This window comes from Larimichthys crocea, chromosome VIII (genome assembly GCF_000972845.2).
Source record: "Larimichthys crocea isolate SSNF chromosome VIII, L_crocea_2.0, whole genome shotgun sequence".
NCBI lineage: Eukaryota > Metazoa > Chordata > Actinopteri > Sciaenidae > Larimichthys > Larimichthys crocea.
Window position 1 is genome coordinate 14,807,947 of NC_040018.1, and position 288,358 is coordinate 15,096,304.

Here is a 288,358-nt window from a genome sequence, read left to right on the forward strand (position 1 = left end):
ATACAGTTGTCCCTCACTATAATGCGGTTCACCTTTCGCAGCCTCGCTGGTTCGCGGATTTTTTTAGTGTAATTTTGCATGTTTTTTTTACAACGTACTGTACAGTATGAACGCACATTGTGTTCAGCGCCCTGATTGGCTAAGGGAGGACCGCACGTGTTCTGCGTCCTGATTAGCTAAGGGACTACTGTACAAAATGCGTGTAAAAAAAGTGTATAAAAGTGTGTGGTTAGGGGTTTTACGGCCTTAAAACATGTATAATAATTGTAAAAAATAAAGCTGATTACTTCATGGATTTCGTCTATTGTGGGTTATTTTTAGAACGTATCCCCCGTGATAAACGAGGGACCACTGTAATTACAAATAAAAAGAAAAGTAAGCCACAAATTTAGTATTTTAGCTCATTTAGGCTGTCATTGGAAACATACATTGATTTCCTCTGTAAATCAAAAATATCTCTACCATAATCGTCCCTCGCTTTTTAATCTCATAGCTGCTGTAAGATTCTGTTGTGAGAGAGAGCCTGACCCAGACTGCATCATGGAAAGTGACATATTGGGAACGTTACCATCCCTACTCGGTTCTCATTGTGGGAGGCAGAGGCTGTTTTCCGGGACAAAGTGCTCTGTAGTGTCAGAAGGGAGGATGAAGCAGGTCATGGTAACTTTTTCATGTTGATTATTTCCCTCGAAAAGTTTTTAAAGACACTACCTACAACACCATTGTGGGAAGCTATATAGTCATTGAGTGACCAAGTATCCAAATCACGTCACATAACTGTCAGTAAATGACTACCTACTTGGCTCTTACTGCCAAAGACGGAGGCTGCTTTCCCATGAAAAGTGAGCAGTAGAGTCCGCAGGGAGGACTGACCGGGTCACAGCGACTTTTAGCTCTAACATTTGGACACAAACCAATTGAAACTTGTTGCTGTCATTATTTTGCAGCACAGACTTTTTTCAAGTTACAGATTATAACATTTTAAATGTCACGTTTTAACGTGAAAACTGGTTTAAAAAAAAGAAGTCTGGCATGCACTATGCTTCCGTAAGAATCAGACATAGAAGCTCGTTTATGAAAGAAGCCATGTTCCGCATGTTTTGTTCAGTCTCACAACCTACGTGAACATACATATAGTACACACACACACACACCCACAACACACATATATCTTATATCGATCTATTATATTATATATATATATGTGTGTGTGTGTGTGTGTAATACATACGTAGGTTTGGTGCTTACATAAGGAGTAAACATTTATAATCATCACTTTAAAAGTTACATACGTTGTTTTTGGTGCCTGTTTGTTTCCCAGATATATTAGTGTGTGTGTGAATGGGTGTATAAGAGGCATTAACTTAAAGAACTTTGTAGAAAGGTGCTTTATGAAGTTCAGTCCATTTCCTTGTATTAGTTTACGGGCAGATCTGCCTTATCCAATATGGCGGACACATTGACGTATCGCGACCAACGACCAACCCGCTCAATGCGGCGTCTATGTATATATGTCTATGGTAACAGCCACAGGTTGGAGCCAAACTCTGGGTCACTGCAACAAGGACTGAGCCTTTGTACATGGAGGGCACACTCTACCAGGTGAGCTGAAGGGAAGACCTGTGAAGGTATTTTTTTTTTTATTGATTCATTTTTCCCCCTAAAATAAAACATTCTTTTTGTTTCTGTGTCAATTTTAACCTGAAAAACAAACTGTTAAAAATCTACCTTGGATGAAACCAAAGTGCTGAGTCTAACACCTAAAATACACTGCATGCAGAGCGGTTGCAGAACAGCTCTGCTCCGGAACGACAGCATACTCCGCCGTCCGCCAACTCACACATAATCCATTCGTGATGCACAGAGTGCGGCTCCACCGGCCACCGAGCGTAAATTCACGCATAATACTACGCTACTATCACGCTACTATCCAACCTGAGTTTGGTGTTACACTTTTTTTTTTAATGAATGAATTATCAAAGACTATATACGGTCCAATAAAGAAGAGTTTGGAATGAACATCGATGGCTCACCTAGACCAGAGGCTCAGTCTAGCGCAGTGGTTCTTAACCTTGTTGGAGGTACTGAACCCCACCAGTTTCATATGCTCATTCACCGAACCCTTCTTTAGTAAAAAATAAAATATGATTTTTTTTTACTGGTGCACAAAATGAACCGTGCATTAACATCACCTTGTTCAAATAAAACCAACACAGTGCATGAACTCACAACAACTTACCTCAGTGTGACTTCTGCTGTTGCCTTTGAGAGACCAGTTCAGATATGCGTGGCTTCACCTTGGCAAGTGCCAGTCTCATGTCATTTTCACAGCAAAGTCTGTTCCTTTTCTTAGTTTTTTAGTTCACAAAGATATGTTGTAACACATGGTATAAAAAATTCCAGGGCGGAGGCTCCACCAAACCCCTGAGACCGACTCACCAAACCCCTAGGGTTCGATCGAACCCAGGTTAAGAACCACTGGTCTAGCAAGACAAAATGCTGGAAAGTCGTGGCAATTAAAGTTAAAATCTTTTTTGCCAGCAAATTTGCCAAGGAGGCCATTCTTAGCTTCTAGGCAAAGCTGAGATAAAATCTCGACTGCTTCTCTAGGAAACCCACACTAGATGTCCTCATTCCAGCAGCAGGACATGGTCCCAACAGAAAACCACGATGAGTGCGCCTACAAAAAAAATGTCCATCTGCCTTCACAATGACAAAACATATGATTTCTCAGCGTCTGGGGAATCTCATTATTGGAAATATTAAACCTGATGATGAAGCGTTAAGTCTGTTAGGGTCAAGATACATACGGAAGTCCACAAATTCCTGGATCTGATGTGTAGTTGGCTCAACCAGCAGACACAACAGAATGCCAAGAAAAATGACGGTGTCCAAGTCAGTCTGGACACAATTCGGACAGCGCTAGATCTGCCAGAACTCAGGTCACCGAGACACCTGTGGTATCAGCACCACCTTCACTGCTGAGCCACGTGTCAGTGATGAATAGGGATGGGAATTGATAAGATTTTTCCGATTCCGATTCCATTATCGATTCTGCTTAACGATTTTATTCTTTATCGATTCTCATTTGGGAAAAAAAAGGAGAACAAACAGTTTGATCAGCATCATCTAGAGGAGGTAGTGAAGTGGAGCGAGTACTAGTACAGCTGCCAGCCTCTGAGCTAGCCAGACTCTCTCTCTCATCATGGTCATCTTCTAAATATAATGCAGAAGGCATTTGTTTAATGTGAACTGTTATAGCATGTTTTACAAAGAAGCCCATCGCACCAACATGGTAGGCAGTGTGTTATTTACCTTCCGTAGTAACCGCAGAGGTGGTCATAGCCTGGCTGCTGCCGCTGCAGCGAGGTTGTTAGTTGTGGAAAGTAAGTATATTAATTAATCGATCAAACTTTTTTTAGCACTTTTATACACATAACAAAAAATGCACAAAAGATACTGAACATGTTTTCTGTAGTTTAAATACATTTCTTTCTTTTTTTTTTAATCAATGAACTGAAGTCTGACCAGAGACACTAAATGAATACAACTGTATTTATTAAAGGAACAGTCTGTCAGGCAGATGAACAGTACAACAATTTCCCAACTTAAATGCAACACATTGTCCGCAAAAAGCCATGTTATCAATTAAAACACTAAATCTAAACAATTTAAATATTACAGCTTTAAATGGAAATTCACAGGCTGACAACACAAACACTGAACAGAATAAACAATGGGAAACTCTCCACACCAAGACATAAATAAATACAAAAAAAGTCTTCCTTATACAGACAAATGTTAAATTCATTTTTGCAGTGAGCTGGCTGGTACACGCCTCACACTGCATATTAAATATGTGGCATTTTATCACGTATCAGTGCAAAAAACAACATCTGTTAACAAGAAGGAATGTATTTTAATAGTGGTGGGTTATGAAACATCCTGCAGGCAAATATGATTTATCTGTTTTATAAGATACTTAATGTAAACTTGATGTATTGTTTTCGTAAAGCACTGTTGGGATAGCGTGAGGTAAGCGTGTAACATGTATATATCCTTATCTACAGATCCTGTGGGTCTGAGAAGGGAACAACCAATCAAATCAAACCAATACACTGCTTCTGCCTTCAACACGTCCTGTGTCAGGATTAAGAGAGCTGAGGCCCAAAATTATTTCAACATATTCAGCAGTACTGTGATGCAGTGAGTGACTACAACAACCATAAACTGTTAAGCACTTCCTTCTCTTGGTCTGAGCACTTTAGAGAGACACACATTTATACTCTCACACAAGTCAAATCCAGTGGTTCTACTCAATGAAAACATCAGTAAGGATTCAGGATGACGGTGGCTCCACTCTCTGGATCATCTGTAATTAATTTAAATGCATAGATTGCATCAAACAAAATCTTATAAAAACATAAAATTACTTCAATGGCTAAGACATGTAAACAAACCTTTTACACACATTTTAAACTCAAATATTTGCAGGCTTTCTATGTAAAACTTTGACAATTTAACAATAAAAAAAGGTCACTAAACTGTAATTTTTCAAAACAAGCCTCTGTAAGATTTAACTAAAATATATCCTTTGAGCATTAAATGCTCACCCTGTGTAAGCTCGACATGTGTCTGTTGGCAGTTTTCTTCTTCACAGTCAGTTTCAGTGGTTAAATGGGTACCAAAACACCCCTCTAAATCCCTCTTTCTGAGGAAGCATCCACTTTACCTCTGTTCTTTTCTGTCAACATTTACCGAAAATATGACTAAAAACCCTGCGTCTGTATGGTGCCATCACCCTCCCTGAAGCTCCTTCAAGTAGTGTACGTATTTGGAAGTAGTATATTTTGATGAAATGATGACTGAAAATACTGTCTGTGAAGAAGCAAACTACAAACTCCTCGCACTTTTTTAGCCTAGTGAGTGAACAAACAACGACAACAACAAAAAAAAAAGATAAGAAATATCTCTTTTACATTTGGGCTTTTTAAGGGGCACTGCTACAAATTAGACTTTTTCTACATAGCTTATTTTACTCAATCCCTGGTATTTTAGCCATAACATAAAATCCTACAAGGCCCTCCTGCAGTCTCGTCCACTTCTTAAATGTATGTTTATTATTACACATCCAAAAATTAAGAAAATAAAACTAAACAGCGCACAGCTCCATTATTCTTATTCTGAAACAACACAAGTTGGGCTCTGATGGCCAGTCACCACACTGCAAACAGTCAAAGTATTTTGTTTTTGTCAGATCATCCTCGTGGTTTGATAATTACATTCATGTCTGAGGTAAACACGTTTACTTTCAGAATAAGGTGCTATTGGTTATCGGGAATGAATTAACACTAAAATACATGAACATATAAATGTTATGGACAACAGAGTGTTGTGTCTTTGCCGTTGGGATATAATGTTTTTAATCTGAGCCAAATTCCTAAATTAAAGGCCTGGACAATTTGTGAAAGAGCCAAGTGTTATGCCAGTGATAATTTATTAACTAAAAGTACAAAAACTTTATGGTTCTCAACACCAACAAAAGCGGGTTGTTACAAGATAGTAACTGAACAACTCTGATAGCGCTGATTTGTAGTCAGCCATTTATCGGTGTAATCTAATCTCCAGCTCTTGCAAACACTTCTTGTTCTGACAACTCAACTTTAAAAAAAACTGCTAAAAGAGGAAATACTCAGAAATGTTTTGGCATACATCAAAAAGAGCTATGCTTTTGTCCAGTAGCAAGAACAATGCATCTATTGATCTTTCTCTCATTACCTACATGTTTCCTAAAGTACAGAAGTGTATCCAGACAAGCTGTTTAAGGTGAGGAGAAGAAAATGGTTTTGACTCTTTGCTGTGTTCTAATATTTGACAAGGGTGTGGTGCCTTAAAGACAGGTGATGCATGTCAACTGTATTTAGCAGGAAACTTGACTTCAAAAAAGAAGTCAAAGAAGAAGTCTACTTTTTGGCTTGGCACAGGTAAAATAAAAAAACAAACAAAAAAAAACATGTCAACAGGGCACAGGTAGATTTTGACAACCTTAAACTATATAAACTGAAATATTTTCTATTTAGACTCAGTATAATGGAGCTGTGGTTAGTGTACAAACAAATCACAACTGTGAGGGTGCAAACATCCACAACAGAGTTAAGTTTTCTTAACAAAATGTTCTGCTCAAAAAGTGAGGATGCAAAAAGTAGTCATGGGTAACGTAAACTGCCTCAGCAGCTGAATTAAAGGAAAAACATTCAGAGCCCAGTTTTGTCAGACACATGTAGTAGTTGCACTGGGTGTATAAATATATTTAGTTCTTATTTCTCTGCAGAGCCTCACACAGGTTGTGATTCGGATCTGGCTCTTGACTCATGATCTCGACACACTCCCATTCTCCACTACAGCTGGACCGTTTCACTGCCTCCACCACCGTCTGCACGTACAGGCCATCCTCAAATGTTGTTGCTGTAGCAACGGGTCCTCGCGCCCAAGACCTGCGCTCCTCGTGAGCCTGAAAAGACTGTCTCAGTGCCTTTACCATGGAGCTCAAGCCACGCAGGTGAGGCAGAGGCATCTCTTTCACCTCTGGTCCCACCCACCCACTGTCTCCTAGCAACAGCTCCTCACCTTTACTCCCGTTGCGTTGACCATACAGTTCTGTCCCCCTGGCAACAAGCCTCCCAGTGGATCCAACTACCATAACCTCATGCACAAATGACCCTGGCATGTTGAAGTTCAGGGTCACAGTGCAACACACACCGCTGGAACTCGACCCGGTTCCACCCATCAACATTTGGAAGAAACAGAAATCATCGCTAGTGACGCGGCGGATGCCTCGGATCAAACCATTTTGTTGTACAAAGGTTCGCAGTAAACCATGAACACGGTGGGCTCGTGCACCGGTTAGGTAGCTTAAAAGGTCAATGATGGTGGAGCCGACAGTGTGCAGGCCGCCTCCTCCCATCAGCTCCTCACACGTCCAGCCGTACGACTGATCCAGGAGGCTGGGGCCGTAGACTCGGACATCACACACCTGCATTTCGCCAACATATCCCTCTACCAACAGCTGGCGCATCGCAACAAAAGCTGGCAGAAAGCGCAAGGTATTACCCATCATGCTGAGCAGCTGGGGGTAGTATCTGGCGGCAGTCACCATCTTGAATGAATCCACAGCAGTTGCAGCTTTCTCACACACAACATTCTTACCTATACCTGCAAAGAGAGAGAGAGGTTATTTTTATTTGGATAGTCATCAGTTTGAAGTTAAAGTTTAATATCAGTTTATTTTTTGACATACATTTAATTGTTACTTTCACTAAGATGAATAAGGGGTGGCAACATTTTACAAATAGCATCACAAGCCAACTTAAAGCTGCCAAAATGACCATAATGTTGATTCAATGTCTCTAAAACACACAAAAAGGTAGGACTTTTAAAAATGGCATCAGAGTTTACATTAAATATAATTTGAAAGCGTAGGGTGGACTCTGTGCTCAGGCCTGTTGGATTGCCTAAGATGACATTACTGCCCAGATCCTGGAGTTTGGTATGAATAAACAAAAAGTCATCGTTCTAGTGCGACCACAAGTGATAAGAATTTTTTATATATGGAGATCATTGGCCTTCAGTGCCCCTTGGAGGTAGTGCTGTGTATAAGTCATTTGGCGGGGACACACTCAGGAAGTTGCAACTAAAACAGGAAGCTGAGGTCAACACTCAGGAATTCCATCAGATACAGTAAGTTAACTTGATAGATCTGCTCTCCTCTAATATGACGATGTGCCGATTATGTTTGCTCCAGCGTATTTCTGACTGATGTGAGATCAGAGAGTTTCAAGTTTTTGTCTGTGAATTTTGAAGAATGCAGCCTGTTAGTGTATGCATCTTTTGCTCATTACAGTCACAAAGATTTCCAGAGCCGACCTGCCACGCCCAGCTGGGTCAGGTCACATTAGCAATTTGTTTAGCTCAGATGCAAATACAGTGCGAGTGGACACCAGTGTTCAGTAAGAAAGCTGATCTTATTGTCATCGTTCACATAAACTCATAAATTCACAGTTATGTTGTGTATAAAAACAAAAATACAAGCGTGTATGTAGCCTCAGCTTACCCAGTGCTTTGACAGCAATCTGCCTCGTCATCGAGGGTGGAATATAGATGCAAACAAGGTCGACATCTTGGTGCAGCAGGACATCATCAGATCGGCTGGTGTGAAATGGGATCCCGAGCTCTTTTGCCAAGCAGCAAGCTTCCTCTTCACTTCGCCCCCAGAGAGCGTGAACCTCAAAACCTTCAGCTTTCAACAATGGGACCAGCACTCGGGCTGTGCTCCCTGTGCCAAACACACCGACTCCTGGCAACATGGCAGTGCCACTCACACACTGCGACCTTACGTGTTAACCATGGCCAGCCTTACAAACATCCCAACAGCTGATGATTCCCCTGTCTGTCAAGGCTTTTACTGTCTCTGGAAACGAGAGCGCACTGTACCTGTAAAAAAAAAAAAGAACAGGGTAATGAAGCAAGGTGACATATCACAACATTTATGTCATTTCCAGGATCTGAGACATTTAATTTATATCAAAATGTTACAATTAAAACTACAGACAATAACTCACAGCAAAATATCTACATTATCCATTAACTTCCCAGCATTGGTGACCAACAACAGACAGGACAAACACGTCCCACAGAGGTCTAGACTGTTTTTTCTTATCAGCAGCCTCTGACAGCTACTTGTATTGTGTCTTGCTACATAGTTAACATGCCATTCCTCAGATGTTCCACACCCACCGAAAATAAACGTCTACCTCTAAGGTCTCCGTGTGACTTTAATAAGGTTAGGGTAGGATTTGTGTATTACTCGCTTTAAACACAGAACAGCTGAGTTTATAAAACATTAAATAACATATGAGCTGCTTGTTCTGTAAGGTAAATATTAAGTAGTGTGCTGCTCCAAACTCTCTATTTACCTTTTGGTGATTTCCCAATCTAGCTGCTATGGACATGTAACATGGATGGCTCCGTGTAATTGTAATGAGAGCACCTGCCCATAGTGGAGGTTCACCTGCCTCCCTCTGTATCCCTCGATACACACGTAGTGTTTTTCACACTGCATGACCTCAGGGCTCAAACACACATTTATGCTGACAGCAGATGAAGACTCTCTCACACACAGACAGCACTGGAAGGTACTGTTAACCTAACCCTGCTGTCGCCTGGTCACATAACAAAGCCATACCACTCGATACTGTCCCTGTAGAGATCAATACTAGTTGGGCGTTAGCCATACTTTATAAAGAAACCACAAACAAGCGGAGAGTGGTCACTACTTCACCTAAAACAGATGCCTGTGCTCCGGATAGCTAACACAACACACCAGGCTAGCTATTAGTCATAACGTTAGCTAGCACGTTCAGCTAGCCGGCCAAAGCGAGCTCAAAAAGATCCCGACACACGGAGCGACTTTACAGAGTCAATGTCTATAGTTAGTATAAAATAACAAATTTAGTATAAAAATAACAACCCATGAAGAAATGTAATATGAGGTACCTGCTGAATTTACCGGGACAATATCGACAGCGGTTGGAGGTGCTCAGCCGGGCGCTGCCCAGTTGCTAATGGTAACTTCAGGAGCGACGACAGGACTGTGGGGAGGACCAGAGATCCTACCCGGGGTGGAGATGGGTCACCGGCGGACAGGACTGCGGGGAGGACCAGAGATCCTACCCGGGGTGGAGATGGGTCACCGGCGGACAATCAGCCACATACACGCCTATACAGGACTTCCTGACCCACAAATAAAACACTCCACACGCGTAAAGTTGTTCCTGTGAAACGTGGTATTTTACAGACAAGACGTAGGTTAATTTAAAGTGTTTTAGGTCGCTAAAACTATTTAAATAAACGGATATAGGCTAAGTAATATAGGCGTGCCCCTGGAGCGAGGGCGTTATTTGGCTGGGCACAATCATTTTCCCATGATTCAGTGTGTAGCCTTTCTGTCTTTTTGAATTTGTATTGTCCGTGTAAATGTTTTTGTCTTTAGTTTTTCTACAAATTAACTTATATATTACTTACTTACTTATAGCATATATAATTATAATATTTTGGGACAGTACTTTATTGAGTTTTTTCACATATATAAAACAAATAAATAACAATGGTAGCAACAAGTGTACCATACCACAAAATATTCAATTAAGATGAGAGAAATAAAATAATAATCGTAATGATAATTAAAAAAAACAATAAGTAAATAAAATAATTATATATTTTTTTTATCTTAGGCAGCAGTAGTGATGATCCTCAACTTAATTCAACGTCAGTAAGTCTTTCCAATGCAAAGTAGGTGCAGTCTCCTTAAACCCTAACTTTACAGAGGTAATTTGTATATTTTCCCATAACAAGAATAACAAGTTTTCTCCCAGACTTCTTGAAGAAGTCAATACTGATTGATTATGGGACTAAAAATTGCACTTTCTTCTACCGTGTCTTCTATAGGATTTCTGTAGTAATGTGTTATTTCCTGTCATGTTTCATTGAACCTGCTTCCTGTAGAGGAGTTGGTAAACACTGGGTGTTTACAACGGTTGAGAGAGGTGAGTATGTGTGTGTCAGGTGGATGTGGAGATGCCAAAGGGATGAAGCTTGCGGACAAAGAAGTCCAAATCTATGAAGATGACCATGATGAGCTTGTGTCAATATATAAGCTGGACTTCAAACTACAGCTTATTTGTGCATTTGTCACGGACAGGTGGATTAATGGTTTTATTGGGAAACAAACAACTAACAAATCAGAATATTCTCCAAGATGATATTTTGAGCAACCATACAGGAGGAGTCTACAAGGCCATCAGGTGGCTGATAAAGGTTACTACCACAGGCAGACATGCATAACTGTACAATGTGCTGTTTGAGAAGGCAGATTTAATTAAGTGGATTGAATTCAGTAATATTTCGTTTTGAACTTATTAACATTCTGTCACATGGACTTTCACTATCCATGGATGCTTGACATGAAATATTTGCTATCTTTGCCATTCTACCAGTCCATACTTACTGTATGATTGAGGAAAACAACAAATTATAAAGAGGTTTTAATGAGGCTCTTTTAGTTATCGTAAATTTTAATCTAATCTAATCGATTAGATGTATACAGTATCTCAGATTAAAACACTATGAAGAAATGCAGGCTAAAAAAAAGGATATGGATAATTTTTGAGTAACAAAAACAAAAAGATTCTTATTTTAAGGCCATTATACGTGCACAAAATCGTAGTTGTAAGAGCCATAAGATGTGAATTTAAGTCAATTTAAATATGATGCATAATTTATAATTTCATGTTATTTCATGTGCATACCAGGGAAACAATGTTAAAACATTTAAAAACAAACTCATGTTAGTTATTATCATTCATGCTCCCTCCCTGATAAAATTAAATATTGGACCTTTAATTTGGTGAGTCATGTGCGCAGTGACTGATGTTTAGAGCTGCGACAGGCACAGGAGCATAAAGTTTTTTTTACAGTGTGACGGACTGTAATTTTTTTAAATTATTATTTTTTTTATTAAATGTTTGAACTGGATTATGTCACCTGTCATTCCCGTCAGACTGAGGTTACTGTGCCTACAGCTCGTGAAGTGGCTTTTTTGACGTCTAGAAGGAATGCCACTATAGTAGTTATGAATACGATACTATTCCATGTTTGCCTTATTCTGAAAACAAAGTCCCCAAATCTTACACACTGCACCTTTAAAAATCTTTGATTGCATTTGCAACAAAAGTGAGTGGATACACACACTGATGGTGTGGTCAGGGGCGCCGTTAGGGGGCGAAAAGTTAGGACGAAAAAAAAAAGTTTATTTTTTTATTATCATATCATTTATGAATTGTAATAGGATATTTAATTTATAATTAAACACACATTTTATCTGTATACAGAATGTTTCCTGCATGTCTACATAGTGTTATATTATCACAGCTCAGTGTCAATAGATATTGTACAGTTAGTATCGACTAACTAAGACTATAGGAGAGTTGAAGCCTTCACAGATAGAGGTGTGGTTACAGAAACAGCACGTGGTTGGCGTTGCCTGTCTGTGATGGTGGGACCCTGTGTGATATCTTTTCATGGGGCCCAAAATCCCTAGTGGCGCCCCTGGGTGTGGTGATGTTATGGTTTTATGGTTTACCTTCACCTTATTTTACTTTTCCCGGGACTTATTCATTTTATAGTTTCTTTAAATTTACTGGATAACTCTGCCTAACTCTGACATGTTTTCTGTGTATCTGTATTATAACCACATAAAAACATTTGGACATGTAGAAAACGACATTTGTCTCCGCGCTGCGTTTCCACACACTGACCATAGTTCCATATCCTGCCCCCAGAGCCCTCAGGTCATCATCACATCGGCTCCTCTCAGTCACCGTGCCTTTTCTGTAGCTGCCCCCAAGCTCTGGAATAGCCTATCCCATAACATAAAGGCCTCCCCCACTATTGATATTTTCAAATCCAGTTTAAAATCTTACCTCTATGATCTTGCTTTTAGCTCAGTCTGAGGCTGCACTATTAAGAATCTTGTCTACTTTGTTATTCATTTTTCTTTTGTTTTGTTTTGTTGTTTTTCATTTCCGCCCTGATTGTAAAGCACTTTGGGTCAACTTCTGATGTTTTTAAATGTGCTCTATAAATAAAATTGACTCGACTTGACCAGCAGGGGGCGGTAGTTCTCTCAGGGACTCGGGCAGGAAGCGCAATGAATTCTGGGACTTTTAGTTCTCAATGAGGGACGGTTGGCTTGATAACAGCGCGAAGAACAAAACAAGACCTTAATTAGCGACAAATAAAACACCAGCCTGCAGTCCAGCATTAGTGCAGGGTCCGTACGTGTTGAGTCCGGGTGATTTCAGGTGGATTGAGTCGCTGAACGAAGAAAAGCGGCTCACTTTTGGTGAAAAATAAACAGGAAGTTGTTAGCGTTGTGGGACGTGTAGTTCCGCTGGCAGGCCACTGAGCTTTATAACAACGCGCAGAATAAAGAAACAACAATAAAATTAGCTAAACTTCACCTGAACGCCGTGCTTTCATCCTCGACGTTGGAGTAAACATGCCCGGGTTCACTTGCTGTGTCCCTGGCTGTTACAACAACTCGCACCGGGACCGGGACCTGCGCTTCTACACATTTCCCAAAGACACCACGCTGAGGGAGCTGTGGCTGAGGAACATCTCCCGGGCCGGGGTCAGCGGCTGCTTCAGCACCTTCCAGCCCACCACGGGACACCGAGTCTGCAGCGTGCATTTTGCCGGCGGGAGGAAGACCTACAGCATCAGAGTGCCGTCCCTCTTTCCTCTACGAGGGGTGAATGAGCGCAGGAGTCGGCGGGGCAGAGGTAGGAAAGTGTCCGCGGCGGCTCCTTCCCCCGCCGCTGCAGCGACCTCCGGGATTGTCATCACAACCAGCGTACTGGGCAGCACGGCGGAGGGAGCCGAGGGCACCGCTGGCGGCGAGGCGAGCGACGATAGCATCACCGTGGTGCAGATAGGCCAAAACGGGGAGTACCTGGGCACGGCGCGGCTGCCTGCCCAGTCAGAGGGGACTTGTTACACGGCGCCGATCGGCAGCGGAGACGAGCTGACCGCCGACGACTCATCGGCGGAGACCGGGTCCACCGTGCTGCAGCCGCCAGTGCAGTATGTCAGCGTGACCAGCAGCCCGCTGGACCACTCGTACTCGCTGACCACCGGCACCACGTCCGCCGAGCTGCTGCGGAAACTGAACGAGCAGCGGGACATCATCGCACTGATGGAGGTGAAGATGAAGGAGATGAAGGCGACCATCCGCCAGCTCCGGGTGACTGAGGCCAAGTTGCAGGAGGAGGTGCGGGAGAGGGACCGGCTGCTGTACGGAAACTCGGTGGCTTTTAACGTCCGGAAGAAAATCTGATGGGTGAACAGCACCGGGGACAACCCGTCACAGAGACTCAGACTAACAGAGAAGACACATTGGTGTTTGGAGACATCAGATACAGCCCTATTTTGTATAAAACTACGAGCGATGACAATTTATTTTCAACAAGTAGAACTGATTTTTCGTAGGCCTGATGTAAAAAAAAAAAAAGTTGGCTGTCTATGTTATGTAGTTTATCTCAGTAACCTCATTGCTACGTACTCACAAACATGCACACTCCACTATTGGCCCGCAGCCCAGAACAGGGTCAATAATACATATTTTATCCATTCAACCGAGACTGATAGTTTGCACAGACTTAAAAAGTTAGGCAGGCTTTACACATTTATACCTAGACTGATGGAAAGACAGAGGAGGGACATGCTCAAAACTGCCTAGTTGCATAGAAAGTTTTTCTCTTTTAGACTTCTCTTACAGTGTTTTTATTTCCTTGCCTTTTGAATTTAAGTTTTAGGAGGTTGTTGCAAGAAACGTCTCACAGTAGATCTGCAGAGGGAATGTAAAGTCAGTACGCCAAGATGGACTTTCTGCGAACGAAACACTATTCATGGCACACGTACGGTGACAGTCAATGAAATAAAACTCTACTACGACTTTATTGAGTTGCCTTTGAAGGTTCCTTTTGGTTGCTTTCTATTATTTGTGCAACAGAAAACAGACGTTTAGATGAATATGAATTACAGGTTGTTTCTTGAAGACATGCATTAAGTTCTGCTCATTCAAAGATTTATCAGGAAATCTTGAGAGAAGTACAAAGCAAAACAGTTTGTCGAGACTTTATGCAACTTGAACACATCTGTCTGCCCCCCACGGTTGTTCTGTGAATTTTATGTGCCTGTTTCTGGTCAGATGTTTCACCACACAGATGTTTAGTGGCTGAATTTCTCTGTCCTGTTCATGAGTGTTTTCTGCTACAGGATGTTACATTTCTGATTTTTGAACTTGGTCTGACACTTATGCTCTGCTCTTGTTTTGAAGTAAATTTCATTTTTGAAATGGTGCTGATTCATGTTGAATAATTTCTCAACGCATGAAATGTGTCCAGTGTTGCAGTAACAAGACAGAAACAGGCTGTGGGTTATTTTATTTTATTTTTTTTAATTGTTTTTACCTTCAAGTTGAAAGATTGTAGCTTAACCCACGAGTCTCATCTTAGCAGCTCTTAAAGTCACTCAGAGCTCTGCTGCCAAGTACCAGGAGCATTATTATTATTTTTTTTAGTTGAGTTGTGGAAAAAGAAATAAAATTTTTATCATATTGATCATAAATGCTTGTGATGGGAATGAAACATGAAATCTCAATAATCCTGCCCTGTTTTATACACCTGTTGGATGAACTGGTACTAAAAGCTTCACTTAGTGTTTATTATGTCAGTGTTAACAGAGCACCCAGAACAAGATGTTGCGAGACAAATATGCTATGTTACCTGTGTAAACTCTCTTCTGAATCAATGGAAATATCACTTGTACTTGGATTTAGACATTCAATTTAGGAATATTTATTACTGTACCAGGTTAAATAATTAACATCAACATCCTAAAAACACAATGATACTGAGAAACCATATCCCACAAGTGGTTCACTATTTTCACTTCATAGATCACATAAGACAGTTAAAATGAATGAATTGAGTGTACCTGTATAAATAATTGTTTTTTTGTTAATAACATGACTTTTTCACATCAGAAAACAACAAGTGGTGATGTGTTTTTTCAGTACAGTACAGATGTTGCAGCATGATTTTCACCCTCTAGATGGCGGTGGGATAAAAGCTTGAAGAGTGGAGGTTTAGTCTATATGGTCTAATTTGCTTTATCTGGCTGTGTTTTTTTTTGACAGCTTGGATGATGTTCATTTGCTTAACTGTAACTCTTAGTAAAGCAAAGTCTTAATGTGAATGTAAAGCTTGACGCAGTTACTCAACCCATCAGTTTAAAATGTGTGGTTTTGAATGCCTGCCGTGATAATGTTGTTACATGAAAGAGAGAAGGAGGGAGAGACGGATGAATGGAGAGACAGACAGCGCATTGGAGAGCATGAGGATCCAGATCCTAATCTCATCTGGATTTTTTTTTTTTTAAACTCCCAACAGTGTTGCATAATGCCTTAATCCAGAGCTGTCAATCAAATTTACACAACTCTTTCTTTATCTATGGCTGCTTCCATTCACCACATCATCCTTTACATTCAGGCCAAACAATGGCTTTTCCTGTCAGACTGTCTCATTCTTTGAGAATAAAATGAAGGGAGTAGAATAATTACAGCTGTCAGGCAATCTAATTAATTACATGCTTTGTGATTAATGAATATAAATGAATCATCAATGTTGCTTAAGAAACATTTAAAAAATATATATCTAATCTGTCACACGTTGCTCAGTCTGCAGAGTGTGTCCTAATGAGGCTGGTTACAAGATATGAAACATCAAGTTTTAATAAATTGGACTCACCTCATCGTACAGGGAATATCTTTAGCTGTTTGTCAGGTTGCACATCTGGTCTGTTGGGGATAGTAATGATTCAAATCAAACAAATTCTGAATTTATCTGAAAAATGAATAACAGACATAAAACAGCAGCAATTTACTTACAGGATAAAAAATATTATTTAAAAAATCTTTTCCATCTTCTTGAAGTTTTTGATGCTACCACAGAGTGTTTGGAGCACCACCCAGTGTAAATGAAATCTAACGTTAACATTGGAAACAAGTGTATAATTTGAACTGCTGCTCTCTTCTGCTGTCACATGAAATGAAACACTAATTTGTCGTCACACATCCCCAACTGATTGTGACTGAGTTGTTTGCCTCTACTTGTAAAAAAAAGCTTGCTACACAGATGGAACAAAGCTAATCCACGCCCCATGGTATTGACAAAGAGTGTTGATAGGGCCTTATGAGGAACATAGTTAGTAAAACATGATTTACATGTATTTTACCAGCCAACATTAAAAATAATGATGCAATGATTACTGAAATCTCACAACTTAATCACAGAAGTATAGGAGCAAGAGTACACTGTATATTATATGTATATGATCATTTTACTGCTCAGTCAGTGTATTAATGTACAGTATTACTATGATATTAATATTTAGTGAAAACTTGACGGTTTAAGGAGTACACCTGGAGATAAATGATGTGAATGTTGTCTTTGTGAATTTAAATAAGCTCAACTACCCAGTTTTTCTTCACTGGGCAAACTACAAACATTTAACAGCTACTTTTCAGGAACGTCTACACTGTGATGAGGGACTTCTCATTCTCCACAGATTAATCTTTGGTGCAGTATCACTTAAAAGTGCATTGAGATACATTTTAAAGTCTTTGATATGTATGTTGTTCTAAAGTGTATTCAGAATATCGCATCTGTGTCGACATGTAACAGCACTTTTCAGAGCTGAAAAACTAAGTAGATTTATCCAACAACAGCGAGGAAGACAAATATGTAGGTTTAAAGAGAATTTTAAGATTCACAAGAGCACAGTGAAGTGATGATGGGGAGAAAAAAACATGGGTCAGAACTTTGAATGACTTGTGCAATGAAGCAGAAAAACCATGTAAGAAGGCTGTTGGTCAGCAATTGGTTGTGCTGGGAGAACCATAAGTGAAGCACTTGATACACACTCGACAACACGTTTAATGCTTCAGCAGCAGTGCAAATAGTAGCAGGGACAGAAAAACAACACACTTCCTGTTGCATAGCATAATGGTGAAGATAGATCACCTTCTTCAGACATTCACATGATGATTTGCACCACACTGCCAAAAGTATGTGTACACTTGAACATTGCACCCAAAAGAAATTCATGAACATCTTATTCTAAAATGAACACCACCTTTTTTCAACACTTTGAATCCAGGCTGCAGAGGTTTGCTTCCAATCAGTGTCAGTGAGTTTGGCCACTGATGCTCAGTGATAAGGCCTGGAGCACAGTTGGTATTGCAGTTGATCCCAAAGGTGATGGATGGGGTTGAGGTTTCGCACTCTGTGCAGATGACTCAGGTTCTTCCACATTAAATTGGCTGCCTTGTTTTGTGGATTAATTCCCCAAACATATGATTTATCTTAACTGGAATAGTACACTGGAGTATATAGCACACAAAAGATTAACCCCTGGCATCCTTAGCATATGATAGCATCAATATAAAACAACAATAAAAGTCCAGCAGGTTCAAAATATCTCTGTAAATTTGTGCATACGAATGTACATTTGCTGATGTATTGATTTGGAGCTTTGGCTTCAGACACAGACAGATTATTCTGCAGTTAATGGTTGTTTTAAGCTGGAGATTAACAATGGGTTACCATTTCTCCTGTGTCAGTATGCAGATGTGAAACAGGACTTATACTAATGCACAGAGTGTGAGCCATCTGAGGGGGCGTAGCAGGGGATTTAGAGGTTGAGAGGAAGAGGAAGGGGAGAGAGGCGCTGAAGTAAGAAATAAGGTAGATGTTTTACAGTCGCTCTTCCAAAAACAAGGTGTGCATGCATAATTTATCTATGTCCAACCTTAATTAAGACTGTTTTTAACACATCACAGTGCTCATGACCCACATAGCTGTGGATGATTTTCACATGGGTTGCTGCTGTTCTCAGAGGGCGCTCTGCATCTATGTCGGACTCCCAGGTGAGCTGGATTCTCTTATCCTCTCTGGGACATCATCCATCTGTCCACATGAAATCAAATCCTCCTGGCTGTTCTGATCATATTCTCTTCTACAAGGCTATCATTTGTGATAAACTCCTTGTTCAATAGTAAAACCATGTTTTTGCAGCAGGTAAATCTGTACGAACAAAGCAGAGATGATGACTGAGTGTTGATCACTGTTATACTACATATAATTTATCTGTATTTCAAAATAAATGTTCTAAATACTAAAGACCGGAAATGAGAACACGCTAATCCAGTGTGCTGCGTTGTGATGTTGTCATTGGTTTACTGCTTCCAAGCCCTCTACACACACACACACACACACACACACACACACAAACACACACACGTCCTCTTACTCTCTGCGATGCATCGGTCTCTTTCACTGTTAATCCAGCCGGGTCGTGTCTCTGTGCATTGCTATACTTTTGCAATTTGATGAATTCCCAACGGATGGCAAGACACATCACATTTTAAAGCACCATCTTCATGCTCTTTGGACTTACAGTCAGTGAGAACTTTGCCTGAGAGCCTCAGATTCAGAGGTGGGACAAATGATGAAGTCCCAACCAGGCACTGCAACGATGCTGCTGCTCATCACTTTCTGCCTCAGTAAGGATGACTCTTTAATTGTTGTGTGTATTGAGTATGTGCATTAAGGTGTCTGAAAAAAGTTTGTTCTTTACCTGTCCCATCTTGTGCACCCTCACTGGTTCTATAGTTTTTCTAATCTGTCTGTGTGTGCACACACAGCATGTCATAAACTGGACTAAGGTAGTAACTCAGATTGATTCAGCAGGTTTATCAGCAAAAAAGGCTAACATAGTTAAGATACACAATAAAGATTACTCTGTTTAGCTTGTTCTGAAACTGAGGAGAGGAAGGTTTTACAAATGCACTTAACTTAATGAAGTGCTCACTGTGCCTGCATGGTCTGATTGTCTCGCTCTGCTCCTGTGTGTGTGCATTTATTTGGTGTACAACATTTTGGATGTGAATCCCACTAACTATCTTTTTTTACTTCGCTATATTTTCCAGTCAGAATACTCTGCACAAGAAAATATAGTATTGAATGAAACACTTTATAACAGGGACTGACATGGAAATGCTTAAAGACAAATATAAATAAGTTAAGGGCAATAAAACCATGCTAAAAAAATGTCTTTAACAATATGTATTCATACATGATGAACTTTGGCATGATTCTTTGACACACAGACAGGAGCCACATCTTGGTAAACCTTAGAAATAATTGGAAACATCACTTCTAAGTGTTAAATATAACTATAGTAGATAAGATACATTTGTCAGTGATATGTTAAGTTAAAGGTTCTCTATATAACATTCAGAAAACCTTTGTTAATAATGACACTTTGGCCGTTAAGTGAACTGCAGTCAGCATCAGCCAAAACATACTTAATACACAAAAGGAACACTGAATGCTGAAGAATAAATTACAGTCAATGATGATAACTAGCTCACTGTTTGCAAATGGTCCAATCAGCCGACACCACAAAGCAGCCGGCAATGCTCTTGGATAGCAAAAAGTAATCGTTAGTTACACCTTTGCTTTGTACCATTACATAATTTCATGTTGGCTAAAATCAACACAGTTTCAATCACAGTTACAGTTAACCTAATTTAACACCATAGATCACATTATCTGAAGTCATTTGTCAGGCTAAAAATAACATATACACTTTGTTAGCGATAATGTTACCAAGCAAACTAAGGGTAACAAGGAAGCTGCAACAGCAATGGTGCATGTATCTGACAACAAGAAAACAACAAAATAAAACTCACAAAAACTGTCTTGGTTAGTCTTTCCGCTGTTACAACAATCACCAATCACCAAGTGACATTTTACAATTATTACAGTAATGTAGATCTAGTCAAGTGAGTGGATCATTTTAAAGATGGTAATGAGTCTTCAGGTGTTATTTAAGGTTGTAAGGTTTGGCTGCACTTGATTCTTGAGTCACGAGGGAAATATTAATGCTACAGCATAAATTGATATATTTGAAGGTGCTGTTCTTCCAACCTTTTGGCAACTGCACTGATATCTCCAAATAAATGTCTGACTTTTGCCAATAGTTTGGGAAGCCCTGAGATTCATAAAGTCGTTGTGGAAGAACATGACCTGACCCCAACGCCGTTCGACACCTGTAGGATGAATTGCATCAGGCCGGGCTGGTGTTCAAGTGTTTCAGTGATTGGTTTTATAGTCCTACACTGAATTTGGCATAAAAGATGTATAGTCCCTCCAGATGAAAAGAATGCAACATATTCCTGTGTTTGTTTGATCCATCTAAGCACATAGATCAAATGTCTATAAACATATAGACAATGTGTTTCACAAAAATCTTCAAAGATGATATTTAGGGATTCATATTTCTGTCTCTCATCCCCAGAGGCTGCATATACACAAACATTTATTGATACCAGTTTTGATTACATGATCAAATACTTTAATACTTAATACTTTTCTGTTTTCTGTTGTTTCCTGTCTGCTAGGTTTGGTCCCTGTTTGTTTCAGCGCTGCAATTCCTGTTTCATGTGGGTCCATCTACAAAGGTTTTGCTCAGTGTTTACTCACACTTGGAGACAGTTTGGTGGAAACTCAAAAAGACCAGAACACGCAGGACATTGATTCAATCTGCAGGTGTGTGTGTGTGTGTGTGTGTGTGTGTGTGTGTTGTGTGTTTACCCATCACTGTGGTAACCAGTTAACACCTCATGTGTTTGGATACAGATTGTCTGAAATTGTTAAAATTATAATCCGCAAAGCTGCTCTAATGAATAGTTGTATTAGTGCTGCTAGCAGCTCTGGTAATGTCAGTCAGTCCACCACTTTAATCCAGACATCAACTTCTGTCAGAGGCATTTCCATGATATTTGAACTACATTTCTACAGACATTTAGGATGAATCCTACTCAGTTGGTGATCCTCGATTCAACGTTTTCTAGTGTAACGTCTCAGCAACTATTGGATAGACTGCACTACAAATTTTATGACTATAAATACCTGACATAGTTCACCTCAGATGTCCAGTTATTACTCATTATTTTGGGTTTATGGCCCACAAGTTTATTGTTTTGGTTCATACTCTTTGTCTCATCAGCCTCTACATCACTGCAGCTATGTGACAGGTTAAACCAGCAGGAATCAGCAAAATCAAGATTTTCAGGATTGTTAATTACTCATTAACATCTACTCAGGTGTTACCATGTGCAGTCTCATCACTTTATTTCTGTAGTTTTCTATTTACCCTCCAAGTGAATGATATATTACATTTCTATGTACACTTAGCAATGACGTTTTGGTTCCTTGAAGGTCCTGGAATGCATTCCATGTTTGTGCCAACTCAGCTCTGGCCGGCTGTCCCGGAGAAACAGCAGCTGTCTGGGAGTCTCTAAGACAAGAGTCCAGGAAGACACAGTTTTCTGGAAACCTCTACGACATGTGTGCCAGCCGCACCACTTTCCCACCCAGCACAGTGCCTGCACCCCAAAGTCCTCCCACCTCCGACCAGACCAACCAGGAAACGCTGAAAGGGCAAACATACAAGCACAGCCCTACCCTCACCACACTGTTGTTCCCTGTATGCAGCACCTTACTGCTCCTGCTCAGGAGTTAGTTAACCTCTCTAAGTCTTTTAATCAGATTGATGACAGCTGGTCGTCAGAGTCCTGCTCCCCCTATGATCCAAACACACAAGGGTAAACATTCTTTGTAAGTCAGGCTCTTCTTCTATCAGTCCTAAAAGAAGGATTTCAAGAACTGGATCAAAATGAAACATTTGGTTCAGCTTTCGTTACATAAACAAGGTGGTGTATCGATTTAGACATGAAATAAATAACAAGTTAATGATTTGCTACTAGATTGCACATCAGTTGCAAACAAACAGTTACAGCCCCTCCACTTGGCTGCAAGAAAAATCTCAGTTATGAGCCAATATCTGTTGGAAACACTTTATTTCGTATCACCACTGCAGTGCATCAATAATACCAGATGATATTTTAGGTCAAAGGAGATTTCCAGGGATGTTTTAATGGCAGGTGTTCAGATCCAATCAGGGGTGATCCAGAGTGATGAATGAAAACAGTGTTTTTTGTGCAGTAAGTTAAATTCATCACCCTCTGTGACTGTTTCAAACTCAGTACATGCATGCATGCATTTGATTTCTGTGTGGAAGAATTTAAAACTGTGTCATTTCATGTGACCCCTTTAAGCAAGTCTTTTTTTTAAAAAGCAGTTCTATGTTGCATTTTCTTTTCTGAAATGCTACTTACAGGAAAGTTTAACCTCTAACATTTTAACAATATGATACAACAACACAACACATATTACAGACTATTGTACTAAAAAGTATAGAGGGCAAAGTACATGCTAAATGCACACGCTTCTTAAGTTTCATGCTTGTAACATTAACAGTTCCAGCCCTGTGATGCAACCATACACTGCATTTTATTCACTGGTGTTTCACATTACCAGTGTGTTTACTGTAATATTTTCTAATTTTGCTTGTTTGAAACAGCAGTTTTGAGTGGTTTCACTCTTTCACCCAACAAAAGCTCAAATTAAAGGCAGGTGACAAACACAATGCAGAGTTATTCTCCTTAAATCTTTTCTTTAACTTGTAAGCTTTGTATCAGTTGTGTGTGTAGTCTTAATACTCTTAAGCTGTTACAGCACAGCAGAATCCTGAACAGATTAATCTTGTGTGTCTTTGTAGCAGGTTGCACCTCAAAACCCTTGAGAACAGCCTGAGTGCCCTCGCAGCATGGAGGATAAATACTATGTTGTCGTGTCAGCGTTGTCATGAAGTGTGACCTGATCACGATGTGAGCAGGTTTGACATCTAAAGGTCAGAGGTGATAACTTCATTACTGCAACATACTGAATTTAACATCCTGCTTTATATTCTGCTGCTGTTTAAAGATTCATGTGTTGCACTGATTAAACATCAGGTCACCAACAGGCAGCCTCTGTAACCAAAGGTTCACAGGTTTAGTGGTATAGTGCTGTTTGAGACACTTGCCAGCTTTGGGATTTTACAGCTCATTCCAGTTGCACATGAGTGTGGTGACTTAGAGCATTTCTGATCTGAAATCAGTCACACTGCATGTCAAAAGGTCTCTAGCTCTGTCTACTAACAGACTAAGTGTGGTGACTTAGAGCATTTCTGATCTGAAATCAGTCAGACTGCATGTCAAAAGGTCTCTGGCTCTGTCTACTGACAGACTAAATGTTTAAAAGCCAGATTATAACCCTGATTTGGCTATGACAGCCATGATACTGCAGACAGTCTGCACAAAACATGGCAGCTCAGCACAGACAGAGAGGGATTCAAATCTGGCTGAGTATGATAATACTGACCAGGACTGATTTTTACATATGAAATATAAACAGATATGAACGTGTGACTAATTTGAGCCAGAGCAGTGTGCCCGTGTATGAGTGTAAACATCTGCAAACATCAGTTGTGTGCTGCCACTTTTTTGTGTGTTTCTACTTTTCTCTAAAGGTAATGGGATAATCAAAGACTAATAAAGTGATGTGTTAGATAAATATTAGCTGGTTCCAGACCTGTAAATCACTGCATTTCAGTTGGTCGGGCTTAATAATTATTAAAAAGAGAAATTACAATAGAGTTGTTTTGTAACAGACTTGTTCTGCAAAAAAAAAAGTAAATTTTGTTATTAAAAAAATGCTCTGATCTTCTTTTTGATCCATGAATTTAACATCATTTTGTGCTAAACTGTAATGATCATCATTGTCGTCCTATTTTGCATGTGTAACTTCATTTAAAATAGTTTTTTGTAAATGAAGTGATATTTCTAAAACAGCATAACGTTCCTGGAGGATCTCTGAATTGTCCCCAGAACACCTTGATGAGCCTGCTCACTCTAATCTCTCTTTGTTCTTCATTTCACTTGAGAAACAACATCACCATCAAATCTTTTTAAGGTGCCCCAAAGCCTTCACATTCTGTGTCCAGCTGTTGAAATATAGCGATTTCTTTAGTTTCTTTCTGCCATCTGAAAGTCTGTTTGAGCTGTAGAACAACAGCAGTGGGATTTTGCTCTATAACAGATGGTGTGTAGCATAAAACATGACTGGGATTATGTTTTCCATGTGCAGTGGATTGTACTATCTGATCCATATGACCAGGACTTTATTTTTATCAGCGCACAAACACATGCTACAACCCTGTAATCTACTGCACACCAACTTTACAGAAATGATTCTGTACATACGTGAAATAAACATGAATTATGTAATAAACAATGGCCTAATCCAATCTCTCTGATGACAGCAAGCAGCTTGGAGTTTTTCCTTATCCGATTCAAGGTTGTCTTATATTATAGAGACTGTAAACAAAATGTGTTTTCATGTAATTTTAAGATGTATACAGTAAATAATACTGATGTTGTTATGACTGTTATATAACCATCACACATTATTACAGATAAATGGTAGTCCACCTTTGCTTCCTTTGTCTGCATGAGTCATTACATGATCTGTACTATCTGATAAAGTAAACAATAACTGATGATCTGTATAATATCTTTAACATATTCATTGTCATCAACGTCACTGCAGTTCAAACTTTTCACAGCAATTTCAAATGTTCACATTTAGAGACAGAAACATAATAAATAAACGGAGGAGATTCTGTAAAGATCAGATTATATCACTGACAACACACCAGAAATAAACCAAGTGGAAAAAACAAAACCCACTCATCTCACTCAAGGCTGAAATACTTAGCAAATTAAGGAATTGGAGCCAAAGAAGTCCAGGTGTTACTGTGTGTCATAATTAAAGAGTATTAAACCACAAAATCGGATAGCATGACCTTAAGGTGATCCTGTTTCATTTTTTAATCTTTTAATTTTTACCATTTTTCTTTCCTTTTTAAAAGGATGGAGACAGACAGAGAGGGGGCAGAATAAAAGTTAGTGGTTAAGTAGTAAGAACCTTAACCAAGCTATACTGGTATTCTTTTATTTGTTACATATTCTTAACTTAATATGTGTTTAATGAAATGACCACACAGTAAATCTGGGCCTGTGTACCATTCAAGCATAGAAAAAATGTTCAAAGTGGTAATAACACAGACCCCAGTGGTATATTTTTGGTATATTCTCTAAGTTACTAAAATTTTAAATGACAGTTTTTTTATTTGCAGATAATGTTTACAATTTTACAGTTTGTTCATTCAATTAAAAAAAACAAAACAAAAAACAAACAAAGAAACAGAAAGCTACTGTGAAAATGTATTGTTTATGTGATGTTATTTTACAAAAAACAACATTTTTTACAGTGTATCGAGAGACGAACAAATAAACAAAGTTACTCCAGTGTTGTCTTTGTTGTTGATTTACTCAACAGAGTAAGAAATAAAATGAGGTTAATATGACATTAAGTATTTCATTTGAAAGGTCAGAGGTCCTCACACACACACACAAAGTCTGACAAAGAGTGAAACAAAGTAACATAACGTTCCTGCCATGCACATGACGTGACCGGAGAGCTTCATTATGAGTTCAACAAGTTACACTGACATCCTGACAAGAGTCTGACCCTTATCTTTAACTTTGAAAGTTATCACAATGAACTCCCCACAAAAACTCACATGAATTACAAGCATTTACACTAGACATAATTTGCTACCCTAACCCTTGGCTAGCACATAAATTGTCATATTTCTCAAAATAGACACACACAAATCCATTATAGTCTAAGGTTAACAGTGTGGTGGATAAGTGTGCGACCACACGAGAGAGGAGCAGGGGGAGAACACAAGCAAACATACTCACTTTAGTGACAAATGTGTCACCTCAGAGTGAAATGTTTAATAGTCAATGTCCAATTAGACCACATGAGTCGTGTGTCTGGGCTATATAAGAGGGTGGTTTACCTCAGCAGGTTTACTTCATCTAGACTACTTTGAAAAACTTGGTTGTACTGAGAAATCTTTTTTATAAAAAGCTCTAAAAAGCTTCTCCTCTCAGTGCTGTAAGTGTCGAAGCTGGTTCAGGATCATGGAGGAACTGGCCCGGGAGAGCATCAGCCTGCTGGCCCGGTCTGCGTCTCATGCAGACCCTCCACGACTGGGGTCGTTTGGTGCTGTGTTCATCATGCTGAAGTCTGCGCTGGGAGCCGGACTGCTCAACTTCCCCTGGGCTTTCGAGAAGGCGGGGGGAGTGAACACCGCCATCAGTGTGGAGCTGGTGAGCAAATCAAAGACCTGCAAGAGTTAATAACTGCTGCTGTTTAGAAAAAGTATTAATATTAATACTTTCATGGATTATTGGAAACTTTAAACCTTGGAAGATTATTTTTATTTTGATAGAGACAGCTGAAGAGTGGCAGGAAATGTGGGGGGAGAGAGATGGGGAATGACATGCAGGAAAGAGCAACAGGTCGGATTTGAAACCTGGGCTTTCACAGCGAGGACTGAGCCTTCACACCTGGGGTGGCTGCTCTACCAACTGAGCTAAACACCCTCCCGGATTATTGGAAACTTTTAACTCCAAATGCCTTCATTTAGTGACCTGTGATTATCTCCCTATTCAGACAGGTCAGACTGCTGTTAGCCTGTAGACTGAGTATGTATAGACTCACCGACCCTCTGTCTCTCCCTGGTGTGAAAGAGGCACATCTTTTTCACAGGTGAGCTCTAATGAAGCTTCCAGTTTAGGTGAGGACCTGAACTTTGATTGCTCTGCATCTTTTGACTGCCACAAAAAGAAATGTGTGTGTGTGTGTGTCTCATGGATGGACTTCCAGAGAGATACAGACTTTCCAAGAATGGACCCGGGGGTCCACAAGGTCAGAGGGCTCCAGGGAGCCTCTGTTTGAAGTGAGACTTCCCTTCCCTGGAAAGTTTAATCACATGTTTTGATTTGTTTTTTGCTCCAAGTCCTTTTAGACTGGATACTGATCAAAATGTGTTATTTAATTTTGTTTATTTTTACAATTGTGATACACATTTTTTGATTTATTTTATTTTTTATTTTTTGTTTTTAGACAAATTATGGACCAAAGTGTTAATTGATTTATTGAAAATAATCTGTGTTATAGTTAAAATGGTGGTTATTGGTGTAGGCAAAAGTTTCTGCATCTTCAGTGTGAAGTCCTGATATTCAGATGCAGGTTTTAAATTCTCCTTCTGGTTTTTATGGCTTTATTTGATGGGACAGCTGTAGAGAGACAGGAAAGTGGGTAGACGGAGAGTAGATGACGTGCAGCAAATTGAACCCTGGCTGATGCGGTAAGGACTCAGCCTATTGTACAAGGAGTTTTCAAGCAATATCAACAGAGCAGAGTTATGATTCACCTGTAAAATATCAAAGATGCAAACTGACAGCAAGTCATATGTTTATAGTCACGAGGAGTGTTAGGCTTTGACGTGCCTCTGTCCCATTATCTAATAATCTGTCCATGATGTTTGTGTGTGTGTAAATGAAAATAAGTTTGGGGTCCTCTCTTGGTGTTCCTGCAGGTGTCTCTGGTTTTCCTCATCAGTGGTTTGGTCATCCTCGGGTATGCATCATCAGTCAGCAGGCAGAAGACGTATCAGGACGTGGTGAGTGAGGTGTGTGGACGAGCTGTGGGTCAACTCTGTGAAGTCTGTTTCTGCTTCAACCTCTTCATGATCTGTGTCGCCTTCCTGGTGGTGGTGCAGGACCAGCTGGAGAAATGTAAGTACTGATTTATGGAATATTTTTCATGATGTAGGTTCAATACTTATAGTGGACCACTTGTTGAATATTATTTCACTCTTCGTTTCTCTCTTCCCATGTTGGGCATGGTGACTGCTACATTTCTGTGACTGATGCTTATCATTTGATGGAAGATTAGGCAGCTGTGATCAACTAAGATCATCAACAGTGTTAGAAACAGAGTTCATATGTGGCCATTTAGGGTGCCTGTGTATAGAGGTTAAGACACTGACCATAATCCTTAATTCTCCTTACTATTATTAAGGCATGATATGCTAAAAAAAGAAAAAGAAAAAGGTCTGGTGGTGCAGTGGTTAGCAGTTTGCATGTTCTCCCCGTGTCTGCTGTTCACTCTGGGTACTATAGCTTCCTCCCGCAGTCTAAAGACATGCACTTAACTGGTGACTCCACATTGCCCATAGGTGTTAATGTGAGTGTGAATGTGGTTGTTTGTCTCTATGTGTCAGCCCTGTGAGGACGACTTATGCAGGGTGTACCCTGCCTCTTACCCAATGCCAGCTGGGATTGAGTGAGAGTCTCCCCCCTTATGAGGAAGTGGTTATGAACAAAACAAAAACAAACAGACAAACATACAAACAATTACAGTTAAACAGAAAAAATTAAGAAAAATGACCTACACTACAGGTAGATCTTGCCTTCCCTTTGGGGCTCCCTGTGACAACGGGTGGTAATTGGACCAAAGAGGCAGACGCTGGGTTCACAAGTGGTACAGAGTTTATTTACAAAAATAGGGGAAGGGCTCAGGCTGAAGGTTGGGGGGGATCTCTATGGCCCGATGACTGGGTCTGTGGGAAGTGAGGAGGGGGCAAAGCTGGGAGACACGAGAGGGGGAGAGGACGACGGTGAGGATGAGGTAAGGGTCTGAGAGAGGAGTGGATCTAAGCTGGCAGCTGCTGAGCAGAGGCTGGTGATCTAAAGCACAGAAGGCACAGGGTCAAAAAATAAGGCAGGAAACAAGGGGAGGGAAAAAATACAGGAGAACCAAGGAAGCACTAGGAGTCTCAAAAAGCACTGTGAGTAAGACTCACTGGGAAAAGGAGCCTGACTAGTTACCACTGGGGAAGGTGTAAAGATCTGGCGAAGAGTGAGTGGAGAACCGGTGTATTTCAACAGAAGGAGTAATGACCAGATGAGCTTCAGGTGTGTGCTGCAGCAGCTGCCTGTGACTGGGGCCCGCCCCTAGGAGGGAGGGAGAAACACACAAGGAGAGGAAGAGAGCAACAACAGGGGCAGCACAGACGTGAATGTAACACTCCCACTAATTGGAAGGATTGATTCATTGTCAAATCAAAGCTGAATATGAAACTAAAGGTCATTGAGTGGGCATTTTATCTGATTCCAAGTTCCACAGCAACTGTGTCTGCTAGTCTTAGTTTGAAGGTGTGTTATATTTAATCAACTCACAAGTCCACAGGGAATCTACAGGACAGAAAAGTTGGAAAAAATATTAAAATGAGTTCCCTTTAAAAAGGCTGTAAAACATATTAAAAAGTAATTTTCTTTTGCCTGTCATAGACAATAATGTTGAGTTTCCGTCAGAATCATGAGGCCTGTATAAAACACTGCTGCTAGCTACAGCAGTGAGGAATGTCTCATAACAGGCAAGTGGAAATTTTAACAAAAAAAAAAAACTAATTGAACTTAAATTAATTACTTTTAATTGGTTTTAATTTATCCATCCCTTTTATGTCCCTTAAATGGGTCCAGGTCACATTAGTTTGATTAATTATTTCATTAGAAATTATTGTATTGGATGTATAATTATGAATAATTTTGGTTTTCCATCATAGTTTTAATACTTTGGCTGATATGACCGTTAAACGTGTAATAAATCAAATTATGGCCCACTGATAAAGTCTTTAATTTAACTTGATAAACCCTGCAGATACCCTCATCAATGAGGCAAACGTTTATTTGAAGGTTTGTAGATTACAAAGACTTCTTAAGATTTTCATAACATCTCTATGTCGTAATTAGCAACTTTGTTCCCAAACTTTTGTCCACATGCAATAAACAGCCTCTATGGCACCTGTGATAAATAATAAAGATACTTGTGCCTGTATTCTAGCACACCAGGGAAGAATAACGCTAACTATAAATGAAACTCACTAATAATTCAGAAATTAACATACACGTTGGCAGAATATAACATAATAAATATTAGGACAGGCTTTTTGAGTTCTCATTGAAAACAGACATTGTGCCAGGCTCCTGTTTAGTTCTGCACTATTTTTCTATGGGCAGTGTTTGAATATTTTCACATTATCAAAGCATCCAGCTGAGTTTGTGATTTCTCATATCAAAAAAATGTAATCTCTTTCAGACTGCACTTTAATTTTCATTTAAGCTGGCATCAGGGTAAACATGTGACAACAGAAACAGAAATGCAACTGATTTTCTGTTTCCTCTTTGTCATTTTGTTCTTCTGAAATCCTTCAAACGCCTGTTAATGTTTTCATTTCAAACAGAGCATTTGATTTGATTTACGAGCACCGCACTCTCAAGAAAAAAACATTTGATCAGAAATTCTGCACAGAGCGCCATGCAGATGCAGAACTCGTGGAGATGTATTCAAGGACGAAATGCTTTAAAATGAAATTTAAAACGAATTGACAGGAATGTTTTCATTATTCTTTATGTTCATCCACCAACATCAAGCATTTGTCGTGCTATTAAAACATCATAAGCCAGGTTGTTTAGCAGGTTGCAAAATGTAAATTAATCTTTTGTAAATCTGTTGTTCTTCTCCAGTGTGTATTTCTCTATATGAGACGGTGACTGGGTCCAGTGAGGCGGAGATGCCATATCACTGGTACACCGACCAACGATTTGCCCTCTTCATCATGTGCCTCGTCATCATCCTCCCTCTGTCCATCCCAAAAGAAATTGGCATCCAGAAATACACGAGGTATACAGCACATATCTGTGATCAGAGTGACATGCATCTTTTATGTGATTTAACACTTTTCTCCCTGTATTAGTGTGTTGGGGACGCTGGCTGCCACGTATCTGTGTGTGGCAGTGATTGTGAAATATTACCTGATGGACAGCCACACTGTTATAATAACTCCAGAGCACAGCCAAGGGTCAGTAACACTGATTTTAGTGAATACATGCATGCGTGTATTTATCATCAGCTTCTCCTGTTGTTTTGTGTGCATCAGTAAATGTAAATGTGTATTTTTCAGTGTTGGTTCATGGGCTTCAATGTTCAGTGTCGTCCCGACCATCTGCTTTGGCTTCCAGGTAAGATCAACTGGTCACAATCTTAAAGCAGTCAGTATGATATGCAGCTTCAAGCAGTTTAATATGGAGCTGCTCCAATGAATGCAAAGGCCTAGATAGAAACTCAAACACAAAAGCAAGACAAACAAACAAAAACATCCTGCAGTCTGAAGCTGTGATTTAGGACACAAGACTGATTCCTTTGAATTATACATTTGTCATATTTTGCGGTTGGTTGATTTGCATAATATAGTTCATTTTTTTATGATCATTTCTATGCAATTGTGGTAAGTAAACTTACCTAATAATACCACCATCTTAGCTGTCCCTCTCCTAAAGAGCTCGACCCCTTTGCCTCCCTCACTGGCACACGTACACACACCTGGAAACTATCAGCTCATTATGAGATAATATACATGAGTAACACTTATGATGGTTGCATTATTAGCCTACTTATCTGAGTTTAGCTCATATGCTGAATATCTATAAAATAAGTAGGAGACCTTACGCAGGGATGGCTGTCTGGCCTAACTTTACTACATGTTGTAATTTCTGAATTTGTAAAGATGCTAATGAAACAAACCAGCTCCTGTTACACATGCACAACTACAGCCATGACTCTGGACAGTAGGAAATACAGAAGAAACCCCCTCCAAACCCCAAAACTGATCAGTAATGTGTGCGTGTCTGTGTGTGTGTGTGTGTTTGCAGTGCCATGAAGCCTGCATAGCAATCTACAGCAGCATGGAGAACCAGAAGCTCTCCCACTGGGTGATCATCTCTGTGCTCTCCATGTTTTTCTGTTTACTTATCTACACTCTAACCGGTGAGTTCACCTCTGAAGGCCTCTGTGCATCATGTGCTCGCCTGAAAGGTGCTCATCACATCTCCTCTCGCCATGTCCAGGTGTGTACGGCTTCATGACGTTTGGACGTGAAGTCGCCTCAGATATTTTGATGTCATATCCAGGAAATGATGTGGTCATGATCATTTCTAGACTACTTTTTGGAATTTCAATTATCACCATCTATCCTATTATTCTTCTTCTGGGGAGGTAAGCGATGGCAGAATTGATCTTATCTTGTTTGAGTTTATAACCCCTAACATGTTCTGTGTGTGTGTGTGTGTGTGTGTGTGTGTGTGTGTGTGTTGGGAACAGATCTGTCATTCTGAACCTGATGCTGCGCATTCAAAGGCGCCGTAGAGGAATCGTCACTAATTCATTTGAGAGTCGCTGCAGAGTTGTTCTCACTATCATCTGGATCAGCATCACTCTTCTCATCGCCATGTTTGTTCCTGACATGGGCGAGGTCATCAGTGTCATTGGAGGGATCAGTGCCTTCTTCATCTTTATCTTTCCTGGTATGTGAACCTTAAAGCCATTGGAAACACAAAATTCACAAAGGCCTTCTAACTAGTTTAGGGTCTTACGTACATAATAGTAAGCATCTTAAAAGTTTACTGAAGTTGAACTTTTTTGTAAACTTTGTCTGATTTTTGATATTTCAAGCCAGAGGATTTACCTTTAATATGTGCATGTATCTGTGTGTAATTTAATGGCTTTATATTTATACATGGTCTGTGTTTGTTCTGTCTTATGATTAGCTTGCTAGTCGTCTCTAAATCGCTTTGAAAAGTGCTATAAATGAAGCTTGATTGATGATGATGCATGTGACCCAGTAAGATAACCCTCATAATCTGGCGTGTGTGTGCTTCTGTATTGCAGGTCTTTGCTTAGTATTCACAATGCAAACTGAACCTGTATCTCCAAGAGTCAGGTGAGTGTGTACTTTGTATTAAAATTATGATTTTGGTATTATTTTTTTTTTATGGGTCCAACATTTCTGAGCAATTTCCTGAGAATGTTCAGTGGCTACACCTCAATATATTAATATCAAGCAAATTACAGACCTGAGGAGGGTTACATGAAAACCTGCTGCTGGTCAAACGTAGTAGTAATTTATGTTTTGTGCAAATGACTGTAATTCTATAAATATGGGTTTCTGTGGGGAGTTCATTGTGATAACTTTCAAATTTAAAGATAAGGGTCAGACTCCCCGTGTCAGGATGTCAGCATGACTTTAGTTGAACTCATAATGAAGCAGAAGGCTCTCTGGTCGTGTCATGTGCAGGAACTTTATGTTACTTTGTCTCACTCTTTGTCACACTGTGTGTGTGAGGACCTCTGACCTTTCAGCTGAAATACTTATAACTTCTCTGTGATCTTCTTGTAGTGGTGGTCTTACAGTTGTATGCTTATATTGCTATGTGAACCTCATTTTAACTCTCACTCTCTTAAGTAAATCAGCAACAAAGACAACATTTGAGTAACTTTGTTTATTTGTTCATCTCTTACTGGAACTTTCACCACAGTGTGAATAAAGGAAATCATGATAATTAACTAGGGTTAATCAGATGATTCATATTGTTGACTATAAACTTGCTGTACTGGTTTTTCTCTTGATGTCCCTGATTTTCTTCTCTTCAGGTTGCTTTTAACAGTTTGGGGAGTCATAACTATTGTAGTTGGAGCCTTCATCTTCGGACAGAGCACAACCATCGCTGTCATGGAGCTTCTCAACAAATTCTGAACTTCACATGACGATCTGCAGCAGCTGTGACTTCTGAGCGGCTCGCTTCTTTTGCACAACTGAAAGGTGTTTTTTAACTGTATATATCAATGTTATGAAGGTCATATGACCTGAATATAAAATAGATTTACTATGCGAGAATGTTATAATGTTCTTTGTGTGATGCACACATATTAATGTACAATTATATAATGTCAAAGAGAATAAAGTAAAAAAACATTGTTAGGTATTTAATTGTCAAGAATGGTTTGGAAAATGTATCTGTTTTATTTGTTATGCCATTATATAGTATATTAATAAGAATGTTCCCTTGAGTCTTCATTTGTACTTGCACTCACTACCAGGGGGCAGTATAGGACTACTAGAGCGTTATTTACCTATCACTTTATATGTGAATGGAAGTGCACATTGAATATGAATGCATATATCAGCTCTTATCATTGTTGTTATGCTCCCAGATAGGCCACGTTTAAATCAGCTAACCAAGACAATATTGTTTTTAATATAAACAGATGACTCTCATGCCCTTGAAATAACCAACATGTTTACAGATGATAACGTGAGTAAATAATATTAATATTTCTTTCTTTAAATACATGATTCTTATCTTTCCATTCTCTCTCTCCACTGACCTCAACACGGCCTGAATCGTGTGAGTGATATAAATCTGCAGCTTTCATTGAGCACAGATTGATAGCTGAGGCATGCTGAATATCACTGTTTATTGTTTATTGACTTCAAGCTTAAAGGAGTTATGGCTCACATGTGTATGACTGAGTAATGATTTATAGAAAAATCCAGAAAATGGGTGTCGTATATGTGCCTGGAGTCTGTCTGCTTAAAAAGAGCATATCTGCCTAATTTCACATATTATCTGTTTGAACACACACACACACACACACACACGCACACACACACACACACACACACACACACACACACACACACACACACACACACACACACACACACTATGAATAGAGCTTCAATCAAAAATAGCCCATCTAGAAACACAGTGACTCCTTATTGATGCTTCGGTTACGTAATGGGTTCATTTAATATCATGCAGTGTAAATGTCATCCAAGGAAAACCTGAGAAAGATATAGACTACTCTACTTGTGTTTAGCCTCTGGGATTAAATTTTAACCTGCTGGTCAAATACCTAAATCCACTAAATGCAGGAAAAGAAAATCACAGAAACCACTAAATCCTTTTTGAAACCTGCAGTTGAACTCTCACAGTAAACTGGCACACATATTTAACAGCAACTCAGCAATCCTGGAAAATGCAACTCGCATAGACCAACAGCTTCAGCTCTCTGCCCATCCCCCACTTTACTTCAGTTTTCTAAGTTGGCCTAACCTGTCTCAACTACACAAAAACTATGAACACTATGAAGACCACATCTATATGGGGGCATTTAAAGTGAATTATAATGCATTTATAATGCTTCATGACGACACTGATAAACACACAGAATGCTTTCTGGTGCACTATATCAACAGTCAACATAAAACATTTTAATATAATATAATGAGTAAGATTATAAGATTCATTGTGGTGTGTGTATAGGTGAGTATAGGTTGTCATAATGGGCGGCTGTGGCTCACAGGCAGAACGGGTCGTCCACTAATCAGATGATCGGCGGTTCGATCCCCGGCTCCTGCGGTCTGCATGTCTGCAAGACACTGAACCCCAAATTGCTCCCGAAGGCTGTGCCATCGGGTGTGGGAATGTGTATGAATGCTTAGATCCGCAAACTGATGAGCAGTTGGCCAATGCCATCAGTGTATGAATGTGTGTGTATGGGGTGAATGAGATATGTAGTGTAGAGCGCTTTGAGTGGTCGGAAGACTAGAAAGACGCTATATAAGTACAGTCCATTTACCATTTATAAGCCCCATCACTCAACCTCTAGTTTACAACTAATCAAGAGAACCCATGACACCATGTATAATTCCCCAAATCATAAAGCATCATGAATTCATTATCAGTCACCATGAACGCCCCCGTAACACTACAGATGAGGTCTTCAAAGAAAGTGTTACTAGAAAAGAAGACCACAGCCATGCTAGCAGCTCTGTGAGGCTGCAGGCACGGCAATGATCTAAGCTGAGTGCTAAAGTTACCATGACAAGGCTAATATGTTGATGTTTAGCAGGTATGAAATTTACCGTGTTCACCAAGTTAGCCACATAAGGTGCAGCTGAGACTTAAGGGAAGGTTTTGCAGCTATTTCATGACTAAACTAAAGAATAGAAGGAAACAGAAGGCTGTAGGAAAGTCATTATGATGGTGCTGGAGTAAAAGTCAGGATCAATAGTCAGTAGGATTTGTCCTCTGGGCACCATGAATGTGTCTTTACAAAATTTCATGGGAATCCATCCCAACACTTGTTGAGATATTTCAGTCTGGACCAAAATGATGGACCGACCAACACTGCCATCCCTGGAGCCACTAGCAACATGGCTAAAAATCATCCATTATTGTCTGCATTAGATTATCTTTTCATTTTCCTCTGCCTCTGGAAAATTATTTCCAGTCCTTATTACAATGCTGTCGCCTGTAGCTACCTTTGTTATTGAATGATTACTTGTAATGTAGTCTTCTTGCAGTGCTAATTAATGAAATGGCAATTTGTAGCAAAACCCTTTTTAAATGTTAATTGTTCCTGATAAGAGCATCAGCAAAATTCCTGAATGAAAAGACACGGCAGCATGTTATTTCTGTTACAGTGTGTGTGTGTGTGTGTGTGTGTGTGTGTGTGTGTGTGTCGCACAGATTGAGATCTGCGTACCTTTTGTGTTCAGAGTGAAGAAGAAAACCTATTTTGTTCCTGTTTAATTTGCAGATAATTGGCAGTTTTGCTCCATCCAAGAAAGAAGTGGGATGTTTCTGTATCACTGCTGCGACTGTGTGCGTCTCACAATGTACTGTATGGATGACCTTATTGTGTATACATCAAGGTTATGACCAGCAGGCTGAGATCATCATGATGGAGATAACATGCGTCCATCACGTTGCTATTCATGCCTTTACTGAAGTGGTGACAGCAGATTTTTGACCTCCAGGCCGAACTCTTCAGGATTATCGCTGCAGTGGCAATGAGCTGAGGTGAAGGAGAGGCCTCTGTCACCTTGTGTAAGTGCAGCACATCAGGATAACATTAAATCCTATTTGCGATTCTAAAAGAGTGCTAATGTTTTTGCTGGCTTCGGTACAACAGTCGAAACGAATGCATCTGCTCCAATATATAATTGATTTTATTTGTAAATAAACCATAATAAAAAAATAACCCATTAAATTGTATGCTGACAAATATCTTTTTATAGTTTACCTCCTTTAAACAATCAATGTATTTGATATAAGCTTAAATATAAGACTCAAGAGCTCAACTAATCACATTTATTACAGTAGTAAAATGTGTTGTATGTACACATAAACAAAGAAACACCAATTAAGATTAATCCTGTCATTGCATTCCTACATTACATTATGAATAACAATGAAGCAGTAAGATGTGAAATACATTTATTCTCCCCGTCATGTATAAATGGCTTCATTTGCCCACTTTTCTTTATCTCTCAATCCATTAACAGCATCATAGTGATGACTGCAGGATTCACATCCTCAACATTCTCATCTATTGTATCTATGATGGATTAATGTTTTTAGTAGAAGTAGAAGTTTTCACAGCAGCCATTTTGACATGAAATTGTAGGGTCAACACAGGTGTGATGATACTAATTAAGACTTAAAGACTTAAAACTGTGATACAGCTCTCACCTTAAGCTGCAGCATATCACAAAATGTATTGCGCTAATATTAATAACAAACAGAGTTTTTATCAATCATCTTTATTACACATCAATGTGTTTATGTAGACAGCAGTATGAGACCTCATGACTCATGGTGACTCATTGATTTGTTCTCTCTCTCATAATTTTAGTTTGTCTTTCATTAAAATATTTGGTTTTGGTTTTGAAAAGTGATCAGTTATTATTTTATTTTTTTACTGAACCACTAAATGTAGCCGCAAGATCCATTCAGGGTTTAAAGTGTTCACTTTCAGAGCCAGGATTTACATTTGTCTTCACAACACAATAGTTCAGGATCTTCATATCATTCATGTTTTTAGACATAACTCTCACCAACTTTACCAAAACAAGCCACTCCTTCTCCCCTAGTCTCATCAAACAGCTGCTGAACTAACTGTCTTACTCCACCTGTCACAGTTTGACGTACTGCATTTGGACAGTACTGTAGAAACATTAAGACATAACATAACTCTACCGCGCACACATTAATATTACAAGAGGTGTCACTTTTATAGCAGTAAATTGGACGGCAAAATGTTTACCACCATTTTTGGAAACCCTAATTGCACCTGGATGTCCCGAAGGTCCATTATTTATGAATGAGACTCCCTCTCTGTGTGTGTGTACTGTTTTTACTTTGTCACATATTTCTTGTTAAGCCTGAATTATCTCTGCACACTGTGATCTATGTGAAGTGTGCAGAAATGGGAGAAAAGTGACTGTATGATAGAAACAGTATGTAAACCACATTTCTATGTGGCACTAAAACACATTATTTTCAAATGTCAGTTTTCATCAGCTCACACTCAGCTCACAAGCGCTCTAGTAATTATATAACGTTGTGACACAGATCAGTTCACCATGGATAATCCGGCTGGAAAGATGCACAGAAAAGCAAATCTAGAGGATCATACAGTTAATTTAGAGACTGAAATTCTTCTGCATTTACCCAGAAACTCAAAGTCAGAATACATCAACGTGGATCTGCATAATCATTCTCGTCTATACATTGTCACTTGTCAGTAAAATCCCACACAGCCATGGTATTATGTTGAATCATAATTTAGTCTTTAATTAAGACTAAATTATGACTATGAATAATTTAGGTTTAACACGTACCTTTTTGATAGAGCTTATAGTTAGGTCTACCTCAGGCGAGTCCCTTAGTTATGCTGGTATGGGGCTAGACTGCCGGGACTTCCCATGATGCACTGAGCTCGTCTACATCTCGTCTTGTACACATTCATGTCCCATAAATACATGTTACTGTTGTCTATATACTAAATACTATTAGTATTATCATTAATATTATTTATAACCATCATCACTACTATTAGTTTTTCCTCGCCACTGTTGCCAGCTGCTTGCTCCTGGTGGGAATTGCTGAGTTTCTGTAAATAATATCATAAAAAGTACAGTCTGGACCTGCTCTATATGGAACATTTCACAAGATAACTTCTGTTATGACTTGGCGCTATATAAATAAAATGTATATGTTCATAGTGTTGGACTAATGAACTAATGAGCTTGCTAGGGACAAATTAATTAATTTTAGATTTAGACTTTACAACAACAAGTCAATCAATATTTTGTTTATTTGTTTATGAATATATTATTAAAAGTTCTTGTTCAAATCTCCAAACACTCCATTATCCGCTCCATTATCATCTATCTATCTATCTATCTATCTATCTATCTATCTATCTATCTATCTATCTATCTATCTATCTATCTGTCTGTCTGTCTGTCTGTCTGTCTGTCTGTCTGTCTGTCTGTCTGTCTGTCTGTCTGTCTGTCTGTCTATCTATCTGTCTGTCTGTCTGTCTGTCTGTCTGTCTGTCTGTCTGTCTGTCTGTCTGTCTATCTATCTATCTATCTATCTGTCTGTCTATCTGTTTGTCTGTGTTGTCTTTAAAAGAGGCCCCGCCCCTCACGCATACGCATGCGCAGAATAGTTTCTAGTCATGTGACCTCGTGGTTCCTCACTGCAGCTACAGTCCGGTGAGTTTGTTTTGGTGTTTTCAGGTTGTTTGTGCGTCTGTTATCGACAGACAGCTCCTCAAACTTCACACTGGGACAAAGACATGTTTCTGAAAGCCTCTGGTCTCAGCAGTGTGTCAGAAACTTCAGTGTTTGAAGGATTTAGGAGACAAAACTGGGCCGTTAGCACCGCGGCGGAGGAAGCGTCCCATTCAGCTTCATGTGAGGACAAACTTTTCTGTATGCATCATGTCAGTGTGCTCTCAGCCCGAAACATGCAGCTACAGCAAGCCCAGCGTTAATAACTCACATCATGCACGGCACAGGGTTTTATCTAAAAAAAACCGATCTGTCCCGTTTTGCTCATATCATCCAGTTTAGTGGTGAAGAGCAGGTCCAAAATGTTTCATTTTAAACATCTGATTGTTTACAAAACGTTTTCTGAATGTCCTAAGGAATCAACTAAGTACAATGACTGTACTAATGAGGATCATAATTACTATAATATTACTTATTATACCACTTTGCAGATTCAGATCAATAATACAAACTGTAAACAGGCAGATAAATTAAGTATGAAGCTACTCGATATATATGAAGCAGTTCAAATTGGCTCTACCTTCACCAGCTGCAGCATTGCTTACTCATAAACACATCACCTACTGCACTGCCTACTCTTACATTTAGTTTAATATTTTGGTCTTAATACTTAATTAAAAGATTTGTATACTGTCTGTCAAGTTTATGACAAAATTATGATCAACATCCCCAGTTATCATGAGTGATATATCCTCACCTGGAGCCCAAGGTGTCCTCTTCTGATTGTTATCGGTTAAATGTTTCATTTTACAATAATATGAGAGATTTTTGAGAAGCTCAAACCTGCAGCTCAACAGTACGAGTTTCAGCTGCTGTTGTTTGCTCCAAACAACATAATGTATGCATTAAATTACTTAAAACCTTTGAATTCGTGATTACATTTTTTTGATTAGTTTTCTGTCGACTAATTGCTTTGATGCATATTTGAACTCACTGATTTCACAGTGCTCATTCGAGCTTGTATTTACTGCAGCCGCTGCTTCAGTTTCACCTGAGATGACGAATTTAGAGTTAATTTAGATAATTAATTATTCATTTTGAATGTATGACATATCTCTAGTCCCCCTAATCACCTTCTCAGATCTCTTGTATGGATAAAACATTAATATCAGGCTAGTTTACTTTGACGGCAGCGGCGTGGAGTAGACGACTTTCACACAAGCAGTTCTTAACAGTATGATTTATGAGGAATAACTGATGAATGTGCTGCCGTTAGCTATGAACCATATATTGCCATTTATCACTGAGTCACTACAGACTAATCAAGAAATGACCCAGAAATATGTTCTCCTGCTCCGTGTTGTCATCTAAATCATGTGCATGTGAGCGGAGGATTAGCTCTGGGGTTCATTTGATTCAGACTGTAAATTGTTTTTGTGTCATGGATTAGAAATTGTTCAATTAATTATATAATTAATAATTACATAACAAGTTGTTACTTACTTTTAAAAAACCACAAGGGCCTCGTTAAAGGTCTTAGCATCATCGACTGATCTGAATATAGTTTTTCTTTGCCCCCCTTTGTTTTGAAATTCTCGTTTCCTAATTGAACTGGATGTTATGAAGTAATTATTATTTTGCTGTGGGGAAAATACAGACTGGGTTTTTGGATTTTCCAGAAGCGACTCTTTTCTTTTCTTTATTGTTTTGTGTTGACTACAATGAACAAATCTGGGGTGGAGTGTCATTTGTTTGTGTTTGCTGCATGTCTACTTTAGGAATGTGTGAAAGTTTTGAGTGTCTGAACCCAGTGTGCATTTGACAAACTTTAAAATATTTGACTCACAAACCTGAAGAAATCATTGTTGGCACTGACTTACCTGGCACCCCAAGCGCTCGATTGTTTTGAACTTGTGTTGAATTCTTTTATGTATTAAGAATATTTTCCAACTTCTTAAGATAAATGAGGACGTTTTTTTAGCCCATGAAAAGTTGACCATTTGATACAGCACATGGTTTTCATGGTACATCAATAAAATCTTTAATCTAACTTGTCTCATTATAATGTTGATAAGAGGTGTCATTGTTGAGTGAATTTTGCCATTTTGAAGCCTTATAAGAAGAGACTGTGCGTTGTTGCAGTGATGTAAGGGCCCCGTTGCCTGAGGGCACCACGTCATAATGAGTCGACATTAGTAATTCATCACCACTCATGCATGCAGAGAAAAATTAAGGGTTGCAGAGCTCAGCCTCTGTATAATTCACTGTTTGCATTTATTCTTTTCTTTGAGATTAACTCCACCTGTGCCGTGTAAGCAGGTCAACTCTAAACAGTGTAGTGGATTACATGATGCAGATAGTTTTTTAAATCTGAACTTTTCTAACTCCTCTTATTGCTCCACCACAACAGGTGTAGAGGATGAGCTCAGGCAATGGGACCAAGAGGAAAGTCGGCAAGCAGCAGCATTTCATCAACATGGTGGCTTTTGACCCTGAAACACAGAGTGAGATTCAAGGTCTTTTTAGTAAAGTCAGAACCTATGTCAAGCCGTCCAATGGGGAGTGGTGCATCCCCGACCCAAACGTTGCTCTCAGACACTCTGCGGAGGAGCACTGCCGGCTGCAGGCCCTGAAAGTGTCGCTGAACACTGTGAAGAACCAGCTCAGTGACAAGAACGTCCAGATTTGGCATCAGCACACCAACTCCACCAACCGAGCCGGAAAAGTGATCGCAGCCGTACGTTCTGCTGCCAATGCGGAGATCTGCACTCAGGCCTGGTGCAAGTTCTTTGAGATCCTGGGAGTCTTCAATCTTCTCCCAGAGGAGGCTCTTCAAAATGGAGAGCTGAACACGGTCCACCTGTGTGAAGCTCCGGGGGCCTTTATAACCGCTCTGAACCACTACATCAAAACCAGTGAGTCCACACGCTACTGTGACTGGAGCTGGGCCGCCAACACTCTCAACCCGTACCACGAGGGTAACGGTGGCAGCACAACTATCGCAGATGATCGTTTGATTGCTAACACGCTGCCCTGGTGGTTCTTTGGCTCAGATAACACAGGCAACATCATGATCCAGAAGCATTTGCTGGAGCTGCAGGTTTTTGTGGCTAACATGCATAGAGTGGATTTAGTGACGGCAGACGGTAGTTTTGACTGTCAGGAGAACCCAGACGAGCAGGAGGCGCTGGTGGCGTCACTGCATTACTGCGAGGCCACAGCTGCACTGCTCCTCCTGAGCCCCGGGGGCTCCTTTGTATTGAAAATGTTCACCCTGTATGAACACTCATCCATCTGCCTACTCTACCTGCTCAACTGCTGCTTCCGCTCTGTCAACGTTTTCAAACCAGCCACCAGCAAGGCCGGCAACTCTGAGGTTTATGTCGTGTGTCTGAACTATGACGGCAAAGAAGCTGTGAGGCCTCTGCTCTCAAAACTCATTCGTAACTACGGACCACATCTGGCTGACCGAGAGGCACTTTTCCCAAACTCTCTCATTCCAGAGTCGTTTCTGACACAGCATGAAGAGGTGTGCTCGTACTTCCATGCGCAGCAGGTGGAGACGATCACAGAAAACCTGCGACTGTTTGAAGGAATGAGCACAGAGCAGAGGCAGCGGCTCGACTACATCAGAGATTGTACGGCTCAGGAATACCTGCAGCGCTTTCAGGTAGACCATGAACCTAAACCATGTCCATGCTGGTTTACCAGTTTGTGTGAAAGCCTTTAAATGGTACATTATGGATATCAGTTGCTTGATTATATGTTGATAGAAGTGTTTGAGTAACTTGAATTTAAAGGCACAGATACATGGTAAAGCTAAATTTATGTCCGTGAAATGTGGTGCTTTCTTGATGTTGTTATCCTCAGAGGGAACCGAAGAGATCAGACTTTTCTCAGGTCAGTATTCTGGACAGACATGAGACGTGAAACACCTTAAAGAGTAACTTACCACCAGACTGAAAATCTGTGGTCTGCTGCCCTCTCTGGTTGAAAGTTTCACACCTGTTTCACCTCACGGCCAGTGTTACTGTTAGGTGTGGTTGGATGTGTTTCTTTCTGAAACCACACCTAGCGGTGATGTCATGTGGTCCACCTGTTCTTCACTGCAGCAAAGTGAGATGTTAAACCACTGGAGGTCAGCAACAGACAGTGTGGACCTGATACATGCTTGACTTTTCAGGGGATCAGGTCTACTTAGGTTGACTCATCACAGGACACAGCATTAAAGGTTGCTGGTGTCGTATCAGCTTGCTTAGTCTGATAAATGGTCAAAAAACTGAAAATGTATTAAATCATATGAAACCAAAGCAACATCTTAGCAGCTACAATGAACACATGTTTTTGTCCAGTTAAAATCGGTTTAAGAAAAGAACTTGATCAAGTGTCTCTGTCGTAGGTGAGCTTTCTTCCCCGGAGTCGCTGGATCTCTCGTCACATGGTGAGTCCTGCCTGCTGCAGCGTCTCAGCGGGTCGACCCCTGGGACAGAAGAAGCAAACAGCCTCCTTCAATGAGCGGAGGGAATTGCAGACCCTAAGCTGGAGGGAGCGCATCGTGAGAGGTTGCCACGCCACCTGCATACAGAAACACTGCACTGAGGCCAGTGGGACAGGCTGCATGCTGGAGGGACCACTGTCCCAGTGTCACGTGGAATCATGGTATGTGATCGTCGGGGCTGCACTGACTGCAGTCAGAAACTCTCCTTTCTGTGAGGGAGGACTGTTAAACCACTTGAACGAAGCCCTGATGGACACAGCAGTAGACTGGACACGTGCACCTCCCTGTAACTCTTGCCATGTGCTTTGCGTGGCCTCCGTCTTGTCCGACGTGGCAGGTCTTTGCAACCTCACAGTTGACAGTGATGGGAATAAAAAGAAGACACATTGTCTGGTGTTTGGCAGCCGCTCAGTTTGGGGTGAATGTGAAAGTGGACTTGGGGATTTGGTATTAACATTTTCTTCAGAGCCCTTGTTTCCTCAAAGAGGCTGCATCACGCTGCACGACGGGGAGCCGCTGTACCAGCAGCAGCTCTTAGGTTGTGTTGTGTACTCCCTGCAGACCCTGAACTCTGGGGATGTCCTACTGCTCCCTGTGTTGTCTGCCCTCACCCGTGTCACGGCAGCTGTTGTGCTTTGCCTGCATGTCTGTTTTCACTCAGTTACGTTCAGGTGTCCGCCACCATCAGGCATCGCCGGGACAGTTCTTGTGTGCATCGGCTTCTGCCCCAAAGCTGCTGCACGAATGCTCCCTGTTCTTACTAACGTCCAGAGCTGCATGGGTCAGTTAAGAGGAGAGGAGGACTCGGGTGAAAATCAGCCACCTGACAGTCAGGTGCTGCAGTTTGTTCCCATGGAGGAAATGCTCACCGGGGGACTGACTGACTTTCTGTGGACCATGAACTCTGAGATCATCAAGCAGAAGCTGCATTTGCTCATGCAGTCATAGTGCAAAGTAGTGAGCTATGACTCTCGGGTACACACAAAATCTATACAGCAGAACCAGATCTCTCTATTTTTTGCAATGTAAATCAAACGCTGACAGTTCAAGCAGAGATTCAGATGTATCATGCTAGTAGCGGCTCACAGAGGCTCGAGAAGAGTGGGTTACATAGGTCTAGTAAGCTCACTTCTCCCGAACTTCACACTCCCCAGATTTTTTTCTCGTACTCTTCAGACCTAACCAGCGCTGACTCAAGTGATGTCACTCAAGGCAGTCTATCAGATTTCATGTTTCTCCCTCAGGAGGCACAAACTTCATATTTTTTCCACAGATGCAGTCGCAGTCCTCAACACCTGTAAACTGATGTGAGGAGGTCTAATGGTGACACTTCCCAACAGAGGTGATATTAACTTTTGTTTTCTGCACTGGCTTTTGAATGCTTTTATTTATTAAGGATCCTTCAGTTAGTAATAATGTATCTGAGGAGTCCTTCTCTGGGACTTCTGGGAATTAAAATGTCTTTTGATGGATGGCGTAGGCAAAGCTTTAAAGAACATTTGGAAACTCAGCCTTAGATGTGACTAGACAATATAATATTATTTCTAAAGCAACCATAGAAAACAACCAGGAGTGCTAAAACAGAATTAAAGACGGTTAGAGCCTGACTGATACATCATCACACATATATCTGCATATCTGCTGATGAGCAACAAGGAATTGCCCATTCATCAGGACACGTCTGTCTCATGCAATTTGTCAATTTTTTGGAGGCCTTTCATCACACGTACACTTGATCATGGCTGCGGTAGACATTTATTTATTGTTACAAAATAAGATTAAAGCTGACAGATTCTGGGATTGAGGCTCATGCTGATGTTGATTTTTCAGTTAAAAAACTCCAATAACAATATATTGTTAAAGTTATACAGGTGAGCTTGGAATTATTAATCATGAATTAAATAATCACTTGAATAAATTGTGGAAAATATAAATTAAACAATAATTAGTGATTAGTAATTCAAGAAAACTCAGTTAGCCTATGTTCGCTAGAGCAACAACAATGTCAAAGTAATTATATATCAGTTATGTTCTTAGTTCACAGGCACAAAAACATTTAATTTTCATTGCACACGCAACATACCTAGCTGGTTAACTAACTAGGCAGGGTTTATTACCAGCAGCAGCTAATGTTAGCTGGCTAATAACTACCTAAGATCATTATTATTTCATGATATGCATTTTATTTTAATGCATATCATGAAATAATAATGATCTCCAATAGAATGTAGTTGAATAATCAATATATTCATGAGTTTTTATCGCTTCTTCAATTATTTCACAAATTAATTATCTGCTTTTAATCTTTTACACAATTTATTCATATAATTTATTTCATAATGTGTTTTTACCTTTTTTATATTTTAATAGTGAACATTTTGGGTGTGAGAGCTGAGCAGAGCCAACAGTTTTAAGTTGAAGGATAAACTCTCTTGAACTGTTACGTTCTGATGGCGATGTATCAGCTGGGCTTTATTGCAGATGTGCAGCCTGTGATGTTATGAGAAAAGCCTTCACTTCTCCAGTCAGGTCAGAAACACCTCGATTATTACTTCTTACTAGTTCAAACAAAAAGTGAGCTAGACACCGGTGTTAATCTTGTGAGAACCTGCAGGCGAGAACAACACTGTTTGATGATACGAACTTGCAGTGCATGAAAATGCAAATTACTTTCAGTACTTGATCAGCGGAACTCATTTGTGACTAAATTCACTGAGGGTTTCAGGGTAGCCTGAATAAACAACAATACAACCCTGAGCACCAAACCTCCTGTCAGTCACAGATGGTTTGTGTTGAAGCCTGCATCATAAAGACCCCGGAGTTTTACCCTGAAGAACCTGTTGTTTTACGACACGTTCTTTCATCCCAGGATGTCAGAATGTTTTTGTCTCTTTGCCATCATGCAGCTTATAGGCGACGCACTGTTAAGCAATTAATTTCTCTCTTTGGTATCCAGTGAACAAAACTTTCTATCCACATATGAAAGGTGTGTACTAAAATGTTTTATACTGCATGTTCAGCTGTGCAGCTGTTGAGGAACATATATCAGTTTCAGTAAAGTTTTTTTGTTTCTGAAGCCATGGAGTTTATTTTCTTAAATTCTTACAAAAATAAATAAAAATGTTCACTGACAAATGATGTGAAGTCTCAAGTTTTTTGTTTCCTGATGCAGCTGAAAGATCACGACACCTCCTGAAAAAGAGAAAATCTGCACAATAGACAAAATCTTCACATACTGTTTGCTAACAGTCCTGTCAGACTGCTGCAATCTTTGCTGCACACTAGCAAACAACACTGAGAGATGGATGAAAGCTTGAGTGATAGCTTTTTTATCGTCAGGTTCTTGGAAGATGCATTTTCATGCAGAGAAAACTTTTATTGATCCGATACTTTCTGGTGGGGCACAAACGTAACTACTGAGCTGAGAGTGGCACCAGAGGAACGCTTTATCTTCTGTACAACGATCATCTTGGGCATTTCAAACTCAGTTTGTCAGCCTCAGGTCGCTTAAACCACTGATTTCCAAACTCACTAGTGACAGTAAGTGCTTAAGATAAACATTTTTGCCTGAATTAAAGTTGTGGACAAAACAGGACCACGAGTCAGTCTCACATTCTGCCGAACTCGTGCTGGTGGATAGACTTTAAACCCCAAGATTACACCACAAATATGGAGCCCCAGATCTCTGTTTACGCAGATTGGAACGTCAAGCGGCCAGCTATCTATTATGTCTGGCAAGGCAGCAATAGGTCTCTTTGACCCTGGCCGCCACAGTGTTGAGATAGACTGGCACCTACTGTTCCCAATCAAAGCCAAACCACTATACTGCCAAGGACCTCAAGACCCACACATGACCTTGTGTAACCTAAGGATAGAAAATTCCATAACACCGACCACTGGCACAGCTTGATGTTTGCTAATGTCAGTTTAATTCTGAAGTACTCACCGAGGATTAGGGCACAAGAATTATTGTGATTATATTCTGCGCATGTGTTAAAGGTGCAGGATATTACAGAAACGGAATACAATATGCATAACTATGATTTTAGTCTCATATAATCACCTGTAAATAAGAAACATTTTGTTTTTGTTACCTTAAAATGAGACTTTTATATCTACGGACACTAGCTTTTCCACGAGTCATGTTTCTACAGTAGATTTATGTCACAGGGTTATGTAACTACCCCGTTAGGTGCCACTAAATCCTGCACATTGGTCTTTTAATATGAGTTAATTGTTGTAACTGTCTTATTGTGTGGTATCTATCTTTATGCCACCATCTCCAACCACTGACCTCCACTACAGTCATATCACTCACTCTGTGTAATGCAGACATCGGTACATATGTCTGGTGAATTTATTGGTTCTGTTCCTGCAGAAGGATTCCTGAGCATCTGCAGAGAACAAGAAGAAGAAGAAGTTGGTGTTTGTAGAGGGATCATCCACACAGTGGGGTCCACCTGCTAACGAAAAAATTACCAAATGTTGTTAAGATGGAAATAATCCTGCCTGCAGTCAGTTAGATGAATCTCTGATTTGTTTATTCCTAGTTTGTCTTTTTCAGCTCATTGTTTTTCCTCTTTAGGTCCAGTCCTGATAAAAGTATTTTGGGTTGACCCCTAAAAAAGAAAGTTACTTATCATAAGGTTTTCATTTGTCAATGTAATACCTCTGGAGGTATTACCAGAGCTGGACCAGAGCGCAAATCAGCAGGTCGTGTTCCACTAATCTCTTTCTCTGTCTGACTCCAGTGACTGCACCACCCACCCAAAAATCTAATCAAATAGATTCATATAAATTAATCATTTAGGAGATTTTCCTCCAGTTCTTGGGATGCAAAACAGGACTAGAAACAAATAAATAATGAGTACAGTGAAAGGCACAGCACGTCAGCACAAAACACTGTAAGGTTTATATGTGTGGGACAGAGTGAGTGTGTGTGATTCAGCCAAGTGATTGGGTTGTATTGTATAGCAGGAATTTAATCTGTCCTCAGTGCAATATTCTCCTGTTCTGTCATCACTCTGTCTTTTCCAAATACTCTAACACACAGACAGACACACACACACACACACACACACACACACACACACACACACACACACACACACACACACACACACACACACACACACACACACACACCAACAAACCAATATTTGTATCTCTACAGTCGATGCTTACTTCAGTCCAATCTTTGTGGATGAAGTGATCAGCAGGTGAACTTGTGAACTGAGTTCTGAGTTCACTTTTAATTTATTCATGGTGGAAACAAAACAGCTTTCGGAAGTTAATTTAATTATTTCATGGAAATGTTGATGACCTACAATGCTGTTTAATCCTTGCAGCTGTCGTCGATGTGTGCACTACATGCTAAAGTATGCTGTATCTTTATATATACTGCACAACTATGTGTGGTGATGAGCGGTCTGTTCACTGACCTAGACTGAACACAATATTATACACCTCATTAAAGCTGTTCAGATGGTAAATAATAATAACAACAAAAACAATAACAACAACAACAATAATAATAATAATAATAATAATAATAATAATCAAATGACAACAATAAACTGTCAATATGACTGTAACAAAATGCAGTGAAGCTCAACAACAGCAGCAATTTTGGTTCATATAAATGTTCTGTGTGTGTTTTTGTTTCCACGTCTCTGCTGAGTGGAGACTCGCCACTTGCTCGGCTGTCTACAGAGAAAAGATGTTGACAAATCAGGTGAAGTGAAACTCTCATTATGTAACAAACATAAGGCAGCGAGATTAAACATGTGAGGAGAAGAGAGATGTGTTCCCAGCAGAGCGGGATGTGTTCAGCAGAGGAATTCATCTTCAGTCAGTCAATTGTCTCTCTGCGATCTAATTTAAAGAGAAGCTGTCTTGCTTGTTAGTCTCGCTTTCTGGCTGCAATCATTAATGTGTGAGAGGAATAAAGTGGGCTTTTAGGAAAGTATTACCATTCATCAAAACATCTGCAACATAACACGATGACTATTAAACTTCAGTTAATTATTATTGATTCATTATTGATCCTGGGTTGTAAACCTAATAATTACATTTACAAGGTGTTTAGCATAGCTTTGCAAGGTCCGCACTATGGGCCTAATAATCTCATTGATGCTCCAGGATACTACTAGGTTAAACATAATTAAGTTTTTGCTTTCAGGTCTCAAATAACAGCAGCCCAGTCAAGTCTCAAGTCCTTGTTGTAGTCAATTTTTAAGGAGCTGCTCTATTTCTGAAATACACTCATTCACTTTATAGCAGAGAGTTAGAAGACAAGGTTGGCACCAGTTTCATAGTAAATATGAAGCAATAGCCAGGCTCGGTACCAGCACCTCCAAAACTTAATGTTTAACACGTTATATCTTGTTTGTTTAACGTGTACAACAACAAAAATAAATACAGTGCACCTGATAATTTGGTGCTGTTTGGGGGGGGTTATGTGCCAGATTATTTCTCACCGGTTGCCTGGCAACTGGATTTTTTTTTTTTTGTACAGAGCCAGGCTGTTTCCTCCTTCTTTGAAGTCTTCATGCTAAACTGAGCTAACAGGCTGCTAGCTCCAGTTGTCCAGTGTGTCAGATTTAGGAGGAATAAAATATACATAACTATGTTTTAACTAGTGTGTAATCAAAATAAGAATTGCTGTGTTTTCTTTAAGTGAGAATGAACCTTTTAAATCTACAGATTTACAATTTAGCCTTTGAGTTAACAGCCAAGGTTTCTGTGCTTCCAGTGTAGCCAACAGATATTTGGAAAAAGGATAATAAATATTTTTGAGGATGTATACTTGAGCTTCAGATTTTTTAGTTTTGAGTGAAATATTTTGACAACTATTGGATGGAACCTGATGATCAAGTTTTAATAATAATTTATCTACTGAGTTGGTTATTAAGCAAAAACCTACAATGACTTCTCTCTCAGCCCGGCATGGTAGCTGAAACATTAAACCTGCTTAACAACTTGGCATTGTTATTGTGAGCATGTTTGCACTGTCAACACAGTCATTATGATATAATATAAAAAGTAAATACATGTTGAGGTTTTAATGGCCGGATATTTTTGGAATAGTGAACTGTGAGTCTTTATGCAGGATTAATGTTGAGGATGACAGTAATGTTTCAGCTCCAACACAATGAGAAACAGAGTAGAAATAAACACACCACTAAGTAATCACAGTGAACATCTGCTCTCTGTCACAGCGACACTGCAGCGATGCAAACAAGTCGCTCTCTTTCCTCCTGCAGCTGTTGTCTGACAACAAACCCTCTTTGTCTCTCTCGCAGACAAAAGATGGATCAATCTCTGAATTAGAAAAAGAGATATGAGCCATGTGACATCTGGCACAGTAGACACAAACAATACTTTTACAGTATAAACAGGGATATGACCACATTTAAAAAAAAAGCACATTTTAATTTGTATTAACAGCCCTGGAGAGCGGCTGGTGAAGTTGCTGTCATGGCTGAGGGCCTTTAAAATTTACTGCCCAAAGCAAAGCCTCCTGAGCTCTGCCGCACAGCTCCTGATAGTGATGAAGCTCAGCTATTTTCTGCAGTATTAGAGGAAATGTGAAAATGGCAAAGACTAAGAGGAGCACAGATAAGAAGAATATAACTGTAAGGATGTAATCCAATCAGACTGTTGACTTGAAATCACATAAAATAAGATACAGTCAAAGCACTCCTGCTTATCAAGTGCAGATAATGTTTAAAGTGATAAGTGATATATCCTGCACTGTATATTCTTATATTAATCCTCGAGACCTTACTGAAAGAGAATATGCAATTGGAAAATCCGTGGGAGGAAGGACCTTCATTTGAGTTATGGTTTCTAGTGTTACATGAGGCTGTACATACAGCTTATGTCTGTGGGGAAAAATTAAAAACTCATCGAAGGAGAAAAGAGGGATTTGGGCTCACAAATCATTCATCGTGGCAGGTGCTTTCTGCTCATAAACAACCACTACCAATTAACCTCTGACACCCGGCCAGAATTGGAGTGTCAATCCTTGTCGATTCTTGGAAATATTGCAGTTTAGTTCCTGTTCTAATGGCTGGTTTTATGGATTGAATATGTAAATCATGTTGGATGGCCTCAGATTTATTACTAAAGCACAATGGTCTTTGGGTTTGTCTTCTTAAAATGCTAATCAATTTAATTCTCCTCTTCTTCTTTTTTCACAGTCATCTGTGCAGAGAGGACTCAGCAGGAAATGCAGGTCATGAACTGGAACATAGATCCTCTGTCGTGCATGTGCTTTATGTCTGATGGCACAGACGAAGCTGTCTTTACACTTCAGATTTGTACTGTCCAGAGGTCCTGCTCCTACATTTTCTGAACTAATAGAATTTAGATTTTTTTTGTGTTTCTTCGTGGTTTTATATCCTTATGGACCTAAATGGTCAAATTAAAACAGTGCTTCAACATTCACAAGATGAGCCAATGTCACTTCAAGGCAGACCTCATCACACATCACACCACCTGCAGTCACGACACATCAGTTCTTGGTGTCAAGTGATTTACCAATCATACAGTAGATACAGATAAATGATACTAAGTGATCTACACCAGACCCTGAACACAAAATAAAAGCTGGAATTCAGAGCAGAAAGTATAGTATTGTTTGCAATGACTGTTTAATTGACTTTTAACCTGTGCTCTGGACCCCTCATATTATTAAGAGCTGACTTTAATGATAGGAACATGGTGTGGGTGCTAACTGCTGTGGGTCAAACACAACCTCATGCATAAGTAAATGCAAATAGTGTGTAATCAAAGCAACATGATGCAAATACATGAGGCAGTGTTTTTGAAACAGTCTGGGTACAAACAAATGTGTCTCTCGGGTCTTAGAGTTCACTTGAAGTTTATTTATCACTGAGGATATTGGATCAGATATTTGATAAACGACTGTAATGTTTGCTATCGTAGTTTCTCCTTCACACTAGAAAGAAGACGGTCATGTGAGTGGGTTGCAATCAGCAACTACTACACCCACTAGATGCCACTTAATGCTCCTTTAAAAGAACTAACATTTAATTTGAGGTCTGAAACTTCACCTTTTAGATAAACTTTCTGCCAGCATTGCGTGTGAGTTTGCATATTTCTCTGTAAGTCTTTAATGTTAATCTGGCCTCCACTCAGAGACAGCAGCTTGCATTGGGTCATTTTCTGTCCAAACTAAAAAGACGACACAGCCAAAGCTTTAAATGTGCAGCTGGCAAAACAGTAGTGTGTAAAGCTGCTGAGTGTTTGTTGGGTCACATGTGTTTGGCAGCTAGATTATGTCCCATAAGGGCCACTTTGGTTTAAAGTTGAATTTGATTCATTTGTGTCAACACAGGGACTCATTTCTCTCTTCTACTGTATGTTTGAACAATCACAAATTGATGGCTGATAAATTAGCTCTTTGCCAGTGTTGTTTAATATGCATTGGTCTCACACTCTACCTCTCATTCTTTGCTTGAAGGCACATCAATAGACCTCTGTTCACCCACCGAATTGAGTTGACTCAATAAAAGGGATTGCCTAGACAGAGGTGGGGGCAGGGGACACAAATCAGGCCTCAGGGACACTTGTTGTTGGCATTCAATATGAACACACACTCACACAATACAGCCATCTGAAGATATGTTTGCTCAGGTATGTATACTGCACTTTTATATGTGCATGTGGGAGTGTTTGTTGTGCTTCAGTGCATTAGCTTATAGAGGCCTGTCAGCTCACAGTGATTCATCACAGAGCTAAGCTCCTGCGTTTAGACATCCCCCCTCCCCATGTTTGATCCATGTTTGTCTGCACAGATTCATATTTCCCCTCCCAAAAAACACAAGTGATGAAGAGTGTGGGGTGTTGGGCAGGGTTGGACATAAGCCTTTACTCTGTATGTCTGTGTGAGGGGCCAAACACTTGCTTTATGATACCCTGAAAACCACCATACTCAATATTTGATGTATTCTGAGTCTGATCAACACTTCAGTTAAGTTTCAGACCTCTGTACTGTCACACATGACCATGTCACCAGAGATGTAAGTAGGTACAAATATTTCAGTGTGATACCAAGATGTTTTCAGTGTCTGAAAATCTGTTCTTGTTTTTTCATTTTTAACATGTTGTTAACATTAAGACAAAGCTCACCCATGATTTGGGTTAAAGTAGTTAGTTAAGCCAGTTAAATTATGTGAAGTACATTTACTTTTGGTTTAACACTGGACAAGGACAACAGTCTCCTGGATAAAAGTTCTGTGTTTGTTTGGTTCAACCTTCTCCTTATGTAGACATGTCAGTCTTTATACTACAGACTTTCTGGCAGCACAGTCAGTCTCATACAGGCACTTGTGTGGCGTGACAAAATGTCTGAAATTGAAGACCTGGGAATGTCACTGGGCTGTTTAGGGGTTTTCTTGCCAGCGATAAGATGAGAAGTTGAATACCACTCTCATATCTGTACAGTAAATATGAAGCTACCACTAGCAGCCAGTTGGCTTAGCTTAGCATAAAGCCTGGAAACAGGTGGAAACAGCTAACCTGACTCACAGTACAGCTGATGTACGGGACTATTTCCCGTACATGGTGCAGTTAGTGCAAACTACGCAACTCATTCCTATTTCTTTATTAAACAATATTTGCTAGCATTGTATAATTCATTTAATCTTGACGGATTCTACTAGTCTCAGTTATGTTCAAATTAATTGGAGTTATGTTTTGTTCAAAATGTAAAGCCCTGCCTCGTGAGAACAGGATCAGCGGCACCATTTTCTGTCTCATGTCAGAGGAGAGATTTCTACACAATGAAAGTAATTAAAACTTATAAAAGTTTTATAAAAGTTAGAGATGGTCTCTTAGGAAATGGTATTTATACTAAGCTGTTATCCACTTTATCTGCCAGTAAGCAACTTGAGAAAGTTAATGTTGATTCAAATGCTACTTAACATCATTGTTTCATGACATGTATGCAAAAGATGTGCTGTTGGAGTTTGAACAGCCTCACGTTATGTTTTTCTCTCCATGGATTAGCTTTGTTTCTCTCGTTTTGACATGTAGAGGCAAACGTGTGAGATGTGTTTCATTTCAGGTCAGACACTGGTCTCTCATTCACTCATTGTTGCTTCAGTCAGTTTGGTATCAGGCACTCTCTGCTGCCTTAGTATTGTACATACTTTTTTTTGTCTTGTTTTGGCGACTAACATTTGTTACCTGTACTGTCACTCACACACACTCACATCAAACTCTTCCCTCACCTGTGTGCCGCACAACCTTTACTCTCTGCTCAGTCATTCACCGTTCTCCACAAACCTTCCACAATCACCATCCCGAGCCATCCGTTGCACTTTCATTCTCTATTGCTCACCTTGTTGTAATAAAGTCTGATGTTGGTTTTCTCCCACTGAATCTGGATTCTGCTTTTGGATTACCTCATTTCACGTAACACACTCTTAAACACTGCTCTGTACACTTTCCTTTGCTGTTCCGTTGACCACACTGATTCAGGACTAGAGGAGCAGGACTCAACACTCCCTTTAATATGAGTCCATGATTACATTTTCACATCTTGTTAGGCTCTAAAAACATCACATTATCAAAACCCCATAGAACAAACAAGTCGACTATTCAAAAGTCAAATATCAGTAACAAATATCTGTAGTGAGCTAAAAAATAGTAACTTTTGATACTACATATATTTCTAACTCAGACTGTTGAAGTCACATCTTGAAGCTCTCATCCAGGGATGTACTGAGGAGACCACAGTGGGAATAGATGCTATCAAAGGCCGGGATGCCAGTTTATAAACCAGCAGACATTTGGACTCTCCTCAAGGGAAAGATGGTGTGGCAAGATTTGGGTAACTGCATTTATATCAGCCATTTTGTTTGAGTCTAAACTACCCTCCTGAACTCAAGTCCACCTTTAACCCCTCTGGGGACCTATCAATGGCTCTATCAATTGCTTTTGCAATCACAGAAAATTGCTTGGACCCCAGAGGGTTCCAGTAGGTTGTCATAGAGCTCAAACACGCTCTTGAGGATCAGTGTCAAAGACTGTTAGCGTGCTTTTATCTCATGGTGAGCCAGACAAAATGAAGTTTTCAGGGTTTGCCATCTTGAATTGTTAGATTATGCTCCCCTCAAATGTCCTGATTGTTGATGTATTATTTTAGTTCATCTCACATGTACTTGGACTGTTTATTATGATACATCCCTACTGCTTTTGTTTGTTGTTCCTTTTTAGTGTTTTTGAGCTTTTAGCTTTGATTGTTCTTTTTGCTCTCCTGGTATTGTTCCGCTTTACTGACTGCTTTTTGTATATTTGTCTCAAAGTACCTTTAATTATAATAGTTTTTATTCAGGGCTCTTTACCAGTCCAGTGACATGATACAATGATGGGAAGTAAGTTGAATGTGTGTCATTAACTGTTCATTTTGATTAGAAAATAGAGGATATAATATTTGTCACCAGGTAGATCTTTAGTGTTTTCCTTCCATTGATGAAGCTAAAGCTTGTTGACCAGCTTAATTTATTGCCATATTTGCTTTCAGATGTATACAGTAGTAAATGTTTTTGCATTAGACCAGATATAATTATGTACAAAATACTTCACAACTCAAATATGTACAACTGATGTACGTTGGTTATCAAACTGTATCCAGTCTTTGTTAAGCGAACCAGCTGCTGGCTGTAGCTTCTTATCCAGAGGATAAGAGTGATATCAATATGTATGAAAGTGTATTTCCTAAAATGTTTAACTATCCCTTAAAGTGTGTGTGCACATGCAAAAGTTTCTCTCAGACCAACTCAAACAACTCTCTGCTCTCTGGTGCTTCAATGTATCTTTTCTGACTGACTTTAAATTATATCCACCTGACAATTCATTCATTCACATCTTCTTGTGGACCCATAAAGTTTCTGCCTGACAGCCTCACTGCAGCATTCACTGTTGCATCATGAGGACAAATAATGGCTTCTTGTCTCAGGTGACGTTATTACTTGTGTTGGGGTTGTTTTTGCAGTTGAGAAATGTGCTCTCTGGAGGTCCAGTATCTTAATTGTTCCCCGTGGAGGGGCGACAACAGACTGTCCTATCTGGATACAGGGAGATGCCATTCTCTGTCTAACTGTTCAACAAACTAAAAAATACAGTTTTATCATGTGGCTGCCCATCTCCTCTGTGAAAAGCTGTATGGAGATGTTTGGGGTATATTGTGTGAGTTCAGCTCCTATCAGCAGGAGGCAACAGTGTAGTGGTAGTTTTTGCTGAGCTGCTATTACTATGTGTGTGTGTGTTTTTTTTTTACATATCTGTAGCCTGTACAAATGGCATGCAGTAAGTGATGATGCAGTTTTTCTCATTGTGAAGTGTTTATCTGTTACACTGTTGTGCAGAGAAAAAAACACAATACAATCTGCCAAATAGACTGAAAATTGGATTCTGCTTGATTTGTTTTCAGCCTTTGGCAACCAACAGTTTCTATCTCTGATCACACTATGGTCCACATTGTGCAGCTGATACAAATGGCTGATTACTGCGATGAGGCATCCTGTCACTCTAATTTATACAAATCATACACTCCCACTCCAACTTTTGCTCACCCGTATTAACGCCTGAGCAAATGTCTCTGGCAGTAAAACCCAAGAAAGCCTAATTTAATCTACATGCACACTTCCACACAAATAATCCCGCACTGTGATATTGATTCCTACCAACAATATGCACATTTGGTATTTATTGTTCCTCTGAGCGTGTGATTATGCGGTTTGAGATGTGTGTCGGCTTAGTGGCATCACAGCAGCGAGGAGGACTTTGGTGTAATTTATTATATTCAGCAGCTATGGTATAACATGCTTATGTGAGGCTAAAGATGACAGGTGGGTGAGACAAAGAGTTACCTGGGCCACTGAACTGCACAGAAGTCTAATTGGACGGCCTCCTAGTCATTCAGGAGAATGATTGTCTGCTGAATTGTATGTGCTTTTGTCTGTCCTGATGTTGTATGTAGTGAATACATGTTGTAGATGCAATCAGCATGCATAAGCAACACACTTTGTTTGATGGAAAATAACATTGTGGTCATGGCTGATCCCTCTACTGCCCTTCTTCATTGTTTTCATTGTGAGTTATTCTGCTGGATTTTTATCAATTATCTTCTGAGATTTTCATATTCAACCTGCTATCTAGCTTATAGTTTTATGTGCTCTAACATCTTCTCCGTTAAAAGCCTCTCCACAGATGTTTCCAGATGCACATACACTCTGATCTCTCTTTTCTATAAACACTTTGTTTCTATGTGTATTCTCTCCCTATCATGTCAGGTGTAATTAATTTGCCTGTCTTTGCTTTGCGTGTTGTTGGCTGATCAGATATCAGAATGAAGCACCATGATTGCTGGAGGTTATGGAGTGCACACAAACATCAGCAAGGAGCTCATCAGGCAGCCACTGTACTGCCGCATGAACATGAATACACACAGTGTATAGAGGTATGTGTGTCCTATAGTACAGTAGTTAAAGCAACACTGCTTAGAGCTTTACCGTCAACTTGTGATTTAGTGCCTCTGGTTTCAAAATGCAATACTACCGTCGTAAATATGGACAGTTGTACACTTATATTTGTCATGATTATTACAGTTTTACTCTTCCTCTTGCTTACTCACTCTCATTTTCTCTCCTGACTTTCTTCCGTCAACATCTGCTTTGGTCTATTCGCCTCTGACATTATGTCCATAGAGGCTGCTAAGCCAGGTTACATTGCCCACTTGGCTCCAGTACCACAATGACACTGGCTGCGCTCGTTGGCAGCATTCACCTGCAACCTGAAAACCTCCTCTATCCTGTGGTCCAAATTACCTCTGGTACAAACACTAACAATCTCCTAATGCCACAGCCCAGGCATCCCAGCTAACAAACTGAGCTAACATTAGCTAACAGCACCTACAGTTCACAGCAATTTACTTCCACTGTCCATCAGAAAATTCAGTAAATTACAGAAAAATCATACAATCTCCATAAAATTCAGTGAGACAGTTGGTAGGGTGCATCTTAGTGTCGTAAAGCGTTACGAACTTCTTGTGGATTTTCAAGAGATTCATTTAGTACGATATAATTTCTCACTGTTTTAAATGTTTGAGTATATTGAACTTCGCATCATCAGTGTTGACTGGTTTTAGGTTCACATGTTAATCAGTAACTCATTTTTTCTCACTGTGGATAAACAGAGATGAGCATGAGGTCACATTTGGGCAAGGAAGACAGCTGTGCAACTGCATCTGATGCATTTGTGTTATTTAGAAGACACTAATGTTTAATATAATATGTTTCCTCCAAACTTTCCTCCAAAAACCAAAATCACAGCAGATATCTTATCGTATAAACCTCACACAGCACAGCACCCTCAAAAATAAAACAGAACAAAACCTTTGGCAATTTTTGCTTTTCTCTTCCTTCTCAATTCAAATCGGTGTTGAGTTTTTCAAAGTTACTTTCTTTGGATCAGCATCAGTGTCTGTGAGAAGAACATGAAGCCAAACCTCTGAGGCTATATCACAGCAGACAGAACAACCTTAGCTTTTAAAGACACTGAAAACTTTAGTCATTACAAAATGGATGCCTGGATATATTAAACGGCTTCAATATTCACACACACACAAGAAGACCAATTTATGTTTGAATTAAGGCTTGGGCCCTTCCATCTAAAGATGCACTTTATAGTTTCTTCAAATCATTGACTAAGTCTCTTAAACATGGAGTATTTTATTTTATTTTTAGTATGGAAGGTTTGGAGTTTGTTTTAATTTTAGTTTCACAATTATTTGAATTATTATCAACTCGATATCGCTTCATCAGTGGTTTGTTGGTGTTTGTAAAAAGAAATAAAGAAGAGGTTAGATAAAAAGGTAAAAAATGAAACACCAAGTTATGGTTTACATTTTTACTACCATTTGTAAGTGCCTTCAGTATAATTATTTCAATTAATTGTAAAAAAAAAAAAAAAAATTATAAAGAGGCGTTTAAAGTGGTGTTGGAGAAATGTCTTTTTAGTGATTTAAGCAGGACCGATGTGGTGAAACAGCAGAAGACACTGCAGTCATACTCATCCATAACAAAACCCATTAAACCACAGTATCAACCTGCACTCACAAACATATCTGTCTTTAAAACATGAAGATATTCCAGTCAGGATTAATTTGCCACCAGGAAAAGTAAAAAGTCTGCGCTCTGACCACACTTTATTGTTTTATTTTTTAAATAATCTGTTCTTTTTATCTAAATGCTGAGCCCAAACAGGATTTATGCTCTTGATCGTGCGTACCAGAGATGCTACATTGCCGTTGCATTTCAGAAAATTAAATCAAAGTGAAGTGAAAAGCCTCTTAAACACCTGGCTGCCTACAACGTTAAGCCACATTTAACTGATCTAAATTTCATATAGGATATTTAACACAGCACTAACAGGATTGCATAATTATACTATAATCTGCAGAGGCATAATGACTGGCACGCAAAGCTAACACCACAGCCTTCCTATCTGTGTGTGCAGCATGTGTCTGTAAGTACGTTATGTTGAGTAAGTATGTTGACATCCGCATGACAACTCTTCATTTGAGAGGTAATCAGAGGCCCATTAACATCTCTGACCTTAATACATCATTGTCATTCTCATGCCGCACACATATCTTGGTTATTCATCTCCAACACTTTGAACAGAGACGACTCAGAGCTCTGCAAACAGATCCTATAAATTCTGTAATTATTATTCATACAGTTTAGGCTGTACTATGGGAGTTCCTATAAATATACCATCCCACCCCTCCCTTTCTGTCTTTTCTTCACACACATAAAGTCGTTATACATACACACTTATCCTACACAAACTTACACAAACACTTATTATCTATCCTCTCCAACTGTGTTCTTGTTTTTCCTCCTTTGATCAGGAACACAGAGCTTTTACAGGGAGAAGATAAAGTGTCTTCTTCTTCTTCTTCTTCTTCTTCTTCTTCTTCTTCTTGTGTATCCTCTCCATCTGAACCCCCTCCCCCAACCACAGAACCCATCCTTTACACCAGCTTGTGGGGATGTGCGGGGACCATAGAGAGGGAGATGCACCACTAAGAGGGGAGGATGAGAAAAAAAACAGATAGGAGGAGTGTATGGCTCATCCTGCAGAATGAACAAAGGCTCGGTGATTTAGTAGCCATGCAACAGCCGTGCTGCTGCTGCTGCTGCTTGGATTTATGCCAAGTAAGGGTTCGATTGGCCAAGGAGACTGAGTGCCCCTCCGACCTCCACGGGCCAGGAAGAGTGATGGAGGGTGTGCAAGGTTGAGGGAGGGAGGAGGTGAAAGTAAAAGCTAAGAATGGTGGGAGGGTGCGAGTGACATATGATAGGTAAAATGAAAAACTCAGCAGACAGTGAAGGAAGAAGTGATTTGGAGGAAAATGTGGCCCCTACTGAAGCATGAGATGCACATCGCTGCACATTTATATTGTTTTCCTCCTCCTGAGGTGCTTTGACCACTGGGATGGGGATATTTAATTTATTCAGACTTTATTTGATAATTCACAGTGCCCAAAGCTATAGTATTAGAAGAGACAGGGATGACATAGATCCAAGAAGATCCACTGGAGCCAGCGGGCGCCCCACTGAAGGATAAATTGTTTGATGTAATTCTCTCCTCATGGGAGAAGAAGCATTGGAAGATGTATAATGATCCTGCTATCAAAAAAGCAGCCTGGACAACAGTTAATGGCAACTCATATGCAAAGCCCACGAAAGCCTTCCTCCTCCTCCTCCTCCTGTAATTGGTCTCCTGCTGTAGCTCCCTGCAGGGTCTCCTCACGCCGCCGTGTGGCGGACACTGGAAGCGCGCACGCCGCGGGGGGTTTAAAAGCCTCAACTGAGGAGGAGCTGCTCACAGTATAAGGAGCTCCACAGCGGGAAAAGTTTACCTCCAACTATCACACTCGACTAAACGGAGAGGAGAAGCAGCAGAGATGGCAACTCAAGCGCAGCAGCCGCCCCACCTGCACCTGGCTGAGCTCACCGCAGCGCAGTTCATCGACATCTGGAAACATTTCGACGCAGACGGTCAGTGCGCGCAAAGAGACTGGAGAATAAATTAATTAAACAGTCTAATTGAGTGGTCAGTTAGTTGGCTGTTTATTAGGGGAAATGCAATTGTGAGAAAGTAGTGTTATAAGATTTATTGATTGTATTAAGGCTTTTTAGTTTGCAGTGAGTTTAAGATAAGAAAATAAAATAATGCAGTCAAAGGTTTTTTAAAAACATAAAAAACATTACAGCATCATTAAATACTGTTAGTATTTAAGTTAGTAAATAATTTGTTCACTCCTCTAAAGGAGATATTTTATATTTCTGTGTTAATTCTACAAGTTGACTTGATTTTTTCGTTTCTCTGTAGTTAAAAAAAATCCCTCAGCGTTAAATGTTTGATACTCGTACTGTGCGATGGCATATGGCGCTATAACCTATGCTGTAATATGATTTATGTTGTGACTCACTAGATTTGCTGATTGAAATGTGTCAGAGGATCTACAGAGGTTCACAAAACTATGATGAGGAATGAAATAAGACTCCGTCAGAGTGAAGTTGGAGAGAACAGGCTGGAAAAGAGAGAGAAGAGAGGGTGACAGAAAATAAGAGAGAAGGAGGAGAGAAAGAGGAGGCTGAAGGAGAAGAATGAGAGAGAGAGAGAGAGAGAGAGAGAGAGAGAGAGATGGGGAGGGGGATAAAAGGATGCAGAGGGGGAGGATGAGAGTGAGAGATAGTGAGAGCAGGGAGGGGGGATTGAAAAGGTGAGAGAGGGTTTTACTGGAGTTTACTGGGAGGAGCTTTTAAATCTGACAGTTTACTGGGGATGAACTGGAGGAACGGAGAGAGAGAGAGAGAGAGTGAGAGAGAGAGAGTGCGGTGGACGATGTATTCAAATAATTTAAAACTGGCACCACCACACACATTTACACATTTGACTCAACCAAACATAAATAGTATAATATACACAACTAATAATATAAAATTTCAAGAGTTAAAGTTCTCATTATGCAGGTGGAAGGGTGGCTTTTTAAAAAAATATTATTATTAATGATGCATGAATGTATAAGTAGCTCTTTAATGCTGCAGTTGGTCAAGATGGAGCTGAATTTAACTATTTAGGCTGCTGCTGTGTAGTTAAATCTATTACAAGTAGAGCTGAAGTGATTAGTCTTTTAATCAGTTAGTCGATCAACTAATTTGTAAATGGATTATTTTATTCAGTTTAAGTCATTTTTAAGTAAAAACACCCAGAATTCAGTGTTTTTCTCAGATGTTAATATTTGCTACATTTCTTCTATGATATTTAATAAGTACTTATTTTTATCTTATGGACGAGCAACACACTGTTTTTACTGTAGGTTCTATAGAGCAAATGATCAATTCATTGAGGAAATCAATCAAATGAATCAATCATGAAAATGAATCAATGGTGAACATAATCATTATTTACAGTCCTAAACATAATGCATCATATTTTATAAAATGGTCATATGTGAAATCTTACTCAAATTAGTGGAGTGTAGTCAAAGTGGTAGGCAAATGTGGAAATCAAAATGGAAATTCTAAAGTAAAAATAACTCAAAATTGTACTTACATACATTTACTTAATAACATTAAATCACTGTATACTGCCTGATAGCAGTGATAATCTTGTCTGGACTAAGAGCATAAAACTGAAGTTTCAGCATCAGGTCTGAAAGTCGTTGGTTGGAAAATGTCCAAGCAGCTAAACTGCAGAAGAGCGTTGTCTCTGTCGCACTATGGACCAGTCCAGCTTTAGTGATTTTCATGTTGCAAATTAAAGGATTATGTTCTGAAAGCTCTGGCTTTTATTGTTAAACCCTTTGGAAACTGTGGAAAGCCTGATAGTAATAGAGTAGCACCTTCCTTCTTACTAACAGTCATTGTTGGTTTGTTTTAACATGAATGAATCTGATCAATAACTTATTTAAGTAGTTTTTGTACCTTAGCATCTAAATCTTAACCATCACTATTGTGATGATAGTTCAGAAGATGGTCACTGGGTAAAACAACAGACATTGCAGGTATGTGGTTGCACTGTAGTCTGTGAGCTCAAGGACTGATTAAGTCACAGCCTCAACCAGTAAATACATTCGAGTGCGAGCCAGAAAACTGATGTGTGGCACATCGTGCACCTCCCACTTTTCACCTGCAGTCGTGTATGTAACTAACAGCTTGTACTGGGGCCTGATATAAGTACCTTCTGTCACTGCTGGCACTGATAGACAATATTGTCCTGCCAGATCAGAAAACACTCACATGGGTCATTTTGAAACACAAATGATTTATTTTGTCATTTAATTTGAGGACATATCAACTATTCAAGTACCATCTCAGAGGCAACTTAAAAAGCTGTTCACATTTTAAACCATTCACAGGTGTGTCTTACGACGTAACGAGAGAAAAAACAGATAATTAGTGTAAATGGCCAACCGATCGATGGCTAATTGATCCAGAACTGCTCAAACCTGTACGACTGCAGTGACTTTTTTGAAACCATCATCTTCATTGTAGGAGTTCAGTAGTTAAGTGCTGAGCTCAAGGGCACCAGAGTGGTAATGATGGTGCAATGAACATAGCTAATTACTTCCCCATCTAAATGAGTAGACTCATGGACTGAACTGCATGAGTGACAGAGATGTGTTTTCTTTTTTCTAAGTTCCTTACCTTCAACTACTGCCATTAATACTTAAACCATCAAGCTCAGCAAACACGTCTGACTGGAGAAAGTTGTGCTTCACCACAGAAATAGTCACAATAGTCATAACAGTCACAGAATCTTTTGTCCACTCACCGTAAAAAAACAGACTATTTTGGGGGGATGGATTGCTCTTGGCTAAGACAGCATCATGGCAGCAACAGGTTGTCTTCTTGACCACAGCTGCAGCGCAGCAGGGACTGACTGGACTAACTGCAGAAAAAAAACTAGGACAAAAAGAACAAGTGAGAGTTTAAGGAAGGACTTCCAACAGCTGTGTGAAAACTTTTCTTTACATTTAACGAGTCACCCATGTGTTTGACATGAGTGCCACTGAGCAATCAGCAGTGCAAAGCTGTGTTTGAAAACACTGCGGAAGGTGGAGGGCTGCATCTGCTCGCTGTGCAGTGTGCAGTGGTGCGCTCCATGTGGCAGCTGAGATTTGTATTGCAGCTAAACTCTGGCAGTGAGCCCCAATGAAGTGTGAGCACAGTTACTTACTAGTCTCAGGGTTTGAACACACTCATATTTCAAAATAGATAATTTGTTCCACATTCTGTGATACTCATACTGCACTGTAGTTAATCGTCTGTTTCAGCTGTGCGCTGGATTATGTAATAGCAGAATCCAAGACAGTAACTGAACATTAGCTGATAATTTAACCTAAGGTTTCTGTTGAGACAACCTTTAGTTAATCATCAAGGTTAACACGATTCAATCAGAGTATACTTTGGGTCAGTTGGAACAAGATTTTTACTTTTACTTTGGTCCTTGAAGGACAACAAGAACATAATCAGATACACAAATAGACAATATATGCTGTAGTTGAATACAGATCTGGGTCTACACTGTTGCTCAACACTTTGCTGACACTGTTATGCACAATAGGTTGTGTATATTCATCTTCTTGCATGCATTTTGTTACAGCTATCCCAGTTTTTCGTCACAGTTGATCTACCTGAACCCTACTCTACAGACGCAACCAAGTAAAACAGATGCAGCACTCAGTAAAAAAAATTACTGCTTTAAGTAAAAGTGAGTGCTGCTGAGCCTCAATGTGAAAAAACAACCTTTTTCTCTGCTTGGAAGGGGAGGGCGATGCAAGGACTGTTCAGTTGGTTGCAGTCTGCAACCTGCAGCCACTAGATGCCACTAAATCATACACACTGGACCTTTAATGCTTGGTCAGTCCACCACTTTGCTCCAGATATTTTGGTCCTCAACAACTATTAGATGCAAATGAAAGGATGAATCCCTCCTTCCTTGACTTTGGTGATCACCTGACTTTTCCTCAAGTCATTTGTGTAATGTAATAATTAGACAGTCAGAGCTGTTTTTAGTTGTTTATTATGTTTTCCATATATTTACAGGTTGTTTTATTCACTCTATTAAGTTTGAATGTGAAACTGAACTGAAGATAAATTTCAGGATCTATTGAGTCGGCTTGCTTTGTTTCCACACCCAAAGCTTTGTGCTCCTGCAGTGATTTGTTTATAGCTAAAACAGCAGCTCAGCCAAAGCACAGATGGTGACATGGAGCACCTATAAAATGCAGTGCGCAAACGAATCAGGCCAGGGAGACGAGAGGACGAGGGGGGTGGGCGAGGGAGAAAATGATCAGAAAGCAAAAGGAGATGAGAGGATAAGAGATTAAGAGATGAAGAGGGGGGCAGGGTGAATCTCTGCATTTTATTCTGTACATCTGTGTTTTATTCTGACTTAAAATAAAATTTTTATTAACATGTATTTTTGTACGATAAAGGGCATAAACCCCAATCCCCACTCAGATTTTTGACAGATGGGACTCTACTTGTGATTAAAAAGAGAATGTCCTATATGTTACGTGGGGAAAACCAGCAGAGTAAATTATTATATTGAATCATCCCCCAGTCATGAGGCTGTCATAAGAAGCTCAAATCACATAAACGGGACAGACTGCCCCAATAAGCATCGATTGTACTGCCCACTTTCACTCCCATAGACAAGAAAACACTAATTACACTGCTTACATGCTTCAGCACATCATGAGTCACCACAGTCCCTTTTACTGCTGAATGCCAACTTGGCATTAGATGTGGATGTTAATAGATGTTCTCTAGACATGAGTTTGTTTCAACATGGCATGCCTTCAATCAACCAAAATGATTTTCAATTAAAAGTGTTCAGTCGTGCAGAACAGCCCAGACTTGTGTTTTGACTCGTACGCTGAATTAGAGGCTAAACCAACCAAATGCTCCAAGAAATACTCATACTGGTTTAAGTACAGATAAGCATGTATATAATCATGCACATTTGTAAACTGCTTACTTGGATCCAATCACAGAGGACTTGAGACTGGACCAGCACTCGCAATATTCAAAATTTAAAGACCCCTAGTGACATTTAATCTTTTATCCACGTCTTAGTCTTTCATCCAACTTTTGAACCGTCAACAAAGCTTCAGGAGACTTAAAGAGCTTCACAACATAATTTGTGCCAAACTAATTTAGCTCCTCTGGCGCTCTGCAGGAAATGGTTACATCGAAGGGAAGGAGCTGGAGAGCTTCTTCAAAGAGCTGGAGAACGTGAGACGAGGAGCAGGAGCAGGCATGGTGAGCTTACAGTGAAATACTTCTATGGTTCATCATTTCTCATCTCTCCTCTCTTAATAAAATACATTTATATGGAACTAATTTGTTTGGCCGTTATGTTTTTGGGGAAATATAAGTGCTGCTTGAATTGTGTTTATTTTGTAGGAAGCGCTACATTTATGTACCACAGGCTAGTTGTAGGGAGATGGTCGGCGTGGACAGTGAGTGAACAAAGCGACCTTTCCCTAAGGCTAACGAAGTGCTGCGAGTACCATAGGAGGGAAAAACAAATCAAACATACTGTACTATCAGTGGACAGTGTTCCCTCATTATGTTCATAGGAAACATCCGTATGGCCTTCCATTTCATACAACACTTATTTACTGTTGCTTAGTGGAACTATAAACACAATTTCTGGGAGATGAGGTTGGCCTAATTAGCATTTGTTTTCTCTTCCATATATCTTTTAATTAAAGACTGCGTTATTGTGCTTTCCTTTGATCTGTGATTGTGGCTGCAGGACCCTTCACATGCTGCATTCAAGGAAAAGATGAAGGAGTTCATGGCCAACTTTGACAAGAACTCTGATGGGAGAATTGAGATGTCGGAGGTGAGAATAATACATTGAATACAGGTACTTCTAGGGCATCCTATAGTGGTCTAATGATTAAAATAAATATATATGTCTCTGAAATAATAATCATTCTGTGTCTATGTCTCTCTGTAGTTGGCTCAGCTTCTACCCACAGAGGAAAACTTCCTGCTCTGTTTCAGAGAGTTTGTGGGATCCAGTTCTGAGTTTATGGCTGTAAGTTTGTACGTCTGTGTCCCTTAAGCTCAATTTAATGATGCAAAGAATTTCGATTTTACAGTGGACAGCGCCATAATGCCACTATCTTCCTCTTTCTTTCTGTTTCCGTTGAAAAGGGTTGCTCACTTACTAACTGCTTAACTTTACTGAGTGGTGCCATCACAGCTCATCCTGAGGGACTCATGTTCGGCTGCCATGCAAATCCTTTTGTTTCTCTGCCAAGATAAGACGTCTGTTTGTGGTGGAAACAGTTCAGTAAGGGTGTAAACTGTTAAATAAAAGCCTGAATAATGTTTCTGGAACTCAAACACTTACAAAATGTTAGATGTACTGGAAACCACGTTCAAGATTATTTTTGTGGCTGATGTTAGTGTAACAGTTATTGTCAAATCAAAACATGAACTCCAATCTCACAGATAGTTGGAGTAATCTTTGAATTTTTACAGCAGGTAAACAACAGTAAGTTTGACCCACACTTTTGTATCATTGTAAGACCACCAGTAACTATTTGCTAAAACAATTTGAGGGAAAACAGTGAGTCACTGAACATCTGGACCATAACTCGGGTTGAGGGTTGAGGACGGTTTTCAGTGGTGGTGTGATGTTCAGGCTGCTTCGTGTGTTAAAGCTATTCTCAGACAGCCATACATTATAAATGGAGCACAGCTTTCTGCAGGGGAAAGGCAGTGAGTGCTGAAGGGGTTTAGGTATCCATCTTTGATAAGGGCTTTGACAAATTCTATATTTATGCATTGTCAGATGACACCCTGGTACCATTGTTTCTTTAGTGCAGTCCACAGTAAATCAGGTAATATATAGAGAAGGTCAACCAAACGTGAAGTCAGGTGTGTATTTTAATACGTTCATCACTCTTCTCCTGCAGGCCTGGCGGAGGTATGACACTGACCGCAGTGGATACATTGAGGCAAATGAGCTGAAGGTAAAACACAATCTTCACTTATTAATGACAAAACAAGTACATACCTGTTCTGGCAGCACAGTCACCTCTGTCTCAACAATATTTATGAAGAAGTTACTGAGGCACATCTGTTCTCTATTTCGTGAGTTGTGGCTGTGTATACTTATTAATGTGTGTGTGCATATTTGGTAATTACTGTAAACAACCCATACCTTGTTTGAGATGACGATTCACTTCCATGTTGTGTTAGTGGTTTAATTGGTGCTAATGTCCGAGGGAGCTATTCTAAGCCTGTACATGTGCATTGTGCTGTGCTGCGATTGAAAAGTCTCACTGTCATGTGAAGACAAACACATCGGGAGCTCTGCACATTAACACCATTAATTTTCTGTGTCTTCAGGGTTTCCTGACAGACCTGCTGAGGAAGGCAAACAGAGACTACGACGACAAGAAGCTCAAAGAGTACACACAGACAATTGTGAGTGCTAAGGGGAAATGTGTTTTTCCTTGTACTGTAGAAAATCATTTTTATAATGTTTTATAATGTAAATATAATTTTATAATGATATATATTAAATTATTATATTTTAATAATATATATTAAAATTACAGTGGTGTCTACACTGGTACTGACAGCCCAAAAGAACCTTGAACCTATTATACATTGTGTCATTTAATATAAAGCCTATTGTATTTTTGTCCATTTCTAGTTTACACAGGAATGTACACTCAACAACAATGCCTTTTGCTCCTTATGTTCAATATGTACCACTTTGCTGCTACATTTTCTACATAATGTAACTGAACATCCCTAAAGGCTTGAATTTTAATGTACCGAACAGCATCAATGTCTGTGTTCACCCTTCAGCTCACATGTAATGCTGATACATTATGTTTCTGTGGTCTCAACACAATTGAATGGAAATGTTTTAACATGTGTGTGTGTGTGTGTGTGTGTGTGTGTGTGTGTGTGTGTAAGACTGTACATGTTTTTCTCTAAATGCTCTTCTTTCTGTGCAGTTGAAGATGTTTGATCTTAATGGTGACGGTAAACTGGGTCTCTCTGAGATGGCGAGGTGAGTGCAAATCCAGTTTCATTTGTATGTATGTAAAGTTTCAAACCTCTCCTAAGTGATGCTAATAAGATGAAACCTTCTTTGTTGTGTTTTGCCGCAGGCTCTTGCCAGTCCAGGAAAATTTCCTGCTGAAGTTCGAGGTAAATTTACACTCCAATTGATTTTACTATAGCAACTTAAGACGGGAGTCCTGTAGGTCTGATGTAAAGAAGTCAGAAATCAAGATTACTGGATTTACTGCAAGAGGATTATTTGTCATCAAAGTACTGAATGGACATATGGATCATTGACACATACAGTATGTGTGTTTACTAATCTTAAGTCCTTCAGGATTTAAATATACTGCATAACATTTTTTTTAAAGGAATGTATGTTTCCTTTAAACACACTTCATAATTAAAGTCCTGTAACTTGAATATGAAAATAAAAAAGACATAAGTGCTGCACAGTGACAATTTGAATCTGCATATATGTGATCTCCCACATGTTTTTTGTTATACATGTTCCCATACGTACATGCTAGCTTGCCAGAGCAGATCAACAATTCCTTTCTGTCACAGGATTAGTCTGTCTGATCAGGATTAACTCAACTCCCAGTTATCATAATCTGCATGGATTAATATCAGTTCTGGATCTGGTGGGGCTTTTACCGCTCTCTAGAAACATCCTGCAGTTTCTATTAATTTTCACTCCTCTGTCACTCTGTCTTTCTTACACTCATGCAGGGCATCAGACTCACAGTGAAAGAATTTGACTCCCTCTTCACCCTCTATGATAAGGTTTGTCAGTTTGCTTTCATATATGCTCTATCTGTGTCTCTATCTCTATAGTGCCTAAATACAATCCTTCCTTCTATGTTATACACTTTGTACACTGTGTACTTCCTGGTGTAGTGCATCCATTTTCGGCAGGGTAGGGTTGTCTCATTCAAGTATGGCCGTCGTGCATTTTCTGGAAATGACAATGGCAGCATTTTACCGTTTCTTCTTCAGTAAGTTGCAACCATGTGGAGCATTAGCTGCCATCCGGGTACTCTCAGTATACTGTATTTTGCCATAATTGGCAGTGTTAAATGCACGTATGTATTAAAAAATAGCAAGTCTAAGTATGGAAGTCTTGTTTTTACATTACATACTTTTCCTTTGTATAATACGGACCTCTTGTGCTTTCTTTAACCAGGATGGTAATGGCTATATTGATGAGCAGGAGCTGGATGCTTTGCTGAAGGACCTCTGTGACAAGAACAAAATGGTAATGAATAGTTAGCCTATTGATTGATCAGTTCAGGTTACTTTTCTACTTGCCAAATATAGAGCTGATAGCTGTCTCTGCGATGTATTGTATGTTTGCACCATCCATAGACCCCTCTGTGCCCACTGATTGTATGTGCCTGTGTCATTTCTGGCAGGACGTGGACTCAACAGGACTTGGGGGTTACAAGAAGAGCATCATGGCTCTGTCTGATGGAGGGAAACTGTACCGCACTGAGCTGGAGATTGTCCTCTGCCGGGACTCCACGCTGTGACCTCCCCCCTTGGGACCCCTCCATCTTAACTCTATTCGACTGCCTCCTCCTTCCTACCTCCTGATGTAACCTGGTGCATGTCTGACCCTTAACCTTGCTACACCACTTAGAGTTAAAACTAAAGTGCTCCTGAAAGCACAAAGTGTACCGCTGGCCCTGCTGTTTTAACCCCTCTGAGGTCTTTCTTTGAATTTTATCTGCAGGTCCATAGTGAAATATCCATAGCAATGACTACACAGATATATTGTGTATTTATTTGTTTGACTTCCTGTTTTTAACATGCATTTGTATTTTTTACATTCATCTCATATCTATATCCGTTCTCCTCTAAATGAGTTTAAAATACTTGTGTTCCATAGCATCTGCTCATTTGTTTTATTTATTTCTATTTAATTCGATATTATCCTGTTTTATTTGATGAGGCTTGTACTGTTCTATTTAAGATATATTAAAGATATTACTGAGAGAATGAATAAATGTACCGTGAGAGCTCTTGTCCTAATTATTCACTTGCATTAAAAAGTCATATGTTCATGTGAACAATGTTCTGCTACACCTCAGCTATCAGGGGGAATATTTCAGCTGTGCCGCTGCTTCGACTGTGAGAGGTTTGTTTAGTGTGTAGAAGACGCTCACACACTCACACTCAGACCCCCCTCCCACACACACACACACACACACTGAGAGTTGTGTAGATCCAGTGAAGATTACAGCTCCGATACAGATGCCCAAAGCAAGTGTTTTCTCCAGAGTGCTCCACCTTCACTTTCTAATCTCTTGATAATAGAGAGTGTGATGTCGAAAAAGCTTGTGCTGCTCCATTTTTCATAGAGGGGGGTTACTGAAGCCTCTGTGGCACTTTGTGATGAAGTGAGCAGAGTGGGACAAGAAACAACAGAAATCCAGCAGGATGATTGTGTCGTTCTTTTACATGCACATACACACGCAAATCTGCGATGAGAAAATATAACATGGCAACCAAAGCACTTAAATAATTGAAATATGTCTCTTTCTCATCCAAAGGTGTACATCTCACCTCACCAACACGTTCTCCAATATACCACTAATTATGTAATATGACAACATATCTTTATGGATTATTTATCTTTCATTGATGACTGAAATTACAAATGACAGTCCTTTTTAAAATATGCTGTCCTACTATACTGAAAACTGTGGCCATTTTCTATTTCCTTCTATAGGATAGAGAGTCAACACCCCCATATTTCAGCATTATGGAACAGTCTTCTTCCCATCAATTAATAATCAGCTCTTTCATCTTTAATTAAACTCACTATCTTTAAAGCACACCCATTCACACACACCATCACTGCGGCCACACACATTCACTCACACAAAAACAATACAGCGTTCACCTCTTTCAGCGAGTGTTAAATGTTATAGACACATGTGGGCGCACAAACACACACACACACACGTACACGAAGACACACAGTGAAACTCTGCGCCTTGGTTCAAGCTGTTAACTGCTGACAACAAGAAAAAAGAGAGTTATATCCGCTCTGATTCCTTCACACACATCAGTCCCACCCAGTGAGAGAGATGAGACAAGCGAGCGATACAGACAGATGAGATACTCTCTGTTATTTATCCTCTGTACAGCTGCACACACACACACAGGCTACAAAGATAGTAAACAAATTCTCACATTTGCATAAATTTAAAAGGGGACACTGCACGTGATGTACTACCCTGTGTTAACAATTAAGCCACCCATACATCCAAACTCAGTGTAAAACATTGCAGTAGTCCCATCTACAGTGAAGCCATTCAGACATTTCTTTTGGATGTGACAAAAAGATGCCATGTTGCTAATTTCTTCTGTTCTATTCCATAATCACCCTCTTTATCTTCTGCCCAACATCATCATACTGTCTGTTCTATTAGATTTTTTAACAACAACATTAACAACAGTGTTCATGGTGGAGTTTTTAGTTACAGTTTTCCAAGATATGAAAGTTGTCTCAGAGATTTTTGTTGCCCTAGATAAAATGTGCAAATATTAGTGATATTTTTGGATCTTAGTCTAATTGTGTGTGTCTCTTGTGACAGACACTGGAGACAATGATTGTTTTTCTCTGTTACCTTACCAACAGAAATCACATAATTCACATTGCACGATACAAACACTTAAACAGAATGAACTTTGAAAATGTCAAGTTTCTAGTTGCATAAAGTGTTTTGTACTCAGCGCTAAAGTGATAGTCATAGGTGTATGCAAACCCATGATCACATCACATCACAATTTGCATATTTAAACTCAAACAATGTTGTTACAGATGAAAATGAGCCTCTATGGCTAAATCTGGCACATTTACATGCTGCATCCAAGTGTTGTGGTAATTAATGTGCAGCATTGCTCCTTAAATAAATACACACAAACAAAACAAAGGCTCTGTACATGCTCAGAGGTGTTTTCGCTTATTAAGGCTGCTGAAGCTCCTGCTCAGATTCAGGCAGAGTTACAAGTGTAACATGTCCCTCTCTAAATGGTACAACAAAGTAAAAAGAGGAACACATCAATGAGGAGACATTTTGACATGTAACAGTAAGTCTGAGGGTGCTGTGTGTATTGTGCATGCCAGCTCACTGTCACACTGTCATGACTTACTGGGACACTTGAATATATCAGAGCTGTCATTAATGGTACTAGGAACTATGTTCTCAGGAATCACAGATGTTAATGCAGCACAAATAGGGAGCGTTTTTCTGATTACTTTTATTTTGCATATATAATACTTCATCTTGACATTTTAGTTGGCATCATGTATATCCTTTGTATAATCATTTGACATTGCTCTATTGTTTTGTCCTTCACAGAGGGAGCTGAAATCAAGCATATGGCGGCACATATGCTGAAAACACAAAACAATCAAAATGCAATGTACGCGTTGATTTGTGAATATTTCTTTCCGATGTGAGAAAAAAAAAATCCTTTTGATAAAAATGTATGACTAAACATGTGAGACCTACCAAAACAAAGTGAACCATAGCGAGGAACAGCAAACAGGAAATTGTTACAGAATAGAGCCCACACTGTGTCAACTATTATTGCTACATGATACATGAAATAAAATCTAATGTCTAATGGCTCACTAGCACTGCTTCTCATCAACTCATCATCACACAGGCTTGTTGTCACACAACCTATTAACCCATAACCTTGCAGAGAGTGCAGTATGAGTTTATATGTTGTACTGTGAATTTGAAAATGCAAAACTATCATGTAAACAAATGGCTGCAGATTTTAGAATAACAACAAAAAGGAGTGTGCGCACACATTTACTGTACAATGGGCATTAAAGAAGCTTGGTTAACCCTAAACTAAGCTGTGAAATGTCACTCAAACACTTTTCTCTTATCAGTTTTTATGCTGATCTGTCATTTTAATGCTTCTTTCAGCTCTTTACTCATCAGCACTCTTTATTATACTGTCCATGTGATGGACAACGCTGTATTTTTCCTTATCAGTGCACCACATTGTTTTTGAACACTGCATGTGGGGATGTGAATTCTCTCTCGCTGTAAATATATCTCCTCCACACACTGGCAGTCCCTCATGCAAGCCAAGTTGATGTGACTCTGTTGGGGTGCCAGTGAGTTGTCTGTCTGGTTGCAGGGGGAAAAAAATGTTTCATGGACTTCCAGGCTCTGTTGTGTGATGTTCTTCCAGGTCTCTGTTCCTTCTACACAGACTGTCTGACAGCGAGGTTGCTGTTCTTTTAAACTTGTAAGACTCTGAAAGTGAAAACACACTTATAATCTCCACTTAATGCAGAACATCGAGCAAAGACAAACTTGTACTCTGAGTGATTAAAAGGATATTAAAAGAACAATATGTTCAACACTGGAAGAAAATAATGTGTTTTTTGGTTAGAATCATGCTTCATCCAATCCATTAAAAAAATGCTATTATTGTTAAGTTGCTTTATAAGAAACAATGTGTGCTGGTGAGCTCTGTGGAGTGAAATGTAGAGAAAGTCTCCATCTGGTGGTAAATTGGCTTTTGCAAATAGATAAAGTAAACAACTTTATTACCATTTTCTGCAGTGGTTAAGATACAATTAGTAATACTGCATAATCACAGATTTTTGAAGATTACCAGCAGATAATTGAATAAACATGGATAAAGCAACTACAAAATCAGGTTCAGCGCATAAGATGATGCAGTGTCTATTGTGTGACATTGCCCTCAAGTGGACAAATTAAGTATCTGCAGAATGCCACTGTCAGAGAATCAAGTATCCCATAAAAAAGTAACCATCACCATAGAAGTTTTGTTTGTCACTTAAACTGTGAACACTTGGACATCAAACATTCAGGATCATGTCCACTGTCTTTCAAGCAGATAAGCTTTTGTGATATTATCATTAAAAAGACTACTGCAATTTTGTTCAAGTACACATTGTTCAGTTTCATCTGACATTCAGTTCACTTTGAAACTTAAATACCTTTTTTTTAGCTTGTCCAGTTACAGATAACAAATAAAATATGATATAGATTAAGCTACAGAGCAGTATATAAAGTGTGAAGGCATTTTCTGTTGGAGGTTACACAGGGTCAAGTACCTTGAGGTCACTGTAGGGGTAGTGTTAAATCTTTAAGATACAATGCAACTGTATGTTTGTGTTTAAGAAAGGAGGCGCCATTCTGATCATTACTATGGTAACCGAGGTCAGTTGATAGGGCTATCTCACTCCATAGACACAACACATAGAAACTACTACAGTCAGATAACAAAGTGCAAACATATTTCTTTGTTTGCAGACTAATAATCCGTTGGCTAATACTTTATGCTGTTTGCAGTGGGTATGGCCATTAATCAGTCCCTGCAGAGAATAATCAATCTATAAAAACACACAACACAAGATTCATGAACGGTTTTTATCCCAAAGCCATCACCATAATGAACTCTGTGCTGAAAGCAAACCCGAACACATCACAACATAATAAATTGCAATTATGTGCATTAATGGTCTTTTTAACTGCATACAATGGCATTAATGAGTGTGAGATACAAAGGATATGCGATGTGTAATAGGAGTAAATGGAGGAAGAGTATTTTTCATCTATTTTATTCTAACTGAGTCTGGTTCTCGAGTGCACCTGAATTTAATATGTTTTGTACAATGACAATAAAGAAATCTTATCTTATCTTATCTTTTGGACATAGAGTAGTTGTAGCATTATCTTGAGGGCATATAGACAAGCCATAGAGGACAGTTTCTTCAGGATTGAGCAACAACATCATGCAACAACAGGTGAATTGATAAATCCTCAGGTAATACCTTAAGAAAGGACATTAGCTCAATTGTTCCCAGCAGCAAACATACATATCTATATCAATGATTAGAGTCTAATAATAAAATGAACATGTTTCTGAAATAAACCATAAGTATTTGTTTTTGGTACTTTAAATAGGCTATATTTTGATGCTAAAACATTTCACTTGTTACAGAGATTTCATTGTGCTATTACTACTTTTCTTAAGTAAATGCTGTAAGTATTTGTCCCATCACTGACTCTTTCAATGTTCATGTTGATTAGACATTAGACATCCAGTGAAGGCCTCCACTCTGTCAATCACATGGCACATGTGGTCTATCAATACAATAACGTGTTGACGTTTCGTGGATGTATGAGTGTGCGACTCCTCTCCACTCCTCGGGATTAGTGATGTGTCGGTCGCGAACGATCCGGTTCTAAGAGCCGGCTCTATGAAGTGAACGACGGGAGCCGGCTCCTCGTTGGGAGTCGATTTAGGGAGCCGTTTTTTTTTGTTTTTTTTTCCCCCTTCTGTGCCTCCCTGTCTCCTCTCCCTGACACTCTCTCTCATGCCATGCCTGTTCTCACACATCTTGACCAATCACGTTCGGCTTTCAATTAAAAAACTGGAGAAAAAAAAAATTAGCGGGAAAAAAACTTTTTTTTCTCCACTTTTTTTGTGTGAAAACTGCACGTAATTGGTGAAAAGATGTATAGCAGCATCCAAGGCAGGGGTGACAGACACACATACACACACACAGCGGTCGCGGAGGACAAACACGACAGGAGGGAGACGAGAGACATTATTTATTACATTATTGCATTATTTTGGGTGATAAATTAATTAAATAGTTAGTACATTTTATTTATATAGCACATTTTTACAAAGTGCTTTACAATGTCAAAAATAAAAAAATATAAAACATTTAAAAATATAAAATAACAATAACAGCAATAATAACAAATAATAATAATTATATTAATTATAAAACCAATAATAAATGTGAAGGAGCCGTTTGGGAGCCGAAAGAGCCGGCTCCTTATAGATGCAAGACCAAAAGAACCGGCTCTCCAAAAAGAGCCGAGATTCCCATCACTCCTCGGGATTAACAGTCAGATGATAATCTCAGGTCTGCTGCGTGCGTCTGCTCACCCACGCTGCTCTGACGTCAGCGCGTACTCGGTGCGTAGCATCGTGGTCGTGCCTGCCCTTCACGTCCGTCCACATCCTACCAGGCTCTACTCCCAAACGCAGCGCGACGATGGCCCTTCTCAAGTCCAACAAGTTGATCTACTGTCTGGGGAACATTTCCCCGTCCCTGGGAGTCCTGTCCACCCGCAACAGGTAAACGCTAAATAACACGCTCACAGCTCACTTCCAGATACAGGTGTTATAACCAAGCGGCGTGCCTCGCGTTCATTTTTCAGCTGCATTAGCTCGCTGGATGACACCATCGTCATTTTATCGAGGTTAATGTTGATGTCTGTGTCAGCAGTCAGACTGTTTCAGCTGCTCTGTGGTCACTGTAGCTGCACTAGCTGGCTGGCTAACACAGACAGGGGTCAAATGGTTTCAGCAGGCCTCGCTTTGCTGTGCGGGCTCAGAGAGACACTGCTCCTCTGTACGGGCACAGACTCTTAGTTTGGGACTGTTCACCTCACATGTGAACACCTGTCGGGTCAGACATCCTCTCCGATGAGCTCTAAATCGACCTCAGAGGGTACTTTGGTGTGAAGCGCGCCGGCTGATGAAAGTCACGTTGGCTCACGTCAGCTGCACAACTTCCCACGAGACAGTGACTGGTGCAGGAGAAATGAACAGCACGTGAATATCTCCTGTTAATCACGGTCCTCGTGCCGTTTTGCTTCTGTTTAGCAACTTTCTGCAGGATTTACACGATCGCGAGGGCTTTAGCTGTCAGAAAAAACCCACGCGCAGTTTGAGCTAAGCGACTTGTCGTAGTTGGTGAAGTCGAGCGATCTGATTGGCTGCCGTGTCCCGCCTTCGGTCGCTGATTGGCTAGTTTCCAGCGGTGAAGCTGAGCTAGTCTCCGGTGTCCTTTCAGGGTCCTCTTGGAGGACAAACTCATTTAGCTCTGTCTCTGTGCTCGTGTCTGCTTAAAGATGTTTTTAATATGTAGTTTTGTGTGAACGTGGACAGTCTCACCTGTCTTTGATCTCAGCAGGTGCAGCCGCGTTTCCTCTTCCTGGCCGCTGCTATCATATTTCTGTGTGTGTGTGTTTCAGTCTTCCTGCTTTTGTCGTCTCATGTTCAGTCACATTGATCTGGTTTCAGAGAATAAATAAATGACAATATCAGGCGTTTTTATTTAATGTTAGACGCTTGTATCAGTCCTTCCTGCACCTTAGCTTACCTATCTATTGATCACTGATAACTTGTGTGTCAGGGTCATGTTTATATAAATGCTGAAGTTCAGCTGTTCAAAGGTTCAGTGTACATGCACACTGCGGCTGAATGAGCTGCTGTGCCTCCCAGTTGTACAGTACTGCACAGACAAACAGTTGTAACCTTTTCTGTTTGCACAGACATGTTTATTATTTTGTTTCCTAATTCATGTTCTCACATATACATACACACACACACACACACTGCTTTCTGTATTTCACTGCAGCACCGTTTAGGAATTCTTATCTTGAACTTCAGAAGTGTATAGCACATTTCCGATAACACCATGTTTCTGATAACAGCATTCACAATACAGTAATAATGGCAATTACAGCCTGTAAAATTCAGTGAAAGCAATATGTCTCGGACATCGTCTGAACATTATAAGCATTGCAGTGTGAGGTGCTGCTTCAGTTCTGTTCAGAGCTTCAGGACGCACACTGAACAAACTGGTGCAGTCCAGTATATTTATGTAAATAATTGCAAGGTTGGACTAAGCACATAACCATTTAAAAAAAAAAAAGTTCACTGTACTTGTTTTACATGCAATAAACATGTTTGTCAGTAAACTGTAGTCACTGTTTGATAAACTAGTGTGAGGTTTGTTTGTTTTTTAATTTATGGTAGGGAGTTGGAGAGTCTTGCCCTTTACAAAGTGTTCAGTCCTAAATTTAGCTGCAGAGTTTAGGGGGTTTACAAAGTAGAAGAAACCTGAGACAATATGTGAACAGCGTAGCAGTGAAGATGGCAACAAGTAACAACCCTCATTTATCAAGCCGTTGTGTGACAATACATGTGTTCAGCTGAAGTATGAAAGGTTCAGGACAATTGTTATATTAGTAGCAATCTGTTAGGACACAGGGGCCAAATATCTAGTAGCAAAGCAGTCATAAATTCACTGGACCTTCAATGCTAGTTTAGTTTTCAATTTGCAGTTTCAATTACATAACTCTTGTAATCTTTCTTTCTTTACTAAATACTTGTATGCTTCTCTTTTATCTTATCTGTCTGAAGACTGAAACTGTCTGTAGTCATTACTGACTATAGATTTTAAGCAGTTGTTGGATTTAAAAATAATTTATGCTTTAAGTGATGTTTGTAGAGATAACTGCATTTATTGTTGCCGTGGTGAAACCATTGAGATGTCTTCAGTAGATTTCACATGAAGCTATTTGATTTTTCAAGGCAGGATGCACACCATGCACAGATGACTCAGCTAGTGCCACACAGAGAGAGACACTGCCTGGATCAATGTTCTTTGCCTGCTCCACCACCTTACCACTTATGTCAAGTTTCATTTTTTAGTTTAATTATTTTTTGATAGATGTATTATAGAGAAGAGTGATGAAGGCCATGTGATCCTGGACGTGACACCAACTCAGTCATCTAATACATTTACACAGCGTCGCAGAAGTTGTAGACTGTGTCAGGCTGAGGTCAAGAGATCAGAGTGCGTGGCCTTTACATTTGATATGCAGCTTAGATTTGCTGTGTTAAATGCTGGTCAGTGTACTCCTCTGCCTGTACTCACATTTGTATTTGAAGGTTTTACCTCATTTTTCTTCTTACAAGTAATAGTTAAATTTTCACAGATTAGAATTTTCCAATTAGGTGATTTAGTTTGTTCAGGAGAATATTTTAGCGTTTACTTAATAGTGAATCTGTGAGTAATGAATAAAGTCTTTCTCCAGCTTTGGATGCATTTTGCAGTAGAGAGCAACAACATAAGAAGAAGTTTGAAATGTTGCTGTGTTAGAATTATAATTAAAATGAATGGGTTGGAAAAAAGAGTCATAGGCCAGGTGACAAGGAGGTGAATAATATGGAAAATGCTTGTTCATATTTACATTTCCTGAATGATATTCATATTTTTCTCACTATAGAGTACGATATTGTGTTTATTATGGTGGGACTAGTTAGTCATTGAATTGTGAACAGTGTTTTAGACCCAGATTAGCTTGTTTTTGGACTCTGGACCTTCTCAGTGGCTTATAATGTTTGCTTCATGAAACTTTTTCCGTTCATGTGTCTCTGCGTCACTGGGGTATCCTTGGGTCACATGCGGAGTTAATCTCGAGCATTAGATCCAGAGCATGTTACAGGAGCATGGCTAATACGTCCATTACATTAGTGTGACCAGTGTCACACAAGTCCACGACAACTTAACTCACTTAAGCAGCAGCATATTTCACGACCTTTTATAGTGTTTCTGTTTATGAGGGAAACAAATGTTATTCAAGTGCAGCACATACAAATGAACCCTCTTTGGTGTTTGTCATCTCATCCACATCACTATTCACCTGAATTTGTTTTCATAACAGCTCATGGTGGGGTGGAGTGCAGATGGGTCCCCCTGATCCCATCCTGGGGGTCAGCGAGGCTTTCAAGAGGGACTCCAACCCCAAGAAGATGAACCTGGGAGTGGGAGCCTACAGGGATGACCAGGGCAAGCCCTTCGTGCTCAGCTGTGTCCGCAAGGTATAACCCTCTTCCCAAGCCTTCCAGTGAATACACTACATGTTTCTCCTGTCACACACATGCACACAGTGATCAGACCACTCTTAGTCTGTGTGACCTTTTCAGTTTAAAAATGGACTGGTCACTGCATGGTTTATATTTCCAGCCGGTGTTTGAAGGGTTGAAAGGTTGTTCCTGGTCAGGGTCTTTCTCTTTGGTGAATTCTTGCTTTGTCATCCTTAACTAAACTTCTTCTGTAGCCTCGTGAAAATCAGCATTTCAGGCTGAAACACACGTTAATAATTAGGGGAATTTCTTTTCTTTCTTCGTCACCATGAAAGAGTGTCTGTTTGATTTGTGTAGTGGGGGAATAATAGTTGTGTTGTACACCTTTTTGATTATCACACTTTTCTTCTAGGCAGAGGCTATCATTGCAGACAAACAGCTGGATAAGGAGTACCTTGCCATTGGTGGTTTGGCAGAGTTTAACAAGTCCTGCGCCCAGCTGGCTCTTGGTGAAAATAGTGAGGTGCTGAAGAGTGGCAGGGTAAGTTCAGTGATGTTACATACTCCAAACTGAATGAATATCAAACAGTTTCTGACAGTTTAAGTCCAAATCAGTTCAGAAGTTCTCTTTTCCCAACAGAACATCACTGTCCAGACCATCTCAGGAACTGGATCTCTGCGCATTGGAGCCAACTTTTTGGTGAGGTTCTCTAGTATTGGTCACTTAGCACAAACTAAGATGGTGGTCAGACTGGTTAGCTCACCAAACCTTTCTTTTTGTTACAGTCTCGCTTCCACGGAGGCCCACGTGATGTGTATCTGCCCAAACCTTCCTGGGGAAACCACACACCCATCTTCAGAGATGCTGGCATGCAGCTCAAAGCATACAGATACTACGACCCATCCAACTGTGGCTTTGACTTCAAGGGAGCTCTCGACGACATCTCTGTAAGACATTAATGATGAAGATGATAAGGGTCTTTATTGAGTCTGTAAAACAATAAGTTATATGTTTGCACTAGATATGATTTTGTAGGTTAACTAAACAAACCTTTTTAAAAAAATTTTTTTTTACTTAACAGAAAATCCCAGAGCAGAGTGTGATCATGTTGCACGCTTGTGCCCACAACCCCACTGGTGTGGACCCCAGGCCTGAGCAGTGGAAGGAGATTTCTGAACTTGTGAAGGTGAATATGCATCATTTAAGTAAAGCACAGTTTGATTTTGATTAAATGTCAGGACACATTTTCTTTTATCTCAGAAAGTCTTTGAACAGCAAAAATATCAATAAGCTCTGTACTTGATCTGGCTGTTATCACTTGAAACGTTTTAACTGGTCCTTTGTCCTCCACCTTACAGAAAAGGAACCTGCTTGTGTTCTTCGACATGGCCTATCAGGGCTTCGCCAGTGGAGACATTGACCGTGATGCCTGGGCTGTGCGCTACTTCATCGAGCAGGGCCACAACGTCCTGCTGTCCCAGTCCTTCGCCAAAAACATGGGTCTCTATGGTCAGTCAGAATTTCTCTTAAAGAAATGTTAATAAAGGTGACAGGCAGATGACAGTACAGACATGAGATAAAAATGAGAAGTGGTATTGGTAGGTTTAAGTCTATCATTTTTGCTTCTGGTTATTCATGAAATGAGATTAATTAATTAATTAATGAATTTAAAAAGGAACAGACATCATTTATTTGCACTACTGTCATGATACAACAGTATCTTGTGTTTTACCACCACCCAGTGGTAAAAAATAGTCAGTGAAACATGATTTATTTAAATAAACATTCAGACTTTCAAAGCACTAAATAGAATTGTGCTGTAATGTGAGACATGTTAGTTTATTTCCACTTAGCTGAACAGCACAGCTGCTTATGTGGTGTTAACTTAGAATATACCTAGTCATTAAGGACGAGGTGTTTGTGTCCACAGAGGTTGAATAATAAATTATTTACGTGTCACATTTTACACACAAGTAAAACTAATTTGGCCAAATGTCATGTTGCCCTTCATGATTTTAAATTATCATCCTTTTAAGGTGTTAAATCTTAATTTTTAGCAGATTAACAGTTCCTTTTTCACAGACATGAGTTTATCAGACTGACTGTAAATCACCTTGTTTAACCCTCACTGTGCATGTTGACATTCGCAGGTGAGCGTGTCGGAGGCTTCACTGTGGTGTGCAAGGACGCAGAGGAGGCAAAGAGAGTGGAGTCTCAACTGAAGATCCTCATCAGGCCCATTTACTCCAACCCACCAATGAACGGCGCCAGAATTGCATCAACCATTCTCAACTCACCAGATCTGCGCTCACTGTGGTATAGATACATACAGTATTTATACTTGCATATTATCTAATCCAAATATGTAGTATGTTTTATGTAAAAGCACTTCAGGTTCCATCTTTTATGTGCACCAAACTGTTAAAGAGGTATTCTTAAATCTTTTCATGATCTGTTCATGCCAGGCTAGAAGAGGTCCACGGTATGGCTAACCGCATCATTAAGATGAGAGAACAGCTGGTGGCTGGTTTGAAAAAGGAGGGCTCCACCCACAACTGGCAGCACGTCATCGACCAGATCGGGATGTTCTGCTTCACAGGCCTCAAACCCGAACAGGTACAGGTTGATTTTTGACTGACATTTACCAGTTGTTCAATTCTAAAATAAAACAACGATGATGTCATGCAACAAAAGAAAGGAAAGAAATAGTTAGACATTTTGTTCATATATTTATTCACTGTGGTAGAATTAGATGAGAAGGTCGATATCACTCTGATTAAATACAAGGTTACAGTCAGGAGCAGGGAGCAGTAACTTCTGATGGTTGCTCAGAGCCAAGAAAGAGACATAACCCCTGCAAAATGACAAATTGACTTTTTTTACTCTGTTTTTTGTAAAGATTAAATGAGATATAATGTGTTAATTAGTGAACTAGAGTTGATGAGGCTGTTTTTTTTTTTTTTTTACCAGAGACAGAGCCAGGCTCCTTGTTTTCCCATTTCCTGTCTAAAGTCTGTGCTGAGTTAAAAAAATTATTTATTAGAGTGGTATCGATTTTCTAATATAACACTCTCAGCACGCTCAGCAATAATTTCAGTTTCCCAGCATTAGATGGTATAAATAGCACTAAGCGGGGGTGTGATTCTTCCGGAAATCCGCCTTTTCCGACCTGGTCGGGTATTGGTAAACATAATGACCGCTGTGAACGATGGAACTTCAATCAAAGCAGAGTTTCACCAAAGAGTCTGCAATCGTTGCGGAAGGTTATCTGAATCAGGTCCAATCGGCCAATCACACCTATGACTAAGAAACAACTGCATTAGTCGACATTTCACACACAATGTATGCAAAGAAGTCATTCATGACTGAATGGAAATAATTGATGATCAAAGCGTCAGCAAAGCTGTATGATAGAATCAAGAACAAACAAGCACAGGTCCATATTGAACATCCCTGTTTGAGTATTATCACTGAAAAGGCGTTTTTTTGAACTCTGCCCTCAACAACTGTTTTGATGTTTTCCGTTCAGGGCTCAACCAGGTCTTGGATTGACTTTTACTTAAACACAGACCATTTCTAAGTTTCAGTCTTAGTATTAGATTTTAGTGGTATGACATGATTGATGTGAGGACTATGTTTCGATGAGTAATTACACATCTGAGTGTACAAAGATGACAGGAGTTCCCCAAGTCTCCATTCTTGGGCCTCTTCTGCTCAACTCCTACATACTCTCACTAGTTCATATTATGGAAAACGGCTCAATATCTCATCATGATTGTACAGGAGAACTTCTGTCATATTTAGAAAAACCTGTTCATGCTTTCATCTTCACTAGGTTCAACTCCTGTAATGCTGTCTTTACAGATCAGCTGCCAAAATACAATGAGAGAACAGAGCTCTGTGGGAATGTTTGTACAACATACTGACTTTGTGTTCATTTATGTTTCCTGCAGGTTGAACGCCTGACCGGTGAGTTCTCGGTGTACATGACCAAGGATGGCAGAATTTCCATGGCAGGCGTGACCTCTGGGAATGTGGGCTACCTGGCAAACGCGATCCATGCAGTCACCAAGTGAAGTGGATCCTGCCGGGACAGCTACGCAATCAAAGCAGCAATGTTAAAGAGGAGCTTTATGTGTCGCTAATGTCTGTCTCCTCCATTCCACCTTTTTAGAAAAGAGCTCAGTATTTAGTTAGACATTTTCTTTATTGGATTCATCAAGTTCAACTTGGAATGGTTGCTGCTGTTCAACGGTTTAGGTTAAAAACATTTTATGAACTGGCTCCCCTGCCAAATTGTAAAAGACATGTTTGCTTCCAGTACTGACAGATCATCGTTGCTTATTTATTATGTGGAATCAACATTTGGCTGTGCATTAGTGTCCTCCTAAATGTGTGCTGTTTATCTGCTGTGGGCTCACTCACTATAAAACATCAAGGATTTTCTTTTTCTTCTTTTGTGGAGGTCATAGCACTTTATAAGCTGTAACGCCCCCTTTTTATTTGTCAATCAGGTCATCACTTTACTGTCAGGCTAATCTGTGGCACTTCCCCTGACCTAATCAGTCACCCACTAATCACCCCATTATCTATGTTTGGAATTTGTCCGTCTATCCCTCTTCAGGAGAATGTGTGAATCAATTTTGGGTTTCAGTCCAGTTTGGTGGCAGAGCAGCAGTCTCAGTCAGTCCCTTTTAACCCCTGATACAAACAAGCACACAAGTCAAAACGAGTTAAACTCAGTTCAGAGACTGATCAATACTTTGAATGAAATCCCCAAAGAAGAGTTTTTCTTCATATTGCACCAAAGCCCCAATTTAAACGTCCCATTTCTTATTTTCTTTTCATGATTGAGTCATTGTATTTCATACAAATGTCTCACTGTGTGAACTCACTGATTGGGGTTCATGAAGAAATGTGCACATGCTTCTCATTCACTCATTCTTTGCATGGATCTGTTCATCATTGAGACTGTCAGACACAAGTGGCATTTAGAAATGTGGGGTTTGTACCAGTCTGCACATACTTCTGAAACATCTGGCACTTCGCCTCCACGTTTTGCATTCTGTCATAACATAATGGATCAGTGGTCATGTACCTTATTGAACAAACAATAAACGGTTATAGAGTAATTAATTGTTCTAATGTGTGTTTTATGTGATCAGTTAACTTGACCCTTTACCTATATACCTACAACTTGCTTATTTAATTGATGGTTTACTTAACATTACAATAATATTGCACTGCTAGTACACTGTTCATCCAGAGATGTCTTAGAAGTTACTGCATAATGATTTGTATTTGTCATTGATAGACACCTGTTAATTGCCAAGTGTTCTCAGTCCCCATTTATATTTACTTGAATGGTGCATCTGGACTTGCAGCATGAATAGATTCAAGTGGTATGAATATGTTTAACACTTAACTGATAATGTTTTTTTTTTTTAGATGGGGCTAAAAAACAATTTTCTGCTGGCTCCATTTGCCACTGTTGTAGTACTCAGGATTGTTCTCGTCTCAGATCGACTGCAGTTTTACTTGGCTTTGTCTTGGTCTCATACAAAGGGGATTTTATTTCAAGATGAGACCATTGGCTTGTTAACATCATTACTGTGACTAAATATAAAACTTCCTACTTCAAATGCAACCGTTAACTTTACTCATCTCATTGAAAGTGAAACGAGAAGAAGCTGTGACTATACAGGAAGAGATGTCAACCAAATCTTCTGTAATAAATTTTTACTTGATAAACTACAAAGAATTCACCTCTGAACCAGCTTGGACCACACTGCACCCAAGGAGATTTTGGAAATATTGCCAACATATTAGCTATCTAAATAGTCTATACTGTCTGGTCTTGGTCTTGACTTGGGTCTCAACCGACAAAATCTTGGTCTTTTGGGATTTGAGCCAGAGGTTTCGTTCTTGATTACAACACTGCAGTGCTTTGCTCAACATTTGCTGGGACTTCTGTCAGCCTATGCATAACACCGACTATGCATAAGTACCTCATACAATCCCAAACTATCCCTGTGACAGAAGGATCATTGGAGCTGTACTGACAAGTCTTGGAAACACGGCTCCTTTACCAAACATGAAGTTAATGATGCAGGACTGATTAAAGTGATAATCATTTTAGTTAATCAGCTTTAGTAATATTCATTTCCCAATGAATTTGCAATCAATCTAATCTCTACAATCTTTTCTCCCTGTTAACGTTAATGCGTTTTTTGTTTATCAGATATTAAAATAATTACATTCAAAGCTAAAACCTCATGTGAGACTTTATATCTCATTTTTTTACAAACTTCATCCACATATTAAATAAATGTTTTGGTCCATACAAAACTGAGGAGTCGGCACATTAACACAAATGACTACATTACCCACAATTCCCGAGAGGAGTCACGTGACGAGGTGTCACATGGCTCTCTGCTTTGTACGAGCTGCAAAACACAGACAGCCCAGTCATTACCTGCGGCGGAGGCTGTTTGACACTGAAGGTACGTCTCTTTTTGTCAGCGTTTTATCTCGTAACAGCTCACTGAACATCGACGACATGAAGGTGAAGGTAAATCAAACAGAGGCGTGTAGATGTGCGGTCTTTTCTCTGAGCGAGCTGCTCACCTGTGATTTAAGTCTGGCTAGGTGTAACGTTTGTTAGCTAGCCATTGTAGGACACGGAGTGACAAAGAGGTTTGACTGCGTTGACAGAAGTTATTGTTACGTTAATGAAAAGAGCAGATATATTTTTGTTAAAACACGGAGGTAGATAGCTGGAGTTTCGTGTTGTCTGTGTGGAAGGAGCAAATCAAATCAGTTCAAGTCATCCATCAGCACCTCCACAAGGCTTTGTTAAAGCTCATCATGATGTGATGATCGTGGTATTATATGATCTTTTTTAAAGGACATCTCACTGACTGAGGGAGCCTGTGCTTCACACGTCCCTGTTGAGCAGTGATCAGACTGAAAGTGCAGTAAAGAGTTGAACTCACAGGCTGCCATGGTCTTGTTTGGTTGAATGGGGAAACTGGTGATGTGCTGCTTTGGATCAGCCTCATTACTGCTGTCTGTGTACTTCCCTGTGTGTTAGTTAGAACATTAGAAACAATTTAGGAACGGGCTCATCCAAACTTTGCTCTAAGAAGCCAACAGTGAACCTTTTAGTTTTTTATTTAGTTATTTATTTATTTAAAAGGGACAGTGCATATTATGCATATATTGATGTTAAAAAAAAGGGAAAAGGAGGACAGAAAAAACTCAGCAAAAGAAAACACAGACAAGAGAAGAAGGGGAAAAAAAAGGCTTACAACTAAGACGTTACTACAAACAGGGACATTGCACAAAACCCGGAATTGTATAAAAAATTTTAAGTAATAAAAGTTTCCCAAAAGCCCATGATGTGATCGCATACTGATCACGGTGCGTTATGATCACAAATCTGATTAGATCGAAGCCACGCCTTCAAATGTCCCTTGAATGTTAATATACTGGGACTCTCTCTAATTGAGGTGGGTAGGCTGTTCCACAGTATACTACCTCTGTATCATAGGACATTTTGGCCAAATGTGGTTCGTCGAAGAGGAACCTCACAGTCACCTCTGGTGACTCGAGTAGTGGAGTGACTGACTACCCTCAGTTTAATATATCATTTAATGGCGGTGGTGCCAGTCCATGAAGGACTTTAAACATCAGACAAGCTATTTTAAATTTCTTAAAATTTTCAAAACTTAGTAATTTATACTTTGGGAGAATGCTACAGTAGTGATAAGAGAATGGCTTTTTGTCTAAGATTTTAACTGCTTTTTTATATAAGGATTTAATTGGTTTGAGTGCAGTGGCTCCAGAAAAAGACCAACTTGTTATACAGTAATCTATGTGTGAAAATATCATAGAGTGAAGGAACATTAAAGCAGCACTACCATTTAGAGATGGCCTTATCTCTCTAAAGTTACTTAAGTTCAATTTAATGGTGTTTGTCTTTTAGGAGCCACACCAAAAAAAATATCAGCGTCGAATCCAGAATGACACCTAGGTATTTGTATTCTTGCATCAGTGGTAGTTCGTCATCACCCAAAAATATATTTATATACCCACAAAGAGGCCAACGGTGTGCAGGTTTCATGTCAACCAAAAACTGAATAGCCTGCTGTGGCACGATGGAGAGTTAGCCTTCCTCAACTTTTCACATAATTCTCATGAAGGTTGATGTTTGAGATTTGTGGTTTATTCACTAGTGGTGGAGACAACAGTTTGCACTAAAATCAGCTTGTGTGTTAATAATCCAACAACAATAGAAATTACTACTTACTTACATTATGTGTCGATGTGATATAAGCACTGTGCATGCTCAGTTTGTAAATATCTCTAAATGCAAACAGTATTTCATTTCAGATTTCGGAAAGGCTCCACTGGTGATCAGACGCCTCCTGCATCCTGACTGTTATGGAATTTGAGACGCCAGACACAAAGCACTGACTGCTCCTGCGTGATTCCCACTACTATCTTTTCCTCCACTTGGAGAATTTTAGACTTTTTTTTTTTACTTAGGTGTGTGTGAGGCTTGGCAGACCAAGTTATAGCTTGTTGACTCATGGCGATTAACACGGATGTTGAAGACTGGGGCGGAGTCGGGAGTAATGACTCTGGAGAAAGGGCATGGCTCTTGCAGAGTCCCAGCGTGGATTCAGATCGTCATCTTGACACGGAGGGGAGGAGGAGCGGGGGTGTGTCGTCTTTGGGAGCGTGTTTCATCGTAGTGAACGCAGCACTTGGAGCAGGTCTACTTAATTTCCCTGCAGCCTTCAGTATGGCTGGAGGTGTAACTGCAGGAGTGATGCTTCAAATGGTGAGGAGAGATCCCATTGAGGCACATATTACCGCATGGCCCTTTCCCTACTGATGAAGCATGTGTTCAGACAATAAACATTTAGTGCAAAGTGCAACCAACAACTTTATCATTAAAACGAGAGAGAATCAAATATTGTTTTGGTATTAAGTGCAGGTGAAGCTTTTACTGTACTATTTAGATTATTTAAATAATCTGTCTGAAGACTGAACCTTCAACACACAGACAGACAGTTCTTGATAACTGCTGACAGTCTTTTTGTGACTAACACAAAACTGCCTATAGACAATATCAGGAACTATGACATGAACCTTCCTGTTTCTTTCTTTCAGTTCATGCTGATCTTCATAATCTGTGGACTGGTGGTCCTCGGCTACTGCTCTCTGGTTGGTGTCATTTCAGGATTGTCAAGATTCTGACTTCCCAAAAGTCTCCATTCCTTCCATTACTGTTACACTTGTTTCTCTTTCATTTTCTCCACCATGCTCTGCTGCCTTTTAAACATGATTTTCCTTCAATAGTGGTGAAATAATTGCAGCAGTCTTGTGTTCCTGATCTAATGTGGTGTATTGCACAAAAGCTTTCACTTCCCAATTTATTTTAGTTTATTATGTTAAAACATAATAGAGAGTCCAGTTAAAATATTTAATTTGTAAATAGCGTTTTACTTTATATATGATGATCGTTCTGACTCAGAAACATCTGCAGAATATTGCTCTGAAATACAAAAATCAGCTGCAGTAAACTGTAGAATGAACTTTGTCTTTTATGCATGTGGTTTCATGAATACCGCTGACTTCATGTATCATGTCAAGTATGACTGCACTCAGCAGCCTAAAACATTACCAAGGCTATAACCATAACTTAACTGTAGAAGATTACAGTCAGCAGTGAGGCTCATGGTGCAAGTTTACTTGTTAAGCGGAGAGGAACTCACTGATAGTGAGCAGCCTGTCCAGCCCGTGGGCACAAAATTATTTGCTGACTATTAGAGGACCATTCCTGGGTCAGACACATTTTAGTTTCTATTTTTGAGTCATGAAGTCAGAATGTTGAGTGATGCTGATGGTGTTTTTTTTTTTTTTTTAAGATTTCTGCCAGGTTGTTTTCTTGGGACCATTTTGAGCCCTGTTAGTGACTTAGCATTGTACCAAAGCCACGAGTTACTTAAGCATGGCATTTCTTTAAGGCCTTAGTTTACTCTAATTCAGATGGGCAACTAGCAAGCATCTCATAACTCAACAACAGCAACAACTTTAATTTACTCCATCAGTTTAAGATTTCATGTCAATAAATGAATGAATCAGTGTCCACTTCTTAATGATCTGTCTGGGTTCTTCAGGTCAGTAACGAGAGCACCTATCAGGAAGTTGTTCGAGCCACTTGTGGGAAAGTCACAGGAGTCATATGTGAAGTAGCCATCGCTATCTACACCTTTGGGACGTGTATTGCTTTCTTTATTGTCATTGGAGACCAGCTGGATCGCTGTAAGTAAATTCACCCCGATACACTGAATTACCCACCAGTTACTCTATTTCTGTCTCTATTTCATGAGATCGGTTAGAGAACAGTTAGAAATGTTGATTCGCAGAGGTAGATTTGTGTTATTGTCACCTACATTCACATGGACTTTGTTATACAATGTAGCGCCTGTGTGTTTGAACAAAGGAGGATGTCTTAATAGTTGTAGTAATAGTTGTGCTGATAACCTTTTTAATGACGAGGGCAAAGAGCATCAAGGATGACAGCACTCAGCTTTTTCTCTCAGTAAATGTGCCCATCATGTGACCCATTCTTGAGACGCTGACAGTGCAGAAATCCTCCTCCGGAAAGTTCCTTGAAATATACTGTGGCCTTCCACCTCTTTTGGTCTTTTGAAATGAATGAATGGAAGGGTTGTGACTTTGATTATTCACTTTGCTAAATCTCTTCCATGTGTACAGCAGTTTACAGATAATTCCCGCGCAACTCTCTCTACTCTAATACATTCATACATTTATCTGTCTCTTTCAATGAGTCTGTGCTTGTTAAAGAGTTTTTCTAATTCTTTTTTTGTTGTTGTTATTCCAGTGATAGCTGCAGTGGCTCATGATACTGATAGCACAGTCCACGGCTACTGGTACACTGACCGCAAATTTACCATAGTTGTCACTGCAGTCTTGATTATTCTTCCTCTCTCCATCCCCAAAGAGATTGGCTTCCAGAAGTATGCCAGGTACAAACACTCACTTCGCTCGGCTTATTTTCTCACTCAGTAAAACCTTTACCTTGCGTGATGATCATGTCTGAGTTATTGTTGTTCTTCATTGCAGTGCACTGAGTGTGATGGGCACCTGGTACGTTACCATTGTGATCATTATAAAGTATTTTGAGCCGGATAAGGAGGTTTCTCCGGGCTATATTCCCACCAGGTGAGCTCGGCTGCACGCCCTTGATGCTACTGTCCAAACTTTATGCAGCTAACAGCTTTTTCAAAAACTGTCCATCTACTTATTCAAGCAGAAACTTCTGCATCTTCATCGCCATGCTTTGCTTGATTTGCTAAATCGTTGTTTTTGTTACAGTTCTACTTCCTGGACTGCAGTTTTCAATGCAATGCCTACCATATGCTTTGGTTTCCAGGTATCTCTTCATTTGGTTTTATTTAAGATCATAAAACTATGTGAACTCTTTTTGAACTGTTTAATATCTCTTTCTTTCTTTCTTTCTTTCTTTCTTTCTTTCTTTCTTTCTCTCTCTCTCTCTCTCTCTCTCTCTCTCTCTCTCTCTCTCTCTCTCTCTCTCTCTCTCTCACTCTGACAGTGCCATGTCAGCTGTGTGCCAGTGTTCAACAGCATGAGGAGGAAAGAGATCAAACCTTGGGGACTTGTGGTCACTCTCAGCATGATTATCTGTCTTTTTGTTTACACAGGAACAGGTACTATCAACATGTGCACTCATTACTCAGTGTGTAATCAGTAATGTACCTAATAATCAGTCATTGAGTCTCGCATCTATTGACATGTCGACACATTCAGGAAACTGTTTCTAAAGACGTGTCACATAACATACAGTCATAGTGAGCCAATGAAATATCTACGCAGGCTACAAACTGGTTGTCAGCTTTTTGGTTGCCTTGTCAGATGGATCACATATAATTGTTCGAATCTAATCCACATCATCAATTACGCCAAAACTTGCTGCCTGTCGTGTTTTGTGTTTGTTCAGGTGTTTGTGGCTTCCTGACATTCGGCTCCAATGTTAATCAGGATGTGTTGATGTCGTACCCCTCTAACGATATTGCCGTGGCCATCGCAAGAGCTTTTATTGTCATCTGTGTCATCACTTCCTACCCTATTTTACACTTCTGTGGCAGGTAAGATACAGTGATTTCCACAGGTCTGGTCTCTGGTTCAGTGTACTGTTTGTTTGTTTATTTAATGTATGAATATTTCTACCTGTAGTACAGTGATATGTAAGTTTGTGTTACCTTACACATACAAGAAAGTTTGTTAGTTGCGTATCCGATGCAGTTATTTCAGCGTTCCTTGACTGCACTGTAATCGTGTGTCCTTCCAGAGCGGTTATTGAAGGACTTTGGCTACGTTTCCAAGGCGAGCAGGTGGAGGTGTGCGTCCGCCGTGAGCAGAGGAGGAGGATCCTGCAGACTCTGGTGTGGTTTGTTGTCACCCTCGTCCTTGCCCTCTTCATCCCAGACATTGGTCGGGTAATCTCACTGATTGGAGGATTGGCAGCCTGTTTTATCTTTGTATTCCCAGGTAATCCTTCCCTCATCTTTAGCAAGGTGTCACATTTCTGTGCAATTTTAATGTCACACTGTAACGCCTGTCCAATGTCACTTTAACTTATCAGGTTTGTGTTTGATGCAAGCCAAGCTGTCAGAAACAGACAACCGATCTGCAAGGTGAGATGCTGCTTTTTCTTGGATGTCTTTTAGTTTGTTTGGAACTTTTCTGTGCTGTGTTGTAGCTGCTGTTTGTCGCTGAATAGATATGACGGGTCAAACAGAGTGCAACTTAAAGATATATTATCACACTTTAGCAACTTAAGAACGAAAGTACGACAATAAACAGCAGCTCATGGAGTTATGTGTAGTCAAACATTTAACTATTAGACATTTAGCAGGAAGTTTTTGAGGAAATTAATCAACTATTTTGATATTTAATACAGCCTCAAATGACTAACAATCTATCTGTTTTATATCAACGTACAGAATATTGTTGATAAAGGAATCGATTAACACACTGATCTGCAGAGTTGGGTTTTATTTATCAGTGACTCTTTGGCATTAGAAACATTTGATTCAGTGTCAATATAAAAAATGTTTAATGCAGATTTGAGTGAATCTGTATCCTCGATGGGGGTTTTCTGTAATGTGGATCTCTCTGTTACAGCTGGCATGGGATGGTGATCTTCGGTGTTGTCATGGTTACACTTGGAGCTTTCATCTTCGGGCTCACCACGACCAACTCCATCTATCAAGATGTCGTCAGCTAAAAGGGACATTTTTATCGGCAACAGCAGTGTCCTTGTTGTTGAAGATGGGGGTGGGGGGGTGCTTAGTCCATTGCTGCTATTCTGAAATACTGGATAAAGATGAAGAAGCATCTCATTTTAAAAAAATCAACACCCACTATGGCATGCCACCCTGCTGTAGGGCTCTTTACTCAGTCAGGTTGTCATCAGAGACACCCCACCTCACCTTTTCTTTTGTGTAACGTTAAATTGCATGTTTTATGTTTTCATGATGATTTTAACTTGCAGTGGGAGCGCGTTTTGACAGATCAGCCGGGCGCCAGACAGAACGGCTTCCCCTGTCTCTGGGCTCTGTGTGGACAACACATTCCTGTCGTGTTTACAAGAGCTGACGGACTTTTGTACAATGAGCTCTTATAATCAAATTGATTTTAATAATGGAATTGTACCAATTTGTGTATTTTATCTTGTCAAAGTAAATGTTTCTTATTGAAAATGACATGCTGTGGTTTCCAGGTCTAATCCACACACTGCTCATAGTGTGTCCACAAATTACATTAAGGGATAGTTTTGCATCATTAATGAGTGATGTGTTGACTGCAGCACTGGGCAGTTCAAGTCTTGCTAATTTGTTGATTTCCAGTCTGTACCTCTGACTCTTTTTCCAGAGTTGGAAAAAGTCAGATGGCCCTTTAAAAAAAACCCATTAACTGGCAGATGGACTGAAAACCACAGCAGTGTATCTCTTCAAACACTGTGCTCGGGTCTGCAGGGTGTCCAAGACGAGCAGAACCTCCACATTCAGGATATGAAAAGCCAAACTTGATTCCTTACAGTTGTGAAAATGCGACTCTGTGTGAATGTATGGAAAAATGGATGTAACGCACACAGACTTCAGTTTGCACATAATTTACATAAAACACTTTTGTGTTGATGCACAGTCTACAGACAGCTTGTTTGTCAGGAGGGAGAAGCCAACTAATCAAACTCTGAGTGTGAGGTTTGATTTACTTGAATCAGTACACACCACTGCAGGCTTCATTTTTAGTCTTTTTTTTTTTTTTAACCTAGTGTGAGTTTTCTTTTGCTTTTTGGGCCAAATATACACAACCTTAATTATCTTAACACTAATTAAAGATATTCATAACACAATTATTGAGATACTTAAAGGCTTTACTATTAAATGGTAATGAAGGGCAAAGATGAGTGGATTTATTTGATCAGACTGTAACACAGCTAATAATCTTGTGTACATTGTAAAAATGTTATAATCTTTAATTCGAGTGAGGTTCAAGACTTGACAGTTGTTTTTTTTTACTGTTATTCCAGGTTGATAAACACCAGAAATGTACAGTGTTTCATTTGTGGACACGAGGGACAGAGAATGTAAAAGAGATTGTTTTTTTTTTATTATGGAGAAGCCATTATGTCACAGTGTTGGACTAAATACACTTCTGAGTAAGGGACAGAAGCTATAGTCAAAACAATAATGTTGCCTGTGACCTGTATAAAAACAGTGTTGGACTGTTTTTATTTTATTAAAAAATAATAATCTTGCAATCATTGTTGGAATATAAATAGTCTTTATGGTTTGGTGTCGAACCATTTGTGTCAATTTATTTGAACCTTTTGGTGCTACAGACAAGTTTGTCTTGTCATGAGTGATGAATGTCAGATGCATTTATGATTTGTCAGTGTTTTACTGTGTTTTCATGGTAAAGATGTAGTTTTCTTTTCCCTCTCCAATGCATTTGTTCAAGAATCATGTTTGTAAGTTAACTTTGTGTGTGAGACAACAGGAAACATTCATGTTCATTGCAAGTTTTAATAGAAATACAAGTGTGTGAAATACAAATAAATGAATCACAATCAAAGCATGTGAACAAATCTGACAATCCATGTTACTGGCAGTTCTTTTAATAAAGACACAAATGGAAGTGGAATGAAGTTTGAGCATTGTCATTTACACTCTGAACAATCATGTCTTATCTATTTACAGTGGCACAGAAAACAGTTTCATGCACCTTATGGACAACAAACGGTCCAAAATTATCTTCCCTGAGAAAAAAGTACCAAGTAAGAATGCAATGATTATAGATTTTGATTTGACAATTATAATCTGATGAAAAAAAAAATCTGTTTCATGTTAATTGTCATTTATCCCACAACATAGTGCCATCTGCAGCTCTTAATTCACCGCTACATCGTTAATTGGAAGTGACAGAAACACTCGGTGTAGCCGGGTTATTTTTAATAATGAAATCTGTTAATCGCTGCATCCCTACTAACAAGTGAAGAGTGCAGGTATGACATTGTGGCTCAGTAGGATCCGTTTGTTATGAAAGACTGGAACATGTGAAAAGCTGGACCTGGAGCCCACTGAGGAACCATGTGACCCGCACCCTGAAACAGACAGGACAGCAGTATTTCACAATAATGCAAACATATAAATAAAACAGACACTAAACAACACACTGATGGTTACCTTGACTGTCAGAAAAGTAATGTTTCCATACTGCTCATAGAAGCCAGCAATCTGGTCGTCATAAATCCAGGACTGGTAGTCAGTGGTCGGCTGAGAACAACATTTATTAGTGAGAAGCGTATCTGACTGTACTTTTGATTGTTTTTCCAAAAATCAAAGATTGTACCTTCAGGCCGAGGTCTTCCACAAACCACTTGTCTCCCAGGAAGTTGCAGGCCATGTCGGTGTCTCCGTTGTAGACGAGCACCCGCAGTTTTAGAGAGAGGAGCTTCAGATACACATCCTTCACTGTTGGGTACAGTCTGGTGTAATTCCCTCCAACAGCATCACTTCAAAGAGGACAAAAGGTTTTATTATGATTTGGCTTATGTCACATGTCCAAAACTACTTCAAGGTGTTCAAAACAGCAGTAAAAAAAAGAAAAAAAAAGGCAAATTTAGTTAAAAAAAGCTAAATTTTATAGAAGCATAAAACGTATTTTGTTTCATAAAATCTCCTGTCTGGTTTGTTGGTCTGTCTGTCGCTCCATCACTTTGCTCCAAACTAAAATCTTAAACATTCCCATCAACCTCAGCTGTACTTTTATTGGCAAATGCCAACTAACAATCCAAACAAACGAGAACATTATATTTTCTTGAAATTAGCAAGTTAGCATCTGCAATACGCCCCTATTTGATCATTTATTAAAACTGCTCCTGTGAGTAAGCTGCTCATGTGGCAAACTGTGGCTCTAAACTTTTCATGTTGTTCTTGGTTAATATGGTCACTTTATTCTAGGTATAGCTCTATAAATAAAGATCTGGCTGCGGCTCAGAAGGTAGAGTAGGTTGTCCACTATTCAGATTATCTGCGGTTCAAACCCTGTCTCGAACCTCCAGTGTATGTCGAAATGTCCTCGATACTGAACCCCAAATTGCTCCTGAAGGTTGTGCCATCAGTGTGTGAATGCATGATATGTAGTGTAAAAGTGCTTTGAGTGGTCAAAAGACTAGGAAGGCGTTGTATTGCAATACAAGCAGTATCCACGAACACACTGGAGTCACCAGCCAGTGACCAACTAAAAGACACAGCAGTTATCTGATTACATTCTTATTTTGCTGTAACATACTTGCAGATGTCCCATGGTGGCAGTATATCTGGAATGTGTAAAGCTTTCCTCACGTCGCCTCTGTTCAGCCAATTCATTTGAGCTGTGCTGTTGATGCAGGGAGGGACTTTTCTCAGAGACACGGTGGGAGGCAATTGATCTGAAAACTTCATTCAAGATTTTTTTATCGTTAACGCTACAGGACAAGAAGAAGAATATGAAGCACAGGTTTTGAGGACCATGTTCAGCGAGGGAAATGCTCACCTTGTAGGTGTGTGAGAGTTTCCGGTAGTTCCTGAAGAGGTGGCTCATGGTCATCTCATAGCCTTTGTGGAAACTTCTGCCACCCTCACAATCCAAATACAGGGCATACTCATTAACCCCGCTATTATATACAATACCAAAGGCTACGTCAACCTAAAAAGGGAGGCAGGGACAAAGTAAAATCTTAATCAGTCATCCGGTAGCACTACAAAAGCCTGGCTGATTTCTGATGAAATGGTGAAAACATACAAATATCCTGCAGGTTGATGAACTGGAGTTAAAGAAGTTACAGTTCCCCTTGTCACAGCAGTTTATGTTCAGGTCACGCCACAAACTGCACATAACAGATTTAAAATGACAGCCACTGTGTTAACTACATACAAGTTATTTGCATTACAACTTATTCACTTGGCAGTATTTAAGTATCTGTATATTGTTGTCGAACAGCAGCAAAATCAAATTGGAGTTTGTGCATCATTGCTGAATGAACCAGGGGAACACAGCTTCCCCTGCATCAAAGCACCACTTACTCTTCTCCAAAGAGGCCATGGTAGTAACCAAAGTAGATCAAACTCTGGTCATTGAGATCAAAGCTACTGATACCATTCCCCACTGCAAAGCCCTGAAAATAAAAATAAATTCAAAGATAAATGTTGGTAGTTAAGATAACAGCCTGCTTTACTGCAGTTTCACAAGAATGTCTGAAAGGCCAAATAAAATACTTTATCATGAAACAGGTTGTGGTACTGATACTGAGCAGGTGATGGTGCTGATGAGTCAAACATCTGGGGCTTTGTTGCATGAAGCGTCTCACCTTGAAGTTGATTTTGGCTTTTCCAGTAGCCACACGCAGGCTGAGGGTTGGTGCATAAATTCCACCGTAACTTTCCCCAAAGATGAAGAACTCATTTTGAGTGAAGTTTGGGAACTTGGTAAAGAAACTCTGCAAGGCTCTGTAATTATCATCAGCAACCTGAGAGGAGAGCATGTTAGTTGTAAAGACTGTTTGTTTCTAAGATTTCTTTTATTCTTCCAGGGAGTCAGCCTGAACTCACCCGGTCATCATCAGTGGCGTAGTCTTTGTCATCAGAGTAGGAATACCCCACTCCTGCAGGAGATTCTACATACAGCACATTGGCAATCTTGTTCCAGCTGAACGTGTTCTCATACAGTGTGGCCCCGTCATCATTTACCTGAAAAGGAAAGTCAACCATTCAGAGTCACTTTCATTCAGTGCATAGTTAGTTATTCACAAAGTTATCACGCTCACATGAAATGGACCATTCTCTGACAGGAATCCATCCAGCGAGCTGCAACCTGGGCCTCCATTCAGCCAGAGCACCAGAGGGTCTTTGACTGGGTCCCTCTGAGAGGTCACAAACCTGCAGGAGAAGAGGAGAACCAGGCTTACAAACTTCATGACATGCTGAGAGGTCACACAACTTTAGCCTTACTCAAAATTACCCGTGGCGCTCCAAATGCGCACACAATTGACAATACTAACAACACTTGCGTCAAAGGACTAATCTTTTTTTAGAAAGGAGAACTACGCAACGTTTCACTTCAATGCGAGCTGATGACAAGTTTAGGTGGAGATCGGAGGTGTGGCTAATTAAGGAACCGTAAAAACAAAAAAACATTTAGATGCTGCTTCTTACCAATAATGGAAAAACTTTCCCGGCCGTGCCTGGAGGTATCCCGACCACTGACGAAAGTTGGGCTTGAACGTCATACCTGGCAGGTAAGTTACCTCATCAGGAGCGTACTGAGCCCGAGAGCCGAGCTGAAACACAGCCAGCAAACACACCAACAGACCCCCGGCGGACATCACTGAAGCAAACTCACTTATAACAACAGTGAAGAACACTACTCATCAGTTTCAGAGACAAGCGAGACGGCTTTGAGTCCGCAAACTCTCTCCGACACCTCTCATCGGCTGCTCGGCGTTAACAAATCAAACCAGAGCGTCATGTGACTGCTTCTGGGTGTCATGTGACCAGCGCCTAACTCCAGGCGGAAGTCCTGAACTATAATTTAACTATTTAAAATGGACTAACTCTATCCAAACACATAAATAATCGATACCGTATTTTTTATATATATAAAAAAAAATATATAAAATTAATACACGCTTTTTTAAAAATCGTAAAAAAATATAATTTTAAAATAACACAATATCAAATTGATTTCTCATTGAGTAGAATCAAATCTGAATGTGAATAAAATAGACATTAATTAAAGAACGGACTTAATATTTATCCTAATTAGCCCTTTTAAAGTTTTCTTTTAATTTAGCCAGAGGGTATTTTAAATTTGGGCTTTTATTGTGAAGGCGGGTAAATGTTGCTAGCGGAAAAAAATACGCGCCTTACCCAGTTGGAGGGTGAAATAACGTTATCAGTAAAGTTGGGACACAGCCGTGAAGCTTGGTTTCAGACTAGTATTGACGTGAAGATAAATGTACCTCTTCATTTGAACTCGTATCTCAGGTTAAAATAAGTTACCGTCGCTTGTTGTTGTTCGTATTGCTAGTGTTAGCTCAGCAGCCGGTCCGCACAGCGCTCCAGGTAAAAACAGTTCATTCTCAAAGTTTTCATGCTTGGCGCTAAGGCCGTGCAGATAAGTCTGTTTGTGTGCATGTGCAAGCTCTCTTTCGAACAAACCAAAGTTACACGATAAGTTAAATACTTAGTATAAACACTAGCTGTGCACGAGTGAAAAAGATACACGCAATGTTGTTGTTTCCGGTACGAACCTTTTCACAATAAATCGGCGGCAGAGACCGAGTGAAAGAGTTCATAGCATTTTTTTGTTCTTCCCAAAATTGTTCTTTTCACAATATCAGTGAAATAGTCAGGCATACGACGTATTCTTCATACAGACAACATTTTATTCCAAAGTAAAATCTAAGTAAATGTGCTCACAAACAGCACAGCAGGGGGAGGCTCCCGGGTTTATTTGTTTTCCTCTCTCGTCCCGCAGAATGGATCCTGAAAGTACACCAACTAGTCCAGTCGGAGACTGCACCGTGGTAGAGCAGAACCCCAAATATCAGAGGAGTCTGAGGAGTCTTAACGTGCTCGCCACGAGGTTTGTCATGCTGCTGCAAGAAGCTGAAGGCGGTGTGCTGGACATCAAAGATGTAAGTGAGCTGACATACAGCAACAAGCACTGATGCTGCTACTGCAGATGTGTTATGATGATATTTGCACAATGAATAAAGTAACACTTTTTAGATTTATTTTTGCTGGGTCTGTTGTACAATGTATAAACATGTATCTGTATCTGTATTTGTGTATTTTGCCTCCCTCCATTATCAGTGTGGGAAAATGTAGACTAGAAAAGGATTTAAACCACTACTGCATTTTGGCTGCAGCAGTGTGAGCCACTAAAAAAAAGCATTGGCTGTGTTTTTTTTAATTTTTTTTATTTTTTGAATGTGTGTGTGTATTTTAGATTGTATCTGCTCTGAAATGTTCAGAAAATTGCATTTAGTTCCTTTGACTCACTTTTTTTGTGCTCACTAACTCCCTCCCTTCATTCATTTTTTATGTCACTTGACCATAGAAATTAAGTTATAATGAAGAAACAAGTGACACAGAGACAAACAAAGTTATGCCAAGTTGGCACATGTAAGGAAAAGGGCTATAGGTTTCATATCAAAAACACATTGATAAGGAAGCTACAGCAGTTTTTGTTGAGCCGTGGAAAAAGGGCTGTATTTGAGTGTTGTGGTCACAAACCACAGCCAACAAATTTTACTTTTTCTGCCTTTAAGTGCTTGAGTTTACATTCACTGTAAATGATCTCTGAATGTTTCAGTACAGTTGGCCAGCAGATCCTCTGAGACACTAAATCATAAACTGTGTGCAAGTTGCACAGAATATATGATATATTACAAATGTGTGTGTGTGTGTGTGTGTGTGTTCTTTCAGGCTGTCCGCATCCTGGCTGTCGGACAGAAAAGGCGAATCTACGACATCACAAATGTGCTTGAGGGTGTTGGTCTGATTGTGAAAATTTCCAAAAGCGTTGTAAAGTGGAAGTAAGTTTTTAACTCGGCCTGCTTGTGTACATGCATTTAGACAGGCTTCTGTACCAAGAGTGTGTTGCAAAATATATTTTACAATATTATACTTGTTCTTTTTCTCAATAAGGGGGTCATTGCCAGGAGAAAATTCATGCGAGTTAACCAAAAGACTGATAGAGTTAAAGTCTGAGCTGGAGGACTTGGAGCAGAAGGAATATATGTTGGATCAGCAGAAATTTTGGGTTGAACAGAGCATCAGGAACACAACAGAAGACTGCAGAAAATATCCTTTTTACAAGCAAAGAGTGCAGAAATGTATGCATTTGTTGGAATGCTTCACCTTTCCTGTTTTAACAGTGAATTTATATTTTCTCAAATTCAATGTAATTTATTTATTCACTTATGACACAAGTGCACCTTAACTCAAATCAACTCTGAGCTATGTGAATCATCATGATATCTGCAACTGCTTCAGTGGTAATGTATCACTCTTTTTTTGGGAGAAAATCCAAGTAGGATTCTTAAGCTCAGAACAGGCGAGATGAAGAGTTAGGTTGAGGCTCAGAATCAGCGGGTGTTTTGGGGATTCAGTGTATTTTTCTAGTTGGACTAATGTCAACACAGCTGTCATGATGGCACTTAATCACCACAACAGCTGAAATTGTTGGAGTTTGTTCAGAGTAAGGACAATAAGAGACACTTTTTTTACTAAAAATATAAAAAGAGCAGACTAAATTGTTGACATTTGACCAAAGATTTCTCCTCTTTCTTCAGGCCACACTCTCTTGGCAGTACAAGCTCCATCTGGCACACAGTTAGATGTTCCCATTCCCAAAGCTGTAAGTCCTGCATCAGTAGAGCCGACTGTTGTTTCTTCTTTTTGCTTTTCTTTAATTAAGAAGGGATGATTTCAGTATGATGATTTATACTTCCAGGTCCAGAACAGCCCAGCAAAGTACCAGATCCACATGAAAAGCATCAATGGGCCAATAGATGTTGTTCTTCTTAACAAACACTCCGACAGCTCTGTTCCTGTTGTGCTGCCAGTCCCACCACCAGAAGACATTTTACGGAGTGCCAAATCAGCCATGTTCACTTCAGACAAGACAGACTGCAGTATGACACCATGTCAGGCTTCAGATAATACAAAACATAGCACTAAATCTACACAGATGGCCATGGAGGACATGCAAAATCTTCAGTCACCGTCATTTATAAATGGCAAGTCTAACAGAACTGATGTGTCTGGATGTGAGTATTTTAGTTTGCACATTTTCTGATGTGTGTGTTTGTTGATCTGCCACTGGAAGGGAAACCTAATACTCAACAGTACCTATATATTGATCTAAAGTCTAGATTGAAGAATATATGTCTTTACCTTAAACTTCAGGGGCATGCAGAGCAAAGCACACTGGTTTCACTGGAGATTGGAATTATGAATAATTTAATTTATAGTTTTAATACAACATTTATTGATAACCCTGAATAGATTAGTATGTGACCAACATTACTGAAGATAAAATAGCTTTTTAGAGTTGCAAGTTCCTCTTATCTGAACCAAGGAAGAGATAACGCAGGTTCTTCCTTTTATAGAGTGATAAAAACAGTTTATTAGCTCATATCTATCTCAGTGGTTTCTGGTTCTGCGGTGTCTTTCTTTGCATCTTTGATTTTTTTTTTCTTGCTCACGTTACTGCCTCATGCATGTTACTTTCATTGCTGAAGAGTTTTGACATTGTTTTTTTTTTAAAAACTCTTTGTTTCCAGTACGTGATCTTTCAAAAGAACTTGAGGATCTACTACAGCCCACCAAAGGTAGGGCCCTCGTTACCTCATATCTTGTATCTCTGTATTATTTATGTTCATTCAATTTTTATATGAGTTTATTTGACTTTACGAATGTATGATCAAGTATGTCCTCCCTCACTTTGTAGAAAAAATGAATTCACATCTAATCACAGAGCTTATGGCCTCTGAGGGTAAGTGCATTTTATTTTCTGAACTCATATGTTTATATCCATAGATAGATAGATAGATAGATAGATAGATAGATAGATAGATAGATAGATAGATAGATATTTATATCTAATCATGTTTTTATCTCTGCTCCTCAGTTTTTTCTCCGCTCCTCCGTCTATCTCCACCCCCATCTGAACAGGAGTACGCCTACAATATAGATGAGAGTGAAGGCCTCTGCGACCTCTTCGACATCCCTATGCTCAATGTTTGACCATAAACTCTTGTGTTAATACTCAAAAAGTAAATATATTTTTACAACAAAATGGACATCGTTGTTTTTAAATTGTTATGTGATTATAACAAATAATAAATGAATGAATTTCAATAATTGTGTCCACTTTATTCACATACTGAGAAGCAACAATATGAGAAACAACTAAAAATATAAAAAGCCCAATACACAAACAGCCTCACAGCCAAATTAAGACTTTTTTTGACAGTGTCGGCAATAACATGCTGGTGTAATGTTTACCACGTTAATATCTTAGTTTTGGATGTTTGCTTGCAAACATATGCTGATGAGCACAAAACACAAAGTACAGCTGAGGACAATGAAAATGTCAGTAGTTCATAAATAGCAGGACATAACTGCACAATAAGCTGCTGATATGCTATAAAACCTCAAATGTATAAATAGTACAAATGTATTTCTAGATAGGGGCTCTAAATATATAAGTCCACCCTAAAACAATCCTTGAGTAAGTTACTGCACTTTCATCTCTGCATGAACACATTGAAAACAGCACATGAGGCCATTAGGTAGCTGAACAATGGAAAATAATGTAAAAATGATATTAAAATTTAGTATATTTTGCAGTGTTGGGTTTGCTTTAGGTGATGGGGCTCAGAATGACTTGACAGATGACCTTTCTCCCATGGAGAAAGGTAACTGGATACACAACCTTCCAACTCTGAGAACTTTAAATCTGATCTGTTTATACACCAGCTTTGATTGACGGGAGCCCACAGGAGGAGCTATAAGATAAGATAGACTTTAATGATCCCACAGCGGGGAAATTCACTTGTCACAGCAGCTAGTATAAATAAAGAGATGGTGGGAGTGGCAGTCTGTTGCTGAAGGAGCTGTTTAAGGCCTCCCCAGTCTCATGCAGGATGTGAGAGGAGTTGCTCATGATGGATATCAGCTTTGCTAACATCCTCCTCTCCCCCATTTCATTTATAACAGAACTTCTTGACCAGTTTCAGTCTTTTTCTATCCCCATCCCATAGAATAATGCAGATGCCATCACCGTGTCATAGAAAGTCCTGCAGACTCTAAAGGAAGAAGGACATCTGTGTCCAATCAGTCCTGTTTATTGTTGAAGTGAACACATGTTGTTTCCAAACATGACAAACTTATGGTATGCTATATAAACCATGCATTACACAACACATCCTCTCTGTGCTGTCTCTATGGTGACGGTGCAGCTCAGCGCGCCCCCTGCTGGAGGTATCCGATAACCGTATGTATGCTGCTGTTGCTATGGCAACGCATGTTTAAGGCTACGTGCTAGCTTCTTGTAACTATTCGACGAAACAATTGCCTGTCTACCGGTGTGTTATCTGCTCATTATATGCAATGGTGAGTGTCTATGAATGAACACACATTCACGCCTGGTTGCAGACTTAGTCACAGTAACTATGTTAACGCAATAGACCTTTTTCACAGCAGTCATTTTGGCATGAAATAATAGGTAAACACAGGTGTTAGCATTGATACTGTTCCATTTATTACAATACTTTGTAACACCTGCGTTGGCCCTTACTATGTAGGTTTTTCAGTAAAAAGCTGTTTTAACATGTTTCTGTTATGTCTGTTACTTTTGTCAAGCCACCCAAAAACAAAGCCTCAAGTAAAAAATCTGCAAAGGCAAAGACGCCCACCCTGATAGATGGTCTTACCATGGAGGAGATGCCCAAGGAGCAGGTCAGAGCTGAAGTGTGGATGCTTGGATGTTTTATGCCAGGGGGAAAGAAAAGATCATGCTCCTTCCTCAGAACATAAATGTCTTCTATGGCTCTGGGGTAAAGTCTGAGAAAAATAATGGTGTCTTTAGTGGCAAGAGTTGGGTCAAGGTTGGAAAAAACACTTTTATTTGAGCCTCTCTGGCTGCTAAAATGCCCATCAAGCTCAAACCCCACAATATTTAATGCAGACTCTGTCATAAATATGTTGTCTCTAAGCCCATGCTGAGATAGCCTTCAGACATCATCGTCAGGATTATTTCCTCAGACTTTACTCCAGAGCCACAGAAGATATGATGTCTGTTTTCACAGGCTGAGAACTGACCGCTGTGAACGGTAAATTGACTGTGACAAATGAGGCAATAGGTTACATGATTTGGTTGTTATAGTAACCAAAAGTTACTGGACATGTACATTGTCTGGCTCATATATACCCATAATAAATTTTGATTTCAGCTGGAAGAGCATATCATGCGCTATCGAGAGGACGTGGATAGAGAGAGGGAGGAGAGGAACTACTTTCAGCTGGAGAGGGACCAGGTCCACACCTTTTGGGGGATCACAGACAGACAGCTAGAGGAGAAAAAGTCTAGAGAAAAAAACTTAGATAAGGACACAGAGGACGATGAACAACACCACCAAGTAGAGATCAAGGTAAGGTTATTACACACATATACTTTAGCTACACGGTCAAACTGCACCCAGACCCACACGCTAGATTTTCTGTAAATAGTCTGTAAACAAGACTATGTCAGAACAGGTAACAAGACTGACCCATTTAAAGGTTCCTCAAATGAGTATAGATGCAAGCTTTTTACTTTTTACTGAATTTGCATTATTGTCATATACAGACCGTCCTCAAATTTAAAAACCAGGAATGATCGTGTCATACAATAAATGTAATACATCAATACATTATTGTAATATTTTTATGAATTTCAAATAAGAAGATGAGAAGATTGGAGACATGCAGAGTCTCCAATCTCTGCTTAATTACTTGTCAAAGATCTACAGATAATATCACACATATATTGTCATCCACATAAAATTAATTATTTTCATAATATATTGATGCTTTTATCAGCCTTTTTCCAGGTTAAATGTAAAATGCAAAGTAACCATTAGATAAAGATAAAAGACATAGAGCAAAAGGTATTAGTAAAAGTAAAAAGGTAGAAAAATCAATAAAAACAGTTCACAGAGAGGGTGGCCACCTGACGACCCTTTAGACTTGCCTTTAGAGGGCCTGTTAATTAGTAGCCAGTAGTAAGTCTAGTGGAACCAGATATATAGTGATGGTGGTTGGACAGCTGAGCAGGCCACTGCATTCGGATGAAGCTGCCTATTTAAGCCAGTTGGACAAGCCACTGTAGTATAGCTTAAGCAAATACAATGAGGCCAGCGAGTGCCTTCTCTTTGCATAGGTGAGGGTAAGATATGAAGGCAGCTTTACGTTAACACAAGGCTTTAGAATGTGAGGCTAAAAATTAAATATAAGTATAATCACCTCAGAATAGGAATCGTATTTTTGTTACCTTAGAATAAGCCTTTTATATTTACAGACACATATCCATCAAAGGATGAGGCGATGGTGTTGCAATTTGCAACTACACTGTCAGATGCCAACATGAACACTGGACTTCCATAGGAATGCTCACCCAAATGATGGCACTTTTTACTTTGTATTGATAACATGTAATGATTACCCATGAACAGATTGAATAGCTGCATTCATTTTATATTGATTTTTTTTCCCACTAGGTGTATAAGCAGAAGATGAAGCACCTCCTGTGTGAACACCAGAACACGATCTCTGAGTTGAAAGCAGATCGTTTAATCTCCATTGAAGCAGTGCAGAAAGAGCAAGAACAGTTAGAGGCTGAACTTCGTAAAGAAATGAAGGCTGCCATGGTGGGCAAGGAGAAGCTTGACAACGAAAACCTTGTCACACAGCTTGAAATGGTTTGTAGTACACACCAAGTCTTAAAAATCTGTGGATTTAATGTTTCTCTGTATCCTGATATATTTTAACAAGTAAAGCATCAATGCTTCAAACACCAATTTGGTTGTTATCTCAACAGAAACACGATGAAGAAATGACTAAAACAAGAAACAACTGGGAGGAACAACTCAGGGGTAAATAAGTCATCTCGCTTTAAGTTGAATTTAACACCTTGTGTTGTCAAATACTAAGCGTGAGTCATAATTCTGTGTCACTTTTTTGTGTAGAAATTAAAGCCAAGTATGAGAAAAAGACAGAGTTGCAGAAACAAGAACTGAACAACATGAGTAAAAATGAGTTCACTGAGGCAGTGGATGGCTGGAGCAACCACAATACTACTCTTAATGAAGACCACTACAAAGCTTTAAGTGATGTTCGTGACCTCTCTAAAAGCATGGAACTGGAGTTGGATTATTATGATATGTTAAAGGTATAAGTGCACACATTTGCGATGTTTGCCGTTTGCCAAATTTCTTTGATTATGGAATTGTTGCAGCCTTTTTTTGAACCACTTATGTTTTTTTTCATATGGCATGCTTTATTGACTTTTCTCAGGTAAGGACTGAGTACAGAAGTTTGCTAGATTGCACAGAAGAGGACCAGACACGACTTTTGCGGGAAAAAAAACTTTTCACTGAGCTTAACAAGAAAGCCAAGGAGGAAACTGCTCAAGAGGAGAAAAAAATGAACAACTACTTGAAGAACTGCCCAGAAAAGGTTATGTTGGTGTTGATGTTTGTGAATTACTTAAAGCATGTGTGTCAGTGTGTCATTGAGTGGTGGCATGGGCACAACGTCAATTTGTGACACTGTTTTCGACAGGTTAACACGAGTCAACACGACATCCGACAGGGCCTAAATGACCTGGCATCGGATTATAAAGCAATGGAACAGAAGTTCAGCAAGGTATGCAGATGTTAGTCTGATTCATGTGCACCTTGGATGTGAGCCAAATGCTTTGTATTCTTTTGGGTATCTATGTGAATGTTTTTGCATCTGTTCTTCTGCATGCACCTGTGCTTTTGTGTATATGTAACGCAGCTTCAGCTGGAAGGGGACGATATTGAAAAGGTGCAGCATAACGCTTCTGTGAAGAGCGGAGTGCTGGAAAGAAAGCTGCTCGCTCTGACAGACAGTGTAGAGACGACACAGGCTCAGCTTAGCTCAGTGCGTTCTGTCTCCAACATGGATCAAACTGCTCTAAGTGGGATCAAACACAAAAGTCAGGTACTGCTGTATATCCCCCTTTTTGTTTTTAGTCATTCACACCCTCAGTAGTGTCATTTACATTCTTTAAATGTTTTTGTAATTTTAGGTGTATATATTATATGCACAAGAACATAAAGGAAATTTGTTTTTGTTTGTAGGAAAATGTTGACTCCAGTAAAAATTACACCAAAAACTCGCAGTACAAAAGAGCTAAGATTTCCCAGGTTAGTAGTTCATTTATTTCTTGAACCTGCTGTCATGCATTTGTTCATCTAATGATGATGTTTAACCTATTATGTAGTTTACTTGTGCAGTAATATTCATACTTATGTGAAACTGTTTGTCCGGTAGACCTGTAAGGATTTGCTGCTGACCTACGAAGCAAAGCAAAGGGCTCTTGGCGTCCCCACAGAGGAAATTTGTGTGAAGCCCTTTGAGAGCAGTCTTGCTGGGAGAAGTCTGTAACAGGACTTTTAGGATTTTAGGTTTACTACTTATTAAATGAAAAACTTAATCTGATCTCTTTTTTTCCCTATAATACGCATACACTACTCATTGTTATAGACCAAATGTAAAATCTTTTTGACAATCTTCAGAGAGTATTTTATTCTGTTGGTGGTGTTTGATTTCAATGACCGGGCAACAGGTGTCGCTGTCCACTTACTTTATGAGAGTTTCTTTTTGTGACTCCCATGTGTTGAACAAGACATGAACCCAAACCAACAAAAGAATTGTGTGATTGTGAAAAAACTTAAACTACTTACTATATTTCTTTTATATATGTAATGTGCAGTAGTTTTATGTTGTAAGAAATCAACAAACATGTATGTGACCCCTACTCTTCAACAAGAAATGTAAAATAAGCTCATAAAGAGGCACTGGCTTATGAACCCCCCCGACCACAAAGACCCCTGGGCTCCTGCTAGGTAGTGGGTCAGCGGTCATTTTTCTATCTCTGAGAGCAATGAAAAAAAATAGGAGAATAAGACGGAGTTGGACAACATGAGGAAAAATTAGATCACTGGAGCAGCAACATCGCTGCTCTTATATAAGACCACATTGCAATGAAGCCTCTCCCCTCCGTATCAGCAGCAATATTTTAAATTCTTCTCACCCAAAGAAAATAAAAGGTGTTGGTTTTGTACTTTATACTCATACTTGGTAAATGTTTTAATTCATGATGTCACTATGAAGAACGATGTCTGTGTGATTGCTGTTCCTTATTTGTAGAGCATAATGGGATAATCTGTATTTACTTGTAAATGTTCCTAAATAAATGAGAAATTAGTAAAAAGTGTTTGTGCTGTGTTTGTGTTTTGTAAACCAATAACACCAATCTTTGCAGTGTTTTCTGCAGCGAAATGAGCCACATGTTGCTCTTAAAATTAGGTTTTTGGCCCACAGCTGCATCTATTACATTTTCAGCACTTCCTTCTCTCTGATGCTGGTCCAGCTTTGGTTTCTGCTGCTGGGGACAGCCATGTGTGACTTTTTAAAAATCTCTAACAGTTCATGTATTTCACTGATATTACCTAGTAGTTCAAAGGTATTTTCAACACAATAAACCTTTTACTGATGCAGACAATCTTTCCTATTTAGGACAGATTGTCTGCACTTTAAACATGATTGGTTGGGGTGCCCTGGTAACTCACCTGATAGAGCATGCATCCCATGTACAAAGGCTCACGCCTTGAAGCAGTGGCCAGGGCTCAATTCCAACCTGTAACCCTGCATGTCACCCCCCCTCTTTATCTCTCTACCTTACTGTCACTCTTTAGCTTTCACTGTCAACTAAAGGTTAAACGCCAAAAAGAATCTATAGAAATATAAAGTTATTGCTTTAGAACCAGCCATGAGGTACTGTGACACCTTTGTCAACAGTCCTTAACAATCCAGTTATTATGGAACACTATGGAAATGCAAGATTACAGCTGCATACATGGAAAATGCCTTAACATGGCCACCAATAAGGTCAGAGGATGCAAATTCTTTTCAAGCGTTTATGTTGTTTTTGAAAGGATGCTGTAACATGATGAGACGCTTACACTACATGGACGAAATGAACGTAGCATCAAATCTTAAAGTTCTTGTAATGAAACTTCCGTTCAAGTTGAGAGAAAAAGGGCATGGAAATAGAGCTACATTTCCTGACCTTTTAAACTTTGTTGAACAAGAAGTCAAGATTCTGTCTGACCCTGTCTTTGGAAACATGCAAGATACACAGACCCCTATTTCTAAAGGAAAGACTTTCATTAAACCCAAAACCTATGCTGCTGTGGCAGCTGTGAATACTACTGAAAAAGTTAAATCTACTGAAATAAATACTCATCACACCACTCCATCCAACAGCAAAAACATGACATGCTTCATAATCAAAGCTGGACACTCCATACAGGACTGCACTCAACTTAAAGGACTGACTCATCATGACAAACTTGACCATCTAAGGCAAATTGGCACTTGTTTTGGCTGTCTATCACATGGTCATGTCAGCAAGAACTGCAAAGGTCACCGCACATGCCATGAATGCAACCTGAAACATCCAACAATCCTTTTTAATGGAAACGCACCAAGAATCCGTCGCCTCTCACCTACCAAGTGACTGAATTGGTCAGCCATTACACATACATATAATAGCAATCATTTTGGTCTTTATATTTTGGTATTTCGGATCTCATGATGGATGGACTTGCATAAAGGTACCTTTCTGATGACTTTTTGGAAAACAAGAAAACTACAGTAGAGGTCATTCTCAGCATTAGGTGACACAAGCAAACACCACACTGATTTGTTATCTGACAAAGTTTAGGTGAATGATCATAGCAGTCTTCTTATTGCCTACAAAGATTAATTTGTGCAGAAAGTAGGGCTAAAATCGTACTTTGAAATGTAACACAAAGTGCTGGAAATGACAATTTAACATGATTGATAGACACAAGAACATTTTATTCTCATGTTTTGAATCCTAACTATTTGGAGATGAAACCTTAGCTACAAATCGAACAGCATACATCGAACGTATCCATTTTTGTTCTATTTAGGCAATGCTAGGGGATGCTTAAAAACATACAACCCTTATTAATAATAAAACTTCTACAGTAATTTAGTTTTAGAAAATTCAGGGTTAGATTTCATGGAAAAATCTGTCCAGTTATTGGTTTTTATTTGCTTATTGTTGTTACTTAGCTCAGTGAGAATTGCTGTAAAGGGGAGTGATAATAAAAAGATCTTAAAAAATAAAGGATAGAAAAATATCTCTGATCTACACAAATATCCATTAGCCACAAGTTAAAGAAATCCCCTCTGGTTAAATCATCAAGTGAAAATATATTCTTCAGCTTCTAATGTCAGTAAATTACAGCACCAACTCAGTTGAGGGTCATCTGAGATATTTGTGCTTCTATATTTCCGCTGGAGGATAAGGGCTAAAAGTTGGATTCGAACCAAGTATTCCAATCTCAACAGCTAGTTTCACCAGCTGATTTCTGCCATGGCTGAGTTTCCAGCAGCGAGAGGTAGAACGTATGGGGTGGATCTAGTTTCTCATTGAATATTCCTGTGGTGAATCGAGCCCTGCTGCACTGAGTGATCGCTGTTCCCCGCTGTATCAATAATACAGGAGGAAGTTATTGTCCCTGTGCAGGCCACAGTATCATACAGCTAAAGCAAGTGGAGGGAGGGGGTGGTCCTTTCACTCAGCCCTCTTGGGTTTCAAGGCCTGCAGACAGTGGTCTGACTCTGGGGAGCCTGCTGCTGTGCCCTTGCACAGGGCTCAATTGTAAGTCCGCACGACCGAGGGATAAATGTGTCTAAACAGTGACAGCCTGCACAGTCCTGTTGGCCTGGCCCCGTAGGTAAGACTACACCCCCAACAAACCCAGAGTCACGAGATGAGTCCCAGCTGAGAGACAACTCAATGGGGAATCAGTCAGTAGGAGACATCAGACAGTTAGAGAATGGGATAGTTATCCTGGGTGTGATTAACATGATCCAGATTTTCACCTTGTTTGGGCACCTAGCTCAGTGCTGTGACCTTCCTGTAGCCTTGTGATGCTTCAAAATACTGAACACAATGTGGGAACACAATGTATTGTACAGCCAAGTACAAGCAGTGACCTAAAGGGATGAAAGACAAGTCCCGTGTTAAGGGATCATGTACACCAAAGGTTAACCACACCGGCGTCTCTCTTTTTTTTGTCTTAGAAGACAGCTAACTAAAATACTAGATTATCACAAGATAACTTGTGAAATATGAAACCAAGCATCAACTCTTGAAAACCCAGAGACAAGAAAAGCAAGTGGCTAAACAGACAGCTAAAAGCACACAGAGGGATAACAGGACACAGGTGGGAGGGGTGCAGGAGGAGAGAGTGAAAGGTAGAGAAAGTGATGGTGAAACAGAGAGTGGCACTCAGAAAGAGGTCAGCTCCGAGTGTGCTGACATCGCCAAGTTAGAGATGCTGGCTTAAAGAAATGAATGGATTGTAACTGTTGGTGAGTGCTGATTTTTTTTGTTCTCAAATTTTGTGAGCAATTGCTAATATTTACAATTTACAGAAATACTTTAAACAGGATGTATGATTGGCTATATTTGCTATAACAGTGATCTCATAAAGTATCTGTACCATGTATATAACTATCTAAATAGGATATTAATGTCTTTTCTTTGCTCACTCTTTTCAGCATCATGTGGGCCTAATTCATAGTCTTATAGTTTTATAAAAATAAAAAAAAACATTACTGGTACTTACTTACTTTAGTAACCATGCAGCGAAAGTGGTAAGGTGATGTGGTAGTCATTAAGGTTTAATATGCCTTCTCCGCTGAGATACTTTACTCCTTGAGTCCAACCCATCATTGAAGGAAAAAAAGAAAGAAAAGAAAAGCAGCATTTAAAAACAGGTTGTTGTGAAATCAATAGGAATAACGGGCTGAAGAGAAAGATGTGACACCGCTGTGTCACTGTGCATGCTGGCATGAGATGAAGATGGCAAAGAAACGGCCAGGGATGGCCACTCTTAAATTCACGAGCTTCATAGTTTGTGCTGTTTTACTGGGACAAGGATCCCCTGAGAAGACAGGTGAGTGCACCACCAAAAAAAAAAAAAAAACACGCTGTTAAATATAATATTTTTGTGTTTGTTACTACACATGTTAGTTACATGATGCTGGCTCAAGATAGCTCTAATTGGACTTTTTCAGGAGGCAGTAAAGAGAGCCAGAGAGACGCCATTCTTAAGGAGATCTTTTCAAAATGGAGTACAGGAAGTGGATGGAATTCTCAGAAAGCTCCTCCAGAAACAAACAACGACCAGTCTGTACACCCTTGGCTGAGAAATATCATGGGGGGCCTAAAAACTCTCGGTCTACTACCCAACAAGAAGCTGCCTTCGTTAAACAAGCCAATTGACAGACACCGTCTCTCTGGCTTCCTCTACAATATCTCTATGTACCTCCAAGAAATGGGTGCTGAGCTGGAGGATGCACCGACAGAGCCAGATGAAGATCAGCTGTGGGAGAAGGTGCTACATTTCTTTCTCCAGTCTGAAGGGAGTGCAACACTGAATCAGTTGAATGGCCAGGTGCCACCGCGACCCAGTGTCAAAGTGCAGGACTGGTTTTTGTCCCTGAGGGGCAGCCCTCACTGGGACTGGTTCCTGGGACTGCTGCAGAGTCTGATCAGTCTATCAGAGCGTCAGCCCCAAAGGCCCCTGTTGATGTACTTATCTCAGAACTGGAGGACAGTCAGCGCTGTGCTGGAAGCTGCCCTTCAGGCTCTGGTTAGTGGGACTTATGGCCAGGCCAGTGCAGGCCTGCAGGGCTTCATCTGTGCTCTAAAGGGTCGTAGTGACTGCACATTCAGTGTAAACTGGCTACAGCAACTGTTGCGTTTTCTAGAAACACGCAACTGGAAGCCTGTGGTCAGTTTACACCCAGCAGAGGAAGGTGCTGAACACAGTAAAGGCTCAAGTGCAACTGGACGTTTAAAGCCCTTCAGCTTGCCACCTGAGGCCATGAGGCAGGATGGGGTGTCCAGAAATGCATCTCTGGAAGACACGATGGCCATAGACGATGATCCAGACTCCATGCAAAGTTTACTGCAGGCGTTATCACGTTCAGGTGTAGGAGATCGGGGTGGCTACTTGGCACAGAAAAATCTAGCTCTGGTGCAGAGTTTGGATGGGCTGAGGAGGGGCCTCCTGCACAGGGTGGGTAATTCTGTCTACGGTAACCTGAGGACAAAAGTGTCACGAGTTACCATGGCCCTGCTTGATGATGTCAGTAGCCTGGTGGATGTGCCACAGCCCAATGCGCAGGGCCGGTGCTCAGTTGGTGAGTATGTGGAGCAGTTGGCATCACAAGTTGTTTGCACAATCATAACAGATAAGAACTCATTAACTTCGGACAAAAAGATGAGGTAAAAACTTGGCTCATCCAACAGAAGAAAATCATTCACTGCCGTCAGAATTTATTTAAGTTACATGAATTCATACACACAATAATATAACATTAGATAATTAAGAAAGAGCTGGTGCTGTATGTGGATGCTTTGCTTCTGAGGATGATTCTGAGAAAAGCAATGATACTGCAAGTGTGTATTAGTAATTCATTAAGTACATGCATTAACATGGTAATTCATACATATTATAGGTAAAAAAAGAAGAAGAAGTAAATCAGGGATTGTTTTGATTGTATTTAGTGTTATTTATCAAAAACAAACCTATGTTTAGAGCCTTGTGAGTTTGGCCCTGGTTTCACCTGAAAGATACAGGGGAGACAGAGACAGTGACGGCCACTGCTTTAAAATCTTTGTAATCATCCCGGCCGATGAAAGCATCTGTTGTTGGCCCAGCTAATCTCTTTATCCTCTCGTTGATGTTGGTAACATTATATCTTGGGCATTGTTAGCTGAGTTGCACTGTTACATCAGGCATAGTCATGTACTGCAGGAGCTTTCAGTTGCCTTTTCCATCATACATTCTCATGCTCACTTTGATTTTCTGTTAATATTTCTTTCTTTCTTGTCTTTTTAAAGGTGACCTGAGACAACTAATATTATGGTAAGACATTCTAGGAGTGTAACTCACTATATCACTGCTGTCCACATATTTGAAAGTGAATTCAGATTCACATTTCCACCGTTCTGTCTAGGGGGATAAGACATAACGTGACGTGGAACACTCAGGCTTTGGGTGTTAGGTCCCAGGGTCTCCCAAGCTCATTCCCATTCCTGTCCTGCCCCCCAAATGATGGAGATGAGCTAAGGTCACAACACAAAAAAGCCCCCTCTTCACAAACAAACTCCAAACAAAACCGCCTTCATGAACTCTCTACCACACCTCGCCGCTTCCAGTTCAACCAGTCGACCAACGACCAGCAGAAAGAGACAGAGTACTCAACCTCTATAGAAATCCTAGAGGCAGCATGTAATGATTCCATCCCAGGCTTAACAGGTGTCTCCAACTTCACTGTATTCCTCTACTGTAAACTGTTTGAAGGAGAGAATGGGTCAGTTGATCCTGCTGTGGCCCAGACGGGCCTCGACCTGCATACCACGTGCTCAGACGCAGCTTGGTATCTGTCTGCTGCTGAGGAGGACTTCCTCTGGGTTCATGTCTGCAGTGAGTTCTTTGCCCATGAATTCAACAACACGGTGTGTGCCAACTCCTCTTTTTGGCTGCAGAAAGCTCATCAGGTAATGGATGAGTGAGTGCTCGAGTGTTTTCTGGGAACTATTTGCTAATCTGTACCATGGCAAGGTGTACTGAGGATATGTTTACATATGTTTGCTTTTTTTTCCCTCACAGTTCCTTCTACTTCTTTTTAACTTATTCTAACTTTAATATTTGCAGGCCGCATTGACAAAGGACTACCATTTTTTTAACCACACAAGTATAGATGACCTGTGTGTGCAGCTGTCAGGTGAGGCAATAGGAGGTCCAGGACTCGATGAGAACTGTCTGGCTCAGTTGGGCAGCAGATTGCTCAGTGCCCAGGCTTTCAGACACTGTTTCCTACCCAACAACTCTGTCCTGATCTCAGCTTTGTGCGGAAAGGAGTCATCTGACTCACAGCAATCCTTGCCAGAGGGCAGTTGGGCTGCGGCGTACTGCTCCAAAATACAAAACGTCTCCAGTGTTAACACCACTGAAGAGACTTGTCAGTACAGGGAGTGGGCTGTGCATGATTTCACCAATACCACCCTCCTGGAGCTCTGTGGGCAGACACATGGATTGGGAGAGTACATTTGTCTAAATGCCACACTCTACTATCAGCTGTTGAGATCAATACCCCAGCTCGCTGATTCCTGCGCTGATCTGCAGGCAGAACTGGAGGGCAGGAAATGCTTCCTGCAGAGGTTTTTTGACATGCTTCCAGCACGGTATGAGTTTGACACATCACAGCTGTGTGTGGATCCGGCTCCTCTGCTGATGGAAGTTGTACACAAGCTGAGTGTATGTGAGGTAGAGGGAGGGGAACGTGAAGGTTTTTTAGTGGTGCTGGGGTATGTGTTGCGAGTCCTGGACTTCATGGTGGGCCTCTCTTCGGGTCTGGACGAGGGAGAAAGAGAAGCGAGACAAGGTTTGGGTCAGGCCATCCTCCTCTCCAGTCTCCTTGACAGCACCTCCTGGGCTGCACTGCAGCCAGAAGCCTCCATGAGCATCCTTCACACTGTGGGAGTCTTCCTCCGCCGAGAGCAGAACGCCACTCTGAAAGAAGACCTGCTGAGCTGTTTCAGTGTAAGAAAGCTGATTGACACACTCACACACAAACACAAACACACACACACGGAACAAAGAGTGAATAACTTGTTTCTGCTGTTACATTAGCCCGTCTTGTGGGACCTCATTCAGCGGGATGACAACTCATCTGCTCTCAGGGTTCTGCTGCAGGTACTGGCCTGTGCAGCTACATTCACGTCTAACCTTTCACAACAGATCAGCTCATTGAACTTTATATTGAGGTGAATCACTTTATCTCACCAGGAGTATCTCCAGATGCCAAGAGACAGCATTCGCACTCTTGTGATGTCTGCTGAAAAAGATGCTGTCAAGAGATTCCTCTCTCATATGCATCAAAGTTGGGACCAGCTACAAGTGGAAACAGGCCAGGTTTGTTCAACAAAACACTCAGTGGTCTATTAGTGACACTTTTCATTAAGCTGTAAATGTAAATGGACTTCTGGTCCCACCACTTAAAGCGCCTTTAAAACACTTGTCACATTCAGCCATTCACACACTGATGGCAGAGGCTACCATGCAAAGTGCCAACTTCACACAGCACATCCTATCCAAAGCGTTCACAAACACACATATTACCAGACAACCCACTCTACCACCTGAGCAACAGCGGCCCAGGTTTTGTTGACTACAGTTTTGTTCTATTGCACTCTCTTTTGAATCTCTGTCATAGCCCATGCATAGTTAAAGAGGGCCAAATTGGATACACATCAGTTTCTGTCCTGCTCTTTTGTTTTCTCTGTCAGGTCTCTCAAAAAGAGTTACAGGCAATGGAAACAATGACCGCTGCTTTCATCCATAAGTTTCCCCGAGTGACCCCAGAATTGTTTGTGGACCTGTCTCAGTTCATTCCCTTCATGTCTGTCTCTGACATCATGAGTTTCCCGGCCTCCCTGATAGTCAACGACAGCGTGTGAGTCGCTAACTCACGAAACGATTGCATTTTGTTCACTGTATCTTACTGTGTGAGGATAATGGCTTCTGTGTTGCCCTTTAGGTTGACAGCCATTCGTGACCACAGCTCAGGGATGAAGTCACTGCAGAAAAAGGCCTTTGTAAAAAGACTTTTGCAGTCGAGCGTGGTGGGTGATGTCCCTACGTGGCCACCGTATTTTCTCAGTTCCATCCTCCCACTTCTGCCTTACATCCCTGTCAGTCATTTTCAGCAACTGACATCACAGCAGGTTAGATATTATTTCAATGATTTAAAAATCTTTGCATAACTGCTGTTATGCACAGTTATTACACAAAACACTCTCACCATCACAATCAGACACCAAACCACCACTTTCCACTAATTTGTCGCCCATCTTAAATGTAAAGTTTGTAATTTTTGTTTTATGTTTGTTTCAACTTTTTTTTTTTTTTTTTACTTTGTCTCCTTTAGCTCATTCCTCTGGTAGAGTTGCTAGGCAACGGCAGTCTGGATGGGGTAAGGGGGCGCCATGTTCTCCGCACGCTCTTCACCAAGAAGAAGAATCTGACCAGTGATAACATACTGAGGTGGGGCCTAGATATCTTCTGCTGTCTAACTTCACTTGGAAGTATTCACAGAGCTTCATTCCTGCACTCTGTGTTGCTTTGTGTTTGGCTATGGTATTATATTTAAACAGGTCCTAAAAAGTTGGATCATCTTACTTGACATAGGTCTACTGACATGACTCCTTATGGAGATTATTTTTTTTAAAGATTATGACTGATTGGCATCAATGAGTTAGGCATTGATGCATGTACCAGGTATGGAAAAATACACCAGTTTGCTCTCTCTTCTCATTTCCTGTCTCCCCCTGTTGTGTCTACTATACAATAAAGGCAAAAAAAACAAAACAAACCAAAACCCATATCTTATAAAGATAAGTGACCGATAATGTCTTTGTGCAGGTTAGGAGTCCTTGCGTGTTACCTGGATCCAGTGGACCTTGGTTCATATCTTCAGGACCCAGCTGTGTCTTCGACTCTGTGGCAGCTGCTGGCTCAGTGCATGTCCAAAGGGTTCATAAGTGACAGCGGCAGGGTATGCAACACCTCAGCAACAACCCTCAGTTATATTTTATTTGTGTTGTTGCACACAGAGTAACTCTGTTGTACTGTGTTTTTCATGGACAGCTGTCCTCTTGGTTGATACCGGCTGTTCAGAACCTGAATGTCAGCAGCATGGCTCCACCAGAGCTGTCAGCACTCACTGGTTTGTTACCTCAGCTAGGAGCTTCCTTCCTGCTGTCACTCCCCTCACAACAACTCCTGGAAATCCTCTCGCAGCCAGGATTACACAGATATTCCCCAGCACAGGTTGGCAGGGAATTTGTTTCACATGTGACTTCTTGTCATTCTTGTTAAATGTTCTCCACCATTTTGTACGTTTTAGTAAACTTTTCTGGTCTTCTCGCTGCCATTGGTTTCAAGTTTGATCATGAATGTTTTCTCAAAGATGGAACTATGATGAATCCTCACCTTGAGTCTTATAAAGGCTGCAGGCATTTTTGTCAAAGCTCTACATTTAATTCGCTACCAATTTTCTCCAGAAACGAAGAGGATAAACATTTATTAAATATGTGACCTTTACTCAAAATACAGAACTGTCTTAAAATGCAAACACTTGTTCATTTTTTAACATTTTCCTCAGGCTTTTCAAATGTTATCCAAGATATCAAAGGACACCACTGTAAGTAGACATGTTCAAAATATTTTTGCTGAATTTTAGCCAGATGCACTTTCACCACCGTGTTTCTCTCTCCCTGCCAGCTCACCATGGAAAAACTGTGCAGACTGAAGCCGTTACACTCTGGTCTCTCCCCTGCTGTGCTCGGAGACCTCCAGTGGTCTGAGATCAGTAAAGCTGCCCACTGCCAGTGCTGGAGAACGCTGCTAATTGAGCTTAAGCCTGGCCACAGAGCCATATTATACAATGCAGTGCAGGAGGTGACAGTGCTATTATCTGTCTTCAGTACATCACATATATCTTTTCTCTTATCTTTTATTCCCCCTTTACAATTTGCTGTGAGCTGTTGTCACATGTTGAGTAGATTGACGCAGTTAGATGGAGGTGGATAGGTTTTGACAGTTGATACGACTCAGCATCACCTTTCTGTTTAATCTTATCCTAGTGCATGAAGCCTAAAACTTGTTGGAAAATATCCCATTAAAACAAAACCAAAAACCTTGTAGCCCGAGTAACGGTAATCGAGCTAATCTGGCACTAGGGTTTCCAGAAAGTGTTCATTTGATCCACACTTGTGAAGCCTGCCTTGTGTTTTCTAAATAGCCTTTAATGGTTTACATTTACAGTTTTCTTTTTTGTTGTTGTTGCATGTCAACAGGCTCTACACAGAGAAAACATCACTCAGCAGGTAAACTGTCTGTTACCATTTGTTCCTCTGAGGAAGCTGACAGAAACATTAAATGGAACAGCAATCCTGAGAGATGTCAGCCTGTACAGAGACATACTGTGGTCGCCACAGCAGGTGCACATTTTACTTCCATCTCTCTTTGTGTGCTTTCTAAAGCTGCATTGATACGACAACAATAGGTTGAAAGTTCTCTGAGTAAAATGTTACGAGCTACAGTTTTGGGTCCCATTAATCTGCAACTCATTGGCTATGCTTCAGACGAGCCTTTCAGGATATTAATACTCCATACGCATCAGCCGCCATCAAGCTAATTAGTTTGGATGTAGTACAATGGTGTAGAGGAGTGTAGCATAAATTAATAATGGCTACCTTAAAGGGATTTTGTCACAGCCAAGAGTGTATTTCACCCCCTGTTCTCGGCCTAACAAGACCCGAGTCAAATCAATAAAGAATGCCCTTTTCAGTTAGTAGCTGCAGTGAATTATTTTATGACACTGAATATTATATTTAAAATATTATATTGAAATAACCCTAAAGTTAAATATTAAAGTTACCTCTGTTATTTGTGTGATTAATAGTTTATAAAATTCCCTTTATTGCCAGTTTGAGGAATATTTTATGAGATTCTGATATAATTCATCTAAATTTCCATCCATGTGTCTATAAAATTTGATAGGAAATGAAATATCAAAACACCCACTCAAAGACCTCAAAGCAATCATGCAGTGTAAACAACTTTTTTGCATCAGACAAACGGTAAAATAAAAAGTTGATACCAGTGTTCGGGAAGGCTTTAGTTCATGGAGCTTTGTGTACTTTTTGCTTCATGGCCAGCCAAAGGTTTCAGCTGTTTTCAGGACAGTATGAAAATCAACTTACAATAAACTTACATCATTTGTAGTAAAGGGGCTAAACAATGCAAAACAATATTTTATAGTAACTATAAGTTAATTTAGCCCCTTTGATTAAAATGTTATTTGTGTAACACCTTTTTTTTTTGTTGTCTGGACAGGCTCAGTTTTTGTTCAAACAGATCCACCAATTAAAGAATATTACCAGCAAGATGGTGAGGTAAGTTGGAATAAGAACTTTATTTATTAATTCTTTTTTTAGTAAGCTCTCAATTTGGAATTCTTTCACACACATACACACACACCAAGGGCTTATAGATGCAAATATGGAGCGTTGTTGGAGTGATGGGCAACCATGTAGTGTCACTCTGGGGGCAGTTAGGGGTTCAGTGCCTTGCTCAAGCGCATCTCAGCAGAGCCCAGGAGGAGAACTGGCACCTCTCCAGCTACCAGTCCACGTTCTGTGCTGTGGTCCATACTGGATTTGAACAGGCGACCCTCCAGTTCCCGAGCTAAATCCCTCCAGACTAAGCTACTGCCGCCCAAGTTAAAAGTATTGCACCAGAACATTCTGGTCTATAATTTTAATCTTTAACACATTTTACTTGCAAATTGCATTAAAGTCTAAAAACAAGTCATTTTCAGGTCAGACAGGTCGGGTCAATAAACAATTTCAACAATGATCTTTCTTTTTCTTGTAGGTATTTGGGTCACATTGCCAGTGGAATGAGTTGTGACTTATTGAGGCTTTGGAGCAATGATACCGATTTTGCAGCGCTGCTTCAGTTTGTTAGTGAACTGCCTGGAGGCACAAGACCTGCTCTGGTGAGCAACAAATACTTCAGCACTCCTCAAACTCTTATTTACACTGTCTGGTACCAAAGTCATTAGTTTGCTGTTGTTATCGTGGCATAATAAATTAAAAATCATGTTTAATTCTAACAAGTTCAGATGTGTTTTGGCTGTGTTACCAGCGGAAATGTATCGTGGACGAACTGAGGAACCACCCTGATTTTAACCTCAGTGCTTTGAGTTCTGGGTTTGCTGCAACATTACCGTAAGCATCTTCTGATTGAACATGTATTTTACTCTTTACATAAAAATATGCAACAGTTTATCCAAAGACGACTACATTTACACCTCTTCTCCTTTTCCAGCGTGACGATGATAGAGAACCTCTCTAACGTGTCCTTCAGAGCCATTCTGGACCACATTCAAGCACACTTTGCTGATTTCCTCAGACTGCCACATTACAAGCAGACCAATTTAGCAGAGAAAGCTGTAACTGAGCTGGTAAAACACCAACATGAGCTATACAAATACTGCATTTACTGCATATCCTGACATCATGTGCAGGAGCTGACACTTTGCTATAATATTTAGTTAGAAAAGTGGGATCAGAAACCAGTTGCTGCCTGTCATTTATAAACATCATAAAGTTAAAATAGAAATCCTAAATCAATCCCCGGATAATTAAAATGATAAACCAGCACATGAGAGCAAACTGGAACTCAGACATGCTATTTCTGGTTAAATTAAATCAGGGCTTGTGTCAGTGATAGTGAGTCATGTATTTGATTTGTATTAACACATTTATGGGGCACAAGGAGGAAACTACATCTGTAGATTCAGGCTTCTCAAGCAACCACGCATGCACACACACACACACACACAAACACACACACACACACACACACACACACACACATATATATATATATATATATATATATATACAGAGAGAAACAGCTGGAGATAGAAATACAGTACATAGCCTACCTTATCCTCTCAACAGCTTTTCACCCAAGTGAAGTCCTATCAGTGTAAAATCCATGTAATCCAGTCTCACTTACTGTACATGGTGCTCTGCAGGGCTCTCAGGCTGAGGGGGACATTGATGGCACCACTATGGACGTCCTGGGGCCTCTGCTGCCTTTTTTGGACCGGGACAGTTTGGCTCTGGTGGACAGAGGAGCTCTGGCTCTGCGGCTCGAGGAGATGAGAAGTTTCTGTCTTCCTAAAGATGCTCTGAAAGATATTAGTGCCTTGCTTACTCAGAAAGACCTGCTCGGGTAAAGGAACTCATCTGCTAAGGAAAAACACGTCCTACCATGTCCTAGTTATGATATCTAATCAATAATATGTTGAGAGATTCATTCATACATTTGTTTAAATCATTTCTTTTTTGGCAAAACATGGCTGGAAATTTACAGAAGCATTTTACAATTATTTTGACTGATTATTTAACTAAATAAATTTGCATGTCATGGTTATGACAACCATAACTTCAGAGTTAATTGAGATTTACTTGAAGTTACAATTTAATATCAAGAAATCCAATGCACGGGCAAAATCCAATTGCTAACATGCATGTTTACATGCATGTTAGCAATTTGTTTTGTAGGCATTAATATCGACCTAATAATGGTGCTAGTGGAAAACCTAAAGGGATACTAAAGTTATTATAGTTCATCTTGAGGGGGACATGAATGTTTGTGCCAAATCTTGTGGTGATCCACCAAAAAGCTGAGATATTTTTCTGACAGCTGATAGAGACAGTGCATGTAGCATGCACAATGATTTATGGGCAAAATATCATCACTGGTGCATTTTTAACAAATAGGACGATTTGTCTAATAATCTGTTGGATTCATGTTCATGTAGTTAATAATAGTTGTTGAGATATTTCAGTCTCAACTGAAGTGGTGGACTGACTGACAAGCAGACAGACATTGCCATCTCTAGAGCCATCCAACTATAGTATGGTTAGAAATTCATATATAAATGAATATGTAGTACACAGACTTATAATGACTTGTTAGTTCTTGAAAACATAACACCTGTAACACCCATCTGTTAGTGTAAGGTAGTAGGACAAAAGTAATAGAGTATAATCATTTGTATGCAGCCTAAAATACATAATAATGTTTGGCTGGATTGTGATAGCACTGTGCTTGCAGACATGGATTACATAAAACAGGAGTAATGAGAAAACATGTGTCCTTCTTTGCCAGGGAACCATCCAAATGGCAAGTTGGGGATGTCGAACATTTGGGTAGGCTGGTGTTTTCTCTCTCAAAAAAGCAGATTAACTCCATCCCACTGGTAAGCACCCAAAAGCATCAACCCATGCAAATAATTCATTTCACTGCACAGAAATTGGCCAGACATATCCTATCAAGCATAAATATATAAAATGTATTTCTCCTGTGCAGATGGTGTTGAATAAAGACACAGTGGAGCAGGTCCTGGTGGGTCAAAGTCGCTGGGAGGACAGTGCAGTGGGTGGAGTCTGTGTTACAAAGTGTATGGACCAGCATCGTCTGAGACAGCAGACTCAGAGTCTCCTTCGAGGGATTGTTAGAGCACGGAGCAGGAGGGCAAAAGGTTCAATTTCAGGAAATATTTCCTGAAACTTTTAGTGCTAATCTTGTAGTGTGTCTAATACGGAATTTCACCTTCAGGAAGAATAGCTCTGTAATCTGTCAGTGACTGCCAGTAGGAATTTGAAAAGTTTCTATCTCTAAGTTTTTATTTGAATTCACCCGTGTTTCTTTGAGCAGTGCCGGTTCCAACCTGTGCAGACATCAGAGGGACATTTCCTTCAGCGTGGACACCCACTCAGCTCAGTCGTATGTCGCAGGATGAGCTCAAACAGTGTATAGAAGTTTTTGCTCAGGATGCTTCAATGAGCTCTGAGCAGCGCCGAACATTGTGGGTGAAACTCAGGCAGGTCAGTAAAACACCACAGGAAGTTTAGTCTCATATAATCCCTTTTTTTTCCCAAATGTGTTATTCCTACAATCAGCCACATTATTTGTCTCCTTACCAGTAAGAATACAATATGAATCATATACGGACATTATTAGTCAGTATCAATGTATCATCCCTTCAGATGTCTTCAAAGTCTTCTGACTTGTGCTGCAGCAGTGCTGTCTCCTTCTCAGTTGAGATTGTATCAAACATCAAAACACAATTCTTCTTCTAGTGCTGTCTGAAAATTCCTGTTTTTTATAGCTGTGAGATGTAAGTTTGAAGATAAGAAGTAAGAACAATGAGCAGGAAGTCGCATCTCCAACCCGGAGAGACAAAGACGTCTGAATAAAACATGAGAAGTCTTTTAATATCTGTTATAATATGTGGTTGAAGCATGTTCTGGTTCTTCATTGAATTCAGTACTTCAGTCCAGTGAGAGAGCTGAGGGGAGATCAAGTGCTGGCTCTAGGCTCAGTGGTGACTGAGATGGGAGAAAGGGAACTTCAGGACACCAATCTCACTGATGTGGGTGTGTTGGCACATCTGGGGACACTGACGGACTGGAGCCCTAAAAAGGTGAACTTCAAATAAAACTTTAAATAAATGAAAGGATCTCATCCTGGAAGACATGTCCATGTATTTAATATTTCTATTTGTTTTTCAGATGAGAGTTGTGATTTCTAGCGTGATGCGGAAACGCAAACTGAAAGTGGAACAGTTAGCAGCCGTAGATCTGGCAACATTTGGCCATCTGATCTGTGGTCTGTATCCCTCAGAGATTAAAAGACTAAGTCCCTACAACCTCAGGTCAGTCACATACCTCGAGTGTATCTATCCAACTTCCTCAAACACTTACTGACAGTTGTGAAAGTTATAAATCACATTCAGCACTTTAATAAGTGAATTTCCAAAGTAACATGAGAGAACCAACAAAGTTGCAGACACTGCAAAATGATCCAATAGGCCTACATTAGATAAATGGCATCAAAACAAAGAAGAACATATAAACAGTCCAAAGGGGTTAACAAACAAATTAGCATACAAGCTTGTAAGTACATTGTGCACCTACATAGCAGTAATTAGTGACAGTAAACATAGCAATAGAACAATTAGTTTCTTCTGGTTTTAGACTAACAGGAGGCTGGTGCACATTTCTCAGCAGTACAAACCTCTTTTGCATATTTTGCATATCCTCAGAGGAGGGTTAAGTCCTGAATGTGTTCTCTCGAACTGCAGCATGGCTGTCCTGTTTCTGCGGGAGGCGTCCCTGCCTTGTACGGAACAACAGACTGAGGCGTTGACAAACCGTTTGTCCCGACCTGAGGCCTTTGGTCCAGTCAGCACATGGGGACCAGAAGTTTTTACTGAAATTGGGACATTGGCAGGTACAGTAGAACATAATATCCCTGGGGGTATGCCTTTTTTTTGTGATCAAATGTTTTTGATGTTTTTTTTTTTCCAAGAGGGAGGTGGAAATGACAGCTCTTGGATGGATAGGTACAATTAAAAATATCCCCAAGGGTATAAAAGTTTAGGAAAACTTTCCTGTGATTTGATACAAGAAACATTAATTATCTGACTACAGTGTTTGTGTCTTTGTCCAGTGGGCCTGGAGGACATGGTGCTGTCAGCTCTGGTACAAGAACAAATGGAAGGAATCACCCCTGAAGCCATTGCTCTTATGGCACCAAGAAAGCTGGCAGTGAGTGTCACCCATGAGTTCAGGGTCATTTATTCAGGCTAATCTACAGAACAATGTTTAGCTTTAGTCTTGCTGGCACTGAGGTTTATGCTCTCAAACAAATTGTGAACTCATACATAATCAGAAACAGCTGCAGTTTATGTATGTATGGTGTATAATTTGATTTAGCAAAAAAGGATATGGACATAATAATCTTTATATTGTATGTGTTGAACATTTAGATATATTTATAGGCTGTGCCGTGCTTTTTAACTGGAAACTCAGCATATATTTGTTATAATTTTTCGGGAGAAAATAAATGTGTCCCGTAGGAGTGAGTTAGTATTTGTGTTGGGCTCGTGTCTGACAGGTGGTGTTCAGTGCCGTCCAGTTGTCGTGGCTGAGCGCGGAGCAGGCGTGGGCTGTCACTGACGAGCAGTGGGCAGAGCTGGACACCGGGCAGAGACGTGCTGTTGGACTGGCTCGTTATGAGGGAGACGTCTTGCTGGAACTGAGAGGTGTGCGTGTGATTAATATCTAATTTTAAAAACCTCCTACGTAATGAGTATGTTATAGTTATTTATTTAACTGAATATGCTGTGATGATAAATGCTCTGTTTGTCTACTTTCACAGGGAGAAACTCGGCTCCAGAAGCCCTGAACACAGGCAGCTTCACTGTACGCTTGCTGGCTCTGTGCCTCTTGTTATGGCAACTATTTTAAAATGCTGGAACCAATTTAATTGTCCCTTGACCTCCCTTGGTAACATAATATTTGTACTTCAAATAAATATTTTTGTTCTGTTTCCCTCTGTGTATTGGTCCTTTAATTTACAGTGCTCGGCTGCACACGTTTCACTTTTATGCGAGCTATAAGCTCGACAAAATGTGAATAGGTGTGTGTAGTTGTAGTATGTATAATATTATTTTGGTAGAACAATTGGAGGAAGCAATGCAATAATTAATGTTTATTAGACAGAAGAAAGGGCTTTCCAAACTTTACAGGATGTGTAATCAAGCAAAAAACTTGAAATGATATTTTTCTGAACTAAATACAATTTAAATATCTTGAATCCTCTCCCATAAACTGCAGACTCTGCGGTCTATAAAAGACCTTTGAAATCTTTCCCTCATTTATTTATAGCTTCTGTTGACTCAGTAACCTGCCTACCATTGGGCCCTGGGACCTCCATGGGAAACTTCTGCCTTCTACCAGGACCTAGTTTGTTAATTTTATTTTGGAAATGCTGCAGATTTGATGTATGAATGCTTTCAAAGTGCATCACCTGCCCTCTATGTACAACTTTTTATACACTATACATTTTATATGAATATAAACTGACATTATTAAAGAAATACTATAATCTGACAATATTTAAGAGTATAATACTGGAATAACATGTATGATAAATATGTGTTTTCTATTTGTCTGGATAAGTCGTGTAATAGTAAGGGGTAAAATGCGAATGCTACAGTGCTGTATCTGTAAGTCTGTAAGTCATTGATCCGTCCTGATGCTCCTGTATGCAGATCATTTTCATTTCTTGAGTTTGGCACTTTGTTCCACAGTACAGTCAGTTTGAGGCACCACACACACAGAGCTCCAGGTTCATCACCTTGTCAAAACTGCACATTTGTTAAAGATCTTAATTAACTATAGTACAATGTCAATGAAGCTGGTTGCATATGAAGTCATTTTGTGGTTCTGCATGAAAGTGTAAGAAAATTAACTACATGAAAACTAAGTTAGAATAATAGTTTAATCATTTTAGCAGCTATGACTTATGACTTTCAAAACATCTTATGCTCTTATTAGATAGATCCAGTAGAGACATGACAGGAAATGAGGTGAAAGAGAACACAACAAACTGCCTCCCCGACACCGCTGTGAGCTGGGATGTATGAATATATACATGACAATTTTATTTATTGTGTACTGGCTGTGAAAATAAATCTCCTTTGGGATAATCAATCTGAGTACAATGCAGCGCACGTGGTGCATATTTCTAATTAAAGTTGGCTTTGATCGTAAAATCATCACAAGCTGTCGGACATGCAGAAAACCTGGGAGCAGATTGTTTCAGCAGGACTAAGAGTAGACTAACTGGTTGGTCTAGGGGAAATAATGAAGCTTCCATGCGTAGATTCACACTGTGTTCAGTGAAAGCTCGGAGCTTGCGTACATGTTACACAGTGGGCAGGAGGAATGTCTAGAGGTCAATAGGTCGCCAAAACCAAAGGCCCTGTGGCCTCATAAAGGTTAATCTCCCCCTAAGAAAGTAGTAATAACAACATATTTTCATGCTCTGTAGTTACACTGTCCATCTATGAAGTGTTTTTAGTTTATTAAAAAAAAAAAATTATATATATGTAATATTATATATATTATAAATATATATAATTATATAATTATATATATTCTGACTAGGTACACATGTTTTTTTGGGTTTTTGTATTTTAATTGTATTTTCATTTGACTGTATTTATCTATCTTTGTACCTGTTATGTTTTTGCTTCTATGGCTTTGTTGTAAAGCACTTTGGGTACCATCTGGCTATTGTAAAGGGCTATACAAATAAACTTGATTTGATTTGATTTGATTTGATATGTATACCATCTGGGAATAAACATTGTGTTTGTCAGCTATCAAAAAACAGCCGCACTACCTTCTATTATCTCAACAACTAATTTTTTTATTTATTTTATTTTGTTTATTTTTTATGTATGTAATGGTTTAGTTATATAATTATTGGGTGGGAAGGGTCAAGGGTTAATTGTGGTTCTTAGAAGCCGTTCTGGCTCAGTTTAAGCTCACTGTTGTTATCATCACACATTTTCTACCTCTGGGATTTTTTGTATATAGAGTGTATGTGTGAATTATTTGTGTATGTGAACGAAAAAACTAATAAAAACAAACAAACAAAACAAAACAAAAAACAGCCGCAGTATCAGGATGAATGTGCAGTACCGCGTGTGACCAGCAGGTGGGGGTGTCGCCGCGCTGCTGGCTGCTAAGTAGGTGTTGCTGTAACGTCTCCACTTTGTCCACGGCCGTGACGTATTTCCTGGGGCTTGCACGGACCACTCAGCGCTACACCGGAGGGGGATCATGACTATTTATAACCAGCGATTCTCTGTTATCAGTTTTTCTGTCGCTTCGCCGTGCCGTCGTCGGTTCTAACACCGCGGTGAGAGACAACAACAAGCCGGGTCGAGGATGTAAGAGGAAGCTGGTAAGTTGAGCCGAGTGTAAGTTTCCTGTCTGCTCGGGCTTGTGTGTGACTTGTTTGGGGGGCTGCGTGCTCGCTGACTTCTCGCCTCTTGTACAACCACCGGGGACCCCGGACCCAGGACGGGACGGCGTGTTGCCTTATTGACCCCCGGTTGCTGTCAGTGTGTGCTCGAAAATGCGGTTGTAACGAGGAGGAGGAGGAGGGGGGGGGGGGGGGGTCTCGTTCACACATACACATGCCGAGGTGACGTCGACTGCGCCGCGTCCGGTTTCTGTGGTTGTTCCTGCGAAAAATGTGAGGTTCGTGATTCCCACAGCTCGGTCGGATGAGGAGTGAAGTGTTCGTCAGGGGTGGATGAAAGCGACAGAGAGAGAGAGAGAGAGAGAGAGAGGGAGAAAAGGGGGAGGCACCTGTGAGACGGAGCTACCGTGGTGTCAAGTTTACGTTAATCACGGCTCGGTTCAGTTTCAGACATATTTGTCAAGCGCAGGGAGTCATCATCGGATCAGCTCCAGCCGCCGCTGACACACAAATTATGACTACGTGTTGTTGTCACGGACTTAACGCGTGAGGTGAGTACACAGACACACCGCTGCTACCAGCTGATATATATATTTAAACCTCTTAACTTTAGCTCACAAACATTAAAGTGTTTTTCAGGCCTGAGCGAGAGAAGTTTTTCTTTCCTTAACCTTTACTGCAGTTCATCCCTGCTATGTGCTTTTGTTTACACACTTTGTTTTTGTTAGTAGGACTCCGATGGCTGAACTTTGACATTAGACCGATCAATGCAGATCAGCTGATGGTGTTGAACCAGACCTTCCGTGGTCTACATGTGACTTTTACACCTGATCAAACTCTCTGTGGGGAAAATAAAAGCTTAATATCAGTCAAGGTGTAACCGAGCTGCTGTGTCAGTGTTGCATAGAAATACGCTGAAAGTGATTCATTATGGGAACTGACCTCCTTCTGTTGTTTGTGCTCTCAATACGCTGTAATTTTATCTCTCCACTGAGGCAATACTGTGCTTGCTGATCATCATGGATAAACAAGATTGCGGAGCCCCTTGCATGCTGTTACATGTAACTAATGAAAACAACCAAATGCACATTGTTCTGAGATGAAGTGTGGCATTTTGTTTGAGATGTTTCATTAGTCTGACTGTACAAGCCCCTTAATGACACCTGTGTATTCGTTCTTATCTAAGAAAAGTTACCTGTGTGGCAGAAAATATCGTGTGTGACTGCAGGAAGTCTGAAGAAGCAGATAGACGACGCTGCTTGAGATAAACACACGTAACAGGAAAAAGACGAAAGAGAGATAGACCACAGCTCTTGTCATTGTTTGTTAATTGGGCCAGCTGAAAGTCAAACAGTGACGATGAGATATAGAGTTTCAGAGATGACACAAAACACGTTCAGTACTTTGTCAACAGCTACAGTTGTGCCTGTAACACTGCTGCGAGCTCCTGTTTGCTCATGGTTGCCTATTTTTAAAGGTCCAGTATGTTGGATATTGTGGCAACCAAATGAAAAGCTCTCACGTCACTATCCGCTTCCTAGCGTGATGGGCACACTACGGTTGCTACTCTAGAAACATGACGGTTTAAAATGGTGGACTGTAGATATTTAAGGGCTCGTTCTAAGGTAACAAAAATATACCACCTCTCATTGTCAGCTGACACACTAAAGATGGACACACATGGATTATATTCTGCCAATAGATTTCCTCAAATCTTACACACTGCACCTTTTTTTTTTAAAGACTGAAACTGAAAAAAGGAAAATAGTGAAACCCGTTGGAACGAGGTAAAAAGCCACTCCTGATTCAGGCAGGCAAACCATGTGGAAGAGGAGGTGTTAGTTGAAACATGAAGATGTTTTTCTACATCTCAGTATCCCAAAGAAAGGCTTTTATACTCACAGTTGTTTAAGGATCTGGATTTATAGAGCTCTAACTCTCAAGAGGCGTACATTTCCACAATTTTGTTTCACTTTTGTACTTTGAGCAACTGTGAACTTGCAGCAAAGGTCCCCACGCTTTCACAGTGCCCCTTTTTTCTTTGAAATATTTTAATTAATAATACATTGAATCTAATTCAAAAGAAATCTCTATCAACAAGGTGTTTAAATGTCATGACTCCTCCCGTTATTCAGCTTGTAGTGTCATCCAGACGCTTTTTTTGAACAAAGAGAATTCTGCAAATGAAAATTCAGCCCGTGTTTGCGCTCCGTTTGCCTCAAAGCCATATCTTATGACATCTGTCTCGTTTTGAAAACATCAGAATATAAGTCTTAAACAGTTCAATGTCGACGGTACTCATAGCAACGTAGAGGACAGAATCCACATGTGTTGTCACACACTCTTTCTCTGATATGATACAGGCTCCTTTTTGTAATTCCAGTTCTAAACATGTACGTAGATTGTTTGAGAATAACCAGGCGAGGTTTGTACTTTTAGAATAGGAAGTGCTCTTGCTGCGATGCGGATTTGCAGATGTTGTTTATTTAAATGCAAATTCAGATAAACTGCAACCTTATGTGAGTGTTCAACCCAACTGGAGCCAAAAAGAGCAAAGAATCAAAGAGTAGTCTTTGTGAAAGTACTGATCTGAACGTTAGATTAATGCTGCTGATTAAAGACCACATCCTGTGAAACTGAATGTTGCTTACATACACTGACATGATCTGGATAAAAAGTCCTAGATTTAGCAACAATGTGGTTTTTACTGATGAATTGCCCAATTCTGTCAATATTTGTTGCCACCCACAGAGCTGCAACAGCCAGTCAAATTGTTTTTAAATTTCAAAATTTTCTGATTTCAGCTTTGTAAATGTGAACGGTTCCTTTAGTCCTCTATGATCGTAAACTGATTATCTTTTTTTCGTTTCATGAGCCAAACATCTAATTGATGAATTGATCATGAAAATAATCCTTAGTTGCAGCCCTAGCCACACACACGGCTTGTTATGTGGACTGTGGACTCCGATATTGATTTCCATGTGTGTCACAATATGAGCAGTGGCAGTAAAAACAAGATATTTGAGTGAGAGAAAAGGGTCGTACGGCCTAAATATATTTGAGTTCACTTTCACCTCATTAAAATGTAAATAATAAACTGATGAGGTGTAAAGTGTTTCCTTTTTTGAAACGTCCTGATGAGTTTGGTAATGAGGCTGGTATTATCCTTTGGGTTTAATGATACTTGGCTAATTATAATTTGGTGTCGTTTTTTTTTTCTGTTATCACAGTCTGACATATGGTATCATTTACTGTGCTAACCCAAAAGACCGCTCACAGCGCCACGGTCCACTTCTCCTTTGTCTTGAGTCGCAACCAGTAAAGTAGTTGGGCAGTTGTTATGACATGGCGTGTGGGTTTCACACAGACGTTAAAGAAACTGAGTGGTTGAGCGGTCAGATGATGTCACAGGCGTCTGTACATAAGGGCAGAGTATGTCTGGAAATCAAACAGACGTTTGGAGACATTCGCTGTATTTACTTGTTGCATCAGAGGGCAGAAGACAAAGTTGAGTGAGTTGTGCCAACCGATTTATCTGCTGCTTCTACTGTCTTTTATCCTCGTTTATTTTCATTGTCTGCAGTATTTTAGAAATTTGATTAATTTAAATTTGATAATTACTTTGGCGAAGCAGTCAGGGTTCACTCTTGAGCCTTTGTAAATGAATTCAGGAAGCGCTTTGTGTTTGTCTTCAATTTCAGTAGGAACCATGATAGCAAAAGTAAACATGTAATTAATATTGGGTGTGGATCTTTGCTGCTTAATTTAGGCTGTTTTTTATGTGTTTATAAAATAGGCTTAACTGAGCAGGAAGGGCGAATTTAAAAAGGCGGCAGAGGGATTTGGGTGTTACTGGAGGTTGGCACATTTAAAAAAAGTTCTACATTGACAGCCGCTTCTGGCGCCTGATCTGTTCTGCTTGGTTTGATATACGTGGCGCTTGTTTTATATCTGTCTACGCCGTGAAGTCGGCTGTTATCTCAGTATTTATTTATAAAAATGTACCTACTACGCATGGATTAGTCTCTAATGATGCAGCCACCTTTAGCTTTTTAACACAATGAACCAATTCTATCTTAACCCTTTTACTACTCACTTTGCTTGAAAACTTGAAAAACTTGTTGATGCTGAAAGTACACCTATGACTTTCGGCAGGTTTAAATTGCTTTTTCTCACCGTACACCCTGTAACATTTCTCTCGGTTCCAGATGGTGCAAGGCATTGAAATGTGGATTTGAAATGCTACTGAAACAGGGCTTTTTTTGAAAAATCCTAAACATTTAATAGCACTGTTCAATTTTGATGAGAAGAACAGAATTTGAAAACCATTTGAGAATTTATTAGGTGAATAAATTTAGTCCAGTTATTAAACACCTGCAAAATTAACAGTCGATTTAATGCACTCCAGAGCAACACTAAGATGAACTGTGACTTCAATAATAATTATATCATTTAATTTACACCTTTCCGACAATTTCACCCACACCTGAATTTATGAACTCAGTAAAGAGAGATGCTGTGGCCGGGCTGTTGTATTGGACTGCATTGCATTGCCCAGGTATACCTCATAATAAAGTGGTCACTGAGTGTATTTTAAATTTGGTGCACTTGATAAGAAAATAGTCATGACAGCACTTTAACGACAGCGATGACGGTGAAATGCTGAGAGAATTGGGAAATCGCGTATGTACCTAATTTAAATTAAATTAACGCAAAAACTTACCACTTGATTATTGTATTGAAACATTGAAAGGTACAAATAAGGTTCATCTTTATATGTGCTGCTTTATCCAGTGGCTTGAATTTGTATTGAATTGGTGGAGTATTTTTCTAACGTGAAAGGAAAGGTAATGTTTTACTTGCCCCATAACAAAATGTCCTGGGAAAGTTTGAGGAACCTGTTTGTTCGTTTGGAATGTGCTTTAATGGAGCGGTGAGTTAAATCAGAGTATTTTGTTGATTGGATCGTTGTCACAGGAGAGGAGGTGATCCTAGATAACACCTGCAAAAAGATGTCCCACAGTCGACTTGTATCGGGAGAACAAATTTGACTGCACAGAGTGGGAAAGACACAATAGGAGCACTGTATTCAGTGCAGGGCCGTCAACTCTGGGTTACAATAGAGTTAGCACTTTGGATAATGATGTCAAGAGACACTTCTGGCTTTAAAACACCAGTTTAGAGGTAAAACTGTATCGGCAAACAATTACACCACGATCTGTCTCTGCTCGCTGTGGTTACTGTAACTGTGCTATCTTATGATATACTGCCTTGTCTTCTACATAAGATTGTGTTTTAGATGTTTGTTTTCTTAGTTTGGCGATAAAACATCAGTCAGCTTACTCCAAGGAAATAACCACACTCCTCTCGGTATGTTGGAAATGTATGCCGCAGTCAAACATTTTTTCTGACACTTAGGTGTATATGCTTTCTCCTTGGCTGGAGCCATTCAGCGGCTGCCACTGCTGCCTCAGGCATTTAAACTCCACCCTCAAGTGGCTACTTCACCTCGTAGCGAGGCTCTGCTGTGATTTCTGAGCATCCAGGGCGTAGTCTGGCTTGCCAACCACTGTTCCACACATCCATCTCTGCTGCCAACCCAGTATACCTAAGTGTTTTCCTTTCGCAATTTACCGTATCCTCCCATGGGATGCCAAATTTTGCTGCCGTTTGTGTGACCACTCCATCAGGTCTGTCCTTGACGTCCCGCTCGCTGCTTCCGGTGGGATAATCAAACGACATGTATTTAACTGGGCTGTAGTACGCCTGGTCCAGACAGAATAATATATTATTTAATATGTTTGGTCTTGATTTCACTTCAGCTTAAACGAAATCTTCTGACAACTTTTAAGAGTTTAAAGGTTTATTTCTCTATTCCTGTTTCTGTTCCTTATTCCACCAAACCATTGGAGTAACCGCAAAAGGAATAACAACAACAACAACAACAACAAATTTAGACCAAGTCTTCTTTGACCTCCTGTGGATCTTGACATGTCTAGGTCTGTCTGTTGTGTTACGGTCATGGTGGATTCACTAGTAGAATCATCACAAGGCTTCTTAAACTTTGCAGATACTTGCTAAAACTTGCTGTATTTTCTTCTTTTCTTTTCTTTCCCCACCAGGTGAGCTGTGACTGTCCCCTTCTTCGTCTCTCTCTCTGTGCACCTGCATGTACTGTGGGCAGCCCCGGCCTATCGGAGAGACTGTGCTGCACTAGGACAAACCCATGGCTTCTGGCCCTCCATCTTCCTCTGTAGGCCGCAGGCTTAGGCTGCTGGAGTTGCTACTTTGTCCTCTGTTGGTCTTACTGGTGTCTGGGCTGGAACCCGTGCTGGGTCAGAAGGTCTACACTAACACATGGGCTGTCCACATACCTGGAGGTCAGGAGGAAGCCGATCGAATTGCCAGCAAACATGGGTTCATCAACCATGGACATGTAAGTTATATGCTTGTTTTTTCCCCCCTGTATTTGCAGAGCTATAACGCTTAGATACAATGAGAAAGTGAAGCACATTGGACTAAGGGGTGATACAAGGTTGATATTTGTAAATGACAAACACATTTTGACTATGCAAATAGGATTCTTCTGCATCTTGACATGTGAGCTTGCTGCTGTTATACACAGGGTGTTCCTTTGCTGTGTGTCTAATATGTGACTAAAACTATTAAAATAATTACAAATATTATTCATCTGTACCACAAGGTACTAAATGCCTTGTCAGTGCTCGTCATCAAAAAGGATCTTTGAGCTCATGCGCTAGAGTATAGAGTGTTTTCGTGAGAATCCTGTTGCAATAGGCCGTATGCTTTCGTAACGATACACTGATCAAACATACATTCATTCATTTGCATCCTGGTTGTTTGCGTAATGGTAAAAGCTAAAGTCTAAACCTGGGAACAGATCTGGAGATGAACTGAAGCCCACAAAGGCTAGACACAATGGTTAATAACTTTTTCATTCACCAACATAACACAGCACTTTAAAGGTTGACAGTCAATAAGAAGCGCATCTTGAGCAAATAGTGGACAAAACGCTGAATGGGAGGTACAATTCGTTTAGTTTATAATCTGTAAAGAAACGGATGAATGAAACAGATTTCTGTGAAACGGTGAATAGAGAGATGTGGCCAACGTGGACTGTGCAAGGTTTTGAACTCTCTTTTTGCAAAGAGTGAGGTGAACTTTATTTGAGTTGTGGGTGTGCACCAATATGACTGAATCAAAACCGTTAAAATTTCCAAATACCACAAATGATGCATGAACTGATGCACCAATTAGTCACAGAGCTCAAGTCAAATTGTAAAAATTTAAACTGAAAGCAAAAATAATACTGTAAATCTATAGGAGTTGGATTAAACTTAAATAAGTTTAGAGTCATCACAAGAGTGGTTTAAATAATTAAGATCTTCTTAATCGTGTATACTATTCAGAACCCAAATCTTCTAAGTGTTCCAAATCCACTTATCCTGATAGGAGAGGCACAGGTAATTTCAATACTATAAGAAAAGTGCTTTTTTGGCTTTTTACCAGCACAATTTGGGAGATGAATATCTGTTTTGCTGTTGGTGTCAACCGCAAACTCTTTAAATGTGTATGCCAGTATATAAATATGTGTCCAGTTGAGCTAATCTTTCATGACAGCTGGGGAAAAGCTCGCAGATGTTGACGTTGTAGTCACTGATTATCAGTGATCAAGTACTTCAAATGTAATTCGTGACATTGAGCAACATTTTAGGATCATCTGTTCTTCCCAACGTGTTGTTAGGAAAATGCACTGAAATTGTAAAGCTGTAATTTACGGATTGCACAGTATAGCTCTTTAGACCTTTTAATTATAGTAGGTGTGACACAGCTCTGATTGAGGTTTATACACAAACTATAGTTGTAGGAATGTGAGGATAGTTTTCATGCTAAATGTCCATTTGAAAAAGAAAAAGGAAAAACAGACAGACAACCAGAGGCTCAGCATGCAGATGTTTCATTCCATTGTATCACCACTTTTCCAGGGAACCATGTTCTGTTTTGCACCATATGGTCTCACTGGTCATGACCAGGAATGTTATTTGTGCTCTGAATCACAGCATGCAGACTAATGAGTAATCCTACACACTTAAATCCCCAAACTATGTATTGCTCATGTACAGCGAGGAATCCAGACAAGCAATTACACCCATGTACTTACCAAACTGTGTCCCAGAGACGAGGAGCTGTGTGGTTTGGCTGATCTCAGCAACTTGCTTAAAACCATTTTATGATATTCTGAAGGAGGGGAAATGGACTATTGTCTGTCCAGAGCTATCTTGACGAGTTAATCTTGACGCAGTATTTAAGATGGAAAAAAACAGGGGCCTGTCTAATGAAGCTGGCTTAAAGTTAGCCGGATAAATGCTTAGTAATGCCTTGAGCTCTCTCAAATCTGCAACACGGACTCAAGTAAAAACAGATGTGCCTGGTTTTTACACAAGGTATTCTTCTTATTAAACCTGTTTCATAAGTTAGATCCCCGATCGAGCAGACATTTTGTGCTGGGGGGGTGTCCAGTTAAGAGCCACCACATCACCAAGGAAATGAAGCCAAAAAAAGCCTGACCTGACCTGTAATGTGCTCTGTAGAAATAATCACAGAAACCATTTTGTGCTGCTAAGGCATTGAGTCATTACCTGTGGCCTAATGTGCACGTGTTGGCCTGCTGGCACCAAATGAAAAAGTCAGTTTGAAGTATCAAACAGAAATTCATGGGACAGATGCCTATTCATTGCCAAAGAGAAGAGCGGCTTTGTCCATGTGGAGGTTATTTTTCTGCTCGAGGAGGCTCCTGTGGTGTTACAATGAGGCGCAGAATAATAAAGTCCATCAGTTTAGATAAATATCAAGATTAGCCGTGAACCTTCTGCTGCCCGGGCCTTTTTGCCACAGCAGAGGTTAGAGCTGATTAGTTAACCGAGAAGATGACTTTGGAATAATTTTCATAACTGATGTATCATTTTTAAAGTAAGAAATTCCACCTTCTCAAATTTGAATATTTTGTGGTCTCTTTTGGATTGTTGGCTGCACAAAAATAAAAGACATTGTTTTGAGAAACTATTTTCACTATTTTCTTACATTCTGGAGACCAAATGCTTCATTCAGTATTTGAGAAAATAAACAACAGATTAACTGATAATGAAAATAATCATTAGTGGCAGCCACAATTATGCTGACTTGCTTCGGACACTGACTTCAGGAGGTTTTCTGTTGGACACATACAGTCTGAGAACTGACAACATGACATCGCCATGATAAACCTCAGAGTAAATGACACAGAGCAGTCACATCTGTTAAGCCCTCGGCATGTTCTCAACACATTCTTTCGGTTCATTAACTCTGAAAGGTGAGCTATAACCACAAGTGATCACCAGCTTGACTGCAGTCCTGTTACGTCACTTCTTATTGATTATAATAAAGATATTACTTCAAAGCTGGGAACAAACAAATCTGTTAAGTCTGTTTTTTTTTTTTTTTGGTTCAGCCTGCAGCTGATGGGGGAGAAATGAGAGTTGCTTTGTGAGCTCTGTGTGGCCAGGCATGGCGAGTCTGAGCTGTGGGGCTGTGCATGAAGCTCTGTGTCTGACTCTGCTGGTGTGTGCAGATGTTGGAATTAGGCAGGAGAGCTTGAGGGGAGGATCAAAGACTGCAGCTGGGCAGGTTTTACAGCACTGATGATGGTTGTTTTCATTCTCCTCACACTATGCCATCCATACACACAAAAACCTAAACGCAGATTTTGAACTCCTCCATCATTACACATGGAACATATTGCATATTTTTGTGAGCACAGCAATTAAGGACAACACATCATAAAACCTACTTACGCTGTACTATACACTGCACCTCTCCTTCACATTTTCTTGATGATGAGAACTCCTTGTTGTTGCTTCAAACTGCAGAATAAATTTTACTGCTGTTTTAATTATGTGATTGTTAAAGTAAGGGCTGTAATGAATAATTAGTGATATTTTAATCTATTTCTATTGAGAATTGTTTTGTAAAATGTCAGAAAGTAGTGAAAAATGCTCAATTCAACAAGTGATGTATTTAAATACCTGCTGTTGTCCAAACAATAGTTCAAATTCCAAAGATTATAATTTTCAAGCAGAAAATCCTCATCATCATGCAAACAGGCGTCCTTCGGGTGTTGTTGGGCTGTTATCTGTGGCTGTCTGTTGTCTTTTGACAGTGTGGCTCTTTTCGCCATTAGGATGCTTTTGTTTAATTCAGCAGGTTAAATTACTTTCCAAGTGGTTGTTCATCTTGTTGAATTTAACCATTTAGCGTGGTTTCTTATACGTTTTTGTGCAGCAGAAGTAGTTCCTGTTAAACGCTATGTGATATGAAAATGGTTTGCTACCTTATTTTCTTTGATGTTATGTTTTAAAGATTGGAAGCAGGGACTGATGTGATGCATCTGTCCGTCTTTGTTGATGCTATGTCTTTAAGGTTGGTTTGGCATGTCTGCGGCCAAAAGTCACTCGAAGCCTATTCCTTTTTCTGTCACTACTAATCAATCAAAGCGTGCTAGCCGGTGTGACAGTGAGATTGGTCTTGGACGTTTTTCAGTGAGGAAACTTTAAGGCAACAGTGTCTGACGGCTGCAAATCACGTAAAACCCTGATGCACTCTAAGTGCAGCAACTGTCTAAGTTGAGTTACGCCACCTCTTTGCACCATCCTTTTTGTCATATGGCTTTGAAAGTCCTTCTGTTTTTTTTTTTATTGTCTCCTCCTCTTAAAAGAGATGCAGTATTTGATGCCAGTAAGGGATATTAATACTAATATACCTGATCTGAAGTGCTCTGTTCTAAAAGTAAAAGGTGGCTGTGATGTGGTGTGCAAATGGATTACACTTATCACTTTGACTCTACTTCTAGATTATAAGGCCATTTTAGAACAAGGGGAATAATTAAAATTAAGTTCAAGTAATAAAATTAAGAAACGGCTGACTCGCACACTGCTAAATGGGTATTAACTGCCAACTTGCATCTCCGGATGGTTATTTTACATTTTAAAGACCTTGTCTTGCTCACATCATCAGACTTTCACTGCAGGTTTTCAAGGGGAACTTAAATTTTTTTTGTGCTACGTCTGCTTCAATTGCACCTTCATTATGCCGGTATGTAAATAAATAATGAAATGGGATTAGAGCGATTGCCGTTAGCAGTAAGACGTGATTTGAGAAGGACTGACACGTTAAATAAACCTTAAAAATCGTTATAGTTTTATTTGTGAATGTGATCAAACGGCCACAAGATTAAAGTCATTTAAAAATTGATCAGTTGTGGTCAACAACTGACCATCTCTTCCGTCTTATAGAATAGTAAAGCTGCAATATCATAGTTTCAACAATATTTTAACTTTAGTTTCCAGCACGATGAAGGTAAATCGTCCTGCACAGAGCTTGTGTAGTTTGCAAGTATGGCATGAGGAGAGTGTCACTAGTACCATTCCAGTAAAACCTTTTTGTTTCCTGCTTCCTCTTCCTGAATATAAAACAGATTTCTGGTGTTTTCATTATCTCTTTGCAAAGAAGTGTTTGGTTCTGTGGTTGAACTCATGAAACAAAATCTGTAAAATGTAGGGGACATTATGTTTGGAAATAAATCTCTTGTTTTTCTCAGAAGACATCTATGATTTCTCACAACCAAGAGGTGGAAGGAAAAAAAAAGGTGATTAGATAAATAAGTCATCTATTCCTGTCCTTACTTCAAAGTAAAATGTTTCTCAGAAGCGTGTCATTTCCCTTCTTGTGAACAGTGGTTTCTGTTGCCAGTGGAGGATAAAAACCGCTGTGTTCATACGGGTGCTCTATTTGGAGGCCAACTGCCTTCATTGCATGTGAGGGAGGATTGTATTTGGCATACTATGCCCTCACTGTACTCCATGGCACCATCTTGGCCTATTTCTGTTATCTAATGTGCTGATTTCTTTCCTTCTGTCTGAAGTGGTTAGACCCTTTTATGAAGATTATTAAAATTCTGTTCAGCACAAGATTAAAGAAGGAGCAAAATAGATGGATATTATCTCCAAGTCTGATGAAATACACAAGATGACACTCTCCTATCTGTAACTCATGACACAGCAGCGCACTTAAATGCACCCTCTGTAAGAACTTCAATTTCTTAGTAGTTCAAAAGATATGGTGGAGAAAATGAACTCCTAATCTATTCCTTCCACATTTGGTTGGTTTTCCCTTGTATTTTTTTTACAAGCTGCTTTAAATAAAATCTCCCCATAGGGCCTTGCACTATCAGATATTACAATATCTTTATAAATGCCTTGATATTGATATTATGTGGTGTAATAAGTATCCAGCTTTTCCTGCTTTCAGATGAGTATTTTTGGTAACATCATTTCAGAGTTCGCACCCCATTCGCATCGCATTCATTAATTATTAAGTAGTTTCTCTTTGTTTTATTATCTATTAACCAATGTTGTCAGTATCGAACTGTTCAATTTATTGTGTTTGTTCAGTTAAATAATTTTACAGTTTTTTTTGTATAAAGATTATCCTTGGCCTTTTTTTTTTTTTTTTGCCTTTATTAGATAGCAGAACAGGAAATGTTGGGAGAGTGTGCGCAAAGGTCGCCAGCTGGCATTGTTGCAAAGGCCATGCAACTATGTTACATGCGCGGTAACCAGAGATGTAATTATATAAACTGCAACACCTCAATTTAGAGGGTGTCCTAAACTGCTGGTTCTGCACTGTCTAATAAGAGCTAAATTATTTCTGACCCTTCTCTGAGTTGAAGCTTCATTGCAAGTTACAAGCGGTGTGAATTGGAAAAACCTTAGAAATGAGAGGCTGAAGGTATGGAGTCCATAATTGGACTCTGGAGAAGTGAAGCAATTAACTGCGGGGGAAATGGGAGGGTTGAACAAATTTGCTGGAAAATCTTCTGAGAAAATATGATGGGCGAAGAAGCCGAAAGCAGCGTCACTGCATGATTTATACAATCCCACACCGGTGCTTCCACCTTTTTGCTCCATTGCCACCAAACACAACTTTATCTGCCAGAACCAGGACAAGCATCAACACTTTCATAAAGCCCTATCAGGGGTAAATCCACTTCTTTGTTAGTCTTTTGTGAAATGAACTTTTTAAAATGTCACAGAAATTGTCACTTAATAGTGTTTTTTTTTTCCCCCCTTTTTCCCCAGCAGCTACTCTGAGATGACTAATAAGGTTTCTGTGGCGAAAATGCAGCCATGTCAGTTGACACTGCCATGAACACCCACATGAAAAATGGAACTAGCCTTTCATGAATTAATTAATATTGAGAAGGTTATTGCTTATTTATGTCAGCTAATATTTGCAATATTTTATACCCTGATGGTGGAAAAAAAGGTGCTTTATGATATTCTAATGTAAACACAAAGGGAGCCATAAACTAGGGGAGCACAGCCCATTTAATATATCTGGGAGATGTGGTGAACGGATAATTTAAAGTTAGCCTTCGGAGCAAACAGCACTTAATCATTGTGAATATGATGAATGCCTTTTCATCGCTATAAGCTAAACACTTCCTTTATTGACAAAAGAAAACACCCAGAGCTAGCCTAAGAACATTTTTGCAATATTTCTACATTTTGTGCTGATTTTGCCCTCACCATTTGCCATTTTTCATCGTACATGATGTATAGGCTACATCACACACAAACTATTGAATTTGAAACCGGTTATTGAGCCAGCATCACCGTTTCTATTCATCCATGATATGTTACTACCCTGGGGGCCTTTCCAGGGTCCTTGAGTCAAACATGTGGCTCAAACACACCAGATATGTACTGTAAATTGCCACCTCTAAATATTTGATCATGCTTTAGCATGTTTTGTCAGCTGGTTTACTTGTGCAATATCTTCATTAATCTTTAATGCACTAGTCTATGACTCTGGCCTACTTTAGCCAATGAGAGCTGATGGCTCTACTGGAGTGTGTAGCCCTATGGAGGCAGTGTAGCATGTCCCTTTAGAGATGCTGCTTCTTTGAAGTGCAGTAATGATAACGCTGCAAACACAGTCCACAGTCAGAACTGTCGGATGCAGGCCCTTATTCAGTACGGACTCATAAAGAGGCCAGGCTTTTCATCCAGAGAGGAATGTATCGTTTCTCATCTCCGTACGGTTGATCATTAGCAGGGTGGTGCCTCTGCAGAGCCATAGGTCTCTCTGTTGCTGTCAAGAGAGAGCTACCCTTCATTCCACAAACCTCGACCTCTCTCTCATGAAGCAGACCCAGATCTCACTTCACCTCAGCTGCTCTTCTTCAGAAGTTAATGACCTGCAGAGATTGACTTATACCCCTGTGTGCTCAGCTGAAGACTTCTGTGTTGAGACGAAGGAGCCAATGTACCTGAAATTAAATCCAAAACCATGACCGACACAGTGCAGTCTCACAGACACAATGTATTAGGATAATATTTTTGATCATCTATCATATCTGAATTTTCAAACTACACAAAACATTCCTCTTTTATCTTTTAGTTATTTTATAACATGAAAATGGCAACAAAAACAGTGGTTGAAGTAAAGTGATTAATCGGAAATCTGCCTACAAAAATCTTTGTAACGCATTTTACAGAGGAAATCTTTTTTTTTAACTTAACTTACAGTATTAAACCCACTAGATTTGGTCATGACTGTGACATCTCATTCATATTCTGTTCATAGATTGAGCTTTTTTGTGTGTTTTTTGCAGTGCAAGCTAAAGACAGTGCCAGTGGTGTATGCTGCATTTTTTAAAAGCTGAATGTATTAATATTTTACTCAGTATCGGCATACTTTTGTAAAAACTTAAAAAGAAAACAAGCTTAAAAAAAGGAGAAATGAGTACTGAGCAGTGCTTCAGTCTGCATGTCATCATCCATCAGTAGCAGTTTCGTGGAGTCATGGAACAAAATAGATTCACGCCCACACACTTCTTACAGCTGCAAAACAAGTTGGGCAACCAGAGAATTGTCTTAAGCTCATAAGATCCACTTTTTTCAACGTGTTATTTGTATGCGTAAAAGGTGTTATATCGGAATGTGGGGAGAAAATCTGCCATTTTGATCTTAACTATGTCCAAGTATGATGCTTTTTTAAGACTTACTTATTGTCCTTGAATGTTCCAGATGTTATGATATATGGGATTTTCTGGCCACTCCTTTAGTTGCAACATTTTCAGGCAGCATGCGTTTGTAGCTTGCATATCATATGAATACTAATGCAACATCATGTTTGTGCAAAACATTATAATTACATCCTAGATGTGCGCATGTTACGCAAGTTATGATAATGATATCTGATGCTGATAACCACCTTTCATTAAAAACGAATTTGTTCCCTCTGCTCCGTTTGTTAGTATTTTCAATATGGCTGGTAACATTTTGTGACCCTGCGTGTGTTTATCTTTTTAGATTAGGTTTTTAGGTTATTAATCAAAAGGACACCACATCGAGTCAAACCAATAATTGCTATCTTGTAGAGCCAGTGTTGTGACCCGCAGTGATAGTACCAAAGGCCAACATCCTCAGAAGACAAAAGCAGTGCATGAATCAGTGTTTCTGCAGACGTATCCTGAGGATGACATACATGTCTGGCTGAGGCCACCACTGGTTTCACTCGTTCTCTTTTTAAGAAAAAACATTATTCTGAAGACAAAGACGGGGAAAAAAATAACAAACCGGTCAGCAGGAGGCCGTATCCAGCCTAGAGCAAAGGAGTGAACAGCCATATCGCCAGGGGTCCTGGGAACTGCAGCAGCACTCAGTCATTACTCTGCTCTCCCACAGAGGAGCGATGGGGGCTGGGATGGAGCAGAACCACACACAGGTCACAGGGGCTGTAACAAGAGCCAGATGTGCTGAGGGGACGTGAAAATACATGGACAGGCACCTCTCTTTAAAATTGAGCATGCCCACATGTACATGCACGCACACACACTCAGAAGATTGAGTTATTTGAAGAATGTCAGTACTGAAATTTTTGTTTTGTTCATGTGTTTTAAAAATAATAGTTGGCACTAGGCTGCAACTTTTGATTGTCACAGTTTTTCTCAGTTTTTCTAACAAAACAAAAACAGGAGATAAAAAGTCTTCACACGTTCAGATGATGAGAAACGTTCGAGACAAAACAATTTAAATAGCTGCAACAGGTGAAAAATAATAATTATTTTAGTCATTTCAGCAAAACAAAAAACAAAGAAAAGGCTTTGCATGAAAAACACTCCATGCCTCCTAAATTTGATAATTTGCTACAAAACAACATATTTGAAGCTTCAGCTGTGGGTTTAGGGAAGTTGTCTTTTTTTGAAAATTTTGACATGTCATAGACTAGTAGATTAATCAATAAAGAAAGTAATCTTTAGTTACAGCCCCAAAGTATAGTAACATGGACAGACAGCAAGTTAGATGGTTAATTTTAGATGGGCAGTGTAGACTCTTACTTTCTTTGCTATCTAGAGGTAACATATTATGTTACAATCCTGATGCTGCGACGTCCCTGGTTCAGTTCTGGCCTGGGACCTTTGTTTTTTCACCCAAACTCCTCTCCCCTGTTTCCTGTTATTTTGCTATTAATCAATTATCAAACAAAGCTGAAATGCCAAATTGAAAGCTAGGAATAACACGTTTAAAAAAAAGCTATTGAATTCCAATATCAAGTGTTTACAGTTGGACCCAAATAAAAGACTGTTGGTGAATTTTTAATGTCGTCCGTTAGGATGCCGGAGAGTACGCTAAAGAAAGCGTAAGCTTAGAGAAGCAGGTCATGAATTTGATCCCTGCACTAACATTATAAATCTGCGGGGGAAACGCATCACTCTACGGAAGGAAGCCAATTCATGGGGCCGTTAAACAATGCACTCACCCATCTGTTCAGTGGCCATGAGATAAGACTGTGCTCGTAACTAGGCGGCTTCCAGGTGTGGATGTGTTTATTATGGGAAAAGTGAAGAAATGAATTCACACAGGATTCATATCTATTAATGCATTCGTCCTTCATGGTTTCTCATTAAATGATTACTTTCACATGAGGCACTCCGGGTCTAACAGAGTGTTAAGTTGCTGGCAGCTGTGGCGAGCCACATTGTTCAACGCTATGTTAGAGGTAACTGATCTGTCTGTGGCAGTGGCTCTGTTTTGGCTTGTATCTCATGTCATGCAGCACATAACAAGGACGAGATGCTAAGTCTAACCAAGCCTCCCTTCCTCACGTTGTCCACACACACACACACAGGCTGACCTGGGAGGCGGAGCGGCTGCTTGTGGTGCAATTTAAAAAGGGTAAGGGCTTAGATCTGATAAGCCTTTTTACAATGAAAACAATGAGGTGAACGTTTAGAAGCCTCTAACTATCCTAATGGAGGAAGGCCGCGGGGGAGGAATGCAGCGTATGGGTGGAGTTTCTTTCCTTTTTATGATGGCTGCAAGTGGTTTCTCTTTTCTTTTTTTTTTTTCTTTTTTTTTTTCTCTTCCTTCTTTGTAACAAGAGTCCTGCTAAGTTGTAACAGAGCTCAGTTTTGAGCTGTTTGGTTGTGCTGCAGTGTAGCAGAGATGCTGGATTTAGATTTCAGATCAGGTGTCGTTATCACTTATAGAGTTGGTTCAGCAACACAAGACTGCCTGGGGTGGAAAAACAGGTTTCTATTTGAGAGGCTGTGTGCTGCTACTGCTGCTGCACGGCATGAGGATCACATTTGAAATAATTTGTGAGAATTATGCTGTTTCTTTTGTTGTGATGTACATGGTGTACAGTTTAAACACACATACCTTGTACATTTTGTGTCCCTGCCAGTGCATTTCAGTCTTTGGATCTAAGGAACATCTCTTATTTCTCTTGCCAGTTTGTAGCCTTTTCGTCTTCAGCCAGATGATCTCAACATGATACAGTTGCTTTTATTCGCATGATTAGTCCACATTCAAAGAAAAATCGTATCAAAATATTGTCCGGCACAAAGTGGCAGTTGAAAATGTAAAGCAAACAAACACCTCACTCTCTCTTGCACCTTTTTAAATTCATTTTCTCAGTGCTTCTCAGCACTTCCAGTCATGAAGCAGGCTGTTTCCTCCTTTGCAGCACCGCGCTCTGAGTAGGTGCTTATTTGTTTTTGAATGTTTCCAGTAATGTTTTGGTAACCTGCCAACTCTGCAGAAACAGCTCCTAAATGCACTCGTGGAAGAGGTTATTTTCATTTTTTAAACCAATGTCCTTTTTTTTTTTTTTTTTTTTCTTTCTTCCAAGATGTTCTATCATCTGTTTTATCAGGTGTCTCTCTGTTCCTCAGTTTTTCAGTGGAAGTCCTTAAAGTTTAAGGTTAAAAAAGGCGAGTTTGAGCTTGACATTCGAGTGACGCCAGCTCTGAAACACTGGATTTCTTTCTGGGCCATCATCCATGTTGCAGAGGAAGTGGGATTTATTATGTCTGTGTACAGTATCGTTGTTGGTGTGTTTGAGTGAGTGTTCATTAATATTTTATTGCTGATGTAAGCTATGCATCAATGAGTTGCAGTCCCATCCCCCTTACCCCCACCTCATCAGATGTTTGTGAAATTGAATCCCTGGATGCCTGCTGTTGAAGACGGAGCTCATCTCTTTTATTGTGTGTGTGTGTGAGATGATTTTGCTGACTGAAGCCACGCTGACTGAATTGGATGCCTTATACAGTTTGTTTTGTTTTGGTTTTTTTTTTACCTGTGGGGGTTTGTTGGATTGATACTAATACATTATATTGTATTAGTATCAATCCAACATAGCTGTTGGCTGATGGAAGGAACACTGCAGTTACTGTGTGATGTTTGTTTATGCTGAGAAAAAATGGGATTATCTTTGACTTGATTTACATTAAGTCAGTATTGCAGTAATATTAAGTGTTTATTTTATATTTATATTTCAAGTATATCTTATATTTTTTTCTATATATTTCTTATTTATGAGTATTGTATATGTGAGCTGCTGTAACAAGTTAATTTCTCCTGTGTGTGTGTGTGTGTGTGTGTGTGTGTGTGTGTGTGTGTGTGTGTGTGTGTGTGTGTGTGTGTGTGTGGGAATCCTATCCTATCCTACTAATTAAACTTTTTTTTAAATCCATCTATAAAATGATATTTAGTGATATCGTTTGCTTTATTTCACTGACAACCCCAAAACATTAAATTTACAACGAGAATAAAAAAAATGAATAAAAGCAAGAAATTGTCATATTTTGGAAAGAGGAAGCAAATGTTTTCAGCTTTATAAATGACCCGAGGCACTGGCTGTCTTTGTATCGTGGTACTTGGAAGAATCTCTGTTTTTTTTTTTTTTTTTTTTTAATTAAATGAATTTAAAAACACATTATTCTATAAAGAAAATAATCCGTGAGCACTGCTGTGTTTTCATGGCAGAGCTGACTATTCTAAGGAGGTACATGGTGCATAAAGTTTGAGAAACACTGACCTAAGGTATTAATCAACTTCTCTTTGAACAACTTATTGACTAATGACTAAACTAATGAAAGTGAGACTTAATGAACTTGATTCCTCTGCTTTGCACACACTATTTAAAATCATTTATACAGGATAAAAGTTAATTAACAACAAACATTTTACATAATGTGATGATGATATCACCCACATCACTAACACCGATTACTGGAATAAACAGAGATGATTACAGGAAACCATAAATTAAAGATTACAATATTAAAACTTCTGATAGGAGAACGAGATGAATGTTAGAGGTTATCATTATCTAGGAGTTACTTTATTGAAATTTGATAAATCTTGCACTTATTTCACAGTTTAAGTGCCTTTTTAATGCCTGTGCAGCTCCAACTGTGTGTGATTTTAACTGATTTATAGAAGGTGTTCATACGGAACTGATACTCAAGCTGACATGTGTTTTAAAAGTGAGATCATGACCACACATTTCATGTCCATTATGGTAATTTACACACATTTGAAAATAATTAGGAAATGCTGCCTTTATTGCTTTATTCAAACTTCAGCAGAGCAGACATTTTGCTGTAAACATAAATGTTATACACATACGAGAACTCTCACAACCCTGAAATGTCCATATTCCTGCCGTATTCACCACTATGTGCAGGAAACCAACTGCATCGGAAAGACTGAAGAGGTTGTTTTGTGAGAAGTGTCCATCTGCTTGGATCTGTTTCTCTGGAAGCTGCCTCAGCTCAGCTCAGGGAATGTTACCAATGTTTTGGACAGGATACTGTGGTGGCTATAGTTGGTGAGCCTCAGTGACTCGCTCTCATTCCCAGGGCATTGGTCCAGATGACTTCGGCTCTCGTTCCCCTCAGTGGAGATACTCGCAGGTTTCCCTCGGAGTCTAGTGCTGCCATTCCTTGACTTTCCAATACACAAAGTAAACCAGGAGAGCTGCAATTATGGTGCGTTGGAAAGAGCTGAGTCCTGTGCTGAGTTAAGCTCTTCCCAACAAGTGGGTTCAGTGTTTAGTCCACAGAAAACAGTCAGCCTCCCACTGCTTTCCAGACCTATAATACTAGCTGTTTATGAAAGAATCTCTCTCTCCCCCTCTGTCTCTCTCTCCTCGCCCACCCTCACGCACACATAACAGTCTGGAACCTTTTATTATCCTTATTTTGGCACCAGGTCGGCTTGTTCGTCTATTTTGGGACTGTTCTTCATTTTTTTTGTTGTTCCAGCATACTATTACATCAGAAACTGATGTGACTCGTTCCTTTTAGTTTACAGGAAACATGTATTGTTGTATGGATAGACACAATTACACACTAAGATAGAAACTTCTAGGAACTTTAGTCATTCTACCGCAGTAATCATATTTCTCCCAAAATGGATAATTATTATACATTTTTAGTAATCCTATCAAAATCTGCATGTCGTTCCATAAATAACACGTTGAACACGGAGTCTAAGAATCTTCAAAGGACCCAGCATCAGGTCGATGACTCTAGGAAATGTTTGTGGTCGGCTTTCCTGCCATTGTCCAGATGCCATGCAGCAGCGTGGTTTGGGCAGAGCGAGAGAGTGCTGAATCCAGCATTGTGGCAGTCAGATGGATACGGTCTGTGTGTTCAGAGCTTCAGAACGCAGCAGACTCTTTAAGAGAAAGGAATGTTCCCCTCTGTGGAGCACTGTGACCTGAAATGCCACCACAGGACACACACATACACTTACTGAGAAACCGGGAGGACAAAGAACAGGACACTATTTTATGTCAACATCAAACAGGGTCAAGTGTGTGATTTGTCAGTATATTGGGTAATCGTTCGCGTGACTGAACTTGTTTTTTTAAGTATTTATTGATCATCGTATCTTTGTTTTGAGCTAACAAGAAAAGGCTTATTTTTTCCTTTCCCTGTAAGTGTCCCTGTGGGCAGTGCTAGTACATAACTAAAGTACTGTATTCAGGTACCTGTATTTAACTTGAGTATTTCCATTTTACACTACATTCCTATCAGAGGAAAAATGTGTTTTACTCCACTACAATTGTGGCTTTTGTGATATTTACTTTTACATTTTTCCATACAAATCATAAATAACTTTTAGAATATGAAGCATATAAAATGTTACCATATAAATTAATAAGATTAAAGAAACATTATGGAAGATCTGGTGTTCTTATGATCTAAAACTAGTGAGTTAACAACTTTTCCAAGTTCACCTGATAACAAATCAGTGTAGCATCAAAATGATTTTAAATCTGGTGGTAGTTACACAATGTTGCTTTAAATAAATAGTCATTTCATCAATTAGTTGATTAGTCAATCCTCTAATCAAAAATGAATGAAACTGTTTGGATAAATACTGAACATTTTATGCTGTGTCTGTTAAATTATAGTAATCTTGTATTGAATTATGGGTAACATGTGACAGCATTTTACAAACAAAACAATAAAAATAATTTTTACCAGCCCTGCATAAAGTTCTAAGAAATTAAGGCATGCAATACGGTTATCATTAAATATACTATATACACTCAACTCAAAGTTTAATTTCTCTTTATTAAATACTCTTATTTGTAATACTTCACAGAAATCACTGAGATGTTTTGCCTGAGGATGTAGTGACATAGGTCTGTTTATATTAAGTTCAGTTACATTTTATTTTTCAAAGTATGACTAATTACCTTAGTTAGCTTGAAATAACTTGAGGTCCCCAAACTCTGCGAACCGATAACAATGTAAATCATCTCACTCATACAAAAGCAACAAAGCTAACAGGAGAGCGAGGGAGCTGTCAACCGCGTGCCGTACACGCTCACACAGTCTTGAGAAAAGCTCTGAACGTAAGTGAGAAAACAGCTGCGTGGGTGGACAGTGAGTGTGGAGGGACTTTAACAGCAGCCCGACAGGTAGGTTGGGATTTATAGGTCAGTGTTCACATTGAATCACTGTCATAAAAGTGTTAATTGTGGCAAGCAGAAGGTTTGCAGTGGCTGAGAGATGTGTGTTATATCATGCTCCATTGTCTTGAGCACTCACAGTTCTCCCAGTGTGTGTTAACCATGGCATAGCCTACCATTTAGCTCTATGTGTGGGTTGTTTTCAGTTTTAGCTGTGTGTAGTATTAGGATGTTGTGTGATTGCGTACTTTGCACAGCGGGGGCGATTGAGTTTCAGATTTTGATTTGAGTTCTATTTGTGTGTCTCTATGTTGAGGCTGTGACGATCAAAGTTGCCTCTGGGGAAAAATAACACATCCACAGGATGAACTGATGCTGTTGTAAGGTCACTGCCGGTACCAAGCAATGTGTGTTATGTGTGGCTCCACTGTTTTCATGCTCACCTGCTGAGAGTGAGATTGAGAAGGAGGTGGGGATGGAGAAAAGCACTCGGACGATGTGGAGCACATTCTGTTTCCGTGCGGACCAATCCAACAGTGCAGTTGTCTCTGCCATGCCATGCTGTTTAATGGCCATCTTTTCAGAGTATCCCATTTAGACCTGTGCCAAACACACTTGTGACTTTTCTCATGGCGTTATTGCGAATTGATTTGTCCTTCCAAGGTGTCTTTGAAAGAAAACAACATGAGCACATAGAATGGATGAAGTTTACTGTACTTACTACTTACTGTGTCCAACACACACTCTGCACAACACAACATCCAAACAGTGCTGTAATGACGAAACACCTGCAAAAATGAACATCTGTGAATTATAATTGATCAAATCAGGTCAAGCATACAGTTGCCTCTTCCAAACTGTAAGAATTCATTATCTGTATCTCTTTTATGGGAACTTCAATCTCTACAAAACAGCTGGCTCCAAAGATTGTTGGATTGAAACGTACACCAACAAGACATAGCTCAGCTCAGAGATACACACTTGGCACGCGTCTTAAAGTGGTCGTGGACGTTGAAGTTAGTCAATTGAGGGAGATGGATACTGTGCTCATAATTGCTTTTTTTGTAATTCATCTTGCACGCAGAGCTCTCTCACCACTCGTGTTATTTTATATAAAGTGTATTGATGTAGGACTTGATCGGGATGTTTTCTGTGCCAGCATCACATATAATATGCAAGGCAGTACACTGTCTATATACTCTCCACTGTCTGGAACGAGCGTGTGATTGATATCATTTTTGTGCCGGACCCAACAGCACTTAATTTGACATGGGAGCTGAAATAAAGGCAACCGTATCACATGAGTCTAATGTTCCTTGACAAGGCAGTGACTGCTTTTCATTCTCATAATGTAAATGAGCCTTGAGTTGTTTTGCGCCATGCTGCTGTCTACTATGAATAATTCTGTGTTGTAACGGCATTCAGAATCTTCTCCCGATTGCTGAATTATTTGGTTGGAAGAGCTTATTTGTTCATGCTGCCCAGGGAATGGAAATTATGAATAATTTTGTTGATCGACATTCACCCGCATAAATGAGCACATCAATATCAGATCGGGGGATGCAAAGCATTACGGTGTGAGCGGCAGCAGCAGTGTCTGCAGCTGGACCCAGTTTGCCTGTGACGCCTATGTTGATTTTCTTTCATAACATTAGAGAATGGAGGTAAAATAAGCCTTGATGGCCCATTGAAAACCCAATCCAGTTTCTCTCAAATAGACTCACTGCTTAGCTAATTTCAGTTTTACTTAATTGTTGTTGACAGTATTTTCACTCAGCTTCATTGTAAATAAAAGAGCACCATACTGATTAATGTTTGCTCATTATTCTCAGGGCATTACTTGCGTAATACACCAAACAGCCATGATTTAAGAAGCAAGGACAAGCTGCACCTTATGTTTCATTAACTTGTTTCACTGCGACCATTTCGCAGATAGCAGCTTAAAAGTGCCCTGTGGAGTTTTTGTTTGTCTTACATTGATTGTTGTCTCGCAAAAATTCACTGTGTGCATCTTTGAGGTCTTACAAAGGTCCTGACTAAATTTCATTCCTAATAAAACAAAGCTACTATTTCTTTAAGATTCAAGTCATACATTGTTTACATCCATGTTTCCTTTCAGGCAGGCTTATTCTTCCGTGACTTTGCCGGTTGTTGGTGCATTACTGCAGAGTAGTGTGAAACAATTGACTGTGTATCACATAATGCAGCATGCATGCATGTCCTGGTTGTGTGCAAAACGGAAACCCACATGTCGAAACATTACACTTTTGAAAGGCTTTTTCTGTCACTTCTGAACTGACACTTTTGGCATTTTGTCATGCAGTCGATGTGAACAAACAAAATAGTCAACACAGTTCAGTTAACACAACAACTTTATTTTCCATCTGAGAAGTTATTCAACAGCAGTTTACTATCCTTTTAAATGTCCAAAAAAAAAGATTCTGCAAAGTCCTTATCAGATCCAGTCAGCCATTAAGTGTTACATAAGACGGGGGTGTAAAAGCTTGTAACGCCTTCTTCAAAGATTGCAGAGATATTCAGGAAAATTATCTTTTACTTACAGGATGTCCTGAGATAAATATCGTGCTTTGAGAAACGGTCTGTGGCTGTTTCCTGGTACTGTTCACAGTTGTGATGCAGTTAATTTATGGGAAACTTTGATGTTGGCGTAGAGCTTAAAAACTGTAATCTCTACCTGGAAAAATGGGCGTGCTCATACTGTGCATTTACGCACTGCTGGTCATCTCATTGTGCCTACTGCACTGCCCTCAATAAGGGCAAGCCACTTATTAGGAACTGTTGTAGAAAAATATATTCATTTCACAGCCTTTTTTTCCCCTTGTTTGCTTGTTTCAGGACGTTTACGTGTGAGCAGTCACAGGATCAATTTTTGGCAACATCCATTTCTTGCCTATTGCTAGACGTTTATCTGTGAAATTGATGTTGGGACAGATTTAAACAGGAGGAGGAGGAAAAGTGTGTGTGCTTGTGTGCAAGCATGTGTGTACAAAGTGGCTTATAAGGCACCAGTTATTTATTATTAAATCAAATTGACCATTAAGTCTGGAGAGGATGATTTTGTCCAAATTAAGAGTTCGGTGAGAAAACTCCAGCTTGGAAAGTACAGCTAAGTAATGACTGAGGGGGTTGTCATTTCAGCCAGGATGACGTGCATGTCGAGGTGAGCTTGTGCCATATCAAATCTACATCAGTTATGTCTGGTTGGTGTCATGTTTTGAAAAAATAATGCAGGGCGTGGAAAAAAACAAGTTTTGCCTCCCTGAGGATAATCTCTTGTACAAGTCACCCATTTCTTATTGTAAAATGTTTTCTTTCAAAATCTCTCGTCCTCGACCAACAGACTGAACTGAACTTTAACCGATCTCCATGGAAACAACACTAACAAACAGTCACGGAGAGCTTCCCCTTTTCTATCTGTGCGGTGGATCTTGTTTTGTCATCCCTCTTTCTTTCACCCCACTTCACCTACAGCGCAGAGAGGAGGAGTACAAAGAGTCTGAGGATTTTTGTAGAGCGAGGGGGATCACGGGCTGTAATGTACTGTAGCCTCGGGCGTTGGCAGAAGCAGGACAGCGTTGTGGCTCAGTTTCATGGGAGCGGTGTGCAGCAGGACACATTGAAATAACCAAAGCAGCACTAATAAGTAAGAGTTGTTTGAAATACTGTATTTTCAGTCTTGATAGATGAATATTATCCTTGTCGGTCAGTTTCTTTTCTCGTTTTTACTCAACAAATCTGCCAAATGAAATCACAACTACAGCAAAAATGGAAGTACTTTTTTCTTTACTGAGTGCACTTTACATTAAAATGGAAAGTCCTTCATCTACAAATGTGGAAGCATTATGTCCTCTTCTGCTACTGTTCACCTTAGGGAGACCCTCATGACAGTCCATTAAATTGAAGCGCAGCTACCTGTGGTGGGTGCAGAGACAAAAGTGCCCAGTCCTCTATGGAGGGAGAAGACAATGATGGAAATGTTTTAGATGGAGAGTTGTTAGGAAATTAACAGAGTGCGGCTTCCTCAAATGGCCCCTGCAGTCCTTCATTTGGGGTCGGAAGAACCTGTTTGGTATTTCTGTCCAGCAGCAGTGCTCTATCAGTGCTCAGAGAGCAAAGGGAGGAGATAAAATTAGACACCAGAGTTAAATCTTATTAGCCCCTGTCCCACTGGCAATCACCTTTTGATCCGTCTTCATTGTGTGTGTGCGTGTGTGTGTGCGTGCATGTGTGCGTGAGAAGGATGGTGGGGAAAATCGCAACAGGTTATTAATGAGATGTTATATTTGAAATGACTCTCACAGGTACGTGTGTCCTTGCACTCTTTGCATTTATAGCTCAGGCACTCCTTCGCCAATTTTTACGCACTGCTAGCTTTATAGAAAAGGCTTCAGGATTCAGCTGTCAAACTTATCGCCAGGGATATTAAACACTAAACTGACTTTGAAAAATCTTGAAATGCTTGAAACCTATCATGTGATCTGTTTCTAAAAATGTAAAAACAGAAATCAAGTGATGACGCTAAACAATTTCTGCATCATCGTTTAATACAGTGCTGTAATCTCAGGCCCTGCTCGTATCTTGAGGCTCACCGCTGTATTAACATCACCGCTCATGCTTATTCATCAGCGCACATTAATGCGGTCCAGCCCAGGATTTTATGCAGCGTGCTTTCATGTCTACTTATATAATGGCGTTTATTCCAGCACTCCTGGCAGGGGGCCCTTGGGGCTGTGAGGCAAACTACCTCAGTTGAAATGCCAATGAATTCATGGCGAATCTTGCCCGCCTTTCTCATCACTGTCACTCTTTACTTCGTCCTACGTGAAGCAAAAATAACTTCAAGGAAAACTTAGTCATTGCATATACTATCTGCTTTTCAGGATTTTTTTTTTTTTTTTTTTACAGTCCCCCGAAAATATGAACACACACACACACAAGAACAAAAGATCATTTTAAAATTTGGAAATTTGCAAATTGATGTTTATGTACTTTGTGCGTTATTGCTCCTTGCACTTTGGTCTTATAGTATTCTAGCACATAACTTAGCTTAAAACTATATAGTGTCATATGTACACTTTGACATCCTATATCTTGACTGTTAAATCTCTAACAGGGAGCTTTAGAGGTGCTTTAGACCATTAGACAGAGCCGGGATAGTGGTTTGCCCATTCCCAGTCTTTGTGCTGTGCTAAGGTAACTGTCACTGGCTGTAGCGTCATATTTCCCAGATAAGATAAGCTGAGTGAATCAGTTTTTATATAACTATTTGCAAGAAAGTAAGTGTGTTTCCTGAAATGTTGAATGATTCTGAAAGCAGAATAAAGCTGAGAATGCGTAATACTCAAATCAATATACTGTATGAGGAAAAAGATTTAGACAAACAAACAACAAAAAACAAACAAACAAGGTAAGTTAAATTAACCTTAACCCAAAATGCCCCCTCAATATCTCAGCTTTAAAGAGTAGATTGTTTTTCCTTATGTTGGTGATTTTTACTGCACTGTTTAAAACAGATTCAGAGCTCAGATTAGATTTAGTATTCCCTCATGGTGTCAAAAGCAATCATACACATTGCACACCCAGGGACAAAACTGACTCCCTTGTGATAAAAACCTGCTTCCTCCCAGTCCCTCTCCAATTTCCTCCATCTCAGTTCAGCTTTCTGTCTCTTTCTTTCTATCTCACGTACACACACACACACACACACACACACACACACACACACACACACACAAACAAACACACACACACACACACACACACACACACACACACACACACACACTCTAACTGGGTAACTAGCGATGGATACAGTTGAATTCCTCCACTAATGAGGATGAGCTCATCAAGGCATCTGCATGAGCGTTGACGACGTGTTTGGAAAGATTATCTCTGAACTGTTAATGTGACTCTAATAAGGGCGAGCTTGATTTCCGTCATACTGATCACGAAAAGTTAATTTCTGCCTCAACAGATTCTCTAATCAATCTCCGTGATCAGAGATTCATCACGTTGGATGTTCTGACACTGATCACTCAGTGGACTTGTTAATGATGCATTGTTTTTGAAAATCCTTTAGTTAGGAATTCAATTTCTCCTATTGAAAAACTGAAAATCTCAATAGACACGGCGTAAAGGCACGGGAGTAGGGCACAGCAAGTGTGTCATTGCATCAGTAGGGTTAATTCGGGCTCTTTGAAAGGTGAGATGTGTCTAAGTGTTGATACTGCAGAGTAAACAGATTTGTATCTACACTATAAATTGAGATTATTTATCTGCTCAATTAGAAAAAAATAGATTTCATAAAATTTGTAAAGCTGATGTATAAAGATATGAAGAGCATACATCCTTCTGTTTTGTGCAGGCCCTTATTGTTCTGTTTTCTCCCCACATGCATATGGTTAAATCAACCCCTGAATCTTTTTTTATTTTATAAGCAGGCTGTTACACACACACACACACGTTTTTCATTTGTATATTAATAAAAGAGTCATTTGTCGAGCTTGAGCAGCAGTTTTTCTCCATCATTTAAGGTTGAAAGGTTTAATGCATTAGCCCCCTTTTTGAAGACCACATGAATTAGATTTGCTGTCGCTCTCTGAACAGGTTACGCCCGAAGACTTGGCCTCTGAAGGACATTATGTTGGATTAGTGCCGTTTTTTTACATTGTTCAGAGGCACTGCAGCGGCCTGGGTTGTGATTACATAAAAATGAATTGGGCAGAGTTTTAAATATTAATGAAAATAAAATATTATTTGGGGAGTGATGATCGACGTTGCAGCACCTCCACTGCCATCTGAATTAAATTAAGTAATAAGGCGAGCTGTAGCATCAACAGATGTACTGTATTTCTGCCTGGATGAGAGAAAACGAGACTTTTTCTGTTACTAGTGAAGATCGTTAGTGAAAAGCCTGCACCCCAAGTTTCTTCTTTGTCAGATGATGAATTTCAAGATCTGCAGACCAATTCTTTGAAAGCCACATCAGTTACAGTTAAAACCCAACTTCCCTTTTACAAAGTCAGCCGTCCTTTGGACCTCCACCAAATTGCATATGATAGCGGAGGAATTGATTCTTCCTTGCAGATGGTGTCAATTCATAGAATGGAGCAAGTAATTGATGGCTTTCTTTCTTTCTAACAGCACTCTCTGAAGACACGTAGAAGTTATTTTATGATTTAAATCCTCCAAGAAGTGAATAATACCACGATCACGACTATGAGACCAAGACCCTTTTAGGTATGTCTTGTGTTTTGATGAAACAAAGCAGAGTGACGTGACTTGAGCTTTAACGTACCAAATTCTTATCTCTGAAAGGCAGCAAGAGATTGAACCAAGTAAAACGATTTTATATCGACATATTGAAGAGTTCCCCGCTGATCTCAGTTGCCTCTTGTCTAAAGGAGCACGTCTCTGCTCTGAGAGGTTATTCTCAAAAACACTTCTCATACTGAGGTCAGAGCGACTCAGTCAGAAACTCTTTTCACTGAGATGCCGTCTGACCCCACCCTGAGGCTAAAGTTCATCTCACACAGTAAGCCAGCTCTGCACTGGTGGGGTAGTGAACGTGTTCAATCGTAGGCCAGTGGGTCATGGCTATTCTTTCCTTTTTACCACCTCAATACATTTTTTCAAAGACAGATACAGAAAATAAAACATTTGATAGTATCGCTAAAGGGAAGACATCCATAACCCTGACTAAATATCCACAACTTGTCTAATCAAGTCGCTGGCCATGTAGTCGGTGGGAAAACTATATAGCGGATTGCGACTGTACTCCTCAGATGTATTGACTTTTCTGTAATTCATGATGATAGCTGGTACAAAATTTGCAACACTGGGGCTGTGGTGTTTCAAATCCTGCACTGCGTATGTGTGCAGTCTTGTTCTTATATGACTTTACCCTTGCAGTACCATGAAGACTTTGCTGTGTAGAGTTAGTCATCTGAGGACAGCTCTCATCGACCCGTGAGCTAACAGCCCTGCAGCAGTTCTGCCATGACACTGTAAACTTTTTTTTTTTTTTTTTTATACACAATCATCCACTCCATAAAATCGAGGTATGCTGCAGTGGAAGAGTCGTACTAATGCAGACCCAAGGAAGATGAAGCATACGATTGGCTGATATTTGTGTTTTTATTATTATTAGTAATTAGAAATATGCAAACAAATAATGGTTACCTCTCCTCTTTGCAGTTTTTTTACTGTTATATTGTGTTCTCAGATGTTTGCCATAAAGATAAGCAGCAAGTAGTGTTTTATTTGACTACATCAGCGTATTTGTCTTTGTTCTGTACTCTGGACCTACACGTTAATAGATTGTCTTGGGATTTGCCAGTGTTGCACCACACACAGTATCATTTCATTTTACTTTTAACTTTAATCACATTGAACGTGAAATTACTTCTCCGCATTTAACCCATCCAGGCTGGCACCTGTTGGAACACGCACATGCACAGGGTCACACACTCAAATTGACAGATTCACTGGGGCGGTGGGCATGGGGGGTATGGTGCCTTGCTCAAGGGCACTTTGTCAACATTAAAGGTCTGCCAACAACTGTTTAGGAGTGCTGTAATCCTCACCTCACCTTATAACACATACTCCATCATCTGGTCAAATCACCACACAACTCATCCGCCAGGCTGGTGGAGAACAGTGGAAACACAAGCACAACCAGCGACAATAGCTTGACTTAGGGATTGTTAAGTTTGTATAGTGGAAAGTCAACAAAGAGATGACTTTTGAGCTTAAAAAATATTACTGAGTCCTTGGTCATGAAAAGGTAAAGGCTTCATTTTCTTGATTTTTCTTTTTTCTTGATGCAAGACGAGACCAAGGTCAGGTGTAGACTGATAAGTGGAACTGAAGGGTTCTGCCTGAAGAGAGAGGTCTTCAGGCTTTCCTCTCTATAGTGTTGACCTGAGGTGGAAGGTTATTTCACTAGGGAGCCACGCTGATGCAGAAATTTGTACCGGGTGGCTGATAGCAAGGGCGCAGAAGCTGAAAGCTAATCATCTGCAAACAGCAGAGCAAATAGGACAAGGTAATCTTCTGGTAAGCAGAAGAATTTATTTGCTGTGCACATCAACAAGAGTAGGATTTAAGACCGAAGGAGGTAATATTGTCAGCCAAAGGCACAAATTGAAGGATTATTATAAAATAGACGTTCTAAATCTTTTAAATGCATCCTATGTTTTTGCACAACAGCTTATTATATTGTGCGGCGATGGAGGCATGATAATCACATGATGCTTAACGATCCCCGGAAAAGAAAATTCTGGCTTTTGTGAACAATCACCCTCACTCAGCTACAAAACCATTCACGCTTTGTTTTGTGTTGTTTATGTCCGAGGGGCTTGAAGTGAGGCCCTCTGGCTGAACGATGGTCACTCTAATCACAATGTCAACTTTCTGCCTCCCCTCCGTTGTAGATATTGAAGTCATGGGGGTATTTCCAAACTGTCCTCCCAACTCAAATACTCCATATTTCACTGTCTTATTTAATCCACTTGTTTTTGTCAACACCATAAAATTGACTAATCTAACTTCTTCAGAACAATCGAGGTAAACGACTGTGCCAAGAATCATAATCTGTATTTACTGTATAAACACAGTAGAGGAATGTGGCCGGCAGCTTGTTGAGAATGCACAGTGTGTTGATAAATAAGGAAGCTTGAGTTTTCCTTGTAAGGCTCTATAAACTTAATAGTTTATTCCTGGATTATTTAGGTGCACTTAGACGCATTTTCTGCTTTACAAATGACCATTTCATCTACATCTGTGTACAACTGTGCAGTGTAAAGGCTACTAAAACTGCTTATTTAGCTCATGGTTCCTATCAAGTACATACATAACATCACTGCCAAATAAAACTAAAGGTTAATGAGAAAAGAGAGATGGAATGGCTGCTGTAGGATGAATAATGAAAGGGTGGAGAAAACAATGAGGAGAGAACATGTAATGACTAAATGTAGTTTGGCAGAAAAGCAGACCAGCTGTGCAAACCCATTTTCAGGTGTGTGGGGGCAGATCGGTCTGCACTGCCCTGCTTTTAAAGAAATTGTTGGTTATGTCCAGCTGCCACTGTGGTGCTCTGTGCCCCCCGCTCTACCCCATTCACCGCACTGAGTAATTAGACTCCGGCCTCATTATATAAACAAGTTGCTGAACTATTTTAGGAGTTTGCCTAAGTCTCATTTTCCCAATTTATCTGAACTCCCTGGTGCGCCAACAAAATATGGTAATGCTGTACATCCCGATACACCTAAATCAAACACAGTTGAATGTTAAAGGAAAGGAAATGTGCCATGATTGATGCATCTTTGGTTTAACTACAATAATGATCTCCCTCAAGCAGAATCCAAAATCCACAGTCTTTGTTCTTGACATTCATTGCTCCATATGGAAAACGGTTTCGTATCATTTTATTGCAGCTCTCAAACCTCCTTCCCAATTTGTCTCCAGACATTGTTTGGCTCTTTGTAAAACATAATTGTGTCAACAGTCACAGGAGATGAGACACCAGACCTTTTTGATAAGTGCTTTCCCACAAGGTAAATTTGGCAGGCGGGGAGGGAGCAAAAACATGCAAACAAACCAGCAGACAGTAATTTTCCACTGTCTGTCACAGTGCATTTTAATGAGTTTGATGGATTAATGCCTCACTTCAGGAATAGGCCACTCGGAGAGCGCCACTTAAGCCTGTTGTGCTCTATCAGTGCTCAGCTTATCGCATCAGTAATGGTCACTCACAACTTGTGATCCGTGCGTTTTCCACATCATTTTTCCCTCTAAATGTCTTTGTCGTAAATGGGCCCCCTTTTTTCCCCCAGTGGAAAGCAGTTAGCTCCACAGAAACAATGTGGTCCTGAGATTAAATGGTTGAAAACATTTGAAGTGTTGTTGCTGATTGCAAATGATGATTGAGCTGCAGGGTGGACATTTAGCAGGAGTGGAATGGACTGAGTGAAGTGAGAATGTGTGCGTATGCGCATATGTTGGAAACAGTTGAACTGTTTTTATGTGAGGTGACCTGGACCTCTGGATAGACGTTTGTAGGAGGGTCTGTCTTGGAATAAATTTTCCTCTTGACTCGTTCTTGTTGTGGTAGTTGTTGCAAGTATCCATACAAAAGGTTTTATCTATTTCTAAAATGTATTTTCTCAAAGAATTGTGTTCATCATCAATATGTGATGTACAGCACACATTTACCCATCAGACAGAGATTTCCTACATTACCCAGCATTACTTTTGACAACCTCCAGATGTTTGTGAGCTTATCAGCTCTCCTTAAGAGTGTAGATTGCAATTATCTGAGATGGAAAATAGAAAGCATTTTTTTTCTGTTGAAGGGAAACCCTGCAAGGGGCTGCATTACAATCTGTTCAGTCTAATACCGGTGGACACATTGAGGTCTGTGTCATCTTCAATGAATTGGATAATGTACTGTAATTTGAGGAGTTTAGAAAAGTTGTTTCTGCTTTATTCATATTTTTTGACGTCAAAACCTGATGTTCAACTCCTTTTTATTAACTGACATTATGCTGTCAGATATCATGCCTAATAGAATGTCAAAATACCTTGTATCAACAAAATGGGCCCAGAAATGCCAGATGCATCACAGATAGCTTCTTTTTTGCTTTAAACTATGAGAAGTTATCTTCAAAAACATTCACTGCACGGATGAACAAACTGCAAATACATTGTTTTCGAGTATATCTTTTCATCGGTTAGCGTTATTTAGAGTAGCTTAATGGATCCTGCTACTCTCCACCCATGTCTTTAATCAGTGTCCCACCTCCCGGGCTTTTTCCTCGGATAACACAATGGACCCACTCCCTGCTCCTCCTCAGAGAACGGACTCAGCTAATGCCTTTTGGATGTAAGCGTTGTATCCCCTTTTATATCCTGACTTTTTTCTTTGGTGTTATTCTTTAATGGTTACACACACACACTCACACACACACACACACAGAGCTGTGGTGGTGGTTCCACCTCTGTGCTGAATATCACTGTAAAGTGTGTCTTCCCTCTTGGTTATTGCCTCCCTATTGTCCACCGGCTTTGTGTGCAGGGGCTCTTTGTGTCAGCCCGGCTGGAATCGGCCTGTTTACTATGATTAAATGGGAGCAAAGGAGGTTGGTGGACTGAACCGTGACTCCTTTTAGAGTGAAGGAAAGTCGCAGTACACGCTGCAGTAGCTTAGCTCTACATCGACCTTTGCTGGGACGAAAAGCATCCCATTCTGGTGACAAAAATGTTTGTATCGTCCTCTCCTTTTTCTTTACGTACACCACATCTTCATATATGTTTATGCAGTCCATAATTATGTAACTCAACACATCTAAAATCAGTACGCAATGGTAATTTTTTTTTTATAACTCAGTCTAATTGCATTTCCCCATTGTCTCTTTAGTGAAATCATTAATTAAAATTTCAGAGCATATGGAGCTGTTAACGCCACCTGAGTACCTTTATAGACGTCTGATTGGTTTGCTGGTAAACACAGTATTTAACGCTGAATGTAAAATGTTTCTGTGGACATATGTTTTCCTGGCTGACAGCTGCAGGTATTCTGCGCTGTCTTAGTGTAGATTAGGAATGCAACATTTCCAATTAAAGAATGAATCTAAAATTACCCAAAGAATTTAAATTGCATTGATAGAAATTAGTAGAAAAGCAAGCTGATCCCATTAGAGACTATAACCATCAACTGTTACTGACGAAATTGTTCTCTTGTTCTCCGTCAATCAATTAGTTGGGTAGCTATTGATCTGCTTGTTTGTATATCACCACTCACGATTAATGAGCTTGATTACACCGTGTTAATAACTGGACTGAGCACTGAGAATAATGGGTCAGGTTTGGGTTTTCTCACAGGGGAATATGTTGGCATCAGGAATTGGAGGGAGGTTATTGGGAATGAAGATGGAAACATGGGTTTGGGGTCAATGAAATAAATTTACAAATGGTTTATTTATAGATTCTTTTATTTATTACATGTTTCGATCCAGGAAGTGTGAAGGTCAGATGTTCACATTCATGTTTCTTTCAGACCATGTCAGGTAGTCTGGATCTGATGGGTCTCCATTTTAATTGCATTATGAGTACTGAATGCAGCTAACAAGACAAGTGGTGTGTTCGTATCATGTACCACAGTTACATGATACTAGGGTGATTTAATACTTCCTTGAAGCTTTTTTTTACATCCAGATAACATAAATGACCTTGTGATAACTGATCATATCTCTATCTATCTGTCTTTTCAGGTATTCGGTGACTATTATCACTTCAGGCATCGTACAGTGGTGAAAAGATCTCTGTCAGATCACAGGGGGACACAAGTCCGTCTACTAAAAGATCCGAAGGTAAGAAGTTTATTTCAGAGGCTGCAGTTTTCTGATGTTGATGCAGTTTATTGATGTTTTGGAGTGTGTGTGTGATGAGATGTGTCTCTATACTTGTAGTGTTATCTGAGTGGTGGTTGTGGTGTTGTCATTATTGTAGCTATGGATAACATGGTCAGATCTCTTTACTGAAACAGCTATTTGGAGTCCTTCTGTTTATTCTGCGGTTGAGTCAATAAACACTATTGTTTTTTTTTGTTTTTTTAAGTCAATGTCAATAGAGCCTGAATGATACAGGATTTTTATGCAGGGATAACATGGATCATCAGGTTTTACACAGACTTGTAGAGTCCATGTCAGATCCCTTTTGAAAAAACCTTAAATGTACTACTGTGACTCCCTCTTTTACGGATGCAGCATACAGGCAGGAAATTTGCATACACAAACAAATACGGAGGAGAGTGAATGTGACACAGGACAGGATATTTCCAAACAGAGGAGGAAGTTGAGACAAAACAACCAGCTCGTACCTAAAAGAGGAGCTACTTCTGTCACATTAGACATAGTTTTGCTGTGGAAAAAAACCACACACACTCAGGACAGAAAACTGTACTCAGACCCAAAAAACACCACTAACATCTTTATCCACCTACACAAGAATCATGCCAAACCGTACGGACAGAGTCTATGGATGAAACCAACAATGGTGCTACAAGTGCTCATAACAAACCCCACACTTAGATGTTGCAAGAGGCTTTTATCTGCACAACATCATAATGCAAAGAGATGGAAAGAGATAACAGCTGCTGTGGTATCTTACAAGTGCAAATAAATTATAAGTTTAATCAGAAATATGCCTTTCAGTTTGGTCATTTAGTATAAACAATTTAAGATAAGTTATACTTTATTACCCCAGAGGGAAAACTTGGCTTGGGAAATAGTGCTACACACAGCTGCAATCAACTTAAATACATCATGTAGCCCATAAAGCAGAACAACAAAGACACTGATAAATTACATACAAAATAAAAAAGATATTTAAAATGCATAATGCATTTAAAATGTTTTTTGATACGGACCCTCCTCTGTGGATGAAAATAGTTCCTCCTACTTCACTCACAGAAATTAAAACTTCACATCTGTATTTTCCCGCAGTTGGAGAGTTTGAGGTTAGTTTGAAAATGACTCTGTGTCCTAGCCCATTGGGAAGGACAAAGGGAGAGAGTGTGAAATTAACATTTATAGCTGTGGGAATAAAATAAAGTGTATGGCTGAGAAAGATGATGGATGACTACTTTTTGAAGAACCTTCTATGAAAAATACCTTCAACCTTTTAAAAATACACTCATAAAAATTGACTGACTGAAAGGAACAATATAACAAATAGGGTAGTTTGAAAGCTCTGATGTCTTTGTTTTTGAGTCTTCTTAACCACTGAAATTGCTAAATATCTCACAGTAAAGTAAATACACCTGAAGCAAACACATCTACAGTGCTTGGCAAACTTATTTCAAAGTCGAGGGGAGGTGACGTTTGTAAGTAAAACTACACCTGTCAGAATATCCCAGAGTTGAAAGTGATGTAAATGCAGTCGAAACCCTTCAAAAATATTTCTTTATTGTTACATAAGATGACAATATGAAAGCTTAAATCTTTGAAGATAACTTCAAATGACTTAAATGGTTACCATGCAAGGTTGTCGCCATCTGGAACAATTTGGGCTTCAATGCCCAAAGACACTTTGAGGAACTAGAGATCGAACTGCCAACCCTGTATTTAGTGGGCGCCCTTCTCTACCTTATGATTAACAGCTGTTTATTACTCGACAAATCACTGCAGCTCTAAAGAACTATAAAAACATTAATCATGTCAGTCAAAGTGTGTTTTGTGAACACCAAATACATTTTAACTGACATTGTTCTATATCCAGGGTATCCGCGGGGTCTTAAAAGGTAGTAAATCAACTTAGTGAAAATTAAGGCCCTTAAAAAGTATTAAATGTCTGATTGCAGGGTATTATTTCTTTTAAAGAATAGCACGTGATTTGTTGTAAGTCTGTATGTTAAAAGTTTGCCAGAATTAACTACGTAGACTGTCGTAGCGACTTCTCCGTCGCTATTTCTGTCAATTAGAGTTCAGAGGCCAGTTATGAGATCAATGTATATCCGAGGAGCGGGGTGATGTTTTTGTTGTCACACACTGGTATTGTTTACAGTGTGTGCATGACCCACACCGGAGCATCGGCGCTAAAGTTTAGCTGCTTGACTAGCATGGACTCGTCACAGAGATGTGATGTAATTTTGAGACTCGGTTTCAAAATTACATCACAGTAATTTTACTCAACTTTTTTTTTTTTTTTAAAGATAATTTTTTTGGCCTTCATGCCTTTTTAGCAGAAGTAGCGTAACTCAAATTATCTAGATGGATCTACCTACAATGTTCAGTTGACTGACAACTTGATGGGAGAGCAGCCATTAATATCAAATTTTTGTGCTGCTAGTATGCTCAGTACACCGCTCCAATCGAGTCCCACCACCAGTAAAACTTCCACTGCAGCCATCGCATCTCTGAAAGTCGCTTTGGATAGAAGCGGCAGCTAAACGACTAAATGTAAATAACTAATGGATTGACAGTAACAGTGTGCGTGCCCTCCCATTTATTGATCCTGTTTTTGCTAGGTATTTAAAGGTATTAAGTGGTAATAAATTTAACCTCAGGATTCCTGCATAAACCCTGATATTACTATGTAACTTTTATGGTTTCCTATAATATTTTAGGTAATGTCCCTTATTGTTATTGGGAGTATTAGAAGGGTTGTTGTTATGACGGGAAGGTTTGGACTGAATTCAGACAGCCTCTCCTCATCCGCAGTAAAATAAAACATGCACCTTTGACAGCAGTGCTTCAGAGCAGCTGTGTACCTGTTAGATGTCACAGAAACAAAGACAAAACAGTCACTTTAAAAAAACAAAAAAAAAGAGGAAAATGCTGGAGCAACCTTTCTTGCATCATTCGCTGACACTTGCTGTCAATGTGAAGATTATTAATTGGAAATTCTGGCTGCTTTATATTTGTTTGTGCCCCTCTGAGGTTCACTGGCTGACAAGTCAAGTGTTTTAACATAGTGTAGTTGGGTGCTTTTGACAGCTGGCATACCCAGAGCACCATGGGTTCCAATGAACAATGAATCTGAAATGGCTCAGGCTTATTTATAGCTAATGGTGATCAATTGACTCCCAATACTGATCCAGCACATTTCCCAGGCTCCTCTACTCTGAACTCAGATCTGGGTGGAAACAAAGGACTAGAGGATGACTCAGCTGCAGTCATGTTTTATAATTTCTTCTTCTAATGATGCAGACTACCAGCACTTTGCAAGAAAAGGCTTCCTCTGCTTCCTCATAAAACTGATTCCTCTGCTTTCGCTGGAAATTACATGAGCATATTCAGTTCTAAATTGTATGCAGTCATTTCAGTAAATAGAAAATTTCAAGGGAAACATATAGTGATTTAAAATGCAACTGCAGCAGCATTATATACATCAAAACTAATCGGCTGCCTTTATTTAAACCTGCCTTAAGGTATCACTGGCCTTGCCTTCATGTGCAGCTCCACAGTACAGGTGCACATTGGGAATAGAGCAGCTTCTGATGGGTTTGTTTGCGTACATGTTAGAAAAGGAGTACCTCCCTCTTTGGGATTTCCTTTAACACTACGGCTCCATTTCCTGTTGTTGAATTCCTTTTTTCCCACAGCACCTCAGAGAAAGTGGAAACTGTTCAGGAGGGGTCAGGTCAGCTTGTCAGTACCTACAGGAACTTACAAGATTTTTGATTTATTTGATTATTTAATCAAAGGTCAAGCTTTGCAAATGCTGCAATAGTTTTGTAACCTTTAGCAGATTCCCTTGGTTTTTATGCATAGACTCTCGTATCTAAACAGCGATACAGTTCTGCAACTGTGCTGCAATTAATAGTCCGATCAAAGCTTTTATAAAGCAGCAGATCTTTGCAAAATTGATTCACATTTGCGTCAGCTGCACAGTATTATGAAAGGGGGGAAATATTCCTAATAGGGGGAAGTTTGAGACTTTTTAACTGCTCCAGATGAAGCCTGAACAAAAGGCTCAGTAAACTCTCTTTGAAGAGTGTCTAATTACTGACAAAAGCAGTTGGACCTCTGCCAGATCTCATAGACTGGCTAACAGAGCCCTGTTAATAGGGTCTATTCAAGATTTAAAGCATTGGGTCTATCTGCTACTTCCACGCCTTCTACTGTCTTCTGTTTTATTCTGTTGTTACTTTGTTGTTGTTGTTGTGAGCACTTGGTTTTTCTTCACTGTGTGGTTAGTTGAAAAGTAGAGAAGGGATAGGACAGATAGCAACGCAAAGAGAAACGCTGAATAAAAGCTTCGTTTGGACAGTCTTATTACTATGGCAAGCATAGGGGCAACATAAAGCTTTTGCATAAATATAAATGACCTTGCTGCTGATCTACATTATAATTGGTATTTTGTTTCCTCTGTGTGATAATACTTTATTTGAGATTTCCATTTGGCCTCAGAGGGAGGATGCTATAATGAAAAAGGACAAATAAGTGGGTGGGCAAAATGAGGCTGGTGGGGAATCTGTTTGTTGGACAGATGACTCTCAACCTAAACATGAACCAAGCAGCCTACTTGTGAGCATTAGTTCCTCACTGGATTGGTCCAGACACATTAGATAGACATTTTTCTATTAACATTTTCAAAAGACTCTTTGCATGAAAATTGCAAAACAGAAAATGGAAATGTTTGTTGCCTCACTCCTGCCAAAAGTAGACAATCTGTTCATTATGAGTTATCAGTTTGGCACTGAAAAGTGTGACCTCTATTGTTTGTTGTTCCTGTTTACTTTGCATAAGGAGAATGAAGAGACTCAAGCTCAGTTTAAAATTCAAATAAACATTATTAATTGTACAGAATAATCATTGGTATAGTATATTAAAATTGATTAATAAGTAATGTAAAGCTGCTGTCCTTTTAACTCAAACAATAAACAGCTTTTGGTAATCCTTTACCTGGATAGTCTACCTACATGTATAGATAGTTTATAGTTTAGTATTCATAATATTCTAACTGTTGCAGTATATGTGACAATGCGTGAACGTAACCAAACCAAGACTTCAGCACAAAAAACTGTTGTTGAATTGAACTAATAAGTGACTTGGGACATTTCAACAGTTTATCTCTGAGCCATCGTTTCCTTATAAGTGGAACTAAAACAAAATCATGTCTTTGCTTGTTCTAAACGTCTTCAAACTAATGTGCATGTGTGTGAGCTGTTATTGAGCAGTCATGTTATCGTCAAATAAAAATATGTACAGTGACACCTTTGTGACTGCGGACATTTCAGTAAATGGACACAGACTGGAACAACGACTCTTACAAAATATGCAACTGTCGAGTTAGACCTAGTAGCATTTCTGCCACTTTTCCCACACAGCTCAAGTGTGCATAAATGCTGCCACGCTGTCAGGAAGAGAATACACAAGCATACAAAGTTCTTGCATATGATAGTTTGGTGTGTAGCGTGCAAAACAAAACCCAGGGAATTAAAAGTTCCACCATGCTCTCAAAGTGATAATGAGAGAGATTTGATGCAATGCGGTGGAGTAAACAGTCCATTCCCTTTTACATTATACATAACTTCCCGTGTTACCCCAGAGACCAAATGTTGCGCAAACATTTCATCTTTTTTCTTAAGAATCCTGTCGTGTTAGAACAGAGTCAGCAAGTACATTTTCCACAACAGTGTACATTTTCACGCATACATAAATACGTTTGTTTCACACATATGTATGTAAGTGTGAAAACAAGGCAAGTTTCATACAGGATTTTGTTGTGCAGTTGAGGAAATGGAAGTGGAGGGGAAATCACATACACCGCTGTATGACGCAAGAGATATCTCGTTTCTATCTGACTGAAAATCACATGGATTCATATAATGAAGTCGAACTTGGTTCCTGCATACAACTGAGTCTGTCACAAAGACTATAGTGATCCTTTTTATTCGATAGTACTACTGTCATTAAAATGCAACAGAAAACCAATATTAAAGCCTAAGAGAAGAAAATCAACAACAACCTTTCTGTCTCTAAACCGGTCTCAAACTAATTCGATGATATAGTAATAATATCACGTAGGAATATGTTTGGAATCTCTCCTTCCTAAATTGTGATATATAGTTAAGATGCATATGCATTTTGTAAGTAAAGATGGGATATGATGGCATTCACTTTAGTTCTGATATGATTTTAATGTACTTTATTTAATAGGAATGACACATATATACAGTACAGGTACAAAACGTCATAACAGTTCCTTATTAGCTTCATATTTTTCTGCAACATGGTATACTTCCTTGATTTATCTTCTCATTGTCTGAAAGAGAATGTGCCAGATTAAAATTGCAGAGGCATTTATTTTTTGAATGTGGAAGATAAGATTCCTTCCTACAAAAGTCCACAGGCTGACTACGACAGCACAAAGAAAAGTTTACACTGCCAGTTTCCACCTTTTTTTTTTTTTCCAAGACATATTCTTAATTTATATTCTGAAGATATGCGGTAAGGAGACATCAAATTCCCAGTGGCAAGAAAATGGTTGGCTACTTTGCTCCCACCTGAAAGCTCACTTGTTATTTCCTCTCACTCGAGCACAGAATGCATGTGCATATTTGCGGTTAGTTGAATGTTAGATGTCTTTGCAAATTTTAATTGAAAACATTTGCCAACACATTCACCTGCTCTTTGACTTTGTGTCAAGGCCCATAATTCTAAAGTGCACGTGTAGTGTGAAAAACTGTTTTTGTATGTAAACTGCCACATTGGGACCTCACAGTGCTGAGCTCATCTTCCCAGTAAGAATCGAATTCTCACCAGAAAAGGAAGCGACATGAACAGGAACCCCCCACACAAACCTCTCTGCTCCTTGAAGAAAATGATTCCATTGTGGCGTTCTACCATAGTAATATTGAATTGGCATTGCTTCAGTGTAACAGCTAATGTGACCTTCATTCCTTCTTTCCTCTTTTACTCTTGTGTCTCTAGCGATCTGCAGAGGCGGAGAGTGAGAAAGAGAGAAAGGTGCGGTGTGATTTGGTTGTCCTTCACATCAGGTGCTCTGTCCTTGCGGCAGGCAGTTGTCTGTCTTCCTTCTCTGACATGTTTTTTTTTCCCTGCACTCATCTACATGGGCGTTATGCTGTGCAGCGAGCAGAGTTCTGCAGAGAGAGAAAGATGCTGGCTTACTTTCGCTGTGTGCATTCTGCCTCTGTCAACACTTTCTGCGTAAGCTCGCGCATTACGAAAGACTGCTGCAGACCGGGTTACTGGTGCGTTTTTCGACTCACGTAGTGAATTTGTACACGCGTGTGTGTCTGTGTGTTTTTAGTTGTGCACACAAACATAATAGATCCTGGTGCATCCAGTTTCACACCAATCCAGACATTTTAATTAGTCCCGGACACCTCTGGAGTTCATCAGCGAGTCTCATTAGTGAGGAGTCCAACACGATACCCCTGTTCCTCTGATCTCACTCTCACACTGTCTGCTGTCATCCCACTGAGAATTTGGATCTCCCAATTCATTTGATGTGCTGACCCTCTTGTCCAGCACATAATTATTTTGTCTGTTTTTTTTTTTTTAATGACAGCGACACTGAAATATTCATCTTTGCTGAGCATCATCTCGTCCTTTTTGTTTGTGCCCTTCTTGTTTAGGTGACCTGGGCAGAGCAGCAGGTGTCTAAACGGAGGAAAAAGAGAGATGTCTACGTGGAACCTTTTGATCCCAAGTTCAGAGACCAGTGGTACCTGGTGAGTACATGAGCACTGCTGAACAGAAACCTCATTGGACAAAGTGTGTGTGTGTGTGTGTGTGTGTGTGTGTGTGTGTGTGTGAGATATAATTCATCACTTTACACACTGGTTGGGCTTTTTATCTACCCAAAGTCAATACAGGTAATTAAATCTGGGGCTGTGATGTTTCCCCCGAGTTAAAAGACAAGCCTGTATGAATCCAATATGCTTTCTTTGTGTGAAATATTCTTGTCTCTTGTTTGCAGAACAAGAAGCACAGGTCTGAGTGACTTCACCTAAAGAATTAAGCTTGAACACTATCATTCATACATACACAGAGTGCCTTAGATTCTGAAAACACACACATTTTTATTTTTTTTAGTGCTAGTTTGCTTGAGTCCATAAAGTGCAGCAACAAAGAGACCGAGGTGGTTCACCTTGAAGTGCTTCACCTGATTGATTTTCACGTTTGACTTGAAGAATGTTGGCCCTGTTAAAAGCAGCAGTAACAACCACTGAGGCTTTCTGTTCGGCTCCACTTTCCCTTCAATTACTATGAGGATGCTTCAGGCGGGTGAAGATTCATGGTGATGCAAAACAGTACTTGCGTCACCAGCTGTTCAAAATGCCTGTGCTTTAACAGAGGCAAACTGACTTCCCCAATGTGGTGGAATATTTAGTGACAACTTGAAAGGCAAATGAGGCAAATAAAAGCCTGCTGCTTGGATGTGTCAGTTTGACTACATGCAATAGATTGTGTCATACATTCACAACACTTATTAGTATTTTGCTGATGGTAAAACCTGTCTGCGATATTCTTATAATAATATAGTTTTGTGCCAAATTTCATAGCATTTTATTATCTTTTAGGGCGGCAACTAATGATTGTCTTCGCTATCGATTTAACCTGCCAGTTACTTTCTGCAATCATTTGCTCTCTGAAATCATGATAAAATAAATAAATAATAGAAAAATATGTCTAGCACCCTTCTCCAGTCTAACTAATAGGGTCTAAACAAGTTATTTTACTGACACACTATTGATTACACTGTTTAAAATATGACAAAGAAGGCAACACATCATCACATTTGGAACCACAATTGGAGATTATTTTTCTTTCAGTGAGCTAATTAATTAAGCAACTAATCATTGCAGCTCTGGCATCTTTGTTGGCATATTTTCCAACACTATCACTTAAAGAAACGGCTAACTGATATTTTGATATCATAGGAAGCTGTTAAATTTTTTCTGAAGATTCAAGATTCATGATCTCTGTATTGTCATTTCAGAGTACTGTAAAACGAAATTACGAGCTCACAGATTTAAAAACACCACAGAATAAATTAAATAACAAGATAAATAAGTCTAATTTGAGAATTTGTGGGTTTAATTCTAAGTTCAGTCATCACTGTTCGAAGTCACTGTGCTGCTATTTATGAATATGATGCTTTCTGTGGACTTTTTTTTTTTTTCTTTTTTCAAAGAGCAGTGCTGAACCTGTGCCAGTGGGAAAACATAAAAATGAAATCTGTAGGCAGCCCATGAGGTTGTAAAGCTCATGAAATACCAAAAGACACGAAAACTGGACCGACACCTCTGCTGTTCTCAGATCGTTTCTGCAACTGGGATCAGCTGAGCTTTGAGCAGAATATAATTGTCACTGTGTCAGTATTGTCAAAAAAATCTTTTATTATGTTATGACGTTAGGTTAGCATTGACCTGGAACCTGGAATAGCTGCACCAAATATAATTGTAGTGAATTCAATATAACTTGAGATATTCCGCTTTGGGCTTAAATGCTGGACCAACTGCCTGACATCAACATCCCAGGTGTCATACTGTTAGGCTTAGAAAAAGATTTTGATGGTCAGCAGCTCTGTGTAATCTGCAAGGTGGTCACAGTTTGTTGACAACTCTGTGGAGAGGAAAAAACGCATTAAAATGCTAAAAAATGCTAATTTGCCTGGTTTAGCCTGAACTTCTAAACTCTGCATTGGAGCCTCAGGTGGTGTTATTTCATTAGGAGTTCCAGTTATTTGGCATTGATTTTTTTTTTTTTTTACTTGCCTCTAGCTTGACTGTGTTTGTGATTAAGTTTCAAAGTGGAGCTGTTGTTTGTGGACTCATCATATACTGTCCAAATATCTACAGAAAAAAACTATTTCATTTCCCTCGTTATGGAAATATATTCTGTGTATTTTAAATAATAGGTAATTGTGGTAATATATTTTCACAAGTGCATACATGTAGCAAAGGTTCTCAGCTTGTAGGAATCTGACGCCTCTCTCCCGGCAGTAAATAAGTCTGCGCCTCGTTAAAAACTGAACCTGGCTGGCAAGAAAAGAGTGTGGGTGGGTCTGTTGGCAGGGTGTCCTTGGTGGACAGATGCTAATGGTCAGAATCTGCTGTTACAATGAATATTTAATATTTTTGGATATTTATCTATAGACTTTTTTCCCCCACCGATAAATCAATGATAAGTCTGTGCTTTGAGACCTGATGTGAAGCTGACATGCTCGGACTGCTGACATTAGGATTGTGGAGGGGGGGGTTACTCTATGCACAGCATGCAAAATAAAACCTTGCTCAACATGCCTCACTCAGATTTATTACACACTCAATGTGTTAGCCACAAAAGGCCCCGTTCAATCCGAGACAGCATTGTAGATCACAACTTTCAGCTTTAATTGATTTTCTTCTTGATGGGTTTAAGTGTCAATGACGTGTGTGATAGACTGCGCTTACCAGGTGCAGAAGTCTTAGAGGAGAATATGGTGGGCGGTACATTAGATGCACGACGCACGTCGGTGTGCTTTTAAAAGAAGAGCTTTGAATTGGATGAAAGCCCATACATGGCTTTGGAGCAAAGGTCAAGTTGAATGTCGAAAGCAAAAGCACACACAATTGTCACCCTCATCTAGTTCACTGGTGCTTTTCTTGGTATTAATAATGAATGCAATAAATACGAGCATGGCACTGATGCTCTCAGAATCAAGACACTCTTTGTAACTTTTCAATACTTCCTTCCTCTCATTGAGAACCTTTAGCTATTCACTAAGGAAGAATGACTGAAATTCAATAAGCAGCACCATTTTTTTCCCCAGATGCTCCAGTCAAAAGCTCAGTCTTCATCTAAATGTCTTCAAATGATTGCCTTTTTTAAAGCCTTTCCAGATTTAGTTAAAAGCACATTCTTGTCAGCACTCAGGTGTCTCACCGATAATTAGATTCCTTCTAAGTTATTTGCTCTCTCCATCCTCAGTACAACAGCAACCACCGTGACTTGAATGCCAAAGCTGCGTGGCAGCTGGGCTACACAGGTAAAGGGGTGGTGGTGTCTATCCTGGATGATGGAATAGAGAAGAACCATCCTGACCTGATGCAGAACTATGTGAGTATAACTCCCAAAGGAGCTGAGATGCTACATTTTCCACTGAGAAGCTGTTTCTGCAGGAGAAGATAAGAACGGAACAAATAGAGCAGATTTTGAATTAAAGATAGTATCTCCCTCATTCTGATGGATTTTAAGAATCATTTCCATGCACATATATTTTGAGGTTTTATATGTTGCAGGTGGTTTAATATTTGAATAAAGTTAGGAAAAGCTGCTTCTGCATGTGACTCTAAAAGCTTATCTGTTTTTTTTGTTGTTTTTTTCCCCCAGGACCCTGATGCCAGCTACGATGTAAACGATGGTGACCCAGATCCTCAGCCTCGATACACACAGCTTAATGACAACAGGTAGAAATTCACACAGATAACACACAGTTTAATTTCCACTCTCGCCTTTGTCTTTTGGCCTGCCCTGAAACCACCCACTTGTGTTTTCTGAATGCCGGCTGTGTGGGGGGCATGTCAGGATTAAATTGCACTTGTTCATTAATTTGTCTCCCGCACTGTGTGATAACTGACAGCTGACATGTAAATAGGCCCATGGCTGTTTCTCATCCACTGTTTAGTGAAAGGACACCATTTATTGGGACAAAACTAATTAAAGGCCATAGCCTAAGGGGTTTGTTTTGTCCAAGACATTTTAATTTTCCTCCATTTAATGCTTTTTACACTCCACAAATGGGCGATTACTTCCTAATATGAATCCTGGCCTCACCTCAGTGGATTTGTTTTGGCCTCTTAAATCACAAAGGCATCACCAGGGCATTTCTATATCCTGGGTAAGTAGAGTAAATCTACACTAGGATTAGGGTAGTGTGTGAAGAGAACTGCTTTATTGCAGTGGCCTCTGCAGTTGGCATTAGGAGTTGTTTACCACCACAGTAACGTCTTGCTGAGAACTGACTGAACTTAAGTTCATCAGCATTAATGAAACAGTGCAAATCTTCTGGCTCTGGAGGGCCCATACTCGTCTTCCTTCATTCCCGTCGCCTGCCTCCCTTCTGACTTTAATTTCTGATTTGCTGTAATCTGCTGTTTGTGGCCCACTGGCCTGAGAGGCTTTTTTTATCTTGAGGCTCACCGCGATTACGGGTGATAGGCAGTGAAGATTATAGTTGGAAGGATGGATGGAAATCAAACTGAGACGGAGTGCCTGGTGCTGGCACCATAAATATGGAGGCCAGAGTGCTACAGAAAGAGCTGCAGAATGGCCTGAACATATTGTAACTATGCTAATGCTGTATCAACTCCTTAGAGGCTCTGTGGAGCTGAAGGCTCTTTTTGTTGAAGGTGCATAATTGTTTTGAAACCCAAACTAAAGTGTGATGCTTTGGGACAGACTCACACTCACACGCACACACACACGTTATCAGTAAAAGTTTTGGTTAACATGGAAACAGTTCAAACGATATTCCATCACTTTCTAATTCAGCCCGAGTGTTTTGTGCGAGTGCCCGAAACTGTTTTCCCGAAACGCTGGAATTTCTTGTGGAGGAATGTGGGAGAACATCCCTCCAGTACAGCACCACAGATCCACAATCTATGCCAAGGCACGCTTAAGCTCTTCTGGTGCCTCATAGTGGCCCAAAGCCTAGCTGAGACACTTACTATTGATGTTTCCTTCATTTCAGCAGCACCTCTTTCCAACCCTAACTCACCTCAGCCCTTATCTCTTGCCACCCAGCTCTCCGTGTCTTCCTTGTGGCAGGACCAATTGAGAGAGAGCATACTGTGTGTGTGTGTGTGTGTGTGTGTGTGTGTGTGTGTGTGTGTGTGTGTGTGTGTGTGTGTTACGGTGGGTTGGTGTAGATGCATGTGTAAACAACCTGTGGGCGGGCATGAAAATGCGTAAGGTTGTGTAAGAGTGAGTGTCTGTTCGCTGTAGAAAGCCCGACTCTGTTCACTTCCATAAAGCTGTCTTTCTTTCCTAGCATACGGGAAGCAGTAAGGATGGCTCGGTAGCAATGTGACCATTCACCCTCATGTTTATCCAAGATGGCATGTGATCTAGATGTTTCTCTTTCCAGGGTTTCCTCTGACTCCTATCAGGATGGTTTCCAAAAGTGCATTTTCCGTTTTTTTTTTTTTTTTACAAACACTCGACTTATTGGCTCCTGATGTAGAGGAAGGCTAGCTCTCAGTGTATTTTAAACAAAATCACTCTATTCAACATGTGCAGTAAACATGCGTGATTTCCTCTTTACAACAAGGATGCACAGGAAAAAAACAACAACTTACTTCACAAAACAACGTGGCAGTGCAGAATGACTCCGTGTAAATTCAATATTGGCGCATGGCAGTGGATGAAGGGCCATCTTTAAGAGCCAGCTGATTCGGTGTCACCACCCTACATTAATCTCTCCAGACATTTTCTTCATATCCCTCTCTTTACTATGCTCTGTAAACATGACCAGACCTTTTGTCCTCAAGGCCAGCTCATTAGCAGAGTGGCAGAACCATTAACAGACTCAAGAATGAGCAGAGCCAAACAGTTGAGCAGATTTACCTTTAAGGTTCAGTGCAACCCAGAGACTGATGAACAACAAACTGAGCTATCCACAGCCTCCAGAGACTCAATGATTTTTTAAAAAAAGTAATTAAGATAATGCAGGAGAGGAAAAGCGAGTCAATGAAAGAGGTGTCCTGGACTCTAAAGATGGGAGAGAAAGTTAGAACTTTGATGGTAGAACAAGAAAAAGTTGGACGAGTACATATTTCACAATATAGTTTTTATGTGTCACAAACTGCAGGAACTTGTGAAGTGTGACCCATCACATGTGGCACTTTTTGGGAATTGCTGTATGTTTATGCAGCAAAAAAAACCTGCAGCATCAGTGGAAGATCTTTATATAATAAGCCAAGAAGCTGCTGCGTAGTACACAATTGGTCAGTGCGGATGTGGATGAACACTTCCCCCCTTTTTGTGCCACAGATACAATTTTGGATACATATGTATGACAATAGCATGTCTCTTTAGGGAGTCTCCAGAGAAAGGCAGTTTAGGCTTTGCACAGTGATAATGATTCTGCCAGCTGTGTGTATGAATACTGATCATGTTTTTGGCCTCAGGCCTGTAGCCAACTGTAGTTGCTGTAACCTGAGTGAGTCTCTGTGCGTAGAGTCTGCCATGGGGTTTGTTCTGGCTGTAATCGGAACAAGACTTTACTGAAATTGCCCTTTGTTCACCATAATCTCGTATTATCACCATTACTTATGACGCAGAATTCCTGGGTTATTGCACAATGTATCAAATGCAAAAGGTGTTTTGAAGTTTCTACAGGGTTCTCTCATTTCTTTTTCCAAGAAGTGAATGACTTTTTCAATCAGACAGAGAAGCATTAGTGAAGGCATGAAAGTGTTTTAAATAAAAAACAGATGTTCACACTGAAACTGCTGGTTAAAGTTTGCAGAGATGAAAACTAATCCCTAAATAGATAGTTTGCATTTTACTATTAATGTGAGAGACATGCGCATTAATTGACTGTTATTAACTGACGTTAATTGACGCAGAGTTTTGTTTTGGTTCACTGGAAGCTCATCCAAATTTCACCAGTGCAGTATTCATTGTATTAGTGTGGTATGTTACGTTTTATTAAATAGAAGGACAGTTTAATGAATTAAAAACATTATTTTAGTGATATTTATGTTGAAACAAATAAAAAATCTTCTTCATTATTTAACCTTATTTTTAAACATTATTTACATAAAACTAGCCAAACTACATCCTTGATAATACAAAATGTGTACAGGTTTGTTTTATTTTAACATAAATCCTAAAACTTAACCTGCTGTTACTTGACTCTGTCAGAATAGCGTGCTTGAGATGGTTTGGCTCGTTTTTGAATAGTTATTAAAATGTTTAGGTTTATAGCATCACAATGGATAATAGTTGCTTGTTTTTAAAAAGTGGGAGCAGTCGAGTTAAGACTTCTGAGAGCCTGAGCCGGTCTGTCAGGCAGATATTACAGCACTGATAATTAGTCTGTGTGACTTGCTAGCAGCTGATTGAACAAAGCTGTACTTGTAGTGACAGACAGCTCTTTGTTCCTGCACACAATGTCTGGATGTGGTTTCCACTTCATGTGATGATCTCCTGTGCTGTGCTGTCACCTCTTCAGCCTCCTCTTTAAGCTCTGAGCCTGGAGGTTCAATCCAGGTTTGGTTTTCTGTGATGTCAGTCATGTCAGGACGTCTGATCAGTCCTAATGTGTGCATGCACAGACAAATTGAGGACAATCACTCATGCTTAGCCCTCATTGTCAAAAGATTGGTAGCTCCCTCCGGCATCTCATCGTGACTGATCATCCTGTTGACAGATGAACTCACAGTCAAGATTTCTAATTAGCGGGTGGTATAATTCTGCATTTGGGAATTTGGGACGTAAACTATTAAGATCTTTACCGTGGGCGACATTTATAATACTACAGTGAGTTTAATGAACATTTTAATGGCTTAGGGGTGTGTGTGTGTGTGTGTGTGTGTGTGTGTGTGTGTGTGTACATATTGTTCCTGTGATGAATAACGTCTTATTAAAGGTCAGAGCTGATTCAAGTTTTTATTTTAGTTTGTATAGGGCACCAAATTAATTGTCCTACATGTGTTTCGGGCTGTTATTTTGTACTGCTGCTTGACTGCCTTTATGTGGCTTCACATCCCATTTTAATTTTGAATAATTCCAGTATTTTGCACCTTTTGTGTGGAAGCGTTTGTTGTGAAGACATCCTTGAAAACTTATTGGGTTGGTAATAGGCTACCAATTTTGGTATGGTAGAACAAAACTGGGGTGTCATACGTAGTGATGAAAGGATTAGTTGATTAATATAACTGTCAATAGATAGAAAATTAACCTGCAATTGTTTTGATAATAATTTAATTCAGTAAATACACAAAGATGATTACAAATGATGCCCATTTACTTGGTTTTCTGTGATAAACCAAATATCATCTGGTTTTAAAAAGGTAATGCGAAGACACCAACTTGTGATATTGAATCAGCTCCTGATATATAGACTACCATTGTTAATGTCACCATAAAGTACCTTTCGACTTTGGATCATTTGCTGGACTCAACATTGCCAAAAGGATTCACACAGAGCAGTTCTGCTCACTACCTGCAGATCAATAGCGGAATAAAAATGCTTTTATGTTGGAGACACGTGTAAGTCATGTTGAATAAATAGCAGGGAGCAGGCTGCTTTCACAAGAACATCTCACAAGTGTTTGACCTACCGAAACACTCCTCTTTGCATTCCTGTTGACCCTGAACAGTGAGTGGGAGCAGTGAAAGGATATCTTCTTGTGTTCATTTTATCACCCCCCAGGAAAATCACTCTTAGAAACCTGATTATGCAAGTAGTTCTTGCATAATCAGATTCAGAAACTGAGAACTTCACCTCTCTAACGGCATTTGTATGCTGTGAATCAGTCTACCGTGTAAGTGACTGTAATGAATGTGTCAGAGGAAGGTCTAGGAAAAAGGCTCAGTTGAACACTGGAGGTATAGGTCTGTGCATGCCTGGCATCCCATCGCAGACACCTGAGCTGCTTCATATTATCAGCTGCATCACAAACACGGATGCTGTAGGTCATACGACTCCAAAGTCAACACACATTAGGCACTTCCAGGAATGTCGAGATAAAGTCTATGGAAAATAGTTGAGATTACATTTGTGTGTGTGTTTGCGTGTGTGTGTGTGTGTGTTTAGTGACTATAAAGATGGTTTTATCCAACGGTCCGTGTAGCATCTGACTCCATCTGATGTCTTCTGACACATTAGAGATGCATTGTTGTTATCAACTGTGGTATTGACATTAACCTCCACCCTCTAAGCTTGTCACTGTGTTTACAGAGATTAATTACAATAAGCTGACCTTCTGTCCTGTGACTATCATGAAATCATGAGCCTTAAAGATGATTCGAATTAGTGACTCAGATAAAAATGGGTTACTGCCTCTGTGACCTCTGATCTCTCCACAAAAGCTTAAATTGCCCTTCAGGAAATTCAGTTCGGGGACAGTTTTGGCAGCCTACCCTCAGATTAAATGATCATATCCTGACGGCAGATATAGTCCATTTTGTCAGGGGCGAATATCTACTGCTGATGTTTTGATTCCTGTGTTTTTTGGTTTGGCTTCATACCCAGAGATCTTTAATGGAAGCCTGCTGGCGTAGATAGTCCCTTCAGTAGTAAATGTCCTGTTTCTGTTGTTTCCTGGTGTGACACGGTGTTGCCTTGGTTCCAGCATTCCTGTCTGGGAAGGACTTCAATCCATTGGGGGTTGCACCACAGTTAAAAGGGCGTTAAGAGTGCATATCCATCTGGCAGAGCAGGGGAATGCACCTGACTGGAATGTGATGATCAGTCCCTCTGTGGCAGCTTCTTGGATCTCTACACTGCAGTGCCTGAGGCTAGATCCTACTACAGAGGCTTAGGCTTAGTGAAGGACCCATTGTGAAAATGGCAAATCTAATTCACAATTCCTTCCCCTGTGTGACGGTAGTATGTCATCTTATTTCCCCATTTCCCTTCAGACCCTGCAGGCATTTCAAGGTTACTAATGCTGGAAGGCCATAGATAATGTGCGATGGCCTCCACTCATTGACTGAATGTTTTCTTTTGGACAAATGGGAATTCAGATTTGTTTAATAAAATCAAAGCCAAAAACCTGTCTCCATGAGTTTGTTTTATCTTGGTCTGCAGCTCGACCATGGTACACAAGGGAGCACATTCTTTCACAAGCAAGCGTTATTAGATATGTACACTACCTGTGGGTATATATACTGTGAAGTGCTGTGTCATTAGGTGGATGACACTTACAAGGATAAGTAGTTTCCCTTTAAACATACCTCTCACTTTCTCCTCCTTCCTCCTCTCCAGGCATGGAACACGATGTGCAGGAGAAGTCGCAGCAGTAGCCAACAATGGGATCTGTGGCGTCGGTGTGGCCTACAATGCCAAGATTGGAGGTACGATTAAATAAAAAAAACCATGATTGATTTGTTTTCACAGGGGAAAACTTTAGTTTTATCTCTTGTTTTCTTTTTTGACTGCCAGAATAGTTGAAATACTTGCTCTGCAGTAATCCGTGTTCTCCGGGTGCTATTTTCAGTTCATTTCCTGGGCACAGCGTGCCACTGAATCTTTCTGAGCATCTCCACAGTTGTGATGTGGACAGCCAATGCACTGAATGTAATGTTTTGGTTTTGCATGGAGTAACATTATTAAAACAAAGAAAGAATTTCTGAACTGGTTTGATGGTATTACTTTTAGGGAATTTGTGTTAACTTTTTTGTTCTCAGCTTGTATACAAGTTAAACATAAATGATGTAATCCAGACAGACCAATGTTTCAAATGTCTGCTGTAAATGGGTGCAGACAGAACATCATGTGCACCTTTCAATATCCAGTCATATATAAAAGCAGCTTATGTGTAACTACAGCCACAAAAAAATCCCAGAGTTGAATTAACACCTCACTGACAAAAACACAACATTACAAGCTTCACAAGGACGGGATTTATTTCAAAGCTGCTGTGCTGGTTTGCCTTAGATTGTACAGATGTACTCAATAAACTGCTAACTTAATATATTTAGGCACATCTGGTTGTGCTGGTGGTGTCTCTGAAGAAGGGAGAGAAAGAGATTGAGTGGGGCCTCAGAGTTTGAGTGTGGTAATATAAACTTCAAAACGCTGTCTTTATAGTTTTCTGAAGGTAAAATGTCTGCTTTAAGATGTTTTCTGAAGACGTGTCACAGACAGGCTGTAGTCAGAATACACACTTGGCAGGAGTTTGTCCTCACCCTGCTGTGATGTGGGCCCCTGCTATTCTTGAGCGACACATGCTTGATTTTCGATTGTGTTACTCTAGCCAATGAAATTTCATCACCCAGCGCCTGTTACCACCATTATCTGCATGCAGCGTGTTGCCCAGTTTCACCTTCACGTAATTTCGCATAAGAAAGTAATGGCAATGAAATAAAGACCAAACAAATGATTGTGTCAATTTGTTTCTGGCTTGTAAACTCATTTTCTTCTGGCATTTAGTCAGCCCACAGTAAATTAATCAAAAATTATTTTGATAATTGATTAATCAGTTCTTCCAGTCCACCGTGGAGATTATGCAAATGCCTTCTGGATCCTGGTGTGCTGTTGCACAGGGTCGAGATCACTTGTCAAAATGGAGATGAACAGTATGTGTTTTGTACTATTTTCAAGACAGAATTTTGATGAATGATAAATTCATTTATTCAATATTGATGTAGATGAATGATTAATTAAATAATTGAGAAATTCAGTGGCAGTTGAATTAATATTGAAAATAGTAGTCGCAGTGCTACTGTTTGGTGAGGCAGGGGAATGTAGAGAGAAAGAGACGGAGAGAGGATCACAGCTGAACTAAAAACATAAATTTTTCAACAAGCCTGTACAGCGACTGTACAATCCTGGTGTCAACAAGGTGTGAATCCATGAAACAAAACAACTGGATTCAGATAAAAAAATCTTACATGGGGAGTTTGACTGCAGTGCCACAATTAATTGCATCATCAGTGGAAAACATTGTGATTTCATGATTATTATTTTAGAGTGTTTGTCTGTGTCAGAGACACAAACACAGCTGGATCTTCTCTTGTGTGAGAAGATATGAAATATGTGAGAGTGGCAAAATATTGTGAAATATTGATTTGTTTGTTCTGAAAAGGATTTTGCACCCTGATGGGTTGTTTTGCTTCTGACTACAGGGAGGGAACAGCTTCTAATTTCTGATCTCAGTCTTCATAAGAAGATTGCTTTTTTTTAATGGCTTTTATATTATATATAAAAAATCGCAAACTACTTGTTTTATTTTTTCATCATACTTATACTTTTTCTTCTAGTATGATTCTAGGACTACAGTTAGTTGTCGGTCACATTGCTGCTGCATGTGCACATGTGTTTTATATTTGTGATTGCTTATTTCTTGTTCATGTGCTTAGGATGTTCCAGGATGTAATATTATGGCGTGTAGTTCTTTTAACTGTAGGAGGGTCTTTATCCTGGTGCGTGCTCTATCTTATTATCTCTTTGCTTAACTCGATAGCCTCCTGCCTACATCCTGCTGTCATAAAATTTGAACCCTGTCAGAATAGTACCATAACTCTACTCTTTATGATCATTCCAGATGGCAAGTGGGAATATACCACATGGCATTCAGCTTTTCTAACATAACAAGTGGGTTCTGTGTGGTCATGTAGGTGGAGCTGGAGGCGGATAATGTACACATGTGCTTTTATCCACCATTCTTTTCCATCAGTACAATCAGAAACTAGACAAACTAAAATAAAATCCAGAAGCTTCAGAAAATCCTTGAGCGTGTTTGTGTTTGCTCTCCTCCTTAGATCACTGTGAAGGTAGGATAAAGTGAGACAAGAGAAAGAAGTGTGCTTTTGTGTCTTTTGTGATTTACTCCTGGTACTGCTAGCTATACGAAATGTGCAAGTCCAAGTATGAAATTTTGTCAAAGACATACCATTGAACATTACACTGATGCACACAGTGCACAGAGAGCAGAAATGGCAGTATCCAGGCTCTGCAAGTCACAATAATAACTCTAAACAATGTGAAGCCTCACAGACAAATGGCATTCTTCTAAACGTCAGAATCAAAAGGCAAGAAACTCAGACTGTCATTTTATATCCAGAACAGCAGGGCCAGCTTATTCATTTTGATGTTCCAGTGAGAATATATTGGAACGGCAGAGTGCAGAGGGAGCAGTGCAAAAGCTTCAGCGACTCCTCACATGCCCCGCCCCACCTGCTTTACTCCAGATCAGTATTCAGCCAGGAGTCTGTCCTGTGAAATATTTTCATGGTATTTCAAACATACAATATATTGGCTGACATTGGGGCGGCAGTAGCTCAGTCCATTGGGACTTGGCTTGGGAACCGGAGGGTGGCCGGTTCAAGTCCCGCATGAACCAAATATGGAAGGTGGACTGGTAGCTGGAGAGGTGCCAGTTCACCTCCTGGGCACTGCCGAGGTGCCCTTGAGCAAGGCACCGGCCCCCCCAACTGCTCGCTGGGTGCTTCTCAGGGGGGCTGCCCATCACTCCACCATCTCTCTCCAAAATTGCATGTACTGCCATGTGTGTGTATCTGGGTTAAAATGCATGTAAATAAAATGGAGTGTAAAAAGAATTTCCCCGTTCGTGGGATTAATAAAGTATATCTTATAGATCTTCCCATATCTATAAGTTTTTCTGGGTAAAAGCTAGTTCTTCAGTGAACCGGGGGAAAAAAACATCTTTAACTATCGTGAAATTATTCCTTCAATTAAGGCTGCACTATATCTATATAAGACAGTACACTACTATGATTGTACGTCAGCCCTTATGTATTATCAACCTTGCTCTCTGGTTTTTGGGATAGATATTTTGGGATGGAGACGGGAGATTCTCGAGTCTCCTCAGTGATTCACATGGCCTTCTCACAGAGCGACAGGCTGCCATGGAAACACTAGCAGTTCAGTGCCTGTTTGATGCTTTTGGAGGACTTCAAAGAGTCGGGGCTTGGTTGCTTTAACCTATATAGAGCAGCATGGAGCAACCTGACCTGCAATGCATCAAAGGGGGAAATTAGTTTGTTTTTGAGGTATCTTTGATTTCTCACCACTTTTCTGTTGCGGATTGTTGAGACCGAAACAGACATCTGAACCCTCTGACCTTAAAGCAGATATAATTGGTTAGGACAAACACCAGACTGCCTTGTATGCCTTTCCTGCATTGTTCTGTGAGTGCTAAATCCTCAGGTGCAGCTCTTCACTGATTACTTTAAATGCCTTTTTATAAATAAGCCTGAGCTGGAACCTGCCGTTAAACATGTGCTGAGTTCTCTAAAAATAAGAGCGACTTTGATTCAATTTACACTCACACGGTTGCACTGATTCATCCTCACATGTAAGGGAAGGCGATTTAATGCTCTTTCTCTGAATTTTCAGTCTCAGAATTATACTTCACACTTGAGGAGGCAGTTCAGCCATAATGCAATTGATCTCATTACATTTCTTCGTTTTTAGTTTTTTTTTTTCAAGCCAGCTCAAGCGTCAAAGCAAATCAATAGAGATGGTGTTGATTTGTGCAGTCCATAAGAACATCACAGTGGATTTACAAATAACAAAACTCCAGCAGCACGTGCATCACTACTACATATACATAAAGACAAGGTGCTGCATTGAAAACAAGCATGTAAATATGCAAATCAAACAACACCACAGCGTTGCTTTGTTCTTATACGTGTTAAACATGGTTGAACATGAGCACACTGTGAGTCAAGGCAATCTACTTGAGCTACATCACCATTAACTAAAGCGCTGAGCTGAGGAATGAGATTCTGGAAGGTCACCACCTTCAGCACATGTTTCAGCCTTGTCTCTTTTTGTGGGTGCAGGTGTGCGTATGCTGGACGGTGAGGTGACTGACATGGTGGAGGCCCAGTCTCTCAGTCTGAATCCCCAACACATCGACGTCTACAGTGCCAGCTGGGGCCCAGAGGATGATGGTAAAACTGTCGATGGACCTGCCAAACTCGCCAAAGAAGCCTTTTTGCGTGGAGTTACAGAGGTGTGTGTGTGTGTGTGTGTGTACGTGTTTGTTTGTGAGCGTTTATGTGAGATAGAAATGATTTACTGCCTGTGTGTGGCTTCCTTTCAGCAGTCAGTAATTGAACTGTTCAAGCATGAGAGGACACAAGCAAGAAGAACAAAGCAGTTTTTGACCCTGACAATTAGGTATGGGAAGGGAAGGTCGCCAGGGAGAAAATCTTAGGAATAGAAGCGGCATTCACAAGAAGTTGAAAAGTTTAAAAATATTTATATTTACTGTTAATTGACGGATGCGTTTTAAAGTGCGAGCTCATCTTTTATCTCTCAACCCTTTCAGTGATTCAGCATGAAGTCTCTTCAAATTTGAAGTGTTTTGATTAAAAAATCATGGTGCTTGTTTTTTTTTTGTTTGTTTGTTTTTTAAACAATTACTTAAGGTTTTAAATGACTTGACAAGAATTTCTATTCAAAACACATTTCTAACAATCAAATCAAATCAGATTTTATTTGTCACAAAGTACATTTGCCTCGGAGGGCATTCATATAAAAGTAAAAATGCTTGTGTAATGTAAAAACTAGCTTGTCAGTATCTAACAACATGGAAATCTGAATATTATCCAGTCCTGTTGATGTTGATAGCAGCTCTTGTTTTTATTCATGGGACGGTGTAAAATGATATGTAAAATTAACAAGTCAGCAGATTAATAAGAATACAGATCACACTGCAGGCTCTCACATCTGGACTCAGTAAATAAACACATCCATCTGGCTAACTCTGACTCTTATTATAGAGCGGCAGGATTCAAGGCATGAACCATAAAGATGATTGGAACCGCTGACACTGACTACTAAGATAATTGCCACAGTGACAGCACTGTCAGATGGTGGTGTGGGTGGTGCGTAGCTGGGTTTGATCAATGCAGAGAAAGAGACAGTTCCACTCAATACAATAAGGCGGCTCTTAGATGAAAATTATTGCACTTCAAAGGCTGAGAGGTTGGATGATTTATCACAATGAGCTGTTGTCGTATAGTGCCTTTTTGTATTGCATTGCTGTCATGTGATATTTAGCTCTCTTTAATTTACTGAGTGACCAGCGCGGCCTCTGTGATGTATGCTGCTTTTTAATGGGCCCTTTTTCAAATGAGCACTGGAATTAATTTGCTCTCCTATGATTGGGATTCCTATTAAAGATTGAATGAGATTTTGATCCAGTGACCAATAGCATGGCTCTGTGTCGTGATTGTCTTTTTCGCTCTGTCTGAATGTACTGTGTGTTCCCCAGGGTCGTGGTGGTTTAGGCTCCATCTTTGTGTGGGCTTCTGGGAATGGAGGAAGGGAGAAGGACAGCTGTAACTGCGACGGCTACACCAACAGCATTTACACCCTATCCATCAGCAGCTCCACCCAGAACGGCAATGTCCCCTGGTACAGCGAGGCCTGCTCCTCCACCCTCGCCACCACCTACAGCTCGGGGAACCTCAACGAGAAACAGATAGTAAGTTTTGGCTGCATACGATGACTTTTCTCTCCTCCTTCTCCTCTCTTAGTGTTTTTTTCTTTTCTTACAGCAACACATTACATTCAACTTTCTGATATTTTACATTAATTAACATAACTTAGTGCTGAATTGATTAGTTGATTTAGCAACAACTGTTTTGATTTGTTAAAGGTGCCCTGAGGAATTTTCTTGTAAACCAACAAAAGTTTACATTTAGCGTTGGCTCGCCAAAACACAGTGTGTATCCATGAGATCTAACAAACATGTTGAATTCATTTCCTTCCCCATAAAACATTTGCAATGCAGATTTTTATTTTTTTCTCCTTTTCTTGAAACCTTTATTCTTTACATCCACGTACGCTTCCTTTTTTCATCTTGGCTGCCTTTGCTTGTTCATTTCTATGTTTTCCAGCTCTGGATCAGTTTGAGTACAGCAGTGTGAAACCGTTAAATATGTTTAAGTTTGTGGTTTGTATATTGCAGATACTAAACATTTGACCGAATCAATCAGTATTTTAATTTTTACCAGTAACTCCTGCAGTTAATGAGCAGTGTTGATGATAAAATGCCAAATGTCTTAGCATAGATGAGAATCTGATAATTTACCTTTTTTCTTTTTTTTGCATATTTCTAAACCCTTTAGAAATTACTCTTAATCCCACTGCATACCAGATACATTTATAATTTGTACATACATTACATACATACCTTTAATTACTGATTAATCCACCAATTATTTTCTTAATAAATAGATAAATAGTCAGAAAATCATCAGTCTAAAACCAAAAGATGCTGCTTGCTATCACAGAAGTGTAAGAAAACCTGTTTTTATTAATTAATTTATTTTTGCCATTTGCTTTGAAACATAACTCATTGGATTATCAAAATAGTTGATTTTGACTTTTATAGGTGGTTAATGGAGTAATTTTATCATCTGTAACATTCAGATCAGCTTTTTCAGGACCCGTGTTCTGAACCACAGCACGACTTCTTCTCCATTCATCCCATCTTGGGCCATTAAAATTATAACAAATTGTGAACGGCTGAAACTCCATCTGTTGCTACTTAATATTCTTCTCAGAAACACAAAATCACACATGCACGCACACACACACAGTCTTTCTTTCTCCAGCATAGCATCTAGCTGCCAGACCACCTGGACAGACAGCTTATGACATCTCTGTGACATGTGGCTGGTCCTGTAATGCTTCAGTGCTGTACTCATTTAATTGTGCTGTCACTCATGAACCATTGAATGAAGAGATGGAGTAGTAGAGAGAGGGTGGCACCTTGGGTGTTATGCTGGAGCGCGAATATCTTTTTATTTTTATTTTTTTATTTTTTTATTACATTCATATGATCCCTCTCTTTCAGTTTGAAGTAGAGGATATGGGAAGCCCTTGAATGCTTAATCAGACCATTACAGTCAGTTCTCCCCAAGCATTTATTATTCTGTTTAGTTCGTTTAAAGATCTGTGTCTGGAGGCTCTGCATTGGGCAGCACATGGAGCACATTTTTTTTATTCTCAAAGTCTTACTCAGTGACACAGATTGGCCTCCCTGTTAGGATTATACTGTGGGTGACCAGGAGGTTTTTCACCAGGCAGTGTTTTGTAACCTTCCAGAGATGGTTTTCCTGAGTACAAACATGCCGGTTTTGCACCAGCTTGCTGTCTATTGATACAGCTGCAGAAATCCACTGTTGCAAGCCTCCTAGTACAACCACAGCCCTCTTCTGTCGGTCACTGAGGAAATCTCTACTGGAATAGTTGATCTTAAAAGAGTCTCACTCAAAGACACCTCACTGCTAGATGTTGAGAGAGGGTGAGCTGAAGTTATACCATTTCCATGCTTTGATTTTCTGGCTGGTCCAGGGAGTCATGCTGAGGACTTTTTCCACTCACAACTTTCTGCTTCTTTAACCATTAAGCGATTTTTGCCTCCAGCAAATACATATGAAACAGTAAGAGAAGGATTGAGGAAAGTTATTGGATGACAAGAGTTTAAATATCTTATGAATTTATTTAAAATAATTCAGTTCTAGTAAAAAGTGTAGGTGTATGGAGGATGGACCAAATTTTTAAAACTGATATTAGAAGAATAGCTTTAAGCAAATGTTTCGAGAATAGCTGTCAGTTTAAACACCGCCATGTTCATCTTCCTTAGGTGACTACAGACCTGAAATCAAAATGCACAGACTCCCATACAGGCACCTCTGCCTCCGCCCCGCTGGCAGCCGGGATCATCGCCCTCGCCCTTGAGGCCAAGTAAGTCCTTATCCCATTCATTTTTATGAGTCTTACCAAGTTGTATGCCATCATTCTAACCTCCTCTACGTGTACATTTTTCGTTGACTTTTGATGATTCAAATAATTTAATCCAATGGAATAGAAAACAAAGTCATCATTAGTTTTGTCCAGTAATTATTCTAGAGGAAGATTGGACATTTTCACAACCTGCATGTACACGAAAATATCCAGGAAGTAGTTTGAATTAATGGACCACTGTTATCAGTTTCTAGCATGTGGTACAACGTTTCCTAACTGCAAATTGGTCATTTAGTAGCAACAGGTAAAATATTATTTTTGCACAGACTTTTTGCAGATTATAAATTTAACACTCTTGTACTAAATCAGGCTTTAGCCGCCGGTGCTTCGCGTTCATGCATCAATTCTGCTCGATTATCCCATTTTATGAATTACTTTTTAACCCTTCTGCCTGATCGATTTTTGCAGTGCATTAACAAAATCGGCACAATTTGATGTAAGCACTAATCACTTTTATCCAGTCAGGCAGCACTAATGGAGGGACAAACACGAACATCCGAACAGTTCTGAACATGAGTAATTAGTCTTGTGGCAAAACAGAGTTGGGTGAGAGAAAAAGACTGCAATTAGGAAGGGATTTGATGAGAAAGCGATTGAACAAAGTTATGAGATAGTGTGCGTTTTATTTTATTAAATCCACAATAATAAACATAATACATGACCTGCAGTAACCCTTTTTACTGCCTTGTTCATTCAACCCTGCATGGCTGCAGGCAGGATAATCACTTTTTCAGATTTTCCCTTTGTTATACATTTTGCCGAAGGGCATGGAGAGAGTTCAAACACACGTTGACTGAAGTTTTACTGTAATTCAGGAAAGTATGTGATGGGTACTTCATTGTATTCTGTATTTAACTGAAGTGTAGGAGGTTTTATCAGGTGCGTGTGTTTGATCTGTTTGAGTGCCTCAACTTGATTTTTACGAGTCTTACCATGTGTGTGTCCCTGTGTGTTTCTCTCTCCTCTTTTTTATGTGGCTGTGTGTGTCTCTGCGTGTGCTTGCCATACATTTGCTCCAGTAAAAACCTGACCTGGAGGGACATGCAACATCTGGTTGTACGAACTTCTCACCCAGCCCACCTGCTCACCAATGACTGGAGAACCAATGGGGTTGGACGCAAAGGTACAGCAACTCTTTCCAAGTTCTCCTCCGCCCTCTGCATTTTTCAGACGCCTCTGAGCCTCGTCATTTTGTTATGCATGGAATAAACCAAGTCATTAAAGACAGAAATCCCCCCGGATAGAGCAGTTGTGTGAAAGCTTAAAATGCAATACACGCTGTGTCGCTGGTCTGTAAAGCTGGAGCTGGGAGAGTGAAGATGCTGCTCTCAGCAGGTCGACATTCATGCGTTTCCTCTTTTCTCTCTTGGTCTCTGCAGTCAGCCATTCATATGGATATGGTCTACTTGATGCCAGTGCAATTGTAGAACTGGCAAAGACGTGGACCAGTGTGGGGCCGCAGCGGAAATGTGTGATCACCATGGTCAGTGAGCCAAGGTTAGTATACTACACTGAGACACACACACGCATATACACACACAGCTCACTGAATTTATCTCAACACCATGATTACAAGTGTCTACACATATTACAGCTGTCATGCTTAAAACTAATTAGAGCTAACAAGTAATTTGTTCACATTAATTTTAATGCAGTCCACGTAGTATAATCCTAAACTACACTGTAGAATTAATATTGTTGCGTTCACTCAAGGTGCCTCCTCCTGCTTCACTTGAGTGACAAGCTGACATTATTGTAACGCAGCAAAGCTCATCTTTCACCATAATTGTTTCATGTGTGTCAAATACAAAATCTTTAGTTATCTGGGATATCTCAGATGGTTTAATGTCATGACGTCATGATATTTGCAGCTTTACAAAGTAGGGCTGGACGATTATGGAAAAAATAATAATCACGATTATTTTGATTGATATTGAAATCACGATTAATAAACACGATTATTCATTTATTTCAAAAAAAGTGTTTATTGCGCCACCAAAACCAAACTTTAAATATAACTTTTAGAAAAACAACCAGTAATAAATTAATAACGAGTAAAAATACGAGTAAAATACGATATATAAATAATAATAAAAAAATAGCAATTTAAAAACAATAAATAAAAATAAATCCCCAGTCTACATACACTCAGACTGTTCTCCCTGCTTCGTCTGGCTTCAGTGATCGAATAATAGCGATACCAGTGTAAAAACACAATGTAAAAGCACAACTGATCCACAAACTCACTGCTGCAGCTGCAGGCGACAAAGGTGCGTTCACTGTGCGTTTACAGCGCAGTAATTTGCATACACGCCGTGCGGCGGCACATTAATCGTTTTTCTTTGATTACAGTGTTTTCATGATCGTGAGAAGCCGAAATCGTGATCAATGGTGTCCTCGCTAAGATGGCAGTAGCAAATCAAACACAGTAAAATAAAATATCCATGCTTCTGTACACTAATGTAAACTCAGCCTGTGATTCAGCAGCACAGTGAGAGCAGCAGAACACAGACTATATAAAAATGGACATAGTGTCTGTGACGTCACCCACACAGCTTTCTGAGGAGCTGTTGAGAAGTGTGTGAAGTGTGTTGGCTGTGGTTGTCACCATCTTGGCAGTCCTGTCTCTGCTGGCTGGCTAATCCAAAAATTGACAAAGACGAGGAGCGTGGGTGGACTTGAGGTGGAGCTGAATGAAGCCTGGTTGCTGAAACCAGCCACCTGTGACAGGACCCACCTGTCAATTAAAGTAGCCACACTCTTAATTATGCATAACTTTAGGCATTAATATAATTTGAATGGGTGAGAAAAATTCAGACTCTGTACAGTTGTCACAAGCAGGGAAATTAGTTATAGAGACTAAAACTGTTTTTTGTACCAGGCTGTAAAAAAGTTTATTTCTGCTGTGAAGTTCAGCTTTTGACATGGAAACCGACTTGTTCTGTAGCCAGCCTCAAGTGGGCATTTGCGACGCTGCCGTTTTTGACACTTTTGTTTGGGCTTCATTTCACACCCGTGGAGGTTGCCGTTTGTGAAGGAGATGCTTACGTATGACTGAGCTATCACATTTTGCTGCCGCGACATGTTGTATCTTCATCTTCAGCTCGACTCTGGGCGCCTGTCGAGACGCTCTGCGTCGTGTGTACTCAGGCACTCAGCTCAGCTCGAGAGAGACCATTTAAAAGAGAAATAGTAATTTGTCAACTCGTGTCCCTTTCACTGTTGAGACTCAATATTTCTCCTCAGCCATTTTCTTCCCCCTTTTTCCTGGTGTCACCATCTAAACACAGGCTGACAGCTTCTCTTCATTATGCGCTTCCTGTCACTTCTCTCGCCGGGTTTGAGGTTTCTTTCTCTTTTACCGCAGCTATAAGATGCTCAGAGCAGATGGTTTGAGCGTCTGGGAGCAGCAGTCAAGGCAGGTTATTCAATTTACATTTTAGGCATTTAGCCGACTCACTTATACAGGGCGACTTGGAATAAGTCAGCAGGTAGGTGTTAAGTGTCTTTCTCACTGTCAATTATATCCAGTGATTACATCAGAAACGCAACGGTTTGCTCATGACATGACACATTTTCAGGAAACGCCGTACAACATAGATACAGCTCGATTATGGGCAGTTACTTTTTGTCATCAACTTGTACTTGTGTTTAGTGTTATTCTGAAGATTTGTTTATGGATTTCAGTGACTGGCATTTGCAGATCGTTTTTTTGAATCATATCAGCGGACCTAACCTTGTGTTTACATTTGGAAAATGGATTGTGCCATAAAGCATGAATGCTTTGCAAAAAGGCTTCTCTAAACACACGTCTAACTAAATAATATACAGAATGCAGGCTTTGGTTCAAATGGGTATCAGAGAGATTGTTTCATCTCTGAATGTGACCCTGAGATGTGTGTGTACACTTCGCTCTGAGACTTAAAGGGGATTTACCAAACTTATTACAAATTACCATCAGGACTGCAAAATGTTGTATTATGCCAAACTGAACTACAGCATGAGATGCAAGCTCTGACATGGCTCTTCAAAAAGTGATTCATGCTTTAGAAAAACCCTGTCCTTTCTCAAAATGGATGCCAGTTCTACAGGTTTGACTGCCTCCAAGAATATTTTTTTGGGTGGTTCTGAAAAAGCTTTATACAACTGGCTAAAAATACACATTTGTGTCTCTCAGGATCTGCTGGAAGCTGCTAAGTGCCAGGGAAAGAGCAGAAAGCAACAAAAAAATAAAACAATGCTGTTAGTGCAGTGTTGGTCTTTTGTGTTTTGTTGATGCTTGTTATTTCACGGGTATATTTTTAATTTTCAGAAATAGTGTTTACCAGAGTTTTGATCTCTCTATGTTGATCACTTGATTTTTCACTGTGACTGACTGAATAGCAGATTGTTGTTTTATAGGTGTGTAGCACATCCCTCCTTCTGTCTGTTCTGCGCGTGCTTGTAAAAACAGATGCCACAATAGTGCCACAAATTTTGTTTTAAATCAGACACCTGTGCCGCAGCAGTCAACTTGTAGTGATAAATCAACTTCAGCAGCCATTTGTACAAATTTCCATTTTCCTTTCTGGCTCTGTCTAGAAGTATCTCAAAAATACATTTTACAATAGCCAATATGTCAGTACTGAAGTGCTGTCATATTAGTGGACATTGACTGTATAATTTGTTGGCATATAGAATTTTTTCTTCCCATGTGATGGTGGTGCAAAGGTCAAGCGTGTTAATGTAGTAATGCATCATGAAACATTTAACAGACTGAACGTGGAGAGACTATTTAGTGATCACACTACATCTTGTCTATAATTTCAGCACCTCAGTGTAACTAAAACCTCTGCGCCTTCCTCCTCCTCCTCAGAATTGTTGTGGATGCATGTAATCTCCTAAGCGGATTTAGGGGGGAATAAAAAGAGGTGGGTGCTTTACTTGCACAGAGGACACTGGTGCTACAGGTTGTGCAACATTAATCCTGTTGAAGGCCACAAACTCTTCGCCCTTTGCAGGCTCGCAGAATGGCTGGGAGCAAAATCACACAGTTATCTGGAGGGTAGCTTATCCCAAGCTCAGAACAAGTCAGTAATGATTTCAGCAGTACACAACCTACAACCTGTCTTAATGCATCTTCTTTGCACGCCGTTTCTCGTGTTTGACAGGAACATTGGCAGCCATTTATCGATTAACAAGAGTGTGGACGCCTGCTTCGGGACAGACAGTCATGTGACCTCATTAGAGCATGTCCAGGCCCGGCTCACCCTGTCCTACAACCGGAGAGGAAACCTGGCTATTCACCTGATTAGTCCTGCCGGCACACGCTCCACGCTGCTCCACCCCAGGTACAAACACACACACACAGATAGTTGGTGTTGGTAAGTTGGTAAACAGAAATAGTTGACACTCCTGCTTGTTGTTCTCCTGCAGGCCTCATGATTACTCATCAGAGGGTTTTAATGACTGGGCTTTCATGACCACCCACTCCTGGGATGAGAACCCCAACGGGGCGTGGACATTGGAGATCGAGAATGTGGCTGGTGCCAGTGACTATGGTAATACTTTTTCTTCAATCTGTGAGATTCAAGAAATGAACGATTTTCCTGCAGGCTTGTGTTTTCATCTAAATGTCAGTGTTTTCCTGCAACTAATGATTATTTTGATTGTTGAATAATCTGCTGGTTACTTTGTTGAAATATTGTTTTGTCAGTAAAGTGTCAAAAAACGGTAAAAGATGCCCGTCCAGTCCATCTTCATGTTACTTGTTTTGTCTTTACTGACAATTCAATTTAAAACATATTGAACAAAAACACCCTAGAAAAAATATTCCTCATATTTGAGGAGCTGGAACCATAAAATATGGTGCTATTGCTGGATCAACAATTTTAATGGTTAAATCAAATTGTTCTCAATTAATTTTCAGTCAGTTGACTTATCATTTTATCCTCTGTAACAGTGGCAACAAAATAATTCAAACACAAACATAAAATCAAACCTACAAAACCTTGTCTTAAAAGAAAACACCCACAGGCCTGAATGTAGTTAGAAATAAGACGATAATGGCAATATTATGATGAAAACTTAAAAAATATTGAACCATATATTTATTGGAAGCAAATGTTTTAATCATATTAATCGGCTAATTGTTTCAGCACTATTTTAAAGTGTTTTTTTTTTATATACATATAATTTAGTTTATTTAATAGTGACAGTAGAAGCACAGAGGGGAGACATGCCATTCAAGTCTTCAGATGGATTTAAACTGGAGGCATTCCAGTCTCCTCACGTGAATGTTAATGTATTAAACGTATTAATCTGTTAAATCTAGAGTTTGGTTTGAGAGTTAATGGTTCAGCACCAGGAGGTTAGGATCACGTGACTCCTGTCTCCAAAGTTCCTGCGCCCTTGTTCTGTTTATAGGAGCTCTGGAGCTGACTCTCCGTAGCTGTGCAGCAATCTGTTTTCTTATAGCAGGGAGCACGATCAAGCAGTGAAATGAATACTTCGCTCTTGTTGTTTGCCCTTCGATCATCCACCAACAACCATCTGAATCTGGACATAGCAGGTCCACCCACAACACAGTATGCAGAAGCCAAGAAAACCGCAGAAAACAGATGTAGATAAATGTCTCACCTTTCCCTCCTCAGTAAGGAGTGATTCACTAAAGTGTAACCTCTTACAAGGCCCAGACACTTGAAAGATTCTTCAGAGATCTGCACTTTATAATGCTCTTATTAGGCAAAGAGGGAAAGCATGCTGTCTTTTAAATTGTGACACATTCCAAGGAGTCATTTTCTGTCACTTTATGCAGAAAATCTAAGCGTCTACAATGAGAAGTGGATACATTTACCAAATCCACCCTAGGGAGTGCCTTACTGTTTTTGACAGGCCTACTTTTCTTCTTGGGTTAAATTAACTTTTTTATCTCTCTCTCTATCTCTCCACTCAGGCACTCTGACCCAGTTCGTCTTGGTTCTGTATGGCACTGGCTCAACATCTTCCAGCTCCTCTGACAAGTCTCAGCCTGGCAATGGCAACTGTAAGACTTTGGACCTGAGGCAGATATGCATCGGTAAGACTGGTATATCCTGTCCCTGGTTTGTTCCTCACAGGAAGTTACTGACATAATAGCTCGGAGGATGGGTTGTGTAATTTCTGAGTCATGTCGAGATGCGAAATGTGATGTCGCCTGGAAATTGTGAGAAGCAGAAGATGAAATATCATCCCTATGTATGCTCAGCTGCATCCGTTTGCATTGTGTGTCTTTCTGTTTAAACTGTGGGCAGTCACACAATCATCTTATTAAAACTCTGCCTGTGAACACATCATCATGTAGCTTTAGCATCAGTATCCATTTTAAATGAACATCTAACTTCTGATGAGATAAAATAAAACTTTACCTCAGGTCTAATTTTTAATAATCTCATTTAAATTTAATGATGTCCATACTGCCGTCTCCTACCTGATCCAAATACTGCTGTAGGCAAGGTCTCATGATAAAGTCCAGCTACATGTTGTCAGTCTGACCCCTACAGGCTGACAGAGGTACATACACACTGACGGACAAGATCATGTACAGATTTCATTAAAGAGTGAACTGAATTGTATTATCATACATTTGATTATCACATGTTATTGTCACTGTAGTACACACTGATTTCTGACTTGGGGTGCTACCACTTTCTTTTCTTTTCTTGTTTTTTAACAAGTTGACAAGACCCTGCAGTAAATTAGATTTTCCGCCTTCTGTTCGCTCTTGTTTTCAGCTCTCTTACCCCCAGCACCCACAGTCTGTTAATTGCCATTATAGGCAATGGTCTGCATCTGGACCTGCTGCATATGGAAATTATTCTGTTGGCTTAAACATGCTGCACTCAGCTGCCTTTTTTGCACTCTATCATATCGTTTTTTTTCTTCAAGTGAACAAAAGTAGCACTAACAAAAGTGATTATGGCAACTTAAAATTGCCTCAAAACTTTGGCTCAACATTTAGACCAAACAACTCATGGCTGAATAAACACAGAAATGTCAGATTCTCTGTGCCTTTCTATGTTAAGTGTACTCTCAGGATGCATGGCTGTCTGGTTATGAATCCTGGTTCTCTGTTTTTGAGTTCTGACTCATATGAAGAGGTAAAGGATGTTTGTGTGGCTGTTAACTTCAGTTTTGCTTCTCTCTGTTACAGAGTGCGACTCCGGCTACTACCTCTTTCAGGAGGGCTGTGTTAAAGAATGTCCAGGAGGCTTCTCAGTGGGCTCCCAGCCCCTCAACTACACAGTGGGAAACTCTATACCACCAGCTTCCGTCCCAGCCTGCCTGCCCTGCCCATCACCCTGCCTGACTTGCAGCAGCCTCAGCCCTCGGGCTTGCCTGTCCTGCCCCCCTCATAGCTCCCTGGATGTCATCTCTGGCACCTGCCTGCACCTGAACCAGTTCATGCGCGAGTCCCCTGGCAGCTTTATGGTGGGCCAGGGGAACAAGGTATCGGATCTCCAGCAGAGCTCTCGCTTGCCCATCACCATCGCCGTGCTCAGCTGCATAGCCATCATCGCCACCTTTGCTGGCATCTTCCTAATGCTGCAGCTGCGTTCAGGCGCACTCATTAAGCTGCCCTCTCTGGAGGCTGGTGGCAGCCTCGCAGGCAGCTTCAGCCTTGGGGGAAATAGGGTGGTGTCTTACCGTGGCATCCCGACAGTGTGGGGGGATGAAGAGGTAAATACAGACTCCGAAAACGAAGAGTTTGACGTCCACAATGAGAGGACTGCCTTTATCAAAACACAAAGTGCTCTTTAATGCCTTCCCCACGTCCCTCCTTCTCTTCTGCTTTCAAATCCTCTCACCCCCACATTTGTCTGATAATTCAGGGCTGTGGTAACTGTCCCTTCAGTCTTTTCTGGTTTTATCTTTCTTCCCTCTGTTTCCGTCTTTGTCTTACCAAGTTCTCATCTTGAGTCCTACTTCAGGATCTAGTTTTCCACTCTGCTGTGGGAGACCTGATGGGAAGCCGCTGTCTCTCAGAGCTCTCGGGATGGCCCGAGCTTTGCTCTGTTCACACTTGGGCGCATTTCTATTAAACTGGCTCTCTCCCTCCTCTTGCCCTCAATCACTAACAGTGTCTGTCTGTGCAGAGTCCATTTTCCCCTCCAGCTCCTTTTTGTTACAGTAAACAAATGATTATTATTTGCTTTCTTCCTCTTTTTTTTTTCTCTTTCCATCGGTCTCAGTGCAGTAGCCAGACGAGATTGTCGAATGCGAGGACCAGAGATATGCGTGTGTGCGTGCACATGTCTGAATGCCTGTGACTGTGTGAATGTGAGCGTGTAAATCTGATAAACAGTGTAGCGCCCTTTATAGAGAAGCTAAAGCTGGCCCTGTCTCATTTAGTACTTTAACTTAAATGCGATAACAAAAATACTATTATGAGGCATGAAATCGGATTTGGAAACAATGATTCTCTCAAAAATATTGTTTAGTGACATCAACATCCAAAATCGGCTCAGAAAAGCACCACTTATCTGTAGTGATTCACATTTTTAAAGTGCATTTTAATGCACAGAAAGTGTAATAGTCGGAAACTTTGACAGGTGACACATTATTCTAAACCATTAGAGAAACAACAGACTGTCTGAGAGCTTTCTAAATATGTCACTCTTTTTTTCTTTTTATGATGAGACAGTGATTTATATGTTAATAAAAAAAAGCTCTCATACAGTCTTTTTAAAAATCTGTACACTTATTGATCTAAGTGTGACTTTATTGTTCACATAATGTGGAAAGATCGCTCTCAGCTCTGGCAGAACAAACTGTGAGTCACACAACTAGCAAAGCTTCCCCCAGCCTTTTGGGATTCAAGATGGACTTTCATTTATTCCAGTTTGGAAACTATGAATTTTTCTGCGCTTATAAAATGATATCCATCACATTGAAACCACATCCAAAAAAGAGAGATACATTTAAAGAAGTAAAAAAAAAAAAACACACAGGCTAGTCTATCAACCCTGAGGCACAATGCCTTCCAGGGATATTTAGTTTCTGTGTCTGACGTTCTCACATCCCACGGGCTGAGAGAGAAGCAGCCGAGGTGCTGATGGGACCCAGAACAATATGTGACCGCTGAGCACAAGAGCTTCTCACAGCAGCTGGCAGGTGTTGAGTTACCTGTGATTGATTTCTTCATAGAGCAGACGCATAACAACACATCAGTGCTTTCCCCCCCACCCTTTTTTTTTACACATTAGCACTACAAACACACACTTTATATCATGACTGTACTTTGTTAATGTGTGTGTGTGGGTGTTTGTGAGTTAGTTTACTGCATATAATGTTTATTTGCCCTACGACGTGAGGGTTTCTTTTCCCCCTTCGGCTTTGCTCTCTTCTTCAAGTCTTGAATACTGTTGAGAAATCCTGCCTCGAGACCTCACATGCCATCATAGCCTCGGCACTTACCCTCCTGTCTTCATCTAATCTGAATTTCAGATTATCTCTTTAGTGTATCTCTTCAGCGAATTAATTATAATCTGAATGATACTGCAGCAACTATTTATTCTGAGAGATTTTAATCATACCTTTAGGGAAGATTGTTTAAAAGTGATTTTTTTTTTTCTCACGGGCTGGCTGTTGCATCTCATGATTTAATCCAGAGTAGCCGTATTTCTACTATGTTGAAATTATTATGATTTTTTTCCATTTCCAGTACAAAAAACAGTGGAGCTTGCTAGAGAGGTTGTCATGGTGATGACATGCATAGAAAACTGCAGCTGCTCATCCTTTTATCTACCTCTCATATCATTCAGCAAGGGTTCATACTCTGTTAGAGGAGCTGTTAAATGATTATAGAGGTCAAATTATATGTAGGTGCACTTCTCGGGAACCATTTAGGGGGATGTAAGTCAAATTTATGTTTTTAGAAAAGAAACAAGCAATTGCAATTCAGAAACTGTAAAGCTGCTGAATAAATTCTAGTCTCCTGAAACTCCTATCTCCTAAAATGCATTGCCTTTAGGTTCAGCATTCATGGGCAGGTACACCTGGGCTTTAAAACCAGTTATTGAAAATAAAATGGGTAGACAGATTGTCCATAGATCTTGTTGGCCAGCTTTTAAGTGCTAAATCAACTGGGTGTTTGTTTGTTTTTTGTTTTTGTTTTTTTGCCTCACCTTTCATACTCAGTTCTTACCTGGTCGGCTCCTACAGGAGTGAAGACCTCTTTGTCACTGACAATCATACGTTTTCTTGTTTGGAGGGTGAGAAGATACACAAACACACAAAACAAATCGATTTCAATTTAACCACTTTTGTTGGAAACCCTGCTTGGAAGGTATTATTCATAAATATGCAGCGCTGAATGTCATTTAAATTGCAAAAGTGTGTTCAGAGAGAGCACATGGCGCTCAAACGCAGCACTGAGCCAGGAAGCTTAATTCATCTCAGATGGCCGGTGCAGGTGTAGCGCATTTGGCTTATCGCTGCAGTTTCAGCCAGGAAACATTAAACTGGTTTGGAAACCAACCCGAGAGCGTGGATTTAGAGAAGTGCCCTCTAAAGGAACAAAGATAATGTGGCTACAGAATAACGAGTGTGTGTTGCATCGCTTTGTGTAATGTACATTAGTGCCTACTGCCATTTAGATTAAGCCCCGGTTTAAGGAGGGTGCTAATTTAAAAATGTAATAACTCCAGCCTTAGATTTGAGCCACAGAATCTTATTGACTTCCCAGCTTGGTGCGAAGTGTGTAAACAACAGATAATGGGCTAATGCAGCGCCAAAATTGCTTCCATAAATTATTTTCTTAAACTCTGAATGCTTTGCATTTTTAGAAGAACTATAATGTGGAATTCTAGACCAATTTGTTGCCATTAGTATTGACTAATTGATGCTCAGTCTTGTCAACATTATCCATTGTGCGTCTTGCCTTCCAAAGCATTTTAATTGTTTCCAGAAAGAATAAAGTTTCTCCTGCAACTTTCTTGGGGTGTTCAGAAAAAGTTCCTGTAGCCCCGTTGAGCACACACACATACACAGAATGATTCATTCATCTTAGCTCGATGTTGGATTCACTACAGCTTGAAAACTCTTAGAAACTTTAAACTGATCAACTCTGAGCGTATGTGCTTTCAAGTGTTCAAGAAAATCAGGAATGCAGGCAGCATTAAGTAGCTGGTGCTTCCAAAGCATCACAGAGCTGCTGCTGAAAACCATTAGCAGCCATCTCACTCCTTCACTGCAAGTGTGCGATGGAAACTACACACAAAAAAATAAAAGAGGTTCTCTAATTGTGCTGGAAAGAAGCTTGTCATTATGAAGCTGCCACTTCACCGGCATTGAAGCATGAAGCCCTTTCATGTAGAAAACAACGAAATGGGAGGAATGTTACAAGAAAAATTACATCGGTGGCAAATTATCTCTTGGCTTTTAAGAACAGACTCGCTCGTGGGATTGATGGAGGCTTTTTCTTTATACAGCTATTTAACATGGAGCTCAATGTTGCTTCAGTCCTGCCTTAGGATGTAGTCTGAAGTGATCAATATGAAGTCGGATGAAGTTAATAGGAGCAATATCTTTGGCATAACCAAAGACAATCATTTTAATGCTGTCTGTTTAGTGTTCTGATGTGTTGCTTTCAGGTTGTCACAGTCCATCGACCCCCTTCACTTGTGTTTGTTTATCATTTTGCCTTTTGTTGTTGTTGTTTTTTTTTTTGTTTTTTTTTGAAGACCTGCAGTGGCACCCTGTATGTTCAGCAGCTGTGGAGGGAGGAGGTAGAATGTATCCCATCTCCATTAACTTAAGGGCTGAATCAGATCTGCGTGCGTCTGTGTGTGCACATGCTTGTTTTAAGTATAAATGAAACACTTTGTGATGATGGAAAGGGGGATTGGGGTGAGAGGATGGATGTGGTTAGTGGAGCAGCTTCAGATGACTCTGTTGACTTCCTCCTGCCTCTTCGTGAGGCCCCTGGCCTGTGGCTGCACACAGTACCTTACAGATTTGTGACCTATGAATAATGTACAAGAATGACTATCTTCATATGGGACATAACTCTAAAATAAGGCCTATTTTTGTACTATATGAATGGTGCAGTGTAATTTTCTTGTAATTTAAAGATTTTTTTGCTCTTGTTTTTCTCCTTTTTATTTAATTGATGTCAATTATAGATTCTACTAAAAATAAAGATCTATGCAAATTTGAATGTGTTTTTATTAACTTAAATGCACTCACCTGATGACTTGATGATATAAATCTACATAAATATAATATTTCAAATATATTTTGAATTATACAATATTTTAAAACAAGACATTGGACAAAAGTTTGATGGCAGTGTTTTTATTATATATTTAGGTTTATATTCAGTATTATTTACACTAAGGTAATGGGCCTTTTTGCTTAATAATAATAGTGTAGAAATAATGTTACAACTAAGTCTTGCAATTAAAATTTTACTTAAATAAAAGTACAAAATTATCTAAAAATACAAGAAGTATAAGTATTCAGTCATTGTGTTGTTATATAATTATAAATGCACTCGTGTACATCATTTTCAACTTGCAGCTGGTGAAGGTGAGACCCACTTTAATTACTTTAGATAAAGATGATTAGCTTATGAACTTTCCTCCATGATCAATAAAGTCTTATCTTGACGTGCAGTATCATAATTTCTGTATCTGTGCTGTCAGCTGTAGGTTTCTGAAGCTCAGAGTGTGAGGCTCTGGCCACTGCCGTTTCACAGCCACAGAAATTGCCACTTGGTCTGCATAGGTTTTGTCAAGCAATATCTAAGCATATGGTTTCCCTTATGTATGGGTTCTTGGTGCCTTTACTAGTCTGAGGTCTGACAGAATATTTTTTTCACAGGTGCTACAAATGTGCGACTTCTAAGCTTGTCTGGGTTCTTGTGGACTGAAAAGGCACCAATACATCTGAAAATGCTATATTTGAACAACGTTTTATCAGTGTGGGTATACTTGTGAAACTTTACCATGGTAGAGTTACTGCGATTGTGATCCTGGCTCTCAGCTGCATGAGACTTGTGGTCACTGCTAGGCTCTGACATGACAGAGCTTTGACTACAGCACTAAGAGTTTTTGGTCCTCACTCATGTCACTTTTGGATCCTAACCGAATTTTCAACATTAAATTCCTGCTCAAATGATTCCTTCATTGTACTTTACGTGTTGGAAGTACTCTCCCTGTCACATTTCTGAAGAATTGCTCAGAATGTGATGGCTTGTCACCGTCTTCACAGTCCTATCTGCGTTGGCTCCCAGTTGATCTATATATTGGCAAAGACATGGAGCATTGGTGGAGCTGAAGGGGGCTGAGTGAAGTCTGGTTTTCACCTTGGCTTACTCATCACAGGACAGGTACCTCAAGAGCGTCTGAAGGCACACTCTACAGTAGAAACACACCTTTGTGAGGTACAATAGCTTTGATATAACACTATTCAGTAGCTCATTCAGCTTTGAATGCTGCCAAGCAGGAAAGAAAACGGAAATAAACAGTAAAAAAAAAATATACAAATGCTGTCTTGTCAGTATAGCAGAAATATTTACATTAATATAGTCAAGAAATTGTTTCCATATTCTTTCAAAGGCATTAGTTTTGGAGTGCAGAAGACAGGTAAGAAAGTCCAGAGGTATGTATTCCATTATTGTCCTATGCCATCCCACCACTGAGGGGGCCTCATATGACATCCAGTGCTGAAGAATATTTTTCCTGGGACGAAATGTCATAATATTATACAGTTTCTTCTGATATATATCAGTTACACAATCACTGGGAAGACACAGAAGGAGGAAAACCAGGAAACCAGGTCTTGTTTGAAATCTTTCAAACAAGACACCACTCCAATATTTTAGTATTTTTACACAGGACCAGAAACGGTGAGTAAAATCACCAATTTCTGTATTTGGAGAGATGGTTTGGACCAACATGTGCTCTATATAGTATCTTAAATTGCATCGCTCTTGTCTGGTTACAAACAGTTGTTTTCCTTGCATTATCCCAGATGTCCTCCCACATCTCCTTGTTATCACAACACCCAGTTCCCTCTCCCAGATCACTCCCAGCGTCCGAGCACTGAGATTTGAGCAATCCCTTAGACCAGCATAAAAGGTTCTAATGGAAGCATTGGCATGAGAAAGAAGCACTTGTTTCTCTATCTGTGTGACATTCATATCAGCAGAGATGTATCCTTTACAATAAAATCTCCATAACTTCCATAACTTGATTGAAAGTCATGATTGTAGGACCAGCAAAAAGATCACCCAGGGAAGAAATTCCCTTAGCTGTCCAGCATTTGAAAGCCCTGTCCAAGGTTCCTGGGAGAAAGTCCAGGTTATCAGCGATTGGCATGAAAACTGACGTAAGCCCTGATCTGCCTTCCATATGCCATACAATCCTCCATGCTCTAACAGTATTAATTGTAACTGGGTTGCTGCAAAGCTTAATACATTTCAGTTTATCAATAAAAAGTAGATTTTTTAGAGGACAATTGGATAGGGACTTCTCAATATCAAGCCAGATTGACAAAGCATCATCTTTAATCCAATCAGCTATGTATCTTAGATGGCCACTCAATTGATATCTCTTAATATCTGGGAGATCCAGCCCAGAAGTGAAATTTGGTCCAGCCATGATATAGGAAGATTGTTCTATCTCTCCAAGTCTTTTTTAATTTAATTGAATAGTGGATTAAAGTTGGCGCGAAACAACTGATTGAAATTAGGTGTAATATATAGGCCTAAGTATACGAAACCTGTAGTGGACCACTTGAATGGGAAAGGATTGGGATTGTCTGGTGGTTGACGTAAATTACCTTTTGCCTCTGATTTGGAAAAAATAACTTTATTTCCAGAAAAGGCAGCAAACCGATAAATAATCAATAATATCAATCAATAATAAGACAAGGGACTGATACAGAGGGGTTTACATGAACAACAACACATCGTCTGCATATAATGTAATTTTATGTGATTTTTCGCACACATCGAATCCAGTCATTAAAGGGTCTCGTTCAATAGCCTCCGCAAACAAAACTGGCGACAAAGGAGAGCCCTGTCTGCTCCCCCTCTGGACCACAAAATTTGTGGCCTTAAGTCCATTGGTTAAACTGCAGCCATTGACTGGGTATACAGGACCATAGACATATATACATAGACGCCGCATTGAGCGCTGAATCGTACGTCGACGTCGCCGCCATATTGGATCGGGCAGATCTGCCGGTAAACTAATACAAGGAAATGGACTGAACTTCATAAAGCGCCTTTCTACAAAGTTCTTTAAGTTAATGTCTCTTATACACCCATTCACACACACACTAATATATCTGGGAAACAAACAGGCACCAAAAACAACGTATGTAACTTTTAAAGTGATGATTATAAATGTTTACTCCTTATGTAAGCACCAAACCAATGTATGTATTTTTCTAATGCTGAGTGTTTACGGCTACTAATGTGTGTAACACTGTTACTGTGATGATAAATATTTAACATTTAATCAGTGTCTATAATAACCAGATCCTGAAATGTAGATGTGACATGAGGGTTTTCTGAATAAAGAGCACTAACGTGTACATACATACACATACACACACACACACACACACACACACATATATATATTTCAGGATGTGGTTATTATAGACACTGATTAAATGTTAAATATAAATATTTCAATATTTATCATCACAGTAACAGTGTTACACACATTAGTAGCCGTAAACACTTAGCATTAGAAAAATACATAAGTTGGTTTGGTGCTTACATAAGGAGTAAACATTTATAATCATCACTTTAAAAGTTACATACGTTGTTTTTTGTGCCTGTTTGTTTCCCAGATATATTAGTGTGTGTGTGAATGGGTGTATAAGAGACATTAACTTAAAGAACTTTGTAGAAAGGCGCTTTATGAAGTTCAGTCCATTTCCTTGTATTAGTTTACCGGCAGATCTGCCCGATCCAATATGGCGGCGCCGTTTACGTATCGCGACCAACGACCAACCCACTCAATGCGGCGTCTGTGTATATATGTCTATGTACAGGACCATCACCCACCTAACAAAGCAATCACCTAAGCCGAACCGATCAAGTGTAAAAAATAATGTGGATGGCATTTTTATGAACTCTCATTTGTAAAGCACTGTAGCTTTGAGTCTTTCAGAGAAGATATTTTTAACAAATTTCTTTTCTATTAATGATTTAACTAATTTGACTTTTGGGACAATGGGCTCCTAAAAAAAGCACCTCCAACTTCTCAACTCAAGAGTGACACTGAAGGGGCGCCCTGGTAGAGCATGTCCTCATGTACAAAGGATCAGGCCTTGTGGCGGCATATGGCCCTACCTTCCTGTTACTCTTCAGCTGGCTCTATCAATTAAAGGTTTAAAAGCCAAAGAAAAAAAATCTTAGAAATTAAAAAACAATTAAGACTAATTAAGACTTAACATGAAATAAAACTGTAATTGCCATTATTGAACTGATCAATCAAATCTATATGTAATCAAATTATATAAAAAAAAAACATCATTTTGAAAATGATAAAATAACGTGACACAATGAGTTTTAACACATCTTTAAAATGATTACAGAAACCGATAAATGATTAATATATTTTCCAGAATTTAGTCATATTATTATTTCATAGTTTCATTTGTATTTATTCAATTCAAATTTTTTTTGATGCAACAACATTCATTTCTGCCTCAGGGTGAAATGTAACAACTGCTGATCCCTTAACTTTTCATCTATCGCCATCACCAGGTCAATACTTAGTTGTTGTTTTTGTTTGTTTTTTTTGTTTTGTTTTTTTTGTCCGATACTCTGGTCTATGAACAAATTTCATTTTAGTTGTTCTTTGAATTTTGTATCCAGATTATCATGCTGACATACTAAACTAGGACGGTGAACTTGGTAAAAAAAAACTTACTGCTTACTACGCACGTTAGCATGCTTTGCATTTAGTTCAAAGCACTATTATGGCTCACAGAGAGTGTAGCCTCACAGAGCCGGTAGCTTGGACATAAACTTAGACTCTTAATCTTGTAAGAAGTCAAAGCATCATATGTTTTTTATGCAAAATCTTTTGAACATCACTCAGTAAAGCATGGCTGTCTGTTGCATATCATCACAGTGTATGTTGGGCCCTTTTTGGTATCCAAGTGAGCAACATGTATCTAAGTATAAAAGCAGACATTTCCTCTGCGGTCTGTAGAAACGTGCCTGAGCTGCGCAGCACTGTTAACACATTTTTGTTCCATCTTCTCCCTTTTGTGTATAGTAATGAGTATATTTGATGATGTGTGGCTGGTGTAATTAAGCCAATGAGTTTACAATGGAGAGGTTGTACCCAATAGCAACCATGTCATAAATACAAGTAATGGAGCGAGACTGGTCTCACACTGTGGTACAGAGAAAAATGAAAAGATGTTTTATTTTTTTCAACACCATCAGCAGGTTTCACACTCTGATGTGGTCAACAAGCAATAAGCAGTTAACTCGTTTGACAAAACAGCATGTAGAGAAGGTTGCTCAAAGTTGAATGCTATCGCTCAATATCTATAAATCATTTCAGTAGTAAATACAAGTAAGTAAATGTACATTCTTGTTTTAAAAAAGATGAACATTGGTTTCTATAATATGTATTTCAAGCTCAGTGCTCTGTTTCATGAAACAACTTTAAAATGAAAGCAGAATTACAATTTCAAGTAGAGGTACATTCAAACATATGACATGAGGAAGTACTGCCTCACACAGACTTTTTTTCTTTTTTCTCACAGGGAAATGAAAGCACTCTGTGACCACAGAGGACTAACAAGTTGGTCATTTGCAGCTACCTCAACACTCGGTTTGTGTCCTGCTTGTGAGAACACCGAACTGCTGTAGACGGAGAGTCTAAATATTCAGAGATGGGTTTTGGGGAGGACCTTTGGTGCCCCCAGGCACATTCAGCTGTCATGCGGCTGCTGGACTCAGAGCTTCACCTAATGGAGGTCATGAAGAAGTGGATGGGGCAGCGGGCTAAAAGTGAGCGTGAGTTTTCAGTGCAGCTGCACCACATGACTGCCATAGTGGAGAAGCTAGACCGGCCTCAGCTCGGTGCAGGACTGGACTACATCAGCCAGCTCAACAAGGTGAGGACTCATACACCTGAAACATCAACTGATCTTCTTTCATTCAAGTGGGAGACAGCAACTACACAATGCACAGAATGTGACTTCAGTTTATTTCATATTTGTTTTTTCAAAATCAAGATGAGGTTCAACATCATAAAACAAAAATGCTTCCTATATAAAGAATTTATGAAGCAGAATGTTGATTTATGCAGTATCCAGATCAGAAATTAGCTTGTGAATTTAATGCTGTGCTGGTGCTGCTATTTACAGAAGTTTAAAAACTACACATTACATTAAACATAATTGGAAAAGACATCTGTATTTTCCAGAGTGGGTACATGACCCATGGCCTTAACCTTTTTTGTCACAATCTATTAATTTGATTAATTATTTAAATTTGTAAAGATGTTCTCAAAAACTAGATATTTAAACATCAGCATATATATATATATTATATATATATATATATTATATATATATATATTATATATATATATATATATGCTGGCCTCCAATGCAAAAAAAATTAGGTTTGTTGTTCCATCGTCAGATATTCTCAAATTTTATTTAAATCTATTGAATATTTTTATGACGCAGCTCACATCTTGAAAAAACAAACAGAACATAGTGAGCTCTATTTATTCACGTTCTCTTGTGTCTTCCTGAACTCTGTCCCTCTGTCAGTCTTGGGGAGTGCTGGTCTCTCAGACGGACAGTCTTAGTCAGGTGATGAAGAAATGCTCCGAGGATCTGCTGGATGGTCCCATCAGCAAACTGACACTGCTCATCAGAGACAAACAGCAGCTCCGCAAAACCTACTCCGAGCAGTGGAACCTGCTGAAGCAGGAACTGAGCAAGGTTTGTGACTAATACGGATGCAATAATTCTAGATTTTGATGGTACCATTATAGTCTTGGGGGGGGGGCACAGTTTCACAATAATGTAATAATTTAGAACACAACACTACCAATGTATAAAACCACAGGAGCACGTTTGTTTGCAGTTTTAGTGAAAATGAAAGTAGGAAACTGAGAATGTCCATGTGCTATGTCCTTGAAGGGATTACACGCTGTGTTAAATTCATAAACACCTCAATACTGGATTTCATGCTTTGTTGCGCTAAATGCCTAACTTTGAATTCACAGCTACAGTTTGTAAGTGACAGACACACTTGGTGTAGCCGAGCCTTCAAGGTTACAAAACTGTGATACTTTGCACTACAGTTAACAATAAAATCAGTTCATTAATGCATACCTGGTGACTAACACACACACATTATCATGCCAGGAGGAAGGTGAAGCTCTTACAAAAGTGCTCACTGCTTAAAGTAGCTGTTGACCTTTTAGTTGTTGAACTTTGATTACCATTGCTATTTTCAGAGGCGGTCCTGGTTACATTTACGCCCTGGGCGAACTAACCCCACTTGTTGTGTTGCAAACAAAAACCAGACTAGGTTGCCTATGGGGGAAATTAGTTGCATGACATGATGTCAATTCTAATAGTTGCTAGTTCAGCAAAACTAAATACGACCAAATACAGTCATCTAATAAACACTCGTCATCATTAACCACTATACCTTTGCCGACGTCCGTCACTCAACCGGAGTCACATGAGGTCACGTAGATGACTGAACAGATTTTTTTTTTTTTTTTTCACATAATCCAATTAATTACATGTAGGTATATGGGTCTATGTTAATTCTAGGAATGAAATACAATTTATTTGAAGCAGTTTGTGTTGTGTGGCCTGCCGCCTGGGATCAGTCTATCACCCTCCCCCCTCCCTGTGGCTCTTCTGACACACACACACAACCTGTATGACTCTCAGCAGTAAGTTGACGTGACAATGAGAGCGCCCACTCCACTAACATGACGTGGAAATGAGAAGTATAGAAAACTGGCAAGTTTTTTTTTTCTTTTCAGGGCGCTCACATAGATTGCGGTCGCCCACATTGCCCATAGCAAAAACCGGCCCGGCTATTTTGCAAAATGCAAATGTCTCTTATTCTCAGAAAAAGATAATGTTGATGTGAAGATCAATGATGATGATAATTGTCAGTGGTCCAAGAACTGATAAACTGAACTGCGTAAACTCGCACTTTTCTCACACACGTTTACATTTTATGCATCTTTAAATAGTTATATATTTAAAAATGATCATCAATACTTTTGTATTTTTGAGTTCAGTGTTAATTCTCACAACCTGTTCTGTCATTTCAAATGAAAGTAAACATATTAAACAGTTATAGTCTTAGAGTATTCACATATATGTCATGAATCTTAATAAGGAAAGTGTTATCTTAAAATCTATTTCCTGTTTTTCACAAGTCTATCATCTCTGTCTGCAGATGAGTATTGCAGTGCCAGCTTTATAAATAGATAGAAGTCACATGAAATGAGGTTCAATAGACTGGAAATAGTGTGTGCAAATGCATTTTGATCAAACTGATGGCTGCTCTGCACTATTTTTATTACCCAATTACACCAGGCAAATGATGTGTTCATTTCCAGTGATCCATATTGGGTCATAGTTTGGCCGTCTAGCTGGCTGTTTTTTTAATTTCAATTTTCTTACTTTGCTGTGCAGACGGAGCTCATATGACTTTATCTTTTGTGCATCACCGTGTGGTTGCACAATAGCTAGATTTCAAGTCATGACTGCAGCTGAACAACAATGTCAAGAGATGTTATCAGGTAGAGTTTTGAAGTACTGCCACCAACAACACAACAAAGGTCAGATCATTTCCTCGTAGGTCTCTCCTTTCGTGTTCCTCTGCAGTGAAACGGTCCGCTGTCCATTTCCTGTGTTATGCTGTTTTCACACTCATGTAACTGCTTTTAACCACGTAAATACCAGTTCTGAGTAAAACCCATCCTTGTGACATCTATTTTCCATCTGTTAACAAATGCTGTTGTGTGTGCATGTGTGCTGTTTCAGGTAACCCAGACAGAGCTGGAGAGGCTGAAGAGCAGCTACAGACAGGCAGTGAAAGATGCAGCTCAGGCTAAGAGGAAGTACCAGGAGGCAAATAAAGGTGGGGAATCCTGGTATCGTGCACTTCTCTAAATAGAATAGAAAGTTTCACACTGATGGGACAGACTGGTTTTGCTTTTGTCTTGCGTGTAATTTGATATGTGTATTTCCATCATGACGTAATGCCCCTTTCATGTGTGCAGATAAAGAACGAGACAAGGCTAAAGAACGTTACATAAAGGCCTCACTGAAACTCTACGAGCTGCATAATGATTATGTACTGTCTGTGCGAGCGGCTCAAGTTTACCATCAGCACCACTACAGTCAGATTCAGCCTGCACTGCTCAGTGCACTGCAGACTCTGCAGCAGGAGATGGTGCTCATACTGTAAGATCACTTACACTACAGTAATTCTTTGTACTGCCTTTCTACTTGCATTTAGTGGACTGTTTTCCATTCATACACAATAAAAATGAGAGGAATGCAAACCTCAAAAACACATAATCAGCTAAACCACAGGAGTTTTCTCCTTTTAAATACAAATCAATGTCTAAACATTTTCCACAAACTGCTGGTTTCAACTTTCAAGCAGCTATTTGTTTTAATTAATGCCAAAACAATACTTCGAACAACTTGTGTGTTGTTGCTTGAGATATGACTTATTGTTCACTGTACTGCATACAGTGAACAATAAGTCATATTTATATATTTGTCAGTGTTGTGTTATACAAATACAATACAAATATAAATACAGTCCATTTACCATTTGAATTAGACTTACAAACATGTTCCTTGAAATCACTGAAAAGATCATCATTATTTTGTTCAATTCTGTTTTACACCTCCTGACCTCTGAACCAGAAAGGAGATCCTGCAGGAGTACTTCGATATCTCCACTCTCCTCCACCATGAAGTTGTGCGGATCCACAGGGAGATGTCTACTGCTATAACTGCAATTGATCCTCACAGCGAATATGAGAGCTTCATCCACCAGAACAGGTAGACTGAGGAAAAGCGTCACCTCAGATGTTAACAATACAGTCATGAAAGATAACGCTGCTGAGCAATGATACTGTGTTTTTGTGTTTGGAGGTCTGTAGGGGAGATTCCTGCCTGTGCAGACTTTGATTGCAGTCTTCTGGAGGACACTGAGCAGCTAAATCCCAGAGAGATCGAACTGAACGACCTCACGCTGGAGACAATACAACACAAGTGAGAGCAAGCAGCACAATCTCATCCAGATGACTAAACTCCAATTTCCTTTCTTTTAAAGTCTCAAGTACTTCCTTCTCCTTTTATTAACCTCCTGTTTCTTCTGACTGCTTTGCATAAGTTACTTCCTCTACTTACATTATTTCTGTCTCCTTCTTCCAGACTGACTGCGGTAGAGGAGGAACTACTGGATTTGGCGCGGACTCTGGCCTCCCAGCAGACCTCGCTCGAACATCTGGAGCTGGAGCTGGAGGCAGAGCAGGAAGGTGTCAAGAAGGGCCAGAGGTGGGCGGACCACAGACTCAAGGGAGAATCAATGATGCTCTGATGTTATATTCAGAGGTTATAGAGGAGGTTTCAAAATAAAAACTCACACCATTTCATAGCTGTGGAAACAAATTACAAAGTTTGCCTCTGCGGGAAGTCCTTCCCATCAGGAGAGTTCAGTATGCTCTTGGCTGGGCAGCAGCTAATAGCCAGTGTGGTCTCAGGAGGCTGTAAGTGCCTTATAAATTATAATACAGCAATATGAAAAGAGTTATAGAGCTCTGTTCCCTAATTTGTCTTGGTTGATGAAGCTGTCTGAAGGTGTTAGAGGTTTGCAGTCCTGTGGGAGTGATCGAGTCATTAACAAGGTCCTGGAGAACAACTGAAAACAATGTTTATTTGCAAAAAGTTGATGCCTTTAAAAAGCAGTTGGGAAGCACATATGGTGCTGGTGGTATTCGTGAGGTGAGTGGAGTATATGTTGCCCTTTGGTTTATACTTTGAAGGAACATTTTGTGAATCAACACTGACATGCTGTATGAGGTTGACCTCCTGTGAACGCCTGTGTCTGAGACTAAGCACACTCATGTCTGTCTTCCTACTCACCATCACTTCTTGAAAAGTCAAGCAGTAACATGTTGGTCCAAACAAAACTGTTCAGTAGAAAATTAAAAAAATCAAGTCAAAATCAATTAAGTGTTGCTCATGTCTCTAGCAGGACTCTTGGGCCATTACAGGTCTTATTTGCTCAAAATCCAGTACGAAGGCTGGCTAAGCTGTCGCTAGAGAAGCCTTCTTATCGATTGCATTAGTCAATAGGAAGCATCTACAAACCTGTTTGCACAGACAGTCACTTTATTGATGTCTGTGTGCTCTTGTACTGTCTTCTTGTGTCGTATTATCGACTTGTACAACCGTTTTTGTTGCTGACACAGAAAAGGTCCCACACAAGTTTAAATTTACCTCCCTTCACTTTGGCAGGGTCTATCAGTTCAGCAAGAGACATGCAATGGAGGAGTCCCGGCAGCAGGTTGCTCTGTCTCAGGGCATGAGAGTCAAGCTGGAGGTTCAGAGGCTTCATCTGAAGGAGAAACTGGACCAGCTCGGCTCAAAAGAACCTCCCTCTGCTCTAAAGTTGGATGCAGACACTGTCTCACTTTCTTCCAACGCTAGTAGTGTATGTTTTATCTTTCTTTTCTTTGTATTTTTTATTTTAGCTTCTATAATTATTAGTTCAGTCAGGTTTAAAAAGGAGGTTGTGGGTTGCATGTATCCTAAAAACAAGCCAGGGTATGAGTCACTAGCTACATGGCGCCAGAGATTGCAATGTTTGGACTGATGTTCGGTCCAGCACTTTGGTGCAGACTAAAATATCTCAAGATATTACATTCAAAGGCTGTTTTTATTTTATTCTAAAATATCTCAACAACTATTAGATTTATCTATATTAGATTCTGTACAGATATTCATTATCCTGAGAGGATGAGGCCTGTTTTGAAACAAAATGACATTTCCCTTTAGCCTCAGCTGTACTTTGTGTTTATTGCTAAATAGCAAACATTAGCATGGTAACACAGATAGTGAACATGGTATATAACATTATATTTACTTAATATCAGTGTTGTCATTTTTACAAGATCACTTTTTGATGGTTTCTGTCTCTTCGAATCGACTGCATTTTTTCTTGTTTTTTCAAGACCAGTCACAACTACAGCGATATCACCAGCGTTTCCTGTTATTCACCTAATAATTTTTTCCCATACATTATTAATGAATTATTAATTATTAACTGAAAATACTTACGCTTACACTTCGGCCAAAACACAAGTTTCACTTTTAATTTGCGACACTGAAGAGAGTGCTGAAGAGAGTCAAACAGGTTGTGGTGAGAACTGCAAAGAAACAGTTCAAAAAGTTGTTCTACAGTCTGTAGTTAGAGGCTAAACACCTGCGTGGCACAGAAAACTAAAGAAAGGACAGGAGAATTCAGGTCGAGGTTTGACCACAAGACCACAAGCCAACAGCTGCAAAATTTTTCCAACAAATCAAACTCAGTATTTTATGAGGCAGCTCAAAAAAAAAAATGGATGTGAACTAGTTCAGTTTTGTAACTAACTTCCTACTAATAACCTGATATAAATAAACATAACACCCTCCTCCCTTGTTACACTGTCCCTCTGCAGGAAACGCTTTGTTGTTAAAATCCAGTTTCTCTAATAACCAGGTTTAGGCTGCTCTGGTTTCAGTTGTCTCTACAGTAATAGAGTTGCACATGTTGCTTGCTGATAAATAAACTGTTTTCAATTCACAATATCATTACTTAATTTTAATATTTAATGTGTTGTTATGAATGGTTAAAAATAAATAAATAAAAATATATAATAGGCTATAAGTAGACGCTGTGAACTGTGGCTGATACAGCTGCCAGCGGTCAGTTATCGGTCTGAAAAATCCTGATCGGAGCACCTTTAATATTAACCATAAAGTATTCAGACAAGAAAATGTATGAAAGAAAATCTCGGGGACTGTGTCATAATAAAATTGTTCACAAGAGCACAAAGTTCCTCATAGATCAAGCCTCTCAATTTTGTTCTCAAAGTGCACCAGACACTAAAATGTACAACATATTCTTTGGTGGAGTACGCCCCTGGATCTCATAGATGGTCTGTGTGAAGTCCTGTGTGAAACATCACTAAATGTGCTTGTGCATTTTTTTGTTAAAAGTAGGCTATTTACTGTCTGGTCTTGGTCTTGACTTGGTCTTGGTTTAGGTGGTCTTGACTACTTTTGTAGACTTTTAGTGTTTGATTCCAAACGCACCAAATTTGTGACACGAAAGTTACTCAGGTCCACATCTTTGTTTTTTATAGCAGCTATTCATATTAACCATTCATCAACCATTTCAAAGTTAATCCATAATCATAGCCCTGCTTTCTGTACCACTAAACAACTATTTGTAACTGGGCCTATTTTTTGCTTTCATTATGATAGTAAGAGAAATTAAAGAAATTAGGGAAGAGAGGGCATTTTATGTTGGATGCAGACAGTTTTGTGTGTGTATATGTGTGTTTTTTTTTTTGTTTTTTTTTTTACATGTTTACTGACCAACATAATTTCCTCTTGATCTCCTTTTTTCAGGATCACGGCCAAACCTCCACCAAACTCCTCATGGACGGGATTTTAAACAATCTGAGTGGCCTATTTAAATCCAAATATGAGGTAGGTACTGAATTACAGTCGATTAGATACAAAACAATGATAGAGAGAGTACAAGAGCTCATACTGACCTGTTTGGCATCATACTGTACACACTAAATAATATCTATTTGTCAGGGTGTCATTGGAGGACACTTGTTCCATGTGAAGGACACTTCCCTTCCTCACTTTTCCACTTCCCCTGTCCTTGACTTCTATTGCAGTGCCTGTTTTTGTAGGCACAAACCTCCCACCACACAACAAACAATTCATCATGTTTTGAAGAAAGTGACAGAGTTAGAAAGTGTATCCACTGTGCGTCTGAGTTCATTCAAGAACATTATCTTTCTTTGGGGTCTCGTGCTCCTGAAGGCATCATTGGACTTATTGAGGTCAGCTTTGTCGGTCAAGTTACTCCTTTCCAAATTCTGCTTGACCTAAAACTAAGTTTACTTCTCAGGCAGGCAGTTTACATTTCATTGTTTTGTCATTGATGACAGATGATAGCATGCAGGCAGCCATAGCACAGCTGTCCTGCACACATACTCTCAACAGGAAAAGGTCTTGTGCAGTCAGTCTTTCAGTTTTTTATCTGTCAGAAACATCAGTTGTACCAGAACATCTTCAGCAAATAATATTTTGCTGTCAACAATTCTCCAAACTTCAAGCCTAAATTATTCGCTGTTTTCTTTAAGTGTGAAGTACTTCTCACTCTCCAACTCCCAACTCTGTGCTACACTGGAGGCATTGAAGCTGGCTGAGTTAGACTTTAAAGTATTACAGACTCTTCTTTGAAGTATAACCAGATAATCTCTGCAGAATCACCCTAAAATCCACCATCCATCACTTCTTAGTGTTGTTTTTTTATTTGTTCTGTTATTGTTTCATTATTCTCAGCTTTAAAGATTCTGCTTTTCCTCTCTTCCTGCCTTCAGGTGCTTCCGGGCCTTAACACTGTGCAGGAGGTGGATCGTCCTTTGGGGCAGCAGGACTGGTACCACGGAGCCATCCCCAGACTTGAAGTCCAGCAGCTGTTGAAGAATGATGGAGACTTCTTGGTGAGGAAGAGTCACGAGAAGCAGGGTTATGTGCTCTCTGTGCTTTGGGATGGAGCCTGCAAGCATTTTCTCATTCAGAACATGGATGTAAGTAAATCTGCTGAACAGAACAAAACACTTCCACAATCTATTTAAACAATCGTTTAAAAAGCTATTTTGTCATTGTATGTTTTTGTCATTATGTCATGAAGGTTTTCTCCTTTCCTTCCTGTGTGTTTGCACATCAGCTCACTTGTGTAAATGCTTTTCCATGTGTGTCAGTAGAATATGTACCGTCTGGATGGAGACAGCTTCCACAGTATCCCACAGCTGATCCATCATCTACTATCATCACGACAACACATCACCAAGAAGTCTGACATAATGCTGAAGAGACCTGTAGTAAAGGTACACACAAACGTACTCTTTCCTTTGCCTCCCTTCTTTTGTATGTGTATTATCCTTTATAACACACTATTTTAACAAATTAATTCCTGTTAAAGTGCTTCGATAGTTGTCACTTTAACAAATTAATTCCTGTTAAAGTGCTTCGATAGTTGTCACAGATGAGCACATATGCAAATCCAAACTTACTCTCTGTTGATTTTTATTTAAATTCTCTCCTCCTTTCTTTCCTCTCCTGCCTTGCTCGTTTCACAGTTTAAAACGGCACTACTTTGTGTGTCTCATTGTTTATTTTTAACCCCTTTTAGGACAAGTGGGTCCTGGAACACGATGATATTATCTTGGGAAACCTCATTGGACGGGTGGGTAAACTTAACATCTGTTGACAGAAACGTAGTGTTAAGCGAGGAAAAGCATAATAATATTTTTTTATTCATTGCATTTTGTTACGCTTATTAACAGAATTAGCCATGAGTATTGTCACCATGTGTTGCTCTGACTCTGACTCAGATATGTGAATATATTTGCATGAAACTTAAGTTTGGTCAAATGGCAAGGAAGACATACTTACAGTATTTACTTTTATTGCCTGTGAGCAGACAGAACAAGAGGCCACCCCTTCATTACTGGTTTAAATGTGCATGTTACCATGTGAATATTGTATTAAAATAGGCTCTGAAAAGTGCAAATCCATCTTTCAAATTTAACTTTACGGCCAATTTAACCAAAACGTTGTTTGAAGGACATTTTTAAAGGACACTTAACACAGTGCTGCCTTGCCTTTTGATTTCCATTTATTTCCATAGTTAAATACTTCAAACTGGATAGAATTAATGAACATGCTTATCTCCCATTACCACTGTCATCATAAATGTGAGCACACATGATAACAGTTATCAAAGAAACTAGTCAATCTAACTGACCATGTTGATGTCTGCACTACACAGGGTAACTTTGGAGAAGTGTACAGTGGTCATTTACGCTCTGATAACACTCCTGTAGCAGTAAAATCCTGTAAAGAGAACCTGGCCCCGGAGCACAAAAGCAAGTTCCTGATGGAAGCCCGGTTAGTACACACACACACACACACACACACACACACACACACACACACTGACCCCACTCTGTACTCCTCTCTCATAGAATCCTGAAGCAGTACAACCATCCTAACATTGTGAAGCTGATAGGAGTGTGCACTCAGAAACAGCCCATCTACATCATCATGGAGCTCATTCAAGGTAAATATGCCTTGTTGGACGTTATATCGCTCAGCTTGTTTAACCAACAGCTTTGAGCTTTATTGTACCATTATTGCTTCCACACTTTGTTCCTCCATCATCACTCTTCATATACTCTGTGTGTCTACACATTTCAAGGTGGTGATTTTCTGTCCTTCTTGCGGCATGAGGGTCCCAGTCTGAAGCCTAAGTTGTTGGTCAAAATGACAGAAAATGTAGCATCTGGCATGGAGTACCTGGAGAGCAAGAAGTGTATCCACAGGTGACTCACTCTGTCTGTCTGTCTGTCTGTCTGTCTGTCTGTCTGTCTGTCTATCAGAGCCCCCTTGGTAGGGACAATAATTAAAATCATTAAATCAAGAACAGGTACGTTTGTGATTTTCTATCATTTAAATTAAAGACACTAACATTAAGGATTTAACCATCTATAGAAAATCTAAAGCCTGCAGATGAGAGAGCTCTAAACTTTAATACTAAGCCATCTTGACAGTACAATGTAGAATAGCCTGATGTCTCAATTTGGATACTTATGCTACACTGTAGATTGTGTGTGCTATGTACTTCCTGGTGTAGTGTGCTCATTTGGGCAGGGTAGGGTTGTCTCAATTTGAATATGGGCACTTACTAGAAAAAAAACTTTTTAACAGTCTTTTATCTTCTTCTTTGCCGAACTGCAACTGTGCACAGCACCAACATTTGACTGCCATAATCTAAATCTAAAACATACACAACATATTTGTTTATTGCGGTATTAACTGCAACCGCTTCAGCTCTAGCACCCACCATTTTCACAATACAGGGGCTCCCTTCCTTTCTACATAGCGTAGTGTCCAACGTTTCACACTTAACTTTTTTACCCTTATGAGTGCAATATCTGGATACTCACAGTACACTGCATTTTTTCATAACTGACGTTGTGAACTACACAGGAACTCACAAAAGAAAGTGCAAGTACGCAAAATGAGACACAGCATGACAGCCTAAAAATGGAGGAAATTATTGTAGCTTACTAACTGTGTTGTACCACTCGATGGTTCAGGTAATCTCCACTTTTGTCAAACTATTTCACTAAAGAGCAATGGTTTGTAGACAGTTAAAATGGGATTATATGACACAAATATGTGGTATAAACTTTTTTAACTCATTGATCATTCATTGATTGACTCATTGATCAACGAATTTGCTAAATGACTGTTAGCAAAATGCAAATGCTCGCACAGAGCTGTTATGACTGTCTAGTTAATAGGAAACTAAAACAGCTACAGCAATTCACCAGTAATGGGCAGGGATATTATGGTGTAATTCATTTTTTCCATGACATGTTATATGCATGTCTGACAACAAGCCCCCTAAAACCTTTAAATGCATTATCAGTCATCATGTAAAAATGTAAAAATTAATAAAATATTCATTTTAAAATGCATTGATTCAGCATCTCCTTTGTGTGTAGGTAGATTATATATGTCCAACAAACAATGCACAAATGTGATCTGACTGCATTGATCTGCCATTCTTCCTGGGGAAGTAGCCAACGTCCCACTTCCAGTTTGAGAGAACGGCTCATATGATTTCGTTCAGTGTGGGTGTAACGGTCACGTTCTGGATAAGCAAAAATCTCTTTGTGGTAAACAATACTTTGAAGTAAAGTGTTTCAGGTTGTCATGATTGGAGAACAAACCAAAAAAAAAAAAAAAACACTGGACAGTGCACTTTGTCTACAGACAAAGCCACCATGAGGAAACATATATAACACAGCATAGCAGTGTGTTTGACAAAAATGGTTCCAGTGAAAAGTAATTATCTGAATATTAAAATGTGTTCATTTTACATAAAGTGCGCTGTAGCTGTCATATAAACTACGGTGGTACAAGCTGCAGCCAGATTACTTCCCTGACATTCACTTCATTTACAGAAACTGTAAACCAACACTTACTACTTCCTCATATGCTAATGTAGCTGTCAAACAGCTGACTGAAAATTGTTTCATAACAGAATGTCCATACAGACATTAATAGACACGTTATTTTGGTCCACAAAAGGTTCCCTCTCTGTAGTCCTTTGTTTTTTCCCTAAAGTAAAGGTTGGTAGTATAAAAGAGGCAGTCAGCTTAATATAGAAGTGTTAAAACCTTGTACACTCTTGCACACTGGTAATACCATTTTAAAATCAGCTGTATGAGGAAGGAAAAAAAATAGGTGTCAAACTGACTGTAGCTGCACAGACATAGCCTCTGAGCTGGAACTTGTGATAAAAATCACATATGGTGTTTTGTATGTTTGTATGTAGCCAAAAGGTAACAAAAACAAGCTTTTGTTAAAAGAAATTTAATTCAAAATTGAGATCCGAATATATAGCAAGAATAAGTACGCCTGAAAATCCTGTAAATGGTGGTATTGTACGCCTGGTGTTTGTAGTGTTTTAAGGCGTCTGTTGTTGAGTGGGAGTGATTGCTGTGCTTTGGGTTAGGCATCAGTGGAGGGTGTCGATGCTCTGGAGAAGACATGAGGTTGTGACACCCGGCTCATTACAGGAGCTCTGTACAATTTGCCCAGCAGGGATGGATCAGAGCAGACTGCTGGTAGCTGTTCAGCCTGTAACGCTACATGTCAAACTGCTTCACACGCAACACCAGAGACATGACAAGAACGCCTGTTCTCTCCCTCCTTTTAGCCCTGTCTGTTTTTCTCACTATTTTCATACAGAGCGTGATATTTTTGTATCTTTTGTATCCAGTTTTCATCAGCCTCTGCATACATCCCTCTTACATCTTTCTCCCTCTGTGCTGTTGTCTTATTTTAAAGAGACCTGGCAGCAAGAAACTGTCTGGTTGCAGAGGGCAACTTGGTGAAGATCAGTGATTTTGGGATGTCCCGGCAGCAAGATGATGGTGTCTACTCTACAGAGGGCGGCCTCAGACAGATCCCTGTCAAATGGACAGCTCCTGAAGCCTTGAACTATGGTATGCCAGAACTGCCTCTGCTCCAGTCACAACCAGAAACATTTCTCCTGACTCTTAGCCAAGAGTTCATTAAAACTGACAACAGACCTGTGCCTGTGCCTTTGTCAATACTGCCCCCTGCTGTTCTTTTGAAGGTCGTTATACCACAGAGAGCGATGTCTGGAGCTTTGGTGTCTTACTGTGGGAGACCTTCTCCCTGGGAATGACGCCCTACACAAGCATGACCAACCAACAGACACGAGATGAGGTGGAGAGAGGTAAAGAAAAAAAACCCCAGAAAAACATCCTACATTGTGCTTTTCTGAAGAAAATATGTAGAGTGCCAAGAGTATCTTTATCCCTCTTTTGACTGATGTGTTTCAGGATACCGCATGCCTGCTCCACACAGCTGCCCTGTGGAAATCTCCAGGATAATGAATAGCTGCTGGCACTACGAACCCCGAAACAGGCCGTCTTTCAAGAAACTCCGAACTGAACTCAGTGTCATATACAACAAAATGTTTTAACACAAGCCAGTGTGTATTGGATTAGATGTACTGAAGACTTGGGTGTTTTTCTTTGATCTGTAATTAAATCTGTAACTGTCTTGTCTGTGATTTTGTTTTGTTTTTCTGAAAATATGTGAAAATCCAGTCTGAACACAGACATGCACACTGAAAAAAAAAAATACTCAAAATATTGTGCTTGTTCTGGAAATAAACTTTAAAATGTAGCTTTGTGGATTGCATTTAAAATAAAATAGGATAAAAAAATAAAATAAAATAAAATCAGTGGACCAGCTGATGGCAGCGTTTTGTCTCTTTTTTTCTTGTCCTGTTTGTCTGCTTTGCAATCCTCCTCCTTCCAAGAACAGACGGTTGTCCTCAACACATCTGTGTCATTTGTGTAAGCACATATTTGTGCTACTTAAACACAGCATCTTGTACCATTACCATAACTGCTGAAATACATAACACCCATGTAGTGTTATGTTGCTGCAGATTAGACCCAAAATAACCCCTGTTTGAAACACAGCCAAGTCTGCGGCTGTGTTTCAAACAGGGGTTATATTAGATGGAGGTCAGGAACTGGGACTGGCCGACAAGGAGGAAATGGCAGAGCTGAAGCAGGGGAATCGTGAGATGGTAGAGGACAGGCAATCTGGGCTGCCAGGGGAGAAGTAGGTGGAGAGGGCAGGCAGGCAGATTTCTGGCAGGAGGAGGAGGTGGTGGTGGTAATGGTCCTGTGCACAAAGAGACTGCTTAAGAGCAAAGAAAGCTTCCAAACTTCCAAAAGAGGCCTGTGGGTGACACAACGATCTGGCAAAGACTGGATGAAGAGCCGGGGTAGATATACTGATGAGTTGATTAGTGGATTAGTTGCAGGTGAGACAGATTGGCAGCTGTGATGATGGTCACTCAGGGAGACGAGACAAACACAAAAGGGCAGGGGAAAACAGAGGAATGACAGGAAATGAGGAAAAGCCACCACTAGACTATGACATGTGGTCTGTCTCAAAGAAATTTGTGCTTAAATGTATGCAACAAAAACGCTCCAAAAATACATGTGTGTGTATCTGTTTAGTGCCACACTGCTGACAGAGAAAATTAGTGACAAGTTGGTGAATATTGTGGAGCATTAAGAAGCTAAAGAGACAAATATTTCCACATGTGCAGAGTTAAAAGGAAAGTATTTGACTTGAATGCTAATGTTGCTTCATATTCTGCTGGATGTGCACTAACAGGTCTGCAATTTCAACTTAAAAGGTGATGATGTGTCAAAAAAAAAAAAAGTCAGTTAATGTAGTTTAAATAGTACAATAGTGAACTGTAGTGTAGTGTTGATGGCAGTATGTGTTCACACCTTCAGGATATACTATTATATAATATTAAATATATTCCATGACACGGTTTAGTGGTCCTGGACTAATGTTAATGTTAGTTTAAACAATAGCCAGTCCAGAACATCTTGACTGGGGGAGCCAGGCAGGAGCACAGGGATAGAGGTAATAGGTGAAATGCTGATGATTTTTGCCAATAGCTTACATTACATTAAGCCACGTTCAGTTTACAGAATGAATGTTAAACAGATGAAGATGATAGTGCACCAGAAACTATTTACCTTTTGAACAGGAGTTTGCTGTTATTTTGACAAACAGCACACTAAAGGATAAGATATAATACAGAGGATAGTGTATTATCACAATCTACCATGATCACAAGCAAAAATTTAATGTAGAAATCAAACTAAATAAAGCTGACGTGGACGTTTTGTTAACAGTTCGCCTGTGGTTTTATATTCTGCACTGATTTATGAACATGGTAAAACTATTTCTTTGTGGCAACACTGTGACATTCTCTAAGGAAGGCAGTCATTCATTAGATAGTGTCACAAACTGGGCCAGTTAGTGGCAAAAAGGGAGTCCACACATGAAATAACAAATCAAAATTAATTTATTAGTAAATCATTTAACTTAATAAGGTAAACTTAATAACTAATAACTTAATAACTTAACTTAATAAAAATAAACCAAAAGTATGTATGAAATGTAATGTGAAGGGACAGTCATGTGTGCAGTGGAGTATGATGTGTGAAGTGTTGAATGCTGGAGAAAGTAACCACAGTACAATAAGAGCGCAGTAAAGATTTACGCGTTTGATGGAAACGCTCTAGGCGCCCTGTGATTGCGCATGATAAGCCGAAGCTTTACTATGCTTAATGTGAAGCTGCTGGAGGATTTTGGCAACCATGCAGGACGTGGAATTCGAGCCTTGATGGCTCTGAGAAATTTTTGGTATCCCAAACACCGGAATGAACTGTGTCAAAGTAGTTATAGCTCGGAGTGGATACCCTGGGCCCAGTATTTCAAAACTTGTAATCTGGATCAGAAAAATACGGACAATGAAATCCTCCTCTTCTCAGTCTAAATCAACGTAATCCTGCTGACTTTATCTGAGTATTTCAAAACATTGGCAGGGTGGATCACCATGTGGATCACCGTGATCCCGACCTGCCTGGATACGGATGTCCAAATCTCCCGTCCCCGCCTCTGGATCGAAACATAGCAGACTACCTCACGAAAGGAGCACGACTTCAGGTCAAAAGTTTATACGAACGACAACCAACATATCATGCAAGCCAACTTCTTGAGTTGTCACCAAATTCAAACCAGGCCGTAGAGATCTCTGATTGAGCCATTGACTTGTGTGTCAAGCAGCTAGCGAGGTAGTCGGAAGTACACAATACCTTAACTCTTTAAACTAACACCAGCCTGTCCCGTTACCCCTCTAGGGTTCATTCAGAAGTGTCAGAGTGATGATGTCATGCTTTTGTGATAAAGATATACTCATACAGCTTTTCTGTCTTCTACTTTCAGAGTCCACTCACAGCCATAGACCACTCAGCTATTAAGGACAACCACTGGAAATCCTTGGAAACGCGTTAACTGTACATTTAAGATTAAGTTATTGGATTTTGTATAAAGTGCTTGAAACTATTACTTTCATGGTATATAGCTTGGTCAGTGACACAATTAGAAACATTTATATCTAATTTCTCCCTTACATAGAAGGCTCTCACTAAACATAATTATGGTCATTTATAGCAAAATAGCATCTGATTTGATGAAGTAAAATAATCAGTTTGTACACAAACACTGAAATACATCGCTGCATGTTTCAAAATCACATTTAAGCTATTTCCAAACATTTTAGAAATGCATTTTTAAGCTTCTGACTGAAGTCAAATTTGTCTTCATTTAATCAGAACAATGAAAATATACCTTAAATTCTTGTAAAGTGCTCCAATATATGCAGCATGATATAAACACACTGAATGCACACATCTCATAGGTGGTCAAAAATATTTTACTATGTTTTAAAATTCTTACAATGAGGCTACTTTAATTATTTGTTAAAAGTAAAACACTAACACTTTAGATTAAGTGTAATGAACACCTTGAGTAACAATATCTAGGATAAGTGGAGCTGAGACTTTGTCAGTCTAAGTGAAATCCACCTCTGAGCCTTTTATCTGGATTCACGGGAAGATTGGATTACCAGAGCAGGATCCTGATCTTCAGGATTGAAATACTGGGCCCTGGTTGTCCGTGAATAGCACACCTCTAACGCCCCCAGTGAGGTGACTATTTCAGTGAAAGTAGCAGCCACACAGTGTGATGAAATGTCAAGTACTGTGCGAGGAAATAGATAATTGATTAAACATGTACAAGACCAAAAAAAAAAAGGAATGAAGGAGTTATTATTATGGTTATTGTTATTATTGTTATTATTATTGTTATTATTTATCTATCAACTGTTTGTTGTTAGAAAAGGAAAGGAAATTAAAAGCCTTTTGCTATTTGTTACCATCTGGTAGGCGCTTATAAGAAAAGCTTTTTTGTATGTGAAGCGGGGTTTCTCCCCTGTTTGGAGAGAGATAGATAGTTATACCGCTAGTCTGAGCCACCAGCTGGTCTCTAAGTCTAGTTTTGACTTAAAGTTAGGGGTATGAAAGCACTGCTCCTGTGTTCTTAGGGAAGGTTTTTGTGTTCTTTATGGGGTGTTTTATCAGCTCATCTGTCAGTTCGCATTTATTGAGTACACATTGTCACAGTCATGCAAAATGTTTTTATTTTCATTTTATTGTACATATGGTTTATGTTGGCCGATCTACATGGACACAGCAATGTAAAAGTTAAAATAACTAGCTGGAATGTAAGAGGGATGAACAGCCCACTGAAAAGAGGGAAGGTGTATGCGCATTTACGTGCACTCAATCTTTAGGAGACGCACATAAAAAAAACAGCAGCAAAAATACTTTGTCCCTCGTGGGCCTCCCAGGTTTATCAATCAAACTTCAGTACAAAATCTAGATAATTATCAATTATGATAAGAAAAAATATACCATTTATCCATTATCAAACCATTTCAGACCAGAGGGGTAGGTATGTGATAGTCAGTAGGACTCTGAACGCCATACCGTTAATATTAGTAAATGTTTATGGGCCAAATTTTGATGACCCGCTTTTTTTTCAGAACCTCTGCAAGGCTTTGCCAAATTTAGCGGATTCAAGTGTAATTATGGGTTGGCGATTTCAACTATGTTCTGGATCCCATTCTTGATCGACAGCACTCCCAAACCAGTACTAGTACATGTAGAAACAGTGGCACACTTAATGATCTTATGCAGTCTTATAACCTGGTAGATATCTGGAGGCTTCTTCATCCCACCACAAAGGATTTTTCCTTTTTTTCCACAGTACATAAATTCTACTCTAGGATTGATTTCTTTTTGGTGGATTCTAAACTGTTACAGTCAGTAATCGACTGCACCTACCACAATATACTAAAATCAGATCACGCTCCTGTTTCGTTAAGTCTTGACTTGAACCACAAGAGAGGTGAACATAGCTGGCGTTTGAATAATGCACTATTGAAAAATAAAGAGTTTTGTACCTATCTCTCTAAAAAAATAGAAACATATTTAAGCACCAACGATAAGTGCGATGTACTGTAGATGATTCCACTCTGTGGGAGGCCATGAAGGCTGTCCTTAGGGGCCATATAATATCGTATGAGATAGCTGAGAAAAACTAAACTATCTAAACTAAGATTGACTGAAATTGATGATCAATTGACCAAGCTAGAAGCTTCATATAAAACTGAACGTAAAATAGAAGTGCTTAATAAAATAACCGCTCTACGGTATGAATATAATTCTATAATGTCAGAGGGTATTAGCTTGCCAGCTGAGGCAAATGCAGGCTTCCAAAGCCATACATTGTATCAAATCTGAGAGAGGTACTTTGCATATGGACCCAGTGAAGATCAATGAATGTTTTGCAGATTTCTATGCTAATGTTTACAGGTCACAGGGCGACCTAGATTCTCAAACTTTTGCTAATTTTTTTGAGAATTTATACCTACCCAAACTGTCATTGGACTCAGTCGATATGCTAGATAAAAGTAGCAATCTGGATGAGATTACACAGGTTATCTCTTCGTTCCCCAATAACAAGGCGCCAGGTCCGGATGGTTTTAACGTAGAATCTTTCAAAAAATTTGGCTCTAAGCTGTCACCTTTGCTCTTACGGATGTTCAACCATACGATGCTGACCTCTGGTTTGCCGCCTACCTTATACAAAGCTAATATCTCGCTAATTCCAAAGCCAGGTCATGACCCTCAGGGGGTGTCATCATATCGCCCATTTTCATTATTACCCATCAAAACCAAAATTCTTGGTAAAGTTCTGGCCAATAGACTTAAGAATTGCATGTGTTCTATCATACATCCAGATCAAACTGGCTTTATGCCTGGTCGACATATGTATTTCAATCTACGCCGACTTTTCAACGTATTATATGCCAAGCATTCAGGAGAGGCGGTCGTTATATCACTTGATCCACAGCACGCCAAGTAGTAGTAGTAGAGTGGCCCTATATGATGTCCGTGCTTAAAAGTTTGGATTTGGACCCTCCTTCATGAAATGGATTGAAATAATTTATTCACGACCGACTGCATCAGTTATCACCAATCAAAATATCTCCCCTCCATTTGCAATACACTGCGGAACCTGCCAGAGTTGCCCCCTCTCCCCCTTTCTGTTCGCAATCATCATTGAACCGCTCGCTGCTAGTATCAGACAGAGCCCTTTATTCTCCCCCATTGACATGTTTGGCTATAAGCACTATCTTTCGCTGTATGCAGACGATATCCTCCTGTACATTTCACAACCCTAGGTATCAATACCTCCTCTTCTGGCTCTCATTAATAAATTTGGCAAACTCTCAGGATTCTCCATCAACTGGGAGAAAAGTGAACTTATGCCAGTCTCTGCAACTGTTGAGAAGGAATATTTACAATCTATTACATTTAAGAAATCCTACAAAACTTATACATATTTAGGTGTGACTGTCACCAAAAACCCAAATGAGCTCCTCCGATTAAACTGGCAAAGTAAAATTGAGAAACTCAAAACCAATATCGAGTTTTGGAAAACCCTCCCAATATCCATGGTTGGGAAGATGAATGCAATCAAGATGATCGTATTGCCCCGCTTTCTCCATCTTTTCCAATCCATTCCATGTTTTATTCCATTATCATGCTTTAAACAGAGACTCAATCATTATGCCTTTCATTTGGAGTTATAAAACTATTAGAATCTCTAAAAAACACCTATCAAAACCAAAGGGTATTGGAGGGTTTGCATTACCAAATTTTAAATTATATTATTTGGCTGTGCATCAGTCATGGTGGAAAAAGGGTGTTCAGAAAGAATGCTCTGCAAAAAAACTTTACCCGCTCTTCTTAACAGTCCCGCTGCTGTTAAAAAGACATACTTTATTAACAGTTTTGTAATTGGTAACACTATAAGAATCTGGAAACAGATAAAATATCACATTGAGACACATTGAGGGTCTGACTGATAACGTTTTCCTCCTCTGGAAACAGAAAGGCATTCGCAACATAGATGATCTATACATTAATGGCATTTTTGGATCATACTCACAACTTATAGCTAAATACGACATCCCTAGATCTGGCCTTTTTCGATTCTTTCAAATCCGAAATTATCTCAGGATACATTTACCCAACTTTGAGATCTTGGCAGACCATGGGGTCCTTGAGGCAATAAACAAATTTGACCCTGGTGCTAAAGGGGCAGTTTCATTCTTTTACCAGATTCTGCAAAACAACACTTCATTGAATACAGCAAGTATTAGGCAGGCGTGGAAGGATGAAGGATGAGCTGAATGTAGAATTGGAAGAAAAAGTACGGGATGAATGTCTGAAAAGTATACATGACTGTTCTGTAAATGTCAGGCATTGCCTTATGCAGTTTAAGACACTACATATACTCTATTATTCCAGAGAAAAACTGCACAGTTTCTTTCCTGATGTCTCACCCATTTGCAACAGATGCAAGTCTGTGACTGGTAATTTAGTACACTCCTTTTGGTTATGCAGTAAATTGTACACATACTGGAAAAATTTTCATTGCTTCTCTATGGCTTATGGGAAATGTTGGGAGCCTGATCCGCTCGTAGCCATTCTCGGGGCAACCACCCCTTTGTCTTTTGCTGATAAATATCAGAAAAAGGCTATTTTGTTTGGAACAGTGATTGCAAAGAAGTTAATCCTTCAGACCTGGAAGCCGGACACTGCACCCACATACGACATGTGGCTAAGAGAAATGGCGAATATGCTTCACCTGGAGAGATTGAGACTTTGTAATGAAGACAGAGAAGAAATGTTAAAAAAAATGTGGGACCCTGCAAATGCTCCAAAGAAAAGACTAGTGTGTCAATGTGAAATACTGGTGACCTTTTATTATTTACATACCAAATGAGCTGATTCTGTTCATGTTCTATTTGTGTGTATTGGGGTGGGGGGAGGGTTTTGTTTTGTTTCCCCTGTGTGTCCTGTGTTTCTTACAACAGCAACAACAACAATCATCAATGTATTTCAACACTGTACATTCAACATTCATTTGAAAACATTCGTTTTTAGTGCAAAATTCATTTGAACACATTCATTTTTAGTGCAGTATACATTGAACACACTAAACATTTAGGATAGAGGTAGCCGGCTGAACATGCTTTCAAGTATAGGCCTACACTGACTGACTGAACAACAAAATAAAATAGGTTGTAGAACAAAGAGCAAAGCAATGCATTGAATGCCAAAAAAAAATTACATCTTTTCCTGGAATATTTGGCACATTTTGATGTGTGTGCTTGTGAACTCTATGTCCGACTGCATTCTCCTGTCTTTCCTGTTTTTCTTCTACACTCCATGGTACAACTTGAAGCACTCAGCGTGCAGTGGTACTTTGCATTTCTCACATGCATAGGTAGTGCGTTTCTCACAATGGCGACATCTCTGGAACCGGTGCATTGTGTTAATTGGCCAGTGTTGTATCTTGCCTGATCTTCAACAGTAGCACTCAGTAGAGATCTTTCCATGGCTCAGTGGTTTCGTTCCAAACCTTTGCAGAAGAGACTGTGAGACTATCTGTGAGAAGATGAGCAGGTCGAAGGTCCCTCCAATAACATCTCTGTAAAAGAGATGGCCATTTACAAGAGCACTGTTGATAGACCATGCAAAGATGGGCCACCACCACTTCTTTGACCTGATTGAGATATGGTATCGTGAAACCTGTAGGTTGTGAAGGTCTACACCACCCATGTGCTCATTGTATCGGCTGATGCATTTTGGTTGTTGGACGTTGTCAAAGGCACGTCGATGCCTGTTCCATCTCTTGACAGAGGTCTCAGTGTATGTTTCATCCATATTTGTTGCTACTGTGACAATGTTATTGTCTTTCCAACGGACCAGCAGCTTCTTTTCTTGACACAGAACCTCAGAGGTTCCCCTGGGTGACTTCATGAAGGCATTCAGTGGTGCGAATGGGACATCAAACAGGCAGTTCTGCCTCATGGTTCCAGAGCTTGCATATCCTCTTTTTGTCATCTCATCCATGAGTGAAAGAGTGGTAAAGAGGTTGTCATGGAAGAACTTGCAACCCTGAGGCACCTGAGCTTGCTCTGCCAAACCTATGACAACACTGGGTCCCTGACCCAACCCTGTCTCTGGGAGGAGAGTGTGCGATCCACAATATGGCTCCATGTGGTACATGTATCCACTGGATGAGGCGAGGCTCCATACCTTGTAACCAAAACGAATTGGTTTGCCTTTGATGAATTGTTTACATCCATGTTGACCGTAGTATGAGATCATGCTCTCATCCACTAAGAGACATTCCTGAAATGGCATGATTTTGTATGATTGATTGAGCTCAAAGAAGATGGGTCTAACCTTAAAAAATGGGTCATAAGTGATCTTGGTGTTGTCAACCACATGAACTGAGGCCATTATATCATCAAAGCGGTTTCTCCGCATTGCACCTGAAATGCTCTCATTGTGTACATCATCGTCAACTGACCAGTACATGTGTCTTCTTGGGACAGAGCTGTATCCACTTGCAATTAGGATCCCATAGAAGGTGAGGAGCTCATCTATACTTAGGTTCAGTTGCTTTCCCTTGGTCTAGGTGGAGTAGAGGTTGGACATTTCAACTGTGATCTCTCTCAGGGTGGGTGGATACATCAGTAAGAAAACATCCAATGGGTTGGGGCAGCTTTGTTTTATACATTCTGCAGCATTTGGTCTGTATACTGCGTATTCTGGAATAACAGCAGTGGAAGGCCTCTTGGATCGCTTAAATACTCTATCTTTATTTTTGACCACTTGCAGTTTTGACCTTGGTTCTTCTGGTTGACTTGGCTGAACCCTTTGGCGCTTCAAGGCCCTTGCGTCTTTTGGATGGCCCCTCTGGCGCTTAGAGGCCCCTGGGTCTTCTAGCTGGTCCCTCTGGAGGCTAGAGGCCTTTGCATTTTCTGGCTGGCCCCTCTGGAGGCTAGAGGCCCTTGGGTCTTCTAGCTGGCCTTCATTGTTATGGCGTGAGGTGGGGGAGCTGGAACAGGGGAAGGGGGAAGAAGGTTGGGGGGGGGGGGGAAGGGGAGGCCATCATTCCAATCATGCACTGTTTGCATAACTTCTGCATAAGAGATAGATATATTTCACACCTTTCGTCCAACTCTGGTTGACCCTGCTTTGACAGTTTTACGACTTTGACCTTTGACCCAAAAAGGGGTCATTGGCTGTGCTGACAGCCAATAGCACACACACACACACACATACACACACACAGACATATTGCATGACATTGCATTAAATGGAGTTTTAGAATTAAAGTTCTGTAAACGGGCATGTGCGCACACAGATAAGACCCCAAATGAGAGAAAGGAGGTATTTCTGGTCTTCTCCCCTCATGAAGTCATGGAGTTAAAGTTAAAAGGAATGTTCTCAGTCGACACACACACACACACGCTGATAAGACTGTGTAAGTGTAAGAATATCCTGGAAATGACCGGAACACAGATGCCATCAACTTTGCCCATGTAAACGATCCTCTAATCACTGATAATCAGGCCTTAGAACAAGGGAGAGAGTTGCAAATTTGAAAAAATTCTGAACCGCAAAATTGTTATTTTTTACAGAAGTCCAGATCAGCAACCGCTCTCTCAATTTGAGACGGCTTTCTCCGACAGAACAAATCTTCTGTTTCTCTTTTTGTTCCAGAACCATTATTATGGTATCAAAAATCTGAAAGCCTTTCTCGGGGTTCCGTACGTCTGTCATTACTGCTACAAAAGCTACATGAAGCCCTACGCCCACCAATGCAAAGGTCACTGCTCTGTGTGTAACAACCCTGATTGCACTGAGCAGGAGCTCAAACCCGTATCATGCAGCGACTGCAACAGGACGTGTCGTACGGCTCTGTGTTTTGACAGGCACAAGGAGCCTAGAGAAAGACCTTTGGGTGAAACACATAGCAGTATATGCGATACAATCAAAAGATGTCAGAGTTGCAAAAAAATTACCACATCTCACAATCACAAAAGCCAGCGGCCTAAATGCAACATCTGCGGAATGAAATTAGACTCTGACGCTGGTGATCACCTCTGCTTCATTCAGCCTTTGCCTCCGACTAGAGACCATGCAGAGAAATTGTTTTTTTTTATGACTTTGAAACATTTGTTGTTCAACAGAACGTGCACAAACCTTTTCTTGTCTGCACCAAAACACTGAGTGGCGTGCGGTGGATGTCTTATGATTTGTACTGTGTCAGGGACTTTCTCTTGCATTTCAGGAGGCCCGTGTACCTAAACAGTGTGTTTGTAGCTCACAATGCTAAAGGTTTTGACAGCTATTTTATCCTCAACACCATGATAGAGATGGGAATGCAACCTTCTCTCATCATGCAGGGCAGTAAAATTCTCTGTTTCCAAGACCCTGATTTTAATCTGAAATTCATCGACTCTCTGTCTTTCCTCACCATGCGTCTCAGCGCCATGCCCAAGGCGTTGGGTTTCTCTGATCAGACCAAGGGTCATTTCCCTCACGGTTTCAGTTCAGAGAAGAATTTGCAGTATATCGAAGCTTATCCTCCGCCGCATGATTATGGCGTGGAACGTATGACTCCTGCTCAGCAGCAAGTGTTTTACGGCTGGTACAGAGAGGTGAGTCAGGGTACGTTTGACTTTGAGAAGGAAGCTCGGCTGTACTGTGTAATGATGTTGACATTCTTGCCAAGGGCTGCGTCCTGTTCATAAATCAGTTCCTCACTGACACGGGCGTAGACCCTTTTAGTTGCATCACCATCGCCTCTGCATGCATGAAGGTGTTTCTCACAAAATTCCTCCCATCCAAAACTCTGGCCATACCTTCGCCGGATAACTACAGGTGTTTTTATCCAGCATGCGTTAAACAAGAGGGAGAAACAGGTAGGACCGTACTTTGTTGACGGTTTTGCTAAAATAGACGGTGTTGCTTATGCTTGGGAGTTTATGGGGTTCTTTTACCACAGTTGCTCGTCTTGTTTTAACCCCCACGACCCCTTTGAGGAGCTGCATGCGGCTAGTGAGGAGAAAATGCAGGCTTTGAAATCTGTTTACGGTGTTCAGATGGTTGTCATGTGGAAGCATAAATGGTCGGCTTTGAAAAATGTGCATGCGGGTGTAAAAGCTCCCTCCCGAACCTCTGTGCCCCCAGACGCTCTCTTTGGTGGTAGAACGAGCGCTGTGAGGCTGAGGTACATGGCTGGGTCTAACGAGACTGTGCACTATGTAGATGTCACTTCTCTGTATCCGTATGTAAACTGTAATTTTTCCTATCCGCTAGGTCACCCCACCATCATCCACAAAGACTTTGATCACACTCAAAACTACTTTGGGTTCATCAAAGCCACCATCCACCCTCCTAGAGGGCTCTTGTTCCCCATGTTACCTTACAAAACATCTAGAGGTAAATTGGTGTTCATCCTCTGTCGTACCTGCGCTGAAATCAACAATCAGAGGAGTCCGTGTAGACACGACGAGCAGGCCAGAGCATTGACGGGAGTGTGGGTCAGCGTTGAAGTGAACAAGGCTCTTGAGGTTGGTCATAGGGTAGGTAAGATCATTGAAATGTGGCACTTTGACAGGTGTAGCGACTCCATTTTTGTCGGCTACATGCACACCTTCCTGAAAGGTAAGCAGGAAGCTTCAGGCTACCCAGCTGAGGCCACTGATCAGGAAAGCAGAGAAAAGTACATCAGGGACTACGAGCTGCATTAAGGCGTGCGCCTAGATGCTGACAAGATTGAGGTGAACCCTGCAAAGAGACAGGTGGCTAAACTATGTCTCAACAGTTTCTGGGGAAAGTTTGCGCAGAGAAGCAATCTGGCACAGACCACCCTGGTCAGCGACCCTGAAGACTTTCTCCGCTTCATGTTTTCCGGTGAAATACTTTAATTTTCTGAACGACAAGACCGCTATGATTCAGTGGAATTACCACAAGCGGTGCGTCGTGCCTCTGGGTAGAGCTAATAATGTGTTCATCGCTGCATTCACTACTGCTTATGCCCGTCTCAAGCTGTACAGTTATCTAGAGCAGGTGCAGGAAAATGTTCTCTACATGGATACTGACAGTCTGATATATCTGGTGAAAGAAGGGGGGACACCTCTGAAATTGGGGAATTATCTGGGGGATTTGACCGATCAGCTGGATGGTGACACCATTCAAGAATTTGCAGCCGCTGGTCCCAAAAGTTACACCTACCAGACGAGACAAAAGAAAAAGGTAGTATTGCGTGTCAAGGGTATCACTCAGACTAGAGAATGCTGTGAGCAGGTCAACTTTGAGAGCGTCAGAGAGCTGGTGGAGGGTTACCTTGAGGGCTCTCGAGGGGGCGTTATTGAGACCCCTCAGCATAACATCAGACGTAATAAAAAGAGCTTTCTCTAGAAAAATTGCAATTGAGTGGTGTATGACAAGAGACGTCTCTTTAGCGACGGCACAACAGCGAAACAAACAATCAGACAAACCAAAAGACTCAAAAAAACAAACAAAAAAAACAACAAAAAAATTTCACACTTTGCTAACGTGGAGGAAGTTCATTTTGATCCCAGACTCGCAGCACCCTTTTCATGTATGATTGTGGGTCCCAGTGGGTGTGGGAAAACATATTTTGTAAAAAGTGTTATCGAAAATTGTGAACATGTAATAAATGGTGTACCTGAAAATATTGTGTGGATATATACTTCCTTTCTGCAAAAACTGCAAAAAATTAATAAAAAGATTAAGTTTGTTGAAGGACTGCCTGATTGTTTTGATGACACAGAGCTGTTTCCTCCTGATCAGAACCATTTGATTATTATTATGGTTAAAACATCCAGAGCTTCGATTTCTGATACAGCGTCGATATTTCTCCACAAAGTGTGATACAGTCTGATTATTTTTTATCACATCGTCGTCATACAGAGACAACAGTCGTTCAAAGGATACTCCGCAGGCCCTATGGCAGAGATAATAAACACAGTGTTGACCGCATATGGTGGACAGGGTGTGTTGAAGCTGACGATCGTGGTACAATATCCGGTCAGAACGCTGCTCTAAAAACTGTAAGATGCTTGAGGGATAATGAGCAAAGTCCGGATCAAAACCATAAGAGTCAAAAACGGTGGCTACGCCACCCTCTTCCAGAGTCAAAGAGAGCCAGTGCTCACCAGGCAGGTCCGCGGGGTGTGTGTTGACTATAAAGTAGACTGGGGTGTCAAAGGAACGTGTCAGTAACGGCAGCTGATCAGAAGCCCACACGCCACAGAATACATCTCCTAGCAGACAATGTAAAAGATTTTCCAGTTCATGATTATTCATGTTTTGTTTTTGTTTTTTTGTTTTTTTAATAATAATCCACCAGCACCTGTCTTAGAGTTAATTTCCCAAATGGAATCGTAACAGGCGTAGACGATCAGAGTGGTGGTGTCTGGTAAGGGTACTCTGAATCTCATTTCCAATCTTAAATTCTCGCTGGAAACAAGGGACAGAGCATCGTTGTTTGAGATTAAACACAAACAGAGAGTATCCGTCGTTAAATTCTTCACAGTTGATGCTCAGAGGTAGATCTTTCAGGTGTCTTCCCGTGGCCAGCGCCGGTCCTGGCCACATTTGCGCCCTGGGCGAACCCCCCCCCCCCCCGAGGCGAACTTTTTCTCGTGCGCCCTCACAGCCGCCGGTGCGCCCCTGGATGCGCCGTGAGCCCTGATCAGTCTGTTTGCCGCCCCCCTCTGCCTTGTCTACCTCCCGGTCCCCGGGGGCGCCCGCTCCACTAACTTGATGAAAATATAGAAAATTCGCGAGGTTTTTTTCTTTTTCGGGCGCTCGTGCGCCCCTCACGGAGACTGCGCCCTGGGCGGCCGCCCACATTGCCCATAGCTAAGACCGGCCCTGCCCGTGGCGATAAACATGTTGTAAAACTCTCTGACTGAACTGCCTTGACCGGAACCTGTCTGCCATCCTGACAGAGGGCCAGATATTCTACGTCGTCGTGGGCAAAATTGAAGGACGACAGGTCTCTTCTTCCTGTGAAAGCTTCATGGTGTACCATACCCAGCACCACGTATTTGGGCATAGCACCCAGAAAGAGGTTCTCCTGGTTACATATTCTGGAATTCTCAGGTATGGAGTAGGTTTACATTGACGCGCGACAGGGGGTACAGCGCATTACCCCTCAGCAGAGCTGCTGTGTGACCCAGACGGATCGCGGGGGAGACTGTCACTTTTTTAACAAACAGCGAGGCGCCTAGTATTCTCAGGCGGAAATCAGAAGCGCGAGCTCCCATGAGGCAAAAGGCATCGTTGGCTCGGGTCAGCTTGATTCTTATGTCCACCGAATTCAGAAGGAGTCTCTCACAGAAAAAAAGGCCCTGTGGAGGGAGCCAAACAGGTGTACTTCCTGGAAATTGGCGGAGAAGGCTGCTCGAGAGTTAAGTCCGCAGTTAGGACCGTTGTTGGTCACAGCAGAGTCCATTGCTCCAGCTGTGTCTTTGTAAAAAAGAGCCACGCTGAATTGACTCTTGAGTGTATCTTCAGAGTAATTGAGTAGGGTTTCGATCATGGCTCTGTACGGGTGTGTAGCGCTAGACTGTGAAATTAATCTATCCCCCAGTATAACGTTGCACTGACTGAAAATTGTATTCAGAGGGTAATTGATCAGGCCCACATTGGGGTCATTCGCCAGGTCTGTACCGTCACCGTGGTAATTTTCAGGCAGAGATGCGGCAAGGTATCGTTCAAATCCAAATACTTTTCACCATCTCCGGGAATAAAGAACTCAATGTGGCCCCGTTGGTGATGGCCGATAGAGGAAGAATTTCAGTGTAGACCTTATCTTCGATAGACAGCTGCGTCATGGGGGCTGAAAATAAATCCAGCTCCGCCAGGGTGCACTCGGGTGATTTTTGGTGTAAAAGAGCCATATTGCTTTTGCTGTTGTTGTTGAAATTTCTTTTCTTCTTCTTGTATTATTTAGGTCTAAACCGACTGATTTTTTCCTTTTATGACTCACACGTTTATTAGGGAGCGAAAAAACACGATCCCCCTGCGGCCTCCTCCTTTGTCTACGCGATAAAACCACAATCCCTCCGGATCCCTCCTGATTCTGTCGATTGGTCATACTCCCCACCGCAGTTTTTATCACATCAGAGGCGATGGCAAAGTCTTTTTTCACCAGAGGAGAGACAAAACGAAACAATCTCGAGAAGATGGAGCCTATACCCCGACCGTACATGACCGGTGCTCCATAAAAACCGGGTAAAGCATCTCCCACTTGACTTTCATAATAGTTTATGAAGCGATGAGGATCCTCTCTCAGATGTACCTGTTCTATATTTTTTATTTATTTTTATACAGGATGCTGAGCCGCGGCTGGTTTAAAGTGAAGTTTCAAAATAGCCTTCCCGTAGACAAAGTCCACACACCGGTTGCGATCCGTTTTAATCTCTATATGAATCGTTTTAATGTAACTTTTAGACACGCGCACGTAATGCACCGTATTGTACCTGAGACTCAGCACGTCTCCAAAACCACCTTTAACGTTCACCACGCTTAGCAAAGGCGAGTAGCTGTCACCGATCTGTTGATACTGAATGATGTCTGTATAAACAAAGAGGTTATAAATACCTCTTTTGAGATCGCACGGGTAGGTAGCCGAACGGAGAGAGAGGGTCCACCACTCACCCGGTTTAAGACCGAGCATGTAGGCCAAGGGGGCTTGCGCTCAGATTTTGTACTGACCGCTGCCTTTGAAATCGATGCACTTGGTCACATTGTTGTAAACAGAGTCGGCTGTGGGGTCATATCTTATGAGTTTCAGTACGAGATGATCCAGGAGGTCTTTCAGCTTGTCATAATATCCTCCCCGACTAAACTTTTGAATTATGAGTAGCTCTCCAGGCTTTGTATGATTAGGATAATCTTCCCCCGCCGGAATTACAGGTTCATCCGAGTTTTCCATTAGTTCGATATAAGCGTTATCCCGAAGTAAAGTATACCACGTGTGAGGATAAATGATTTTGCACAGACCCACCACCCATTCTCCATTCAGTTCGATAGACTTGGATAAGTCTACCGTATAATTTGAGCTGGTGTTATTTTTAAACACATCTTTACTAGCGTTGGAAGGTAAGGTGACGTAAAATCCTGTGTCTGTCGCCATATCCGACGGTATGATCGGTCCGGGGTCGTTGAGCGTGGCTCCGAGGCCTTGACCCAGCTATTGAATTTGCCGGGCCAGTTTTTCCAACGCACCAAACCTGTTTTTCACCCTTAACAGTACGTCGTTTCAATATTTCTTCTACGTGATACGTCTTGTCTTTAGACATTTTTACTTTTTGCAACCAAGTCTTCCTTGGGTGTGTGTGTGTGTGTGTGTGTGTGACTAGCTAGCTAGCTACCAAACGTTCTGCTGTGTTTTCTTTTAGATATACTTTGAGTCAAGTTCTTGATTTGTTGGATCAAGATGAGTTCCCAGACAAGGCATGCAGCATTGCAATCATCCCTCAAAATGAAAAAGAGGCTGTATTTGTACATTGTATCTATGCTAATACACATAGGCTAACTGTTCTACACACACACAGAAACACACGCACGTGTTCCTGTGTGTGTGTCTGTGTGTAAAATTAGGTAGAAAGTTAGGTAGCAGCAGAAAGTAAGGTAGAACAGTTGGCCTATGTGTATTAGCATGTAGATAAAATGGGTTATGCCACCGGTCACTATTGTTGCTGATGACATGTTTGTGAGTTCTATGACCACATTAAACAAAGTTGAGTAATTGCAAATGCATATATCAATACTATACACCCTAAACATGATGTGTACCAAAAATCTATGTCCTATCTTTATGTTAGCATACTTTATTAACCTTTTCTGTGGGAGCTTTCTTGCTGCCATCCTATTCTCTTGCCGCAAACAGGAAGTAAACAGCTCTGGTCATGTGACAATTTACAGTAAACATGCGACACTGCACATATTTCATTGAGACCCTTTATTATTTCAATATCTGCTGGAAGTGCATTGATAGATTATTGAGTAACATTTTTATGGCCTTAGAAATGAAAAAAAATTTTTTTTACGGTCACTATTGTGACCGGTGGGATTAAATGGGTTAAGATACAATGTGTAAGTTAGATCACACTCACATCACACATGCATCAGTTACCCAATTAAAATGACCATGATGCACATTTTAATAACATTTGTTAACATCCTATAAACTAAGCATAACATACTACAAATTATTTAAAAAGCTATATCACATATAGCTTACCAAATGACACCTCACTAACTGGAGGACATTCTCCAGCGTTACAGTGATAAAACAATTAGCAGAATTGCTCATGTTCGTAGTGTTATAATAATGTATAAGTTGAGGAAGTTCAGAACAGAACAAGGGTCGGCGACAGGTGAGGGGGGTGTCCTTTAGACCAAGGGATATTCTGCTGACTACTGATTAGAGAACTGAGAAAGACGTTATGATGCCATCTGTATCTATGGGGAGGTGTCCAAGGCAACCCATTTTAGAGTGTATAAGAACTAGTTGTTAAGGCTCTTCTAGGAGCCTTTTTCTCTGTAACCCCTAATGTGTGTTGCACTGTTAAACGCTCCTTCTTGTACAAGAATAATAAATTCAACTTAAACTTTGATACTTCGAATCCAGTCTTCCTTATTGAAGGGTCACCCATCCCAAAACACCTTGTTCCTGTACACTTCTTATCAGCAGTTGCCAACTGACACATTTCATGTTGAATCCATCACAGAGTGAAAACCAAATAAAAAAGTAAAAAAAAAAAAGACACAATGTTGATTGTATGTTCACTGGCTGAGTTGCAGTCATTTCTAGACTGAGCAACTTCTACCTTTGTTAATGTGTATGAGGCATTTCTGCTGTTTCTGACTAGTTCTGTCCCACTTGCATAGCCTCTTTTTTTTATCTGTATTAAAACTTTGAGGGACACATTGGGACGGACAGTTGGACTGGTTGTAGTGGGACCACTGACAGTATAAAGAATGGACAATGCATGTTGGACGTCACCCATACGTTTCTGGGGCTAATCTAAAAATCAGCGGACCTGAGGCGGGCTGAATGATACCTGGGTGCTCAAACAAGCCATCTGTAATGGCACCTACCTGTCAATAAAAGCAGCCACACTGTTAATTCTGCATAACTTTAATCCTTAATATAATTTCAACAGGTGAGTTATATAAAACTTTAGACTCAGTACCATTGCCATGAATGGGGAAATTAATTATTGCATCCTCTGTTGTGTCCAGACCTAGTGTTTAATTGCCAGAGTTTTGTCTTCTGGTTCAATTCAGTGTGGCCAACTTCAGTATATTAATATTTTAATATTTTTAGGTTTAATCTTTACTGCTTGTTTGTTATTGTTGTTTGTTAGTGCTGCTGCCTTTCTTGGCCAGGTCACCTTTATGAAAGAGGTCTTGATCTCAATGGGGTTTTTTTTTCTGGTTAAATAAAGATTTTAATAATAATAATTTAAAAGATAACCATAAAAACCCAATTCTAACCCTGAATGATTCTCTTGTTCTCTTGAACAGCACAAATCAAATCATACATGAAAGGGAGTAGGAGAAAGATAACACCTCTTCTCCGCTACTTGTCAGGTAATTCAGAGATGGCTGTGAGGGCTGGACTATAATTAATATATCATGCTAAAACGTTTGTTTAACAAGAGGTTTACATTCAAAAGAAAAAAGAAAACCATCAACCAACTGTCTACACTTAACCTTAAGTCCTGCCCTTGTGTTGGGATACGGTAGGCAACATTGTTAAGTGACACTGATATGTCTGATCTTGGCGACAGCGTGGGTGTGTAGTGTCATGGAAAGGTTGCACTTTGATACTCATCTCTGTGCAAACACATCTTTGTCTAGAGGTTGTCAGAGTTGTGCTAGGTGGTTACTGAAATTGTTCTTGAGCTGATACATAAGCTTTTTTAACATTTAATCAACCACAATATATTTATTTAACATTGATTATTATTAGCACAGACAATCTTTTTCATATTACAGGGATTTCACACCTCCACCGATGTCAGATTAATACCCACAAAGAATACAAAGAGGAAATCCATACAGAGATGCTGAATTAATTAAATAAAGTTTATTTTATGAATTAAATATAAAAAGATTATTTTCTTGAGATCCTGAAACAAATAAGTTCAGTATATTAATAACTGTTAAGTGGACAGATTTAGTGTTTCTTTTAAGCTGAACATATCAGTGTCAGCAAGTGTCAAAGCACAAGTCGGAATGTTGGATTATGCAATGATCCCATGTTTAATTAGTAAGTGATATGTCACACACAGCCAACAAGACCTCAAAGTCGACTAGCCTTCTTTTCTAAGAAAAGAAACACCTATCAAGAAGAGGGTGTGGTACAGTTGAAGGTATGACTGTCATACACAAAGTGTTTGTTATTGAAACCACCCACCGGTCGAGCGTGTTCTGTGACTTTCAGTTGTCACCTGAGTGTCCCATGATGTTGAAGACTGCATTTATCTTAATTTAACTCTGAAGTGACAGAACATAAATCTGAGGCTTTGCATGAAGTGTAGACAGCTCTGCAGTTCCTGCTGTTTCCTGCAGTTTGACAAATTGATAAATTCATGGGTTGATTAGGAAAGCAATTCAACCCCAATTCATATTTAATTTGTGTTTCATTCTAGATACAGACCCGATTTTTATTATACCTATGTATATATAATTGATCTTAATATTGTACACTATATGTTTTTCAGAGGTTGCTGTACATGTGATGTGTTGATGACGTACTATGCAAATGTAAAGTTAACAATGTATGCGGCTGATTGTTTGCAGACTCTGTTTGACAGTTTTTCCTGTAAAACGTTATTCAAAGTAGCTCAGGGAACATACTTAGAATGATAATTCACTTCACTTGCAAACAGCACAAATCCATTTATGGATTTAAAACAGTGTTTTCATTTTATTTTAATTCACTCCTCATTTGCTTATTGCTTGCACGTACTTCTGTTCATGTGCAATGTAACAATAGGTGTAAAATCACTGAGTAAATAACGATCACTGGAATAATGAAAGAAAGTTCCTGCATTGAAAAACACAACAATAAATTCATTATTTAAATTAGAATTTTTTTTTTTAATTAAAACTTTCTTATTGTGCCTTAACAGGATAAATTAATAATTGAATTTCAAAAATTAAATAGCAAAACTTATACTGAAAATATCATTTGTTTTCTGCCTTAACATTTTGACTTTCAATTTTGCCATCCGAACAGCACCAGTAGCTCTGGTAGGCTGCAACTATGTTACTCCCATCAAATGTTTGCAGGAACAAATGAGTATGTTTTAATGGGTGTGTGGATATAAATAACTCCAAACACAAAAATGAACAAAATAAAATGATGCATGTCTTCATTTTGATTAATTTTCTAGGTGAACAACACACGATTTCAATGAAAAACAACACAACAAGCTGCTAAAGAATATATACATGAATGCAATATTGTAATTTTGTATTGACTGTGTACCATAAAACTTAAAATGTGCTTGGGAGAATGATGTGAGATTAGAAATACAACAGAGGACCAATGGGAGATGCCTTGAATACATTCTGCTTCAGTATGCAATATGGGCAAATACAGTTCAAGGTACACTGTGTACATTATTTCAAAAAAGACTGTAGATCTAGGGACAGATTTAGGTTGGTTCCCGACCCCCTTGAAAACATGATTAGGTTCTGTCCTAAATTATCTAATTACTGGAAATATATTTTCTGAACTCCATCAAATGTTTTTAGGCTGGTGAACCCGCGCCTGAGTAGAGATGTCATTCAACACTTAAAACTAGAGAAACTCTGGTTTATACATTATGTTTTGGCTGACAGAATGCCAGGACTATGCTTAATCTAAGCTTTAAATTCTCTCATATAGTATGTACATCGTTGTTATTGTTTTTGGACATGCTGCATCAATAAAGCCTTTTCACTTTATTGAAGTCTTAAGCAACCTGAACGTTTCCCCTTTTTAAAAAAAATGTAGTTGTTTAAAAATTGTTAAGTAGAATGTGTTTTTTACATTTACATTACATTTGGTAATTTAGCTGATCTTTTAGCTGGTGCTTATATCCAAAGTGACTTACATAAAAGGGATACAATCAAGGGACAGTGTGACTAGGACATGTTAGTGCAGCAAATACTGTGACAGTTGTAGAGGGATAGATTTATTATTTACTCTCTGAAGAGCTGGGTCTTCAGGATTTTTTTAAAGGTAGTTGGTCATCAGTCATGACCCCTAAGTTACTACTTAAACCTGGTGTCACATGGTAGACCATGTGAGAGACAAATATGCTGTTTGCCAAAGCCTGTTTCCTCTGAAGGTCATGACACTGTGGCTGGGTAATTATCAGTGTCACATCATCTTCAGAGTGTGTTGTAGTTCTCTGTTACTAATAAAACATCTGACTGCCTGTCACTCCCATATCTTTATGGCATCTGACTGCATCTGTTACACACCTGCCCAGTTCCTCTCTGCTTAGTCACACTCCTCAGACTGCTCCTTGACAAATGCATTAATGAACAGACAGCTTGATTGACATTTTTATTGTCCTTAACGTGACATGGTATTATTTTTTCATTATATGATCATCATATCAAGAGCAGTTTCACACGGCTCACACATCAATCATCAGTCGGACTGAATATCAGATAATGATGGTGTAACTGAGATTATTGATGGTGTATAATGTTCTCAACAAAAACAAGTGCACAGTTCTGAAAAAAGGAAGCAATTATATGCTGCTTTTAACGCTGGTGTTGGTTTCACATTAGTTTTAGTCATCAACAACTTCCAAAGTCCTGTCCTTACAAAGACAATGCTGCGGCAAATAAAAAGGGAAACACTATTGTTTTTTGAATAGCTGCGGTACAGCAATGTGTGTCTCACTTACCTGTAGACAGACAGGAGGTCATAATATCTCCAGAGGCATCATTCCTGGGCTCTGCACACCTAAGGCAAAGCATGCCGCACAACATGTGATAGAGAACATTGCTAGAATGCTTTCGACAGATAAGATCTGAAACCGGCATATAATCCTTCTGTCACATGCTCAACCACTCTGTCACTGCATCATTTCATCATCGATATAAAAAAACTTTTTTTTTTTATGTAGACAAAATGTCATGTTGTATTTTCTGCAGCATTCATTTAGAATTTCTGTTTAGACAAATATTCCCCAAAGGCAGAACCCCTTTTTTTTACCGAGGGGTGATTCAACAGGGCGGATGCTTCTTGTGACAGCACTTTAAAAACAGTCTTGTGATTGAGCAACAATCACGCCTCTCCATGTGATCCTGCCACCGTCAATTTGCCAATGACTGTTGATGATGATTCTTCTTCTTCTTTCTTACACATTAAGAAATCATTAGTACACATAGTACACACTATTATGCAGTTAGTATGTAACTTTTGATGGAAAACACATTATTTAAACACTTTAGCAGGAGTTTCTATGATGGCCACATTTATATCAGTTATATGGGCATTTATAGTGAATTATAATACATTCATAATGCTTTATGACTACCCTATTAAACACACATAATGCTTCCTTCAATGCTTACATCATAAAACAGATGCTTTCGGTAGAGGCGTGGTCCAGCTCCTGAAACTCTGCTTTAAGCTTCAATGTTTTTCTGAGATTTGCAAATCATTACATTCTGCTTTTATTTACATTTTACAGAGCGTCCCAACTTAACTGGAATTGGGGTTGTACATGCTTTTGGCCTCTAGATAGGCCAATAGCAAAATTAGAAGTTTAGTTAGTAACACACATTAACATGCATCAAGAAGAAGAGCTATGTTAACTGCAATGTCGACCGCCCTGTCGGCTTTGTGGCAAACTGTAGGGGGTCCAGACGGGGGTTGGTGATGGCTTTCAGGTGGGACAATGTAAATTATTTTAGTTTTAAGTATTTTTAGTATTTAGTTTAGTCAGTAAGTCCTGTGGTCCTTGGTTTGTTGGGGACAGGAATGATGGTAGAGGTTTTGAAGCAGGCTCGCACATGGTATGTTTCCACTGAGGTGTTAAAAATGTCATTGTCGTTTATCATATACTGTAGATAGTTTGACTTTTGAGCACATTCTGTAATACCGTCAATAAGATACACAATGAATTACATAATGAGTTCAAAAAAAGTTAAAGTGTTGACAATGGAATGAAAGCAGATATCATCTGGAATGTTCTTTGTGTCACAGAGATACATCAGGGTCGTGACAAATGGTGAATACTTAAACTGGAATCTCTTCTGTCAGATAATCATCAAGATTAGAAAAAGCAACCAGAAGAACAGAGAACACATGATTTGGAGGAGGACGCACACGAGCAGACATGTGATGTACCAAGTGGGTAACTATGTCTTCGCTCATTGTTCCTTGTAGAAAGACAGTGTGCTTTTATGTAAATAAAACTGATCAATTAATAAACAGTCAATTCAGACAATTTCCCATTGAGACATCACTTATTTTGAGTCATACTGATATTATTTATTCTGTCACTGACTTTTCTTGTATCCGGGAAGTGGTGGACTAATGATTATAGACCCGAAAATTATTCTTGGTGGGAAGTGAGTGACTAACACATACTTCAGTACCTCCATTTTTACCTTTGTGGAGTAGGACAGGAAACAACAGGAGGGAGAGAGATCATTGCACTTTAATTTAAGATGCACAAAGACAATCGAGATAAAATGAAAACTGTTATGTATTACATTTTCTTCTGCAGGGCGCTAAAGGGTCCTTAAACAGGGCACTGTACCCTAGCTGCTACCGTAGAGAGGCTCACAGCAGTATAAAACCTAGAATGTACATTTATAGTCAGTAAATCCTTTGTTAAAGGTTATAATAAAGTATAAGAAATGTATGACTATGAGCAGTTTCCTGATTCCAGAAGAACAAATCAAAAGTGCACACACCTAAATTCAGAATGTGGCAATGATATGTTAGTCTGATTTACGTGTAATCCCTCACGACACCAGTTTAATGTTTTTACAGAGCATAGAGCTGACAATCAAAAATCATTTACCAAACAGAGCCGAGTAAACAGTTCTAAGAAGTCCTTAAGTACATTTACATGTGCTGAATCCTACAGCTGAACACCTTTATGGTGAGACCAAGGCATGATTTTTACCATGTTTTACTACATGATTAATTAATGTGGATCATTATTTATAATAATGACTAGAAGCTGAATTATGGGGTGGTGTTTAACTCAGTCGGTACAGCAGCCACATGTACAAAGGCTCAGTCCTTGCTGCGGAAGTCCAGGTTTTGAATCCGAACTGTGGCTCTTTCCTGCATGTCATTCCCCATCTCTCTCTCTCTCTCTCTCTCTCTCTCTCTCTCTCTCTCTCTCCCCACATTCCTGTCACTCTTCAGCTAAACAGATAAAAAAACAGATAAAAAAAAACAGATTAAAAAAAAATCTTTAAAAAATAAAGAAGCTGAATTACACAATATAAAGTTACTCACTACATCAGTCATTTTATTGGCATTTTCCTGTTCTTAATAGGAATGTTTCCAACTATACCTTGGTCAGACTGTAAAAACAGGAATAAAGATGAGCAAGAAGGAGGGAGTGGTTTACCTGCTAACAGGTGAGATGTGTCCACCCCCTGTGTGTGAGTGGATAATAAGTTTACACTCCCATCAAAGGTCTGCATACATTTATATATATATACCCCCTGGAGAGCAGCTGGAAGTCACAGCAGAGTGAAGACCTGGCTAAGGACTGATCATTGCATCTTCAGCAGAGAGTCATCACCATGGGCAATTGTTGCGAGAGAGTGGGCAACTTTTTTTGCCGGCAGAAGAACACCAATGTCCGTGTTAGCCTGCCCGCTGTCTGCTTTGTCTGGCAGATTGCTATGATTGTGCTGTTTGGAGTTTTCATCCGTTATGATGAGGAGTCAGACACACATTGGATAGAGCACAGAAAAGATCACAACATCACCAGTGACATTGAAAATGATTTCTACTTCAGATATCCCAGTAAGTACTGCGATAGACAACCTGTAAGGAAACCTATGATTAAATAGAGGTGTTATTCTGATTGTGTCAGTGATGAGTCAGTGATGGCAAATGCATGAATTAATATCTTTTATTATATATATTATATGAGAAACTTGTTCTTCTCCCTGTATGTAAGTTTAAAATATTAGAATAGTACAATGCAAAACAACACTTTATTGGGCTTATTTAAATTGAAAGCAATTGTATACCCAATATGTTGTAACTTTAGCAGGACATTCTCTAGCTGCAATAATATCTTAGAGCCAGTAATACTTCTGAGCGAATTAAAATGATAAAATATCAACATACAAGCGTAATCAAAAACATAAATTATAAATGTTTGATTAATAACAAAAATATCATAACTTATGAGTAGAAGTGGAAAGTGAAAGAAAATAAGAATCTGCAGAGGAAGGTTTTTGTCAAAGCTGGTTGTACATTTTTAATGTTATATTTACCTCTCAACAGGCTTCCAGGATGTCCATGTCATGATTTTTGTTGGATTTGGTTTCCTCATGACCTTCCTGAAACGCTACAGCTTCGGTGGTGTGGGCTTCAACTTCCTAGTTGCCGCCTTTGGCTTGCAGTGGGCTCTTCTCATGCAAGGCTGGTTCCACACGCTCGACCACACCACTGGAAAAATCTATATCGGAGTAGAGAGGTGAGTCTCTTCATTGCAAGCTTTTTGTACACCATTAGTCATTTAGTAAACTGTAAAGGTGTAGGTGGGGTGTACAGGTCTGTTATGTAACTTTAAAAAAGAAACCTCATTCTTCAACCTGTCAACATAAATTGTCTTTACAGATGGGTATTCAGCTGTCACTACATAAAATTTTGACAGTGTGTCTTAAAGCTAAGCGTTCTTGTCATAGCAATGTGGAAGTTTTTTTCCCCCCACTAATACGTGTAATATGTCAAATGCATGTTAAAGATCTAGTTTTTTAAGATTTTCCACTGAAAGCATGGTTAACTTGAGCCTGTACACCTGCACTGCATTATATCCTGTCACATCCTGACACAGTAACAGGTCTGTAAGGTGTTATGGCTCCAGAGGGAGCTGCGTGAATAGGCCACAATGCAACTCTTCTGTCAAAATTGAAGAATATGTGGAATAAAACTGTTTTCTGATTTTACTGTATTAATTTGAAAACTTTTTTTATTTTCTAAACTATTTACAGTTCAACAATGTTGTAAGCGTGCAGTGCTAAATTAAAGTAAAGAAGTCTTACAGTACAGTGAACACAGCAGACTATACATGTCCGCTTCACTTACACTCAGACACCCAGAGAACAAACTGTTTCACTCTGCGGAATAAGACTATCTTGTCTTAGAAGTTTCTGTGTAAACACACCTGAGTAGGAATACACACCCTGTGTGCACAACATCAAGTGAAATAGCTAGATTGTGACACAGGCATAGGCAGGCTATAATCCAGGATCGTTATGATAAATTGTCGTTGTATTGTATGTATAAGCCTAGAATCAAATTAGTTAAACAACTGTCATGCACTAAACCTGTTTTGCCCAGTGGCTAATCCAGTTTTGCTTTGACTTCTGACAGTGATTGGGTGCATCTTTCATTTCTGTTTGGTTGTTAAAGTTTCCAGTCATTCAGACTTTCTTCTTGTCCCCCACAGTCTGATCAATGCAGACTTCTGCTGTGCCGGCTCTTTGATTGCCTACGGTGCTCTCCTGGGAAAAGTAAGCCCTGTCCAGCTGATGGTTGTCACCCTATTTGGCGTCACGCTGTTTGCTGTGGAGGAATACATCATCCTCAGCCTCCTTCATGTGAGTCTCACAACACAATCACCCCACATGGGACGTAATTAGTGTACAAAGAGTGAGAATTTTCCTTTTAACATGGCAATTTCTTTTTTGTGCTGCTTGCACCCACAGTGCAGAGATGCTGGTGGCTCCATGGTCATTCACGCCTTTGGAGGGTACTACGGTTTGGCCATCTCCTGGGTCCTCTACCGACCAAACCTACACCAAAGCAAGCGCCTCAATGGATCTGTCTACCACTCTGATGTGTTTGCCATGATTGGTGGGTGACCAACAATTTATATTTTACACTTTTTAACCTCACATGCCAAGGTTTTTTTTGTTTTTGTTTTTTACACAACAGCTTATCAGGCATATCACATTTTTTACACCTGTTGCTGTGAAGCCTGTTTCCGTAAATGTGATAATCTAACTGTAACTCTAACCTCACAGGCACATTGTTCCTGTGGATGTTCTGGCCCAGTTTCAACTCTGCCATCACGGATCACGGTGACGGACAGCACAGAGCAGCTATCAACACTTACCTCGCTCTCGCCTCATCTGTTCTTACCACCGTGGCCATCTCCAGCATGTCAAAGAAAGGAGGAAAAGTGGACATGGTAATGCAATGGCACTGAAAAAGATCAAATATACATATACTGTATATCTATTTTTTCATGAGTAACATCATGCTGTTTGACTTGCCAGGTACATATCCAGAATGCCACTCTGGCAGGTGGTGTTGCCATGGGAACGGCAGCAGAGTTCATGATCACTCCTTACGGTTCACTGATTGTGGGTTTCTGCTGTGGCATCATCTCCACCTTTGGCTACCTGTTTATCACGGTGAGTCTTTCACCTCCGGACTTTTGATCTGAGAGAACTTTTAAAGTCTGTGTTGTTTGCTCCATCACTGCAGATGGAAAGTAAAAAGAAAAAAAAAGAAAAAATGGCCTGAAAACTGAAATATGTATGAAGGAAGCAGACAGAATGAAAAAACAAGATGCAGGAAACAGTCCATGTGTAATTTGTTGTGCCACACCTCAAAACGCAAATGACTATGTGTCTGTTTTTCTGTTATGCTCTTAATGTTGTGAAGAAGGATTTAAAAGTACAGTCAGTCCATGATGTGCTGAGATAAAATTAAAACACAATTTGTTTTAACAGAAAAGTGAAAATATAAACTTAAACAAACAATATGAAAAATTACAGGAGTCAGATTTTTTTTAATTATGGCTTAATTATCGCACCTTGTTTCAAATCTAATCTAATGTATGACTGTTGTTCTATTTCTCAGCCCTTTTTGGAGAAATATTTAAAGCTTCAGGACACATGTGGTGTTCACAACCTTCACGCTTTGCCAGGGATGCTTGGTGGCTTCATAGGCGCCATAGTTGCGGCAGCTGCCACTGAATCTGTCTATGGCCACGAGGGGTAAGTTAAACACACACTTAGACACACACACACACACACACACACATATATATATATATATATAATTAATTATTTGTGAACGCGTTCACTGGCATGCACCCAGTTTTCAGGCGATGTCTTTAATTATTAAGCACTATGATTGCTTTAATTCACCAAGGCATTCTACTTTTGTTTTGATCAGCTGAGAGTGAAATGACTTTAAAAGATTTCATATTAAACTGGATTTTTTTCTCCGCCTAGGCTGATCAACACATTTGACTTTGAAGGCAGCTTTGCAGACCGATCTGTAGGAACTCAGGGAGGCTTCCAGGCTGCTGGCTGCTGTGTGGCAATTGCATTTGGACTTGTTGGAGGAGCGATTGTTGGTAAGAATGAAAAATGTTATTTCAGTGATTATGTTAAAGGTATCCATAGGCTAATATCTACAGGATATTTATTTCTAGAGCAATTGACCTGACCAAAAAAGTAAATCTTGCTGAAACATTATCTAGTCTAGGTTAACAGTTCCATCATGGCAAGTTTAAAGTCTTAATGTCTGATTTTCTCTCTTCAAAGGTTTCATTCTGAGGTTTCCAATCTGGGGCGACCCTGCTGATGACAACTGCTTTGATGATGAAGTTTACTGGGAGGTAAGACTGCTTCTCTACCACTAGATGGTGTTCTTGCTCTTTATGTAGAAAAGACTGCATCTGATGCATGTGTTGGTTTTCAGGTTCCTGAGGATGAGGAGACCATCCCTCCTGTCTTGGAGTACAACAACCACATGATACACAAGCATCAAGACATGTAAGCTCACTCACACTTTGACACATCTTTATTTACCTCTACCACTCATGAATTATCATTAAATGTGACTTTCTTCTTCTCCTCTGACAGATCTGAGTCAAACTTCTCTGTGGAGCAAAGTTAGAACTGTTAAAGTGGAAAGTCAACTGCCTCATATTACTTTGAACTTGATATAGCTGTGAAACAACATTATGAAGGAGTCTCCCCATAAAAATGGGTAATTGTCTAAGAGAAGAACAATATTTAGCCATATTCTGCCAATCCTGTCCCAGAGCATTACCACCTGATTAAATTTGTCCGGCAATGATTGTAAACTTAAGATTATGATGATGACCAAATATCACTTAAGAATAGCTACATTTTCATGAGCCTGGAAATAGATTACTGTACATCAGTTGTTGTACATCTTTTATCTTTACAATCTTTTATAATGTTTGCCATTTTATGTCGTATAAATGAAGAGATGTTGATACAACAAAAGAAGCTGTTTAGTTAATAATCAGAGGTATTTGTGCAGCCAAATTAGGCAATTTTTGAGTTGTATATCTTGTTTCTTTCTAATTATGTATAGGTCTTTTTGTACATATGATTCTATATTTTATTGCACATGATTTGTTTGTTGTATTTACACTCCTACATTTGAGGGTACTTAACTGTATGATTTAATAAAAGAATATTAAATAATGAGTGTGATGTTTTAAATGAGTACAGTTGTAGAATAAAGTGCAATCATCATGACATGAATTTTCTTGTGCATATAGCCTAACAAAAGTGCAAAAAAAGCACTAAATCAAAGGCAATACTGACAACTTAAACTTAAATCTAGTTTTGTATATCCATGAACACATATGGCCTGTCCTGTGTGTAGCTGAAAGCACAAGTCGCTGTGATGTCAAGCATGTGCAGTGAAATAACTGACCATGGTCAATCAAAAATATCAAAATAAACAAATCCAAAATCAATAAAAACAAATCAATTGGCAATGATACATGATGCTGGCCTGACAAAATGATACTCATATTACTGACCAATCAGTCAATCATTCAGTCAATCTTGAGTTTGCTTAACACTGAATTTTCCCCACTGCAGCTTTAACATGAATCGTTGCCCACATTTTTATTCTTGGATTATCTTTTAAAATGTAAAATAAAAACACAGACTGACTTTAAACCTCACAAACCTCAATTTTAAGTGTTAATTGTTATTTAAAAATTTTTTGTGGACAGTGTTGATGGAACATAGTTTGTGGTTTCTGATACCCATACCAACACTTTTATTTTTCATTTGATTTGGTCCTCTATTTAATCCAAAATTAGGATGTTCAGTGCTTTACCTGTAGTTTCTTGGACATAGCGCACTAAAAATATATTCGTGTTAGACCTATTACGTAATACATTAGAGTTTAGTTGTATAACACTTGTCTAAATAAACACTAGAACTTGTTCTACACAAAGCAAACACTGAAGAAGAGGATACATTCAACCAAAGTTCAAAACCAGACAATCCAGTGTTACAAGTACAGACTGTCTTTGCCTTTGCTGTTTGAAACAGTTTATAATTTGTAAATGATAAACTAACTATTATTATGTCTGACTACTGTTTTGCTCTATTTAAGCATAAAAACAGCAGCATCGCATGTGAACCGAATATCATCTGAAATTCTACCAACCATTCCCTTATTGCTCCACAAGGTGACAGTATAAGGTAATATAAAACAAGGATGTACAGTATGGTATCATTAGATACTAAACTCTGATGTTAAACCCCAAATTTAACAGAAGATTTGACTCTTAAATTAAGACTTAGGCAAATAAAGACATGCATATGATTAGTTAAATTTAATTTGTACATGAGTAAATCATAACAAAAGTTATCTCAGGACACTTTTCATATAGAAAAGGTTTAAACCAGCTGGGGACCAATCTATATTTTCTAATTAGTTTGGTAAATACCCGTCTGATAATTGTAAATCAAAAGTTAGAATTCAGATGAAGTTAGATTGGGAACTAGATTTACTTGGCTCTGACCACTCAGCGTGGCTGGTGACACCAGCTATCATAACAGATGAAGCTCCTCGAATAAGTCTAGTAATATCTTTGTCTCTGTAACAGTAGCCCACAGATTCATGTTGACTTAAGGTGTAAGTGTGGTGAGTCAAAGAGGGTTAAACTGGATCTTTTAGGTCATCGTGGGCTTGCTTGGTGCTTCCAAGGCTCCGAGCTCCCTTTATTCAGATGGTAATGAGGTCTGGACAGGCCAGTCAGGTCATTTCCTGACCAGTCACTGTGACAATAATGAACTCTAAATACACTGTGTGGACATGTGCTTTGTGCTGGTCTTGTCAGGTTGACTGGTGGCAGAAGCTTTATTGTGTAAAGAGGGTTTTAGGATGACCTGATGGGGTTGAACAAGATGACTGTGGGGCTAACTGTTAAAACACTGATGGGTTCAAATACCCCAGAGTCTTGTTCTTAATACAGTAAAACACAGCATTTACAAGGTGTCATGCTTACCTATAACTGAACCTTACTATTGTATTAGATGTACTCCTATTCTACAGGTCTATTTTATATGAATGCAAATGTGCATCCACTTCCATAAGTGTGTGTTTGCATATAGCTTTACTTGCTGTGCATTGTTAGGCATGGGTCAACATTAAACCATTGCAGGTTAATATTATATAATTCATAGCAACATGTTCTACGAGTTATACTAGTTGCTTGAAATATTTATACATTTGAGTTTTTCATCTTAGGTTTTTTTTTTCTGGACAGGTCCAGTTTATGGTATTTAAGATGTTTACCCTTTTACTAATTTGCATATTAGAGTATATCATGTCACATTTAAATGATGATGATCCCACTCAGAGATTTTTAACTCAAGCTTCTTAACGGGGAACTCAAAATCTGTCTATGGGTGTTAGTGAGTACAACTGCACTTGGTACTCAAATCTGCAACTGAACTGTTGGGGGTCAGGTTGCATTGTGGGCAATGTAGGCAGCAGGTTTTGATGAAGAAGGATGATGAAGGGTGAGTGGAATATAAATGGTGACATCTAGTTCTTCTTCATCAGTTTTGATCCTTTTTAAAAGAACGGTCCAGTGTGAGTCAATCAGTGTTAGAGGGGAGATTCAGGATATGTGGTGAACTCTTCCAGGTCCAGTGTGTATAATTTTGTTGCATCTAGTGGTGTAATCCCAATCTCCTCATGTCACCATCACCTTCCTAGTGTAAAGGAGAAACAACACTTGAAAGGCACTGTCTAGAGTCAGTATTTAGTTCGTCTGTTCTGGACTGCTGTAGAAACATGGTGTTTCAACATGGCAGTCTCCATGGAAGAGGAACCATTCCCACTATAGATTAGATTAGATTAGATTAGATTAGATTAGATTAGATTAGATTAGACTTTATTTATCCCACAACAGGGAAATTCACTTCCAGATGTGCAAAAAAGAGTTCTAAAGGTAAAGTGGCATGATATAAATAATATTGCACATGGTAGTAATTGGAATGAGAATATAAATACAGAATGGTAATTTACATAGAAAATTAAATTAAACAGAAACATAATTAGAAACTACAACATTAGGTGCAGATGTTGTACAGTCTGATAGGGATGAAGGACCTGCGGAACCTCTCCCTCTTACACTGTGGGTGAAGGTGGGTCTGCTGCTGAAGGAGCTTTTCAGGGACCCTACAGTGTCATAGGGGGTAAGAGGTGTTGTCCATGATGGATGTCAGCTTACCCACTTCTTTCTTCCAGGACAGAGCTCGCTCTTCTAATCAGTCTATTGAGTTTGCTCCTGTCCCTGTCCGTGCTGCCCCCTCGCCAGCAGATCACAGCATAAAAGATAGATATAGATATAAAAGGCTCATTCTAAAGTAACAAGAAATTATTTTCAGGCAGATTTTACATGCATGAAAACGTAGTTATAAATATTATATTTCATGTCTGCTTTATTCTGAAGGCCCCAAATACACACTGCACCTTTAATGTAAAAGCTGGAACCCTCAGTAATCTCGAGCAGTCATCACTTTTCCAAAACGTTTGCTGTGATTTTCTAAGACAGGCTCCACGAGGTGAGAGAGATAACCACTTTGACAGAGATGTTTCTCTCAAATCACTTCACAGACAGGAGCTGATGCTGGAGGAGAGTGGACGCAGCTCTTCCTGTGAATCATATGACTCTGGGGAGAGTGTTTGTGAAACCACTTGGTCTGCTATTGTCCTCCTGGGACTGGCCTCCTCTGAAAAGCTGCAGAAAGCCTGTAATCAGATTAAAGGTTGCTGGGAAGGGGAGGAGGGATTTTTGAGGAATAGCGAAGAGGTCGTGGAAGTTCTCTAATCAGTACCTGCCATTGAAGTGCAGAAGAGGGGCTAAATAACACAGCAGGAGGGGAGGCGGGAGCCAAGCTGGAGGGACAAATTGGCCTGTTGTTGGAGGGGGATAATGGGACAATGAGGGAGGGGAGTATAATCAGTGAGTATGGAGTGGGAGAGAATAGGTGCAATGGAAAAAGGAGGAGACTGAAGAACTCCAAAGGCGGTGGCCTTGTCCCATCCTGCCCTGGTAATTATATCACCTTTGTGAGCTGATTGGAGCAGGCTGCAGAGTCCATCTGGGCTGTTAGATGGACGTAACAACCTACATTTTTTCACTGTCCTCATCAAGAGGTTTCACTGGGCCTCTGAACGAGATATCAGGGGGTGTTGGCATCTAAATAAAACTCATGAGCACACTCCCGAAAAGCTACCTCCCTTCAAGAGGTCCACGATGCCCAATTACCACATGACAGTGTCAATCACCAGTCACACGCTTTCATTCAGATTATTAATGTTATCTCATTTGAAGATGAAACACATGAGGGTAAAGATGTTCATTGTTGGCAAGCTAGCAAAGTATTTGTTGTTGGTGTATCAAGTTGTGTTGAGAAATTACCGTGTAATCTAACCAATAAAAATTAACCTCCTCACTGTCCGGAGCTCGTAATGCCAATATCATATCACAAGACATCCCACTGAGTGCTGAGCTCCACCAATTTCTCTGTAGGATCCTTTTTGTCTTTGTGATTACTCATCAAACGTCCATTGCCCAAACAACAGGCATCACTAAAGGCCAATCACTACTTTTTTATTCAGCTGACAAGAGTCCATTTGTTGGGGTCAAAGGGGAAAGTCTCAGGGGGGAAGACCTCTCTACCAGCACTGGTGAGGAGGAGAACCACAGAAATCACTATTCATAGCGGGGAAGTGCTTTGATATGGGCACAAAGGCCACTAGTTCCCTGCCTACATTGAAAGAAGTAGAAATCAGAGCTGCTTTAAAACATGTGCGAGGGATCCAAACTGAATGGTTTGGTTAATTAGGTGCTCCACCTGCCCGAGTCCTAATTAGTGCATAAGAAATAGTGTTTGGTTATCAGGATAAAAAGTGAAATCTTAACATGACAATATCATTTTATATGTAAAACATATAATGCTTCACACACAGCAGCAAATCCACCTGTTTATATCTGCACAGAAGGAAGGAAGCAGGGAGATTTAATTTAAATTTAGTTTTAATTATCACCACAGAAGATGGAAACACATAAATTCTTCATAAGTAGACAGACTTTATCTATGAGTTTTTGTTAGATCTGATCAATTGTGACATTTACTTTTATTAAAATTCAGTCTGAGAGGAAAATTAAAGTTTGGAATTTCAGCTCTGTTTTTGGCCTATAGAGGCCTCAAAAAAACCTCAAGGCTAATAAATAATTAGAAGATTAATAAAACAACAATAAAACAAAGTGATATGCTGTATTAGTATTTATTTTTTTGACACTTGAGGATTTTTTTCTGAGAAATATCAGATGACTTTGGCACAGAAAGGCCTTCACAGGGCTGTGGGGCTTCTTTAAAACGTTACTCATTTCTGTGCAGCTGCCGGCGTGTAGCTGCAGATTGGTTGGCTTTCAATACTGGGCCTCATTCACAAACAATGCGTACACACAAATCTGTGCATCTAATTGTTGTGTTTTTACCTAAATTTGTTTGTACTCTCCAAATTACGAACTGCCTCAGATCATGCATACGAACAAATGATGAAGGCCTGGCTGTTTTATTAAATGTAAACACACATTTTAGCTAAATGTATGGCATATAAAAACAGCATTCATTTTAAAATGCTTTAATAGAAAACAGTATTTAAAATCATTGATTTACTAATGTATTGGCTAAATGTATTAAATAACTATGACGCCCTTTCATCCACAATAATTATTTCAAATATTCAGCATAAAAACTTTCCCAGTCTTCTCTTCAGCAGTGCACATGAGAATGTACTGGCTTGGACTATAATGATCTGCTGCTCCCAGCAATTTCTAGTCTCATGAAATTGTGCCTATGTAGCCAATGTTAACTGTTAAGGCATGCATGGTAAAAGACTGACTGACATCCCTATGACAGACAAGCATTAAAAAGCAGCACTTTTGTTACAGTTTGAAATGGTTTTGGTTTCATGGTTCTCTCTTACAGTAACTTCATGAGCTGAAAATACTGATATATTTTATCATAAAACAGTCTGGCTTTTATGTAGTGTTTTGTAATTGTATGGTTTTCATTTTATACATATTATTATTATATATATTTATATATATTATTATATATAACATATTTATATATATTATTTTTATACTATTTAGTTTTATCATTTTACAGTTTTACTATATTTCATACTTTTATTTTTATTCCTTTTTTATTGCATTTGTTACTATTATTTATTATTTTTACAGCCTATTATTTTTGAGTTTTTTAGCCATAAAAACAACACATATCATCATCAGCATCATCACAAGACCAAAATTAAATTTATTCATATAGCTCCAAATCATAACAGAAGTTATGTAAGTAGTAAATGCCAGTTGCTTTTTTACAGTAATGTGAAGAGTTGTCTGTGGATGTTGCAGAGACTGTGCTAGTTGCATGAAAAGCATCTATGCACCAAATCCATCGATGTTTAGACCCAAATTATTCATTCCTGCAAGATGACTGTACATCGGGCCCCAGTGTAATCACACAGTTAAGAACACATCATAATTCATGCTTGTAACTCATCAACTCCAACTAAGTTCAAGTTAATAAGACACACTGGCAGAGAGGGGGCAGTAATCTCACACTCCATATTGCGACAAGTGCAAATGAGGGAGGGAAAGTCATGGAAAAAAAGGAGGGAAAGATGGGAACAGGAAGGGAGGGGAGAGGAATGATTCTCTTGGGAAGGGAGGGTGTTTGGGTGAAAAGCAACAGCATATGTATTGTTGGAGACCCTGACTCGCCACCCTGGAGAGCGGCCTGTTCCCACGGTTTGCTCAACAAACAAATGCACCCCCCTAAACCACCATACACACACAAACACACACACACACACACACACACACACCACCACCACCATGCACCCGCACGCAGTGGTGATGTCATTAATTACCATCAAAATGACCATGACAGCAAGCAAGTGTGCGTGCGTCTGCCAGCAAGGCTTTATTTGTGTGTGTGTGTGTGTGTGTGTGTGTGTGTGTGTGTGTGAGGGAGAGAGAGGGCGATGTAGGGAATGAGAAAGAAAGAGACCATTGTCCATTCTGAAATAAAGAAATCTCCACTGAAGCATTGTAAATGGAAAAGGCAGAAAAATGGACCAAATTCGTGGATCTTTGAGTGAGAGCTGGGCTGTCACATCTCGTCAGAGCCTCACAAAACCTGATGTGCACACATTGCCCTGTCTGGCTACAGAGACAAACTGTGGCCCTGTGATTGTGTGCTGTCCTGATGAAATTCAGCCTTTTCCCTCGCAGCTTCACAAGCACACTCTGTTTGTCTGTTTGCGTATGTGTGTGCACATGTATATGTCCTGATTCTTTTTTTTCTTTTTTTTTCACTTACTGTACACATTGTTATATTTCTATGCTGCTATATGTGCTGCATGTAAACATACTCAAACCCCAGACCTGATGCTTTTATGCTCTCTCTGATGTTTCGTCACTTTTATAATCAGGTCTTGAAGAAAGGCTTTACACCTTTCACTGCTTTTTGCAAATGACAATCTTAAACTTGAACTTGAACTTGAATCTGATTTCATCAGATTTGAATGTGAACATAAATAATGTCACTTGGGAGCAATGAACAATCCCTACTGCAGTTTGCTTATTATATGATAAAAACTAGCAGCTCAATGAGCTAAATGCTGATATCAGCCAGCATGCTAACATGCTGATGTTTACCAATATAATGTTTACCATGTTCATCATCTTAGCACTAATAAAGTACAGCTTATGGTGGTCAATTAAAGGGGTCAAAGTTTTTGCAATTTAAATTCAAATTTCATGCAAATCCATCCAATAGCTGTCTAGACATTTCACTCAAACATAATGGTGACATGAAGAAAAGCAATGGCATCACCAAAGTCAACAGGATTCATCTTCCGGGGATCATGATTAGACACTATAGTCAAAATCGTGGGAAGACCTTCCCTATAAGCATACTGCTATCATAACTAAAAAGAAATTCAACTGTGCATGTTCAAAACATGAATACTTTCAAGTTAAATGACCTCCTGGTTGGCCTCCTTTCTGGTTTGACTGAAGCAGAGCAGAGACGTGGCCTGATTGTTAAGATGGGAGAACAGACAACGGGATGATTCTGTATTTCAGATCTAAAACACAGCCTGCTGCTGAAGATCCTGTCCAATAACTCCAGAGTCTGGTGTGCTGTATATTAGTTATTTATTTTCTCTAAATTAATGGATATACAAAAATTTAGATGATGATTAGATGATGTGTATGTGTGTGTGGGTGTGTGTGTCAGCTCTGTGTCCTGGCATGGCATGGATCATTGTGTGGACGTTCATTAGAGATCATTAGTTTTTTTGCAGTATGGGCCTCACTAAGTTCTGATTGTGCAGTGAACCAGGCCAAGGATTATTGTCCAATGTTCAGCCATGAATACGTGAGATTCCACCTCAACAAAGTTTGCACAGATAATTGCTACTATTTGATCATCACTTCCTGAAAAGAAACCGTGTTAATTAGAAGCTTTGATTGGGACGTGAAGAGAAGAGAAACAAATGTGTGCTTTGTTGTACACATTTCTCCTCTCTGGGGTTTAGTATCTGCAGAGCTGGAAGGTTTTTGTGTCCCAAACTTTGATGAGGTCCTTGTTTCATGGAGCAGCCCCATCTCTCGCCTTTGGGAAAATATCCATGCGTGCCCCCATCCTCCAAGCTCATCAGCAATCCCAGTGAGCTGAAACAATGCTCTGCATTGAAGACATGACATGGACAGCTGAAAGTCCTCTACTTACGTGTGTATGTGTGTAATCTGTTGTTTGCATGGTAAGCTCTTTAAAATAAATCATCTCATTTTTATGTCCTGTGGACTGCACAAGCAAGAACATAAAAACATTAAAAACCAGCCCCAGTTTGTGTTTTTCACATGTTATTTAAAAAAAAATTAAATCACAGGACTGAGCACCCATTTTCTCTAAAAAATAAATCCTTGGCTATCTTTTTTTTTTTTTTTACATTGAACATTTTTCCTTTTAACAAACAAAACAAAAAACAAGAAAATGACACTATTCAAGGGGAAGACAGTGTCATACAATAAAGAGGCAGCAGGGGAATACGTCCCTAAGCAAGTTCTGTACTTCACTATAAGCAGTGCACAAAAAATACAAACAAATTAAACAGTAAAACAGAAGAAGGGGGAAGGCCATGGTATAGAAAACTTGTTCATCAACACATATTCACACGTTCTGAACTCATGCAACCCTGAATCCAAAAAAGTTTTGGGAAAAAAATGTAAATTAAAAACAGAGTACATCCAATTCAGAATTAGTGTGTATTTACAAAAAGCAATAAAGTTTATCACTTTGATCGTAAAGTATTTAGTCTTTGTTCATTTAAATGGAGGTCAAAAAGGATTTTTTTAATTTATGTTTTACACAATAACCTTTTGGATTGAGGTTGTATAACGCTCTTCTGTCCGTCAGCATGAAAAAATATTCAGTGCTATGTGAGATTTATTTCATATATACACACACAGATTCACCTCACTTGATTCATATGTGAGCCAAAATATTTTATTGTCATCAGTCTCTTTTCACATACTTTATATATTCATTCATATTAAATAATAGTTTTTATGAACCATCAAAATAATAATTTAATATGAATCATGTTGAAATAATTTTATTATATTGCATGAAATTATTGAAAAGATTTGACACTTTCACTTATGGGGTACGAAAAAAGTTTGGTGTTCATAGAGAAACATCACTGCACTTTGACCATGAAATCCTTCACAAACTTCTCAAACACTCTGATCTCAGGGAAGCACATTCATAAACATAATTTTAAGATGTGGAGTTGTATGTATGTATGTATCCAGAGTGTTTGTTTGTGCTTGTGTGTGTGAGATGATGGAGATGCAGGTGAGATGGAAATGAAAGAATTTGTGAGGGAACACATTGTGCTTTTTTTCCCCCCCAGCAGGTGGAGCCACAGCAACAATGACACAAGCTGCTCATTTACTTTGTCACACTTCGTCTTTGTGCCCAAGTTGATTTCTTTCACTTGACTCTGTTGTTACAGCCCGCAGATCATCACTGAACAGATCAACAATTTTTCAAAACAGATCCATAAACATGGGAGACAAACTTCACTTCACTTCACTTCTCTGAAGTGACAATAGTCAAACAAAGTGAATTTTAAGATTTGAATCCTTAAAACAGGTTTACATGTTTCTAATTTCTGTGATTAGCAGCAGATGTAGTAGAGGCTATTACCCGCAAACATCTCAGTGTTGCCACAACTAACTTTTTCTTGTCTCTGTAACTCCAGCTTTATCTCACTCATGCAATGGATTCCCCTGTTATAACAGTTTGACTTGGGCCAATATTTGGGCCCACTTTTATTTTTGCTGTTGTTCTGTGTCCAAAGACAAAAATAAAACCTCACATCAGAAGTGAACAGTTTACATTTATGGATGTTTATCAGTCTCAAGTACTTTTTCCGCTCAGACAAATATTGTCAATTTCTTGATTTAAGCAAAAGTAAGATTTAGCCTAGGTTTAGTCATAAATACACAAATATGCTATTTTGTATTTTCATTTGAATCTTACATAGATTAAAAATGGAAAATTCATTGTAATTAAAAAAAAGTACACATTAAGGAAATTGTGTCCTATGAATTAAATGGAGATTTAATTCATTTTAAAATACAGCTTATCATTCAAAAACACATATAATAAATTACCAATATATAAAAACGATATATCTTGTGCTGAAAAAGAAAGTTGTTTGTCACAAAAATAGCAATTTCATTTTAAATACAAAAACTTTTTTTTCAGGTTAGTCATTTCTGATCCATCATTTGGTTTATAGAGAAATTTTGCTGCAATTAGAAGCTTTTCTAGGTGGAATAAGAGACGTCATCATAGTCATACACTCAAACACTCATCCTCAACTGTAAGTCTTGCAGTTAGAAGCAAATCATATCTCATAAAACGTTACCTATAAAACAAACAGAAACAAGGCAGCATCTTATTACTGTTTGTCAATGGCTTTTATGTTTAATTACTCTTGTTTCTAAATGTCATTAAAGGAAATGAAGCTTTAATGAGTACCAGGAGCCCTCTTACATTTTTTGGACGATCACTATAATTATCTATTTAAGTAAATGATGAGTCAGTTAAATGGCATTTTAATTTGCAAGCCAATTAGCATGCATGTGGCTCATGCATAGTCATGTTGCAAGCCCAGACATGCATTTGGTTCAGTGGTTAAAAATATCTCAAGAAACTCATCACTGCATGAATGCTACTGAACAGATGGAGAAGATCATGTAAATCTAGAAATTCATATTAGTTTGAAATATAAAAGAACATCTTTACAAAAGATTGTAAAGAAATATTTTTATTTCATCCAAATACAGCAGGAAAATATAAGAAATACAACTATGATACAGTCTTTTTGCATGTGTTTTCATATACCAGTAAATCAGTGGAAATATCAATAATTTACACGTTGATACTGTGTGAAAGCCCCACATCAGCACTTTCAACTGGATTTTTCAGACTGCCTCTATGATTTATATAAATATAATTATGTTACTATAAATTCACTGATGACAGATTCCTTATTATTGAATCTGGCGCTTCCACTTGTGAGGCACTGATACATCTGAGACAGCCTCAGTCTGTTTCACTGCGTTGTTCTTCAGTTAATTATTCTCGATGTTCATCTTTATTCAAACTCAAAAGACTGCATAATAATAGGAAAAAACTTTTTTCTAATTATAAAGAATCAAGCCTTATTAAGCTGCTGAAAGGGACCTGGTAGTGCCACAGCAGCCCCTTAAATTTGCCAAATAAGGAGTAGTGCTGATGAGGTGAGAAGCAGAGAATGCCTAAAACAAACTGTAGAGGGGCTGCAGCAAAACAGCCAGGGGCTTAAGATATATTAAATTACCATGATTGGGACTTAAGGCATGGTTAAAGCCTGTTTGAGAGGCTGGGGAGCCTCAAAGTAGAGCTATTCATGTCTGGGGAGCTGGGTCAATAGGTTGGGGAAGTTCACAGGACCTGATTCTATTCTTATGCAAACGCAGAGTACAAGACCTAAAGCTCACTGAGTTGGAAGATATAAATGACTGGACAATCATCTGCAGCCCTCCACAGACACAAACCTGGTCTACAGCTGCCTGCTCGTCATTCATGAGGCAGTGAGACGACGTCTGAGCTCGCACTGAACGTCTCACTTCCTACTTCAAGAGTAAATATCTACACGGTGTTGCAAATTGCCACATTTTCAGCTTTTTGACACAAAATCTCTGGTAAACAGCGTGTATTAAATTCAGTCCTGACTCATGGAAAATGTTGTGCCCCTACTCCAGATTTGAGTGTGAAGCAGTGTAATGAATGGGATGTCACAATAAGCATTAGTTTATTTATGTATAATAACAGCACATAAAAGTGTGCTTTGTTCTCTGCAGCACAGGCTGAATATTAATTTCTCAGCTTTTGGTGAGTAATGCGACCTCCAGTGACTCCCACCACAATAGACAACATCTATCTCTATCTGCTGACAAGTAGAAAATCTGAGCAGAATTAATGAATGAATACACACTGAGTGCCGTGAGAGAGAACACCTGCAGCCAGCAGCTCATGAGTTCCTACTGGTCAACTTTGTCTGATGCAGTTTCACATGCATCACTCTTGTTTTTATAGATTATTTTCTACATGAAGTGAGGAGTGATCGTTCATTGACAGCATGCAGTCCTGCCATTGAGCTGAAACTATAACAGATTTAAGAAAAACAATCAGACTTGGATACTCAAAGAAAAAAAAAAGAAAAATCAGGTTCTGATGCCACAAATGTAATAAAATTGTGCAAGAGGCCAAAAGTATGTTGATGCCCTTAGTATGATTGCTATAACAGTCTCTGCTCTGCACTCACAACATTTTGGATCCTGGCTGCAGACATTTGCTCCTATCCAGCCACAAGACCATCAGTGAGGCCCAACACTCATGATGGATAATGAGGTCTGGATTGTTCCAGGTCATGTTCAGTGGGGTCAGGGTCAGGTCTCCATGCATGCCAGTTCTTCCACACCAAACTTTCACCACTCTCTCTTTTTATGTATTGCACTATATACTGAACTGTTTCCACAAGTTAGGAGCTGTCTGAAACATCACTTCACACTGCAGCAAACATTCATTAAACTGAAACTGATCAGCCAAATCATGATTAAGAGCAAGACAGAGGTGTGCACATACTGTACTTTCAGCCTTTTTGATTGAGAAATAGAAGATTGGATTGATTGAACATTGTTTCTTATATTATTTGGAAAAAAGAAAATCCCTGCACATTAACAAAAACTAAGCATGGCCTTTATCTCCTCTAAATGCCTTGGGGACACACTCCTCACAACACAATCCATTCTTTCTTTCTACAAAAGTAAATAAAATGATTTTATCAGAGAGCATAAACAAAGACCTACACGGTACAACGCTTTATGTGATAACCACAGTGTGTAAGCATTGCACTTGTCTGTCGGCTTGTGCCGGGTCAACTTGTGTCCCAAGGGATTGAAAGGTCATGACTCCCTCTGTCCTCTGTGTCCGGTCATGAGGTCTTCACACTGTGGGAGGTAGTTGACTAATTTACAGCAAAAAACCCTGACACACTCTGCAAGTCAGAATTCTGGTCTGTTATTGAAAGCAACAGTTGGTTCATATGCCATCATGTCTCTTATCTCTACCTTTTCCATTACTATTTATTTATTTATTTCATATAAATTTCACATACAGAGTAAAACAATGACATCGCATTTTAGCTCTAATTCTCTGAGTATTTTTTTCCGAGAAATGGAAACTAAATTTGACTGATCTGAATAAGTTTAATTGTGGCTCTTTGTCCACGGTTAAGCTGTGTGTTGAAAAATGCTGTAAATAGGAATGCGGTCACCTTCTTGTCTTGTTAAACCATCACTTACTGTGTGTCTGTTTGGCAGAGTACATTATAGTCAGCAATATGTGAATGAAGTGTTTTCATTTGATTTATTTATATAACCCGACTTTTCTTTAGTCATATTTACATGTTCACTGCTTTGTTTCAGTTCTTTTTATTATCCAAAAAAGTGAGAATTGTTTCCTTATTTCTCCCACAAGAGTCTGGTATTTGTGGAAAAGGAGCATACATCTAGATATGATCAATGAACAATGTGCAACTATATTATTGACTCGATGTTTCTTCAAATAGCTAGTCGGCTGCCTCTGTCCAAGGTGCTGACAGAGAGCAGTCTCTATGAACTACTTTAACAGGATGAATAAAACATCATATTTCAACAACATTTATTTTATTTGAGGCAAAAACAACATTTAAGTCATATGAATAAACAAACCATGTGTAAAATAACCAAAACAATGTTTCACTTCAAAATATCATCCAAATGCTGCAAATAATCAACCACAAAGACGAAAATTCAACATTACTTTGATAATATTACATTTCACTTAAATCTGAACAATTTTCTTTTTCAGTGACAAAAAAGAGAAAAAAAGAAAAGAAAATTTAAAACCATCTGTTTTTATACAAAATAAAGTCCCAAAATTAAAACTGTATTTAGTCTCATCTGAAGTTCATACATGTGGCAGAGAACCCTTTTATTGCTGCAGCCTAACAGCAGAGACGAAACCTCATGTCACTGTCCTGTGGATCCATGTGATTAACACAATGATGCAAGCTTTGAAGATCCTCCACAGCATGGCAGCAGCATCTTTTCCTAAACAAAAAGAAAGAGACAAAAAGACCACAACAATATCAAAATGAGCTCTTTGTGTGCAGGTACAGTCACATAAAAAGAACATTTGCACTTTTTTTTAAGCGGTTGCATCATCTCCACATACGTAACTCTAATGAAGTTCTTGCAGGAGCTTGATGTGAGATCAGGGCTGTAGCTATACCACGGCCAGATTCGCCAAATTATATATAAAGAGGTTCCTGGACAATTTAATCCCACTGGGAAACATGGTAAGACCCTTTCTTTGCCAATTTTCACCCTTTCTCTTATTCAAGCCTCCTCTTTCTTCCTGGAGCTCCACAATGCAAGATCGTGCTTTCTGTTTTCTCTCTTATCTTTTCTCAGTATGGCTGCCACCCCCAAACCCCTCAGACAGCATGCAGTTTATGCAAATTATCAGCCTTTCATGCTCAAAGTTGAATGAGACCTCAATAACCGCCCCCCCCTCCCCTCCATCACCACCACACACACACACACACAAACACACACACAAACACACACACAGACTCGGTTTGAAAATCATCATTATTCTTTTTATTTCAGGTTCTGTTTTTTACTTGATCATGAAGTGAGGTGTAGTGTGGTTTCAAAGAGGAGAGCAAGGTGAAGAAGTGTGTGTGTGTGTGTGTGTGTGTGTGCGTGTGTGTGTGTGTGTGTGTGTGTGTAAGGGAGGTGGCTGAAAAGTGAAAGTGAAAAGTGATGTAAGTGGTGGATGAATGCAAGGATGGACACAAAAGTTAGGAGTTGGTCGGGGAGGAAGAGAGAGAGGTGTGTAGAGCATGTGTGTGTGTGTGTGTGTGTGTGTGTGTGTGTGTGTGTGCAGATGATGAATGTGAAATTTTCAGTGTTCCCAGGGTCTGGGTGGTTTTTGAAAGGCCTGAGGGGGGAGGCGGTTGTAACGGTAAGGGGGGGTGCATGTGCCCAGCTGTTGGGGGGAACCTGAGTCTCTCTCTCTCTCTCTCTCACTGTCTGACAGGCTGTCCTTTTCACCAGCACATAGCCGGGCCATCCAGCCTGCTGCCATAACAACGCCACAACCCCTCTGTCATAGTAACACCATGCAGTCACTGCAGAGCACATGGGGAGGGGAGGACGACGACAAGTGAATGAAGAGTCGAGACATTTCTACCCCTGTGAACTTGAACTTGACTGACAGTCTGAACGACTGGCGGGGAAGAATGGAAATCCATTTCCTCAGAGGAATATTGTTCTATGATTTAGTTCCCAAGGTACCTTTAAATGATGAATTAAAAATCTGCTGTGTGAATCATCATTGAACATGTTTTATTATCATGAGTTTATCTCAATTTGTAGCTTGTTTAAGATCATATAAATTAAGATTAAATAAAATATTACTGAAAGCTCCAGAAAAGGCTTAAAAGTGGATTTTTAAATAAACAAAACAAACACAAATAAATAGTTTATTTACAATTACATTCCTATAAATTATTCTATTGAGCTTAAAAGTAAAAAAGAATATCAGTGTTACTAATAGACTGTAATACATAGAAATACTACCGCTTTTACAACTAATAATATCTAATAATAAGGAGAACAGGAGGAAGAATAAGAAGTTTCCATTTTCTTCTTTGCATATCTAATACTATGTAGTCTTGTGGCATATACTTATACACAGATAATGTAACACAAAATATAATGTACAAATGAGCTGTGCCCTGTCACTCTATTAGCTGCAGCAATATTTCCAACATTCAATGTTTATCTCATCTATATGCCTCAGGGTCTCTGTGACGTGCTTGTTTGCTCCGGCCTAAAGCCGATGAATGACGACTGGGGCGCATCAGGGGTCTTAGCTGCTCAGACCCACTCGACCATGGGAAAAAGGAGCTGTGAAAGGTCCCCTGTCACTGTTACAAAGCCAAGAACAAGCCATAGCAGGATAATCGCGTGTATCCCCAGATTAAGACAGGATCGCAGCTGCGGTGTCCTTGTGGGAGGGAAAAGAGGCTGCAGGGATGTAAAACATACAATGTCCTGCCTTCAGGAGAGCTCACAGTCATTCTTATTCTACACAGGTTCTGGTGCTGAGATGTGAGACTGCTTGGACCAGGACAGATATGCCTGGGTCTTAATGTAAAATCGAGAGGAAGGTGTCACAACAGAAAACAAAACGGCTGAGGCCTGACAATGAAAGCTGACAGCTATCCATCACCAGTTTAAGTCCACAGTCTGATCTGAAGGTTATTTGTCTTCTGCCTTTTTAGTTTTTAGTTCTGTTCTAGATATATCTAAGCTGACAGGGAAATTCACATATCAAGAAAATTTGAGTTTTGATTGCTTTAGTTTAATACATAACGTGTTACTTATGGCTTCTTTTATTTCATTTCATTTAACATTTTTGTGTCCTTGTAAATTGTGTATTTGTGTCTTTTGTTTTGGTTTATTTAGTTTTGTAAAAAGTGTTGATTTCTTGTGACTAAAACAATCTCAACATTAAGAGAGAGTTGTTCAGACTTGGCAGAGAATTGCACTCTATTGAGTTCCCTCTACTAATATCAATCAAGTAGGATCCACATGTGACACAATGGCCACAGTCTTTTTCATGAACATTAATTCTGGCATGAGACCACACGCTCATATACAAACTCACTGTGAGAGACTCACTCACAGACATAAAGAGGCAGAAAGACAAAGGGGCAACTTTTCCAGGAGACACTCTTGTGGCTACAGTGCTAATGCAGGCATCTGCCACTGTCTGGTCTGGTGCGACGTTCCCACCTCATTGCTCAGGGTTTACTGCAGCGAACCTCTCACATACACAATGTTGGGAAAAAGAAGTGGCGGACCTTTGTCAAGTGCTCCTTTCACAAAGCAGCCATTGTGGAGCGAAGCCAGGATCAGAATGATAATGTGGACTCTGGCTACTGTTTACCAACAGGGTGTCTGCAGTGAACCTGCAGCCTCTGAGAGGACTGCTCTGTGTTCGTGCATCACTTCACGTGTGTGCAGGTGCATTTCAGTTGCAGGTCACTTTGTGTCTGTCCATTAGACAGCTCGTAAATCTGACTAAAATCAAATGCAAGTTTTTCTTCAGTAATAATTTTCAGGAATTCCTTCACTTATGTAAGAAATCATTACCAGCACACTCATTATAGCATATTATAAATACTGTTATTTATCCTATAATCATTTTAATAATAAGACTAAAACTTTAATTTCTACTAACTATATCTGGCACTATATATATATAAGTATAACGATGGGGTGGTGCGAATATTAAGGGGCATATGATAGAGGGAAGTGGTAGATAGAGTGAAATCCACTATTACTGATAAAGCAGGACATGAGGTATATATAAGGGTTTAACTTAGTAGGTATAATGAAACACCGCAAAGTTGGGAACGAAGGCGGAGCAGTATACTAAGAGAAATTATTCGAAAGCGGCTTGAATTGCTATATATATATAAATTCCTATGGTGGTTTTTAATATATGTTAGAAACGTTTAAATCTAAGAATAAAATGTAAACATGTGGTCTGTGTTGGTAGTCACACAGTCTTCTTCTTCTCATCTTCTTAGCTTATATTATCACCCAGCTTCACACCTGCCCCTCCCCCAGCTGCTGGTCTAATTACAGCCTGGTGTCTAATAAAGGAACAGTTCCCTTTTTTTTATTTTTCCAGTCATGATTCTGACAGTTTAAACCAATACTTGCATTTGTCCATAAGAACACAGATAAACACGGATTGTTACATAAAACTCATGTAGTGTGTGGAAGACAACACGCCAGCATTATGAATCAGATTTTAAGACATGGTGGAGTTTATTCTGAGGACAGGGCCATGCTTTGGCTGTTTGGGTTAACTCAATAGTCTTAGCTAAGACCAGTAATAAGTCATTTGATCGTTTCAAATTTCTATAGCACAAACAGTTCAAAGCAGGGACACTCACTGAGGTCATGTCCTCTTTAACTTGTCTCTGGAGATTTTGTAAAAAACTTGGAGTGGATTTATATTCTGTTTAAATTAAAAATGTACATGTGGTGGGATTCTGTAAGCTGTTTTCAGCATTTTAAACTATAATATATTTGAATATGGCTACATGTAAGCCAACAATAAATGAATGAACAATAAAGAAAGGATTCAGTATTAGAATTTAAATACTTCTTTTTGTTTCATAAAAATGTGAGTTTTACAAAAGATCTTACAACTTTCAGTGTCTGGTAAAGATGTTCAGGGCAGGTGCAGCAGGTTACACTGAAGAGCCACGACTGCAATATTTCTGAAAGCCTGTGATAAATGCCTGGATTTGAATATCCTCAAGATAAATGTGGGCTAAACTAGTTAAGTGCTTTTATTGTTGGTAATACATTTTGTTCTGCTTTTAAAGAAGGCCTCTACAGGCATATCATCTTTAAATGTTCACGTTAGTTTTCATGTTAGATCTGCATCTTTATAAAATATTTCATGCCAATAAAATCGGCCCATAAATGATGAAGGGTCCATAATTTAAATCTGCACATAGAGCTTGGTGCTGTTGTGCAGCGGGTGGAGGACACGCTATGTGCTGCTGCGCCTTTAAATACCGTCTCTCTCTCTCTCTGCCTCTCTGCTCCCCTCGTTTCTATGCAATTATGTTAATATGCAGAGCTTGTCTGCCTCCTATTCATTATCGGCTGGAGTTGCGTGATTGTTTCCTTTATTTTCCATCTTTGCAAGGCCACTCTTGGTTTTTTGGCAGGCCTGCTTTTATCCCACAGCAGAGGTCTGACGGAGAGACACAGCATCACAGAGCCCTCACGTCGGATAGAGACTTTGTGCATGAAGCGTTTATGTTTGCAGCACATGTGAGTCATTCTCTCAGTTTCAATACTGCGGATAGAAAATGAGTAAGTAACCTGTCTCCAGGCTGTATTTATAATAATAACCCAGGTTTATTCTTATACTGGATTGTATCAAAGTGTACGTCCATCCGACACAATTAAGCCCGGTAATTGACCTTTATTTCACCCACGTGTGTAACATGTTCAACATCATCATCAGAAACAGAGAGGAAGCGTTTAAAAATATTTCATAACAGAAATCATGAAGGATGGAGGTGTTTTTAATGAACACCGAAGGTTGTAAAGGTGAGAAACTGACCAAAAGGCAGATGTTTGAAGATATTTTTTCTCTACTATAAATATTTATTAATTATCCCTTGAGTTATGCTAAATGCTTATTTGATAATAATATATAGGCCTACCTCTGCACCCTCTGTACTGTAATCCATGTTTGTTGATGAATTCACGGAAACGTGTTTCCTCCTCTCTCTCTTCCTCATCCCGGTGCTTTGATGGGAGATTTAAATGCAAAAATAAACTGACTTCTTTCCTCACTGCACATGTGGCTCTATCATTACACTAAATATTATAAATAATAATTATTAATTTATTAATTAACACGGACTGTTGGTCTGAAAGGTTTTACAGGAGATTTACAGAGGAGAGGCCTGCTTTTTGGCCTTTCTGCCAACAAATAAATTTAAAAAAAGAAGAGGCAGCTCTCAGAAAGAAGCTTTAATCTAAGGCTGATAAGGTTTATTTATCTACTATATTTTAAAAGAACTATTGTTTAAATAATTTCTGTAAATGTGAGCTGACAATATAATTGAAAGATTTTTTTTTTAAGGAAACAAACACAGATCATACAAAAACATCTGAAAGCACAACAGTGATCTTTATAAGTCTTTATTTTATTTATACACATGTTTTTAATTACCATTAACCGCACACTGGTATGTTCCCAACTTCTTTTCTGTCCAACTTCTTTCTTTCCCTTTTTTTCTTTCCTTTTTCTTCTTTTCTTTTCTTCTTTCTTTCTTTCTTTCTTTCTTTTCTCTTTCTTTCTTCTTGCTATTTTGCAGGCAGACATAACAAGGGGTATATGGTAACTTACAAGCTCCTGACAGATGATACAGATTGCCTTTAATAGACCTTAAATGTCCACAGTTTAAAATCAAATGTGGTTGATATATATATATAGATATATATATATATATATATAGATATAAATTTCACTTCTGAATCATTGTTTTAATTTTAGGGGTTATTCTTGATAGGAGATGTCTAATATTTGCTTATGAAAGGTGTTTTTATCAGTTTAATAAAACATTCCCCTGATCATTCCCCCTCATGACATCATCAGTGTGTTCTCAGAGGTATCAGGTGTGCAGGAATGTTCCGGCAGCTTTAATGTAATCACATTTCATGAGGTAATCTGCCACAAAATCACTCAGTTATTCCCTCACTGTTCAGTAGCAGTCACATGTACACTGACTCATTGATTGGCCTTTAAAAGGTCTCAGTGACCTCAGTAATTAGCTTCATTTTGATTTTCATTTCATTTTGACAGGAAGGCTTAAAGATAGACTGATTAGTGTCTGATGGACAGCTAACGATGGACCAATTAATGCGGCCCTGCTCTGTGCCAACACAACCATTTTAGAGGCAGCAGGCAGACTCTGTCAAGATGGCTTCCTTATAGACAACATAACGTTCTGCCAACCTGCACAGTCCGACATGTGTCTCTTCTATGGGAGAAGTCCTTTCTCTCAGAGTAAATGACACAGTGGTGGACACTGAGATTCAGAAAATAACCTTTTCTCTTTTATTTTTCTTTGTATTTTCAGCACCTGGTGTAAAACACTTATTTGTATTTAACTGTTTTTTTCTGCTCTGTGTCTGTACATCAAACAATATCTAAAATTACACAAAACTTAAATGGTGCAATAATATTGATAATATAATCTGCAGCCTGTCTGACAATCATAGCCTATATTGTTTTCTTGATTTTTAGCAGAAGTATAGAGACATCTTCTTTGATACGATTATTTAAAAAACTTTAAGATTTTCTTACATTTTTGGAATTTTGCAAATGAAAAGCACAATTTATATTTCAATTGATAATGGAAGTTAAATAGTATTTTATTGTTTTGGGTTTTTTAAAAGAGACTAGTGAGGGGACAACCTAATAACACGTACTAAGAAAGAAAGAAAGAAAGAAAGAAAGAAAGAAAGAAAGAAAGAAAGAAAGAAAGAAAGAAAGAAATGAGAACTTAAAAGTCTGTAAAGCATTCATGTGTGTTTGAAGACACTGGTATACAGCAGGGACTGATTTTGGATTTTTAACTTTTAAATATATTTTCTCTCTAAAAGTGTCCGATTTGTGTAAATAATTATTCCCATGTTCCTCATGCACAGATGATCAAAACATTCCTCAAAAAAGTTAATATTAATAATCAAAGCTCACAAGCTCTGTTTGGCCTTCTATGTGTTTAATGAAACAAGTGTGATAATGATTGGTATTTGAAAGAATTAACAAGAGACCAACATCAAGACACTTGTAAGATTAAGTGGAAAGAAATATTTAGTTTATCAGCGAGTGGGCATTTTCAAATATATCTAACTATATACAGAAAGAGAAATAAAAAGACAGATGTAGTTTTGATTTACACTGTTTGTCTCATTATGACTGAGGCTGCAACTAAGGATTGTTTTTATTTCTGATTAATCACTTTCAGAAATTAGAAAACAGTGCAAAATGCCAATAACAATTTCCTGATAATGTCATTAAATTGCTTATATTATCCAACCAACAGTCTAAAATAAAAGATATTCAATTTACTAACACATATGATTAAGAAAAGTAGCAAGGAGAGGAACTGGAACTGAGAAAAGTTTTCTATTTTTGAACAATTAATAAATGACCTAAATAGTTGCTTGTTTTTCTGTCAATTTACTAAATCAATAAATGGAGTAAATGTTGCAGCTTTGACTGTGGCAATAAAATTTCATGAACCTTTATTTTCAATAAAACTAGGTAGTTTGTCATAACCTACCTAAAAAGACGCGCTGTCTTCTCGTGCCTGTGTCTTTTCTTTTGGTTTAATGTCATTAATGCAGGACGTTGAGGGTTTGGAGGTCATTCCTACTTTCGGTTATCTAGCTTTATGATGGATGATTAACACTCATACAGCTAGATAACCAAAGACAGGAACAGTCTCCGTTGTTTTGCTGTAACAGCAAGAGGTAAGTCTGACGCTTCCTGGGAACAAAGAAAATGATTGTGGAGTTAATGCATACCTAATTACTTAATGTCTTAATTTAACACTGTAAAGACTTCAACTGGCATTTTTAATTTTAAAAACTGAAATACTTCAAGCTTAACTTTTCCACAACCAACTGAAACCAACTTTTTAAAGCTTTCCACTCATGATTCATTTTTTCCATCAAAACACACAATTAAAACCTTTTAAATATCTTATATCTGTGTCACTTACAGACAGAGCTCAAGTCTTTGTGGACTAATTGTAATAATTTCCAATTTCATGCAAACACAGTAGGCTAACTAACTATATGACAAAGTGAGGTGACAAATTCAGTATGTGACTGATCACACTGTCTTATCACACTTTAAAGTGCAGCTTTAAACACTCAGATATAACATGTAGTTTGGCCTACATATGTTTATATTCAATCTTTACATTACCTCTCACACCTTTCAAACAGACGTTTAAATCTTTCCTCAGAGAAGAGAACAGGTCTTCAAATTTTTCATTAGCACCACATGATATTTTTCATCGAGGCCAAACCTCATAAAGATCCTGCTGAGCAATTACTATAAAATCTTACAAATCTTTGGGAGGGGGGCACTATCAGGGGATTTGCAGGTTTATGCATTATAATTTATTTGATAACAGCAGCTTGTGCAGCTTTACATTTCTGCATTACTATTATTAATAAACTCATGTTATGATGCTGTCACTCACAGTAAATACTGAACCCTACGGGTCACTTTTCTACACTTTTCCCTCAAAATACAGTTTATTACTTCTATATCTACATCTCTAACTCATAATAACCTCATGATGAACTCACGCTTCTCTTTGTCAGTACGTGTGACGTCAGTTGTTATAATTGGGGAGTATATGCACTGACAAAGCATGCGTCACTCTCTTTGTATATATGGGAGAAAACTCTCACACACATTACTACAATTATCGCAGTCCTTTATGAATTAACTATTATTCAAAAGACAGACTTGGGTCTGTGCCTGCACTGTGTTCAGTTTTAAGACAATCAGGACACACGAATAAAGTACACACAAGTTGTCTTTATTGGTTCAGTGTATTGGAGGGTTTGTGAGGGGCTTTTGGTACAACAGAACAGGCCTGTAGCTTCACACTGTCTTTGTCAAATAGGTCAAAGCAGAGCTTTTACTCCATGTGCAATTTTAAAGACAGGAAACTGGACATACTAGACCACTATGACTATGATCTATCTTTATCTGGCTGTGGCTGTAACCCTATTCGAAACGTGACTATATGAAATGAACGCAGACTATAGTCTATAACACCCTGTTCCTAAAAATATGTCTAACATTAGGCCAGTGCGTGTACAGGCTGTGGATGATTTGCATTCATTAAAACATGCCTGTAGATGACATCTGTGGGAACTAATCAAGACCCCTGTATCCAAAAAAAAAAAAAAGACTCACTTTCACGTCGTGCAAGATGCCTCCTGCGTCCACGGAGACTAAAACATCCACATGTGGAGATGAGGGTTGGCTCGGTAGCATCATTCAGGCTCCAGATGTGCAGGAGTTTTTTCCCGTGCAGCCTCGGTTTGACAAACAGGTGAGCGCGTGAGTGATCAGATCGATAAATCCCACACCGTCTGCCGAGGATGTGGAGGAGATATCCTTGTTGAATTGTGTGTTTTGTATCCGTGATCGGGATCCTGGGGGTCCGTCAGACGAGCAGAGATGTGTGTATGATGGCCTTTCATCCGCAGTGTGTCAACTGTGTGTGTCCGAGCTCCTAAGGATGTTTTTATCCCCTGTTGGAGCATCCAATGATCTGCTCTCACCTCCTCTCTGCCTTTTTCTCTAAACGCTGCGCTGACGTCACAGCGACGGCAAGTTGCTGACAACCAATCGGATGTGTCCTCCGATTGGCGATATGTCGCATGCGCACTTTTAGATCATGAGTAACTCCACTGTGCAGCAGGTTATAGTCATAGTGCTCATGCTATTAAATGGTTTGTCTTATTTCCATTTATTTCCAAAAATTGTATAATATTGTTAAGAAGGTAATCAGGCAGCAGTTCATGAATCAACTAACTGACACTTGTCATCTCCTCAAACTTAAAGGCACTATGTAGAATTTGAAAAGGTCTGGGTTTGGCACCCCCCAGTGGTAATAAGGATGAAGACACTGTGACAGACAACAATGCAAAATTAGATTCAATATTGTTTGTATTTAAAGCCAAACATATTGAGAGCAAATCAGCAAAAACCTGCATTCACACATGGCATTCACTTCTTTCAGTGGCTTGTTTACATTTTACAGCACATTGCTGTTGATTGAACTATTGATTGATGTACTGATATTTATTGTAGCCCTCTGCCTTAAATATATCAGGTCAATATTTGGTTGTGGTGTGCTGGAGTGTTCTCATGCCTGGAGTAACCAAGTGGCAACCTCTGATGCTGGGAAATGAAGCCAACGCAGAAGTGCTGAAAACTGTAAATCCTCAAATGTCCTCTTGAGACACACTGCAGGAGTGAGTCTTCATCAGCACGTTTTAAAATGTCCCAACTTCACAGCAGAATTAAACATGTTTACAGCCTGGTTCAAAAAACGGTTTTGGTCTCCGGAGCTTTGGGGGGGTGGTGGGGCTCAGGTCCGCCATTGATCCACATCTTTGCCAATATTTAGATCAACCAGGAGGCGGAAGAAAAAGTACATCTTTACATCACATATTTTCGCTTTCAACATGGCGCTTCAGAAACCTGCAAGTGACGTCACTCAGGCTCTGTCCATTGTTTGTACTGTCAATTGAAGTAACCCACTCCACTCAACTTTGTTCTGCAGCGCCACTATTGGTCAAAAGCTTCACAGGGTTATTTAAAGGTCCGGTGTGTAAGATTCAGGAGGATGATTTGGTAGAAATGGAATATAATGTTTAGTGTATGTAATAAAAAACAAGAAAAAAATATGTTTTTGTTATCTTAGATAGCCTTTTATATCTACAAAGGATGTGGATGGATATGAACCCGCCTCCTCTGTTACAGTGTTCAGAGTCCTAAAACCAGACCCCACTCCCCCTCATATGACCTGGATCATCTCTCTCCCATAATTCCTCACTGTATAAAATGTTTTGGGTTTCATCCTCCAAACTGCCCTGCCCAGTCCACTGCCAAAACTACCAAGCCTAATATGGAGCTAGAAAGATTTGATAGGACTTGATTTTGGTTTTATTCTCAGAGCATTATTGGGTTTATCTGTTGCAGTTTTAATTTAGTTTGTAGAATTATTGTCCCCATCTGTGGAAGCCAAATTAGCAATAACATTTTTTAAAAATCTGGTTTGGAGAAAAAACTGTTGCTTGACCCTCATGGAGATGAATCTGCAAATATTTCACTCATGTGAAACACTGAGTTTACACTGCCCTCTACTGCTGAAACTGTGTCCACAGTTCTATCTCACACATTTAATATTCTCTGTACTCTACTATAGGGAGATGATCAGGTAAATGTGGGAGGGCGATGCAATCAGCAACTACGTCACTGGATGTCACTAAAAAAAATCTTGGTATTGTAAAATGACACCCTAAACCAGTCATAACTGATTTAATAAACCATTCACAGTTTTACTATACCTCTCAAAGTCTGTTATTCTTCACCTCTGTTATTATAATTATTTTTCTAATCATGTTTGGAAGTCCTACAATTTTGGGGCTTTGGGGAATGTAAAGAAGAGGTATAATGTTGACGTGCAGTCAGTGAGTTCACTGGGGGCTACAGAACGATGTTTTCTGTGCCTGTATTCGTTTACATTTTGGTATATTGACATCATTAACAGTATGTTGAATTAACTATTACCATTACCTTTTTGCAATGTATCAGTCTGTGTTGAATATCACCAGAATATTTTATAGTGAAGAAAACTTCAAACATAAAGATTCTCTCCATGGATTAAAGCGTTGCAAGCTTTAAAGTGTCATTTATCATTTCCTTTTATTTGTGAATTTTGGGTGCTGTTGGAATTTTCCTGCAAGAAAAAGACTGTGGCCTCTGAGCCCTGCCCAACTGATCACAGCTGTATTTCTCCTCACCACGCCTATGCTAATCTGACATTTCACAGAAGCTTTCATGCCTCATCTACATCAGCTGAGATAACATCCAAGTCAAATGTCAATAATCATTTCCCTATTCCTGTGTCACAAATTGTGGAAGAAATAGAAGCTTCATATAAAGATTTCTTGCTTTGAATAGAGATGCAAACACGAGGCAGATAAGTGAGGAACACAAAAACATTTTAATATAAAATACTGTAGAAGGTAAAAAGACTACATGATTAGAGAACATGAGAATCTCCTTTTGTATTGATGCAAATGATTTACCGCTTATTGACTTTCATGGTTGGTATGACGGGTGGCACAGTGGTGGAGTAAGAAGGTTGGGTTGAACCTCAGCTGGGGATCTTTCTGTGTGAAGTTTGCTCCGGGTACTCTAGCTTCCTCCCACAGTCCAGAGACATGCACTTAATTGGTGACTCTAAATTGTCCGTAGGTGCAAACAGTTGTTTGTCTCTATGTGCCCGGTGATGAGCTGACGACTCGTCCAGGATGTACCCTACCTCTCACCCAAAGTCAGTTGGGATAGGCTCCAGCCCACCTGAGACCATAGTGAGTATAAGCGGTTACAGAGTATTGATGGATGGATGGTTGGCATGACCATATTCTCTACCAATTACTGTATGAAAAGGAAAGTCGACCTTAGTGAAAGTGCTTCATATAGTCAGTGGGTGTCCTTGTTCATTAAAAAACATTTTAAAAATTGAAATGCAAAAACTACAGATGGATAAAATATTTCAGAAACCACAGAACAAAAATCTATGAGAATGAAAAGTAACGCAATATCGATATTCAGACAGGATTCTTCCGTACATCAATGAATGCATTGTTTGAAGTCAGTGGTCCGACGTTGAGGCTGGAGCGGCGGGACTCTCGGCGAGACTTAACCACAGGCAGGGCTGTTGGCCCGCCCCAGGACCCCAGACCAGTTTGAACTACACGGTTAGCAGGAGCGTCCCCACCCGCTCGAAGCCACAACTCCTCCATGACAGCTGGTTCCTCTGTGGGGAGAGAAGAGCGTCTCCACGTAGACGGGAGAGGGGTGTTCACCAGCTCGCGCATTTCCTCTCTAGACCTGGAAGGTTTGTCCGACTGCCCTGTCCCCCTGCCTCCTGGAGTGTCCTCAGGGCAGCGAGGCAGCTTCTCCATGCTGCCCGTGCCTGCTGGTTTACCATCAGACACCACAACTGAAAGACAATGAAGGAAGGAAAGTACATTTACTTCATACAATTAGTACAATTCTCATGTTCTCATGTCCAGAGGCAATTGTTGTTCTTCTTACTGACAGCATTCACTACTAGTTGTTTATCAGATTAAAATATTACCTAGAAAATGTGTTTTGAAAAAAACGTATTGTTAAAGGTTAAATCAAGGCTTTCCACACTCTCACACAGAAAGTTGGACAACCATTGTCAACATCTCAAGTGCTACCTAAACTTACTGTTATTTTCCTGTAACCTACTGAATAATTAATGTTACTGTTCCTGCCTCGTTGGTGTAGTTTATAAATATGAATTAAAATGAGTTGAAAAAACTTAAACAATGTTATTTGTCTTAATCTTGTCAGTTTTGTTTACCCACTGTGTCCATGGAAACAACATCAACACACTATGGTATGGTGTCCATACACAGAATGGTTAGTCTGCTTACTTTTCTGGTAACTACATCACTGCCCGATAACCTTAATGTTTGGTAATTTATGATGCCATTCAAAGATATAGCTACAATTTCATGCAAACATTTGGTTTAGTTTAATTTAAGTTTAATCAAGAAAGTAATATAAAGGTTTATGGATAATCCTTCTGCTTCCTAACAGAGTTAGTGGCAGTATGACAGAAATGGAGAGGAGAATAAAGATACAGAAGATATGTAAGATTTAAAACAAAACTCTGTGAAGTGGATTTGCCCGAGTGTAAGTGGAGGGAAATTGGCACAAGTCACTTTATATGGCATTAAGCAAAGTATGGCTTAATAACATGGGTATCTGAAGCCATCTCGCTTCAAGGTGTAAACACAACGATTATAATAATCAAACATATTAAAAGCAACAAACACTTTGATCTAATAATACACTTACCTTTAGCATGCTCCTTTGGCTGGCTGGTTGAACCACAGAGCTCCCTCAGTTTGTTGCTTAGTTCCAGATTTGCTGCCTTGTAGTGGTTCAGTTCCTTGCTGAGGTTGTGGATCCATACCTCAAACTGCCGCTGCCTTCCTGCCAGGCCCTCGTCCATTTGCTCTGTGGGTCAAGAGGACAGACATGAGGGTATGCAAATACTATCAATTTTAATGTCTGATTATGGAAATCATCTAAAGAAAATAATAATAATGTGGAAGGAAAAAAAGATAAATAACTTGTCTCTCTGCAATACCCTTACTTTAATCACGTATACCTTTAAACCTAGTAAAGTACTTCCAGTGTATTATTATGCATTATAAGTGATGCAAGCACAAACACATACAGGCATCCTTTCCTTATTTCTTCCACCTTTTGTGAGAAATAATACTTTTGTTATTTGTAAAACCTCCATATGCTCCACACCTCGACACTGCTGCAGTAAAAGCTGTACGCTCCTCTCATGTTCCTTCTGCTGTTGCGTGAGCCGACGATCTGTGTCGAGCTGTGTGCGATCAAGGGCGTTCTCTAACCACTGCACCAGCCTCTGCTGTTCATCCAGCTGCATTTCTAGCTCAGCCAGGGCAAGTTGTAGTTTACGCTCCTCCTCACGCAGAGACACCACCTACAGGAAACATTCATATCAGTTCTCATCAGTATACGTATCGTGAGTTCATAATTTTCTCCCTGCAAGCTCATTTTTGCGACGCTGAAGCAGGTGAGAACACTGCTAAAAACAGTTGTTGCACAAACCTTGTCAAAATACTTGCATAGCAGAGCTCTGGTCTCAGAGGCAGACAGGTAACTGAGTTTGGCCATTAGGTTCATCTCCCACTGAGAGAGCATACTGGCAGAAGCCCTCAGCTGTCTCTGCCTCTGAGTGATGGCCTCATTCTTGTACTCAATAGCTGCATCCAGAGCCTCAATCGCCTCGTCAAACTGGAAGAGTGTTCGCTCCTCCTAGAAACAGTGGGAACAGATGGACGTCATGAGAACATGAACATAAACTTTCAGGCACAAGGAAGAAATTCACTAACAGTTCCAGTGAGAACGTTGTTACATGCGTTCTAGCCAAACTTCTTAATGTTGCCATGTGAGTGAGAGAGCCCACATCAGGATTTCTGGGGCCGATCACAGATTACTGGAAGCAGTATCAGCTGATACCAATACTGCTCATTT

The 288,358-nt window shown here is 39.7% G+C and overlaps 17 protein-coding genes across 24 annotated transcripts in view; 14 read left to right on the forward strand and 3 right to left on the reverse strand.

Moving 5' to 3' along the window:
- Window positions 1–3,541: 3,541 nt before the first annotated feature.
- gfod2 (glucose-fructose oxidoreductase domain containing 2) lies at window positions 3,542–8,385 on the reverse strand. Its single transcript, XM_010741276.3, has 2 exons — window positions 8,111–8,385; window positions 3,542–7,212 (listed from the first exon to the last, which is right to left on the reverse strand). Exons 1-2 carry the CDS (start codon window positions 8,361–8,363, stop codon window positions 6,311–6,313), a joined length of 1,155 nt encoding a protein of 384 aa, XP_010739578.1. The 5' UTR covers window positions 8,364–8,385; the 3' UTR covers window positions 3,542–6,310.
- Window positions 8,386–12,447: 4,062 nt separating this feature from the next.
- On the forward strand, window positions 12,448–15,873 carry thap11 (THAP domain containing 11). The gene has a single exon (XM_010741264.3). It carries the CDS (start codon window positions 13,115–13,117, stop codon window positions 13,949–13,951), a length of 837 nt encoding a protein of 278 aa, XP_010739566.1. The 5' UTR covers window positions 12,448–13,114; the 3' UTR covers window positions 13,952–15,873.
- A 3,289-nt stretch (window positions 15,874–19,162) lies between these two features.
- nrn1lb (neuritin 1-like b) lies at window positions 19,163–22,287 on the forward strand. Its single transcript, XM_019270497.1, has 3 exons — window positions 19,163–19,240; window positions 21,143–21,290; window positions 21,963–22,287. The coding sequence occupies exons 1-3, from the start codon at window positions 19,183–19,185 to the stop codon at window positions 22,264–22,266; spliced, it is 510 nt and encodes a 169-aa protein (XP_019126042.1). The 5' UTR covers window positions 19,163–19,182; the 3' UTR covers window positions 22,267–22,287.
- Window positions 22,288–26,589: 4,302 nt separating this feature from the next.
- Window positions 26,590–34,398, forward strand: slc38a8b (solute carrier family 38 member 8b). The gene is made up of 10 exons (XM_010741288.3): window positions 26,590–26,869; window positions 28,144–28,342; window positions 31,136–31,292; window positions 31,366–31,470; window positions 31,573–31,630; window positions 32,321–32,435; window positions 32,516–32,663; window positions 32,769–32,971; window positions 33,336–33,387; window positions 34,098–34,398. The coding sequence occupies exons 1-10, from the start codon at window positions 26,681–26,683 to the stop codon at window positions 34,198–34,200; spliced, it is 1,329 nt and encodes a 442-aa protein (XP_010739590.1). The 5' UTR covers window positions 26,590–26,680; the 3' UTR covers window positions 34,201–34,398.
- A 5,534-nt stretch (window positions 34,399–39,932) lies between these two features.
- Window positions 39,933–47,663, forward strand: cmtr2 (cap methyltransferase 2). Of its 2 annotated transcripts, none has more exons than XM_010741987.3 (3): window positions 39,933–40,020; window positions 42,449–43,708; window positions 44,438–47,663. In XM_010741987.3, the coding sequence occupies exons 2-3, from the start codon at window positions 42,458–42,460 to the stop codon at window positions 45,482–45,484; spliced, it is 2,298 nt and encodes a 765-aa protein (XP_010740289.2). In that variant the 5' UTR covers window positions 39,933–40,020; window positions 42,449–42,457; the 3' UTR covers window positions 45,485–47,663. The 2 variants fall into 2 exon arrangements, with proteins under 2 accessions (XP_010740289.2, XP_019126018.1); XM_019270473.2 differs by lacking the exon at window positions 39,933–40,020 and adding an exon at window positions 40,031–40,221.
- Window positions 47,664–62,352: 14,689 nt separating this feature from the next.
- Window positions 62,353–72,713, forward strand: LOC104927259 (calretinin). Its single transcript, XM_010741299.3, has 11 exons — window positions 62,353–62,637; window positions 67,832–67,914; window positions 68,414–68,503; window positions 68,621–68,701; window positions 69,588–69,644; window positions 70,024–70,101; window positions 70,644–70,699; window positions 70,800–70,839; window positions 71,425–71,478; window positions 71,879–71,950; window positions 72,108–72,713. The coding sequence occupies exons 1-11, from the start codon at window positions 62,544–62,546 to the stop codon at window positions 72,222–72,224; spliced, it is 822 nt and encodes a 273-aa protein (XP_010739601.1). The 5' UTR covers window positions 62,353–62,543; the 3' UTR covers window positions 72,225–72,713.
- A 5,952-nt stretch (window positions 72,714–78,665) lies between these two features.
- LOC104927268 (aspartate aminotransferase, mitochondrial) lies at window positions 78,666–87,517 on the forward strand. Its single transcript, XM_010741311.3, has 10 exons — window positions 78,666–78,855; window positions 82,239–82,395; window positions 82,793–82,921; window positions 83,021–83,080; window positions 83,167–83,328; window positions 83,463–83,567; window positions 83,740–83,890; window positions 84,532–84,697; window positions 84,847–84,997; window positions 86,335–87,517. The coding sequence occupies exons 1-10, from the start codon at window positions 78,773–78,775 to the stop codon at window positions 86,455–86,457; spliced, it is 1,287 nt and encodes a 428-aa protein (XP_010739613.1). The 5' UTR covers window positions 78,666–78,772; the 3' UTR covers window positions 86,458–87,517.
- A 1,276-nt stretch (window positions 87,518–88,793) lies between these two features.
- On the forward strand, window positions 88,794–97,648 carry slc38a7 (solute carrier family 38 member 7). 2 transcript variants are annotated; one of them, XM_010741322.3, is made up of 12 exons: window positions 88,794–88,884; window positions 90,776–91,229; window positions 91,562–91,615; window positions 92,572–92,716; window positions 93,300–93,444; window positions 93,542–93,640; window positions 93,794–93,851; window positions 94,032–94,146; window positions 94,437–94,584; window positions 94,788–94,987; window positions 95,082–95,133; window positions 95,624–97,648. In XM_010741322.3, the coding sequence occupies exons 2-12, from the start codon at window positions 90,975–90,977 to the stop codon at window positions 95,724–95,726; spliced, it is 1,374 nt and encodes a 457-aa protein (XP_010739624.1). In that variant the 5' UTR covers window positions 88,794–88,884; window positions 90,776–90,974; the 3' UTR covers window positions 95,727–97,648. The 2 variants fall into 2 exon arrangements, with proteins under 2 accessions (XP_010739624.1, XP_019126082.1); XM_019270537.2 differs by having other exon boundaries at window positions 88,829–88,952.
- si:ch211-122f10.4 (Cathepsin A-like protein) lies at window positions 97,589–101,527 on the reverse strand. Its single transcript, XM_010741333.3, has 11 exons — window positions 101,200–101,527; window positions 100,812–100,923; window positions 100,597–100,734; window positions 100,356–100,514; window positions 100,072–100,163; window positions 99,791–99,875; window positions 99,542–99,694; window positions 99,299–99,444; window positions 98,357–98,519; window positions 98,191–98,280; window positions 97,589–98,108 (listed from the first exon to the last, which is right to left on the reverse strand). Exons 1-11 carry the CDS (start codon window positions 101,367–101,369, stop codon window positions 98,025–98,027), a joined length of 1,392 nt encoding a protein of 463 aa, XP_010739635.3. The 5' UTR covers window positions 101,370–101,527; the 3' UTR covers window positions 97,589–98,024.
- A 317-nt stretch (window positions 101,528–101,844) lies between these two features.
- LOC104927299 (transcription factor E2F4-like) lies at window positions 101,845–105,915 on the forward strand. Its single transcript, XM_010741344.3, has 10 exons — window positions 101,845–102,108; window positions 102,524–102,683; window positions 103,477–103,586; window positions 103,699–103,854; window positions 104,005–104,048; window positions 104,346–104,410; window positions 104,507–104,822; window positions 105,339–105,386; window positions 105,506–105,550; window positions 105,686–105,915. Exons 2-10 carry the CDS (start codon window positions 102,525–102,527, stop codon window positions 105,799–105,801), a joined length of 1,059 nt encoding a protein of 352 aa, XP_010739646.3. The 5' UTR covers window positions 101,845–102,108; window position 102,524; the 3' UTR covers window positions 105,802–105,915.
- Window positions 105,916–107,045: 1,130 nt separating this feature from the next.
- Window positions 107,046–112,027, forward strand: LOC104927310 (dynein regulatory complex subunit 4-like). The gene is made up of 11 exons (XM_010741357.3): window positions 107,046–107,172; window positions 107,422–107,517; window positions 108,012–108,209; window positions 109,317–109,517; window positions 109,637–109,691; window positions 109,785–109,987; window positions 110,113–110,274; window positions 110,380–110,463; window positions 110,599–110,784; window positions 110,925–110,990; window positions 111,118–112,027. The coding sequence occupies exons 1-11, from the start codon at window positions 107,170–107,172 to the stop codon at window positions 111,229–111,231; spliced, it is 1,368 nt and encodes a 455-aa protein (XP_010739659.1). The 5' UTR covers window positions 107,046–107,169; the 3' UTR covers window positions 111,232–112,027.
- Window positions 112,028–115,153: 3,126 nt separating this feature from the next.
- On the forward strand, window positions 115,154–116,754 carry LOC109141143 (uncharacterized). Its single transcript, XM_019270485.1, has 4 exons — window positions 115,154–115,260; window positions 115,688–115,847; window positions 115,969–116,546; window positions 116,665–116,754. Exons 2-4 carry the CDS (start codon window positions 115,748–115,750, stop codon window positions 116,752–116,754), a joined length of 768 nt encoding a protein of 255 aa, XP_019126030.1. The 5' UTR covers window positions 115,154–115,260; window positions 115,688–115,747.
- LOC104927832 (stereocilin) lies at window positions 116,621–129,901 on the forward strand. Its single transcript, XM_019270496.2, has 28 exons — window positions 116,621–117,099; window positions 117,803–117,827; window positions 117,919–118,462; window positions 118,620–119,507; window positions 119,598–119,660; window positions 119,754–119,879; window positions 120,254–120,420; window positions 120,505–120,691; window positions 120,895–121,010; window positions 121,389–121,521; window positions 121,614–121,796; window positions 122,131–122,169; window positions 122,250–122,426; window positions 122,825–122,968; window positions 123,867–123,925; window positions 124,407–124,530; window positions 124,680–124,762; window positions 124,863–124,998; window positions 125,578–125,777; window positions 126,720–126,810; window positions 126,921–127,092; window positions 127,269–127,438; window positions 127,882–128,037; window positions 128,126–128,268; window positions 128,698–128,846; window positions 129,066–129,163; window positions 129,513–129,660; window positions 129,777–129,901. Exons 1-28 carry the CDS (start codon window positions 116,781–116,783, stop codon window positions 129,863–129,865), a joined length of 4,929 nt encoding a protein of 1,642 aa, XP_019126041.2. The 5' UTR covers window positions 116,621–116,780; the 3' UTR covers window positions 129,866–129,901.
- A 2,297-nt stretch (window positions 129,902–132,198) lies between these two features.
- On the forward strand, window positions 132,199–207,915 carry furina (furin (paired basic amino acid cleaving enzyme) a). Of its 4 annotated transcripts, none has more exons than XM_010741385.3 (16): window positions 132,199–132,374; window positions 138,518–138,831; window positions 168,026–168,124; window positions 175,864–175,959; window positions 179,204–179,332; window positions 179,606–179,682; window positions 186,213–186,301; window positions 190,757–190,929; window positions 192,196–192,408; window positions 194,578–194,678; window positions 195,758–195,861; window positions 196,118–196,235; window positions 199,889–200,068; window positions 200,154–200,278; window positions 201,673–201,795; window positions 202,909–207,915. In XM_010741385.3, exons 2-16 carry the CDS (start codon window positions 138,622–138,624, stop codon window positions 203,514–203,516), a joined length of 2,445 nt encoding a protein of 814 aa, XP_010739687.1. In that variant the 5' UTR covers window positions 132,199–132,374; window positions 138,518–138,621; the 3' UTR covers window positions 203,517–207,915. The 4 variants fall into 4 exon arrangements, with proteins under 4 accessions (XP_010739687.1, XP_010739671.1, XP_010739696.1 ...); XM_010741369.3 differs by lacking the exon at window positions 132,199–132,374 and adding an exon at window positions 132,673–132,946; XM_010741394.3 differs by lacking the exon at window positions 132,199–132,374 and adding an exon at window positions 135,784–135,902.
- Window positions 207,916–213,557: 5,642 nt separating this feature from the next.
- Window positions 213,558–227,768, forward strand: fes (FES proto-oncogene, tyrosine kinase). Its single transcript, XM_010741406.3, has 18 exons — window positions 213,558–213,857; window positions 214,524–214,697; window positions 216,777–216,873; window positions 217,016–217,199; window positions 217,674–217,811; window positions 217,905–218,024; window positions 218,187–218,309; window positions 219,273–219,468; window positions 221,430–221,510; window positions 222,422–222,631; window positions 222,809–222,931; window positions 223,237–223,290; window positions 223,876–223,994; window positions 224,072–224,166; window positions 224,305–224,428; window positions 226,968–227,125; window positions 227,260–227,382; window positions 227,489–227,768. The coding sequence occupies exons 1-18, from the start codon at window positions 213,633–213,635 to the stop codon at window positions 227,629–227,631; spliced, it is 2,487 nt and encodes an 828-aa protein (XP_010739708.3). The 5' UTR covers window positions 213,558–213,632; the 3' UTR covers window positions 227,632–227,768.
- Window positions 227,769–253,293: 25,525 nt separating this feature from the next.
- Window positions 253,294–258,262, forward strand: rhcga (Rh family, C glycoprotein a). The gene is made up of 11 exons (XM_019270476.2): window positions 253,294–253,592; window positions 254,082–254,274; window positions 255,250–255,400; window positions 255,509–255,656; window positions 255,827–255,993; window positions 256,082–256,219; window positions 256,671–256,807; window positions 257,048–257,172; window positions 257,363–257,436; window positions 257,520–257,593; window positions 257,684–258,262. Exons 1-11 carry the CDS (start codon window positions 253,367–253,369, stop codon window positions 257,715–257,717), a joined length of 1,467 nt encoding a protein of 488 aa, XP_019126021.1. The 5' UTR covers window positions 253,294–253,366; the 3' UTR covers window positions 257,718–258,262.
- Window positions 258,263–285,226: 26,964 nt separating this feature from the next.
- Window positions 285,227–288,358, reverse strand: part of kif7 (kinesin family member 7) — a 16,714-nt gene continuing 13,582 nt past the window's right edge. For all 3 annotated transcript variants that reach the window (XM_027281723.1, XM_010741427.3, XM_027281722.1), the window contains exons 17-20: window positions 287,933–288,139; window positions 287,606–287,804; window positions 287,141–287,302; window positions 285,227–286,250 (exon numbers count right to left, since the gene is read on the reverse strand). In XM_027281723.1, the coding sequence (XP_027137524.1) occupies window positions 285,856–286,250; window positions 287,141–287,302; window positions 287,606–287,804; window positions 287,933–288,139 (963 nt within the window). In that variant the 3' untranslated portion in view covers window positions 285,227–285,855. The remainder of the gene's footprint in view (window positions 286,251–287,140; window positions 287,303–287,605; window positions 287,805–287,932; window positions 288,140–288,358) is intronic.

Coding starts and splice junctions, on each gene's coding strand:
- gfod2 (XM_010741276.3), bottom strand. CDS start 8,363: ATGTTGCCAGGAGTCGGTGTGTTTGGCACAGGGAGCACAGCCCGAGTG. Junction 7,213..8,110: donor GATTGCTGTCAAAGCACTGG/GTAAGCTGAGGC, acceptor CTCTCTTTGCAG/GTATAGGTAAGAATGTTGTG.
- thap11 (XM_010741264.3), top strand. CDS start 13,115: ATGCCCGGGTTCACTTGCTGTGTCCCTGGCTGTTACAACAACTCGCAC.
- nrn1lb (XM_019270497.1), top strand. CDS start 19,183: ATGATGAAGTCCCAACCAGGCACTGCAACGATGCTGCTGCTCATCACT. Junction 19,241..21,142: donor GCTCATCACTTTCTGCCTCA/GTAAGGATGACT, acceptor CCTGTCTGCTAG/GTTTGGTCCCTGTTTGTTTC. Junction 21,291..21,962: donor GACATTGATTCAATCTGCAG/GTGTGTGTGTGT, acceptor GGTTCCTTGAAG/GTCCTGGAATGCATTCCATG.
- slc38a8b (XM_010741288.3), top strand. CDS start 26,681: ATGGAGGAACTGGCCCGGGAGAGCATCAGCCTGCTGGCCCGGTCTGCG. Junction 31,471..31,572: donor ACTCCAGAGCACAGCCAAGG/GTCAGTAACACT, acceptor TGTATTTTTCAG/TGTTGGTTCATGGGCTTCAA. Junction 31,631..32,320: donor CCATCTGCTTTGGCTTCCAG/GTAAGATCAACT, acceptor GTGTGTTTGCAG/TGCCATGAAGCCTGCATAGC.
- cmtr2 (XM_010741987.3), top strand. CDS start 42,458: ATGAGCTCAGGCAATGGGACCAAGAGGAAAGTCGGCAAGCAGCAGCAT. Junction 43,709..44,437: donor AATACCTGCAGCGCTTTCAG/GTAGACCATGAA, acceptor TCTCTGTCGTAG/GTGAGCTTTCTTCCCCGGAG.
- LOC104927259 (XM_010741299.3), top strand. CDS start 62,544: ATGGCAACTCAAGCGCAGCAGCCGCCCCACCTGCACCTGGCTGAGCTC. Junction 69,645..70,023: donor TTGAGGCAAATGAGCTGAAG/GTAAAACACAAT, acceptor CTGTGTCTTCAG/GGTTTCCTGACAGACCTGCT. Junction 70,102..70,643: donor AAGAGTACACACAGACAATT/GTGAGTGCTAAG, acceptor CTTTCTGTGCAG/TTGAAGATGTTTGATCTTAA.
- LOC104927268 (XM_010741311.3), top strand. CDS start 78,773: ATGGCCCTTCTCAAGTCCAACAAGTTGATCTACTGTCTGGGGAACATT. Junction 83,329..83,462: donor GAGCTCTCGACGACATCTCT/GTAAGACATTAA, acceptor TTTACTTAACAG/AAAATCCCAGAGCAGAGTGT. Junction 84,998..86,334: donor CAGGCCTCAAACCCGAACAG/GTACAGGTTGAT, acceptor TGTTTCCTGCAG/GTTGAACGCCTGACCGGTGA.
- slc38a7 (XM_010741322.3), top strand. CDS start 90,975: ATGGCGATTAACACGGATGTTGAAGACTGGGGCGGAGTCGGGAGTAAT. Junction 93,852..94,031: donor CCATATGCTTTGGTTTCCAG/GTATCTCTTCAT, acceptor TCACTCTGACAG/TGCCATGTCAGCTGTGTGCC. Junction 94,988..95,081: donor TTTTATCTTTGTATTCCCAG/GTAATCCTTCCC, acceptor TTAACTTATCAG/GTTTGTGTTTGATGCAAGCC.
- si:ch211-122f10.4 (XM_010741333.3), bottom strand. CDS start 101,369: ATGTCCGCCGGGGGTCTGTTGGTGTGTTTGCTGGCTGTGTTTCAGCTC. Junction 100,164..100,355: donor AAGCCAAAATCAACTTCAAG/GTGAGACGCTTC, acceptor TTTTATTTTCAG/GGCTTTGCAGTGGGGAATGG. Junction 99,695..99,790: donor CATCAACCTGCAGGATATTT/GTATGTTTTCAC, acceptor CTCCCTTTTTAG/GTTGACGTAGCCTTTGGTAT.
- LOC104927299 (XM_010741344.3), top strand. CDS start 102,525: ATGGATCCTGAAAGTACACCAACTAGTCCAGTCGGAGACTGCACCGTG. Junction 102,684..103,476: donor GTGTGCTGGACATCAAAGAT/GTAAGTGAGCTG, acceptor GTGTTCTTTCAG/GCTGTCCGCATCCTGGCTGT. Junction 105,387..105,505: donor TCTACTACAGCCCACCAAAG/GTAGGGCCCTCG, acceptor CTCACTTTGTAG/AAAAAATGAATTCACATCTA.
- LOC104927310 (XM_010741357.3), top strand. Junction 109,692..109,784: donor CTGGGAGGAACAACTCAGGG/GTAAATAAGTCA, acceptor TTTTTTGTGTAG/AAATTAAAGCCAAGTATGAG. Junction 110,785..110,924: donor GGATCAAACACAAAAGTCAG/GTACTGCTGTAT, acceptor TTTTGTTTGTAG/GAAAATGTTGACTCCAGTAA.
- LOC109141143 (XM_019270485.1), top strand. CDS start 115,748: ATGAAGATGGCAAAGAAACGGCCAGGGATGGCCACTCTTAAATTCACG. Junction 115,848..115,968: donor AGGATCCCCTGAGAAGACAG/GTGAGTGCACCA, acceptor GGACTTTTTCAG/GAGGCAGTAAAGAGAGCCAG. Junction 116,547..116,664: donor AAGCTGCCCTTCAGGCTCTG/GTTAGTGGGACT, acceptor TGCGTTTTCTAG/AAACACGCAACTGGAAGCCT.
- LOC104927832 (XM_019270496.2), top strand. CDS start 116,781: ATGAGGCAGGATGGGGTGTCCAGAAATGCATCTCTGGAAGACACGATG. Junction 119,508..119,597: donor ACCTGCTGAGCTGTTTCAGT/GTAAGAAAGCTG, acceptor CTGTTACATTAG/CCCGTCTTGTGGGACCTCAT. Junction 125,778..126,719: donor ACTCAGAAAGACCTGCTCGG/GTAAAGGAACTC, acceptor CTTCTTTGCCAG/GGAACCATCCAAATGGCAAG.
- furina (XM_010741385.3), top strand. CDS start 138,622: ATGGCTTCTGGCCCTCCATCTTCCTCTGTAGGCCGCAGGCTTAGGCTG. Junction 168,125..175,863: donor GTCTACTAAAAGATCCGAAG/GTAAGAAGTTTA, acceptor CTTCTTGTTTAG/GTGACCTGGGCAGAGCAGCA. Junction 179,683..186,212: donor ACACAGCTTAATGACAACAG/GTAGAAATTCAC, acceptor CCTCCTCTCCAG/GCATGGAACACGATGTGCAG.
- fes (XM_010741406.3), top strand. CDS start 213,633: ATGGGTTTTGGGGAGGACCTTTGGTGCCCCCAGGCACATTCAGCTGTC. Junction 217,812..217,904: donor AGCTTCATCCACCAGAACAG/GTAGACTGAGGA, acceptor TTGTGTTTGGAG/GTCTGTAGGGGAGATTCCTG. Junction 221,511..222,421: donor TATTTAAATCCAAATATGAG/GTAGGTACTGAA, acceptor TCCTGCCTTCAG/GTGCTTCCGGGCCTTAACAC.
- rhcga (XM_019270476.2), top strand. CDS start 253,367: ATGGGCAATTGTTGCGAGAGAGTGGGCAACTTTTTTTGCCGGCAGAAG. Junction 253,593..254,081: donor TTTCTACTTCAGATATCCCA/GTAAGTACTGCG, acceptor ACCTCTCAACAG/GCTTCCAGGATGTCCATGTC. Junction 257,437..257,519: donor ATGATGAAGTTTACTGGGAG/GTAAGACTGCTT, acceptor GTTGGTTTTCAG/GTTCCTGAGGATGAGGAGAC.